This window comes from Lagopus muta, chromosome Z (genome assembly GCF_023343835.1).
Source record: "Lagopus muta isolate bLagMut1 chromosome Z, bLagMut1 primary, whole genome shotgun sequence".
Lineage (NCBI taxonomy): Eukaryota > Metazoa > Chordata > Aves > Galliformes > Phasianidae > Lagopus > Lagopus muta.
This window is the reverse complement of record NC_064472.1, coordinates 63,297,574-63,585,931: the sequence shown is the minus strand read 5'-3', so window position 1 is coordinate 63,585,931 and position 288,358 is coordinate 63,297,574. Positions and strand designations below refer to the sequence as shown.

Genomic DNA, 288,358 nt, shown 5'->3' with positions numbered 1-288,358 from the left:
TCACTTCAACATCTTTCTGAGGGACATAAAATCTCTTTTAGTATTTCTGAGTGTTCTCATTGCAGCCTCATTGGACCCTCCTTGAAAGAGTAGAAATTATGCATTCCCATAACTGAGAGCAAAATACTGAATACAAATCTGGATGAGTTATATTAAGAAACTGAAAAAATAAGTGCCTCTGGTAATGGCACAATGTAAGGTGTGAAGTATGTCTTAAAATACTGTAACTTACTATTTTCTTAACTATTTCTTTCCCATTTTAAGGTGTTCTGATGGAAATAGAACATTTCTGAATGGAAGTCATTCACAGTTAGTATTTCCTTTGGCCTATGCCTTCTAAACCCTCATCTCCGTCAGTGCCTCCTATCAGCCCCACATATTTACCTACTATTGTAGTCAAACTTCATCTGTAATAGAAAGCATCTTCCTCCATCCCAAAAATAAATTCAGTTTAGACAGTCCTACAACCAATCAAATTTATGTCCCTACTCAAAACATGGTGCTTATATGTCACCTTAAAGCACCTAATGCAATGTGACTGTCAACATATTACAAAGGTATGTCTAAAAGGTAGACATGCACCCATTGATGTTGCAGAAGTTATGCTGCCCTGTAAAAAGAAGGCATCAACCTCCACGGATTATCACACCATAAAATATGCTTTATTTCTCTCCAAAATAGCTGACTTTTTTTTTTCTCTAAATTTGGCAAAAGGCAAAAATATTTGATACAAGTCTGTTGCTGTTTTTGTTGTTTTCATAAAGAATTCCCTTTATGTCCAATAGCCACAATACTGTTTTTCAAATCAGGATAATTCTTAAAATCTAAGTAGTCTCTGAATTTTTTAATAAACACAAAGAGGAAAAACAACTATGACCTTGAAGCCATTAATAAGAATAATAGCTTTGGGGTTACGATTTTTTTTTAATCACGTAAGGAGTCATTTGCAGTAGTTATCTGGATCCAGCAGTTCTCTGCACAGTACCTTTATTTATCTAGGTCAGTGGTGCTTGTCTGACTTCCCATTTGTGAGCAATTTCCTACTGCATCCACTAGGACAAATGACCCAGCTGAGGATGTTTAAAGATATGTTATTTAGAAAGAAGATGTAATTAAAGCTCCTTGTTAAGACAAAATAGCCACTATTTCCATTAATGGCCAGGGATGTGACGTGCTTCCATTCTAGTATAGCTGAATTGAAAATTTAGACAAAAAGATGACGGAGAGTAGGAGCATTTGACATATGACAAGAGGCTAAGAAATCTGAAACTACTCAGCCTAGAGAAGAGAAGGACCAGGGAACTTTTATACACGTGTATGAATACCTGATAGATGTGTGGAATTCAGTGTTTATTTATGGCCTCCAGTAACAGGTCAAGGAACAATCAGCACAAACTGAAATACAATAAATTAATTTAAATGTAAGAAAAAGCTTTTCTTTATTTCCAAGGTGGTTAAGTGTTAGAACAGGTTGGGTTGTCCAGAAAGGTTATGGAATCTCCATCTCTGGATACATTAAAAAGTGATTGGACACAATCTTTGACAGTTTGCACAGAGAGCTGGCATCCTCACACTGTGATTCTATGAAAATTATTTCATTTCCAGTTATTGCCAAGGTCAGAGAACAAGAAGAAAAGGAATAGAAGAAACAAAAAATGGAAAGGAGGAGAAAAAGAAATTTTTGTTTTGTTTATAAAAATGAGGGAAAAGTAGCAGAGAACACAGAAGCCACTCAAACTGGAAAATCATAGAATCATAGAATCATAGAATCACTAAGGTTGGAAAAGACCTAAAAGATCATCCAGTCCAACCATTCACCTCTTCCCAATAGCTCCGACTAAACCATGTCCCTCAACACAACATCCAGTCTTTCCTTGAACACCCCCAGGCTCGGTGACTCCACCACCTCCCTGGGCAGTCCATTCCAGTGCCTGGCCACCCTTTCTGAAAAGTAGTACTTCCTCATGTCCAGCCTGAATCTCCCCTGCCGTAGCTTGAAGCCATTCCCTCTGGTCCTATCACTAATGACACGAGAGAAGAGGCCGACCTCCAGCTCACTACAACCTCCCTTCAGGAAGTTATAGAGAGCAATGAGGTCTCCCCTGAGCCTCCTCTTCTCCAGGTTGAACATTCCCAGCTCCTTCAGCCTCTCCTCATAAGCCCTGTGTTCCAGACCCCTCACCAGCTTTGTTGCCCTCCTTTGAACACGTTGCAGGGTCTCAATATCTTTCTTGCAGTGAGGGGCCCAAAACTGGACACAGTACTCGAGGTGCGGCCTCACGAGTGCTGAATATAGGGGAACAATCACCTCTCTGCTCCTGCTTGCAACACTGTTTCTGATGCAAGCCAGGATGCCATTGGCCTTCTTGGCCACCTGGGCACACTGTCGGCTCATGTTCAGCCGAGCATCAATCAATACCCCCAGGTCCATTTCCTCTACGCAGTCCTCCAGCCACACCGCCCCAAGCCTGTAGCGTCGCCTGGGGTTGTTGTAGCCGAAGTGCAGGACCCGGCATTTGGCCTTGTTGAAACTCATCCCATTGACTTCAGCCCAGCTCTCCAGCCTCTTCAGATCCCTCTGTAGGGCCTCGCTACCCCCAGGCAGATCCACACTTCCAGCCAATTTGGTGTCATCTGTGAATTTACTGAGGGTGCACTCGATGCCCTCATCGAGGTCATCAATAAAGATATTGAAGAGGACAGGCCCCAGCACCGACCCCTGGGGAGCACCACTCACGACTGGTCGCCAGCTGGATTTGACTCCATTCACCACCACTCTCTGTGCCCGGCCCTCCAGCCAGCTCCTCACCCAGCCAAGAGTGCACCCATCCAAGCCTCGGGCTGCCAGCTTCTGCAGGAGAATGCTGTGGGAGACAGTGTCAGAGGCTTTGATGAAGTCTAGGTAGACCACATCAACAGCATAACATCATAAATACATTTATGGCTACCCATGACATTAGAATGAGCTTCATTCATATATATTTCTTGTAGCATTTCAGCACTGAATCTTCCTTGGAGATGAGTCAAGACTTGTCTGGACACTTATCTGTGGGACTTACTTTTGGAACCTGCTTTAGCAGGGGGGTTGGACTCAATTATCTCTTGAGGACTCTTTGAACCCCTGCAATTCTGTGATTCTGTGAATCTTTCAATATGTGAATGCACGCAAAAGAAATGAGAGGGAATAAATGATTTCTTTTCCCTTAACTCTTTCCTGCAAAATCAGAAGCAATCCATTATGGGGCTTGGGACCAGACATGCCTTCTCTCCATTGGAATGTTTGAATGTTTGTATTTCTAGCTTCCTCAAGAAATTCAAAATTCTAGTTAAAAGATCATGGTTATATTTGTTCTTTCAATGTTGGAATGCTAAGTGCATGAGAGGTCACAACTGGATTCAAAGTCCTTTCCAAGTCTTACGTTCAATTTCTGTTAATATCTTTTCTACACTCAACATTTTCAGGTTTTACCTGTTACTATTGCGTTTTTATGAAGTAAAGTGAAGGTTTTCCCATCTGGAATTCTTCAGTCAGAAACTGTACAGCAGAAACAAAGCTAGTGGGAATTATTTGATCACACAGAACTATCACAGAATCATTATCTAATAAAATCACACAGTAGTTTGAAATGGAAAGGACATCTACCTGGATTAGTTCCAACATCCCTGCAATTGGCAGAGACAGGATCCACTGCATCATGTTGTTTGAGGTCCCGTACAACCTGACTTCCAACACCTCCAGGAAGGAGGCATCCATGGCTTCCCTGGACAACTGTGCCATCATCACCCTCTGAGTAAAGAAGCTTTTCCTTGCATCTCATCTAAATATAACCTCTTTCACTGTGAAACACTACCCCATTTCCTATCACTACTCCCCCTGTCAAAGAGCAAACTTTGCACATCAATGTCAGACAGGTCTTAGACTGCCTGAGTCTGGTGATGCCTCAGAGGTTCCTTTTCTGAACTTTCCAACACAGCAGAGGGCCTTGGCTTTCACTTATTTCTCCCCCACTCACTGAGACTGCAGTCAGTTCTGCAAACACAGAGATCATCTTCATTTACAGTTGTAAATACATAGGTAGAAAATTGAATCAAAACCCAAGTACTGTAACTTGCCAAAGGAGAAACAATTACATGACAGTTTGTTGTAACGATTACCCCTGTCAAGTGGGTCAGTTATAATATAAATTGCTTGGGGAAAATGTCAAGCATAAGTTAAACTCTAGTGATTGGCTGTAAAAAGAACAATCTTCTGGAAGAAACTAAAAAATCCAATTTCACTAAAAAGTAATTTCTCTTTTGCCTCTCCTGGAAAGCACAAGCTTTGGAAGAGAAAGGTGTCATGTCTACATGCAAATCCTAACTAAATATGAAGGATTTCTTTACAGATCTGTCTTCAAAGAGCATCAGAATAATCCAGTGCATTTTACAATTTTGAATGCAGGGAAAACACAGAGCCCTTAAAAAATTTTCACTCACACGTAATGTTGAAAATCTGATTCTCAGAATGAACCGCCTCAGAAACAAAGCTTACAGGAGTCAAGCACTGCTGTCTCCTGGAGAAAACTATTTCATTACAACTTGCCAGGCCCCGAGGTTAGAAAATGTTGTAACAGCCCATCCAACCCTCTCCATGATGCCCTGGGCCAGGAGCCCAGAGCCAGTCCCACTCCCTCGCTCCTGGTGACACCCCTGTCCTGCCAGCCCCCATAAGGTCCCATGGTTCCAGCCACCTGACATCCTAACAGAGCCTGACTAGCAAAATACATCTTCACTATTCTCTCTGAGCTTCTGCATTGTGATGATTTAAAGATCCTCCTTTTTTTTAATGTTTGTCTGTCACTTGTAAAAATAATTAATAAGCTTTTGGTTGATTTCAAGTAAATTTGGCTCATTTGTTAGATTCAGCAGTTCTGGGAGAGAGTCGTGTTCCTGACTGGAAGGGAAAAAGCAGTGCCAAAGGCAGAACTCTCCTAATATTTTCAATCCAATTTTCCTGGTAACTCAGGTATTCCCAACACTTTGTTGTTGAATTGCCACCATCAGACCTCAGCCCTGTGATAAAGTTATGTGACAGCTACTTGAAGCATACAGCAGGTTTGAAGGGCAGACGGTTGCTTGAAGAATGAATGTGCAAGAACAGACAGCATTAGAGGAGATTAAAATAAATTCTGAGAAATCTGCTTTGGATTACTATCCGAATTCCTAGATGACTGAGTGTAAAACACCATTTTGAAAATGCCAAAGAAAACCAGCAGCAGTAGATTCCTCTTTTGCAGAAAGTTACTGAGCTTCTACCCAAAAATAACAGAGAAAGTCGCAGGGTTTTATTTCCCTGGAAATTAACCTCTCACACAAGTTCAATTGCATGTATATTCATAAAGAACAAATATAAACCAGAATTTCTGGTCTTGGAGGGGAAAATGCCCTGATCACCTGTGGATCTAGCAAGCTGAGCTCCCCTGAGATAACTAGCAGCAACATGTTCTGAGATATTGCTCTGTTCTTGCAGGATGTTCCATCATAAAACCAGGTGAAAAATACAAGATTCACTGATGCTCATTCTATTCTATTCTCATCTTTATTCATGAGTAGTACACATACATGTGTAAGCTTATTCAAAACACATATGTATATATACGTGCATTTACATACATGCTTAAACAGACTGAACACAGACAGATTTATAAACACATGATCCTTAGATTTATAACTACATCATCTTTAGTCTCATAGCATTGTCATACAGAAATCTGCTTTGAAGGAGTGATCAGCCACCAGTTTGTTGGTGCAACCCAACCACCTCCTGTCAAAGTATTTCCTGCATATTAATGATTAAACTATCCTGTAGCAGAAAATCCATCCAAAGTAATTTTAAATACCAGGAAATTAGGAAGTTTATATATATATGGTCCACAGAAATATCAAAGAATGAGTGAGAGCTGAATAATTACAGCCATACCCCTTTTAAGACATACATCCTACTACTTTCTAGGCAACAGATAAAGGATTTTTGCATGAGATTTTAGGTGAACATGTGGAGTCATGCTGAACAACAGCAGAACCACTGAATGTTACATTTCACTTTGTTATCTCAGAAGCACCCTGGTAGACAAGCCCATCCCATACTCACAAATCTGCAACTAGTAATTCTGATGATTGTCTGCTAATTATTCCCCATTTTTAATATGGAGAGCATTTCTGGATTAGTTCTGCCAGATGTATACAGACACAGAGCTGTTTTAACAGTTAGTGAAACAGCAGCGACCCTGCAGTGTTTGCAATCGCCTGTCAGGAAGCACTGCCTGCTGTGTGCCTGCCACAGCTAACAGGATGAACCAGGAATGAAAGAGAGGCATCTAGTGGCAAATCTGCACTGCTCTTTGCATCTCATGATAAAAGTTCCAGTATTGCAGTTGTGATCAACCACCATTTCTTTGAAAGAACTGTTTAATATTATGAATGAAAACACATGAAAAACAAAGAGGATTTTTTTTTTCTCTCACAGTTGATAGTCAGGACTGTTAGAAAAGGAGCTGAGGTCTTTATATTTGCTCCTTAATTTTTTTCATTTTCCTTCATCAATGGAGAGAGGCCATGCTGCAGTTAATGATACTTCTACCCATGAAAGCATTTACAGAAATAGAACCACTTGTGATGTTGCAAACTTCACAGTCTAAAGATCAGCTGCTGGAGCTGTAGAAACAAAGAGCAAATAGTTCTGAGCATAAACAGAACATAATACCAAGGAACTAGCATGATGGTAAAAAGTGTCATAGTTGCTTGTGCCTCATTTTGAAGATTCTAATGATATGATAGAGATGGGAAATTCTAGATACAGAATCATAGAATGGTTCGGTTGGAAGGGGCATCAAAGACCATCCAGTCTCAACCTCCTGCCATGGACAGGACCGCCACCCACCAGATCAGCCTGCCCAGGGCTCCATCCAACCTGGTCTGGAATGCCTCCTTGAACACCTTCACTTAGAGTATGCTGGTGTAGACTGGCTGAAACATTTCAGAATTTGCCAAGTGTACCACAAAATACTGCCTCTGAGAAAACTCAAGTTGGATAAATCAAACCCAGTTTAGTTAAACTAAACTCAGTCCTGAGTGGATTCAGCCTGAATTGAGCAACTCAGGCTGAAAATACAGAGAGACCCTCATAAACAGAATTCATATAGATAGATTGTTGGAAAAGAAGTGCAGAAGTTATGCTGGACCACTAATAAACAAAGCCGAAGCTGAGACAAGATAACATCAGTGATGGAAAAGAGTTTCTAATACAAAGCCAAATTAATCTCATGAAGTGCAGGTAAATATTGAAGACGAATTTTTATTAAAATGGATCAAATGGGCAATCTTTTTGCCTGGAAGTGGAATTTTAGAGTTGCTATCAACATATGAGGAGCAAAGAGACTTGCAATCCTAGTCCAATGTCTGCCAGCAATCTGTTGTGGAATCATAGAATCACAAATTGGAAACGACCTCAAGGAACATTCAATTCCCTGTCATGGGCAGACCTGCCATTCACTAGATCAGGGTTCCATCCAATCAGGCCTTGAATACCTCCAGAGATGGGCATCCACAACCTCTTCAGGCAACCTGTTCCAGCACCTCACCACCCTCTGAGTAAAAATCTTTTTCCTAACATCTAACCTAAGTCTGTCCTCTTTTAGTTGAAAGCCATCCCCCCCTTGTCCCATCACTATCAGACAGTGTAAAAAGTCAGTCCCCATTGTGCTTCTAAGCTCCTTTCAAATATGGGAAACCACAGAAAGGTCTTCCTAGAGCCTTCTCCAAAGTGTACAAGCCCATTTGCCTCAGTCTTTCTTCATAGGATAGGATAGGAGCTATAGCCCTGACAATCTCTGTGGCATTATTTTGCATGACTCCAACAGTCCCACATTTTTCCCATACTGGGGGCCCTAGGCTTGGATGCAGTACCTCCAAATGGGATCTCACAAGGGTAGAGCAGTGGGGGACAACCACCTCTCTCTGCTGCCACACCTTTGTTGATGCAGCCCAGGATACAGCTGGCCTTCTGTGCTGCAGGTGCACACTGCTGGCTCATGGACAGCTTTTCATCAAACACAAGCACTAGAATAGGTTGTTCAGAGCAGTGTGGAGTCTTCTTCTATGGAGATAAGCAAGACCTGGACAGCTAATTGTGCAACCTCCTATAGGTTACCTGCTTAAGAAGGGGGGGTTGGATGCAATGACCTCTCAAGGTCCTTTCCAATCCCTGCAATTGTGTGATTCTATGGAATTGTTCTTTCTCTTTTTGTTCACCTACTTAGAAACTAGAAGCAGCTCAGATTAATGTCTCATTCACAATTTCTGAAGGAATGTCCTAACAGTGGCAAATTACTACAAATGTGGATGGTTTTTCATTGAAGCATTCCCAACCATGATTGCAAGTCTATGCATAAATGTGTGCAGTACATATAGACTTCTAATTTGCAGAAGCCATAGTGTTAATATGCAGCAATAATGCATGTTATGGTATTGCCAGCTGTTAAGTGATACAACTTTCTAAGCTGCGTTCACTCCTCCATGTTTTCTCCAGACTTAAGTAATTCAAGATAGCTTCTAGTCAACAGTATGACTTCTTTGCCCTCACAAATTGCTTAATATACACCAGCAAACACAATAAAGGTACTTCAATAAGGACTTGTAAGCTTATTTGAACTGAGGTAGTCTCATAAACGAAGCTTCACTTACATGAATTTCTGAAGCAAGAGCTTCAATAGTAATTGCAACATTGCTTGCAGGATTGGCTGACAAAGGAAAAGAGACAAATTAAAAAATGATAAACTATTCCATTAAAAGTACTATCATGAATTATGATCTTAACCTTTTTGAAAAATGTCACTTCAACATGAAACTGAATGTACTTTACAAGACTGCAAATCTGAATTTCAGTGTGAAATAGTGTTTTGCAGAATTTTAGTCTTTTTGCAAGAAATTCCACCTACTAAAAGAATGAGAAAGTATGAAACTAAACTGATGAAAAGAATGCTCATACAGCATAGAACAGCATATAATAAATTAGTTTTGATGGTGTGACAGAGATTTCCAATTGGAATTAATCCTAAATGCACAAAACCTGTCCTTAATCAAATACGACAAGGTTCTGTTATTAACAACTCTTAATTCACAGAATCACAGAATGGTTTGGGTTGGAAACCACCTTAAGGACCACTCAGTTCTCAGGGACAACTTACGCTAGATTAGGCTTCCCAGCGTCCAGTACAAATTGACCTTGGAACAGTTCCTGGGAGGTGGTATCCTAAAACTCTCTGGGCAAGTAGTTCCAGTATCCAAGCACTCTCACAGTAGATTTTTTCCTTTTATCTCATCTAAATCTACTGTCTTTTAGTTTAATACTTAACACTTCTACACACCCTGGTGAAGAATCTTTATCCATCTGTCTTGTAGGTCTGCTTTAATTATTGGAAGGCCATAGTAAGACCATCACAAAGCTTCCTTTTCTCATTGTAATGGAAAATTATTGGATGAAATAGCCTAAAATGCATACTCCCATTGTATCTTGTTCTGTAATAATACCCCAGGTGAATAAAATCAATTACAAAACTTATTAGAAGTTCAGTCTTCAGACACCATTCTGCTCTGTTAGCAAAAGAGAATATATCCCAAATAAGTCTTAAGCACAAAAGTAAGTTATGTAAAAATATCTCTTTATTTTTTAAATACAGAGCCGTGGTACTTATTACAATTTGAATCATATACTTCCTTGGAGAATAGCTTTCTGAAGGATGAATATGAAATACATGTTTTACCTGCTTTCAAGGTATGAAAGACAAGAAGTTGGTTTGGATTTCTATTTCTTTGAAATTTCATCTGAAATCTGGAAAGAAAACTCCAACTCCAATGTGTCATTCTTTTCCTCTTCAAACTAAGTACCAGGGGACTTTACAAACAAGCACGCTTGCAGAGTTCAGGTAGCACATTTAAACCTGAGAAGTCCACTGCCCCAAGTTCATCTCTTCCCATCTGCGCAAGGGATGATTTTGGCATATGCAGGTGAATCCAGCGCTTTTTCTCTGGCTGTCTTGCATGCAGGTGATGTGCAGAGCACTGCATATACAACTACATTTACAGGGGGAGTAGGAAGAGCCCAAGTATGAGCCACAGTGGTTTCTCAAAGGCTGGTGTGACGTTGGAATTATTTGGCCACACCTTAAAAATTATGTATGATACACATTACTCCTATCCAAAAGTCCCCAAACTATTCCTGGAAAGTAATTACTGTGTTTTTAGAAAAGACATTTCTGCTCCCAGCTTAGAATAATCTTTTGATGGCAGACAACACCTTTCTGGGATTTTTGTTTGCAATTATACTATATAATGCCTCAGAAAAACACATTTCCAGTGCTTCTAATCACTTTCCCTTTAAGGACATGGGCAATCTCTCTGGGCAGAAAGAATTTAACAACCTGAACATCATTTGCAGTAGCACATTACTGAAACAGCAGCAGCACACCAATGGACAGACGGAGGCTGTATTCTAAATACATCAACAGATTAATTCTGAGTTCAGTTTACAATTAAATGATTTTAAAAAAAAAAAGGCACTTGCTTTCTTTTCAGTGTTTCTCTTCTTTCTGTAACTGGGATAACATTGCTCAGGGAAGCAAAGGCTGTTTTTTTCCTTCCAGAGGTTGGAGAGTGGGCTGTAGCAGCAACTCAGTCTTGTACCTGCTTGCAACTGAAGCTGAATGTCCCTGCAACACATCTAGAACTTGCATAGTTTGAGGCATTCATCCCACTCACACATTTTGAACTCCATTGCAATTCCGGCATCAGAGAATTTATATGTATTTATATTATTGCAATATAAATTGTGGGAGTTTTGGTGGCACCTCCACATAAAAAAGGTTTTATGGTTGTGATTTTGAATCCCCTAGACGACAGTAATATGTCTCTATTGCTGAAGTTTATCATTAACCAAGTGTTGAGTGCTTTAGTAAGGCCAAGGCCAACAGTAATAACCAGAAGTTGATGTTAAAGAACTTTCTTGTTACTATTATTACTTCATACTATTATCAAGAAAGCTCAAAAACGCGAAGTAGCTCAGAGTTTTGATTAGAGTGAAAATGAGTATAGCACAAATTACCATCCTTCAGTACTAGACTCCCTCTATGAGCTCAGGAGGGTCCAGATGGCATTTTAGTGACACAAACCTGCAGGAGGCCTGGATAAACTGAGTCTTCACCTAAACTAAACAGGGACCACCCCATCCCACGCATCCCATATAAGGAATGGAATAAGTAGAGCTGTAGTAAATTGAAGATGTAAATTCCCCCTCTTCAAAATTAAACACTTGTCATAAAGACAACGCCTGATCTTTCATAGGGGACAAAGCAAGAGCATTCAAAATTGGCAGCAATTCTAAATTTATGTTGGATTAGTGTATTTTTTTTTTAAATTTGTATGCTAGCAATACAGAATGCAAACATATCACACATTCAAAATAAGTTGTTTTGATCCTTGCTTTCTTATTTATGCAGTAACACTAATTACAATGATGTGAGATATGATGTATGTAAGGGATTTATGATTTCACACAGGGACCCAAACAACAAGAAGTATTTAACAGTCTATTCTGATAAAGACAAAACACTGAGTGTCAGTAGCCAAACATGAAATTATTCTTTGTTCCAGCCTAGCTAATTTAAAGAGGAAAACTACATGACACCATTGACTTCCTACCAAATAAAAATAGGACAAGAACTTCTGCTTAACTGTTGTATTTGCACCTCAATAAATTATCAAAAAAATTCAAAAACAAATCCAAACTAAACTGTTGTACAGCACATGTTCTATTTATAAACGTTAAAATATCTCTAGCAGATTACAGAACAGCATTCATACAGTAGTTTTATTTACATCATCAATACAAGATATCAAAGTTTTTACATATCCCCTTAAATCTCCTCTTTCAGAAGGTTCAAGCTTCCAAACAGAAATTTTTCTGAAGACATACACTTTAGAAAAATCTTCAAATGCTGGTAACTTACCAAATGTGTAAATAGGAACACATTGTAAAACTCCGAAGTAAATGAAGATGTGTAAAAAAAAAAACAAAAAAACAAAAAAAACAATAACTTAAGAATGGCACTGATTAGCTACAGCCTCAAACTATTTAAATTTATCATTTATTGTTCTCCCTTCGTCTCAGTATACTTTTATGGCTCAGAACAGGCAGGGAATAGCCTGTGATTTAGTATTCTGATCAGGTCTGATCCTGCAAAGCTATGAGGAAGATAAAGAAAAGTGTCTTGATACTGACACTGTTATGTTTAGACTGGGCCTCCCAGCCCACCTGCACTCCGTTCAGCAGACCATACTCATTTTAGCAAAGCCCTTTGGCACATAATAATCTATCAGCTAAGTCAGTGGCTGATGCTTTGTTGGACTTAGTCACTGTCATATTCCTCTATATTTAATTCATCTTCCTCCATAGCTACTAGAGCAGCAACAGGCTGAGGCTGACTGCAAGGCAGTTCACTTCCACTGCGCTGGCTGGATGACAGGGGCAGTCCATCCCAATCGTTCTCATTTGTTCTATTTTCCTCCATCTGTACAGCCACCTCAGCAGGGTCCTCCTCACAACCAACAAATAAGTCTGGAACTCCAGGATCTTTATCAGTAAGCGTTTCAAGCTTTAACCTGTAAAATAACCATTACAAGAGTAACTCGCCATCAAACAAAACAAAACCAGCCAGCCAAAGCAACCACTGCACTTCCTGCTCTCCCACACCTCTTGCATAATATCCAGGCCCTCCCTGTTCACTGATGCCAAACAGCTTTCACATTTTCTAGCAGTAATATCCCTGTCAGTCTTAGTTAATTAAGTTATACAAGTTTGTTTGTTTTTTTAAATTTATATCCTCACCTTCATTATCATGTTTTACACCTGTGTGCACATCTTCCAAGCCCAGAACTCAACACTATGCATAAGCTACACAAGACACTACGAAAGACAGAAATTTCTCTCAGATAAAGAAAAGCAACACAGAGCCTCACACCAGAGCTATGGCAACAGCAAAATACAAAAACATGTCTGTGTTCTGTTAGTCTCTAGCACCCACTGTTGCCTGAAGTTTCTCCTTACGGTGGCAGTGGATTTGCTCCTTTCCTAAAGCAACATGAACTGCTGTCAATGAAGTGACTGACAGCAGCCCACGGAATGCCAGCCATGACAGGCAGCAACTGAACTTGAAACAGGCAACTTCAGAAAAGAAATGAAGAGAAATTCTTTTCACATATTATCTTCCCTTTAGTATTTGGACTTCAATTTCAGTGTTGTATCAGTGCTCCAGTGCTGAATTGTATCAATTCAGCAGTATCAGTGCTCCATTAAAATTGGTCTTGCTAATTATAAACAGATTTGAACTAGAAACAATTTTAGCTTCCAAAGTTAGAAACGGTCATGCTGCAAATGGAGGAAAATATCACACCACAGATACACACTAATGATATTTTTTGTATGAAATGGCTCCTCCTCGGTATATGTTAAGGGAAAGACAGCATTTTATTTCCTTAAAGAAAGTAAAAGACAAGTCTACCTCCCAAAATGTCTTTTCAATGGCAGCCTCCCAACATCTTGGATAAAAGCAATCTGAGCTGAGAACAAAGAATAGCCAGTATTATATTGAGTACATCGTAACACACTTAAAATTGAACGCATTGGAAAACAAGCAGTTTTTAAGTTTGCTTAAGTGGTCCTGTAAAAATCTGCAGTAATTTGGCTATCAAAACAGCTTAAATAACTGCCATAACATATTTGCACATTCCCTACACAATAAAATAGAAAAACAATCATCAGCTGTGAAATTGTTCTGCAGTTATTAATACGCAGCCTACAAAAAGAATTCATCCAGATGCCACGGCCTTATATAAGGCTTTTATTAGAAGCAATTATCACGGTGTAAGCGACACAGCTGTCTGAAAAGTAATTTCCAAATTATTTATCATACAAAGAAAACATTTTCTGCATGAATTGTCTTCTCGTGGATTGTCTTACATTAGACAACAAAGCACTGTGCACTCTGATCTTATTTACTTCTCCTAGGAAAGGCTCCTCAGAGCCTTTCTAAGACTTAATGTTATTTGATAGGTATCAGCAAGCAAGGAAGGTACAGCTAGAATTGTCTTCTGCATTTCCAAAAGGCTTTTCACTAAGTCCCCTAATTAAAGGGCTCTAAAAGAAGCCTTAAGACTAAAATAACTACTTTTTTTGTTGTTGTTGTTTTTGTTTTCCTTCACTATGAAAAAAGGGAGGTGAAGAGTGAGACTGGCAAGTTTCCTGACTTCACCAAGTTAAATACCTGGTAGTGCTGAAATTTTTCAATATCCTTTAATACCTAGGGTGAAAAAAAACAACAAAAAAACAAAACAAAACACTAAAACAAGAGTTACACTGATCTTACCTTCGTTTCTCATTGGATTTGCTAACTTTGCAAGGTAAGGCAGTAACTCTGTCTGAAGACACTCTGGTGATAAACAAAAGCTTGAAAAGAGAGATTTTGCAGCAGCACAGTTTTCTTGATACTGTAAGAGTTGGGGAAAAATAAAAAATAAATAACCACAATACAAACCCTGCTAAACCAGAACTGACATATATATTCAGTGTGATAAAGAGCAGCAGGACAATTTCCTGGTCTTCTGGATAACTGTGCACAGGCTTGTGAAGAATTAATACAGAAAAGACAGAAACAGTTAAGTTCAGATATACAGATTACAAAACAGCAGTACACGTCTTCACTTTTGTCTTCCACCACACATTAAAGATTTCTCCAAGTTTTTATCCTATAAACACAGCAGGGCAGGTATGCATTCAAATGCAAAAAAAAATGCCAAGAGCTGACACATCTCATAGACAAATTACATCTAAAAAAACCACACAGTACAACAGCAGTAATTTGTTACAGAAGATTTTAAAGTAGTTTAAACTGCTCAAGTTACACTTATTTTTAGAAATATCTTACATTATTTAAACACTAACCATGTAACTTAGGATTAAAACTATCCCAGAAGTATGCCAATTTGAAGAAAGAGAACACTATCAGAGGACTCCATTTTATTTTTCCATTAAAGGAATAAACAATTCAAATGGACCTCCTCATACGAATGTCATTTAGAAGTAGCTTATGTCAATGTATCATATTTCACAATGCATGCAAACCTCATATATATTGCTAAAATCACTAAGATGTAGTAGTTTCCTCAAAGCAACAAGCATTTACCTTGCTATTGATAAAGAACCACTGAGGTTTATGTAAGGGCCGGAACCCCATCCCTCCTTGGCAGTGGGCAAAGGCTCTGGATGAATTTGAATGTATCACACCTCGAGTAGATACAGATGTACTGTACTCTTCCATCACAAGCCGTGACTAAGGAAAAAAAAAAAATGGGCATTACATTAACTTGAGGACTGTGTATAGCACATCTCATTTGAACCAGAACCAACTGGTACCTGCAGTGACACACAACATATCCCACATGTATTTGGGTTAGTGCAGAATCTAGTCAGAGCCAAACAGAACACCAGCCCAAGTTCTTCAGGGAAAAAACATGCAGCCTCTAACACATTTTAACACACTTCTATTCTACTCAAAAACACTTTGTAGAATACATTAGATTGTTCTAAAGTGTTCTTAATACCATATTACGGCATGTATATATACACATATATACGCATACGCACTGTAGCATATATGAGATACAGTGATCAACTATAACAAAATGCTGTCAAGTTGCACAAAAAATGTATATGAAAACATATATAACCTTTATAATGTAAAATGACTTACATTCCAATTAGCACAAAGGACATCAGCAGTACTCAGGTACTCACTGGCTCTCACAACATCATCTATGTCAGTAAAAAATTCTACATAGTTCTGGTGAAGGTACAAATTGAACATGCTTCCAGACATATGTGATTTTTCCACAATATCCTGTGGGGACAAAAAACACGTCCAGATTTTACACAGTATGAAGGAAATGCATCCTATAAAACTATGATACATTTTGATGGTTAGGGAACTGGCACATGTAACCCAAGCAGGGAAAGGATGCCATATGTTGAGACCCTGACAGGCTTGAGAGATGAGCCCATGGAAACCTCATCAAGTTCAACAAGGCCAAGTGCAAGGTCCAATATCTGGGTTGGGGCAAAGAATACAGGCTGGGAGATGGTGGACTGGTAGTGCAGCAGCCCTGCAGAGAAGGGATTTGGAGTACCAATGAATGAAAAGCTGGACATTACCCAGATGCATGTGGCTGCAGCCCAAAAGGCCAACTTCACCCTGCACTGTATCAACAAAGGAGTGGCCAGGAGGGAGGTGATTTCCCCTTCACACTCTGCCCTCATAAGGCCTAACCTAGAGCAGTGCATTCAGCTCTGGGGCCCCTAGCTGAAGAAGAAGACCGACCTGTTAGAGCAGGTCAAAAGGAGAGCCATGAAGATGATCCTAGGAAGACCTCAGGTTGGAAGGACCTTTAGGCAACTTGGTCTAGTAAGAGGTGACCCTGCTCATGGCAGGGTCTGGATAGTCATCAAGGTCCCAAACCATTCATATAGAAAATGAAGGGTTGTTTGTTCCTAAAGAAGGATAAGAGGGGCTGGAAGCTGTTTTCAACCCTGTAATGGGTGACAACAGAAAGGTGAACTCAAAACTCCACTCAATCATGCACAGCAAAAAGATGATAGGCAATGGGCACAGTCTGCATACAAGCCTGCATACAAGCCTGAGGTTCTCTCTGACTTATTGAAGGTACTCAAAACTCAACAGGATTGGGAATCCAATCAGTCTTTGAAGCTAGTCTCTAGAAGTCCCTTCCAGAATAATTATTCTTTAACTCAAGTAGACTGAGTATACATATATTAAGATTAATGAAAAAGCCACTCTGCTTGAGAATATGCATCAATCACTCAGGTTTGTTTGCTTCTTTCTTTTTTTTTTTTCTCCAAATCAAAACTGAAGATGTACCTCAGGGTGGATAAGCAACGTGTCTCGACGGTGTTCTATTAAGTGAGAAGGCAGCTGAGGAAATTCAGATTCTGACAACGGTTCTCCTAAAAGAATTGTATAATCCATAGTCTTTTAGTACCAGAAATGGTTACATTAATGCGTATTACTAAAAAGCTAGGGTAAAGGAAAAGAAGAAAAAAAAGAAGACATTTCAGATGTTACATTCAAAAATCAGAACACAGATGAGACGGGAGCAAGAACAGAAGCATGCAAGTTCACGAACAGAAGCCTTCACACAGACCGTGGACTTGACTAACTAACTTGACTTTACCAACAAGGAGGTTGCACTGTTTCCAGTTTGTGTGTTTATGCCCACATCAATATAGTGAACAGAATGTAATTGGTTATACTATCCTTTATAAAATAAAATCCACTTGAAGATTTTCGTACTCCTTCCTCTCGTCATTTCTTAATTGGTTTGGGGGGAGAAATTCTGTCAATTATTAGGAAAAGGTGGAAAAATTGCATTATGAGTTCTGATTCTGATCACTACAGATAGTAACACAGCATAAATATCTAATTCTTCTGAATGATATTTTTCAAATATTAAAAAAAAAAAAAATAAAGGACAGTAACCATACACGCAGACTAGAGAGGAATACATTTACAGAGCTGTGTCTATAGAAAGCAGTGAAGAGAAACACGGAAAGGGAGACAGGATACTAAAAGGAGAAGTCAAAGAGCCTTTCAGCTCAGAAAGACACACAGGTCTCAAAGGAACCAAGGACTTGAAATAAGGAGAAAGAGACAGCAAAACGAATCAAACCCAAACAGGAAAGGCAGCAACTGAAGGGCTGCAGGTCTGTTTTGTAACTCCAAGAAAACATATGAGGACAGAACATAACCACACAACAAAGTACTGTGCACAAAAGAAAATTCTGGGATAGCTGTCTTTGTGTGCTTGACAGCATGCGGACCTAAAGAAACTAGAGTTACGCATTTTATTACATATGTGTAGTAATTCTCTGATGAAGCATGCATTATTTCTCTTCTGAATACAGACAGCTGCAATCTCAGCTACCAAAAATATTTATTGCTGTTTATTACTGTTACCAATGACAAAACATGTTCATTACAGATCACCTAGCCTTATTTAAGGGAAGGCTATCTATTAATATCTGACATTTTGCTCACTATTGAAGACAGAACAAGTAACTTTCCTTACTTTTGCAGTAAATTATTTTCCCTAGAGCATGAAAAAGAAAGATGGAAGCATCTTTGCCACCAATAGCTTGTATTGCCTGGTCTTCTAAAATATCGGATTTACTTTTCTTCCTCAAGTTATACACTGCTGCTGTTTCATTTTTTAGCGTGGAACTCCGTTTCTTCCTTGACCAGAAATCTTTCTCCAATGACCAATCTACCAATAAAAGCACAACACAGACAGAATAAAGTAACTGGAGTAAAATAAATAAATATAATCCATAGATACAGAAAGTTTTATAAATGCAGTCACCACGAGAAAGCTCATTTATTAAGAAGGCAACCCCATTATCTTCACTAGCAAATTTCATTCCACTTGTAAGCCATTCTAAGGTGCCATTCTAAGAGAGAAGCTGGCATTCTTGCTTACTTACTCTAGCTCTGTATGCCTCTTAAGTTAGCAATCTCTCCTTTATGAATAAAGTACAAGGCAGATGCAAATATATGTAGATAATATTCCCATTACATTTCCTACAATTATCAAACCCAGAAATTGATTTAGTAGCAAAGTCCTCCAAACTGGAGGAAATCATCCTTTAATTAGTTTTTTCTTCTCCGATGATTACCACAGATCCCTTTTACCCATTAATATCACCAAACTGAATACATCATTTATGTACCGAACACACACACCAAGTTACATACTTGTAAAACAAATCCTGCCATCCTTCTGATGGCTTTCAGGAAATGAAAATGGAGGTGAGGTCTCTCCAAAACATCACTGACTGCCTATCTATTATCTAACTGAAACACACCTGAACAACTAAACAATTTCTATTCAACATGAAGTAAGATATTTTCATTAGCATCTAAAGAAAAAAAAAAAAAAATGTGAAAAGAGAATGTATGTATGCCTTTGTTTTCTTCCAAGTTCTCTTTGTAACTCTCATGTTTTTATACTTCCGAAGTGAGTTTTCTTTAAATTAACATAGAAAATCTAAACAGTCTTAAAAACAAGCAGTTTGTCTATGTATAAACTCCTTATCATCCACCAGTAAGCAAGAGCAAACTCTCCTCAGGTATTCCCAACCTACTTTTTATGTACTTAGTGGCATCACCATCAAAATCTTTTTATTAAGAGGAATTTCGTACTTTTTTTTTTTTTTTTTTTTTTTTTTAAGTCTAAATCCTAAGCTACGTTGATGTGGAACATAAGGCTATATGTTGTTTAACGTTGCTGAAAGATGGAATGGAAAGAAACAAATCTGCTACTAGCTTAAAGACATACCACTGAAGTTAAATTCACTTCCTTATTTCTAGGTTGAATATAAATGCTGGCACCCTCTAAAAGTTCCTAGAATGAATTACATGCGCTAGAAAACAGACTGAAAAAAAAAAAAGATTACATATCTTCCATATATTTTTTCTTTACACATTCTGACTTCCAGCGCTTACAAAAGACAGAGAAAAAGTCTCTTCTTCCTACATGGGAAGATCTGAAATAATCCCAATTTTCCCAATTTAAGTTTGATTTGAACGCCATCTAGTCCTGTGCTTTGAAGGCTCCTAATATACTGAACTTCACAAAAAATTTTTCTATTCAGTCAATAACTTCAGAATAGATTATGCTACCTCACAGCTTTTCAACTTACTAACAATCACTTCAGAAATTACACACAAAAAATCAGTGGGCTACTTCAGAAACGGAACAACCTATGTATATTATTAGTAATCACTGAGTTTATATGTAAACAGCAGAATTACCAACACAGCTACCTGAAACAAACAACAACAACAAAACCTGCTCCCTTTTATCACAGCAAGATATCAAGTTTTTCACACAGCCCACATAACCCCACATAAAGGATCTTCAGCACTCAACAGTTTTTCTTCACTGCGGAAGCAGTCAAAGTGTCACTCAATTTCACCAAAATCATAGATATTTACCTTTCATGGAAAAAAACTGGAGGCTGTTTATTGCGCTTCTTATGTCACCTGAACAGCCCTTGCAAAGCAACTCCAGCGAAGTTCTATCAGGAGCATAGTTCTTCTCTCTGTTCTACAGGGAAGAGCAACATTCAAAATAATTACATGGGAAAAGGCATATTTGAGTATTACTTTTACTATAGGTACCCATCCCTGATACAGACCATGAACAGACTATATTATATTATTATATTATATTGAACTCAGCGTATGTTCAGGCCAGGTAAGATCTCCAGCTCAATAAATCACCATATTTTAAATTTCAAGACTAGAGAAAACGACACACAAATTTATTTTGTAACTGCCACTCAGGAGTAGACTAGATTGTAATCTAAAAGCTTGAGAGTACATGAGTTGGGTTAATGGTCTTCAGGTCTTAATGAATACCATAAAAAAAAGTAACTTCTATTCCTATTACTTGTTTTATACATACGGTTTCTGTAAAAGGCAGAATTCTCAGAGGCAACTTCAGACAAAGGGTCAAGGGGATCTCATCTTAAAAACAAGATGGCTTTCCCTTTTCTTCCTTGTATTTTGCTACAGCCTTTCCTGCTCCTACCTCCCCCAACTTCCTCCCTCCTGGGGGCAAAAGCCTGTTACTTGATCAAAGATCAAGCAAATAGCAAAAACAAGTAGGAATAACAAATTTCAGATATAAAAGCCAGAAATCTTTTGGTCCCAGAACTTTGCAGAAGTTCACAGCTTTGACAACTTACCATGTTAGCTTCTGCCGTAGCTATTCGATTAAGAACTTTCATCATGTTTGTTGGTGCAACGGGCTTGAAACTGTTAAATTCCATTAAAAAATGAATTAGTTTCTGAATTCTCATTTATTTTCAATAAATTTTTAATGAGACAGAAGATCTTACCTAATAACTGATATACACAACTCCTCTAGAATTTCTTTGGGGAATAGTAACCTCTGGTTGCTGTCTCCACTGAAGTTATCTGATATTATAAATATAAGAGGACATCTACTTGTACGTACAAATCTCCTAAAGTGAAAAATAAAAACGCATAAGAGGATTCAAACTCCACTATAGTGCAGAGTGGCTAAGGCTAACCATTAAAAACTTATTTATAACTAACCTGAGAATTTCATGTAGACTGCTAGGGTCTCGATAGAATTGGTTTGGCATGTCCTATTCAAAACAAATTAACTGCTGTCATTACATTCAGGTGTAAATATTCTCTCCCGCAGACTAACTTAAGGCGTGCTATACTGCTACATGGTTTTTCTTGCTAGTTAGCTTGGCTTCAACTGTGGCTGAAGCTGAAGATAACTGGGAAGTAGGTAGGGTGAGGGGGGTGGGAGAAGCATAACTTTCTTTTTTTCAGGAAAAACAATTACCTAGGAGAAGCATTTTCTTTCTAATCTTGTTTCCTAAGAAACAGCCTTGGGTGAGAACACTGCCTGCTAGACAATTCTATTCAAAACACACAGATATACACAGAGTAACAGCTAAACTGAAGAAGGCAAGACATAGTGTATCAGATATGAGAGGAGGTAGACAAGGAAGTGACTATATGAACAGAGGTTTTAGGAATCTGCATTTCCCAAGTTATATGGTAGACAACGTTGCTCAGCTGGAACTTCTCTCTCTTCTATTTTTTTTCTTGAAAGTTCACTTTACTAAAGGCTACTTCATTAATTTAGAAAATCTTTCTGTCAAAAAACAATGAGAAGTTCAAGAAGGATGTAGTAGTGTGATATATTCCTGAATTTGTGAAAATAAAGCCTTCTCCTGGATCTCTCGTTATGGCTTATGAGAAGGGTAAATTTCAAATGCCTTATGATTTTATTAATTCCCATGCACTTCTATATTCTCCTGTATCCTCAGTTAACATGTGTAATTTTTACACATGCCTTTGTATATACACAAATATTTCTATGAAGCAAAACACAGTGTGATTTTTTTCAGTATTGTTCCAGTCACTTTTTGAGTATCTATTACTTATTTCTGTATATGAATTAGTGTGCAGTTTCTGTATATGAATTTCTGCAGTTTCAGCAATTATATCATACAGTTTAAGCACAGGTAGAACTTGTTTTCAGCCAGCTGTTGAAGCCAAAAAGTAACAAAGAACTCATGGGCAATAAAGTGCCAACATTAATCCTCCAGCAGCAGCTAGTTAGCACGTCAAGATTATTATAAAAGTTTTCACTTACTTCAACAAGAATAAGCTTTTTATCATTTTCTGAGGACTCCCCAAGCATCTGAAGTTTGTTATATTTATTTGCTCTTAACAGAAAATCCTGAAAGAGAGCTGACTGGGCCTGACTTGAAAACGCATGAGAATTTGAGTCTGAAAAAGAAAACTAATTAAAAATGTGTATTCGATGTTACAGCAAGTAGAATACAAATACCCACAAGAACTAGCACCCACCCATGCTACTTTCAGATAACAGCACTGAAGACCAGCAGCAAAGCCTTTTGGCAAACACATTTCAAATAAAAGATAGTTTTCAAAGGGAAGAGTTCAATGGAAAACTCAAAGATACATTCTTATTTAACTAGTTCAGATGGCATCCAAAACATTACACTGCTTTCTGTACGAACTGCAAACTGCTTTGGAGTAAATGCTGTAAAAAGTAAATCCCTTTTCAGACTATTACTGAACTCCAAGGAGGTGGCTTATATAGACATCAGTCTGACTTTGTAGTCTGTATTTTTTTTATGCTTCTATCTCTGTTACATACAAAACAAATCACAAAATTATCCAAAAAAACAAAATAAAATACTTACTATGGCCAGATATATTTAATAAGTCTTCTTTTGTGAAGTCTAAAGATACTGGATTGGTCCATTCTTGCACTTGCACACCAAGATCTTTTGCTAATATTTGTATAGTTGCTGTCTTTCCACAGCCAGCAGGACCAGTTAACAGCAAAACACAGCCACCCTGACAGAGAAAGAAAATAACACCAAACATTTTGAATAAAGATTAAATGTAGACTGATGATGAATACCGTTATCTTTCATACAGCAAAGATTCTCTTTTACAAATAAGAAGAGGTAAATAGTTCGAGTTTTTAATTACCTATTCAGTACTCAGAAAGAACTAGAGCAGAAATCTGCAAGGCTTGCTCTCAGCTTCTGCATGGCTAACTGCATGCTATATGGGGTACCAAGATAATATAAACGGAACAGAAGAATCAGGTGAAAAGAATACTAGCCAGTAAATGATGCATTTGTATAAGAATGCCTAACAACCCAGAAATTAAAAGCATCCTATTACACTATTACATCAAGTCACTACGACTAGAAGTTTGCCTCACTATTTAAAATCATACTGCTGGAGATAAAATGCAGTTATAAAAGCACACCAAGCTGAATGTATGAATTGACTAGATGCCAGAAAATAATGCTGCTGAGCAAAAACAGAATCCATCTCTACTTCTCTTTGCGTAGGGCTTGTGGGTTGGCTTGTGGTTTGCTTGCTTTTTTTTTCAGGTTTTGTTCTTTTTGTTTTGTTTTGTTTTTTTTCAATTAAATTAGAATTCAATCCAATTTGGTTAGACAATTTTGTACCTCTACCTGCTAATTTCACCAAAATTACCTGCTTTGGCTGTCTCCGAAATATATGTATTTTTAACCATGTTTCAACTTCTTCAATTTTCTTCTTTTGGACAGCAAGGTCATTCTAAAACAAGATGAAAAATGTATGAAATGAATTTATAAGTATGCATAAAGTACGTGTATAAAGTTTTTAAAACTTTAACGATGAAATTCAAGAACAGAAAACAGGCTGAGTAAAATAACAGCTGTGTATGCATATGTTTCAGTTACATACACTATGCTTTAGAAGTAAATGAAGGACAATCATTAGAGCTTATTTCCTCAAACAACCAATTTCCCATTCCTTGCAGCATGGAAATAATGAATGATTTTTGATTCCTAAAGTAACAACATGATCTTCCAGTGTGATTACACACAAATGCTTTGCAGCTATTGCTAGAACTGATCCTTGACTCTAATACTACGTGGATCTTTCTAAATTTCTAGTCTTGTGACTCAGTTCCTCACCATAGCTGGACTACTAAAAAATTAAATATGAAATACAAGTACTGCATTAACTCATTTCTCTCTCTTTTCACTAGTTGTGGATTTTCCTTGAATTCGTAACTGTCAGATTTGACAACAGATTCAGAAGTTTAGGTGTTGATGGACAGGAAATGTCAGTAGCTTCATATCCTCCAGAAGCCTGCTAGAAGGCATACATCCTACAGATATATAGCACATTATAATCTTCATTACAGACAGTATATAATCAAATCAGAACTTCAATGCCCCCATAAAACAGAACATATTTAACTCCTGATCAAGAAGGATTACAAAGAAAAGCATTATATATAACGTTACTAGTAAATTTGCACTTCAAATCTCTCATACCTGAGTTTCAGGTTTGTATTTATCTACCCATGGCTCATCTTGAGACTGGTTCCAGTTTATTCTGGACTTGTTACAAGGCAGATCTACTGAGGACAACTTTGCTCTTTTTCTTGACAGGACTTTGTTTTTGCTGCAGCCCGGCACAGCAGACAGGTCTTTCTTCTGCTGATGATTTCTCCCAGAGTTGCCTTTGTGTGACTTTTCAGGAATCACGGTAGAAGAAATATCTGCACTTCCAAAGAAATCATCAAACGAACAGGCCAACCAATCTGTCGCCTGGTAAAATACAAGGAATTGCTATTGTTACAGCATTACCTTCCCTCTTCACACGGGTGCAATCTGAAAATCCTATCAGGCACGCACAGAGAATACCCTGTAAAGGCCTTTAGTAACAATGCTTTTTTAATCCGAGTGCAAACTTTCTAAGAGTTAACAAAGTAAATCACACTTTAGATTCCACAGCAGAGCATTTTGTAGCAAACTGGAAACCAGAACAAGCTAGAGCAGAAATAACTAACACCACCACCAGCGCACAGCATACACAAGCTGTTCTAAAACTGCCGGTTAAAAACATCACTCCCACATGAAGATTAAGTTCACATTGCCTCCACTCGGTTTTAAACTGACCACCTCGAGCCCCACCTCCGCCGGCGCCAGCTGTCGCCCCGCCGCAGTCCCGGACATCCCGGGCCGAGCCGCCGGGCAGCGCCGCGCGACGCGGTGCCAAGCCCCCTTCCGCCGCGACGCGGCCTTCCCGCCGCCTCTGCTTAGCTAACCGCAGCGTGCCTGCGCGCTAAGCCGCCTGCGCGTGACGTCATCGCCGTGCGACGGCGGTAGCGCAGGACCCCTCACGTGTATCCTAGGCGACGGCAGCATGCGGCGCCCCAACATCTTGCTGACCGGTGAGTGGCGGGCTGCGCCAACACGGGCCGGGATGGGCCGCGTCGGGCCGCATTTCCGTGTTCACCCGCAACGTGGAGCCGTTCGGGCCGCGTGGCGGTAGGGAGAGAGGAAATGGCAAGGCTACGTGTGCTTTGTGCGCCATTCGGCCCTGTGAGGTGGCAGACCACTGTCAGAGCAGGAGAGTGGGTTTGTCTTTTCTCCCGTCCCATTCAGAATCACACCTGTGCACGAAATGGGAGTCGTCTTTGTTTACTGTGGTTAGTTTTGGTCTTGTTTAGTTTAAGCGCCCCAGGCATGCTGGATGTCTCTTTTTTCTTCTCATGTACCTTTTTGCCCCTTTTCTTGTACGAACTCGCTGGTATTCGCTGGGGAAAGCTTCCCCCTTGGCTCTACTCCTGGTAGAAGGTTGCCTGAACAGCTGTCTGCCTGTCTTTGTCTTTAGGTACTCCCGGTGTTGGCAAAAGCACCCTCGGCAAAGAGCTTGCATCAAGGACAGGGCTGACCTACATCAGCGTGGGTGACCTGGCAAAAGAAGGTGGGTGGTGTTACAGGACAGTGCTAGGATTCTGTGACTGTGTCAATCCTTGCTTCCAATGCACGTGTTATAGAGCAAACCAAAATGTGACAGAGTTCCCTGAATTGAAATATGTTGGGTGGATTTGTTAAAGAGACCCTCTGCAACAATAACTTGTATTGCATTAATTAATAAATATACATTTATAAATGAAGGGCTCCATGCTACCTTTTGCTGACATCCAGCCAAAGCAAACATGACTGTGAATATTTTTAATAACTCCTGTTATCTCACAAACACGCACAAATCATTTTTGTTACAGAAGAACTGTATGAAGGTTTCGACGAGGAGTATGAATGCCCAATTTTGGATGAAGACAGAGTAAGTTCAGCTTCAAAAAATAGTATCTTTGTATTGCTTCAACCATTTGTGATTTCATGTAGATGTACCACTCTCTGTTTGTTTGTTATTATTTTTTTTGGTAGGTAATTGATGAACTAGAAGGCAAAATGTGCGAGGGTGGAGTTATTGTTGATTACCACGGCTGTGATTTTTTCCCTGAACACTGGTTTCATATAGTGTTTGTACTTCGTGCAGACAACTCAATTCTATATGACAGGCTTGAAAGCAGGTATGTGAGGAGAGTAATTAAGTAAATTGCTATTGTGTAATCTTCATCAGAATTTTTTTCTAAGCAGTAAGATACTGATTTTGTATAAAAAGTGTTATAGTTTTGTATATGTGAGGCTGGCTCTCAGTATTGTTCTTATTTTTTTAGGGGCTACAAAGGGAAAAAGCTACAAGACAATATTCAGTGTGAAATTTTTCAGACACTTTATGAGGAAGCTGTGTTGTCATACAGAAAGGAAATTGTGCACCAATTACCCAGCAACACTCCTGAAGACCTAGAGAGAAATTTGGATCAGATCGTGCAATGGGTTGAGCAATGGACAAAGGACAACAATTGACAACTGGAGAAAAAGCAACTGTTCTAGTTTTGATTGGGATAGACTTAATTTTCTTCTTTTCAGCTTCCCATGCTGCTCTGCCACCATGGATTGCAAATAACAAAATGGCTTGGTTTGGAAGGGGCTTACCTAGTACAGTGCTGTTCAGTAAACAGCTACCTGTTGGGTCCCTCCATCTCAGCCATCACCAGTGGTCTCTCTTTTGATCAGCATTCTCATCAGCACTTCAGGATTCTCAGGATAAAATATTTCCTGACTCATTTCTAACTCTGTAATCTGGTACAGGGTTCCAGACCTAGCTTCTGTTTATCAGCCAATTTAGCCAGACTCAAAAATTCTGGCTTGCTTTCTGAGATTAAGTCACGATCTATCTCTTGTTCTTTTTCCTCTAATTTAGACTGCAAAACTTCTTCCTGATCTAATTCATCTTCCAGTGCCACATGAAGTTATTAACTAGTAGCTACTCACTAAGCTACTAACATTCAGCAGCTAACAGGATCTGTATGCTTTTCATTTATTCCTGCAAGGATTTAACCATTTCATCACTAGTATATCTAATAAAACCTGTCTCTGGGCTGTCACCAGTGCTCCTCCCAACAAAGTATGCATTGTGGCTTTTCTTTCTCTGGCCACAACTTTTGATTTTTTTTGCAAGTGTTGTGATTCCTTCTGCTATAGCTTTGGGATCGTGCCAGTTGTTCTGAGCCCAAACCATTCCCAGTGGGGAAGGGCAAACACTATACCTTTTCAGATTTCCAGTAATGGGAGAAGACTAACACCAGTGTTTCTTGGGCAACCATGGCTTGCCACTGCTCGTACCTCTCCCAGTGTATAGCCTTCATGGCATATAGTTGAGAGATTGCTTCCCAAGACTTCCCACCCACAGTATCAGGTATCTTCCAGCTTACAACTTTGCTGGCATAGTTAGCAGGATTCCCTCATTTTGGAAAGTCTGAAGGCTACCTCTCAGCTACGTGCCAGCCTACCATGGGCAGGGTTGCCACTCAGCAGATCAGGCTGCTCAGGGCCCTATCCTTCCTAATCTTGAACACCTCCAGGGATGGAAGATCCACAACTCTGAGCAGCCTCTGCCAGGGCTTTACCACCTTCTGGGTGAAGAATTGGTTCCTATCATGTAACCTAAATTTTTCCTCTTTCAGTTTAAAGCCATTCCTTTTGTCCTATTACTATTAAACCATGTAAAAACCAATCCCCCTCCTGGAGCCTCCGTGCTAAACACTGCCTATTTTCTCAAAATTTTCTCATGAGAGAGATGCTCCAGCACTTCTGATCGTGTGGTCCTGTTCTGGACCCACTCCAACAGCTCCACAACAATTCTTTCTGTGCTGTGGCCCCAGGCTTGGACACAGTGCTCTAGATGGGGCCTCACAAAAGCAGAGCAGAGAGGGACAATCCCTTCCTTTTCCCGGCTGCCACTTATCTGTTGATGCAGCCCAGGATAGAGTTGACCTTCTGGGCCTCAAAGGTACGCTGCTGGCTCATGTCCATCTTTTTATCCACCAGGACCCCAAAATCCTCCTCTGCAGGGCTGCTTACAGTAAGTTCTTCTTCCAGTCTTTACCTCTGTCTGGGATCACTGTGATACAAATGCAATTCCTTGTGCTTAACCCTGTTGATTCATGTGGGCTCATTTCTGATCTTTCTGGATGGTGTCCCTCCTTTCCATCCCTTACATTGTGTCTACTGCACCAGTCAGATTAGTGAAATCATCAAACTTACTGAGGGTATGCTCAATCCTACTGTCAATGTCATTGATAAAGATGTTGGAAATACCAGTCCCAAGATGGACCCCCAAGGGACACCACTTGTCACAGGCCTTCATCTAGACATAGAGCTGTTCATACAACCCTGTGGCTCTGACTATCCAACCAATTATTTATCACCCAATAATCCACCCTTCACATTCCTGTCTCCAGTTTGAAGATAAGAAAGTGTTGCGTGATCATGACAAAAGGCCTGCACAAGTCCAGTTGCCTTTCCTTTGTCCACTGATTCTGTCAGGCTACCATAGAAGGCCACCAGACTGGTCAGGCAGGATCCGCCCTTGGTGAAGCCATGCTGGCTGTCTCAGATTACCTCCTACATGTGCTTCAGTGTAGCTTCCAGGAGGGTCTGTTCCCTGATCTACCCCAGCACCGAGGCCACTACAGAATGCTGAGGTTCACAAGAAACTGGGATCTGATCCAAACTGGGATGGTTGTCCCATACCGTGTAGTGACATGGAGAACAATAACATTGGGGAGAGTTGGCTGAGGGGTTGCTGCTGCTTGGGAATTCTCTGGATGTCAGTGGCTGGTGAGGAATTGCACTGTGTGTCACATGTTCTGTATATTGTGGGTTTTTTAAATCATTATTATTAAACTATTGCTCAGTCCCCCACAGGCGCTACCTTTTTTTTTATTCCCCAGCACTATTCCTCCATCCCACAGTGGGTGGAGTGAGTGAACAGCTTTGTAATGCTTAGCTGCCTGCTGCTTTAGTAACAGCAGCAACTGCTGCATCTCTCCCTGGAATGGTTCAATAAATCACATTTGTAATTCTTACCTGATAAATTAAAATCAACTTCTCAGTAGTTTGTTATGGTTGCAAACTTGGAAAAAAAAAAAAATCTAAACGGCCAAGCTATAAGGCTGTGGAACAGCCTCCAAAGCAGCACGGGAGAGACGGAACTGACACTGGAAGCAAAACTAAGCGGCTAATGAAACCACCCTCGATCCTGCAGCGCCTCCGGGGCGGTGCAGGCGGCGAGCCCGCCCCGGAGCTGAGGGGAGGCCGTGCCTGCCGTGCCTGCCGTGCCCCGATCCGGTCGCCGAGCCTCGGAGGAGGAAGGGTGGCGAGGGAGCGGTGAGGGCGGCCGCCGGCTTCCCGCTGGAGAAGGGGTCTGACTGCCTCGATTGCAGACAGCACCTGGAGGCTGGACAGGTAGCTGAGAGCGGGCTCACGCGGAGAACTGCAGGTTTTTCGCTGAATGTTGCTTTGCCGCTTTAAGTAAGGAGCTCTGTTTGTTTTTTCTAGGTAGAAAAAACCTGGTGTTTTGTTAGGGGAGGTGTTCACATGGCCAGAAAGTGACGTGCGCTCCACTGAAAAAGAAAAAAACAAAAAACAGGTGGAGGGTAAGATGGAGGAAGCAGAAGAGGATGACATGGCATGTGGAGACTTGGGGAACGGACTTGGGAGAAGACCTGGAGGTGTTTATGAAGAGGAAAAATTACAAAACTATTCACTCAGATCTAAGAAGGTGTCTGTGAAGGCTTACAACTCTCTCTCATCAATAAAGGGAGTGGAAGAAAATGATGCTTCCCCTCTTCCCTGTTCCAAAAGAAACAGTTTTCATGATGGATCATCCAAGAAGCCTCTTTCTAGTTTGTCTCGACTAAGTAGCTGTGGTAAGGCTAATTTGGAGTTCAGTGTTCATCAGGAGAAAAATTCCTGGCAAGACTGAGCATTGAGGGCTACTCCTGAAGGCATCACCAAAATCAGATTCAACTGTTTGCCAAAACCCTGAGAAGCTGCAAAGAATTCCATGTGCATGTGCCTCACATGCTTCTTGGAGTCCAGTGCTTCTTGGGATTGCGGGCAAAGTCTTCAGGTCTTCTGTCAGTGCAGCTGGCATTGCCACAAGTGCAAGAAGTGCTCTGCCCATTGGAGGCAGCCACATAGTCGCTGCCTCTGGGTCTTCCTCTGCAACAGAAAAATTGCCTTGCAGCCAGTCAGGCCATGGCCCTTCTTGGTCCTTGTTAATATTTGGTATTGACCTTGAAAGAGAAGTCCTGTGGTGGAGGACAATATAATTGTTCTCTAAATGAGTGCATTGCATTGAGTTGTTGGGGCTCCTCCTTTAAATGTGTGTTCCCAGAGTCTGCTTCTGAGGTTTAGGGCTAAATATTCAAACTCGTGCTTGCTGTTTAGCTGGAATTTTTAATCTAGCGTTGTTTAAGGGTAAGAAGTTAGTTTTAGAATCTACACATCTCTGTTAATCCGTGTTGGCATTGTGGTTTTACCTGAAGACAACGCTACTGTGAATAAAATCAAATACGGGCAGGAACGTTCTTCATATTTTAGCTTTTTTACCTTATATTTTTAGCTGTTATTTGTACTTTATCTCAAGTATTTCCATGTAACTGCCAATTTCTCTCCTTTACAATAAGTCTGAACTATCCTTAATATATGCTAAGCCATGTAATTATTCTTTCTTGGTTTCAACAGTGTCAGTGAGAGGATGCTGCAACTGCAGTGTAATGCTGGTTGGCTTCACTGTCCACCGCTGCTCTCTATGATGCTGTCTTGGCTGTAGGTCATTCACACAGCAAACATGACTGAGTTCCACATGAACCCAGCTGATTTAGCAGGAGGCTGCACGTTAATATATTTCTCTAATACTTAACTGAAGAAAAAATGATGCCAACAGGAACTTCTTGTTTATGCAAATGTTGAAACTTGCTGGATTGCGTTGGGTAGAATTGATGAAAAGTTGCAATTTAAAATGAATCTAAAAAGTGAAATTATTTTTGGAGTCAAGGTGTTCTTTTTTTAAAAAAAATATTTTTAAATGGAAATTTAAAACTTAAAATTGCCTTTCATGACTGTCTTTTTTCTGATTTTGCTTCTTTAACTCTGAAATTATGTTTCTGTTTAGTGTTTGTGTACTTCTTAGGTTTGCTTATTAGCTCCAGAAGTTAGAAAAAAAAAAAAACAAAAAACTTAAGGATGAAAACTATCCCTGCATGTTCCCTGTTTTCAGGTAAAGTTCTCGTATTTTTACTGTCTCCTCTAAATCTTGCAGAATCCAGTAGTGAAGTGTCAAATGAAGAACTAAAGCAACAGCTTCGAGAAGCTCTAGAGGTTAGTAGTGCTACTATGAGCACTATCCTTAAAATCTGCATTTCAATTTAATGTGTCACAGCACATTATTATTATTATATAGTTATATACTTATTTCAGCAGAAGACGTCTGTATGTTCAGAATCTTGTATGAATGTGGGTTCTTGAAACTAGAGCACTACTTGGAAGTCTCATTACATTTTATGCCTCTGACTTTCCATGGAAAAAAAATATTCCATATTACACCTTGAAAATCAGAATAGTCTTGGGACTTTTAACCTATGCTTTCATCAAAATGACAAGTAACCTTACTGATTTTCAATCAGACAAAAGCAACAAATTGGCACTGCTCACAAATGCAACTCCAGTAACATCTGCTGAAGCAACAGAACAGGAAGAACAATAGCAAAGTGTTTTGGGAGGCCAGAGATGAACAGTCAAGACCTACCTAGATGTGAAGGAAAGATAACTATTGAAAGCAGTGAATTTTCACCTATCTCTTGGAAACAGAAAAAATGCTTCCTTCTGAAAGGGAGAATGCTGCGCACTTCATGGAAGTGCTCTAGACCTGTGCTAGTATATGCAACTTCATTAGCAAGGCAGAACTACAGAATATAGTGGCTTATTTTGTTCTGTTTTCCAAATACACTGGAGGAAAACAGAATGGATAGTAACAAGTATTCTTTAATGATTGGGCACTAGCATGCACTGTTAACATTTCTTCATCACAAGCAAACTGTGAGTAGAGAAAGAATCATAGAGGATAAAGACGAGATTTTTTTGAGGTGAACAGATTTACATTGCTGTTGTAGTCAAGTTTTTAAAGAGATTATATTGGCTTTTATTCAGTGTATCCACTTTATTTTGCTTTAGGAAATTGAAATGTTGAAAGTTGAGCTTGAAGCTGCTCAAAGAAAACTTGAAGGAAAAGATGAAGCCCTAAGAATTCTGCAAAGCATGGTAGGAGTTGTTCAGAGATCATTGGCTTACTTACGGGTAAAGGAAGGGAGCAGAATCTTTCTGCCACTCTTCCTTGTCAAGCCTCCTAAACCTTGTAGTCCTTCTAAGGCTGTAATTTAAATCGTTGAATCTGCAAATTTATACAGACTCGGCTCTTACACTTTACTACTTTTTCTGCTTTTTTTTTTCAATTTGATTGCACATTATAAATATTTATTTCAAAGATAATATGTCCCTTTTCTAACTTCTGCAGGATGTACTGTGAAAACAGTTATTTAAGAAGACTTCACTCTTTTAGCAAATTCTCAGAATTTTATCTTTGAGGATCCTTGAAGGATCTAGGAAATGCTGCCTTTTTTGCAGTTCTTCAAATTACTGATTTTTCCAGTGATGGAGATTATGCTGCAAAGCTGAGATACTTTCAGCTAATTAATTCCACCTAAGCATTAAACACTGCATCAATCTTTCGTGCATGGATTGTAATATTTTAATTTGCTATTACAGTGCATGATGTTGAAATTAACTGCCTACTTGCATAATCCATTTATAGTTCTGCAGTTTCTACCCTCAGACATTTGTAATAAGTCACATCTGGATTGAAGTATAAGTATGTTGTAACTGAGTTTTCTGAGAGTTGATATTGTGGAAAACCCTTGAAGATACGATCGTTTGTATAAATAATGCTGTATTTTTTTTCAGTAAAAGAAACAAGGTGATTGAAACACAAGTTTGTAACGCAACATAGCTATTTCATTCCTTGAAATTAGAGTTGCTGGTGTCTAATTCTACACACTTCTGGTTAACCAAGAGCATGAGTTTTGCACTGATGTAAAACTGAACACTGGGCTCTACTTAAAGCATTTGATTGATCTGTGATTTTTCTGCAGGCGGTATTTAGTAAGGCCACTAGTCATACAAAAGCAATGCTTGAAAAAACTGAGGAAGAAAAGAGAACTTTAGAAAAGGTAAGAGTGCAGTTTTCTTTCATACCTGCACAAAATCACAGATGTTCATTGCTATTTATAAGGGTGGTCATACTGCTTATTTGAATCAATGCCAATCAATACCAAAGTCTATTCCTTTTTTTTTTTTTTTTTTTTTTTTCACCCTAAAGTGTTCTTATTCCTTTTTAGAAGGGTAATGTCATTCTGTCATTCTTTTCCCACTACACCGCATACTAAAACATTATACCTGAAAGATATTAGAATTCTGTAGTTTTAGTTGTTTTCTGTTCTGAATTTCACAGTTGTTTATATTGAGTTCTTCTATTTCTTAGTTAGCCTGGAACTTCCAAAACAAGGCTAAGGAATGAATATCCAATGAGAAAAAGAGGAGTAGGAGGAAGAAGGTGTTGAGCTTTATTAAACTGAGTTTTGTTTCTCTTATTACATATGTGTATATATGTATAATATTACATAGTATATATGTGCCCTTTCTACATAACAGTAAGGAAAGAGGGAAATGTGACTGCATGGGTTTCCAGTTGCAATAAGCCACTGCAAGCATTATTGCATTCAGCAGGGTCTGGAACCCGCAGATTAGTAATGCACTAAATCATTGTTATCTGCTGCCAAATTTGTTTAAAACAACATAGATTGTCAGTGCAGGACACCCCGATCTCTGTCAGTGCCAAATATAGCATCAGCAGTTCCATTTCTTCCCTTCATTGTGAGGATTGTAATGAATTGCTGCTGCCTTCTTTTGCCTCTGCAGGAAATTAATATTTTGCAGTGGGAAATCGAATTTGATCAGGATAGATTTAAAAACATAGAAGACACGTGGACAGAAAAATATGACAGGTATTTAATTTATGTTGCATTTCTTTCTTCTTCTTCTTCTTTTCCTTTTTCTCCCTTTTTCAGTGCTTTCCTAATTTCCTTCCTGACTTGAGAAGATTAATCTAAATTTCATGCTTGTCAGATTTTTATTTTTCAATGAAAACTACTGCAATTAATAAGCCTCTAATTCTTTAGTTGGGTGGCTTTGCTAGTGAGTTTTCATTTTTGTTCTTATACTTTATTGTATTAGCCAGCAGGAGCCAGAGTGTCCTTATTTACTTTAAATGTAAATGAGGTGTGGAAAGTAATAGTATTTGCTTGCATGTGGAAATACCATTTTCAGGTTAATCATTGCTTTACTTCCTTGCATTGTAGATATGAGCCTAAGTACAGGTAAAACTGAATGCTTTGGGGAGAGGCTGATGAACTGGTTCTTTGTTTAATTAAGACTTATTCAGAACGGAAAGAAGGTGTAGTGAGGCAGGCAGTAGAAGCCAAAGCACTACACTAATGATTCAGTTGCAAACATGGAAAGACACAAAGTCTCATTTATTTAAAGTATAACAGTATCTCTGGCATCTGTGCTTTAGAGTTACAATTATTTTAGTGGAGTTTCTTATTTAAAAGTTTCCAACTTTGAATCAATGAATATGCCAAAAAGACTTAGGAGCTATTCATTTATAAGAAAGATTTGCTAAGATGTTGTATCTCTTTCATCTCTTAACTGAGTTAAAATGCCAAGAAATAACTTTTTAAAATCCATTAGGAAGGTAGGAAGTGTTGGTAGCAACAAAACTACAGTTAATGGCTGGAAGCTAGAGGTGAAAGCTTCGGAAAGCCACAAGCTGTGGGCTAAAGACAGCTTTGCAAAAACATACTCCAATATCCAATACACTTGGATAAGAAGAATGTTTATTTCCCTTTCTTCATTCAAGCAAAATATTTCAAATTATTATTTGGCTTTATAAAAAAAAAAAAAAAGTTACAGGATGCTGCAATTACAGGCAGCTGAAGAGAGTGATACACCAAAAAAAGGTATTGCTTTAACACTTAGGAATTTAGATTGCCACTTTTCAATAAGGAAATATATAAAGAAAAACTATCATTCTACATGTCTCTGATGTGCTCTCAGTTTGCTACTCTCAGAATAGTATCAAGATACAGGAAGTTTACTTTCTAAAATGAAGACACGAGCCATATTGTCATATGTCCAGTTAGTTTCCTCTTTTCAAGGAAGCAAAAGGTTGCTGAGCAAATGTTTCAGAGTTTTTCAGTTACAATTTTTATAGAGTTTCTAATAGCAGTGCAGTGCTTAAACTTATCTCCTGTTAAAGTCTAAAGCTAGGGGCACTGTGTACTTCCATATGAATTATTGTCTTATTACTATTTTTTCACACTCACTTAAGCACACATGGGCACATTTAAATTGATAGCATAAGGGAGTGGTTTTACTAAAAAGGCCAGCCTGTTTGAACAGTATGTTATCTGGATTGCAAAAGAAACCTCCACATAAATGCAGAGATTCTTACTATTGCTCCCTGCACAGAGAGCTGCAGCTTGGATGACCAGGAGCAACCTTACAGAAGCTGGTGTTACGTGGTCTCATTTCTGTGCCCTGCAGGTTCAGTGCCCGTCAGACCAACCCTAGGCAGACCTGCTCCCACAGCGTACTGTGGTCACCAACCCCTGCATTATTCAGAATATCTGGTTGATCTCATCTGTTTGCCCAGAAGAGGAGTTCATTAGTCTTTAAAAGGAATCCCCCACTGAAAACTGCTAGCTATGTAAAAGGTCATTCCATCTTTATTTCAGAAGGCTAGTTATGAGCAGTTTCAGGATTTTTATTAGACCCTCACTATCAGATTCAGATCTAGTAACACACCACTTATTATTGGTACAAATATTATTATGGGAAAAAATCAGGAACTTTTGCATTAAAAAATTCACAAGTGAGGAAGCTGCTGATGTGTGCATAATATCAAATTAACACTCAACTTTTTTTCAGTTTTCTATCTTTTCAAATCTAATTTTAATTTCCAGGAATATTAGATACAATGTTTTAACAGGCTAATGTCTTTTTTCTTCCATTTGATTGCACATTTTCAATATTTATTTCAAAGATAATATGGCCCTTTTCTAACTTCTGCAGGATATACTGTGAAAACACAGCTCTTAAGGAAGCACTGAAACTGAGAACAGAAGAAGTTAAAACTCTTAAATCTGAAAATGCAAGTAAGATGCCAGCAGCTCTTCCTCTTAATGTATTGCTTTTCTGGAATAATTCATTAGCTACGAATGAAAGTTTCTGTCAGGACAAGTCTCTTTTTATTGGCAGCTGGTATTAGTGGATATTCAGCAACCCACTTTAAATAAACTGGTAGTATTTGTTGTTCTATTTGCATTGTCACTTGAAAAGTGAAGAAAACAAAAAAAACTGACAGGGCAAGTCAATGAAGAAATAGAGCTCACCTCTAGGGGACTCTGGGTGTAGAAGGGAACAAGCTTCTGCATTCTATTTATGTTCTGTGGGAAGGGAGCAGCAGGCCAAGCAAGGCACAGGATGTCTGTGCTACCATTAAAATCAGCACTAGAGGCATACTCTGTAAATCTCTGGCATCCAAAGGCATCTCTGTAAATGGATCATCACATCTAGGAAAACACACAAGGAAAAGCAACTGGGATCTGAGTTTCCAAATCTACATAGTCTCATATTATCATACCTGATACTTACGCTATAGAACTGGTTTTTTGGTCCTTTTTTTTTTTTTTCTGGCTGTAGTTGAACTCGGAAATTAAGAAATTAGAAGAACAACCTTTAAATTATTGTCCTCATTTATTTCATAGTCTTGAATCAGCAGCGCTTAGAATTTCTTGTAATGCTTGATGTGAACAAACAGAAGATTGTTCAGGAGAACATGTCCGTGAATAAAAGAGACATCACAGATATTACAGGTCTTGAAGTAAGTATGAAGTCTGATTTTTGAAATTGCTGATGACCTTGTGTCCCACCTTGTCATCTGGAAATCCATATTCCAAATCGTATATCTTTGTGATATAAAAGCAGGCTGTATAATGTGATGCATTTACTAATGTTTCTGGAAGTGCTCAGTCTGGCAAGATCACAGTATAAGACTTCATTTCTTTGCTTCAGCTTCAGAGTAAAAGTTAGAGGGGAGCAATGTCTGCAGGGCTATGTTTACATGCAGAATTACTGGAATGCAGTTGTGGCTCTTCCTATATTGTACAAGCACACTACTTCTACTGCCTTGATTTTCTTGATTATTTCCATGTAAGTAACTGCTGAGTAGAAAACTTAAAGCCTTTGTAGTGCCGAATTCAGATTAGTTAATTGGCATAATTAGTATCACAAAAGTACTGTGTTAGGATTAGATGTGAAATTAGTGCTGAAAAATAGACATCACGTGTGTCGTTGTTAGTGAAAAAAACTGATGTCCAAATCTTTGTAGCCAAATCTTCCTAACTCCTACACTCCCTCTGCAGCTTCAGGATGTTTTTGCTAGTCACTTGGCATCTCTTGGATTGCATTCCATATGCAGATATATAACTGCTGGTTTGTTTTGGATTTTAAGCTGGCAGTTCTTGGAGCCTGCACCTGCAATTCCTCTGTGGGGCAGCCTTGTCCCTGTGCTAAAATGGCAGCTGTCACTCGGAAGCAAATTCTTCATCTCAAGCAAGAGGTAATGCTGTTTGATTTAAGTATGAGCAAGGAGTGAAGGCAAGAGAACAAATTCGCACAAAAACAAGTAAAGCCTTAAACACTCTCCGATGGCTTACACAAACTGGTGTGTTTGATAACAAGAATGCATCTCAGAAATAATGTTTGCTTGTGGTGTCCTAATTGTTGCTGATGTAAAAATGTTTTGCTAGTTAAAAAAAAAAAATCTTTCTTGTTTTACTTCATTCTACTTACATTTTTTATTATGAAAAGATGCACACTCAAAATGCATACACTCTGTAAATATTACAGTATTTACAATGTGAGTATGAATTGTCACTGAAAAAGAAATTGCTCCTTTTCCCCTCTTTCCTGGCACGGTTTTCCATCCCTTTCCATCCCTCCTTTGTGCTGGCATTAGCATTGAGCTGACCTTGCAAAAAATGATGTATTTACATCACACTTAATACAACAAAATGTTTTCAAGCTCATGAAGTCTCTAATTTAGTAAATATATAATTTTATATAAAAATTTTTTTTCTTTTCGTTAGTGTTTTAGCCTGCAAATGTGGTAACCTTTCTCATAGTCCTAATGCAGAAGTCCCACTGACATACTGATTTTGAAAATAGGTGGAATAGAACAGAACAGGTTCACTTCCGTCTGAAAGGGCCTTCCAAAGATTGAGTCCAACTGTCACTATTTTGGGGCTGACCACAATTAAAATTCATCAATAAAAACATTATCTTAGACCTCACAGACAGACATAAGGCAGCAACTACCTCTATAGAACTTTCACATCTCTTCTGTATCAGGGTTATGATACCTGATAGAAGTACTGTTCTTTTGCTGGCTGGCAGCATAGCCAGTGCAGTGGATAGGTGGTGTTAGCTGGAGGCACAAAAAAGGATTTAAATACATGCTTCAAAATACATTTCTTTATGTAGCAAGAAAGCCACTGTTCTATTTCTACTTCCCTAATTGAAATCAATCCATTTGACATGCACAGGGCTGCCTTAGGAACTGCTGTGGTGACTTGGTAACACGAAAGTGCTGAACTGTGCTAATGGCTTCAATTTGTCTCAATTTAAATTTTAAACCTGCTATTGCTTCCAAATTGCTTAACATACTGTAAATTTTCTCTTAATTAAAACCAGATTGAACTTCTGATGAAGAGTAAAGATGAAGCTTATATAATGGCAGATGCCTTCAGAATCGCATTTGAGCAGCAGTTAATGCACAGGAAGGACCAGGCCCTGAGGCTTGCAGAAGTGATAAAGATTAAAAAGGAAACAAAATTTATAAACTGGAGGCGACTGAAAGAGGATGGTAACTGTATCTGTAATGGTGGACTAGAAAAAAAGTCAGCTGATGGGCATGGACAGATATTTTTATTGCATCAGATGTGTTTGTGGTCTAATGGCTGACAGATTTCTGAAGAGTTCAGAAAAAAGGAACAAATTTATGTCAAAACCATACATACCATAAGAAATGCAGCTGGTAGTTCACAAACTCCTACCAGAAGTTTCTTATGTAGAATGTACATGTATAAGAGGCTTGTTACAGTAGTCATTATATAAAGATGACCATGATGGCCATAGGACAGTGATGATACTAATCCTGCTTTTAGTGTAGCCCTTTTTTAGAATAAATAATCTGTTATCCAGATTAACAATAACATTGCAGATATTAAAGATGTTAGAAAAACAGCACAAAAAACCTAGCATTTGGAAAGGTTAGCTTGGCCATTTAAGATGCTATCAACCATTTTGTTTTTATTTTTCAATGAAGCCTGTATCAGGAAGGATAAAGGCAAAAACACGTACTGAGCTTTTACTGGAATACTACTTTTTTTCTGTGTTTTTTGTTTTGTGTTTTTTTTTTTTTTTTAAAGTACTTCAATTTTTCATTATTTGTGTTGGCATTACTATTTATTATTATTATTATTATTATTATTACCAATAATAATAATAATACCATATATAATACCAATAATAATAATAATAATTTATTTTTCTACTACTACTTAGCATGGTCATCTACAATCCCTCTGAAAAAGAGAAAGACTGTTTGTTATCCTTTTCTTGGTTGAGAAAAAAAATAATGAGAATTGTTTACGTGCTTATGTCATGGTCAAAACCATAGCAGAAGTGAGAAATAGAATGTACTTCAAAATGTGTTTCTGCTAGCCATTGATCTGCATGTGTCAGGAATGGATCTGTGGATCCTCTGGTTTCCTTGGACACCTCCAGGAAATAATATTAAAACAGGATATATCTCCAATATCTGTTTCCCGTTTATCAGTATCACTGTTTCACAGAATCATAGAATCAACAGAATAGTTTGGGTTGGAAGTGCTGCCTAGGGCCCTGTCCAGCCTAGCGCTGAGTGCCTTGTGTATTCTAAGCTCTGTGTTTTGATACAAGCGTTTCATCATTTTGATGTATTTTAAACATTTGATAAATCCTACAAACTAAACATATCAGGCTGCCAGATGCTTAAAAACACATTGCCACGAATTGTTATTTAGCTAGAGGCAAGATATATTTTTCAATAGCAAAAATAAATAATTTTTATTTTCAATTTGCTGTTATATCTGATGAAAGGTCTAGGTAGCTTTTAAGTGATGGCAAGAGTGGTGCTGCATATTAATAACCTTCCCTAAGATGTACAGTAGAAGCTGTAGCCTGCAGTACCCTTCTAGAGGAAATTGTTCAGTCAGATGCACATTCATTTTATCCAAAACCAGTTTTTCTCTGAAGTATTTCCACCATTCTCATACCTTCTGTTGTTCATAGGGTCTGTCAAGCTACAAGGGAACAAGAACAATCTGGGACAGAAATTATCAAGCCTGCTCTCCTCAGATGCTGACAGCAGGAAAGTTGAAGAACTAGACAACCCTCATGAAATCCTGAAGATGTTAATAGATTTGGTTAGTATTACTTCTTAAACTAGATTCTGGAGAACAAACTGAACTACATTGTTTTTGTTAATAATAAAACGAGGTAAAAACAAGACAAGGAATCTTGCATGGATACACGTTTGCCTGTACCTGTGAAAACACAGCTTCCTATGCCAGCATCACTATTGCTGTTAAGAGGTCTGGACTGACAGGTTACTGTCATTTTTGGTTGCTGTCAAACTCTGGGTTTGCTGACATGCCTAAGGAGCCTTGACATCATTCTGACATTGTTTTTCTGATCTTTTCATATGCTGGATGTGGATGATGGAGTCCCTTCCAATGCAAGATACTCTATCATTTACATTTACATGGAACATTTGGATTTTGTATTTTGTGTTGAGGGACATGTTTTAATGAGTACTATTGGTGATAGGTGGATGGTTGGACTGGATGATCTTGAAGGTCTTTTTCAACCTTGGCGATTCTGTGATTCTGTGATACATGGACTCCCTTGCTCTCAGCTCATGGCTTCTTTCTTCTCTTTCTGTGGCCAACTGCAGGTAAATGACAAAGAGGAGGCCCTGGCTCACCAGAGGAAGGTCAGCTACATGCTAGCTCGTGCAATGGAGCTGAAGGAGGCGGCACAGCTGACGCAAGGCCAGCCTCCCACTGGCCATGGAGGCAAAGCCGAGCAGCCCTGTGGGCCAGCAGCACTGGGACTGGCGTCGTGCTGTGACCTGGCTTCTCCAAGCAGCCTTTCCTGCAGTGGAAACGGGTTCCAGAACTCGGTTAGACAGCTTCGAAAATCACACTCCTGGCCCTGTGAGGCTGCACCTCACGAGGAGAGGGATCTGTGTGGGAAAGCACGCGAAACTGTGGTGATCTCGATCTAAGTGTCAGCCGGAATAAATTATTTTTTCAAGGAAAAAAAAAAAAAAAAAAAAAGATTTTGTGGACACGTCTGCGAGCTCCCCCGCTCACACGACCGACTGCGGAGGAGCCCCGATGTGGCAGGCGGGCGGCTCTGCGCGCGCGTCAGCGTACGGTCGTCCTGCGCACGTGCAGAGTCGGCGGGTTCCCGCCCTCGCGGGGGCTGCCACTGCGCATGTGCCGCAGGGCGCGCAGGGAATCGGGGCGCCGTCCCGGAGCCGGGCGGGGTTTGGGCTACTCGTGAGGTGAGCGCCGGGGGAGGGGCGGTTATCTTTGCTGCTGTGCCGGGACGGTAAAGAGGGAGGAGGAGGAGGTGGTGGTGGTGGTGGTAGTGGACAGTTGCCCTGCCGGGGAGCGGTCCGGGGCGGAGGACAGCTGCGGGATCCACGCACGGCGCTGTTCTGAGGCCTTCCGCCGTGAGCTGCGCTCTGTGAGGCAGCCCCGCTTCCTCCCGACCCGAGGCGGCCGTCTGAGTTGGGCCTCGCGCGGCGCTGCGGCTCTGGGTGCCTTGGGGCGGCGTGCCTCAGGGGCTCATCTCCGTAACGGCCGTGGAAGTGCTGCACACGGTCGTTCCGGAACGAAGCGAAAACGACGTGGTGAATGTACAGCTTAGGGCAGACGCGGTGCTCGTAGCGATTTGCAGACGTTGACGATCTTTTTACTTCTTTTCAGTTGGCATCGCTGTCGGATGCAGAGTTTAATGGACGTGCTTGAGCTGCTCAAGTTAAGTACGATGTGCTGGATGAACTGGAGCGTATGGGTAGCCCTGTCTGTATTCGGATACAGACTGCAGTGGCAGAAAGCTGTTTCTTGGTATGCCCTGAAGATTCCTGTGCACAGGAAAGGATTCAGTTGGCTGCCAGAACCAGATGCTGTTAGTGTCTGATGCTGTACTGCTTAGTTTGTCCAATATGAATGTCTGATCATTAATAATGCAGATCAGAGAAGATGAGAAAGTTAAGAGATCACTGGTCTCTATTGTCTGAGAAGTTCTTTCAGACCTGATCAAATAGTCATGTTCCCGTGACTTGTTTCCCAAGGCTGAGCATTACAAGCTGATACTTCCAGTAGTGGTGGCACTGTGTGCAGTTTGTCTGTTCAGGTGAGCAAGGGGGGGTTGGACTAGACCTTTAAAGGTTCCTGTCAACTCAAGCAGTTCTGTGATTTTTTTTGGAATGGGTTCTTCAGCCATTGGGCCTGTTTTTGTTGGTACTGGTGATGTTCAGGAGTGGTGCTGATAGTCATTAATTGCTGTCTAACATCTATTTGTGGTGTGATTGGTGCTTTTTTCTGGTCAGAAGAGTGATAGTGTGTGCCATTAAAGTGGAAGGAAATTCTAGTGAAGGTGAGTATGTTGTCAACATAAGTAGTCTGATCGGGTTGGTGATAAAATCACAACACTGGTGACCTTTTGTATTGTTGAAATTGTGTTTCAGCAACATCCATCTTTAGGTGAGGCAGTTTAGTGTTTTGCATCATGCAATGTAAGTTTTTGTTAGGTGTCTGAAAACTTTTGTAAATTTCATATTCATCCCCTTATTCAGCAAGTAGGTTTGCAGTGGCAGCAGCTGCTGTGCTTTTATGGTTCAATAATGTATAGCATTGCTCAGCAAGAATATTATATATTTTTTTTATTATTTTTGTCTGACAGCACTTAATTATTTCTCATTTTTCACTCTTTGTTGATTGCTGGTGAACTCCATGGGTGTCTGTACACCCAGGCTTTGGTGGTCTTTTTATGGCTTTTATTGGTTGGTTGGTGGTGGTATTGTTTCTGTCTGCAAGGGCCTACATTTTTCTAATTCCTGTAAAGGTAGTGAATTGAAATAATGTATCATTGTGATGATACAAAAGTCTCTCCAGATGACCACAATAACTGTCCTAATATTAAGCTAGTTTTTAGACTTGAGGAACTGTACATTCACTTGTGTTTCTTTGCTTCCATATCCAATCTTTGTTCCAACATGCTCCCTACAAATACAGGCCTGGATTCTTTGATGATGTTTGTTTGTGACTAGATTGATATCTGGTAATGGATATATATATCAAGCACTAGAGGTTGTTTTTCAGGGATTTTTAAACATCAGAAATCTGCTTGTTGTTAGACATACAACTGCTTAGCAAACCATGACGAATTTGACCATTTTGCAAGTTCTTACTGAAAACTACAAATTACCTGCATTTAGAGATACTGTGTTTGATTTTAAAAAATGGCAGCCTACAATATAGTTTGATGCTTGGCTGTTCTCTATCCTAGCAAATTTGTAATGTCTTCTTATTTTAATAAGACTGCATTGAGAGGTCCCTAACAAAGTATTTTTTGAATCTTAGTATATGTATCCTTTAGAAATTGTTTACGAAGTTTATATAAAGTTGCTTATAATGTGTTTTTGTTGTTTTGGTTTTTTTTTAAGTCTATGGACACACTCAGGCATGTTACATGGTCGCCTAAATCACAGCATTTGCTTTTTGTAGGTAACTTTTCCAGTAAAATTATTGCCTCTGTTTCTTAAGGTAGGGTCCAGTATAAAGTGCAGTGTTAGGAGTTAGCCAGTAACCAAGCCTCATCTGATGGGGAAAATAAAGTAAGCAAGCTTTCACCAATCCCATTTGTTCTGTTTAGGCTTGCTTTGTGCCCAGCCTCAGTACGCAAAGAAGGGTGTCAGACCAGGTGCTGATGTACTTGTGCTAAACACTTAACTGTTCAGAGTCCATCCTGGGACTACTGCTGTTCTGCTGGCGTTTGGAATACAGAGTTCACTGTGATTGATGACTACTACATAACAGTTTCATTGTTAGATTTCTTCTTAATCAGCATGGGTAAGATAGGAAAGAGCATTTGTACTGTAAACATGACTGTGAGGTTTGCTCATTAGGTGTTTAGAAATGCAAGCATTAGCTTTTCTCTTGTAAAGCTTGGGGATGGATATCTGCAAGGTTGGTATAAAAGCAAGATGAAGGAGGCAGTTTTGTGACAGCCACGGTCCTGTTTTGGCTAACAGCTGTGGGAGTGAGCAGTTAATGTTTCAGCATGGACTCTTGAAAGTCACAGCACCTAGAGTAAGAACTTTTGCTTCATTAATCTGTGAAATGAATATTAAGTTAAAACCCCTTAGCATGATAATCTCTAAGAACGACATACTAAACATGTCTGACTGTTGTACTCAACTCTCAGCCAAAACTATGTTAAATGTCCCTCTGGGGATGGGGAGCCCATAAGGTTAGGCTATAAGGGAAAGTTCCTTTAGGAGTGAGAAACTGTTGAAACTGTTCAGTGAAAGCGCGGGGGGTGCTGGCAGGCAGACATCACCTGTTTGCAACTATAAAAGCCCTTATGGGGTTGGCCAAGAATGTCAAAACTGTAAGCTTAACATGAGAATGGGAGACGTGGAGTGAACTTGCTTAAAAACAATCCAAGTGCTTACCTAGGGAAGTGAAAAAGTAGTCCGATGTGCCTTTTTGTAATAAAGTAATGAAAAATATTGAAGCCTGGTGATGTTCTATCAGCAAAATAAAGGCTGTTAACTGGTAAATATGGAATTTTGCCAACTCACGTACTTGTAAGCCCTAGTGATAGGTGTGCTCTGTTCTTTAATGAAATTAAATATCCATTAAGTGAGACATAAATAAGACCAAACTGTGAGATGAGAGCTAATGACTTGTAATAATTCAAAATATTTAGATTGTGTCTTATTTCTGTCCTTTAATATTTGAAAACCATCTTTTGTGTATTTCTCTCTAAAGAAGTAAGCACCTCAACGCTTCATTTGCTATCAGGCCTTGTAGCTTAGTCATAAGGCATAGAGTAAAATGTCTAAAAGAAATAACAGGCCTTTTTAGCTCAGTTTAGTACTTCCATCTGTGAAAGTCTCCAGAGCTGGTGTGTAAACTGAGTCACCCAGTTTAGCAGTAACTACCTTCCCCAGTCTGAAATGTCTTTGTGGAAAAAAAAGCTTTCTGAGGTCTTCCCCTTTAAAATGACTTCTACTGTGTTAGAAAGTAGCTGTTAACACTGTGCTGTAGTTGTTTTATGCTTTGGTTGTTTTCTTCTGTTTTTGAAAGGGAGACCGGTACACAATCTCCCAGTCCCCTAGCATATAAATATTTATCTTAGGATGGAAGCATACAGTCTTTGGCAGATAGTGATTTAACCACTGCTTAAAACTTAAGGCTTTCTACTTTGAAAGAATCATATGAAATTGAGCCAATAGGAATCTCAAGTTGTGTGCCTTACTGTGAAGGATTTAAGATCTCAGAGACCATATTTTAATAATCTATAATCCACTTGGAGACAGTACTGGGACAGGATTCAGATAACTAGAAAGCGTGTTTGGAAAACAGCCTCTAGCAGAAGGTTCATGCCTTTCAACCCTTGGAAGGTGGCAGCAGCAAGTAAGGGATTGATTCAAGTCCTGAAGGTGTCTCAGGTGCACAGATCAGGCTTCCCTGTTTTTCTGCCCGGTGGGGATGCTTTGCTCCTTATCTGCTTTTTCTTCTGGTGTGCTGGCATTCAGTTGTTATGTTTATACAAAGGCCTCATCTCAATGAAAACTAAGGAAAAAAAAAGTTGTTGTTGCTTCCTGCTCAGTGTAACTGGACAAATCAAAACTCACATGATGTAAGGAATGTTAAAAGGGCAAGTTGTGGAACAGTTCCTCTAAAAGTTGCAGTGCAAAGATCTCTGTGTGTAAACAACTGCAGTCACTGCTTCCACACCCAGTAGTCTCCTTCCTGTGTGCTCTTGTGCTTTCCCTGCCCATATAAAACTTCTTAGTTGCTTGTTTTCTTTTAGGTATGGGGTGGGGCTTTTACAGAAATTGCTATGTATTTTTAAAAATATGGTGACACTGCTGCTAGTTTCAGATGGTAGAATTCTTGAAACTCTTACGTTACTTTCAGAGTGAGTGCAATTTGATGAAACAAACAGCTTCAACAGCTTGTTTTTGCTCAAGGAAGCAAACAGACATTTAGCAGAACTGTATGACCAGAACTTCTTCATGGCTTCCAATTCACTCCTGTTTTAATGTTAATGCTGGGATTGGCTGCAGGCAACTATTGCTGAGCCTAAAATATAAGGTGATCTGATTCCTGAAACATTATATCAAATGAGCAGGATTTTAGTTTAATGATGATAATACGTATACAAGATTGAGAACAGAAAGATGAGAGATGGATAAGAGGGAATTACTGCTTGTTTCCCTATTGCTGTAGTAGTTTTGGGGAGATGGAAGAGGGGAGAATGTTCTGTGGCTACTTCTTTTACTCATGGGTGCTACTCCATTAGCTGAAAAGAAGTTGCACCTGAATGTTAAGGATGTGCAAGAAATCCCCACAGAGAAAAGCTCAGAGTTATGTATTTCTTAAACCTCTGTTTTCTCATAAACCTTCAGTATTTGTACTTTATATAATCTCTTTTAGTAACTTTTGACCATCAGTTTTGTTAGTGTCCATAAGCACGTGCTGTAAGGATGAGATCTGCAGTTTTTCTTTTAATAATATATAAGCTATTTAGCATGAGCTGTTTTAGCATCTCCCTGAGTAGCAGGAAAACAAGGCAGACCTTCAGAGGTCTGGTTTCCAGACACAAGAACTAAAGAGATCTGAATCCCTTCGCATTACTTTCCGGTAAGGTAGATAGCATCTTGATTATATGACAGGTAACTGCATGTTATGGGTATTCAGACATGAAAAAGATGTAGGATTAGGAAGCTTCTCAAAGTGATCAAGAAGGCATAACATCTGGAGACTGAAAGTCTTCATGAACAAATGGAACACTGTTTTGTGATACAGACCATGCATTGCAAATTGCTTTCTGGTGAGTTGCCAGGTATCTAAAATGAAACTTCTTTCTTTCTAAATGCTTTTTTGCAGGTCTCATAGAAGGTTAATGGGTTTTGTGTTCTGAGTAGGGTGGAGATGAACTAAATTACCATGCTGTTTTTTTTTTTCCTGGTCTTGAAGGCAAAATTAAGAGGATTTAAATGCAAGTCATTGAGCATGAGGTACATAGAGGCTGATGGACTGCAGTCATCTGCATAATATTTTATTTTATAGACAGAAAGTTTTCATTAAAATACTTCCTGAAAGTTATTGTCTAATAATGGAAACACTTTGTGAGTAGCAAAATATGAGTGAATCATTGCATTTTTCTTTTTAGGTTTGAGAGGCCTAAAGCCAGACTAGAACTTAAATAGAATGGATACATACTTTAAAGCTGCAGTCTGTGACTTGGACAAACTACTGGATGAATTTGAACTGAATACAGGTTAGTAACTGTGCTGCCTTCTACTGCAGTGTGTTAATATTGGTTAAGTGACTGTTAGGGGGAATTTGAAATTAATAAATGGTAAGTTAAAGCTTATGGTAGTGAATAGATTAAATTTGGAGGACATGCACAGTAGAAACACTTAAGTCTTGTAAACTTTGCTTTTGATCTCTTTTTTGCTTAAAATAGATGAATGCGACCTCTCCAGAGCTCCTCAAAATCCATATGATTCAAAACACCGTTCCCTTCCTCTGGATTTGGGTTTCTTGCAACATGTATACCCAACGCAAAAACCACAGGAGAATGCTAACAGCTGTCCCGCGTCAGAAGAAATCTCTCAAGTCAGCCACACCAGACCAAATGAAGGGATTCCGAATTGTTCATCACAAAATGAGAGGAGTGTTTCTGGGCCTGATATTTTGACCATTGTGAACAGTGCTTCCTCAGAAGAAAGTCAGAGTTCAAACCTGGGAAGTAGTATACCTATGTGTGATCTTGTTAATGACATAAGTAACTTGATCCATTCAGCGGGTACTAATGTAAATAATCAAAAATTGCAGCCAGGTGACTCTTATTCTAGTGAAGACTTTGAGTGGCTTTGGCAAATCTTGCATACCTCTCCTTGATTTGTATTTTCATTGGGTTGCAGAGGTATTTCATGTACAGAGCAGAATGATGGGGACGCAATGCTACAACTTTCAGGACCTGTTAAAACAGAAGAGAGTAATCAGTTAGCTTTAAAATCAGATGTTTTTGGTAAAGCAGAGGTTTCAGGTCTGTGTGATTATCACTTCAGTTTAAATATACAATCCTATATTGAAGTATTTGATCATCTTGAACAAACCGCTCACCCTAATACTGCGTGTGTCTCTGAAACATTACAGAATTCAAAAGTGTATGATCCCAGAGATGAGACAGCTTGTGAAAAATTGCCTTCTGAGCCACAAGACGGAAGCATGTGCTCTCCAGTGAGTGAAGAGATACATGGAGGAAGTACTGCAGAATGTGTAACCTTGGAAGATCAGTGTAAAATGGAATCCACGCCTTCAAATCTGCCACATACACATCAGTTGGACAAAAGCCATGGAACATTGCCTGAAAGTCATGCTTTACAAGGCTCTATGTGTCAAACAGGGGCTGAAGTAGAGCTAGAAGAGCGAATTACAGAAGAGAATGTGGGTAGTGAAAAAGTTGCTGGCAGTGAAGTACTAAACAGTGCTTTACCTTTATGTGAATCAGTTGAGGATGTCCAGATGTCACTGCCACATCTTCCACCACTTCCTGTATCTCCATGTGGTTCCTCAGTTGTAACAGAAGAAAAAGTTAATTCTGTACCTCAGGATGAAATAGCAGAGGTTATTAGTGACACTTTAACAACTGATCTCTCTGATTGTGAGTCCTGCAAGGAGACTGACTTACATGAACAGGAAGGATATCTAACTAAAATCAACCAAATTACTGTAGAAAAAAGTGATGGAGAGACATGTAATACTGAGAATGTAATTGATGATAGTGATTCTGATCAAGTCAAAGCTATTGCTTCTACTTTTATGGAATATGAAGCTGAGCCATATGGCATTGATATAGACTGTTACTATGATGAAAGTGTGAGCCGAACTGTAGCTAACTTTACTGTTGAGGAGAGTATTATTGAAAGTAATACTCTTGTAAGTGATGCAGAGCTTGATGAATTCTTGTATGGGCAAAGTCATCTGTCCAGTTCATTGAATTCTTTAAGCAATAGTAATAACTTAATGGCAGCTGACACAGAAGGGAATCTGGGGGATGAGAACCTGGATTTCACACAGGTTACTGAAGAACATGCTCTGACAAAACTGGAGGATATAACTAGCATCAGTAGCAATCTTGAAGTCTGTCTTGCGGCCCATAAGTTGAAACCTCCACCAGAGGAGAGTGCATTTCATATTCAAAATGTGTCTGAGTGTGATAGTGAGGCACAGGTTTCAAAGATTCCTAATGAAGGTGCAAGACCAAAGCTGTTGTGTGACAGTACGCAAGGAAATGTTCAGAGACAACTGAATCAAACACATGTGCTTGAGAGAGCAGTTACTCCAGAAGCTCCCTTCTCAAGGAACAGCATTACTTCTGATGAAAATTCTGAACCTGCTGGGGAAATTGGCACTGAAGCAAGAAAAACTTTTCAAAGCGTAGAATCACTAAAAACACCTGCAGCTCTTCTGCAGAAACAGCCGTTGTGGGTTCCTGATTCAGAGGCACCCAACTGCATGAACTGTCAAGTGAAGTTCACCTTTACAAAAAGACGACACCACTGTCGTGCATGTGGAAAAGTAAGTTGTTGGTGAGGGGTCCTTCTGTTACTGTAAGTAAATTTACTCTGATTTAGGGATAACCGGAATGCAAAGGAGAAAGATGAATTATGTCAACATTCTAAGTTTTTTTTGTTTTAATTTTTTCTTAATTTTACATCAGTGTTGGACTCCTAGAAAAGACTACAATAAGTAAAAAAACCCTTCTTTTTTGAAAATAAGAACATTTTCCTTGCATCGCTTTACTTTATCTTCCATTACTGGCTAGGATACTGTTCTTTTCTTGTAACAGGGAAGATGTGACACTGTAACAATCACTGCAGTGCACACTGAATCAGTTTATTACTTTAGATTAAGCTTAAGTATTTAGGCATCAAAAATTTAGGCAGTGATGGTAATTAGAATTCAGAAAAGTGATTATGATAGGTGTAAAAAATATCTATTACTCTGGAAGAATGTATGTTCTTTCAGGAGCTGTTACAGAAGCAGCCATGCAACGGACTTATAGTCTGTTGTGCACTGTGTTTAAATGTCTGCACAGTTTCCCAAGGGAGTTGTCAGGGAGAGCAGAGGGAAGTATGCTATTTCCGCTGAGTGAATGGTACTGGCTAACTGAGCAAGTAGTCTGTAGACTTTTCTATTCTTCCAGCCTATGGTTGTGTGCAGTGAGTAAATAATGCTGAAGTCTGTTTTTAATCAAAAATAAATTTCTTTGTGAGCTATTGCATCTTGTGTGCTGGTGCATAAATACAAATATAATGCTACTGGAACTGATTTTTTTTTCAGTGTTCCTCTGCGGCCTTATGGATGAGGCGATGGGGCAAAGACTAGACTTACTAGCTTCTTTCATCTCATTTCAAAAGACAACTGGAGTGGCTTGTTTTTTGTGCAGAGTCCCTCTTCTAGTAAAAGCATAGCCCCCATTTTCTTCTGTCACAGCAGACCTATAGAAAGTGTAGATCTGCAGTAGGGCACTGAGAAAAATGAAGTTCTTATTGTGACATGCTAGATGTTATCGAACTTAGGCAGTTATATACACTACTAAAATTTTATAACAGTTTAAAATATGGTTCTTTAGAGTATGGTTTTGAACTTCTTGAAGTTCTTGTTTATATTCACTATGAAGCTTATTGCCTGTTTTCTGGAGATGGGAATAGAAACTCCCTCCAGTACTCACTGCTGCTTATAGCTAACTGCTGTTACTGTTAATCCTGTGTGTTAACAGCAGAGTGTATTTGCGTAATAGCAAAATAATTCAGGGTGCTTCACAATGCTTGTGCATTCAGAAAATGAGTGAAGGCAGTACAGATGGTGTAATTGTCAGAGATAACGGAGTGCTAAGCAGCTGTAACTGTCATTGCTTTTCTGAATGTGTAATATTGTTTTGCTACTTGTTTTTAAAAACAAAGTCTACTTTTTTCATGGATCCACATTGTGTTGCAGTGTTTGCTACCAGCTTGAGGAGGAACAGGTAGAAATTCACAGTTGTTCTCTGTGAAGTGTCTTAGAATTGTTTAATTTTTATGTAGTCCTATAGATTTATTATTATCAGGGAAAGTGTCAGAACTTGGGAATTCTGGCTTCTGTGTTGGAGGAATGCATAAGCTATCAATAATACTGCTTCTTCTCCCATCTGCAATACACAAGGTCAAATTCTCATCTCCATTTATTTGTTTGCTTTTTAATGTGGCACACGTTCTCTTTGTAGCCCAACTAGATTTAATTTTGTTGCTCAGTAGATTCATTTTCATAGCCATTGCTCTGTTGCGCTATCTGTCCCTTAGTTTGCTTCCACCTCTTGTTTCTTGTGCATTGAGATTGAGGAAATGCCTTTATTGAGGGTTCTAGTGGCACCAAGTGTAAGAGAATGGCACTTGGCAAAGGATTGTTGTACTGCTCAGCATTTGAAGCCCTAAATTTTGACAGCAGCTGATTAGCAATTGATCCTTTCCAGTTACATGCTTAATAACTTTACTAAGCATGTGCGTTTTCAGGTGAGATAACAATTAATGCTTGCATATTAATTATTTATGAGATTAATATGGAAGCAACTGGAATGTTTATTTTATTGTCTTGCACTGATCAAATGTGAATCTTAGCATGGCTTTTCCTACTTAAAGGACACAAACAGCTAGTACAGTCTATCCTTTTTTAACATTTCAAACTGAAATGTTCCTTCTTGCTAAGATAAACACCCTCTGGACTATTGAAGATTTAATAAAATACTTTCGAAAACACAAAATAATACTGTCTTTTAAGAAAAGATACTTGGGCTTGTTAAACAAGACCAAGAATAACTTGGAATATTGTTTTACCTTAATTGTAAATTGAAGAATCCAGAAAAGAAAAGAAGAAAAGAAATAAAATATTACTGCATTTTCAGCAGCCTTCCTTGGAGGCATTCTTAATGGAAATACACAAAGTAGCATTTTTAGGTTTTGTGCAGAATTTCAGCAGATGCTGAACTTGAAATTCTTCAGTCATGAAGGTGACAGTAAACTTCCTTGTGCTTTAAAACTAACAACAACAACTTAAAAAATGGGTTCAACTCTTTGGCGTTTAGTTTGGTTTAGTTCTTCAGAGATTTTCAGCTGGTGCATTTCCTTAGGGTCACAAGTGTTAGCATGGCTTGGTAGGCTTCCCTATTATTTAGGAAGTTCTGCAGATCATAAGGATTCCCCAAACAAGTGTCAAGTTTATGTTTGGTTGAGAGTAGAATGATGATGACACATGATGCCCAGAGGGTTACCCTAGGTAATGCTATATAGCTGTGCTACAGCGTAGTGTTCCTGAGTGTTTCAGAAAAGCAATAGGATGTAGCCTTTTTCAAAAATTTGTAGCATGGATAGATTGTGTGCTGTTCTGGGAAACAGGGTAAGAACTCAAAAAGCTTCAGACCAAACTGTGGAGCTTTTGGCCTTGATAAAACCCTTTTAGTTCTGTTAATTCCCCTTCTCTCAACACAGAAACATACTGTAAGATAAATGTACTAAAGCTCCTCTTCTTCTTCAGTATTGCTGAGAATATTTTATGTATGCTTTATTATTTTAATTAGATGAAATAATATAATAGAAACCTAACTCAGGAAATATTGGGACTTTGCTTATAATATTTATTTCAATCTTTTTCTTGTTCAGGTTTTTTGCGGTGGTTGTTGCAAACGAAAGTGCAAACTACAGTACATGGAAAAGGAAGCAAGAGTCTGTACTCGCTGCTATGATGATATTAATAAAGGTAAAAAAGATTTGGATCTTTTTGAATAACTGTAGTAATCCTTAAAAAAATAATATGTACAGCTAGTATCTTAATTTTCATGCCTTCTGGGAAGCTTCCATGCTTCAATTGGGTCATCTGTGGCAGGATTCCACAAAAACAGATTTTTGCCCCATCTTCTACCCTTCCACAGTAGCCTTCTACATGTTGAATGGCAGATTGAAAATCAATAAAATAGCTTGAGCATTCAATTTACACAACTAGCTCACTAAACTATGCACTGTTATTGCAAAAAAAAAAAACCAAAAAACAAGAAACCCCAAACCCTCAGTATTGCACTGCGTGCTAAAATTATTGCTTTTCTTTAATGTTTAAACATTTAAAGCAAACAATTTTTCATTTTTTAATTTAGCACAGGCATTTGAAAGGATGATGAGTCCAACAGGTCCTGCCCCTAATTCCAGTGTCTCTGAGAATTCTTCTGCTCCACCTTTGCAGGAAGCCTGTATAAGTGGTAGTGCCAGCTGCCCCTTATTTTCTTCACCATTACCCATTTCAGCACTTAAACAATCTGATAATGAAGGTATGTTTAACACAGTATAATTTAACTAACATTTTTTCAAGATCTGCTTGGGAAGAGTTGTTTATTATATTGTGGGTATGTACTATGTGGATATAGTATTAGTATGGGAACTGCTGAGTCACTGGCCTGAACCTCTGATTGATCACCTGAGGCGAGCCATGAGTCAGCCAGAGGAGCACAGGTGAAGGCAATTCAGCTGTGCTGCGGAAGGGGTGGAGCCTGGCTGCACCTCTCCTAGACCTATTCAAGAGCTGGCTGCCAGTGGGGAAGGGTCTCGTCTGGAGATCCCTCCTTCTGGTGTTTTGTGGTGAACCCAGCATAAGGGTAAGCCTTCCATTTATTCTCTCTTGTTATCATAGTCCATTTTGCCTAACTCTCTTGTTTATTTTGTGATTGTAACATCTTGATATCCATTGATTATACAGTATTGAACAGAAATTCTGTGAATTGGGACTCAAGAAACTTGCTCTTAATTCTGAGTTCAGACTCCATGAGTTTGACAACATCTGTCTTGCATCCACATTTCATAAGTGGAGATTGTCCTTCTTCTATGTTTATACTGTAATTTCTTTGTTCAGTTCAGATAATTTCATAATTTTTTATATTGCTCCGGAGACATCTGTCATGCCTTTTTACAGTAAACAAAAGTACTTTTTTATGGAAAAAGTAAGAAGCAGTAGGGGTTCATCCTCAGTAAACATAAATGTTTAGCCACTGAACAGTGTTTGTTTCACTATTACTAAATACCTGACCTTCATCAATGAAAATAGTTTTTCAAACATTGACTAGTTGTTTTTTTTTTTTTAGTGTTTCATCTTCTAGTTGTGGTAAACATTTTATTTATATCTTATGACAAGGGGATGGTTGACGAAGAAGTTTTGATATGTAGAGTGATAGGATATAGCATGACAGCTTCCTCTGCTATGATGAACTGTTTTTTCCATGTATTTACCTGATAGGATTGTGGCTGGAGTCAAGCTGTCTACCTGTGCTTAGTTTCGGTTAACAAATTCTCTATGTAACTGATAGGAGAAAGACCTCTGAATATGCATCTCTTTTAGTTATTAGGACAGTAAAGTAATACAAAGTCAGTGTTTTTTCTCAATCTATCCTAGAGTTATGCCCCAAAGAACAGAAGAGAGTTTGGTTTGCAGATGGTATTTTGCCAACTGGTGAAGTGGCATATACAACAAAGCTTTCATCTGGAGCAAAGAGGTCGTCCCAGGACACAGTACGCCCTGATGTGCCAGAGCTGCATATGGTATGATTAAAATTGTATGTAGATGCATGAATTCTGCTGAAATAACTTTGTTCCCTGTTGATTAGGACATACATGAACTTCAAAAATGACGTAGTAGAGAACATTAAAAATCAAGATTATTCTGTAAAGTATTTGTATAACTACTGTTATGAAGGTATGATAAATATAAGTCAAATAGCTAACTTAAGGGACAAAGAGGTGAAGAACTGAATACAGAAGTTGCCTGTCCTGGACTGTGCTATATATCATACTCACAGATAATAGAAATGGTAACATTTTTCAGACAGTGAAGGCAGATAGATTCTGAATATTCATGAACTGAATGTTAAAATGACAGGTGTCGTTTGCCACAAATTGCAGAATTAGGAGTGTATGAGTAGCAGAACTTATTAATGTTACTTTTATTGCTGTCTGAGTTACTGGAAAAGGAAGACTTAAGGTCAATGATCAGTCTGAAGAAAGTACTTAAGTAGTTGTTTAAAAAAGGAAATAAATTGGGGGGAACAGAAACACAAGTGGAAAATTGTCGTGACAATAAATGTATCCCTCTTGTTTCCAAAACCTAGAAGTTCTTGCTCTACGCATCATAGTAACCCAAAGATAAAACCTGTCTTCTGTTTTGATGAAAGAGTAGATTATTTTCACTTAGAGAAGATAAATAGTGTCTAAAATTAAAAGCATCATGAACAAAGAAACAGTGAGTTGACGGTTCTCATATACAGCTTTAGGAGTTCAGACAAAACTGCTATGTTGCAGCTCCTAAGCTGTGGATGTCTTTTACTAGGTAGCATGTAGCATGTAATCCCAAGCATGCTGCCTCAGACTGCTGTGAAGGCCAAAAGTATAAAGTGATCTGCAAAGCCAGCAAGTGAATTTGTGGGAAAGAAGTTTATTAGAGGCTCTTTTAGTCACACTTCTTTTTCCTTCATCTTCTGGCACGTGTTCTCTAAGCAGGAGATCTGAGGAAGCTGAGAGCATGTGAGGAGAATTAATACAGGACAAGCATAGAATTGTTACGTTTTTATCTTGTTACAATTCAGTCTTTCCTGCTGAAATAGTGTGCAAATCTACAGGGATTTATAGTGTGATGACTCAATATATTTAATAGATCGCATCCACCTTTGTTTTGATGACAGATCATTTCATAATATGACTGCACTCTTGGTTTATCCTATGCATTTCACTGAGGGAGCAGCGTAGGTTTGACAGCAAACCAAAAATGAGTTGAATTGTACAATACTAGACTTGGCTATTGTATCCAAGTGAAGAAACAGTAATACTAATTGGGTTGCTCAAGGGATACCTACTTTATTGTTGATTTTGTTAAATCTGGCTATATGCTAAAATGATAGGTCTACAGCATTCTGAGAATTTTGTATTACCAAACAAATAAAAAAGTGATTCATCTTCACTTTAAATGGGGTGCAATGTGACCTTTAAGAACAGGGGGAAATGCAAGGTCCACAGTGGATTTGGTGAGTTACCTCTTGAATAAATAATTTAATTTCCTGTCAATTTGGTAGATTTCCTAGTCCCTTTTCTTTCTTTTAGAATGCTATCATGGAAGTTATAGAAGTTATAGTTTGTTGTGAAACTAGAGTATAGATCTTCTTTATTCTCGTAGGGTGCAAATGCAGAGGAAGATGACATACCCACTGATGTAAATTCAAAACCAAAAGAAGAAATGGATGTTATCACAAGAACAGAGGGATTATGTCCTTCTGTTCTTCCAGAGGATGCACAACAGACCATTTCCAGCCAGAGCGCGATGATTGATAGTGATAAATCTGTGACTCCAGACACTAAAGAGTGTTCTTCCACCACGGAATCTGAGAAGACTAGAACTAATATAGCAGATTGGGCTAAAAGTGATATGCCTGTTAGTCCTACAAGTTACAGAGCACTTTGTGGTGTTGAAAACTGTGTTCGGAAAGACGTCAGCCTTCTTCCAGATGGTGATAAACTGCCACCGCTTCTGCTTGCCATGGGTGAAAAAGGAAAAGGTAAACAATTGTCAGTACTGCGTCACCAGATGCAGGATTTCTAAATGTGAATTTTAATACAGAAATGCAGCTTTAACTTCTCACCTGTGCTGCATGTTAGATTGTTCGTTAATTAAACATGAGTTACTGAAATGTGAATTTATTGTGAAAATAACAATCACATAAACCTGTTATAGTAGGGATTGTTTTCACTGTAACTAACAGCAATATGTGAATTGAAGAAACAACACAGATAATATGAGTAACTACCAAATAAATAACAGCCCCAGATCATGCCTTGTTATAAATTACTGCTTTATTTTTGTATGGCCTTTGAATCTTCTGGTAAGCTACTGAACTTGTTCTAAGTTTGAAAATAATTAACAGCCTTTTAAGATAGGAAAGTAAGGACAGTCTTTCATATACTGTCATCTGATTTTTTTTAATTTTAGTAGTTGGCTGGCATGTTGAACTAAATCAGATATTAATTTCTTTAGATCCCCTAGTGGAAGAAAATCTGTCACACCAACAGGTCGCCTTGCTTCTTGAGAAAGGAGGTGCCAGTCCATTAACTTTTATCCTAAATGCAAACTTGCTTGTGAATGTCAAGTTAATATCTTGTAAGTAGTGTGTGTTTTCTTTTCCATTAAATCTATTTTTCTGATTGTAAAGATCAGCATTACTGTGGTCTCTGTCTTTTTAATTGAAGATTCTTCAGAAAAATGCTGGTACTTCTCAACAAACGGGCTACATGGTTTGGGGCAGGCAGAAATTGTAGTTCTGTTGCAGTGTTTGCCTGATGAGAAGACTTTTCCTAATGAAATATTCAAATTATTTATTGACATCTATAAGAATGCAGTAGAAGGTATGTAATCATGTCTGATATTATGCTGTGATGTTTTCTTGCTTGTCTTCAAAGTTAGAAGTTTATGTGCTTTTTTTGCATTTATAGGTATATCTGATCTGGTTGAAAAACTTGTCAGTGCTTAGCCTTTGTTTCTAAATAAACAACAGAAAGAAAATGTACATTTCTCTGGCTCAAATACTTCTGTAAATATCTAGTTTGCATTTTCTGTAATTGTTCTTAATACATATGGACTTGGAGATTCTGTGCATAAATCCCTGTGTCAATGGCTGGGACTTCATTGTGTATGCGGTATACATAACTGCAGTATACATAAATATGTAAATGTGAGGTCTGTTAATTGAAGTTCATCAACTGAGGTGTGCCAGAACATTGTGTACTTTAGGGTTTTTTATATTTGGGGGAAAAAAAAAAGTCTACTTCCATTTTCATGTCCATCCAGGTAATAAGTGTGTAGGATATTTCTGTGGGGTTAGATGTCTCTCAGATTTTCAGGAAGATATGAGATATACTTTATGATTTGCAAGTCTGTAATGAAGGGATGATGGTAGTAGTTTTCTTCACAATAGCATGTTATCTTTTTAAGATGTGCCAACACTCTTTCTCACCATCTTTCAACAGGAAAGTTAATAAGAAACATGGAAAATGTGACTTTTAGTGAAAATTTTCTCAGTAATGAAGACCATGGAGGACTCCTGTTTGTTTCACCTACTTATCAGAAACTTGATGATTTAATGCTACCAGATAACCCTTTTCTTTGTGGTATTCTAATCCATAAGCTGGAAATACCCTGGGCAAAAGTTTTTCCAATCCGTTTAATGTTGAGACTGGGAGCAGAATATGGGGGTAAGTTTTAGTACTTCAAATAGCTGTATAAATGTAAAACTTCCTTTTGAAAAATATAACTTTAGTAGTCAAAGAAAATATTCAAAATGTTTGCAGTCTTGTACATTACTCTTGCATAAGGATGAAGTTTTGTACGTGAGAACTGTTGGTCCTGTTGAGACACCTAGAAATTTACACTATTCTGCTGCGCTTACTTGGTTCTTTCTCATGTTAGCTGAAGGTGGTTAGACTTAAAAACCAAGTCTGACACTTTAAAAAAATTAAAAGTTTGACTTCTGTTGTCACTGGAGAAAGTTTTGAGGGAAAGTTCACCAGCCTAATTGTCAATTTTGAAAAAAAGAAAAAAAAAAAAAAAAAAAAAAAAAAACAATGCCAGAAATGGAGTACATGGGCAAAATATTAACGCTTCATTAAATGGATAGTTGCCTTAAGGATAACATACTAGTTAGCGCATTTGAAATCTCAGTATTGAAAAATGTGGAAGTTATTCTCTCAAAGTGAGTTGTAGGGAGAATTATGTAGTGTATATATCACAGGTTGTGCAGTGAGAAGGCCTCACGTTCAGCAGTTTCTTTGCTGCTTTTACGTGACCACTTTCTGCTCCCCCAGTTAGATCTTCACTCACTCTGCTCCAGGCTCACTGGAGGAAAGTATTTACAAATGCCTCTTGCCTTCAAAAGCAGGTAACACTCGCACAAGACCTGAAAGTAGAAGCTATCCTAAATACCTTCTAAAGTTGCTTGTGTGCCTTTTTTGAATAACACAGGCTAATTTAGAGGTATAGGAACTTTTTGTTTCCTGTTGTGTTGCCCCTTATTTGGAGACCAGGAGTTTTGAAAGGGTGCAACATGCAGATGTTACTTAAGTGGGATGAATTTCAAAAATAGCAAACTCAACTTTCCGACATTGAATGGACTTTTGGTAAATTAAGAGTACCATTTTAGAAGCATCAGGTCTATAAAAATGCATCATTAAATTGTTTGTGGGTTTGAGTGAATAGTGGAGTTCTGCTCTCCAGGCTTCTGCCTGGGAGTTGACAAGGGTGGTAGCTTCTTTGTCATACTTTTCTCTTACCAGTTTTATTGTCATTTTTGTACTAGCCATGCACTTTCTTGGACTGATCTCATTATCTTGATTATGCTGCACTGTTTGTTTTACTTTCAAATGACTTCATGTGTTGATGTGTTGGTCTCCTGATTTCTTTGCTTTCCCTAATTTCCAGCTGCATGTTTTCTACTACAGCCACGGGACTGCAAAGCAATTAGAAGCTTATTACTTCGTATGAACCACTTCATTCACTTCATTCTTGTTTATTAATGCTAAGTGGTACTTCAGTTCATTCTACAACATTAATATGAAATTGGATGTTACTTGTATAGTACTTGTGTTTAAGAAAGTATTCAACCTTGCAGCTCCTCTCACAACTGATGACACAGAGACTGAACGAAGGTTGTTTCCTTGCAGCTCACCCTTTGCAAGAAACATAGCTGGTCAATCACAGAGAAAGAAGCAGCAGGTCTCTGCCACAAGATTTCTGCTGCTTGGGGAGTGACTCTAGAGTAGTAGAGATATTGCAGTAGGATTTAACTGTGGGTGGGGAAATCATGCAGTGGACTAAGGGGTTGTCAGCGAGTAAGGATCACAGTGGCTCTAGTTCCCTTGAATGTTCAGATATTGAAATTAAGAAACTTGGTCTATAACTGAAAATAAATACTTACAACTATAGAACTTAAAAGTGTGACTTTATTTCCTCTATTCCAGTATATCCAACTCCTCTAGTAAGTTTCAGACATCGAAAGCCACTCTTCGGAGAAATAGGACATACAATTATGAATCTACTTGTTGTGAGTAATTATTTTATTCATTTCACTTCCTGTTGTAATCCAGATTGTGTAAAATATCCTCGGATTGTTTAAAGCTGAATTACTTTTGGCAAAGTTAAAGAATTAACTTTTTCTTTGGAGGTGACTTGGAAATTCCCTACTTTAATATGTATTAAGTGTGAGCTAAGGAAGTGTGGTGACTTCACCCTGATGGCAGCTATACCTCACAGCCATTCTTTTTCTCTGCAAATAAGGAGAAAATACAATGAAAGAGGGATCAAGTGTTAAGAACAGGGAAATCAATCACTGGTTATTGTCAAATTAAATTCAGCATAATAAATTATGTTAATGTTCCTATTACTAGCAAAATTTATTTACTGTCACTAACGGTGATTTCTTACTAAGGGCAACTTGCTAAGAGCAAACCTCCCCATCTACCCTATTTTACCTTCTTCTAAGGCATGCAGGTGAACAGGGAGTGTGGGCTTCAGTCCATAATGCTTCATCTCTGATGCTCTTTCATGATTACTCTCTGCCCCTGCTCTATGTATGTCCCTCCCACAGGATGCTGTCCTTCTCAAACTGATCCTGTGTGGGCTACCTACAGGCTGCAGCTCCCTGAAGCACTTCCAATTCAGCTCCCTACTATGAGGCTCATGCTTCAGGAGCTGCTCCAGCACAGTCCCCACAGGCAGGAGATTCGCTAGCCCTTCTGCACTATGGGCTACTCTCCTTCAGCTGCAGCTGTGGACCAGGGCCTGCTCCTCTGAGGGCTCTTCATGACTTTTTCCAGGCCACATATGTCTGTTCAGTCATGGGCTCCACCATGGGCTGCATTTCTGGTCATTTCTTAACCATGCTCTTCCACTGGCTTCTTCCAGTATCGCTTAGGGCTCAGATCTGGCCTACAGTGGGTCCCTTTGGGAGCTGACTGGAGCTGGATCTGATCAGACATGGTGCAGCTGCTGGGTTATGTTCTCTTAGCAACTCCCCTGCTGTCAAAGCCTTGTCTTATAAACCTAGTGCAGTCTTATGCGTCATACTCATTATAGCACAATTTCTGGTTGTAAGAAATAGTTTTAAATAATGAGAACAACTTTGGAATTTACACTGAAGCTGGTAGCAGTTGCCATTCAGTTGCAGTTTTCTCTTTCAAATACTGCTTTGGTGCAAGAATTCTAGTCTTAAAATGGTATTTCATTAAATTTGAAAAAACAAACTAGTAAACTTCTATTCCTGTCCAGTAACCTTTCTCTTCAAATACTTGCATAGAATTTGTCCTTAATGCTGTAAGCAAAAGTGTTGGAAATGTTGTGGAGAAAATTGCACATACTTACGTGATCACTGAATCCTCTCAAATCTGGAAAACCATTACAGCTTAGAGGAAACAGCAATCTTTGGCACTCTTCTGTTTTTCCTGTTGATATTTATGTCACTGCATAGAGAATTGATATGAATCGGAGCTGCACTACAGGAAAGCTAGCAATTAGCCAGCTTTTTTTTTTTCTTGATGGAGGAATCTTAAATCTCAATTCTGTGAGCCTGCTCCCTGCCTCGCTGTTGTTGGGACAGTACCAATATGAGGTCAGAAGAAGGACTTGAGGGTGGAAGGGACCACCAAATGAGGGAGATTTCCTTAATCAGCTTAAATCTCTGTATTATTCAAGAAGTGCCTAAGCTACAAGTAAATAAGATCTAGAAGAACAGCCTCAAAAGACAGACAGGCACCCAATGGGTAGTTAAATGCATCAGCGTGCACTTCTTGCTGCTGCTAAGAATGTATTGAGATGGATTTGCCTTACTCTCTGATATGTTATATCCATTCCTTTTTTAGCCCAAGGTCCACCTTCAGGCTCAAAACAAGCAGTGGGAATATATGCTCCTTGGCAAGATTACTTCTTCTGATGTAGCAAGAGTTTCTAGTTGTTGTAGAAAGGCTGCAAAAAGTTCTCATTATGTAGCTTAACAAGAGGTTAAGAATATGTTAAACTACACATGGCTCAAACTCAGTTAAAGATGATAAAATCTAGCACCGCAGAAGTGACTGAGGTGCTGGTAAGTGGTGAAGGCATGCACATCTGTGATAATACTCTTTATACCATCAAATAATGTCATTTGAATTTAAACTTGCAGTGCAGTGAGACCTGTTCATAAATAGCTCTTGCTATAGCTGAGCTGACTGGGGAAGAACACTGATTTCCTGGTTCAATTGCTGATACAAAACTTCCTGGCATTCCCTAGGAAAGGCAAATGAGACCATTTTACATCTATCATCATTCTTCCAGAACAGAACAGAATGTGGAAATTCGCAGAACTGGCTGATGGATGGTAACCTCTGTCAGAGGGAGGTATAATGAACAGTGTGAGACTCAAGCAGTACTTCAAGTACTCAAGAGATTGCAGAATCATAGAAGAAAATATCCTGAGCCGGAAAGGACTGATAAGCATTGTCAAGTCTTAACTCCTGGCTCCACATGAAGTTAAGAATTAAGGCATTGTTCATGTGATTCCTGAACAACAGCTGTCTTGGAGCTGTAACCACTGCCTTGAAAAACCCATTCCAGGGCCTAGCCCCCCTGTCAGTGAGTAACTTTTCCTAATATCTATTCTGGACTTATCACTGGTCGCCAAAGAGGAAATCAACACCTCGCTCTCCACTCTCCTCCATTGAGTGATAGACAGCTATGAAGTCTGTCCTCCATCTCCTGTTCTCTAAATTCTCTCTCTAAACAAACCAAATGGGCTTGTCCACTCTTTCTGTTGAAGTATTTCACATTACCTCAAACATTACAAGATCACAATGTGCATAAAGTAGCTGTAGTTGAAGTAAGCCACTGTTAAATAGTGCAGCCACTTCATGAATGCTACAGATTTTTTAATATATCCATTAAGGTACTTTTCCAGTGAATCACAGCAGAGGAGTGGAACAGAAGTTTTTAGGTACTTCTAAGGACTTATAAGCCTGGAGATAGATGCAAAGTACTTAGTCTTTAAGATTTATTATAAAATGTATGGAAATAAACTGTCTGCTCACATCTTTGTCTTAGCATATTATCTTTGTCTATTGCAGGACCTTAGAAACTATCAATATACTTTGCATACAATAGACAACCTGTTTGTTCACGTGGAAATGGGTAGGAGCTGTATTAAAATACCCCTAAGGAAATATAATCAAGTAAGTTAAACTATTCCAAACTGCTTTTATCTTTTTTTGATGTAATACCAATCACATCTTTAACATGACTTCTTTTATTAATGGGGAGGGGGAGAAGGCAGAGGAGGAGTAGTAGTTCCTAGAGGCAGTAGTGCTTTTATTCTCTGGTCAGTGTCCATGCAGTTCTGCAGGTGATTTCTTCACTTGATTGAGCTCTCCAGTGTGCTCTTAGAGTGGATGATGTGTGGAAATAAGTCATTTTTAGGATAACTGTTAACTGTGGAAGATGAACAATTTCAGTGAAGTGTTCTAGCATGCATTTCCAAGGAGTATCTCCTATGTATTTCCTATGGATTATGTTTTACTTAAAACATTATTTTTAAAAAAAGCCAGTATAGTTTTTATTGCAATCTGTTTAATAGAGCTTTAACGAAAAAACTGAGTAATATAAGCGTAGTAATATAATTATATACTAATCTCATGTCTCATGATCAATAAAATCCCTCCAGCTCTGATATTCTGTGTTGACCAGCAGTTTTTAGACTTTTCCCTCTCCAAGTAGTATTTTCAATCATGTTTAATTTGACTCCAGCTAGTCAGCTTGAAACTTCTTGTAATTAAGTGAATAATTCTGCTAGATTTTTCTAATGTCTTATATTTAAAGCGAGCACTACAGAATGAGATCTGTCTGTTTAATAACAAATCTTACATTGGCAGGTGATGAAGGTGATAAATTCCTCTAATGACCATGTAATTAGCATTGGAGCCAGTTTTAATACTGAAGCAGATTCTCACTTTGTGTGTGTGCAGAATAAGCAAGGTCACTATCATACGCAAGCAAACAGCACTAATGAACACCCTCGAAAAGGTAAGCTGTCTGGTGTGCTTATGGGGAACAATTTCTAGAGCAAAAGCCATAGGAGTGTGGAATGGTTTGGGATGGAAGGGATCTTGAAAGATCTTCTAGTTCCAACCAACCTCCTTGCCGTGGGCAGGGATGTCTCCCTCTAGTCAAGGTTGCTTAAAGTTCCATATGACCTTTCAGTTTAGTTTAGTTTCACTACTAACACTGTAAGCTTCAGGAATATCTTTTGTAAATAAATTTAATTTAAAGTTGTGTGGCATTATGTTTTATGTTTTAAAAAAAATTGAAACACCACTCTGTTTTCTCTTGTAGCTGCCTGTTCTCCTCTCTCAGTTCTCTTAACTGTCTCCTTTTTGCATATTGGGCTCTTTCAGTGTGCCTGGTGCCCATCTTTCAGTGTCTTATACACTGTATGCACTCATAATATGAGAAAGGTGGTTGTTTTTTTTGTTGTTGTTTTTTGTGTTTTTTTTTTTTGCTACAGTCTAGTATTTTTTGTACCAACTTGTGACTAAGTTATTTATATCATCACTTGAAGCATAGTAATACCTCTTCTGCCCTGTTTTTTGTTGTTTTTTTTTTTAATTAAAAACATTAAAATATATTTTTGATTTTAAAAAGGTAATGTAAGTCATTTGACTTGATAGTAATGTCAAACTTGAGTGATTAGTGTCACTCTTTTTTCCTACCTTTTCTAGTTACAGGTGCAAGTTTTGTGGTATTCAATGGAGCCTTAAAGACATCTTCGGAATTTCTAGCCAAATCCAGCATAGTTGAAGGTAAGAACTGTACTGAGCGTCTGTTCTGCAGGTGGTTTCAAAAATAAAAATTAGCTTTGTGCAGGATCTTTGTTCTACTGTAAGCAAAACTCTTTCAGGACTTTGTAAATTGTAGAAAACCTGTAACAAACAAATTGTGCTTTATAAAAGTGCATGCTAGTTTATCTGTTGCTTTTATTACATTATAAGTTTTAACTCTTCACATTAGTCAGTGCAAACATTTCCTTTATAGCTGCCAATATCTAGAAATATGTTCATTGCTGTATTGATGAAATACATACATTAACACATATATGCCAGAAACTTCACATTTGACTAAGATTGCTCTACTAGTCTTAGCTCTACTGACTAGAAAGGCTTTCACTACTCCTGACTCTTGTCATGGAGCATTTAATGCTGTAGTTTAGTATGGAGTCCAAGTTAGGACTTGCTGCAGGAGAGGGTTGATCCCACTAATATTTAGGCCAGGACGACTATAAAGTGTTGCTGCTCTTCCTGTAGACAAGTGGGGATTTTAATTGATTTTCTTGTAGATGGATTAATGGTCCAGATAACACCAGAGACAATGGAAAGCCTACGTCAAGCATTAAGAGACAAGAAAGACTTCAAAATAACTTGTGGAAAAGTGGATGGAGAAGGTCTAAAAGAATATGTAGATATTTGCTGGGTGGAAGATGAAGAAAAAGCAAACAAAGGGTAAATATATTAGCAAAGCATGTAACTCTCGTGTTCCTAACTTTCAAATATCTGCTTTTTATTTCAAGAAATTAATCTAAAACATCTTTATTCAGGTAATTTGCTACTAAGACCTGTATGGACAGTAAGCTGCCTGCTCTCCTCTAGATGTCACTAGCAGAACAGTTTTGTTTGTAGTATTTGCCAAAATCAATACCATTTTTCTCTGTTGGGGAAGCTGACAGGACGAGTTTGTGAAAACCTGATGTTCCTTTGGAAGTCTCTATCAGTCAAATCACTAACCATTTTAAGGATGCAGTTAATTCCTTCAAGTTTCTGGGGTTGAGGGCTTGGAAGTGCACTGTATATATATATATATTTATAATATATATTTATATTTATTATATATTTAGGATATATTTATCCTATATCCTTTATAAAGGATATATTTATAATATCCTTATTCCCTGTGATTTGAACAGTTATATGAATAACTTCAAACTTTAATTACACATCATTAACTCAAAACTTGCCTTTTGTTAAGCCAGCTCTTCCTCACATGGCGGGGTTGTCTTGGCATGCTTTTTGGGGTTTTTTTTGTGGCTTTTTTGATTGATTAGAACAAACAGAGGCTTTAATTTTAACAGAGGCAGCTTCAGTTTCACAGACCTATAAAGGTAAGGTTTTTATTAAGTGTTGTTTGTTCCCTGTCTAGGATACTGTTTTTTGTAGCTTCTATATTATTATGATGCAAATCCTGTATTATTTTGTTACAGAGCTGTTAAATAGCTTTTGAAGATAATTAGACATTATGCTTCAGAATGGGAAAACATTTATGAAACAAAATGTTATTGCAATTGTTGACAATACTATTCTCTTCCATAGAATTTTAAGCCAAGTGGATGGAAAATCGATGGAAGGAACTCAGAGTGAAAAAATAGCACACACCAGAGACTTTGAAAGAAAAGGAAAAGTTGTGAAGTGTACCGAAGTTAGTAAATTATGTTGTACTTGAACTTTTTTTACTGCTACTACTTACAGTACTTAAGTGCTAGAACAAGAGTACTGAATGTTACTATTAAAGAAACTAAACTACACATAGCCGTACCAATCTGTGAACTGTTCTGTGATTCTGTGATAAGTCCATATACTTTATATTATTTTCCTCTGAAAAACAGTAAATGGTGTAAGTCTGTTAGCACTGTTAACTCTGTGAGTATGAAATCTAGATATTCTCATAGTTACTCAAGTATTTTGATTGAACAAATGAAACTCTAGGAACATTATGCCAGCAAACAAGCATTGGTAGCTCACTGTTGTGTTAACTGAATACTGAATTACTTTTTTTTTTTTTTTTTAACTTTTTATATGACAGATTGCTGAATATCCTTATTTCTGTAATTTCAGGTGTATTATTTCCTAAAGGACCATGAACTACCTAGTCCTGTTCATCTCCAGTTTGCTAAAGACATCGCTGCTGCCTGCTGCTCTGCTCTTTGTCCACACCTTAAAACCCTGAAGAAGAATGGGATGAATAAGATAGGCCTGAGAGTTTCAGTTGACTCAGATATGGTAATCTTTCAACTTGTATTGTATATACTTCAATTCTGAAGCCTTTCCTGTAAAGACCTTTGGATCTTTCTGAATGTTCCTAGTTTTTGTCCTACCCAGATCCAGACTAAGGATGAAATTTCATATAGGGGCTGTCTTAATGACTAATAGTTCACAAAAGAATAACTGCTGTTTCTCCTTCTGCCCCATGCCTGTAGCAGCTGTTTGCAGTAAGTTACCAGTTTTTGTCTGGTTCTAACTCTTTGGCACTCATGTGCCATAGGGTGAATTAGTAAAAGGAATCATACAGCTAATTTTCTGATGCTTTTCTTGATGTAGTTTTCTGCTGCTTTAGCTCCTGACATTGGTACGACATTTGCTCCAGCATTTCTACAGGGTTGCTTAGCTCCATCTAGTATGCGATGCTCCTAAAAAGACTGCAGAATTCTGGAGCTGGAATACTCTTGTCTGAAGGAAGTGAACTGTAAAACTTCCTTATCTTCAAGAGAAGCTGTAAATACTACTTTAAATTATTTTTCAATAATATACTTTTAAATTAATAGTCACTGTGATAGAATACAGTCAGACAATTCTTGACAAAAATCTCAAGTGGTGTGAGACGCAGAGGATGTGTGGTCTGGTAAACCTAGAGATTCATTGACAATTCTAATAGTTCACAATTGACCTGGAAACCTACCCAGTTCCTAGCATATGTGTTATTTTCTGTCTGTGTGATGCTAGGTGAAATACTGATTTATTAAGATACTACACACTTGTCTGTCTTGTTAACAGAAGAAATGTTAATGTGTTTCTGTTTTAGGTTGAGTACTTGGCAGGATCTGGGGGTCAGCTTTTTCCACAGAAGTACCTGAATGAACTGGACAAAGCTCTGATTCCTGTGATCCATGGTGGGATGTCAGATCCTGCAAGCTTACCGCTGAAAATGGAATTAATGTTTTTCCTTATGGAACATTTATTTTGAGACCAATTTCTGGCAAGATACTGGTTCGCTAGCTCTGAACACCAAAGCTCAGTGCGTCAAACACTAAAGATCAAATTTTCTAAAACTGTTTTGATTTTAATGGATTTTGAAACTAAATTTAAACAAAACAGGAATCTAACTTCCATTTGTTACTTTACCACAGAAGTGTAGTTTGTAATGTTCTCTAACGTTCTGAAACTTTACACTTAATACAGCTGCAGAAGAAGGCAGTTGCTTACCTCTGTACACTACTGTAGCACTTACATTGTTTAGTGTAACTTCCAGCCATGCTATCTTGCCTCTTAACATCAGATAAGTATTAAAGAAATTGCTGCAGTCAGATCTAATCTCAACCTGAAGCATGTCCTTTCCATATGCAAAGAACTTTTTTGCTATTTGAGGTGCAAACTTGAAGTCTTAGGTTGCTGACTGCATACTTCGCCACTTGTACTTGTGCCAGTATAAATATAGGTGGACACCTCCTGACGATTGTTTTGAGAAATCATAGAATGGCTTAAAGTGAAAGGGACCTTAAATATCACTTAGTTCTAATTCCCCTGCCATAGGATGAGGCTGCCCAGGGCCTCATCAAACGTGGTCTTGAGTATCTCCAGGGATGGGACATCCACAGCTTCTCTGGGCAGCTGGGCCAGGGCTTTAGCACCCTGTAAGTAAACAACATCTTCCTAAACATCTAACCTAAATCTCCCCTCTTTTAGTTTAAAGCCCTTCCACCTTGTCCCAGCACTATTTGACTATGTAAAGTTAAGCTCCCTGTAAGTAGCAGAAGGATACCATGAGATGGCCGCAGAGCCTCCTCTGGAGTACTGCATCCAGGCTTGGGGTCCCCAACACAAAAAGATGCAGAGCTGTTGGAGCTGGGTCCAGAGAAGAGCCACAAAGATGATGAGAAGGCTGGAGCACTTCTCTTATTAAGAAGCAGTAAGGGAGCTTGTTTCTTCCAAACCTCATTAGATTCGTGTGGGCCTACTTCTCAAGCCTGTCCAGGTCCATAAGGATGGTATCCCTTCCTTCTGTTTTATCAGCTGCACTACTCAGCTTGCTAAGGATGCACTTGATGCAACTGTCAATCTTATTGATAAAGATGCCGAGGAGCACTGGTCCCAAGACAGACCTCTGAGGGGACCCTGCTCATTACCTGCCTCTACTTGGATATAGATCCATTGACCACACATCTTTCTGGCCATCATATATTCCACCCTTCAAAACCCACATCTCTCCAATTTAGAGATAAGAATGTGGTGGGGCCATGTCAAAGGCCTTGCAGAAAACTGGGTAGATGGCATCAGTTGCCCTTCCTTTGTCCACAGATGCTGTCATCACAGAAGGCCACCAGGCTGGCTGGCAGAATCTGCCCTTGATGAAGGTGTGCTGGCTCCCTCGGATCACCTGCTTGTTTTGCATGTGCCGTAACACATGTTCTAGGAGGATATGCTCCATGATCTTCCCAGGTGCAGACCCAGGCTCACTGACCTGTCATTCCCCAGGTCTTCTTGCTCTGCCCTTAAAGTGGAAGGGGTTTTGCTCACATAGCCTCAACCTGTTATGTTCAGGAATGTAACAAGCGTGGAAAGCCTGATTGACAGTAATGAATGAGTCAGCCTTCTCCATGTCTGTTGTATTTAGTTCTCCCTTCTAAGCTGTCAGAGGGGGTATGCTCTCCTTTGCATGTCTCTTCCAACCAATGTACGGTAGAATCTCTTCTTGATATTTTTCACATCTTGCCAGGTTTCGTTCCACCTGTGCCTTGGCTTTTCTCATTCCATCTCTGCAGGACAGCTGGCCTTGTTACCTTATTGGAGGAACCCTCGCAAATTCCTTTAGGGCAAATCTGAGGTTTTCTCCTCCTCCTTCCTCAAGTGACAGTGTTCCCTGGTTCTTCTCTGTCTCTCAGCAGTATATCCCCTTCCCTCATCAAATCTGTTTTAAAAGAAAAATTACAATTAAGTTTACAACAGCATTGTAAACGAAGTCCTGGCTTAAGATACCATGCTGGTTCTTCAGGACCGTATGCTTCTGAATTACTTTTTGTAGAAAAACTGATTCTTGAATTTATAGGGATTTATCTTACTAAAACAGATGCTATTTTTATAAATATTGATTTTTTTTTTCTTTTACTGGATGTTCAAAAGTCCTGACGCAATCTGACCTTTCAAGGATTAGTAAAAAGCCAGCTTATCCTTGAAGTAATCTACGTGTAGCAATAAGACAGGAATTCTGCACTATCTTTTCTGCTTCCTTCTCCTGCTTTTCTTATCTCTCAGTAGCCTCCTTTATTTTCAGGGAGGACAGATGTATTAAGTGTGAGTTTTCATGAACAGATTTAGTATTGTATGTATTTTTTTATATTGGGTCCTTAAAATCTATTTATGTACTCGGGATGCACGTGATTTGTACCAAGGTTCCATGAACCAAGGATTGGTAACTGTCACAAGTCTTTACCAAAAAGAAAGCAACGAAACCAAGTCCAAGGTCGATGTTGTTTTCAGTAAAAATGCTGGTACAGGTTTATGAGGCTACTAACACTCTGCTGTCTTCTCGATGCTCACTGGGGATATTTCATGTTTTTGTCTCAGACACAACTTGTAGCTTAACCTCATCAGCTCTGTGCTTAGGAAACACAGAAGCGTTGGAAGATTTCAGGCCTGGAGGATACTGGGGATACATCAGAGCTGATTCTTCTGCAAACTGTAGCTGCAGAGGGGAGCCGCGGGCCGCACGGTGGGCAGCTGCGTGCAAACGGGTCGTGCCTCGGTGTCACCGCGCGACTCTCCGCTGTTTCCTCTGGTCAACGAACGCAGTGAGGTGCGGGCGGCGTTCCTGCGTACGTCGCGCGGTCGGGTAACCGGAGTATCCGTTCTGCCATTTATTCTGCGCTAACGATGTCTAAGAGTTAAATAAAGCTTCGCTCTTATTTTAATAAAGCAGCCAACCGGGCCTCCCCGACCGTCTCAAGTTTGTCTTCCCCTCCGGCGGCGTCCGCGCAGGGCCGGGCTGCGGGTCGCTTTCATCGCTGCTGCCCTGCGGCCCCCGCCTCTCGGGGCGGGCCCGGGCCGCGGCCATGGCGGCCGAGCAGAGCGTGGTCAGCGCGGAGGGGCCGCCGCCCGTCGCCCCGCTCCGTGCCGGGGGCCGCGGCGCCGCGCTGAGGGCCGTCCCGCTCGGGGCCGCAGGCGCGCGGAGCCAGGCGGCGGTGGAGCACTTCCTGAGGGCCGGGCGCCTGGCGGCCAGGGACGGGGCGCAGATCCGCTGGTGGCACGCGGCGAACAGCCGGCGCCGGGCCCGGGAGGCCGCCCGCAGTAAGTGCCGGCCGGAGGGAGGCCGTGCTCTCGGCTGGGGCGGCTCCGCGTACGCGTGCAGCCGTGCGGAAAAGGATCTGGGGCGTCTGGTGGCAGCAAGGTGAATGCGAGCCGGCGGCGTGCCCTGGAGCCCAGAGGGCCATCCAGCCTGGGGTGCATCGGGCCCAGCGCTGCGAGGGCAGGGATTGTGCCACTGTGCTCTGCGTTGTGCGGCCTCACCTCCAGCACCGCGTGCGGGCTGGCGATGTGAGAAGGACGCGGAGCTGTCAGAGGGTGCCCAAGGGAGGGCTGCGAACGTGGAGAAGGGTCTGCGGGGGGGCACGTGTGAGGAGCGGCTGTGGTCCCTTACGCCACTTTGCTTGGCCAAGTGACACATTCAGAGCTCAGTTTTCCCTTGGCCACTGATTTCTAAAGATCCCGGTGACCGAAGTACACCAAAATGTGTCTTGGTTGCATCATAGGCAGCAGCTTGTACTCTGTGATCCTCATGGAGTAAACGAGCACCGTTTGGTGTAGGAAGTTTCCCTGCAATTACGGTTAAGCAGACACTGGAAGTACTGAATCTGCTCTGTTACAGCGTTCATTTTCTAAATAACAGGCACAGTTCACATGGTAGAAGGGGATGTCCTCCTCCGCGGTGGCAGGGGAGGAGATGGAGACCCAATTATGGCTCACCCCCCTGAAACAGACAGCGACATCACGCTGCAGGAGTGGCTGGAGGAGATGGTCAGCACAGATAAGGGCATTAAGCTGGATTTTAAGAGGTATTTTGAGACGAAACATTTGCATATACTATACATTCTTAGCAATTAACAATTTTATAAGTATTGCTAACTGTCTTCTGATGATCGTTTAAACTAACCTTTTTCTTACTGTGCAATTCAGAGCTTATGCATTCCTTACTGGACAGTAAACTTAGTGAATCTTAGTCAGTTTTACTGAGTACATTAAAAGAATAAAAACTTTACGTGTTTTGAACCACAAATAATTATTTCATATTCAGTGAACTCATTACTGAGTTGCAACTAAGCGAAGTTTTGCTGCTGGGAAAACTGAAATAAAAGTGCTTATCTGGAAAGCTTCTTTCAGTTTTGTGCTTGAGCCAGGAAGGAGGACTGAAAACCCCATGAGATTGCTTTGACAAGTTTGAAGTAGGGTTCGATGTGACCTGTGATTTTTAGACAATCTTTGCCATTCCTGGATTTAGCTTTCTCTGAGTATGTGTCAGATTGTACCACATGTAGAGAATGCAGCTGTACATCAAAAAGAGCTTTGTCACTGCATAGGTATGCTGTAGAAATGCAGTAATTGCTGGGTGGCTATAAAATGTAATTTGCACCAGTTGTTCTGTGTGATGTAATCACTGTTTTCATGTTAAAGTTCACAGGAACAGAAGGACAACGGGTGGCCAGCAGGGACAGGGAGGTGATTGTCCCCCTCTACTCTGCTCTTGTGAGGCCCCATCTGCAGTACAGCATCCAGGTCTGGAGCCCCCAGTACAAGAAAGACAGGGAGCTGTTGGAGAGGGACCAGAGGAGAGCCACAAAGATGATCAGGGCACTGGAGCACCTCCCCTACAAAAACAGGCTGAGGGAGCTGGGCTTGTTCAGCCTGGAGAAAAGAAGGCTGTGGGATGACCTCATTGCAGCCTTTCAGTGCCTAAAGGGAGCCTACAAACAGGAGGGGATTCAGCTCTTTGAAAGGGTAGATGAATGCAGGACAAGGGGAAATGGTTTTAAGTTGAGGGAGGGAACATTTAGGTTGGATGTCAGGGGGAAGTTCTTTACTCATAGTATAGAGTGGTGAGGTGCTGGAACAGGCTGCCCAGAGAGGTTGTGGATGCCCCGTCCCTGGAGGTGTTCAAGGCCAGGTTGGATGGGGCCCTCGGCAGCCTGGTCTGGTATCAAATGGGGAGGTTGGTGGCCCTGCCTGTGACAGGGGGGGTTGGAGATTCATGATCCTTCAGGTCCCTTCCAACCCTGGCCATTCTGTGATTCTATGATTCTGTGAAGATGGGCATGCTATATCCTCTTACTGATTCTCCATAGGTTCTCCCTATCTTTGCTCAGAGAGAAAAGAGGAGAAATCAGTTCTAATGATTCCTTCAGATGCCTCTTACTTTTTTCCACAAGGAATTTCCAGACAAGTGCTGATCTTAAAAAGCTTTTAAAATTATATTGCACAATGAAAGTCTGGTTATATAAAAGCATTTCAAAATTACAAGTCCCCAGTGCAGCTATATTTGTGTGAGTGACACAGAATCTGATCTTCTTTTGGATCCTTATTCTTTGGTTACTGTTGCTGAAGTTTTGAAGATTACTTTAACAGTGCTTAAGAAGAAATATTTTCAGTATTCCTACCCTGTGAGCGTGATTGATCACATAATCACATTTCCTGCTAGAATTAATGCATTCTGCAAAAGGGCTTCAGAGTCACACTTCAAAAAATGCCACAATCATTTCAAAAAAGCCTTGAAAGTGGAGTCAACAGCATGTTTGAATTTTCTCAGTGCTTTGCAAAAGAAGAGTCCTGTCTGGATTTCTTTGTTCTATTTTCAAGAGATGCTTCTTTGTTTTTGTGCTCTTTACATTATTGTGTACTTCATTGAAGAAATGAAGGCATTTGAGTGACTCCGACAGTCACCTGTCTGCTAGTTCTGGGAACAAATGAAGTGTTCTGGCTTCAGAGCATGTTAGAAATTGGTTAGAAACCAATGGTGTTAAATTAAGTCATTACTGGCTTTTCTCTTGGGAAAAAAAATATTAAAAAATAATAACCAAAAAAAAAAAACAAAAAACAAAAAACCTATGACCCAAATGAGCCAGTTCTTGCTGACTGAAAGTGGTGGGTGGAACCCTACCGATATGCAGTGCTCTCAATAACACTAAAGCTAAAATGTACAAAAGTGCTGCTGACAGTAAGTGTGGGCAGCTTGGGTCACAGCTGGCTGCTCTTTCAAGTGCTGTCTGCACATTCTGACACGGTTCTTCTGACCTTGTCCTGGGCCAGGGCTAGGAATGGCCTGATGCAGAATGAGTCTTATGGAGTGGTGCGGAGGACTGTGGGAGAATACAGGTCTGTCCTGTTAGGATGCACCTTTAATTACAGTGATATTAAGTTCCCGAATGTTATGTGGAACATTCATTAATTCGCTGTGAGAAAATTATGGATTTTCGTGACGTCTGATTGGTTTCCCAATTATTCTATATTTCCTTTCCTGCCACATCACAGTAGTTTTGGAAGTTTTGTTAGGATAGACAGGGTTCATAGAATCATCATAGAATGGTTTGGGTTGGAAGGGACCTCCAATCCCCCCCTGTCACAGGCAGGGCCACCAACCTCCACATTTAATACCAGACCAGGCTGCCCAGGGCCCCATCCAACCTGGCCTTGAACGCCTCCAGGGACAGGGCATCCACAACCTCTCTGGGCAGCCTGTTCCAGCACCTCACCCCTCTATACTATGAGTAAAGAACTTCCCCCTGACATCCAACCTAAATGTTGCCTCCCTCAGCTTAAAACCATTTCCCCTTGTCCTGCATTCATCTACCCTTTCAAAGAGCTGAATCCCCTCCTGTTTGTAGGCTCCCTTTAGGCACTGAAAGGCTGCAATGAGGTCATCCCACAGCCTTCTTTTCTCCAGGCTGAACAAGCCCAGCTCCCTCAGCCTGTTTTTGTAGGGGAGGTGCTCCAGTGCCCTGATCATCTTTGTGGCTCTCCTCTGGTCCCTCTCCAACAGCTCCCTGTCTTTCTTGTACTGGGGGCTCCAGACCTGGATGCTGTACTGCAGATGGGGCCTCACAAGAGCAGAGTAGAGGGGGACAATCACCTCCCTGTCCCTGCTGGCCACCCCTCTTCTGATGAAGCCCAGGATACCATTTGCTATACCATTTGCCTTCCAAGCTGCAGGAGCACACTGCTGGCTCCCCAGGCTCCCCAGGTGTTTCTCTGCAGGGCTATTTTCAAGGACTGTTCCTCTGTATAATGCCTGGATTTTTTCTGGCCTAACTGGAACACAGCAAAGTTCGTAAGAGGTTGTAGGTCGCCTTAGAATGACAGAATCATAGAATCATTAAGCTGGAAAAGACCACTGAGATCATCTAGTCCAACCATCAGCTCATCCCCACTGTGTCCACTGACGTGTTCTGAGTGCTTCCTGTCCTCGCTGTGGGTAGAGGGGTCTCACCTTGTCCATGTGCTGCTGGTACAGCCTTGACGCCGTACGGCCCTCCTTGGAGCTGCTCCAGCTTGTGAAGCCGTGTTTGGAGAGACCCGTGTGGCTCAATGCAGACATCCTCCCGGGACCCAATGGGATCAGCCCCGTTGTGGATGCAAAGGGATTCCTTGATACTGTCACCTCGTTTTTCCCAGATGTAACCTTGTCATTGGGATGGACGACTGGCTGGCACCCTGAACAGCACAATGAAGGTAAAGAGAGGGAATGCAATGCTTATGTCATGTCACCTGCTTTCCTCAAATTAATTTCACGATTGATTCTAGATAAATGCCATTTCCTGTCAGTTTGGAAATAATAGTCAATATAAGAAGTATTACTTTATTAATTACATTTTATAACATGTAGCAGTTAGTTCGGTGTTTGAGCTTAAATGGAACTCTATGGAAATCTGATTTTTCTGTCAAGCAATACTTTGTTCTTCAAGTCATTTCCCTCATCCTGAGATATTTCCTGGAACAAATTGCCTGAGCCCTGTTTCAGGCAGTCTGCTCCCTGAGTCCCACCAGGAGAAGTTTGCTAACTGGAGTTCTGGAACGTTTCCTGAAGAAAAGTAAGCTGGAAATGTTAAATCCTATCAGTATGCTCTTGTATTAGATAAATCAAGTTGTGAGTCAATTTTTTTTTTACATTTCCACTGAAGAACTGAATTTTTTGCAATAGACTTTCCAATGCATTAATGTTAGTAATTTTTTTAAAATCACAAATTTGTGAATCTAATTGCAGCTTTTAATTATTGATCCCTATCTGGAGTTTTGATCCAAAATGTGTAAAAACTGTTTTGTGATCCTTTTTGCTAGCTTCCCTTCACCCTTCTCACAGCTGCTTTGTTAGAGTGCTTTACTCCCATGCACCATGTGCATTTGTGTGCAGCAGCATAGTTCCCACCAGCAGACTACCAAGGTTTAGCATTTTGTTACAATGACTGCACTGTATACTGTATGGTATGTTTTTAAAATTATTACAGCTTTTTCTCCAGTTGTTTCAGTACAGTAAAACATTGCTGGAAATATGCACAGGAACTACTGTAGTGAGTGACCTTTTAAAATAAATTTAACATTATTTTCATTCTAAATTTCAGTTTACAGCAATGCTATTTAAGGATGTATTGTAAGACACAAGAGAAACTGATTGCAAATGCAAGTTACTGTTTGCCCAGCAAAACCTTAATTTTAAATTTGGTGCATTTTTTTGGCTGAAAAGCAGTAGTGACAGAAAAGTCCCTACATTGCCTGTGAGAAAAACGTGATTAAGTGTTGTTACTGAAGAACAGCAAAACAGCACTCTTAACTACCTCCAGCACTCATAAAAACCTCAGCAACAGGCACTGTATTTCAGATTGCTTGTTTTTAGCATTTTTTTAAGTACAAAACATTTTGTGTGCTACATTTCTACACAACTTTGTCTTCTACTGCATTAATTCAGATTATTTCCTCTTTTTTTTTCTTTCCAAAATGTTTTTGCTTTTAAAGAGCCACAGTCAAGTTAAAGCTAGCATGTATTGATGTCACAGGCAAAACCTCTTAGAGAGCAAAGATGCAATTCCATGGGCATTAAAAAATGTTGTATTCTGCAGCTATATATGAAAAAACACAGCAATTTGTGAAAATAAGATTATTTTTCTCCTTTTTTTTCCCCCCCCCATCGGACAATGATATTTCTCATAATAATTTAGTCACTTCATTTCTAAATGATCTGATTTTCACAAAACTGTCTGCTCTTCCCTTGTCTTACAGTCTGACCGTTCAGTAAATCATTGTGCCTTTGTTTTGATAGAGGTTGTATTTGCGAAGAGACCTTTGTAATCACGTGGTCTTTATTGCAGGCTACAGTTGGACAATGGTGAAAGACATGGCTGAGATATGCAGTGCACTCTCTCAGCCTGTCACATTCCCTGTGCGGGCAGCGTTAGTACGGCAGTCAGTGTCTGAGCTTTGCTGGTTGGTAGACCAGTCAGACCAGTAAGTCTGTGGGGCTTTATTTTTAGCAGTCTTTATTGTGAAGTCACATATTTCTTAGTAATGAAGCTCTCGTTTCTGTGAAATAATAACATTTTTAAAACCTCCTTTAATATTACTTATTATAGATAGCTAATCTTTTATAGGTTTTGTAATCCAGTTCCATTACAACCATTTCATAAGATTAGCAAAGTTAATTAGTCCAACCAGTTTGACATTGCAATTTGCAATTAATTGCTACCTACACTTTTTATATTCCTCAATTGATATATTCCTTGTATTCTACCTAGTTGGCCTAAAAGCATCCCAAGTCAGTTCTGAATTGGAACTCATTTATTAACACTGGTGGTCAGCAGGGCATTACCCAATTTGCTCACAGTGGGACTGGGGAGAGAATCAGAAAGGCAAAAATGAGAAAAGTCATGGGCTTTGATAAAGACCATTTTCTAAGTAAAAGAGGGACAAAACAAAACCAAGAAAAGTAAGTGGTGCAAAAACAAGTACTCACCTCCAGACCACTAATGTCCTGCCAGTCCCTGATCAACAGCAGCCTTGGCAAACATCTTCCCTGCTCCCCCAGGTTTTTAATTGCTGAGCACAATGTTGCATGATACTGAATCCCTTTGGTGCTTTGATCTTTGTGGGTCAGCTCTACTGCCTGTGTTGTGGCCCAGCTTTGTATCTGTTCCCAGCCCATCAGCCTTTGCTTTGTCAGCACTGTTCAGCAGCTGCAAAAATATGAGATGTATTGTCAGATCCGAAACATTTCAGCATACTGAGCTGCTGTGGAGAAAATTAATTCTATCCCAGCCAGAACTACAGCAGAAGTTTACTAACAATCTGAAGGACATTGCTTTGATACCTGAAAAACATTCAGTGATTTCCAGACACTTAAGTTAGAGTTGCTTTAAAAAAACGTTTTTACAAACCTATAGCAATTTCATAAAAAATATGTTTACATATAATAAAAGAAGACAAAAACTTGCCTCATACAGACTACCATTTCCTCATTTGTTCTTGGGCTGCAGTCATATTCTCAAGGTAGCCTGTCTGTATCAAGCATTCTTTGTGCTCCTTATGGTACAAATTTGTGTTGTTTGAACTTTGGAGTAATATTTTCAGTAATTGCTTTTTACATAAACTTGAAATCATTGGGGCATCAAGAAGAGTGGGGAGACCATGAGTGCAGTTTCGTGAAACAGAAATGCAAGGTGGAGGAAGATTATTGGTATAAATGTAAACGCATAAGGAAAACAGGGACATACAGTTCTCCTACTTCCTAATTTTGAATCTTGCTTAACTTTGAAATACAAAGGAGATAAAATTTGGTAAATAATTACATTCCTAACATTAAGATACCACAGTTCTGACTATTTTAGAAGCCTATAAATGCAATGTTTTTTTTGTTTTTTTTTTTTTCCGTTTTATATTCATTATTTTAATAATCACTTTTTTTTTTTTAATAGGTACAGCCTCACTGTTTGGACAGGCAAACAGGATGTATATTCTGTAGAAGATTTGCTTTTCATCCGTGAAAACTTTGATAAAAGTAGGGTTTATTATGACATCTCAGAACCACAAAATTCTGAGTTTAAAAAGGCTATAGGAATAGAATGTTAAATATGAAACCTGCAAGGTATGACCTCATTTATAATAATTGGTTTCTTTAAATTTGAAAGGGAAGTGTATTTTCCTGCTCAAGTGGAGTGTATAGAACACACCCATGGTCACTGAAATAGTTCTTGTATAATTTTCTTAAAAGGTTTTCCAAACAGAAATGCAGTGCCTCTTTAATGGGTCAGTATTGTTATTTACTCATCACATGCATGTTCTCTGTCATTCTCTCAGTGTGATCTAGCACTTGTTTCCTGCAAGTATATAAAGGAGAGAACAACCCTGATTGCTACTTGTAGACCAAGGTAATTTGCTACCAACAGCTTTTGTGTCAGCTGTCAAGAACCATTCAGTGTCTGCCAAGAAAAATCATTCATATTCATACAGGAGGACAGCGAGACTGTAGTAGGTACAGCACTGTGCAGTTCCTCAGAGGGATTATTTTGTAGCTCATCCTCATGTGCTCCATTTGTGCTGCTATCACAATGGGTAATTTTCTCACTCCTCATCAGTAGAAGATTCTGTTTATGAAATGTTAAATGTAGAATGCATTATATTACCACAAGCTGTTTTTTCTGTTTTTTGGTTGGTTTTTGGGTTTTTTTTTGTTTGTTTTTTTGGGTTTTTTTGGAAGGGCTAGGGGGAGAGACACCAGAGTATTATGAAATGCTTCCTATGCTACATTCAAATTCAGGGGAGCCTTCCCTTAAATTCAGCTGTTCTAGGATTTCTTTCAATTTATTTAAAATTTATTTTGATTTTCAGTGAATATTTGCTTTAATAGGGGTAAAACTACTAATGAAAAGATATAAGCAAGTGTGGGACACATTTTTAAAGATTTTTTTTTTTAAACTTCATGTTTATTCAAAGATTTTTTTTATTTTCTAATATAATACACTCTTGCAGCTCTTGAAATTTTAATTGAAAAGCAGTATTGATAGTTGTTGTGTTCTGATGTTTGTAGACTTATTCTTTAGTTTGACCCTAGTTGCTGTAATACTGTTGGTTCACAGATTGTGTCTCCATGATGTTTGTATCTATTAGCTTGTGTGGGTCAGTGTACAAATGTAAGGACTCCTTAATAAAAAGCTGGGGTGTTACATCAGTCTTTTCTTTGGTTCTCTTCAGGGCTCTGGTTGTTGAGTTTCAGTATGTCTTTGCAACAAAGTGAGATGAAGTTACTTTCTTCTAGCTGCTCTTACTTCTGACTTGTGTTTTCACTGCAGGGCAGTCATTACTGCATTATTACATTTTCAGCGTGGCTGAAGAAAATAATAATTCCACACTGCAGTTACTTGTAATTGTGCTAGGGCAGGAAGGTCAATGTTCCCTTCTGCCAGCTCTTGTGCAGGTGGATGCAGCAGGCTGATGGGGATCATCAGATCTTAGGCTGCTGCTGCAGCACAATAACAAATTACTATTTTTGTTCTGTTCCCACTAAAATGAGAATTATTTTGCTCTGTAATCATCTGAATTTTGAACATAGTTATTTTCAAGGCAATTACTTGTTGGTTTTCAGTGTCTTTATATTTTGCCTTCATTCCCTTCAGTCTTTCTGTGTTCTTCTGTCATAGCCACTGCCTTGGCTGCCTGTCACTCCTGATGCTGTTGAAACATAAAAGGGAGTAGCTTGTTGAGAGAGAAGGCTGCAACTGGTGGCATCTGGCAGCTTGATTGTGCTCAACTGATAGTTCATCCCTTTTGGGGAAAAACAAACACACAAACAAACCAGGAATTAATTACAGTGCATCAGCATGCACTCGGACTCAGAAATTTGGAAATAACTTGGACTGTATTCAGTCTTTTAAAAACCTCACTGCTTGCTCTAAGATTGTTGTGTGTTTTTTGAGTAGAATCCAGTCCCAGTTGAACACAAAATCATATGTTTTGGTTTTTTTTTTTTCCCTATGTGGAACAAAACCTCTACATTAATATTAGAAATACATTGTGGTGCTGGACAGAGCCACAGATCCTAGTGGTTAAACGTGAAACAGTGGTTTTGACTTCATGCAGAAGCTCACAGTAGTCTGGTACTTTCTTAAGTGCTGCAGTGTTAACACTTTGGCTTCCCAAATCCCAGTTTAAGGGAAACGGTGTGCTGTTTACAACACTCACTGATGATGCTGGTTTGCTTCCAAGGAGCAGGTGAGCAGTAGGGGTGAGGCAAATCTTGCTCTGAGGTGGGGGATTGATAAGACCTCCAAGCATTCCTCTTAGACAAAGATTTTGGGGTTCTTTAAGATTTAATGGCACATTTCACCTTCTGCACAGTAAAGACTACCCCAGGGGACTAATACAGGTACAAAATACGTTTTTGAACAATTCTAATTCCTGTAGTTTGATTGGTTGTTAGAAATTTACTTTCCCCTTTGTTGTCTTCTGACAAATACTTGTAAGGAATGTGCAAAGCCTTTGCACCAAGTAGCTCAGATGCTTCTATCAGCACCCCTACTCAGGGCCCTCAGGTTCTGTTATTCATTCTGTCAGACATAGAAAAGTGTGTTTGTGTTTTTACAGTGTAAGATGCAAAAAGCAGGGATGTTCATGGGACGTATGTGCTCCCTCTCAGTTACAAACGTTGTCCGAGGAGGCACCTACCTCAGATAACAGGTCCTATCTCTGAACAACAGGAGCAGAACAGGATGTATATTTTTAAAGGACAATTTTTCTGAAGGATTGTAAGACTTAGAAACTATTAATAGCTGGGACATTTATCAGAGATGTTAGTCATAAAAATTGGCATTTTGTACCAGTTCACTCTGCAGAGAAAACCCGAGTTTTCTTAAGATGCATTTATATTGGCAGTGATCTCTTTGAAGGCCCTGCAGCAACAGCAAAACTTGATGGAAAAAATACTTTGCTGAGAAGTACTGTGAAGTATTTTAGTATCCCTCCCTCCAACTCTGGATTTAAATTTGAAAGTGAAAAAAAACTCATCTTCTAATGAGAACAGTTTGAATCTGGTCAGGATGATTTGTGTGACTGACTAATGTTATCTTTTCTGTTAGTGACCCGTGCTCCTGTTACATGGACGGTGTTGTGAACAAGTGGTGTCATGCTTTGCTTGTGAAGGAATCTAATTACAGATATCTGATTTCAGGGGGAAAAAAAAAAAGAAAAAAACAAAGTTGACTACTTGTATCTCATGATATGCATAAAGATGAAGGTATTATTAAGTGTTGACAGAAGGAAAAAACCTACATTTTAGCAACTTTTAATTTACTTGTTTTCTCATGTAGCTGCACTGAATGCTTGGAGATGCTGCCCTCTGCTCTATAGCTGTAAGACAAAAAAGAAACAGTCCCTGCAGACAACTTCCTCCTTAATGCAAAAGTAAAAGCAAAAAGGACAGGGAAGGATATTTTCAAAGCTGCACTTTGAGCACAGCACATTAAATGCAGCCATGGACATGTCTTTTTTGCAGCGTTTTTGTAGTGACTTGCTGTTCTTGTACATAGCGAACCAAAATATGAAATACATAAGTGTAGTGGATGTTAGGTAATCACTGCTTTTGTGAGGCAATCACAGAAGACATTTCGCAGTATTGCACAGTATCTTGCAGATGAAAATGGAAAGATTGAGGAAAAAAAATCATCTTTCTGAATTTGTACCAGATCTGCAAAAGTCTGTCACAGAGATCCAGAACCAGCAATCTCGTAAGTCAGTGCATTTTCCTCAGAGCTGTAATTTACATTGACAGGAATGCTTACTCATGGAAGTATCACTTATTTTATGTAGTTTAATGCAGGGCTTTTCAAGGACTGATATTTTAATCTTCTCAGAAGCGTAAATGAATGAGCTTCCCTAATTTTTCACTGCCAGATGTGAAACAGAACAAATGATCTGCTGGGTGGGAAGCCACAGTCCTGAAAAGCCAACATGAGGCAAGGAAAAGGTTTCCCCTCGTGTTTTCTTCATCGATATGCATGAAGAACACCTGAAAGGTGTTTTGTTGTTTTTAAATCTTTGAGCCTGGGGGATGGAATTTAATATTATAAATCAGGTCTGTTGGGAACTCTTTGCCTAAGGATAACTGGGAAACAGATGGGATGTTTCAGGAATGGCAGAACTGTATCTTCAATTCAATTGCTAAAATAAGCTACTGAGAGTGTCTCTCTCAGACATTACTGTGTACAAATTCAGCTCTGTTTGATTAAACTGTTCCAGTTTTCCAGTTCAGAGACAGCCTGAGGAACACTTAGCAGTATCTTTGGCAGTGATTCAGCATCTCCTAAACGGCAAATAAATGGATACGTCTATTTCCACATTGTCTGAAGGGGAAAAAAACCAACTTTTATTTATGCATCATTACAACAACAAGAAAACACAACTGAACGGTTTTTACTTTTAAGGTCACTTTTAACACTGATGCAACAATAAACACATTAACTTTTCACATTATTTCTGCGTGAAAATTAGGCACAAAGTATTGGCAACATGGCAGAAAGATCTCTCTTCTCAAGGCATTGGGCATTCTCCTCCATCTTCTAAACACTTCTAAAAAAGTACTATTTCAGAGAGCAGTGCATAAGTTAATACATGATTAATTACAAACCCACAGAGCAGAAAAGAGACTTTTAGAGAAGATACAAGTAGAAAATCTTATCATTAACTGGTACTTTCTAAAAGGAAAAAAGTATTTCTTAAAGACATAGTTTTAACTCTCAGTACTTACATTAATCATGAAATGAATAGACTAGAATTCACTTTCCACAAACAGCATAAAAACCACTTCATAAGTACACTGTGTTGCATACACGCTGTGTCTATATGGACTGATTTTTAAATTTATGGTTAGTAATTTAAGATTGCCTAATGTTACTCCACGTAATTTCTCTGCTACAACATGCTTCCCACCTCATCTTTCTTGTTTCTGCCACGCATGTGCTGAGGCTGGTCCAGTAATGCCTCCCGAAATACAGCACTGTTCTCCAGTCTGCACCTGAATGGAACCACGTTCTCCACAAGCTTCACCACGTGTGCCAGTGGTTAGCAGTATGACATAACATCACTTTGGAACTGCCTCAGTTCTGACTGCTCAACTGTGTAACCTCGTGGAGCTAAATCTACCCCATTCTTACTCATCCATAAATGAGTAAGGAACTTTCAAGGGATGAACAGTCCTTCTCTGAAAGATGAACAAGCAATCAAATAAATACCCTATTCCTGTCGCCAGCAACGTGTTTGTGACCGGAACTGGTTATTTCTGAGACACCCACTGAGGAATACTTGATGAAGTAACAAAGCAAGTGTGACAGCTGTATCCACGTCAAACTCTGTGCGGGTCACTGTGCATCAGGGTGCTACACATCTCAGGTTAGCAGAGCTGTGAGCACTGCGACTTTCAAGGCTTATATATTTTTTGTGGAGGAGTTAATTTTGACTACAGTGGAACAGGTTTCCTTCTTCGCTCATTCCGGTTACCTGTGGGAGTTTGGACAGAGAGCAATTCTCACAGAATCTCTATAATCTAGAGGTTGAAAAGACTTGGTATTGAAAAATCATTTTAAGATTTAAATCTGTAGTTCTGGATGTGCATTTTGTTCAGTGTTGTTGAGCAGGGATGTTAAACCATGCTATTTCTGTATGTCGAAAATTTCCTTCTTCAAAAAATACATATTAGGGGCTTCTTATATATATTCTATATTTTTATATATTCATATTCATTTTTATATATTTTTATATTTTTCCATCTAAAGGAATTTACAGAGAGATTGTACATTTATTATTTACTTGAAACTGTCTTATAGTAAGAGCAAGACTAAACAACATCACTACTCATACAGCTATTCATTAGGCAACAGCGCAGAGTGAATTTTGACAGAATCCAGAAGACGACAGATAACACCCACAGTATTTTTAGGACAGGGCACCTCATTTTGGCATACAGAAACTCAGGTTATACAGACACCAATACAGATGGCTTTTTTGTTTGTTTGTTTGTTTTTGGTAAATATTGGCGAAAGAGAGCACATTAAATAGTTCTCAAGCTTTAGAAGACAAGTTATTAAATGTTAGATTTGATGCCATAAATCATCTACAGAACATACACAAATGCAAGATAGATGTTTGGAACCACAAAACACCAAACAGGAAGGAAAAGCACATCTTTGATAGAAACGATTAAAAATATATATGAATTATCTTAGAGGCAGAGCATGTTTCTGACCTGTAGCAAACTCATACTCTTGCTTCAAATTAGGCAAGATGAGGTCTTCCAGCTCCCAGGTGAATATCCCCATTGTTGGATTTTTTTAATTATTATTATTTTCTTTTAATATGTGAGAGCAGGACAGAGCTCACCCTTGCTCCCAGTCGAGGAAAGGTATGTGATACCTTCCACCACCTGCATCTTGTGTAGAGAAGAAACACGCGTATGGGGAGGACAAGGTCCCACGTGTTCTGCCTGAAGCTGCAAGTAACAGCTCCATTTTGACAGAGCCTTTACCTCCCCCACCCATCCTTGTTTTAATCAGTGAACTCCAGCAGACAGCCTGAGAAGCCCATGTTGATGGACGTGGCTACCTGGTGCTGCAAGCAGGGTTTGGTCATTTTACGTCAGAAGCGAGAGCACCACTCAGGCACTCTGCTGGCCTCATGGCTCCATGCTGGACTGCTGTCAGATGCTGAATGCCCAGCTGCAGCGCTTGGAGGTCTGTGTACTGTGCCGATTCCCAGTGGGCACATCGAGCAGATTCCCAGTCTTCATCTGGAATTTCTCAAGTGAAGCTATGCACACAGCATAGCTTCGTAACATCTGTTTTCATTTATAGTCTGTGCATTGTCTGTTTACAAGCAGTAAATTCACTGAAGCCAGAGGATGTTGCCTATTGGCACCCACCACTGCCCACCCTTCAAGCACAGGCTCGTGTCTGGAATGCCTGGATATCACAAAACTCTCATGTCCAGCATCAAAGTCAAATGTTCCAGGTTCCCAAATTTCATTTGTACAACTTGTCTGGATGGAAAAACAAGGCAGTGTTTGGGCAAAACTTGCAACCTAGAACTGAGAACTGCATCACCTAATATCCCTCATACATTCAGACTGATGTGGGTAAGGCTTCAGTGCTAAAGCTGAAATTAAGAGCATATAATAAATATTCCTCAGTCTGCAGAAAGCAACATCATTTAATTAATTCATTAGATGGGTAAGTATATCTTTTGATGTAGTACCTAAGCCATTTAATTCATTCTGAGGCTGAGAGCCCTACATCACAGATCTGCCATCTTTTACAGTTAGGTAGAGCAGTGAGTCTGTACACATTGTAAACATTTTATAACTCTTCAATCTCCTGTCAAAAATTCACTAATTGCCTAATCTGCTAAGTCTGTAATGACTGCTTCCTTAGTAGCTTTTTTGTATTTTTGGTCTCGCTAAGGGAAGCAGGTGCTGCTGGTATTGTTTTTGCCCATAAGGTTTCTAGGGTAATTTCTTATGTAAGAAATTAACATCCGGAATTGGGGGCTGCAGATTCACATTGAGCGGTGGAAGAAAAGCTGGTCTTGCCCGAGCACTGTTATCCAGCAGAAAGGCTCCTGAACCCTGTCTTTCTGGAAAAGTCTCATTTTTAATTCTCCTGGGAACAGAAGGTATTTTCTCCAGTAAATCTCTAGAACTTGAAAACAAAGAGTGAGTTGGAGACACAGTCTTCTTCTTTCCTATCACTGACTTACTGTCTTCTGCAGCAGCAGGATGTAGAGCAGTAGCTAACTGAGAATGAGCGCTGTGATGATTTGCTCCTAAGCTTCTTTTTTTGATAATACTGCGTAGGTTTGAAATTAAGCTGGTTGGTCCCAAACTAGAATTCTCATCCTCACCCCCAAGGATCTCACTGGGAAGATGCTCCTCTTCACTACAAGTCTGAGTGTTTATCACCTTGTATAATTTCTTTGATCTACTCTGAGCAGCACTTTTCAGTAAATTAGCAGTGTCTTTTATGTCAATATTTTGGAGCCTGTTAACAAACTTCTTTGGTAAGGCAAAGCCACTGGCTTTGGAAGAGAGCTTTTCTTCTGGAGTTATATCCTGGAGCTCTCCACGTAGATTGGAAATCTTATTCTGGTGAAACGAGGAAGTAGAGCGCTTTACCCACGGCTCAGACTGAAATTGCTGCAAATGTGTCAGGTTGGGTCCCATGCCTGATGAACCTGAATTTCTTGGTGAAACTGGCTGAGAATGGTCATTGTGTTCGGGATGCTCCAGATCACTGAAGCTGAAGTTTGCCCTTTTAGTTTCATTTGAGCTTGAAAGTGGGGGTGATAATGTCAGTTCTATTTTGGATGGGGCAATGTAGGAAACTGGAGAGTGGCATACCTCAAGTTCTGGAGGGGGCACGTTTAAGTACTGTTTTGTTGTCAGCCTTCCTGATGGAGACTTCTCTGTTGTGATTATGATAACCTCCTTTCCTCTTGCTCTACAGGCATTGAGAAGAATTCTCAGAGTCTCTCTGTCTTCAGAGTTTATTGCGTACACCAGCGCAGAGCAGTCAGAGTGATCTTGTAGACTTGGGTCAGCTCCACTTTTCAGCAGCAGAGAAACCACCTCAGGCCCCGCTTTTCCTAGGCATGCATGCATCAAGGCTGTCTTTCCAGATTTGTCCTGGATGTTTGGATCTGCCTTGTTTTCCAGTAGATATTTAACCATCCTTGCCTTGCTGACACTCTGAGAGTCTGAATGTCTTGTCCTACAGGCAATCATTAAGGGGGTTTCACCTCTATTGTTACTTTCATTGACGTAGACCCCACCTTCCAACAACAGCCTGGTGAGGCGTAGTCGACTCTGATAGACAGCTCTGATCAGGGAGTTCCCTTCTGTCGGCACTTCTATAGTCTGATTCATGGCACTTGTCTTTTAGGTACACCTTCCTAGCTGCAGAAAATAACACCCAGTGCTCAAAGAAGGCAAGGAGGCCAAAAAAGAAAAAAGAAGAAAAAAAAGGGGGGGTGGGGGGGACGGAGAAAGATTAGCTGTTTGAATTGCTCCTATAAATTTGTCAACACTCCTTTAAGACTACAAAGGAGGGGGGGGAGGAAATTACCACCTCCCAGACTTCCAGAAACGCTTTTTTTTTTTTAAAAAAAAAAACAATATTTGAAATATTTATAGTTGCTTAAAATGTATCTGTCACTATGTTTTCTCTTTCTCCACACTGTAATGGCTTTATACTGACTACACCTAAGTGACTCTGCAGCAGTTGTAGCGCTCCTGATTCAAAATATTGGAAGCAAGAACAAGATGAACGCTGCAGTGTTTGTTTTCACTGAGTTCCTGTGAGTACCTGAGCTGCTTCTGTTTTTTCTTATCAAATGACAGTGCTAAACATCAACAAATTAGTGAGGAAAAAAACAGGTTACTTAACAGGGTCTTAACGAAGAAGAAAAGCACAAGCACACTTTGTTTAGCTAAGAATTAACTTCTAAATAGTTGGAAGACATTATTTCTTTTTTAAAAGTAAAGTAGTAACATTTGCAGAACATTACCTTAGTTACAGTGCTTGGAGAACTTACTAGTCTGAGTGAAACTGCACAAATGAAGTGATGCCAAAGCTGCTGTGCTTGTCGTGGAGCTGGGAGTAATACACTGCCTGGGCAAAAAGCATCAGCTCTAAAAGAAAAAAAACATTCAATAGTATGAAGAAAAATTCTGGAGGTTTCATATGAAAAAAATAGGAGCTTAATGACATAAACAGTGGCTCGAGTGCACTCTCAGCAAGTTTGCTGATGGCGCCAAGCTGAGGGGTGCAGTCAACACACCCAAGGGATAGGAAGTCATCAAAAGAGAACTGGACAGGCTGAGCAGGGGGCCAAGAAGAACTTCATGAGGTTCAACAGATCCATGTGCAAGGTACTGCCTGTGGGTCATGGCAACCCCCAGTGTAAGTACAAGCTGGGGGATGGAAGGATGGAGCACAACCGTGCCAAAAAGGACCTGGGGGTACTGATGGATGGCAAGCTGGACATGGGCAGGCAATGTTCCCTCACAGCCCAGAAAGCCAACCTGGGCTTTCCTGGTATCCTGGGCTGCATCAGAAGTGGCATGGCCAGCACCATGAGGAAGGTGATCCTGTCCCTCTGCTCTGTGCTGGTGAGACCTCACCTGAAGTACTGTGTTCTCAGTACAGGAGAGACATGGACCTGTTGGAACATGTTCAGAGGAGGGCTATAAAAATGATGGAACACCTCTCCTATGAGGATGGGGCTGTTCATCCTGGAGAAGACTCCAGAGAAACCTAACAGTGACCTTCCAGTATCTAAAGGAGGGGGAGAGAAGAAAGAAAGGGACAGACTCCTTAGTGGTGTCAGTTGTGGTAGGGCAAGGGGAAATGGCTTTAAAATCAAAGAGAGCAGATTTAGGTTGGATATAAGGAAAAAGTCTGTGGGTTCTTCTTTTGTTTGCTTGTTTTTACAATGAGGGTAGTGAGGCAGTGGAACAGGTTGCCCAGAGAGATGGTAGATGCCCCCCGTCCCTGAAGACATTCCAGGTCAGCCAGTACAGGGCTCTGAGCACCTGACGGAGCTATAGGTGCCCCTGTTCATTGCAGGGGATTTGGACTAGATGGCCTTTGATTCTAAATTACTTTCTGTTTAGAGAAAAGTCTTCAGAGACAGAAGAAAAATCAGAATTTAACAACTGGCAGAGCAATATGATTTCAAAACAAGATTGGATATGAAAACAAATTTGTTTATTTACAATTTGTTTCTAGAGAAACAAAAATGTCAAATTAATTTAATTGCAAATGAAATGAACACACATTACTAATCCATAGGGAGTATTAGTAATATTCTGGTGAATAGCTGAGAAGTAGTAACTTCATTCTGTTTTTCTTCAAAACTGGTGTTTTATGTTGAATTCTGAAGTCAAAAGACAGTATCAATGTACTTTTTTTTGTTCTAAAAGTCCAAGAAACAGCAACATAAAAGTCAGCTGAAATACACGCTTACCTCAGATCTCCACCCCTGCCATAGGCAGAGGTGCCTTTGTCCAGCTGTGACACGCCACGGCTCCTCAGCTGCAGTGAGAACAGTTAGTGCAGGGGCTTCGTGCTTATTTCTCTGTCCTCATGGAGCAAATATCACACTGCTGATCACTGGTGAGAGCAGAGATGCCACTGTGATAATATAATTTTCTTTCATTGGATTTTGTTCTTTTTAAAAAACTTTTTCTTGATAAAACTATATTTTAAAACAAATTGGACTGAAACAGCTTTAAGGATTCATTCCATTACAGTGAAGTTTCATGATGCAGTACTGTCTCTCTCAGCTTTTATTGATGTACAAACCATTATTATGAAATACATATTTTTGAGGTGTAAAACAATCAAGATTATCATCAAGTCTATTATTAAAAAGAACAGTCCAATTAACTGGTGCATTCAAGGTGTCGGGACACAAGTTAAAGAGAAACATCTTCTAGATAGCACACATGCTGGAGTTCTGACACAGTCTCCCCTCATTTTTTAAATATCTGTAAGTCACCAGTGATTTTACATTTCTTTCAGACTTATCTTTTGGTACCTACCTGCATGCATTACTTACATGAAGGTACACAGCACTAACAGAAGTCTCTTCATCTGCAGGAATTCTTTGGTTAGAAGAGCATTAAATAACAGGCACAGGAGGAGTTGAGAATAAGTCATTTGGCAAGAAAATGAGACTGTTCTTCTGTTATCTGACCAAATGCTACCACTTGCTTACAGGTGCTGTCTGCATATACTTCAACTGAACTATGAATTAAGTAAGGGTAGAGTAAGGCTAGCCTAAGCCAGTAGCGTTTAAATGTTTGGAGCAGGTTTTCTACTTGGAAGACCCTATTTTGCCATAGCAAAGCTAAGGTTACTTAAAGCTCAACTTCTAAATAACTTCTACTTTCTTAATTAAACAGAGATGAGCTGCAGCCAGAAGAAGCATTGAGCCTCATTCACTCATTCACACTATGAACAGACAGCTGTAACAAAGAGCTGCAAAAAAAGATGAGGTGCTTGCATGCTGCTATGATCATAGAACCATAGCAGCAATAGAATCAATTCTGTGATTAAGGTTGGAAAAGACTGCTAGGATTATCTAGACCGAATGTCCACCCATCACCAATACTGCCCACTAAATCACATCCCTAAGTGCTGTATCTACCCTTTCCTTAAATACCTCCAAGGGACAGTGATTCGACCACTTCCCTGGGCTGCCCATTCTGGTACCTAACCCCTCTTTTGGAGAAGAAATTCTTCCTAATATCCAACCTCCTCCGGCACAACTTCAGGTCATCACCTCTCATCCTATCACTGATCCCCACCTCACCACAACCTCCTTTGCAGGCAGCTGTAGAGGGGAATAAGGTCTCCATTGAGCCTCTTCTTGAGACTGAGCAAACCCAGTTCCCTCAGCTGCTCCTCAGAAGGCTTGTGCTTCAGAAACCGAGAGCTTCTCTGCCCTTCTCTGAAGATGTTCCAGAACCTCCATGTCTTTCTTGTAGTGAAGGACCCAAAACTGAACACAGTACTTGAGATGGAGCCTCAGCGGGGCAGAGTACAGGAGAACAATCACCTCCCTGCTCCTGCTGGCTGCTCTGATACAAGCTAGAATACATTGGCCTTGGCTACATAGGCACACGGCTGGCTCTTGTTCAGCTGAGTGTCAATGAACACCCCAAGTCCTTTTCCTCTGCACAGCTTTCCTGCAACTCTGCCCTGCCTGTAGCATTGCCTGGGTTTGTGACCAAAGTGGAGAATCTAATACTTGATCTTGTTGAACTTCCTCCCATTGGCATCAGCCCACCTATTCAGCCTGTCCAGATCCCTCTGTAGGGCCTTCCTACCATCAGGCAGATTGACACTTCCCCTCAACTTGGTGTCATCTGCAAACTTACGAGGGTGCACTCAATTCCTTCAGCCAAATCATCAATAAAGACTGTAAGTCGGTTGGGCCCCAATATCAGCCCCTGGGGAACACCACTGAGGACCAGTCACCAGCTGGTTTGGACTCCATTCACCACCACTCTCTGGACCTGGCCCAAAGCAAGTTCCTTACCCAGAAAAGAGTGTACCTGTCCAAGCCACAGGCTGCCACCTTTTGCCAGAGAATACTGTGGCAGACAGCATCAAAGGCTTTGCTGAAGTCTAGGTAGACTACCCTAACAGCCTCTCCCTCATTCACCAGGTGGGCTACCAGGTCAGAGAAGAAGATGAGACTGGTCAACTAGGACCTATCTTTCATGAAGCCATGCTGGCTGGGCCTGAACCCCTGGCTGTCCAACACATGCCATGTAATCTTACTCAAGATGACCTGTTCCTTATTCTTCCTTGGCACAGATGTCAGGCTGACAGGCCTGTAGTTCCCTAGATCCTCCTTATGACCTTTCTCGCAGACAGGAATCACACTGGCAAGTCTGCAGTCCTCTGGGACATCTCAAGTAGACAAGGATCACTGATGGATGATGGAAAGCAACTTGGCAATCACTTCCACCAGTTCCCAGGGCACCCTTGCATGGATCCCATCTGGCCCCATGGACTTGTGACAGTCCAGGTGCAGTAGCAGATCTCTGACTGTTACCTCCTAAGTTGTAGGGGGTTTATTCTGCTCCCCACCTCAGACTTCCAGGTCAGAGGGGTAGAGTACCCAGGTGATACTCTGACTATTAAAGTCAGGTGTAAAACAGGCATTGAGAACCTCAACCTTTTCCTTACCCTCAGTGGTCATGTTCCCCACCACATTCAGTAAAGGATGGAGATTCTCACTGTCCTTTAACTATTGGTACATTCGTAAACACATTTTTCCATTGTCCTTTACCACAGTGGCCAGGTTGATACTGGACTTCATACTGGGCTTGAGCGTTTCTGATTTTCTTCCTGCATATAACTTAGCAACTTCCCTGTGCTCTCCCTGAGTTGCCTGTCCCTTCTCCCACAGGAGGTAAAACTCCTCAGTTCCCTGTTCAGCCACCACTTCATCTTACAGCACACTGGGACAGCCCATTCCTGCATCTTCACAGTTTCCTTCTCGAGGAGCATCCAGCCTTCCTGGATCCTTCTGCCCTCCAAGAAGGACTCTTAAGGGATAGGATGGTGGGGGGATGGTGCAAGCACCAAAAGACATGCAGGATGCAGAATACACTACTGGAAGAAAAATTATTTGTTATTTATTATTTACTGCTGACTACTTCCACCATATCTACACTGGCCATAGGCACGTATCTGCATTTACACAGATATGCATGCCCAGCTGAGAGCAGACCAAGAGCCATCTGTAAGCATCTCTTGCCCTCACAGTGGTGAAGAGGTAACCACAAAACATGCAGCACATGTTGCATGAACCTGTCCTGTTAACACCAGAAGAGTTACATATCTGTAAATGAACAGTGTAATGCAGAACACATTCTTGACAACAAGGCACCATAACCATGATTTCATCTGCAGAATCTGTCCTTACAGGAGAATGTGTCATGGGCCACATGTCATCATAAAATTGCTATTGTGGAAACAAAGTTTAGACAGACTTCTGTAAAACCAGAGTGACATTGGCTAAACACAAATAACAACAACAGAAAACCCAATAACCCAACAAAAATGCACAGTACTTACAGATCCTTGTGAAAGTCACAGTTCAAGCAGACTCCCCATAAGATTTGCTCAGTTGATAATTAAACAAATTGGGATTACACATGCTCTAATCTCAGTAGCTGTGATGCCAGGAACAACTGCATGTGTTACTGAGATGTGAGGAGAGCCACAGGAGCAAGACTGGTGCTGGGACAGCTCATCAAGGAATGAGGAACTGCATGACTTTAACTGCAGATTATAAGCTGGTCTTTCAGAACATTCACAAATTTCTAATGTTCTTGTGCAAATCGCATTCCAGAAACACTTATTTTTTCTGTAGATAAATTAATTTTATTTTTAAAGAGACAAATTGTCCTGGAGACTGGGATGAAGAAGCACAAGGCACCTGGTAGAATGAAAATGAATTTTTGAAGGCAAAGATGGTTTGTTACCAAGAAGTAGTGAGGCAGTGCTGTGGATCTGTGCTAAGTCCTGTCTTGAGGTCTGACAGGCAAGTACAAAGTGGTGATAACCTAGATCCCTATTCTGACAGAGGTCCTGCTGCCATCAAAGTGGGAAAAGCCAATGGAACTTAGAAGTTTTAGCAATTTTTTTTTGTCCTGTACCCCTTGCTTCGTGGTCTGTGAGCACACTGATCAGCCCCTGCTCACTGCAGGGGAGTTGGACCAGCCTTTAAGGGTCCCTCCCAACTCAAACAATTCCATGACTCTAATTACCAGGTGACAGCATTTTGTTACAGGTAAGAATGGAAATAACCACAAAGCTAAGGGGCAAAACGCCCACTGTTATAATGTACAGGTATTTTCACTACGTGAACATAGCAAAGGATGCTGTGAATTGGTGTTATTGCAAGATACTCCTCACTTATTCAAAGTTAAAGCGAAATCTTCTTGGTATGCCCCACCCACTCAGTTGCACACAACTTTTCACAGCAGCGTTCAGGGATCTAAAACGATTCCACTACAATTAAGGCAGCGATTCTCCCCTCAGTCAGAGACGGGCTCAGCCACTGAAGGAGCGCAAAGCCGTCAGCGCGCCCGTGACTCACCTTAACTCCTTGAACTCTCCCGGTCCGTGTAACAGCTCCGATCTCCCCCGCTGATAGTTAACAGCATGTAAGAAACGACTTCTAGTTAACAAATTACAAACAGAGCCAAAGTTTCCCCCACAGCCCCGGGGAGCTGCCGGGACCGAGCCGGGCTTCAGGCACCCGGGCGCGACTCCCCCCAGCCACAGCATTTGCCCCTCCGCCGGGCCGAGCTGAGGGCGGTCCGAGCGCTGCCTGCAGCCGTCCCACTCACCGTGCTGTGCCTCAGAGGAGCGTCGGAGAGCTCCCGAGCCCGCAGGCTGCCGTCACACCGGCCCGCTCGCTCCTCACCTGTTCCCGTCGCGGCTCCTCGGGGCTGGAGCGGCGCTCCGCCGCCCGCCGCGGTCTCAGTGAGAGCCGCGCCTCCCCGCCACGCGCTCAAGCACGAAGTGGAAGTTCCGCCTGCTTTTATAAAGGGGCCGGCGGCCAGCGGGGCGAGACGTGAGGCGGAGGGGGTTCCCCGCTGCGCAGACGTCGGCTCTCTCGGGTCGCGCTCAGCGGAGGCAGCGGGCGCCCACGTCTGACACTGCCCAGCTGCCTCACAGCCGCGCTCCGCTGCCTCGTTCGCACAGCCCTCCTGCCCCGACCCAGCCTTCCCAGCCACCTCCTCAGGATGGCTTAGGAGGCCCTCACACCTTGCTGCCCATCTCCTCGTGGCAGTGGTCTCCCTCCACGGGCTGTTGGCTTTCCGGTGTCCACCACTGCCTCCATTTCCCTGCTGTCCTCTACAAAGTGATCTCCTGGCCGCGCTGCTCTCCCTCCGTGGCGAAGGGCAGCTGTTGTGAAGAAACAACTCCCTGAAATCCCTGCTGCTTCCCACCACGTAGGGGTATTTATTGGCATTTAATGTGAAGTTGAGGTAGATGACCAGAAGCTGGTTGCCTCTGGCTGACTTCCCAAACAAGCTCAAAAACAGCCTGTCTGTGGCAGTGTCCAAACTCTACTGGAAATGTGGCTGTGGCTTTTAGTGCCTACAGGGAACCTGCACTTTGAACAACTTACAGGTCTGTCCCAAGAGTACCATCTATTAAGTAAAAATGATCACCTAGAGCCATAAGAGAAGCTGAGAAACATGTCAGATCTTTTTCAGGGGAGCCTGAAGCAGTTCTGCCTTGGGGTGTACTCAACTTTTACTCTGCAATAATCCCCAGCTATTTCAGATGGCAAAACTGCAAGGAAAAAAAAAGGGGGGGGGGGGGGGGGGTTGGATTCTGTTTATTTCTAGGAGGGCTACCATTGCTATGGTATGCCATCTCATAAACTGCCATGGAAGTCTCTGGAGGGATCCAGCCCAGGAAGGATCTGGGCAACCTGATTTAGCTGTATGTGTTCCTGTTCCTTGCACGGGAGTTGGACTAGGTGGCCTTCAAAGGTCCCTTCCAAGTCTAAGACTTCTATGATTCTGTGATTCTCAATTTCTTCATTATTAAACAAGCCTAAATCAATCCAGATACTTATTTTGATATGTTTCTCTTTGCAGGGGTACCTGTAGCCCCACTTGGAGTTGAAGGCCCCCATATCGATATAGGATTACCTTACATCATGTCTTCTCCCTGTTTCTTCCTCTCCAGAAGCAGCTATAATTAAAGTATGCCAGGAAAGAATTTTTTTTTTTTTTTTTCTTTCTTGGTACTTGATGTTGCCTAACAATGAACCAACCTGGCAGAAAATAAATCCTGGGATTTTATCTATCTATCTATCTATGTATCTATCTATCTATTTATTTTTGTGACGAGTACATGGAAGTTTCTCTGCAATACCATTTATTATCCGTTTTAATGCAGGGGCATTTTGTATGGATTCATCTACTGAGAAGTAGGCTACACTGTGTTTTCTAGAGTGCCTGGAAATGATCTTTGGCACCAGAAGAGGTTTTAATAAGTGACATTTATTCCAATGGAACCAACCTGTATGTTCTTCATCACTGACTCAGGAATACAAAAGTTTTAAAAAACTAAAAAATCCTGTCAAATACAGTGCGTCAGTGTCTTCTCACAGCTGCCATTTATTATGTTTCTGAGTTTCTCTGAGGATATAAAATCTTAAAATGTGTCCAAAGGGAGGCAACAAAGAGGTGTGACTTAGGAGGAGTATATGATATCACTCGGTTTGTCCAGCCCAGAGAAGAGAAGACTAAGGGGTAACTTCAATACCCTCCAGATTCTTCATGGGGAGCAGAGGATAGCGCTGAGCTCTGCTTTCTGGTGACAGCAACAGGGCCTGAAGGAACAGCATAGAGCTGCATCAGGGGAGGATTTGGGGGGTTAGGGAAAGATTCTGCCCCAGAGGGCTCCCCAGGGCAGTGCACACAGCTTCAAGCCTTTTGATGTTCAAGAAACATTTGGAAAGCACTCTCATCAGATCCAGTTTAACTTTTAGATTGCTTTGTGTGGAGTTACACTTGATAATGCTCATGCATCCCTTCTAGCTAAGGATATTCTATGATTCTATGATCTTATCTCCTTGAGTACTGTTTTTTAAACTAACCGTCTCATATAAATACTTTTTCTGCAATGGACTTTCAGGTTACTACAAAAAGCCTATGGAATTTCAGACCATATTACTAGTTTAGGGCACCTTTGCAGAATCACAAACTCAACAGGATTGAAAGGAACCTTTACAGATCACCTGGTCAGTCCCAGTCACTCCAGCAGGACCACCACAGAACTGTGTCTGGATGTTTTTTGGTCTAGATTCCTAAAGTCCAGGACTCCAATAATAGTCAACCTCTCTAGGCAGCCTGTGCCAGTCTCCGACAGTAAAGAAGTGTTTCCTTGAACTGTTTCTTTGCACCACTGAGAAAAGCTCCACTCTCCCTGCACTCTCTCCTGTGGGATTTGTATACACTGATATAATCACCCCTGAGCATCTCTAGGCAGAACAGTCTCAGCTGTCTCACTCAGCCTTTCCTCACAACTGAACAGTCCAGCTCTCAGCCCTTCCCTACAGGAGAGAGGCTCCAGGTCCTTTGTCATCTTAATGGCCCTTCTCTGAACTCTCTCCAGTAGCTTCACATCTCTCATGTACTTGGAAGTGGGAGGGGAAAGGAAGAACTGGACACATCATCCCCACCAATGCAGAGGAGAGGGGATTACATCCCTCAGCCTGATGCAATCCTTTGCCTAACACAGCACATGACACCTTTTGTCTTCTTTGTCTCAGGGGCAGATGGCTCACTTACAGTCAGCTTGATGTCCACTGGGACCCTCAGGTCCTTTACTACAATGTCACTTTCCAGGTGGGTGGCCTCAGCATACGTTGGTGCTTGGGTTCCACATCCAAAAGTCTTCTAAATACCTCCAGATGTGGGGACTCCATCACTTCCCCGGGCAGCCTGTTCCAATATTCAACCACTTTCAATGTGAAGAAATTCTTCCTAATATCCAACCTAAACCTTCCCTGGCATAACTTGAGCCATTTCCTTGCATGTTGTCACTCATCATCTGAGAAAAGAGACCAACACCCTTCTCACTCCAACCTCATTTCAGGTAGTTGTAGAGTGATACGGCATAATCTCAACATTCTTTACTCCAGACTAAAGTAGCACAGTTCCCCTACCTGTTCCTCACAGATCTCATTTTCTAATTCCTTCACTACTTTCATTACAGGAGAGAAGTAGAAGACTTCGCCAGCATCCAGGCAGACAATATCTATTGCCTCCCTCTCATCCACCAGCCCAGTAATTTCATACACAATTGATTGGTCAAGCATGACTTCCCTGGGTGAATTTATGCTGATTATTTCTGATCACATTATTGCGCTAGTTTGTCTGCTTGTTGCCTCAGTGTTGCTTATGAACTATTCTTCATCACAGAATCATAGAATCATTTAAGTTAGAAGGGATCTTCAAATGTTATCCAGTCCAACTGCCCTGCAATGAGCAGGAATAGGATCACCCCCACTGCCATGCTAACTTTCGGCAGTGAGAATGTGTGGATGTTACAATGCGGAGGTTACGATGCACCTGAGGCAACTGTCTTCTCTCCCCTGCAAATGCTGTTAAATGCAGGGTCTGTAGTGCTGTTTTGTGCAAGATGCTGCACTCATCTATTTAAAAAGGCAGATGCTGCTTTAAAGACTTTGTCATCTTGGCATGTAATAAAAGACAACAGGTGAATCCAGTAAACAAATAGGGTAGTTCAAGGCAAAGTAACAGTGAAACAGTTGTATTCTGGATAATACACACGGAGTGCCAGCAGCCTTGATGCTATGAAGGGCTTTCTTAGGCATTGCAGGAGATAAGTTTCCAGGAGGATTGTGAAAGAGATTTGTGCTGTTCTACCTTTTAAAGTGCTTCACAGGATCGGTCAGGCACAGGCATGACTAAGGGCTGGATGAACGTATGAATAAGCCACTCGGACAAACATCCCAAGTGCAGGTTCTTCAGCTACTCTTCAAGCTCGTCTTTAAAAAGCCAAGTCGAGAGAATGTCCACAATGTTTCTTCTTGCAGTTCTAATTATCTTTGTTTTTTTTTGTTCTCTGCACCTCACTCACATTGTTAATATTCTTTCTGTACAGTCTGAGATAGGCATGTGCATCAGACACCCGTTGTGCAAATTATGTAAGGAATGGAGGTGGGCTGCACTTGTGCGTGGTTCTTCAGTTCTGCTGTTTACACATACTCACCTGTGTGGTTTCTGCAGCTCTCATATACACTTTCTTATTGCGCCTCCTGTCTTTTATTGCATTGTTTTGTTGTGCTTATGATGGCCAACAAAATCACTTAAAAAAGAGTTTGTCACACCAGAGCTTTTTCAGAAAGATGATTAGACTTAAAACAAACAAACAAACAAAAAGCCACAATACATAAATAAATAAATAAATAAATAAATAAATAAATAAATAAATAAATAACACAGTCTCCTCTTTTTTGTCTAGTTTTAATTAGGTATAAAAAACAACTCTTGATATCAAGAAAACAGTATTTATGCTAACTGTGAAGGAGGGTGGAAAACCAAGGCAGGATATATATCAATGCAGCCTAAGGTTTGTACTCAAACACAGAAGATGTTTGCATATGCCCATGACATGTTAGTCTGTTACTACTTCCTGTTCCTCTCAGGATCTCTGTCTACCCAGACCTCTTGAATCATTATGACATATGGGCTAGTTGATATCTACCAGGAGAAAGTAGTATGGTCAGAATAGCAGCACTCATTTTAATTGACCAAAATTTGTTCAGAGTGCACTAATTCTTGACAAGCTTTTGTTCAAATGCAGGCAGGCAGACAGTAAAACTAAAGAAACACACTTATCTTAGACAGTCTGCTTAACAAGCTGTTGGAAATCCAGAGCTAGACTGCAGCCCTTGAGCCTGGGAGCTGTGTCTTGAGCAAATGGCTGCAGGGATTGGATTCCTGGCATGGAACTCAGAACTTAGCAGGGGCCTTCCTTGGGCTACCCAGAACTCGGGGGATGAGGGAAGAGAGCTGCCTCACTCTTCCAATGGGGGTGGGGGAATTGGGGTGGGGGGGGGGGGGGGGGGGAGGGAGGAGGGGACAGAAAAAGAAAAAAAAAGAGTGGAAATATTTTGATCCAAAACTACTTTTTTTGTGGATTATGTTTTCTATGGGGGACTGCATACATGTTGGTTATCATGCCTATTTGGAATGCTCACCAAAACAACCTTGCACAGACCAACTTTAGCCTACACCACCAAGAAATGATTGAAATGAAGGATCCAAACTTGCAATTATTATTATAGTAATTTGGTACCTAAACTAATACATTTTAAGATGTGTAAAGAGGCAGCAGTTTACTGTGCTGGAACCATTCGCTAGAAGGAATGCACTAACACATTGTAAATAACAGTGCTTCTTAAAAAGGCACTGCTCTGTCATTAAATGTAAGAGGTATAGCAGCCTGCTTTTTTAAAATAAGGAAAAGAGATTCTGCCTATGATCCAGAGATACTGGGGAAAAAAGAGAGGGGGGGGAGAGGAGGGGAGGGGAAGAGAGGAGAAGAGAGGAGAAGAGAGGAGAAGAGAGGAGAGGAGAGGAGAGGAGAGGAGAGGAGAGGAGAGGAGAGGAGAGGAGAGGAGAGGAGAGGAGAGGAGAGGAGAGGAGAGGAGAGGAGAGGAGAGGAGAGGAGAGGAGAGGAGAGAAGAGAAGAGAAGAGAAGAGAAGAGAAGAGAAGAGAAGAGAAGAGAAGAGAAGAGAAGAGAAGAGAAGAGAAGAGAAGAGAAGAGAAGAGAAGAGAAGAGAAGAGAAGAGAAGAGAAGAGGCAGTGTGCAGAGTACAGAGAAATGCAGTTTTATTTCAAAAATAATAAGCAAAACCAAACAGAAGAAATTAAGGCTCCATTAAGAGTCTACCTTCACGAAGTCTCAACTCTGCATGCAGTTTAGAATCCAGAATAACATTTTATTACTTAGGTAATTTGGTTTCACGTATATTTCACATCATACTTTCCTTGCTAACACTAATTGAACTGATTGCATCAGGTGAGAGCTCTGAGATGGGCCCTGTTGACTTGACCTGGTATAACCACTTTGGCTCCAGTGAGTTAATACCAGAGATGGTGTTTCTCTCAATTTCCTTCAGGCATGTTTTAATTATCTAGTTGTAACATGAAGGCTTCTTTCTGAAACAAATATGCTCTCTGAAGTGTTTGGTGTATTTTGGCTAATTACTTCAATTAAAAGATTGTTTGTGTGGGAATGCTCACGTGATACTTGCAGGAATAATTATGATGGATGGGAAGACTATTTTAGAGACCACACTGGACTGAAATGTCCTGGTAACGTAGGCACATCCACTGCTGATGGTGCGCTATGCCAGTGCTGGACTCCTAAGTGTAGGACTTCAGCAGGTATGTAGGACAAGCCTCTTTCAGTCATGCTTTTATTTCTTTGTGTACAAATCAGGTGCTGCATTTTTTCTGCATGGAGGAATTCCATGATACACCTTTGCTCCATGTGCACATCCATGTCAGACACCATTGCGTCAGAGTGCCCCTCTGCTGCCATCTGTTACATGGCAGCTAAATGTAACAGACTGTTGGCAAGAAGGTTCAACCTCCACTGCCACACCACCAATGTCTGCCTTTACTGTCATGGGCCAACATCATAAAGCAAGCGGCATTACTTTAAGAGCAGCCTTCCTATTTTTAAATGTTTTAACGTGACACTGTCAGGCATAATGTTCAAGTAAGACAGTAGCAAAATATGTTCTTAACCATACAGTAAGAACTTACTTATTTCTATATAGTGTTTTCTGGCCACAGTATTTTCTGCTAATGAAGAAGAGTCACAAAAGAGTTCACGACATCCAATACTACTTTCAGTGTTAAAAGACCTGTTTGAAATTTGTACAAGCCAGAATCAATTCCACCTGAAACTTTGATGGCACCTGACAAGACAAAAATTGACATTCACAGTTAATGATTGCAAGTCTTTTTTTGTTTTCTTTTGTGAATACATACATAAATATTCTGAACAGGCTAAGCAGCTATTTATCTATAACATGGAAGTTCTCCTTCAAATAAGGTACTAGATGAAAGAGGCATGATTACTTAAAGCAGAAATTGGTCTGCACCCTTAGTGCACTGCAGGAGTTTCTAAAGATATCTGGAATTATATAACTACAAAAAAAAATAATTGTGAATTATGCAGTAGACAGTGGTGTTGCTGCTGTATGACAAGAGAAACAGGATTCCACTGGAAAGAGAATGTTAACTGCATGAAGGACACTGAGATTCAATATTCTGAAGAAATCAATTTTAGCTGACCAAAATAGCAATATGAACAAAAGTACTAAGTGAGGAAAGAAAAAGTCCACTACAGAATGCCTATTTTCACCAAAGACAAATGAGGAAAATTTAATTTAAAATTAATTATGAAATCAATTATCTCTCTCTGTACGTCATACAGCCCACCTACAGCCATCAAAAGGATTACTTCTTAGTGTACTCCGGACACAGGTGTACATGTATCCTAGGTCTATCTGCAGGGTGTGATAACATTACATTCCTGTGTGCTTGCTATGAGGAGCTACTGGCTTCGCAGCTGCATCAGTGGAAAGGGTCACTTGAGTTTTATTTCTGATAAACATTCTTTTGAGAATGTAATCAGAAAAGGACTCCAGGCCTTTTCTTCTTCCAGTCATGTCAATTAGTCTGACAAAAGACCTCTTACAAATTTTGCTTTGATTGTATGTGAAAGGACACACAATGATCTGCAGATGGGAAACAAGAAAACAACACAGAATTCACTCCAGAGCAAGAGAAGTCTTTATAATTGAAGGCCAATGAAAAATGGGTAGGTTTCCTACAGGGAGCCACAAAGATGTATGCTTTGCCTTTCCCCAGGAGGACCAGAGGACCAGCCTGGGCACAGGGCTAACTCCCAGGCTTCTGGATCCTCTGGGGGTGTGACTTAAGCTTTCACATGCAGCTTAGGCACTTCAGGATAGGATCTGTAGCTGAGGCTTTCACTGTGACTGTCAAGAGCAGTCAGTGAAACGTTTAAATCCTGAAAAAACTTCACTCCTGAAATTCTTGTCTTAGTATCTTAGAACTCTACCCTGGGGCAGTTTGAAAATGTTTTTGCAGTAATACTTACCTTTACAGAACAAACTACCATAAGAAATTGTGCAATCTTTCTTGAAAACAGCAGTTTTCTTATCTTTCTTTTCCCCATTCCCATCCCTTTTGTTCCAGAACCTGCATCTTCAGAAGATTTTTCCGACTGCGCCCTAACTTGGTAGGTTTCATTCCTAGTCCTGCTGGGCAGGCAGAGACAATTAAAGCACAGCTGCTCCATGAGGTAAGTGTCTTCTTGTTTCATACTGAATTTTTGTTAGGCTTCCTCTTATGCACCTCATTGTCAGCAACAAAGGACAAACAAGCCTTCCTGTGGTTTTTTCCCTCCTCTCCAAATTAGCCACTGCCTGTTCACATTTTCATTTTCTACTAGCGTTGCTTTAGAATTATTTTGGTTTTAGGCAAAAGCCTTTGACAAATTAGCTGTAGTTTGATGAAGACAATATGATTGTCTGGTCCCACTTAAGAGCTCATGTCAAATGCTCTTGATGCTCTACTTAGATAACATACATAAGCTAATCACCATCGTTTTTCCCCTCCTGCTTTCCCCCACGGTCTTTATATACACTAATATTGTGTTGGCTAAATTAGGAAACTCCTATTACTTAGTGTTTACCTTTCTTCTCCACGGATTGTTCTCAGTGGCAGCGATTTGTTGTTGGAATGTTCCCAATTCTGTCCTTGAATACATTGTGACCCTAACAATACTAGCGAGCTAGTTACAACATCGGCTTTCTACAACCAAATGGAAATTGCTGTCCACTTTCAGACAATGAGAGATAATGAACAAAAGACAAGCAACAGAAACACTAATGTTTTGCATTTCATCTCTTATGTGGATCCTCTCGTTTTAGCAATCTTGTTACAAATACTATCATCCTTAAAAATTTAATTTTTAACCTGTTCAGAACACTTTGTTCTTGGGAAAGCATGAATGAGGGGGATTAAATTATATCTGCACTATACTTTTCCTGGTGGTTGGTAATTATATTGTCACTCATGGTGCTATTCATTGCACTCAGCTGCATGGAAATGAGGAAAAACATGACATTTCTCCATGCACTAGAATCTGTAGCTTTTCACAGCATCATATATCTGTGAGATACAGGAGTAAACAAAACATGGGGAAGTTGTATTTGGATTATTAGATATTTTCTTCTTCAAACAACAGTACAAAATATTTTTATATGGCCAGGTGATGGGTTCAGTGCCCAATTTAGGTGAGTAGCACACAGATGTTCTGTGCTTTCTGAGCCTACCAGTCAGACAGCCAAGTACTGCTTCTGAACACGGCCCCATACAAAGTCCAGCCAGTAACTTGTTTTTTCTTGTCTTAGTTATTTCATGATCAATCTGAGATGTCTCTAAAAGGGCACGGATTTAAAATTCTGCAGAGTAATCATCCTCTGGAAATAATGCACCTGTCATCAAACTGCCTTTTTAAACACAAGAAGACTTACATTTCTTCTGCCCATCTGTTTACTTTAAACAGCACCTAACTAGCCAATGGCTGGTATGTCAATCTTTGGTGTAGAACTTGGCAAGTGAAGGTAGCTAAATCTGGAGATGACTCTACAAAATCAAAGAGAAAACTTTCTCCTATGTTCCTTGAATCATTTGCATCCAAGAAGAAATTTTTTGAAACCAGATTGATTCTGCAAAACTTGACTGTATCTCATGCAATACATACTTAGGCAGAAATTTTCTCATGTATGTTCACATCAGTATCACAGTGTAATCTAACATAGCATAAAGCGTTTGCTTCCACTTTAAATAAATGCAAGTTGCCATACATACAGCACTTTGCAGATGAGCTGTGCAGAGCTCTTAACACTGACCTGTATTTTGATATTAACTGGTACATAATAAATCCTTTTGGGAGGTTCTTCTCTCTTGTCAGGGTCACTGTGACTTACATCACAAAATAACAAAAAATACCAGAAAAATACCAAATCCCCTTGGCAACAGTATGTTTTCTTCCCTTTCCCAAAGCACTGGCAAATTAAAATGCAGTACACTTTTGCAATTTAATGCAAGCATATAATATTGATATTTAAATCTTTATTGATTGATGTAAAAAATCAGCACATATGGAAAAAGGAGATCAGCATAGCAAAGTACTTACATTTTTAAATCTGAAAAGGAACACAGAGAAAACTGAGACAACAAACATTATTCTTTGCATCTGTTCACTGCCATAGAACTGCTATCGGAAATTCAGTGGCTGTTCAGTGCTGGTTTGTTTGTTTTTCTTTTAATACTTGAGGCTTGGTTATTGCTTTTCAAAAGCACGCAAAATGAAGGTTTAAACTTCTCATAGAAAACCAGCCAATGTTATGCCCTGTTGAACAGTCATAAATTGCATAAACTTGCAATTGTCCAATGCAACCCTTGCTGACGTTAGAATGGAGACTTAGTGCAACAGTTAAAGGCGACATTACTTGAATTTCCCTCAAAATTGTTTCATAAGATGATGCTTTAAAAATACTTTGGGGAAACAGTCAGTAAAGTTTTGGGTTATAATTTAAAAACCAACAACCTATCCTGCTCTCAGATTGATCAGCAATAAAACAGAGGTAATCACCTCTCCTTGTAGGCTCTCACTGTCAGAGTAGGAGCTGCAAATGCTGCTGACCACGCACATCTAGGATCTTTCATTGTTGAGATATACCATTAAGTAGATTTTCTCACAGTGACGTAATATGTATGCATTATGTATTTTCAGTCAGTACGATTTCCTAATTTAAAATGCCTGGTTGCATGTAGAACTAAAGAAAACCTTGTTTTTATTGTGCCAAGACAGATTTTTGATACACTTCAAATTTGTACTGGATGCCATTCTCTTCCTGAACATCTGCAGGGACACCTGGGTATCTAGAGAGGGAGAAAGTGAAAAAAACAAAGGACAAAAAGTAGAAAGTAATTGTGTAAATCATCAGCAATTTATCTAATCAATCAAAAGCCACAGTTACCTGGTAAAGACATGAAAATACCTTCCTTATCACAGGAATACTAACTATAAGCTATTTTTGAGAATCACGTTAACTACTATCAGCAACATGTTTTTACATCTTTTTAAGCTGAAAAAGTAGACTGTGATGTAAAACAGATGAAAAAGACAACAAACATTTTGACTGAATCCTCCCACATTACTTAAAATGTCTGTAAATGCAGAAGTGACACAGACTTTTTTTTGTTTTGCTTTTGATTACATAGTTTAGAGGAAACGGTATAGTAAATGCTTCTTACAAGTATATTTAGGTGATTGCTACCTACTGCAAAGTGCTTCCCTTTGTTCCGGAGTTACTAAAACAATTTTTTATTAATAGATACTCTTAAAATCTCTTCAGTTCCCTGTGACAAAGTAAGACTTTGTATGAGTAATATTGACACTGAGGGAGGAAGGAATTCAAAAGCATCTGTTAGGCTTCCATTTCAGTGGGGGAATTATCGGCTAAATTATCAACCAAATTCTGATTTCTGTTCACCAAAACCAATGCACACCTGGGAAACAACCCAGATAAAGGTTGGGATTTTGGTGTCAGAAATCAGGATATTGCAATTGGATTGTGTTAGGGCACAGAGAACATCAGAATTTGTTTGCAACTAACATTCCCCACTCACTTGGTTTATCTGGTCATATTCTTCTGCACTGCCCCACTTATTCTCTACAGCTTCACAGCTAATCCACTCCTGCACCCTAGGTTGTGGACAGAGAGCTCATCTTGCCACACTTTCTCTTTACTGCTGGTCTGTAGCTGGAAATTGAAATGGGAGCAGAAAGACAAAGTTCTTTCCTGCTGATTCTTGAGGCATCCATTTGTATTTTCACTACCTCCCAAATTCCTTTGTTAGACAGAGCATAAAGCACATCTGCAATGTGACAAAGATGGCGGAAACTTGCATCTCTAACTCAAACACAATGTGTCCTTAGCAAAGTTCTTACACATTTGAATGATTAATTCTCCATTCACAGGACCACTGTACATTCTGATACTTACTCTGTGAGAAGTTTGAAGTCTTTGTAGTCAATTTCTGGAAAAAATGTGTCGCTTTCAAATTCATGCAAAATTCTTGTCACAAACAGTCGATGATTAATGGGCTTCTCCATTGCTGCCTTTAAAAATAAAATAAACAATTAATGTTGAATTATCCTGTGTAAAACACCTGGATTATTTATGAAGTATTATTCACGTTTAATTAAATTTTTAATAATCCTGTGTTAAAACACTGCTTGAAACCTGTAAAACAGTGTCAAGTTTCATGGCTTCCTGAATGAAAAAGTTTAAAAAGACATTGTCCGGGTGAGATCCTTACTAACAAACACACACAGACTCATGAGTTAAAAATGCTCTATTGGTGCCTGACTACAATACGTGTGTTGAATTGCTTTACTGATGCTTCTCCCTTTCGCCTAGATTGGCAATGAGCAATACGTTGTTAAAGATGATTCACCATGCATCATGCTATTAGGTATTACTTTGACAAGTACAGGAACCAAGTAATTTCAAACTTAATCCAATAAAATTAATTGCTAGCTTTGTTGAGAAGCTGGTTTCTGGAAAAGCAGCTCTATTTTCAGAGAATACCTTAAAATGAAAGAGCACAACAATATCCATCTGCCCTGAACAAGTGTTCATCTAGATTCTTTACAAATATCATACTTTCTTTTTTTTTTTTTTTTTAATTAAGGGCCAGCTGTAGGAATTGAATCATACATCTGCAGAATAATGGAATAATAATTTGCTTCACAAATAAATACAAAATACTGCGTTCTGTTTACTGAGACACATTTATTTTGTAATAGAGGGATAAATTAATTTTTTAGTCAGGTTAATTGAACTGTTTTAGCGTTTCAGCTAAGGCCTCTGCACTAGCAAGGAAAAATGAATGGAGTGACTGACTGCAGCTGCTGCAAAGAAAGCTGAACTTAGCAAGAAGGGGATGGAATGGCGGCTTATGCACTAGAGAAAACATTACGCCAGTTGAAGAGCTCAGTATGCTGCTGGACTGCTTGTCCCTAGTCTACAGAAAAAGTGTAAATGCCTTCCACTGTCAGCCAGAAGTCTGGAGTCTGTATGTATATATGGTTCAGCTTTATGTAGGCTAAAGAACTAAATATCAAATAAAAAGAACTTGGAGAAGAGCAATGGTCTTCAGATAATTACAACCTATACACTCCTTTCCAGTGGATAGGAGTGGCATGATGTCCATCATCATGATGTTATTACAGCATATCACAGAGAAGAAGAGAAACATATTTGAAATACAGTTTGACTGTGTATTCTGATTGCTACACTCTATTAAGTGTAATTTTCACTTGCATTCCAATTTAAGAACATCGCTGCATCACTTCACAGGATGACATACCAGCCTAGCCTTAGCCTGTCCCTGTAACCTGTCCAGTTGCCCCAGGGCTTCACCTGGCCCAGTTACCTTCACGGGCCTTCACTGTTTTCTGAAGACCTGCCTCATCACTGTGAGCCCTTTTGCTGGTGAAGCTGTGCAATGCTGTCCAGGATATTGTTTCTGGGCCCCAATGTCCTGTCCTTCTGGGTGGAGCTGGTTCTTCCTGCTCCCTGACAGCACCTTCAGAAAACTTACATAAGTAGATTTCGTATTACACACGAAACCTTCCATGTTTGGAGTCTCTAACTGAAACTGCTCAGAGAGAACTCTATTCTGACACCTGCTCTGCAAACTACTCCTGTGTACTCATGGACACTGGCAGGCAGTGGAAGTACTTTATGACAACATTGGAATTTCTAAGAAGATTGTGGTACTTCTTTGCTAATGTTCACTAACTATTCACTCCTGTCTTGTCCAGCTTACTCTATCTACTTTTTTTTTTTGTACAGAATTAGAGGATGCATAGTGCTGATTTGATAGAATTCTGACATACTTGCTCTGAGTTTAATGATGTGATTCTATATTATAGATATTATGCATATATATTCTAAGGAATGCATCAGGGTGAATACTACTTCATTTTAATATATTGCTGTAAGTAATCTTGACTATTTAGACAGATGTGGAGGAACTAACATATAATTCTACTGATCAGGCAACACTGTGGTAAACTTACATAATACTCACAAATAATTTTTTTTACTAGCTCTTTGGTTTTTCCTTATTTTGCAAATTTCAGGATGTATGTAATGTAATGTATGTAATAGAAAAGCTAGATTTTAGGAGAACTTCTCAGAAGTAACTGTATTAGGGCAAGGGTAGATTTTTAAAGCTAAAGCATGATGCTTCTGAGCTTGTGGTTCCCTGTATTTGAAAAATCTGTGTCCTCACCACATACCCATTTATGTTTCCGTACTCTACTGCTACACTGGGTCTCGGCGACATTCTTGGTATGATTTTCATTTATTGTGCTTTCCTCCCATAATCCACTCAGTTCTCTTGTAATCATATTTGTACCTGCAGCTGGAACTGCACAGGCGCTTGCTCTCTGCGTAAGGTTATCTGCTTATGTAACAGCTATTGAACCTTTTAAGACTCTACAGCTTGATGAAATAGGGAAAAACAAAGCTGATTGTGGTTCATCTTGGAGCACAGCCTATTAAAACCATAGCATCTCATCTGTTCTTTCAGAAGCACTGCAAGATTGCTCTAACAGAGATGACGTTCCAAAAGAAAGAGGACAGGATTGCTGAGATGTTAAGAGCAGTCCTCTTGTCCCAGGAAATTCACCCCCATAGAACCACCCCATTATTACTCACATATGCCTTCATATACCTATTAAAAGATTTTAGCATAGCCTTGTCTTTTTGGACTTTTCCAGGTAACCATCAATACACTTGTCTCTGAATCATACCTCAAGAAGCAGATGACCTAGGAATTATATTCCCCATAATTTCCAGCTCTATTGGACAGCCTGCCGTACAAGATTAGTCTATGCCTGTACTCAAAGGACTACTGCCTTGAATTAGTTGTCTTTGTAGAACATGGGTTAAAATAACCCTAAAGCTCTGCAACAAATAGCTGCATATTAGAAGCAGTTTCAAAAGTACCACATAGAAAATTAATCTTTTATAGGTTTAATCACCAAACCACTGCAAATCAGACAGCATAGCAACCAATTTCTGTAGAAGGAACCAATTATATCTGGTCATTCAAAGATTTGCAGGTTTTAGAAGGACACACGCCCACTGTCTTCCAATCTTCCACTGATTACATACAATAAGTAAAATAGACAAAGTAGCTATCTGAAGCACTTATTTTTGAAGTGTCTTTCTGTCAATGAGGTAATTTCCCTTCCTTTCTGATATGCTAGGACTAAATCTGGTGAGGATGGAACACTGTGGTACCTCCTATCACCAATTTCCTACAAGGAACAAGACCAGTGTTATAAAAATCCTGTATGACCTTTATGAAAACCCTACCCATTCTGACCCTATGGAAACAGATAAACTTTACAAACTGGACTTTTCCAGTGCCAAGAGGAAAGTACGGTCCATGTTTAGAAACAGCATCTTTTAAAACCTTCCCTCTGAAACCTCAGCAAATACCTTGTAAAAGAAACTTAAAAAACAGCTTTTCAGAGCTACGAGATTACTTCTTCCCATAGAAATGCCAAATCAAAGTTTGCTCACAACAACGAACAAAAGAACAGTAGGAATATTACACCTTTCTTTCCAGTGTTAAGAATTCTCTTTCACAGTTCGAGTTTACATAGTTTGACAAGCATAATGGAAAAGCTGGATGTGTCCCTCTCATGTCTGAGAAAGCATAAAGTTGCTAAACCACAGAAACCCACCGTACATTGCTAACATTGTAATTTCATTTCATATGATTTTGTTACTATGTAAAAGAACGAAGCACTGACAAGAGGCATAGCTACATTACATAAGGATATATTTTTACAAAACACAAATTTCTACAGAAGGATAGTATCATCAGCTGTAATGCTGTAAGCTTGTCACATTTATACAAAAGATGCTAGAAGATTGCAGTCAGATGGCTCCAATCCTGCCTCAAACAGAGTAATAAGAATAGAGTAAAACTGTCTTTGCATTGCCACCTTGTTCAAATACATACAGGAAGATTCTTCTGTGAAGAAGCATTCACTAGCATTGCAATAACCAAGAGTTACATTTGTTTACATACTGGGAAGACAGTAATTTTTGGAAACAAAACTGCTCGGGACTATCTACACCTGCATAATTAAGTGAGATTATCATGAATTCGGTGGGACAGGGAAAGGAAGTACAGCCAGTACCACCATTCTGCTTCCTTCAAATTTACCTACATTGTCACAGCCAGGAGTGGTTCTCTCCACAGGCCAGGAGAACTATGCCAATCGCTCTTTCTGAAACCTTCCATTACAAAGGATACAGAATTTACTTTCCAGGCAAAGATATTTTTGAGATCCTGTCATTTACCTGTAGCTTAGTAATAACACTCTTCACTTTAAACGGTGTTACCAGCTTTCAAAAATGTTAACAGGATTAAGCCAGGCTAGTTAGTTTGAAAGAGAACAAAGAAGCCAATGGAGTCAGTACTCTGCTTCTCATACAGGTTCTTACAGGTGAGAGAAATCTTTCAGGCCTGCAGGGTGATGTCCTCCATGTCAATAGCTTCAGAAAACTCAGAGAAGTTTGCTCTTTGCAGCAAGTTCTCTGACAGCAGTGGAACTACACAGGAACAATGGCACTGGAACCTGCAGAGTACAGCACATTAGCAGAGAAAAACACAGTATCTAGACAGCTCCCTTGTAAGTGGATCTCAGTCCCTGGTCACATCTCTGGTTGAACACAGCACTTCAAAACCAAATGAAAATGCATATATGTCAGTTTCTATTTCAGCAGCTATGCAGTTTTAAAATATTTTGTTTTACATGTGGTTAAGGCAATAAAATTAGTGTGTTTATGGTTTGTAGGAAATTCAGACATGTTAAAATGTAATCTTTAAAATTTGTATTTTCCCAGAATCACCTCAAGAGATCATAGAGTCCAACTCCTTGTTAAAGCAGGTTCCCTACAACAGGTTGCACATGTAAGCCTGCAGACTGGTCCTGAATGTCTCCATAGGAGGAGACTCTATAAAATGTAGGACAATGGTGTTAGTTAATAAAGTTTTGGCAGGCTCAAAAAAAATCACAATAAAACTAGCAATTCAAGTTATTCATGTTTTTCTCTTTTGAAGAAGTGATCCTTATGCTACAATGAAGATCTGAAGCTTAACAAATATGGCATTCACAACTCGCTCAGGACATTCAAAACCCAGCAAAGCTTATATACTTAGTTAAGAAACTCTGTCTAAAGTGGTAATTGAACATCTGCAAGAGACTTGCTGTACTACATACAAGTAGCAACTTAATCCTTCAGTAGTTCTGAAGAATGAAAGGGGGTAGATTACCCAAAACAAATACTAATATATACTGATTACCCAAACCCAATACTTATATATGAGGAAGACAATGTAAGGATGGATATTAGACAAAACTTTCCCTTGGAGATTACTGAAAATTTAATTTTCCAGCTTAAGCTTCTTTGTTAAATATAATTTGTCAGCATCATTTACTGGCCAGCAATTAACTCAAAATTAGCAATTAACTCAAAAGTGAAAATAACAAAACTTCATATGAAAGAACAACTTTTTCTTCTGCTACAAAATTACAAGTTCTCCAGATGTAATACATGAATACTATTCTGCACTTCAGCAATGTGACCTTGAGTATCGCTTGCTTCTGAAGCAGAGGAAGCAAGAAGCTGAGTAGGAATGTATAAATTACAAAACACAATTTTAAATTATCAAGATGCAGTAGAAAAACCTACTTTTTGTCAAGGGGAAAGCTTGTCTGACACAAAGCGCATTCTGGTTTTACTAAAGAAGCCTTGGTTTTGAGGACCTGAGTCATACTTTTTTTCCTCTTTTTTTTTTTTCCTAAGTTCTGTTGCTATGTTTTTCTTCTACTGGTAGGTTCCTTCTTTAGGATTTATGTTTGGTTATTTACAAACCAAGATTTACACTCAGCAATTAAAAATTATCACATTATATTATATTATTACCACATTACCTTGCAGATTACCTTACAGAAGTAAGTCTATGCATGTTTTCCTTAAAAGTATCTTTTTAATATCTGGATATGTGCTGGACTTATAGTTCCTATTTGTCATGGTTTTGGCTGGGATAGAATAAATTTTCTTTGTAGAGGCCCAGAAGATGCTGTCTTTTGGATTTTTGATCAAAATAGTGGTAATAACACACCAGTGTTGTGGCTGTTGCTGAATAGTGCAAGGCAAGTCCTTTTCATCTTCTCCCTCTGCCCTACCAGTGAGAAGCTGAGAGCGCAGGAGCTGTGAGAGGACAGAACCAGGACCCCCAGCTGACGAAAGGGATTTCTATAGCACTATGTTCAGCAACAAAAGCTGGAGTAAAGAAGAAAAGGGGTGGATATTTAGAGCAACCATGTTTGTCTTCCCAAGAAAACATTACACGTAATGAGCTCTATTTGCTTGGCAGCAGCTGAACATCTGCCTGCCAATGGGAAGCAGCAAGTAAGTTCCTTCCTTTGCTTTGCTTGCACAGGCAACTTTTGCTTTACCTAGTCTCTATCTCAACCCAACAGCTCTTGCACTTTTACATTTCTAATTCTTCCCTATCATAGCTGGGGAGAGTGAGTGAGTTGCTAAGGAGGGCTGTGCTGCCTGCCAGGATTTAAACCGCAGAGTTAAATCTGAATGTTGTTCTAAATAAATTTTAAGCACTCAGTTTAAATTCAATTTAAAATGACTGCTGTAACCACTATTGAGCAGATTTATTAGTCTCTCCAGGCTGCACTGCTATTCAAGTCAGAAAGCAAGATCTGAACCTCTCCATTAACAGACAATTAGGAGACATTAATTCCACACAGAGTGCATTCATATCAGTGTCTCAGCTCAGAAAAGAAATGTGATTTTGAAATGAATCCTCTAGTTGTCCTCACTTACCATGCTTTGATTGCACTGGAGTGTGCATGAACTGAAATTCTTGAAGAAGAAACCAAGACACAAAGTCTGCTTATGTGATATGCTCCAACTGCTAATAGAGACTCAGGGGACAATGAGTTACTACTGCAAGTTGGCAACACACAAGCACTCAGGAGCCAGCAGAAGACTCTCAAAACATCAAGTGCTCATGCAAAACCATAGAGTGCCTCTCAAGCCACACGATGTCTTTGTAATTGCTATGACCCACTGGCCCTTGCTGGGTTGTCAGACTCTTCCTTCCTCAACCGCACCATCAGTGGCAACATCAGCTCCTTCTGGAAGATCCAAGATGGTATCACACTGAGATCTAAGGAAATTACATTTGTAAACCTTTGCTGTGATAGGTCTGAAAGCTTTGCTTGAGGCACTATTACACCTTGTGTCTGTACGAGGAGATTAAAAATCCAATGAAGCCAGCAGTGCCGAGTCAAATTTAAGAAGATGGCCTGTGCTGAGCAAGATCTCAGACACTGAGAAGTCACATCAAAAGCCTACAGAATTACAGAACTGTATGGGTTTGAAAGGACTTCTGAAGACCACCTCCTCCAACTCCCCTTACTAAAGTAGGTTCCATACACCAGGTTGCACAGGAAAGTATCCAGGCACGTTTTGAACATCTCAAGAGAATGAAACTCCACAGCCCCTCTAGGCACTGTTCCAGTGTTTTATCACTCTCAAAGTAAAGAAGCTTTTTCTCGTGTTTGTACGGAACTTTCCGTGTCCAGATTTTACCCATTACCCCTTGTTCCATCAGTGGGCACTGCTGAAAAGTGCATAGCTTTTCACTACCCCTAAAGGCACTCTGAAGTAGGAGACTGTATATCATTTTGAACAATTCAGGGGACTGTGGGAGCTGCTTTCAATCCTTTCTGCTTTTGCTTCCTAAAAGCAACACTACTCATATGTCCCAACTGCCTTTAAAATGCCTACTATATCTAGCTGTTCTGCTTTCTGTTACAGAGGTCAGTAAGTCTCAGAAGTGACAGTTTTCTTTTGTATACAGCTGAATGGTCGTGGGTTGTCATCTACCTAAGCCAAAGACTCGTGTGCCAAAGACAGCTGATCAACTAGGGTAGAAAACCTGAAGACTCCAAGAACAGCACTGTAATTAGCTACCTCAGCCCCCAAGACATCCACAAAAAGTTTGTGACAAGCTGGGAAAGGAACCGTGCAGAAAGTGCAGCAGAAGTATGTGTAAGCCTGCCACTCTTTCTTGTAGTGATTCTACAAGAAGACTACTATATGTTGAGGAAATATGTATGTGGAAGACCATTATATGTTGAGGAATGTGAACTGCATACTAATTAATCTACATAGGCTCAGGACTGTGCTGCATTCCACTAAGCTGAACACACAGGTTGGTCTATAGGCCTGCGCTGCATGTGTTCCTTTGTCAAAGTACAAACTCAGTCTGATGATAGAGTCTGCAAACAGCACTTCCACTGTGCCCCTGCCTTTATCTAAAAGTGCAATAAGACATTCCCCCATGAACATTCTTTCTGTTTTAACAGCAAAAATAATGAGTAGACTTGTTGTAAAAAGAAAGTCCTCCAATAGTCCTCCTCCTTGAATGATCGAATGTGGTAACCCCTTGTACAGATGGGGTCTGCAAAACATGTTGCATGTGGCTTAGAGGCTTGTTCAATTCCGCACAATTTGGGGTTCCCAGTATCAAGAAGGACTTGTAATTTCCTATGCTATCCTGCCCTTCCTTGAAGTGTCAGCTCTAATAAACAGCATTTAGAATGACATTTTACAGAGTACAAGAATCGTTCTTACTGGGATTATAATGCAGTAGCTCTTCTTGGTGAAAAACACCTCTCTACTGCATTGTTGTGCAGCAGTACTCAGATACAAATAGGTTTTATTTGGCAGGCATTACAGTGTTACTTCTGAATAAGAAGGAAGAGAAACAAGGTACAGATCGGGAATATAGAAAGACTTGCTGGTTGGAATAGGGAATATCATCTGCATAAGAGATGTGAATAGAAAAGTACAGTCCTTTTTGGAGTGGTGTGCTCTCTCCATCATGGCTTGTCCTCATAACATGCTGCCTGATTAGAAAGATCTGAACTTTGGGTTAAACCTCCCAAATTGCTAGAAGCAGAAACATCATGTCATGTTCTCAGTGGTACCTACTTAAAATCACTCCTACTGCACTTACTCACTGAAGAATGTACGGTCACTTTCTTATACTTAATGAACACAATCAGTTCCAAGCTTTTGTGGCATTCAAAGAACTAAGATGAAAATAGTGCTTTAAAAGAAAGTATCTACATTTACTGAATAAAATGATTCACTTCAATTACCCATTGGTATTTTTACTTCCCACACATATCTACATAACATAAAGGAAATACTCCTGCAACCTTTTTTACATCTTCAGTATAGGCACTAATATGCAGTTTTGGTAGAGGTGTATGGGTTCAATTAAATACTTTTAATTCAGATCACATTAAGATCATGGGTGCAGAAATATTTACAAAACTGTCAGATTTATCCCTAATGAACTTCAAATTACTTTGAAATAGCCTGAGTGAACACATGAAAAATGAGAACACCTGAGATTTCAAACTGTATTCCTTATGCTGATCAGCACAGTAATAGGCTGCAAAAGTAGTTCTGACCAAAAATGCTAATTTATAATTTAAATCTTAGTAATAGTTTCAAAAATTGTACTGTTTTCTGTAACAGCCAGATAATAAACAAACAACAACAACAAGTTAAAAAACTACAACAAAATTTCCTTTATGAACAAAAAAAAAATTATTCTTTGCAGCACTAGATGAATACATGGATAATGCACAGGTAAAAATGCTTCTGCTCATACTTTGCATCCTGTAAAATTACAGACAGAAGCCTAAATTACAGAAATGACTAAAGTGCAGGAGAATGTTTTCCTTTTTTATCAGTAGAAGTATGCTTTACAATTCCAGAGTTTTTTTTTTTTTTTTTTTTTTTAACCAGAAGAAAGAACGCTTCTCCTGACTGATGTGCAAGGAACTAAGGTTGATGGACATCATCTTTTGTGTGGTACTGTTTGATGGTAAATGCAAATTATATGAGAAAATAATGAAATCAACTAAGGATTAAATAGCAGAGCCTGGACTGTGTAGCTGAAAAGTTGACTTCAGATACTCTACTGTATGGAGGCATGGAGAGCTGGCTAAATTTTGTATAAGATGAAGATGAGAGGAAAGGTCTGGGAGAAAAGATGGCTTAGGAAACACACCACAAGAAGATGACTGGTTTTGCTGCAGACCTTATTACACAGCTAATACCTTACTTAAGAAGAGAAGGACTTGGCATTTGCAGGAGAACTGCTGGTATACACAGCTTTCTGCAACGACAGTCTGTAAAAGATTATTCTTCTACATAGTTGTCTCAGAGCTTGCTGGGGACACAGATGAACAAGTCCATGCAAGTCCTGGGAAAGGGTTGAGAAATCCTTTGTCTGGAGAACACTGATGAACAAGTCCTGGGCAAGAGTTGTGAAATCCTTTGAGAGACACAGATGGACAAGGTCAGGGGCAACGAGAGATAAGCCACAGATGGCCAGGAAGCAGTCTTTTGTGTGGGCTTATCTTGAGGAAGATGGCCGTCTCAGGAGATGCTGCACATGACTCTTACCCTGGGCCAAGTGGCACAGGAATGCCACGCTGGCAGAGGAAGGATAAAAGTGGACCTACAACCATGAGGTGTTCTGGCAACAGATTCCTCATGAAGAAGAGGTTCTGACATGAGAAGCTTCACAACCTGCCTCTCTCCCTCCTGGACTTGCTCTGCACTCTACCTGCATGCTGAAGAACAAAAGTGTCTGCCATCAGATCCCTCACTACGGAATACGTGCACACTGACAGACTCTCCTGGGTCTGTTACCTGAGTCCTGCTGTTCCCTCCCAGACTGGCTCTGTGACTTCTTCTGCTTGCTGCTCAAGGCCATACGCTGCTGCTGCTCTCCCCCTGCCTCAGACCTTCAAACATCATGCAACAGGACCGCTGCTGGATCCTGGTGATGACTATCCCTGCTTTATGTGATTCTTGCTTCTTTCCTATCTTTTCTATTGCCCTCCTTCCCTTCCCATCTCCAAACGGGGAAAAGGCTTACCCCTGCACTTCCTGAAGTGGCAATAACTTAAGCCATCTTTCTGCTAAAGCAGAAAATTTAATAACCTAAGAGTAATTTAAATGTACCTTATAAACTGAAGTGCCTCCAACAATCCAAACCATGTCTACTTTACTTTTTAATTCTGGTGAATCCAAAAGAGCTAAGGCATCATCCAGGCTTTTAGAAAGATAATGTGCTCCTTCTGGGGCTTCCCTAGAAAAAAAATGAAAAAGTTTTATTACTAAATTTGAAGGACGAATTGTCATCATAATAAATGCAATTGAGATATACAGTGTATTCTGCTGAATTTACAAGTGAAAATGTTTCACGTTAGTTCATTACACTGAAATGTATTACTACTAAGCTATGTTAGAATTCTTAACTCACTGTAGAATTGCTTAATAAATCACAGTTTAATCCTAACTGTGACTTAAGAGGCATTATAAATTATAGATTTGATTTTGTTAAATCAGGTTTTTAACAAAGCATATCTGAGGAATGTAAATGTTTATATAATTAAATACAGACTTCTACTTGAATTCTAGAATGTTAGTACTTGCAAAACAATCCACAAAGCGTTCATCCCCATAACTCTACTTTCTGTCCAAAACCCGGTAACAAATTCTAAATCAACAAATTTTGAGTATTTTTGTTTACGAGTACTTGGATGACTGTGAGTGATGCACTCAAGAAGGCATTTGTGAAAAAGGACAGACTCTTTTCTCCTTAATGTGAATCACAATAAACTTCAAAAAAAATGATTAAATTCATCAATTTAACAAGGCACCAGAGAAATACTGGAGTTTCAAGGTCTACTGACAAGTGTCAGATGGTTTTTGTGTACAAACAGAACTAGTACTTATTACACAAAGTAATGATAATTATTTTATGAAGTGATTAAGAAATAAATGAGAAAAAAAAAAAAAAAAGGTAAAGATATCATTCAGAACCAATAGCAGAGATGCTTCCTAACAAGAAACAAATGTAAAAAATGTTACGTTAAGGATTACTTCATGAGGCACTGTTACACATATTCTTAGGTTTGGATTTGTCATTTGTTTTACTATTCATCATACATACTTGAGCTCCCTGCTGAGCACTATATTAATTCTGTCTTTCAGAGGACGATTCTTCTCAGGAATGGAGAACCATGTTTTTTTACCCATTATCAGTGCATTCTGTTTACCTGAGTAAGAAAGAAATCATTTATTTAAATGGTATTTCAGCTCTGTACCAGCTTTGTTTCAGCTGTTTAGTGACATCTGCTGGACTTTCACTCCCTCTTCCAAAATCAATTTCAGCAGTTATCTAAGTACAATCTTGGGCCCTGATTCTGCAACAAGTCTTAGGCACAAAAGGAAAGGTTTGTGCCCCCAAAGCCCTGGCAGGCAGTTGACATCAAGGCAGCTTAATGCACACATGTCAACTTGCAATTGGAAGAAAAAAAAACATATCAAAAAAGGCATGTCATTGTCTATTTCACTCACAGGGGCTCTGCTAATTAAGTAACCAAATTCATCTCCATCAAAAAACAGCTGAGGTGAAAGGAGACCTGAAAGCCCACACAGCTCCAATCCCCTGCTATGGGCAGGACTGTCAGATCACCTATTAGATCAGGCTGCCCAGGGCCCCACACAACCTGGCCTTGAGCATCTCCATGGATGGGGTATCCACAGCTTCTCTGAGCAGCTGTGCCAGGGCCTCACCACCCTCTGAGTAAAGTGCAAGATCAACTGATGCCATCAAGAGTTCTCACAGTATGAACGGACATTTTTGTTCAGAATTGATTGCTGTCTGCATGTTCCATCATTCCAATTATTAGATTAGACGTAACTGCTAAATTTGAGTATTTATTTAAAGGAAAAAAAAAAAGGAACAAATGTTCAATCATGTTTTAGAATTCACTCTTGAGTTATTTCTGACCAAATCCATCATTCATAACCGAATTCTCTTTCACATGCACTGAGAACGGGGTTATTTGCACTTCCTCTGTGAGAGGAAGTAGTCAGAACAAGTTGCATTTTGCATTCCCACACCTGCTCACTTTCACAACCTTTTTGGCCCTGCCATAAAAGGCTTTATTTTACCAAGTAAAATAATATCTGTAATATCACTTTGCTGCAAAGGTCTTGTGGATCTGAATGCTATTACTATGTATTACCAGCACAGCTGCATGTTATTGCATATGTATAACACACCATATGTGTAAAGTTGCACATTGGCACCATATTTAGGATTGTCTGGCATGCTGGGATGGCTCAGCTCCCATCCAGACAAACCAAATCACAAGGGTCAGGGGGTACAATGAGCGGCCAAAGTTTACTTACAGCAAACAAGCTAGCACATAAGCTAACAGCCTGAAAGAAAAAAAAAAAAAAGAAAAAAAAAAGCCTGCTGCTGCTCAATTGGTACAAAAAAAAACTTTTGCCTTTTTGCATTTTCTGACATGAAGGAGTAAAACACACCCTGGACCTTCAAAAAGGCAGGGTGGGAAACTTCTGGTGAATTTGAAACATGTGCCATAAGACCAAAAAAAGAGGAATAGTTAATTGCAGTTCTGCTTCTATTACAAAACGTGGGCTGGAGAGGTAGGGGAAGCCAGTGGGAAGTGACATTCCTTATCTGTTCTGTGACTGATACCACAGGAACTTAGTAAGGCAGCCCAGGGCACATTACCTTCCACATGGGAGGTGCTGGTCATTCTCTGGAAGTACTTGTACTCATTCCTGGCAAATAAACAAGCAGAGGGTTACAGCAAGGCTCAGGAATAACTTAGGTTACTGTAGCAGAAAGGGAGAAGAACAGAGAGGGGAAACTGCCGGGTCTCAGCCTGGCTCTGCCTGCAGGGCCGCGGCCCGCCCACGCGTATCGCCGAGGCTCGCGGTGCTCTCGGCCTACCACGCCAGCCTCCTCAGCACTTTCCCGCCTTGCCGTCCCGCCTACAACTCCCAGCATGCACCGCGCGGCTCGCCCCCTTGCCGGACGGGTGCGTGCCGCGCTGCACGCTGGGACACGTAGTCTGCCGCCCACCCCTCCAGGAACGCGTGGCAGCGGGCCCGCCGTACCTCAGCGGGGGCCAGGGCAGGTTCCCGTCCTTTCCGATGCCCATGTTCTGACACACAGCCACGATAGAATTGAGCGAGCGCACCATGGCCGCCTCCTCCGCCCGCCTCCTCTCGCTGTACGCAGCGGCGGCGCGGGGCGGAGCTGGGGCGGGACTCCATCCGGCGGCGGAGGCGGTGCCACTGCCCGGTGTCTCGGCCTGCGCACGCCATGCCGCGAGGGCGGCGGCGGGAGCAGGGCGGTGAGGGTCAGCCGGTGCTGAGCCGCTTCTTCGGCGCGGCGGGGAGCGGCGCCGCCCGGCACACGGTGCGCTGAGGGAGGCGGCGGGGGGTCCCGGAGTGATAGCGAGGTGTGGCCGCCCGGTCGGCCCTTGTGCACGTTTGTCTCTTGGCCCGGGTCCGCCGTGCCGCTCCGGCGGACTCTGCTTGAGGCTTAGTCCCCTGCAGCGATGGGCTCGGAGGGGAAACTTCGCCGCGGGGGGTTGCGGGCTCGGTTTCGTCTGAATTTTCTCAGTAATGCACCTGAACCGCCAAAAGTTGCTCTACACAAAATGCGGGTGCAAGGAGCTGGCAGCACCTGTGTTGTGTTTGGAAAGATAAATGGTAGTGCTGTTTTACATTGTTGCGGCTGCGAGTTACTTCTTTGTGTCTGGTCGCACTCCCTGCATCCTGCCCGACATTCGTGGGGCGGCATAGATGGGAGGTTGCTCCCATCGCAAGGCCTTATCGGTGTGTGCCAGTCAGAAGCACCCAAGGCCACAGTGTCTGAAGTACTGTGTTCTGCACAGGCACCCAGAGTGATCCTGGGTTGGTTATTTTAAATTTGGACTAACACGTGGTGAGGATTTTCTTCCACAACCTGTTTCAAGACCTCACAAAGGTAGAGGTGAATAGTTGGCATCTTGCAAGAGGAGGGCTCCAAGCTGTGGGAATCAGGATTTACAAAGGGGCTGATTTCAGACATAGGCAGCGTGGGGTATGACACTATGAGGAAGATTTGTTCAATTCTGTGCTGCAGAGTTAGCTCCAAACTGCCTGTTGAAAACATTGCAGCTGTGGGTGTTTCTTTTTGAGCACAATTGCCCGCTTGTTCACAGGATGCACTGCTCCTCTTGTAGTCTTGCATTTCATGAACTATTTTATAAGCAGAAACGTAGATAAAATAGTTAAGGATTTTGAGTGTTAATTGCTTTTTGTGTTATCTCATTATGAAATCCTCAGACACTGCTATCTTTCAGAGAGGATGGGAATAAAAGTAACAGAGTTTCTTTGATTAATTTGTATTTCAGGCTTCTGATGTCAGCACAAAAAGGAGAACATCAACTGAAAACAACGAGCCATGTGAGAAGAAGACCAAGTCACTGCAAAGTACTGTGGATGACATCTATAATCCAGTGAAGACTCAGGATAAAAGTGAGTTGACTGTAATCAAACCATCGAGCATTTGTACTTAAGGAACAGTTTTTCATTGTCAAATGTTAAATAAATAAGTAAAATTACCAGAGTATGGTTTAGAAAGTGTCTGTTGGGTGTAAGATACATCTTTGAAGTGTCACCATGAACATATTAGCTGTACTGCTGAAGCATTCTTTGTGAATCAGGCTAGGTGTTGGAGCCTCTGAAATTACTCTGCGAAGTCCCTTCAACTGACTCAGCTTTAGCAGGTTATTTGGTAAAGTCCAGGCGTTCAGGCAGAAATGCTGCAACTCAGAACCATTAAGGTTGGAAAAGATCTCTAAAATCTTCTAGTTCAGTTGGCAGCCCATCACCACCATGACCATGTCCCTCAGTGACCCATTTCTTGAGAACCTACAGGGACAGTGACTCCACCTTTTCCCTGGGCAGCCTGTTCCAGTGCTTTTCCTCTCTGAGACAACGTTTTCTAATCTTTATTGGTTTAGCTATCTGTCTTTTAGACTCATGCTGCAACTTAACTGACACCTGACTGACACCATACCTGTGCTGCTTCTGGCTTTGAACCAAGATTTTAACAAATAAGTGACGCTAGTCAAAAATCAAATCTTTTCATATGAAGTTTATTACACTTATTTTCCATTTAAAAGAATGAACTTCTGTATTCTTTTTAAAGAGGGAATTATGTTCAGTTTTGTGGTTGTGATTGTTTTAAATGTTGTTATAGGGCACTGTCATCTAGCAACATTGTCTGTGTAAGAGCTATCCTGAAAAATCACTCATCCCTAATTTTGTGGCTTAGCAGTTATCAGTTCAGAAAAAGATTGTATTTCTTTCCTCATATTTGAAGAAGGTGATGAATATTGACTTCCTAGAAAATTTAACTGAACTTAGTACATACGTAATTCTGTCAGGTTGGCAGAGTGAAGGCAATAGGAGAGAATAAAGAATGTAGGAAAGAGAGAGACTGACCTAAATGCCTGAGTTCTGTACTGGCTGAGGTCATTCTAATAGACCTTTGTTTTTAGAAAATAATTCACTAATGTTTTTTGTTGTGTATTTTACTGAAGAAGAGCTTCTGACGTATGAAAAGCCCCGCATATGTTTGCAAACTCTAGACAGACTGAGAGAATTCTACAGTGATTCAGACCAGCTATGTAACAGAATCCAGGAAGACAGTTCTCGGGAGAAACAATCATTGATTTTGGGGAATTGCCCCAGTATTACTGGGAGAAGTCTGGAACTGAAGAACCCTCTTCAGTATGGGGACACTAACCAAAAGGTTGCTCAGAAGGTATGTGGTGCTTTGATCTACTGCAATGCAGATGACTTCAAAAACAAAACAAAACAAAGTCTGGGACAAGAATCCTTTTACTTACAAAATATTTTACATTCTATCATTATACAGTGTGGCACCATACAATAGAGTAGCATTTGTGTAGGGATGTTACCCTGGAACTCTTAGCACAATGAGCAGAACTTTATTTAGAGCTAAGTTCTTCAAAGATATCATTAAATTGTGCATTGTTTTAGTAGCAAGTGATTAGACAGCACAAACACTGGTAATGTGTCTTATAATCATGAATTAACTTATAATACTGTACTAACCTATTATACTTTATTAGCAGATATTCAGTGTGGTCCTTTGCACTGATTTCTTTCTGTACCATCAATTCTGATTAAGGTCATGAAACTCCCATCAGGCTTCTTTGCAAAATATTATTTAGAATTTTTGCTAAAATGTAGTTTAATTCAGTTGGATATTTCTCTAACTACTAAATATGATCATGTTTCTTTTCATGTGTGGAAAATACAGATAGTTCTCCTGAGAACTTGCTCTAATAGCCACAGTACATAACAGTAAGAGTGTAATAGTAGCTTGCTTTTGCTTTAATTATGAGGGAGTTGAGCAAACATTTTTCAGAGGAAGGAAACTTTGTGTGTCTGATATGTTGGTCGCTTGGTTTTAGGGGCCACCTTGCTGACATGAAGTATTGATGTTCTAAAAGGTTTATCATTGCTCACTGTTTAGTTGTTTCACTGGGACCTCAACTATTCCTTAACAGGACTTTACATCTGGCTCTTTCAAAGGAAAGAGGCTGTATGGAAGCTTTTGTAGTGATTTTACCTTCCCTGTCTTAAACTGTTGTTCAGGGTTGTGTGAACAGAAGAACAAAAACAAGAGTAAAACAAACAGCTTGTGACACAGAATTGCTGCTCTGATGATGGATTGAGATTATGCAGCTGTGGTCACATGGAGACTACAGAAAAGCTCTTCTCCATTCCTCTTTCTCAAACACTTGTTTGTCTGGGAGTTTTTAATTTCTGCTTTGTCTATGAGTTTAATATATACATACTGTTCAGTGTATACATACTGTAGTTAAGCAGGAAGCAATTATAGATGCCAGACCTATAAAAATATATTTTGCATACGCATGTGTGTGAAACATGCAGGGAAGATATTTTTCCTTTTATCATTATGATTTTTTCTCTTTGGTAACATTAGAGGCCGTATGTGCCTGGCACAGATTCACAGTTAGAAATTTATGTGCTACAGTAACTGCAGTAGAGGTGTCTGTTTGGTGAGCAAGGGCAGTGGAGCTCTCCTTCCACCAAGCACTGAACATAAACATAAGATGGATGTTTCTGTAGAATCGGGTTTCTCTTTATCTTTGAAAACAATATATTAATCTTCCACATAGCAGCTGTTGCAGGATTGCTGTATGCCCACTCCAGAGTTGGCTTCCAATGCACTAACACTGGCATGCTTTTTGTAGCAGTGTTGCCAGTGCATATTCATATCCTTGTGTGCTTTTAGTCAATCAGCACCTGATTCACTTGATGGTTATACATGAGATTTAGCTCTTCCTTCTCAGATTACAAGTGAGGGCAGCTTTAATCACATGCAGAGAGAGATGCAAGCAAGGTGTATGCAAAGGAAAAGTAAATAGCAATTGATTATTACTTAGAATACTTACTGGACAGCAAGGACTCATGATCTTCTGAACGAAGCATTTCTATCATCTTTCTTTGCATTATGCATAGCTAGGCATGTGGGAAGGGAAGATGGGGAAGGGTTTTCTCCTTGCTTCCTTGGAATGGTTCATCTTAGATACTTGTCCTGCTTTTTTTTTTTTTCCTCTTGGAGTTACAACCGATAGCCTTTTCCCTCCAGATTCCCTGAGCTGCTAACTTAACCAGCTCAACAAATCATCTTCCACATGTGTTCTCACTTTCCATAGTTTTTTTTAGTGGCCCGTTTTCACAGCTTTCCTAAAACAATTTTCTCTGTTGAATGAGGCAGTAATATTGCTGTGGTTGTTCAGAGCTAGGATCAAAGACAGCTGAGGACTGCGGATCACAACAGAGACTACAATGGAAAGCTGAGGATTATAATAGAGACATCTAAGTTCCTGTGATCATCTGAGTTCTAGGTGCAGTTTGTGTTTGTTTAAGCTGAGCTATGTTGTCTGCAACTCAAATCTGTCATCCCTTGACTGTGTGCAGTTCTGGGAATTTTGCAATTCACAAATGTACAGTTAAGTATTCCTTTTTTTTCCCCATTATTCTGTGGGTATGTTCTTTGTACCTTCCCATGACCCAGTGTATATGATTTGCACTATCTTTCTTCTGAGCTACCATTGCTCTTGAGCATCCAGTTGACTTTATTCCTTGTCATTTAGATAAAACAGTTGTTAGAAATTGAAGTTTACTGAGTTTATTTGCAGATACAGAAACTCACAGCACAATCTCATTCATCGTTTGGTGAAATTGTTTGCTGTTAAAATATGTGTGTGGGAGTTGTGTTAGCATTCTTTTTCCTGGCAAATTTTATTAATACTTGATATTTTTATGTAATTTGGAAGGAACTTTGCTGTAAGTGAAACTCACCTTATTGATATTGTTCACTGTACTTACAAAAGGCTGAATCCATCATTTGTCTTACAAAACAGAACAAAACAAAGTTATAGAGCTGAAGTTGCTCAGCTGGCATAGGCTGCATAATGTCAGTAGAAATGCTGAACAGGAGAGAAAGTGGGCTCGAAGTCTTAACTGTTAAGGTTTTTAGAAACCGTACAAAAAATAATCTATTTTTTTTGTATGAGAGTAAATCTGTGATATTTCCTAGACTTGCTTAGTGCAGATTGAAGAAGAAATATGGTTTTGGTGCTTCAGAAAGCAGTCTGAGATTTGTACTGAATTGGCTTGTTTTTTGATTTAACATAGACTTGGGGAACATCTTTATCTCTGCACTGCAGTTTCTCATATGTAAATTGGAGTGATAAATCTTTTTTGATGATTCTTAACTTTTGCATACCTTATTTACAGGAGGAGCCACACTGTGATCTTACTCAGTTTTCTGCATCTTTTAGAAACTATGAAACCACTTCAGACATAAATCTCAATAAGAGAACCAAAACCATTTACACTCCACTGGAACTTCAATTCATAGAAATGAAGAAACGATATAAAGATGCTATTTTGTGTGTGGAGTGTGGATACAAATATCGCTTCTTTGGAGAAGATGCAGAGGTAATTTTGTTTTTTACAGAATTATGGAAGGATACCTGCATTGTGTTAGTGTCTTAAGTCTATGGGCATTTCCAGAAGGAGGCTTCTCGTGGACATTAGTTTTATGGCTGTTTTTAATACTTGAAAACAAGATGAAAAATCTTTGCATACATAATTTAAATAAACCATTATTCATACATCTTTTGCCCTAATCATGGTATAGATCTTATAGTGCTTGCTATCCTCAGTTTTAAGAACTAAAGAGACACTGAGGTGCTACAATTGCTTGACAGACTTAAAGTTGAAACAGTTTTAGAGGTGAATTCACTCTCGTGGCACAGATCAAAATCTACTATGTCAGTTTTGAAGACAGCAAACCAAATGGTGTCAGGGAGATGAATGGATACTGCCTAGGTGCAGACAAGATCTTAGATGCAAGAAAAGTAGCTCTGTGGAAAATAACAGATACTACATGTGTTCAGTTCTGAAGCATATTCAGATGTTGCATCCACACATGCTGAGTTGCAATATGATAATCTGACATATGAAGTCAGTGATGCTGAAGCCTTTGATATGATATGTGAGGACAGAGGATGGTGGAGACAGCCTGCAACACCGGGCTTTTTCTTCTTGTTGCCATTTTGATAGTGGAGATTGGTGTTATCAAAGAAATGAACTCCTCTAGTGCATTTTGATAATGTTTGTGTTTATGGAAGTTCTGTTGTAACTGCAGCTAGCAAAGCTGACTTGAATACTATCTGACTCTTTTTCTTGTACCTTGCAGATTGCAGCTAAAGAGCTAAACATTTACTGTCATCAAGATCATAATTTCATGACAGCCAGTATACCAACTCACAGACTGTTTGTCCATGTGCGACGACTTGTAGCAAAAGGACATAAGGTCATTTCAGGCTTTTAATTACATACTATACAGAACGGGATAGTATTGAAATAACTTGCACTGACTATACAGGAATCTTGTTTGAACTGAGAAGTAGGAAATTTCATTATCTCTTGTTTCTGCAAGTAGAATGGCTAACTTGCCCGTTGTTGCATTTCCTTTTTTCTAGTGAATGCTGTGGAATTCAAATAGGTTCGAGCTTTCTCTGCTGTTTTAACAAAAAAGCAGCTCAATGTTTTCTAGAACAGTTATTTCAGTTATTTTTTTAATCCAGCCTTTGCATTTGGTGAAGAGGGATATGTATACACTCTCCTTTTTAATTCCTCGCATCCTGTTTTTCTCATTCTAGTCCTTTTTTTTTTTTTTTTTCCCGTTCTTCCCTGTTATTGACCTCTTCTCCATAACTCTATGGCTTTCTTCTTGATTCCTCTTTTTTACTGATTATCAGAAAAGGACTCGTCCAAATTAATTGGAACAGCCATTCTCTTGCAAGTGCTGAACTCTAGCTAATTTGTTTCAGAACAGGACAGGAAGCACAGGGGCAGAAGTTGAGACAGTAGTTAAAAGTAGACAGTGCATGAGGAAAAGATATGTGTTCCTGGGCTCATTAGCAGGACTGATGCTAGCCTCTGCTCTTCCTGTTCAGCTTTAATGATGCATTTTCCATTTGCGTATCTTAAAAGATCACAAAAAGTGTTTTAAAAAATTTTTTTATAATGAGAGCTAATGTTTCTTTTCTGTATGCCTGTAGGTTGGAGTAATAAAACAAATGGAAACTGCAGCACTGAAGGCTGCTGGAGACAGTAAAAGCTCTCTCTTCAGCCGGAAGCTGACTGCTCTCTATACAAAGTCTACACTTATTGGAGAAGATATCCTTTTCAACTGAATTCATATTCAGACTCTAATAGTTGGTGTATGAGATTCTACAATATCACTTTATCACCAGAGTGTAGCATAAGTAGTTAGTAGCTGACAGGAAATAAAATTAAATAATAAAATAAATAATAAAATAAAACTTTTTTTTTGTTGTTGTGGTAAAACATCATCCAGGCTTTATAAAGAATTTAATCTCCTCAGGGATTTAGGCTTATTGTAAAACAGTTAAGTTTTTGTTTCCTGTAGTTATTTCCTATGTGATCTTCCCAAGTCTGTAGTGTCTGAAGGTCTTGTTTTCAGTTAGGTGTTTGAACAAATGGAGAAGTTACAGTATTGGTAGTTCAGAAGAGTGTGAAGGAAGAATTGACTAGTGTCAAAAATTTAAATGAAAAGAAAGTACTAAAATCAATGGACTTTTTTTAAAAAAAAAAGCTAGCAAGTTAAATCCTGAGAATATAAAGAAGATGCAAAAAAAGATATGAAAACAGCTTTTTCCCAGGCACTTGTTTTCTTATTTTTTTTCCTTTATTTTTCTTGTGCTCTTCTTTATCTCTGTTGTTGAGAAATTGAAGAACAAACATTAGTGTTTACTACATAAAAGAGCTAGAAAGATTGTTAGATTAATGCCCCTGTGACATTTAAGATCAGGGAAGCAGATAACATAGTCCTAGGAGTTTGCTGGAAATGTTCTTATGTACATACAAACTCTTACAATGATTGGCAAAACAAGGAAGGCAGAATCAGCAATATGAAGCAGGCTGGGTGACTGATATGCAACACATTTTGAATGAAATGAGTCTAGTGCTCCTTCTAAGGTGTACACTTTTGTTTAACTTGGAGTATTGCTAGCTCTTCAGCTATTTCGTGTTAGTGCGTTTTGTTCTTTCTGTGAAGTATGTGTGTTTTGCAGACGTGAAGGTGACAAGTGGGTAACAGCCCATGTGTGGCATCTAGCTATAGATATAACTGCTCTTGATTGGATGGGGGGGGCTGCAGACATAGCTGTGGATAGCTCTTTCATAAACTGATGAAATCTGCATCATGTAACTGTATATATAATATAAAAATGACCACTGACCAGCCCTCATGCTGATAGTCATCTCAAATTCACTATAGTGAAGGAGTAATACTAATAAAAGTGAAATAGACAGTCTGGCAATAGAATGAAAATTGTAGTTGAGAAGGACGTAAATCTAGGAAGACCTACATATAATCCACAAAAGTCTGTACTGTGTTGTTGTTTTTTTTAATGTTTGCTACATGTGAACCCTCTGCTGAAGTTAGATGATTCTGTAGATGTTGAAGAGGTAACTGCAGATATCCCTGATAACTACCTCCTCTGTATTTGTGAAAATGGAGAAAATGCAAAACAGAAAAAGAAGGGTGACATTGTTGTAGGTGTTATGGTAAGTATCCCTGAGAAATCAGTATTCTAGGCATTTGTTTACTGTTTTTCTTAGAAGTGGGTTGTTGTCATCTTACAGTCACAACTGTTCTGTATTTCAGGCTCTGTTTTGTAATAAAGTTCAGCATAGGTGAGATATCTGTGTTTGGTAGTTTAATGCCTAAAAACTACAGAAAAGACTTGGAATTGATTGCTGGATATTCCTAATACTGTTTTTGCTGCCATGTCTCTTGAAAACATAGCTGTTTTAACTAAATACAGGAAAAGTTATTATGATTGTGTTTGCGTTTGAATGTCCCACTGCAGCTGGGAGAGAACAATAAAAGTATGGACTAAGTGGCAGCTAGTTGCTAAGCTGAACTGAATTCCATGTATTTTCCATGGGCTTCCATTTTTGTGTATTTTTGCATAGTCCTTGATAGTAGTAAAATTCGAGCAATAATAGACTTAGGATATCAATGACATATCTACATTTTTAAGGTATCATTATGGTTTGCCAAGACAAAGCTGCATAGTCTTTTGAACTCGCTGTCATGTTATAGATTTGAAGAAGATAATTGCGTTTTTGATCTGTCACTTTCTTTAACAGTGGGGATGCTATGTAATTTTTTTAATATACTCCATCAGTTTTCTTTCTGGCTTTGCTAAAATGCTACCTGAAAGTTTAACTACTGAATGTTTATATATTATTTTATTTGACAGGCAGTCCAACCAACTACAGGAGAAGTTGTTTTTGACAGTTTTCAGGATTGTGCTTCTCGCTTAGAATTAGAGAGTCGGCTTTTACGCCTGCAGCCAGTTGAACTAATACTTCCATCCAGCTTGTCAGATCAATCTGAAAAGCTCATCAACAGTATAACCTCCATGAGGTATGTTCTGTGGTGATTTTGTTGTGGTATTTGATTTTCTGTTGTTGGTTTTGTTTTTAGTTACAGCTAAGCTATTGATGAGGTTCAGGTACAGAGGCAAGCATTGATGTGTAGTTTGCAAAGACCCTCTTAAAAATGGCTGTGGTTTGCTGCTGAGTACTCATTCTTTACTTGCATTTAGAGTGCAATTCATGTGTTCTGACTGAGCCTGTGAAAGGTTAGCATGCCTAAACATTTGTTGTTTTCGTTTACATCATTTTGATCCTGCGTTCTTAATTGCGTGTTTTGTTGGATTTATTTCAGAGCTGACATACCTATCTTTGGGATCTGAAAATAGTTTCCCTATGTCAGTAGTACTTGTTTGTCATAGTATTAAGATCTCTAAATGGCATGGAACAATTTTTCTACTAAAGTAGAACCTTACAAGAAAAAGTTTGCAACTGCAACTATTTTATTTTGTCTGTGCTATTACACTATCTTTAATTTGAATCCAGACTTGAACGGTATGATGACTGATCATCCATCTGTATTTTGAATACTCTTGATGTCAAAGGTAAAGTTGTTTCACGTTTTCGTTATTAATTTTACTGTGGCATAAAGCCAGAAGAGGAAATAATTTGTAGGATGATAGATTATGTGAATAAATGATTTCTCCGAACATCTCTCCTTTTCCCTTCTTTCCCTTCCCTCCCCTCTTCCACAGAACTCTGGTTTGTATAGAACCCACTTAGAGTTTGGCATTTCTGTTTTGAATGAAGTCACCAGAAAGGATATGTTTCCTCCTACGCTTTAATAAAGTTGGAGCTAAAGAAAGCCAAAGAAAAATGAATGTATTACATAGGTGCAATTTTGTACTGGGGTGAAGACAGAAATGTCATTTCCTATATAGTAAAAATAGACAAATGCATCACTGCCACATGGGTAGTAACCTTACAAATTTTCAACACTCTACCTTGACTACCTCACTTAAATTCACCCCCTGTCATCATCATGTATCTTCCTCTAATGGCCCAGACAGCTGATTGATTTAATCAGTGTGCTCCGTAGGTGTTCCTTTTCCACCTGCTAGTGTAATCCTTTGTCCCCTTCTTCAGGGAAAAACAGAAGTTGGGTGGTGTCATGGATGTACAGTCTAATTTCATGGAACTTGCACAAATGTTTCTGTATTCAGCTGTCAGTCTTTCAAGGGCTTGAGTGTTCTAGAGGCAAGAAAGGAAAAGAACTGAATACTTGGAAATCCACTTGGAAATCCTTGTCGGGGATCAAAAGAAAATATGTCCTGTGAAAGTGTCATATCCGGCACAATTCAGTGACACGTGAGCACTTGCAAAATCATAAGAAGTTGAAAAGATCTGTGCTTGACTATAGATGTACTGAACAAGCAATGTCAGTGTCTGTTCATGCAGTGCAATGGTTTGTTAAGTCTTGAGCAGACAAAGAAACTATTCTTCCTATCAGGTCTGGAAGGAATAAATATTTTATAGTTACCAGCAGGTGTGCTTTTCTGTCACATTAATAACATTCTTTCTTTTTTGCAAATACAGGAATACATCCCAAATACTTAGAAATGTATCATGATGAAGATTAAAAGTCTTTTTTTGGTTGTTCCAAGCACTGTGTATTGAGTTGTGGAATCTGCAATAATGCAGAGTTTTGTCATGGACAAAGCAAGTTGATTTTTCAGAAACTATTTTAATTGTATGCTGAGGTAGTTCTGATGCAGATTTTAGAAAGCAGTGGTGTTTTTTCTTTTAATTGCATGCTGCTGAAAGTGTTAATAAGTAACTGGTCATTTCTATTACAAATGAAAAACATCTCCCAGTAGAGCAGATATTTGCGAGCAGATATTAGTTGGTTGTTTTTTTTTTTTTTTCCTTTATGGTAACTACTCCCAGATATTTAGAAAGTGTCTCTCTGGTCTAAATGTTTGTAATTACATGAGAGTGGTAAAAATAAAATATTCCTTCATTATGCTTTGGAAGCCTCACTTCCCAGAGATTTTACCACTAGAGGGCCCTGAAGTATTTAATAGTAATTTAAGCGGTTTCAATATTCTCCTTTCTATAAAATTGCTATTTTACAAGCAGTAGCTTTCTTTTCTCATGTATAGTGGATGATCTAAAATATTAATTTTGGTTGTGGTTTTTTTACTTTGTAATTTCACTCTTTGTCTGCATTTTTTTCCTAATAACTCACATTTGTTAGCTGGGAGAGATTAAATGGATTAAGTTTTTTAGAAGTTCTTTCTGACTAAAACCATGGGAACTGTGATCTTGTATTTCATCAGGGTTCATCTCGTCTTTGTATTTTTATAAGGCAGTGGAAAACAGGGCAATTTGTAGAAACAAGGTACAAATAGGAAAGAAAAATTTTTGTGGGAAATACACAGCTTGAAGTGATCAAGAAGAAGTAGTAGAAGAGAAAAAGCTTTTCTCTATGCAGATACCTTGTAAGAGTTGTACCAGTAGCTGAGTGACTTGGGGGGCAGTTTGCACTTCGATATTGAATATTTGGATATTGGATACAATATTATTAGATCAAGGTGATGTGAGCTAGGTCTCTGTTCTAAAATACATTTGAAGAAAGAGTAATAAAAATTTAGTAAAGATAATCTGCTGCATCTTTATGTCAGTGGACATGATCAGTTGGTTGTACTGCAAGACTTGGAAGAATTTTCTTGCTTTCCATATTTTTCCTCTCTCTCTGTTTTAAAATATATAAAAAAGTAAATATGAAGAATATATATTAGTATATGTACTTATCTCTCTGCCATCAGTCTACAAAAATAGGACATACAAAATGTGCATATTTCTTTTATCTGTAATGCTTCACTTCCCTCTTTCTAGTCTATTTTGGCTGTCACCACAGCTATGTCCAAACTCAGCTAAATCACTCACAGTTTTTTAGTAGTGCTTCTATTTTGATATTGTGAACAGGACAATAAAACACCTGAGAAGTAGAGTACTGTTCTTTGTTTTTAACAGAATAACTTACCAAAAATGTTTTAGTATCCTTATCTGGTTGACAATCACCTAGAAATACTTTGACTAAGGAGTGCTTCATTACAGTAGAAATCATTTCTGCTCATTCATCTAAAAACAGTTGTAAAAAATTTTGAGTTAGTCCAAACAAAAAAGTGGCCTCTTTCTTTACTTTTAAAGTTTTATGGAGTACAGTGATAACAATATGCAGTAATACTGTTAGGTACAGTGATAGTGTTAGGTACAGTGTTAGGTAAATGTGCTAATCGTGTAAATCACAGAATCACAGAATGGCCAGGGTTGGAAGGGACCTCAAGGATCATGAATCTCCAAACCCCTGCCACATGCAGGGCCACCAACCTCCATGTTTAATGCTAAGGCTGACCAGGGCCTCATCCAACCTGGCCTTGAACACCTCCAGGGACGGGGCATCCACAACCTCTCTGGGCAGCCTGTTCCAGCATTTCACCACTCTCTGGGTAAAGAATTTCCCCCTGATGTCCGACCTGAATCTCCCCTCCCTCAACTTAAAACCGTTTCCCCTCATCCTACACATATCAACCCTTTCAAAAAGTTGATTCCCCTCCTGTTAGTGGGCTCCCTTTAGGTACTGAAAGGCTGCAATGAGGTCACCCCGCAGCCTTCTTTTCTCCAGGCTGAACAAGCCCAGCTCCCTCAGCCTGTCTTCATAGGGGAGGTGCTCCAGTGCCCTGATCATCTTTGTGGCTCTCCTCTGGTCCCTCTCCAACAGCTCTCTGTCTTTTTTGTACTGGGGGCTCCAGACCTGGATGCAGTACTGCAGATGGGGCCTCACAAGAGCAGAGTAGAGGGGGACAATCACCTCCCTGTCCCTGCTGGCCACCCCTCTTCTGATGGAGCCCAGGATACCATTTGCCCTCTGAGCCGCAAGAGCACACTGTTGGCTCATATTTTTTCATCTATCGAGACCCCCAGGTCCTTCTCCTCAGGGCTGCTTTCAAGGACCGCTCCTTCCAGTCTGTATGGATGCCTGGCATTCCTCTGGCCCAAGTGCAGAACTCTGCACTTTGCCATGTTGAACCTCATCAGGTTCACCTGGGCCCGCCTTTCCAGCCTCTCAAGGTCCCTCTGCATGGCATCCCTTCCTTCAAGCGTGTTGACCGCACCGCTCAGCTTCGCTACCGCTCGCTAAATCATTGCATATATGAATTTCCACATTTTGTATATGGCTGAAAACAAAGTCTTGCAATGGGAAGAATTTTTTAATCAGTTAAATGTCTGAAGCATTAGGAAAATGGTTTTAGTTAAAACAATCACAGGCATAGATATCAATGTAGTGAACACAAGTAAAGTTGACTCTTACTGCCGAAGTGAGCTAACTCAGATACTTGCATGATTTTGTAAACAGTGGAGCTTTAATCCAGTTGGTACGAAGACAGTTTAGCTGAAATGCATTTTTGTAGGGGAAAAAAACTCTGTCTTAAAATCAGTAGGTTTGAAGGAAGCTAGACTCTTTGTAAAAGATTTTGTTTAACCATTTGGATTAAACTTTAGTATTTACCAACATGAGTAAGCTTTAAAGAGTAGTTTAATTTGCATTTTCTTCTGGGTAAATTTTCCCCTTGGTAATTTAAAACTTGTGGAAGCAAATGTTTTGAAATGTATGATGTGGTTCCATGTTCATTTTGTTCCAGTATGTTGCAGTTTCAGGTGGTAAGTGAAATGGTCCTATTGCCAGTGTTATGACAGACATTGTCCATAAGAACGAGTCACTAGAAAGTGCTATTCAAGGACATTGAACCTGAGGTCAGTCCTGGTGGCAAGCCTTCGTTCAAAAGCAAACCTTAAGTTAAAAGTAGCTTATGGAAAATGGTTCAGAACAAACTGTTCTGGCAGGTACTGTTCTGTTCCCGAACCCTTACTAACATCTGTTTGCAAGTGCTGGCTGGGTTCGAGGAAAATCTTTTAACACTTTTAGTTTCCTTTTTTTTCTAGAAAACTAAGAAAAGATTCTTCCTTGCCAATGCATGCATATGCACTGTGTTTTGTACTCCAAGCTCTTCCTAGTCAAGAGTCAGTATCCATTCTCCTTTATGACTGCTGCATTAACAGTTGGTCTATCCTGGTCTCCCTGAAATCCTTCCCCTTTGGTTGTTCTATTTCTCCTTGTGTATCCATTTTTCTGTTTCACTGAAAAATTTGGTACTTTTGTCCTGCTAGTCTTAAGATGTCCCAGGGCTTCTCTTCGTATTTTCTTCCCATTTGCCCTTTTTATGTGAAAGGTGTTAATGTGTTATTCTGTGACATTCTTTGACAAGTGTTGCACCTTCATCTTCAAAGCACCATTCCATCCAAGTCTGCACTGTTGTTTATCTGTTTGTTTTTTAACATGCTCTATTAGATGTCTGGCTGAGAATCTAAAATTGGGACAACATGGTACATAATCTTGTCTGTGTCCTTGGATTCCTCACTTTATCCTGCTTGCAGACCTTGTCGACTTTCTACTAGCTTGGGCCTGCAATGTGGGAGGCTGTTTTGACATAGATTTCAATCAATGCTGCTTTACTTTTGCTTAAACTGGAGTTGATTATTGGTGCTCTGTAGTATAGCTAAGACTTATTAACTCATGATTATGGCATCCAGGTTTCTGTTTTTGCTTCAGTACTGCAGTATTGCTTTTGGCCTGGATATTGCTCCTTGGAATTGCCTTCTCAAATCCATTCTTAACTGACCTCCTGACAGATGCTGTCAAATTACCCCTGGACTGAAACCCTCAAGTAATTCATCTTCCATCATTACATGCAAGGCAGGCTTTGTATTTAAAATCTTCTTAAGCTTTGTTTCAAGACTTGTCTGCTTACACCGAGTCACTAAAGTGCTAAATACCCCTCTTACTTAACAATGTTTTCTGCCTTTACCTTTGTGTCAGTTGTGGTCACAGATGGATGGCTGAGGTTGGCAGGGATGTCTGAACCCATCTGTCCCAGCCATTGCTCCAGCAGGGACAGCCAGAGCATGGTGCCCAGAAATAAGAGATGTCTTTTGTCTTTTTTTTCAACATATTCAGTGCCGTAATAGAATAGAACAAAATGCTCAGGGTTCCAGGAAATGTGAAGTACAGTCATCTTTTAAGTTAATTTGTAAAGGGCATGGGAGCAAGCTATGGCAAATTTAATACATCTATTGGTCTGTAGTGCTACTCATTATGAATTATTCTTATAGTTATGAGTTTGTCATGAGTAAACAGGTAGCAACTCAGCTGCAGTTAACTCAGTGAAAGCTTAGAAATGAATTTACAGTGCATTTAGTTTTGCAAATCTTTATCTGTGGCTAATGATCACTGAGATCAGAGAATGCATTAATAAAGTTAATACTGAAGCTTTTTTTAAAAGAAGGTAGATGTTATGTGCATCTTAATAAAGGAACAAGGAGGGAGAGGCTTGTAAAGGCAACACCAAGCCACTAAATGGTTACAACAAGAGAAAACAGTTATGCAAATGAAATTGCTAAACAGCAAAAAGTATCTGAAGAGTGGATCATCTAGAAACTAACACACAGTTTATATAGTTTGTAATATTCTCATGGATTTTTATGTGAAATGCAAGATGTGACATATATATTGAAAATGCTTTGTATAAATGGATGGTACAAGTGGTGGAATTTGCAGCAGGAAAAAAAAAGCAAGTCAAGTATGAAAACAGCAAGTGAGCTATTTTCTGTAAATAAAAAAAACAAATGCATCATTGAACAGATGTTTATGGATTAAAGAGGCTTTTTGCACTGCTAATAATCCAATTCATGTTCTGGGCAACTCAGTTGTACAGAGAGCTGTTTGAAGAAAATTGGTCATGTCATAGCTTACTTGGCTTGAACGCACAGGAGAAAAAAAAAAGTATTATCAAATCATTGTTAGATGATGCTTTTCCACTTGAACTTGTTGCAATCATTAAACAGATGCCGTTCTCACAGAATCACAGAATGGCCTGGATTGGGACCCCAAGAATCATGAATCTCCAAACCTCCTGCCACAGGCAGGGCTGCCAACCTCCCCATTTGATACCAGACCAGGCTGCCCAGGGCCCCATCCAACCTGGCCTTGAACACCTCCAGGGACGGGGCATCCACAACCTCTCTGGGCAGCCTGTTCCAGCACCTCACCACTCTATACTATGAGTAAAGAACTTCCCCCTGACATCCAACCTAAATGTTCCCTCCCTCAACTTAAAACCATTTCCCCTTGTCCTGCATTCATCTACCCTTTCAAAGAGTTGATTCCCCTCCTGTTTGTAGGCTCCCTTTAGGTACTGAAAGGCTGCAATGAGGTCATCCCACAGCCTTCTTTTCTCCAGGCTGAACAAGCCCAGCTCCCTCAGCCTGTTTTTGTAGGGGAGGTGCTCCAGTGCCCTGATCATCTTTGTGGCTCTCCTCTGGTCCCTCTCCAACAGCTCCCTGTCTTTCTTGTACTGGGGGCTCCAGACCTGGATGCTGTACTGCAGATGGGGCCTCACAAGAGCAGAGTAGAGGGGGACAATCACCTCCCTGTCCCTGCTGGCCACCCCTCTTCTGATGGAGCCCAGGATACCATTTGCCCTCTGAGCCGCAAGAGCACACTGTTGGCTCATATTTTTTCATCTATCGAGACCCCCAGGTCCCTCTCCTCAGGGCTGCTTTCAAGGACTGCTCCTTCCAGTGTGTACGGATGCCTGGGATTCCTCCGGCCCAAGTGCAGAACCTTGCACTTTGCTGTGTTGTACCACATTAGTTTCACCTGGGCCCACATATCATATCTCAGTATCATAGTTCATTATTTTATTCCATGGCATTGCTAATGTAAGGTGTAAATCTGTTCTGACAAATTGCTTCTGTGTAAAAACAACTTGTCCACTGCCTTCCTTACTGCCTTTCACAGATTAAGACACAGCACAGGCATATAGCACCCTTTGGATGCAATTACTGTTCTGTTATGTGCAGACTTGTCATTAGAAAAATGTGCTAAGGAAGCTGCAAAGCATTATGTCTGAATACAGTGCAAATGTTCTTAGAGACCTTTTCTCAATGTGGGTTATTCTAGATAAAAAAAAAGGTAACAGCTGTCCTTTGGATGCCTTGCCCAGCCCACCTGTTCAAGTAAATTCCTCCAGGCAAAAGAGAAGCTTTGTGCACTGATAAGAGTCCCCAGTTGTTCATTACTGTTTTGGAGGTGCATTGTTTTTCATGATTGCAAACTACATGAAAAATGTGTTGCATTCAGAAGCTGTATTTGTAGTATTCTTGCACTGATTGGTCATATTTGTGGATTAGCAGTTCATTCTGTATTTTGGTTTTCTTTCTTCCCCGGAAGTTGAGACAGAAATTGTTAAATGAAAAATGATTAAATTTATTTTGATGGTAGTACAGCTTCTTACAGTCAAACATTAACATTTTAATTATAAAAAAGCATTATAGTGATAGCAGGAAAACTAGAATGTTCTTGTTTCATGTTTTGGCACTTATTTGATTTATTGTCATAGGAGAGAGCAGAAACTGTGTAAGAAAGATACATGTAAGTAATTCTACTTTTTTTTCATTGTCATCTATTGTGATTGTTATATTGTTACTAATTTATCTCTATACGTATTTATATTATTGACTGTTTGATTTCTCACATCACCTATACCAGGGAAGAATGCTGAAGCTTGTAATTTCAAATTCAGATGGGAGTCTGGAGCTCTGCATCTCAGTCTTTCTGGAGGTGGCACCTCCATGCTGAGGTGCTATTGATCCTGTTACTGGGGGAAGAAGGGGTAACAGCAACTGTATAACCAAGATGTTATAATTGCAATATACTCAAAGAGTATGGCAAAGCAAACAGGATCACAAAAGAGAATGAGTAGAAGAGCTTACCCTTGGGTTGAGCTCACTAGAAGATATCAAAGAGGAGGATCTCCAGAAGAGATCCTTCCCCTCTGGTAGCCAGCTCTTAAATAGGTCCAGGAGGGGTGGAGCCTGGCTCCACCCCTTCCGGCAGCACAGGTGAATTGCCTTCACCTGTGCTCCTCTGGCTGACTCATGGCTCACCTCAGGTGATCAATCAGAGGTTCAGGCTGTGACTCAGCAGTTCCCATACACTCCACCCCTTCACGGCGTGAACCAATGATCAGGTTAACAAAAGGGTAAGCTTTCCCTAATACAGAGATCCGGTATATCGCGACGCTTATACAATTTTATCGCGACGTATGTTGGTACAGTTCAAGACAAGTGATGATTAGTGGATGTCCATACTCTTCTATGGGCCAGTGCTCGATGATGTGCCTGGAGGCATGAGGTCCTGAGGTGCAAGTCCATTCTATGTTTCATCAGTCCCATGCAGACCATCACCGGGTGTTGTACGTGATCTGACAGCAACACTGGAACGCTTGATGGCATTTTGTTCCTTCCGGTGGTCCTGAAGGCTCACAGACTCACGGGGAGTAATACAGATGTTTTACAGGTACCAGGAGGGGAAGGTCTGCTCTCCAGGGCAAGATACAGGCCGTATTTCTGTCTTGGGTCAACACTTCCGCTTGTACTGGGGCACGTCCTGGCCGCCTGTACCACACCTTTTTGCCGGATATCTGCGGCTGCATAACGATATCAGGCACCAAAGGAGGTGTCCTGATCTGCCATAGGGACATGATGGGGGTCCCTTTAGCAATAAAGATCGGAGTGTTGACCATAATATCAGTAGGCCATGTACCTATTACTGGAGGGACTACTGAGCCTCCCACCTCCAATAGTCTCCCCCAAGGTGCAAGTAGGCCACACCACTTGGGTCCTACCTGCACCTTCCAGGGCCATTTTATTTTATGGGTACCTGGCTCTAAGTTTTCAGGGGCAGGGAGCAGAAGATTATTTTCATTACCAATTTGGGGTCTTACCTGATGATCAGTGCCCGTAATTTGGATCCTAAGCGGGGTGGCCCATGTCGTCTGCAACATTCTCAGGGCACTGGGTCTGCCATCTCGAGGTCTTTCATTCAGGTCCCGCAGGGTTTCATACAGTCTTTTTGTCCACCCCTGCAAGGACTGGGAGTCTGTCTTCAGGGCAGCCTTAAGAATACCATTATAACGTTCGATGAGGCCTGCCCCTGTTGGATTATATGGCAGGTGGAATCGCCATTCGATGTTATTTTCTTCTGCCCAGCGCTGTATCGTTGCACCAGTAAAATGAGTCCCTTGGTCGCTCTCGATGACTTGAGGTGTCCCGTAGGCAGACATCAGTTTAGTGAGTGCCTTGATGGTATATGCCTGGTTTGCTTTCGGTACTGGATAGGCCTGCAGTAGCCCACTTGCAGTGTCGACACAGGTCAGGGCATATCTTGCCCCTTCGGAACGAGGAAGGGGCCCGATGTAATCGACCTGCCATCGCTGGAGAGGATTGTGTCCCCTAGCAAGATGGGCTGTTGTTTCGGGCAACGATCTCGGTCTCATCTTGGAGCAAGCGTCGCAATCCTGGCATGCCTGGACGATATCAGATAGTTGTATGGGCAGTCCCCATGCTTTAGCAGCTGCCCACATTGTCTTTTGTCCAGCATGCCGTAGCTTCTGATGTAGCCAGCGGGCGATGTTCTCAGATGGTGAATTCTCAATCCATCGAACTCGGGCCAATGTGTCGGCTTCATCGTTTCCCGGTGACTGTAGGGGCTGATGACCAGAAACATGGTAGACACGTACAGTCCTGTGTTTGACCGTATTCCATATATCTAACCACATGTCTTTGCCCCAGATCGGTCGGGCGTGGATAGTCCATTCCTGGGTGGCCCACTGTGCAATCCAGAGAGTGAGCCCCCGGTACACAGCCCAACTATCTGTGCAGATGTTCAGGATACCATCACCGGGTTCCTTGGTTATAACCATCCACACGGCTCGCAGTTCTGCCCATTGGCTGCTCTGACCATCCCCCTCATCGAACCAGATTGTCTCGGTGGAAGGATGGTATGCTATTGCTCTCCACTTGCTCGGGTTGCCCTTGCTGGACCCATCTGTGTACCAGGCATCTTCAGGGATAGGATATTTTCCCTCGTGAACGGGACTCTTCTCTGGTGGAGCGACCAGTATTTCTTTTGGTGCATCACTGTGATATGTAACTGGGCCTAGGATCTTCTGAAGTTCTTCTTTCAAGGGGGATGAAGACAGACTGCTCCTTTGGCTGAGATAGGCGACCCATCGTGCCACTGTTTGTGCTTGGGCCACCCCTGTCTTAGGAAGGTGGGTCAGATCCTTCACCCACCCCTGAATTGGCAGAGTGGTCTTGACTATAACTGCAGCTGTCTGAGTTATTGGCTCTACTGCCTGTAATGCCGAATAGGCAGCCAATAACTGTTTTTCAATCATACTGTATCTTTCTTCTGCTCCGTGCCAAACCTGAGACCAGAAACCAATGGGGGTCCGAACAGAACTCTGGCGCTGCCACAGGCCCCAACCGAAGCCGTCTTGAGTAACATGAACGTCCAACTCGGCTGGGAGGGTAGGATCGAATATACCCAATGCCTGAGCTTGTTTAACTGCCAGTTTTGCTTGTTGGAAAGCATCCTGTTCGGCTTTCCCCCAGTCCCATAGCTGCCCCTTTTTTGTGAGTCTGTATAATGGCCTTAGCAGCTGCGCTAGGTGAGGTATAAAGGAACGCCAATAACCCAATATACCTAGAAACTCTTGCAGCTGCTTTGATGTTGTAGGGACTGGAAATGCCTGAACCTTATCTATAACAGCACTGGGTAGCACTTTGGTCTTTCCTGACCAAACCACCCCCAGGAATTTTACGGACAGGCCTGGACCTTGCACCTTTCGGGGATTTATAGCCCATCCCCTTTGTTGCAAATAGGCAGTTAATGAATCAGCTGCCTGTCCTACTACCTCCAGTGAGTCGGATGTCAACAGGAGATCATCAATATAATGATATAGGTTAACATCATCAGGTTTTCTCCAGTCAGCCAGGTCACGCGCCACTAGATTATGACAATACGTTGGTGAATGCACGTACCCCTGTGGCAGGACCTGAAAGGTCCACTGCCTGCCTCCCCACGTAAACGCAAACTGATCTTGCGATTCCTCAGCAATTGGGATACTGAAGAATGCATTTGCTAGATCTAGGACACAATGATAGGTTTTTATCTCCCTACTCAATGTGTCCATTAGGGAAGCAATATTGGGTACGGCCGCATGAATAGGCGGCGTGACCTTATTTAATTCTCTGTAATCTACTGTCATCCTCCATGTGCCATCCGACTTTCGCACTGGCCATATGGGGGAGTTATACGGGCTGTGTGCAGGTCTTATAATGCCCACTTTTTCTAATTCCTGCACCGTTCTCGATATTTCATCTTGCCCACCCGGGAGTCTATACTGTCTAACATTAGTAATCCGGCGCGGTTTTGGCAGGCAAACAGGCTCATGTTTCGCATGGCCTCTTAATATTGCCTGCACCGCCCGGATACTGATACATCTTTGTCGAAGTCTGAACTCTCCCACAGTTGTTTGGAGAGCCAGACCCCATAGAATGTCTATGCCCAGGATGTATTCTTGGACTGGGGCAATAGACACCTTGTACTCCCGGGGTGGGAGACGCCCAACCCCCAATTTTAACCATGTTTGGGTGACAGGAATAGTCTGTCCCCCAAAACCACCAATCATCACTCTGTCGCCATGAAATTTTCCTGGATCTCCATAGATAATTGATGTTTCTGCTCCAGTATCCACTAATGCCATAACTCTCTGAATATTTTTTCGGGACCAATAAATTGTTAATTCTACATAGGGCCTCCGGTCCCGTCTGGAGGCCCTACGGGGACTAACACCCCTTGTCAGTGCATGAATTGTGCTAGGGCCAGTTCTTTTGCTTCTGATGGCTCAGGCATTGTGGCCCGAGACACCTGAGGTGGCTTCTTTTTCCTGTTTGGAACAATAAAATCTTCTAGGTTCCATGTTGTTGTTGGAACCCTTTCTATAGCTCTTACCCTGGATTTCTTAGGGTAGCTCTGGAATTTTTGATTGTCCTTTAGTTGTCTCCAGAGCTGGAGAAGGACGTGATTGGGCTGGCGGTCGATCTTAGCAAATTGGACCCCAGCCCGAATTAAATCATTAAACATTTGTTTTCGGGATACCCTTATGGGTCCCGATCGAGGAGCTCGAGTAGCCGGCATTCTGGTTTTATTTACCGGCAGGACCTCTGCTTCCTCCAAAAACCGAATATTGCGCCTAGTCCGCAGGCGTTCTGTTTCTCCCAAATCGGCAACTAACTGGGCAACCTGCTGGACTACGGCTTCTGATGCTACAAGGGGATTTAATATTGAAACTAAGGTACCGTACAGATGGGAGGGAGCTTGTTGTAGAATTAAATCTCTCATCCCTGCTGAAAATTTAACCATATCAGGGCCATCAAATGTATCTTCATAGATGGCCTCTCTTACACCCAGTTCACGGATATAGTTCTGAAGGTCCTCCATGGAGGACCACATACCTGTATGTAACGGTATGTCTGATTTATTTGGCCATACCATACGGCAGGCCGCCATTAACCATTCCAGTATGGAATGGTTTTCATCACGATATTGATTGCCCACGTATAACCTTTGCCTAAGAGCAGGATGGACAGTCATGGTGGCCAACTTAGATATTTCTGGGCCATTCACCACAACACTTTCTGCCCCAGAATCCCACAGTCTCAATAACCAAGCCGGCACACTTTCTCTGGGCTTCTGCCGAAATCGTTGTACTAAGTCCATTAATTCTGTTGCTGTGTATGGCCGAGCTGTCACATGTAAATGAGTGTGGGCAGGGGGCCATTGATCAGGTGGCACCCCTGCCGGTCTGTCCTGTACTTTTTTTGTTTTTTGGGTTATCACAGGACGGACCTCCAATGGATCAGTTTGAATTGGACATTCAAGGTCTGATTTGGATTTCTTGTTGTCCTGATCAACGAAGTCTGTTGATTCAGGAGCTTGGTCATCATTTATTGAAATATTACGAATTTGGCTTACAGGAAGATGTAGAATTGGCTTCTTCCCCGTTAAAACGCCAAGTTCGTGCTCTAACTTTTCAATGCGATCTTTCAAAAGTTGATTTTCGGTTTCTAAAGTATTATTTCTTGAGTCCGCATGATTTAAAGCGGTTAATAGTGGCCATGCCACCATGGAGGCAGCCAATTGTCTTTCTTTGGTGATGAGAATGTCCTTGCCAAGTCCTTGAAAATAGTCTGCCATGCGATATGGGGAGAGATTGCCCATAACACGTAAGGGACCCCATTTTTCAATGATGGCAGCTAACTCGTAATAGGGCGATCCCTCAAACCCTGGGATCTGCCCTGGAATCATTTTCTCTAGGGGAGTATTGTTCTCCCCCTTGACCCATTTATAGAAGTTCCACAGGAAAGACATGTTAATTTTAGTATATTCAGCCTGCCTGGCTCGCCAAATGTATAACCAAGATGTTATAATTGCAATATACTCAAAGAGTATGGCAAAGCAAACAGGATCACAAAAGAGAATGAGTAGAAGAGCTTACCCTTGGGTTGAGCTCACTAGAAGATATCAAAGAGGAGGATCTCCAGAAGAGATCCTTCCCCTCTGGTAGCCAGCTCTTAAATAGGTCCAGGAGGGGTGGAGCCTGGCTCCACCCCTTCCGGCAGCACAGGTGAATTGCCTTCACCTGTGCTCCTCTGGCTGACTCATGGCTCACCTCAGGTGATCAATCAGAGGTTCAGGCCGTGACTCAGCAGTTCCCATACAGCAACCAATTAACAACAGCAAATTTTCCTCAGATATCTGTAAGAAAAATAATTGTGATATGTTAGTTGCCTTGGTGGTTTACAGTTAATTACCAAGTAAATTACCAAATTTGATAATCCTTATTTGAAGGGACAGATTGCATTTACTTTTGAAAGTTTTTGAATTTGAGATTAGAGGTCCCTGCTCTGATTAAAGATACTGACGTGGCATTGTTACTGGGAGTGTGATTCATACTAGTAAGTTAATTTCCAGATTTTCAAATAATGCAAGTATTATTTGAAGAAGTGAACATTTACTGATGGAAATCTGCTTTGCTAATGAGGTAGCAGAGATGTTACACACGTCAGATATTTTTCATAGCAGAGCAGGTGATTACATCTGGCAGGAATGTGTAATATGGGAGTTGTGCAGTTGTAGTCATTTTAGAGATTGCATACTTCACTGAGATGGGAAGGGAATTCACATATTCTTGCACTCTGCTAAAGTTGTGTCACCTTTATTAAAGTACAGGTTAAGTTACTTGCAAAAGTGTTGAATGTCCCAGCAACTCTAATTGTCCAGATACTGTGGAGTACAGATACTGGACAAGAACAAAATGTTAGGGTTTTTTCTTCTTAATAATACCCAAACCTCAGGCAGAACTGCAAATTCTGTTTAAATGAAAGTGACTTTTGAGTTAAGTTGTTTTATAAGGATACAATTGCTTCAGTACTTTGCTGTTATTAAATCTGTACCATACGCTATCCTGCATGTTGACTGTTCCAAGGTAACTTCCAGGGGGCCTGTTCTGTGTTTTAAATTTGAAATTAGTTTTCATCAAGCAGGTATATAGCTGGACTTCTGCAAAGCTGAGTGCATATTTACAGTTTCATGCACTATGGAGGAGCTAACATATGATGAAGCTTCACACAGATATAAAAGATGCTAACCTTTACCAGGACATAATCAGGACATGAGTTGCTCATTTTCCCTTGTTCCAGATGTCACTGAAGATGCTGAAGTAACCAGCAGCTATACTCCATACATTTAAATGGAGAAAAATTCATAAGCTCTTAAACTATCATACTTTTTTTTGTTTGTTTTTAGCAGACTATGTAAGTATGGTATCTTTGTTAAAGTCTTAGCATTTTCAAAATAGCAGCTTCTCTTCTGTAATTTATTCTTCTTTGAAGTTCACTTGGGACATCAATCTTCAGTTGTGAAACAGTGACATCATGGACAGTTGGATACATTATTTTCTCAGATTTTACATCTCCTTCCCTTATCTCCTGCCATCATTGTTAGTGCTAAGAGTTAGAAATTCATCCATTGTAATGAAAACAATGTAGCAGTATAAGAGAGGGTAATAGTGTGGAAGAAAAAAAGACTGAAACTGCATGTTTGGCATATAAAAGTGATTCTAAAGAGAGGAAAAGATGAATTTCCTCTTAATGTGTCCATCATCCCACCCATCCTGAGTTATGGAAGGGACAAAGGCCATGAAATGGCTTGAATTCTTGAACTGCATTCTTCCTCTTTGTTTATACTGTGCCTAATTCTCAGCTGAAAAATAACTGTCTGCCTCTCCATCCCTTCCTCCCATCCTTTTACGCCTATGCTACCTGTTTTCGTGAGTCTCTGCCACCTCTTCATGTCTCTGCCGTTTTGTCTGCTGTCTCTAGACTGCTTTTTTCCCCGTCTCCAGGCGTATTTCATGTACTCCTTGACAGTGCCAACCAGTACATTGCATTGTGCTGCACCTGCCGTTATGCAAAGTCAAGGCTGACACGGATCTTAAGACTTTGTACTTTAAGCTGCCTCACTGAAGGTTTTACTGCTTTTGAGCTATGCATTTCACTTTCTACTAAACATATTTCATCAGGACTTGGGGAGAGTTCAAGAGAATATTGAGAGGAGCAAGGATATATTCAGTGTATATGCATTGTTGCATTTGCAGTGAAAGATTTCCTGGTATACTGGAGAGTGGGGAAGAAGGAAAAGACTGAAAAAAGCCTTTAATTTATGAGGAACATGTGATCAGTTTTGTAGCTGTCAAAAATCCTTACTTACAGTATTAATTGTTGTGTTAAACTGTTTTAATTCTCTGAAAAGATTGCACATGGATTTGCATCTTTAAGTGGAGAACTTAAGCCTCCTGATAAAACAGTCTACATATATTACAAATGCAGCATACTTGTTATTCCTCATATCCTTGACTAAAAAATGCTTTGTCTCTGAAACCTCATTAAAGGATTTTTATTTTGAGTACATCTGTGTAATATTATACACATATAATATACTTGTTTTACTACTTGTATGCAGATGTGCTGTAAGGGGTTTTGTAAACTCCTTGCCCATGAAAAAATGTATCTGCTTCACGATGAATTCACAGCTGTAACAAGAAAAGTATCCAGTTTACAGAGTGCTTAAAAAAATCTGAAACTAAGGAAGGCTGTAAAATGATGATTGGGCTTTGCTTTTGTCTCCTCTGAATCTGAAAGAATGTCTGTTTTCCTGGGCAAGTTTTAAAGATTTTTAATTGATTAAGGTTAATATCTCCACCAAAGCTCTTACGGTCTACTTGTGCACACAGCAGCATTTTGAGGAAAGTTGTTAGTGCTTGATTTACATTTGATTGATGAAAATTGTCAGTCAATCTAGAAAATGCTGTTCCTTTTTTGAGTATTTTATGGTCAGATTGACCTAGTAACATTCTCTGTTCAGGCAAACATTTAAATTTGAAGAGTGGGAACTGAATGTAGCATAGAGGTCTTTTCTCTAACCCACAGAAGCCAGGAATGTTTCTCCTTTCTGCTAGATTACTTTCTAGCAGAAAGTAAGTAAATAAGAAAGAAAGTAAGGTTTGCAGAGCAGAGGCTCTGTGAAAGATGTCTTTCTCATCAGACTTAAATACTCACTGACTTGTATAGAGGCAACAAGATGCAGAACACATTGCTGAAAACAAGAGGGAAAGTATTGGAAATAAAGTATATAGTGGTAGATGCTTAGTTGTCTAATCTGGTGAAAAATAAAATGTTGCCCAGGGCTCAGACACAGCCAGTATCAGACTACAGTCTCACTCTGACATGAGAATTTGAATACAAATGCCTTTGGGTTTCCTGAGTAAATAAATGCTTTCATAACTGACATAATCAAATGCAGTTAGGATGAGTTTGTGTTAACTTATTTTTTGAAGTGCATGTTTTCAAATAGTTCGTAGCTTTTTGCTCAAAAGTATAATGTAATTTTTGTGAACCTTTGCTCACAAAAGTGACAGCTACTAACTCTATCAAATGAAAAAAAAAAAACCTGTAATGCTAAAGTTACAGTTGTTGGTTAAGATACCTGGGCTTATGCTGTCTTATATAATGTAGGATCTCAATTACATAGATAAAATGCCTCATTTATGATCCAGTCATTCAGATAATGTAGGAATCTGAACCTACGTTCTGTTTGAGTCTGACATTTCATATGATTCATCAGTTGGATACTGAATTTGAAGAGGAAGCTTTGGTGATAATATGGAAGATACGAGAAAAGAGCTCGGTAACTTAGCATGAGTGTAAGACCTTTGAAATACAATAGATCATTTTGGAGACAGAAGTGCTATAAAAAGCATAAGTAAGGACAGCAATGAGTCAAACACCCTCAGCTGTGACATGAAAGGATAATTAACTCTCTTTCTTGACTGCATTCATCCATTCAATACCTGACTCAGCAAAGGCAGCAGGGACACTTGTGATGTGGGCCACTGAGAAGCAGATGAGTGTGACTAATCATTATGTTTCTAATTCTCATAGTGTTATAATTTGCAGAATAGTTCTAGCCTGTTCATATTGTAGATTCAGGGACAATGTATGTCAGAGTTATTTCAAGGGGTGTCGTGTTCCAGGGTAAGAGAAGGATCCCATTGCTACTTGTTCAAGGTGCATATGTCATTGTTCTCCATGCAAATAAAGGACTACTTGTTACCAATCAGTTGCATTTGACTCTTGCTGTTACATTAGCTGCTTCTCAAATGGTTTAAAAGAAAATATGAACTTCAATGAAAATAATACATTATACGTTATCTAGATTTCTGATGCTACAAAGGTGAATAGAAATTTGCATGGCAGTTTATTCAACCTGTGATGTATAATTAGCATATTAGCAAATGTGTTTAATCAAAAAGCAATGTGTTACATATAAAGGCTTTGATGTGGTCCCACACAACATTCTTGCCTCTAAATTGGAGAGACATTGGGGATGGACTGTCCAGTTGATAAGGATTTGTCTGAATTGGGTGCATTCAAAGAGGGGTAATCAAGATCTCAGCATCCAAGTGGAGACAGGTGATGAGTGGTGTCCTGCAGGGGCTTGTCTTGGCACTAGTACTCTGCAGTTTTGCAGATGACACCAAACTGACCGGAACAGTTGATATTTTAGAAGGAAGGGATGCCATCCAGAGGGATCTGGACAAGTTTAAGAGTGAACGTCATGCGTTTTACAGGCAAAGTTTAACAGGCTAAGTGCAAAGTCCTGTACCTGTGTTAGGAAATTCCTTAGTATGAATATAGACTTAGGGATGATGATGGAGAGCAGCCCTGTGGAGAAGTACTTGGGGATAGTGGTGGATGAAAAATTGGATGTAAACCAGCATAAGGTACCTGCAGCCCAGAAAGCCAACTGTACTTTGGGCTGCATCTAAAGAAGCATGGCCAGCAGGGTGACGGAGGTGATTTTCTCCTCCTTGTTATTGTCACTCTTTGTAATTGTATACCTCTCTAAATTTTCGGGTTTTTTTTAGTATTTATCTCAAAGCATGATAATAGATGTTTATTAGGACGGGTATATTTTCAGATGCCGGTATTTCATAATTTTCTGCAAGTAGAATGTAGACTACCACCTTTTATATTATGCTTGGTGAAGGGAATTCCTGTGTTTTAGGACTGTTCTTTATGGACAGATTTCAATATGCTATGGCAAAAACTTTCAGTATTTTAAAATACAGGATCTGAATAATGTGTCTCTTGATTTTTCTCCGTTGTGTGCTAAAATGCCTTTTCTGACAAGAATGAACAGTTTCATTTTATAGTTTTTTTTCTCTATTCCTCTGGCATTGTCAACATTTAATATGTAGATAATAGCATGAATTTTATTCTTCAGTTTCCCTAAATCAAGTCTTGAATTATTTACTCTCACTTATTAGATTTTTTCATTAGTAACTAATAGAATACAGTATTTTTTTTTTTAATTCTGTCATTTTTGGAAAACAAACTAACAAATGCAAAAAATTCTGTCACTTCTATTTTCAGTTCAGTTCTACAGAGATGGTATGCAGTCATATGGTAATGAAAATTACATTTTGGACTGAACACTTGTCGGAGAGAACATTCACTTAAAGTGAGGCCTCCAAAGTGTTAACTTGAGATAAATTCAGTCTTGGTTTCAAATTCTTGTCTCTTTTTTCATTTTTCCTTCTAAACTCTACCATTAAACTTATGCTGCCTTCATCTGTTTTCCTTTAAATATATTTTATATTTCTAAAATAGTTTAACTTGCATTGTTGCTGTTGGCTCCTTTATCATAAATCCTAGCTTGGAAGGTATGTGGTATACAGCATCTGTATGTTACAAACTAGAGTAAATCATGGGGAAGGATGATTTCTTTACTTTTTTATTTGTGTTAACTTTTCATGGAATGTGAAGTCAAGGTAGATACCCATTCATGGTTAAAATGTGCCACTCCTAATTACAGAAATATGGCAGTGAGATGAAAATTTGTGTATGGAGGGCATAATTATTAACGCTCTTCATATTTACTATATTAGAAATGTCAGTGTGTTTAAGCATCTTTGTATATCTCACAGGAAAGCCTGAAATAATTTGTTGAAAAATTAACAAGTTCATTTCATCACATTTAATGGATTCTTAAATCTCTATCAGCTTATCAAAGGAAACATTAATTGAAAGTGTAATTGACTAGCCAGCTGTTACATGAGCTGTTCCATGTTTTCTGTCCAGCAGCCTCTATTAAAAATGTTACAAAACATGTAAAGCTCTTTTTCTGAGATGAGAAGCTGAGCAGATGAGAAATTTCCTGTGCCAAATTCTCCTAACACTGGGAGGTTTAAATGATATCTTCTTAGTTGAATGCTGGGTGACCAGTACCTATGGACACACACTGCTTTTGTATGGAAGCAGGCTGTTGTTAATTGGCGTAGGAATAACTTTTAAAACAGGAAGTGCACAGATAGAGCACCAGAATACTTTGTTCTGCATGATTAAAGGAGGAGTAGCTGGAAAGCTGCCTGACGGAAAGGGACCTTGTAGTAATGATGGACAGTTGGCTGAATATGAGCCAGCAGTGTGCGCAGGTGGCCAAGAAGACCAGTGGCATCCTGGTTTGTATCAGGAATGGTGTGGTGAGCAGGACTAAGAAAGTAATCCCACCCCTGTGCTCAGCATTGGTGAGGCGTCACCTTGAGTATGTGTTCAGTTTTGGGCACCTCAGTACAGAAAGGACACTGAGGTGCTGGAGCAGGTCCAAAGAAGGGCAACTAGGCTGGTGGAGGGCTTGGAAAATATGCCCTATGAGGAGCAACTGAAGGAACTGGGGCTGTTTACACTGGAGAAGAGGAGACTGAGGGGAGACCTTATTGCTCTCTTCAAATACTTCAAAGGAGGTTGCAGTGAGAGCAGGGTTGGTCTCTTCTCACTGGTGACAGGTGACAGGACGAGGGGAAATGGCCTCAAGTTGTGCCAGGGGAGGTTTAGGTTGGATATTAGGAAAAACTTCTTTAAAAAAGGGTTGTTAAGCACTGGAATAGGCTCTTCAGGAAGGTGGTTGAAGTCACTATCCCTGGATGTGTTTAAAATCAGTTTGGATATTGTGCTCTGGGCCATGATTTAGTGGAGGGTTGTTAGAGTTAGGGCAGTATGGTTAGGTTGTGGTTGGACTTGATGATCTTTAAGGTCTTTTCCAACCTGAGCAATTCTGATTCTATGTGGATGGGTTTTCCTTATTATATACTAGAAATCCTGTGTCAGCAGCATGTTTCTGAAGTTTTGGTCCTGTGTTTGGAATGTGTCCGGCATGTGCTGAAGAAGAGATCTTATCAAATTGAGCAGAGGGCTGAAGCACCTCTCCCATGAAGAAAGGTTGAGCGAACTGGGCTTGTTTAGCTTGGAAAAGAGACTTTCAGTACTTGACAGGAGCATATAAACAGGAGGGGCAACAGCTGTTTATGAGGGTGGATAGTGATAGGACAAGAGGGAATGGTTTTAAACTAAGATAGGGGAGGTTTAGGTTAGATATGAGGAGGAATTTTTTTGACACAGAGAGTGGCGAAGCACTGGAACAAGTTGCCCAAGGAGGTTGTGGATGCCCCATCCCTGCAAGGCATTCAAGGCCAGGCTGGATGTGGCTCTGGGCAGCCTGATCTGGTGGTTGGCGACCCTGCACAGAGCAGGGAGTTTGATCGTTGTGGTCTTTTCCAACCCAGACCATTCTGTGATTCTATGATTGTTATATGTTAACATCCAAAAACATACAGGTCTTTACTGCATGGGTTGAATGTGTTTTGTCCTTTAAGTTTACAGTGTTCATTCCAAGTACACAAGGGGCCTTAATGGAATCATTCGTTACTCTAGTTTTCTTTTCGTGAGCTGGTTGCTAAAAATGCTGTAGAAGCACCACAGCTGGATCTTTCCTTGAAAGGAAGATATGGCTTAGAAGGTATAGACCATCTACAGTGGCAAACTTTGTAGTAACATACATTTTCATTATTGAAGCTTCTTCAAAACACTGTGGGTTTCATTTGCAGGTGGAGATGCTGAATATTTTATTTATGATCTGTAATTACATCTGCAGTTACAAATGTTGAGAGCTGCATGATCTTTTTATAGCATAATATTTTTATTTCTGTACAGTTAGGTGGAACTTGAATATGTTAGATAATCCAAACATTGATCTTCCAAATAGAGAGGGGAAAAAAAAAATAAGAAAAACATGGTAGATTGAATAGTTACATAATCTGTCATATCCTTTCAGTTGGAGTCAGTTAAAATGATGCTGTCAAAGGCATGAGAGGAAAATGAAACGTGAATAGCTAGCTATGCATGCCAGAAATCAAAATATAAGAGACTTTGTGCCACACTCTCAGTAGAAAAATATGGTTAAATAATCAGCTTAAATTGAATGCCCTGTCCTGTTCTGTGTGACGTTATCCCAGAGCAAGTGGGAATGCATATCTCTTCCTCACCTAGTTACTGGATAATCGAAGTTCTCTAAGTCAGGATACTACAAAGAGAATTTCTGCATGGAAAATGAGTCTCTTTTCCAAAGAGTATCCACAGCTCAGAACCTTAATTGAGTCTCTCGGATATGTGAGAAGGAATTTATACAAGTAGATGCTGTATAAGATCACAGTGTAGTCACAGTCCAACTCTAGAACCATAATTATTCCAGCCTCTGCTCATTTCTGAGCTCATCTCTTTCCTACAGCACAGAGCAATCAGCTTAGTAAATGGTGTCAAGTAAGAAAGGCTGCTTGGCTAGCCCATACGTCCTTGTTCTAATTTGTGGAGGTAAGCTGTGTCTGGCTTATATTGCATTTAATAGCTTTCACAGTTTGGTTGAATCATTTATTTCTTTGAATCCTGGGAAAAAGTGGCTTGGATAGGATTTCTGGAGGTAATTTTATTTAACCTTGTGCTCAAGGCGGGGTTGTCTTCAGTGTTAGATCAGGTCACACGTAGTTTAGTCCAGCTTGGAAAATCCTCAGGAATGGCAGAATCCCCAGAGTGTCTTTACCAGCTTTTACCTTGCTTAACTGGTTTTGTGGGGAAGATTTTTTTTCTCAAGTCCAAGCAGTATTTTGAATACATTGCAACTTGTGGCCGTCTGGTTTTGTCCTTTCACTGTGTGCCTCTGACACATTTCTGTTCCAGGATTTTTTATATGCCTTTTAGGTAGAAGTTGCCACCTTATCTTTCTCCCTATCAAGTAGGCCCAGTTTATTTAATCTGTCTTCATTTGATTAGCTCACTAATCACGTTAGAGCTGCCCCTCTGTATTTCATCAGTTTATTCATGTGTGCCGTATACTGGAGGTCCAAACTGGTAGGTCTTACAAATTAAAAAAAAAAAAAAAAAAAGTGAAATACCCATTTCTCTTTATTTCATCATACTTGGCCCAGTGTAGCCCAGTATGAGTTGGTCTTCACTGCCAAAAGAGTGATCTGACTTTATTGTACTAAAATTACCTTATCTTGGTATGTTTGCTTGCTTTCTCTTTGCGCATAATACGTACCAAAGTCCCTTAGAGTCTTAACCTGCATAGCAAAAAAAAAAAAAACACCCAAGAAGAACAAGAACAAAAGAAATAGGTGAATAAGCACCAGAAAATACCAGCAGTTATGAAGCATTGTGCTTAATGTTATTCATTTACTTCTGCTAGCTCAATTACAGTTGGCACAGCATAGTCTAGCCATGTTCTTATTGTTGGTTTCTGTAGACCTATTTAATGACTCTGATACGCACTCTTGTGCTGTGTATACACTGTTTTATTTGTGTGCTTTTTTGTCTTGCAGCTTGGCTGAATATATTTCCCACCTTTTTTAAGGATAGATAATACCTAAAGGAATAGCTACTCAGAAGTTTCAAATCTGGATATAAATCAGATATTTATTTTGCAAATAGTTAATAATGAAAAAATAACTGAGAATATCAAATCTTGTGCAAAAAATATCTGGATAAAATGATGTACATCTTGAAAACAGATAGTTTGGTTTATTTTTCTCCTTTTTGTTATAGCTTCTTAGAATAATGGTGGTTTAGACCATGAGTCATGAGACCATGAGTCCATGTCTGTGCCAGATATAATGACTTGTCAGCTTAATTTGGAAGCAGTAATGTATACTTTCTTTTCAAATGAAAATTCAAGTGAGATGTTATGGACTGCATTTTTTTTCCACTTTTTCTGTTTAATTTCTTTTTTTTAGTTTGCTTGTAATCCTACAGTGTCATGCAAGGAGTCAAGAGGATTCAGCGCTCCTCTTTTTTTTCTTAAAAGAAATACACATCTTTGGAAGTGTATTACTGGGTGACATTTGAGAACAAGTTAAGTCTCTCCTGGCAGCACATGGCTGAAGAATGCATGCAAGAAATTTTAGGCACTTGTTTCTGGTCTGAACTGTGATCTGCACTTCTAGTAAACTGAAAAAAGAAAATTTCCAGTTTCTACTTGTTTCTTCGGTGTATCAGGATTTCTCCAGCTGTGAACACAAAGTGATGGAGCAGAGTGCCAAATTAGTTACATGTAGCTAATTTTGACTGCTGATCAGTTTCCAGATAGGGGTCAGCATATTACTTTATGTAATGCAAACAAGGCATAGATGGATTCTTCCTGGAGGCAGTTCAGCTCTTCCATTCCCACATGACATCTGCATGGAAAGTACAGCCATCTGCTCCCTGGCCTTCGCCCTGCTTCAGGCTGTCCCTGGGGGACCTCCACGTTTCTATCAGCGCAATACACCAGTACAGCCAAACAAAACAGATAGACTGTCTTCTTGTAATAGTTCTCTTTTGCTTTGCTATTAGCATGTATGTATTTCTTTATTATAGGACATTACGAACTTTGCTTATACAAAGTTGAAATCCAAGCAGCAAGTATACTGTTTCTGCAGAGCATAGGAAGATGTGTAAGAGACTGAACAGAACCTAGCTCTTAACCTAACTGGTATCAATACACTAATGAGGGGAAAATCTGAGTATGGCCTTTCTGCTTGCAGAAGCAATTTACTTTTTTGGCACGGTTTTTGTTACATGTTTAGTGCTCCTAGTATATTTCTACCACAATTCTCATGCTGATCGAAGAACAAGATTTATGTTTTTGACAGTTCTTGGCAGGTAGAGTTGTAGTAGAAGTGTGGGAGGTTAGTTCGAAATGATTTATAACAGATACATGGATGGACTCTGTCAACGTCTCCATTAATTCTTATGTAATCTTTGGAAAAGGTGTTTCATAAGCAGATGATGACTTCCATTCAAATTCCCATTTATGTTCTCTATCATTGCGATAGGATATGCTTTTATTCATATCCGGAGCATAGGCACTGTTTGTGCTTCAGCAGTTCTCCTTAGCACCATTGCAGATGTTCTGCAGCTGATATGTTCTACAGTATTCAGCCCAGAGTTCTCTTTAATCCTGTGATTAGATTGGATTCAAGAATCTTTCCAGAAATACTTTGTCTTGTAGCCAACTGCGTTTAATTCATGATTATTTAAATAACGTTACCTTTCTTGGACAAACTGCTAAATATTTTACTTATGTGTGTGTAGGTTCCAAATAATTTTAAATGTTCACGGGTCAGTGATATTTCAAATATGTTAAACTAAGAATGCCTGAGAGATTTTTGCTCAGACATGGCGTAAGAGACGAGAGATTAGTAAGATGTATGAGAAACTTTGCTAAACGTTGAACTGACTTTGTTCAAAGTGAATTTGGTTGTTCCTAGGGAAGACTGATCTTTGAATAAGACATGTTCTACCAAGCTTTCCTCCACCGGCCTGTTCCCAGAACGAGGTTATAGTGGTGAGTTTTAGTGGTAGTAGGTAGCGCTTTGACAAAGCACAATGGTTATGACTTCACCACAAGATCTGATAGGTGAGAAACCTTTCTAGAAGGCTTAGAAGGGAAACTGAAATGCTTTGTGCTCAAAAATTTCTGCTGTTCAGAATGGAAGAGTTTAGTATTCCTGTCAAGCAACACAAGCATGACCTGGTAACACGACCTTAAGAAGCAGAGTAGTACATCTATTTTACAGTGGTGTATAACACTGTGAAGGAGGTGTAGGATTGTGAGGGGGATATTAGAAATGCTACTCTTTGGACAAGGTGATAGTCCCTAATTCATTGTAATCATTTGTATATGAGTTTCAAAATTCATTTTATTCTGAGGTGATTAAATTATCTTTTCTTTCTATCTTCCTGGCCAGTATTTCTTGGTGTCTTTCAGTTGTAGTCACTGTCTTCCTATTGTTTAATTTATTGCTGAAGTTATGAAGCACTTCAAATCTTTTTAACTATCTAAGGAAAAGATGTGATACAGAATATGTAATGCAGTACTCAGTTTTTCTGTTTGCCATCCTATTTTCTTTTGGTGTGAACAGTTCCTGACAAGTCCCTTTTATTTGAAAACATATAAACAAAAAACAACTACAAAACACACACACACCAAAAAAAACGCTTGACAATTTTTGGGAAGTCCTGAGAGTCATTTATTACTGTGTTACACAATAATTGAAAATAGTATTAATTAGTATTAAAATGCTATAGATTTTCTGGTCAATTATAAAATTATCTTAAGCCTTTTTTTACATGAGCTTCTGTAACAGTGTTTTGCAGAAGACTATCATCTTTGTAAGAGCAAATATTTCAGCATTAATTACAGTTGGCTTCCGGGAGAAATATATAAAGAGATTAAAATATTGGTATAAGTTCCTGGATTACATTTCTGGTTTTTCTTACAAGTGTTTGTGTGGGTGGGACTCTTCACCCCTGGGGTTGCTTCTCTGAATTAAATCTTTTTTCCCTAAACATCACTTTTGCCATGCTTCTCCAAGAACACCAGTTCTCTACATGTTTCTAGCACATATCACATCCATGAGAACTTTGGCACTCAGCTTCTTGTGGTGGTTTCAGTTAAAAACAATTATAGTTGTTCTGTTCTTGGTGTTGCTGTATTGCTTTTAACATGCCATCATCCTGCACAACTCCAAATTGTGCTACTCAAGGGAGTTCAGGCTGTAACTGCGGTTGATCCATCCCAGAGTCTTCTCTTCCCCAAGAGTTTCTAGGAGAGCAGTATAGCATACATCTGAAATCTGTTTAACTGTTCTGTGACAGAAAGGTATCACAATGAAATCATCTTTTTGAAAAAGAAATGTGCCGGTTCCATTGGAAAGTTCCAACCCTTGAATTTATGTAACTGATTACAGAAAATTCAGGGCAAAAATAGTAGTCTCAGATCTGTTAATCAAGGCTGGGAAATGGTGTTCAGAAAAGTGAGTCAAGACTCAGGGGTCAGCCCAAGCTATCCAAAGCAATGGATTGGATGCACGTCTTCACTCTGTCCTTGCTTGCACTTTGATTCAGAGAGACATTTTTCATAGTGGGTTGTGTCTGAATGAACATTTGTTAGTGTTAGAAACGTGTTCCTATATTTTGGTTTTGTTTTGTTTTTGCAGTTGATGTTGCTTTAGGAATTTTTTGTTTATTGGAAGTTCACACAAAAGAGAGGATTTCTTTAACAGGTTGGTTTAGTCTTGGAAAAAGGAACCATGTCAGTGGTGATTCTGGGAACAAACTATCACAATGGAAATCACAGATGGAGGGTAACAGTGCAGCAAACAATGCATAAGACACTGCAGATGACTTAAAATTCATTGGATAGGAACCGCTCAGTGCTGTCATTGTACAAGTAAACTACATATGCTCTGGATGGTTAATGAACAGAACTCCTGCATTAGAAGTTAGAGCTTCTGCACGCTCATTCCACGTTCTACTTGTGCATATGTTTTTTCACAGTTCTGTGTGTTTGAGAGAACTCACATATTATAGGTAATTGCGCCAGCATGTCAGAGCACTTTGAGTTGAAGTCTGGTTTTCTAACTTTCTTTGCAGTCACATCAGCCTCATATAATTTGCAACTGGAGTTGTCCTTTGTGTGATTTTTTTTTTTTTTTTGGATAACTGAAGTACTGAATGCTACCATAATGTTGTGCCATTAAGCTTCATGGATCTTTCTAAAATATGTTTTGGTGGTGAGATCCTAGTACTTTTCTTGGTATTCTATTCTCCAACCAGTTTTGTGCACACTCTGTAAAAATGTTTTCATATAAATCAAGCTTCTGTAAATCGGCTATCAGAATATTTCGTGGAACAGTGTTAACTAACAGGTTAGGTTGGAAGGGACCAACCCTTAAATTCAGTTCCAACCCACGCTATGGGAAGGGCTGCCATCCGAAGATCAGATTAGAACAGGGCCTCATCCAACCTGGCCCTGAACACCTCCAGGGATGGGGCATTCGCAGCTGCTCTGGGCAGCCTGTGCAGGGCCTCACCACCCTCTGAGTAAAGAATTTCTCCCTAACATTTAACTTAAATCTCCCCATTTTTAGTTTAAAGCTATTCCTCCTTGTTCTATCACCATCTACCCCTGTAAAAAGTTAGTGTCCCAGAGTCTCTCCTCACTCTGCTGAATCTGTTACTCTGCTGTTGAAGAAAATTAAGTTAATCTGAGCGAATTTTCTTTTTCTTGATAAATCCTTGCTGGCTTTTTTTTTTAATCTTGCATTGCATGTGCTTAGGAATATTCTCCTAATAGTTCTTGGATCTTTTATTCCAGATTTCCATGAACAAAGTACAGTGCATCTCATACCACTCTTCAGATAGGCAAATGGAAGGAGACTGGAAGAGGCAGCTTGTCTGTGTCCATCTGTTGACACAGTAGTTTCTGGAGCCCTATCTGTGTTTGTATTTTATTCTGTAGTACCTAATTTTATTTTCATTGAAGGCATAGAGAATCATACAATGCCTAACCCAAATAGCCTTTGCTTTTCTGATAGCCTATCTGTTATCAGACAGCACCTATCTCCAACTTCCTAAAGCTAAAAGAAAATTTTCTTCCCCCTTTTTTTTTTTTTTTTTTTTAGTTGATTGCAAACTGCAATTTGAAATACAAACTGCATTTAACTGCAGTTATGTTGGAGTTTCTGCTCAGCCATAATTTTGCTAAGGTGACTGAAAGGAAGTCAAGATGCACATATTGGCAGCTGTTGATATTTTGATAGACAGTAAAAGACAAGCAAGGAATTTCCCCCAAGTTTTCTCTTTATGTCTATATTTACAAATGTGTGCATAAAAGTGTGTCAGATTTGCTTACTGAGATAGTGATGGCTTTGGGACAGGATGTTTGTACAGGATATGGGGTGAAATGTATGTATGTATAGTGGAATGTAGTATATGGATGCACACACATGATAATTGTTGTTTGGTTATTACTGGCATCAGTGTTTTATATCATTCTGAGACGGGCAGATGCTCAGAGTAGGTCTTTGTGTGGCCATTATCCTTGCAGCAGTACTGTCTGGTGGCTGAAGGTTGCTGAGAGTAAATATGGGAAAGTGCTTTACTGTGGCAGGAGAAAAAAGCTGTGCTTCTAAAAATGTATGCAGATGGTGCCAAAAGAACAGCTGCCTGGAAATGTCATTGAGATGTTGCCAGAAAAGCTACTGGAGCTCCATGCCAAGACTGACCAAAAAAGGAAGGATGATTGTTCTCCTGTTCTTATAGAAAAGTTCAAAGCTACAGCCCCTGAGCAAGAAACAAATTGCCTAACAAAGGCAATGCTATAATGAAACATAAAGCAAATATCAATTCTGCTCAGCATGCTAATAAGAAGTCATACTGAATACTGGGTATCTGAAGGGATTAAGATACTCAGGTTACCTTGCTCTTCTGTGTGGAGTAGGCATATTTTCCATAGAGTGGCACACTGGTGATGCTAGCAGAATGGATTATGAGAAGCACAAAGGGCAGTTTGAATAAAAGTGTGTGAGAGAATTTACGTAGCAGACTATTTCTAAGTCTGTGGTTAGCATTAGTAATAAAAATATCTGTCCTCCAAAATTCAGTATCTTTTGTAAACTTGAATTCTGATGTATGGATATACATGGATATACAACTTCCCAGTATTTAAAGGTTCCCTAAGTGGAATGGGTATGGCAAGGTAGTAGTTACAGGGTAAAAGTCTCGTGGGTTTCTTACTTTTCCCTAGGAAGGCCTTCCTTCTTTATAAAAACTTAGTCTTTGCATACTTTATGCAAAGTTTAATGCGTATGCATGTTTAATTTTGAATTGTACACAGTAATGAAGTGCCTCCTATTTTACTGAGAATGCTGTGGTGAGCTTTTGCCTTTTATATGGAAATGTGTGTGTGTGTATTTGTTAGAATCCCATTCATTACAAATTTACCTGTCAGCATGTTAATTTCATGCACTTAACAGTGGCTGATGATCACCTCTTCAGACAACTTCCATAACCTATGTGGTCAGTAAAGACAGTTCTGCATAAGATCCCGGTGCAGTTTTGAGAGCAGGGAGTTTGATAAGGGGCACTAGAGATTCCTTCACAACTTCACTTGATGATTTGAAATTCTGAAACAGGTTCATTTCAGAAATGTTTATTCAAGGAGTGTGGAAGGTCGCTGAGAAGTTCAGTGTTGTAGAACTACAAGGATTGTTTCTTCTGAGAAATACTGCAAAGGCTATCAATAAAATGTCGTATGAATTTTTAAAAGCAATTTGTTGCAGATGTTCTGACAACAATGATGTTTACAGAAGTTGATAGAAAATTGACTTCTGATTGAAATAGGCATTGGTAGCTGGAGAGATAAAGCAAGAACATATCATTCTGGCTGCAATCACAAAAACGTCCTGTGGGTGATCATGTGGCTAAGTGAAGGACAGACACAAAAACTTTCTGTGGCAAATTTTGTTTTCATAAAAATTGAGGTTTTTCCATATGTTTAATAGAAATGGATAATCTTACAGTTTTTTTTTTTTTTTTTTTACTTTAGCCAAAGTATCATATACTTTAAGATAGATGGGGTGTCTGCTATTTGTTTCACAATGCTTGTATCTGGAATAGAAATACTAAAATACATGAAGGTCTTTACAAATAACTGAATGGTCTAATTCTAATTTGGACAGTTTCCTTTAAGTATAGCTGATGAACAAAATTATTACAGTCAAGCTAACAAGTAAAAGTCAGTCAAGCTAATTTTTGCTGGAGTTTATAGAATTGGATAAGTTTGGTTATGCAATGAAAGAAAATTACAAATGCATTACAGATAATGACCATTTTTAACTCTTTAAAAACAGGCAGGTGGTGTGAATCATCCAATGAACTACTCTCCAAAACATCTCAATTTGACTTCAGTTCTGAAAAATTATCTCTGCAGGCCTTGTGTTGTTTTTCCAAAGGCAGTGTTACAAGAGCATACTAAGTACTAATGAAAAATAAAATCTTGTTTTACAAGAATTTCTTTAAGTCTCTGCTCACCCACAGTCAAAGGAAAAGATCTCCTCTCTCACAGGATTGATTCAGAGATATGTACTCTGCTAAGCTCTGGATAGGATCTAACACATTTTAAGAAGCATAATACTTAGGTGGTGTTCTTGTCAAGTGTTGTATTGAGTACACTTACTCATTTAGTAAAATGGATGTATTGAAGCAGATTGTTAGTGAAGGCTGGAGCAAGTGAACAATACAAGGAAGAAAATGGCTAGTTACTACCAGAGGTTGAGAAACAGACTAATTGTCTTTCATAGAAATCCAATTGCTTTAAAAATGTTTACACATTTTGAGTAGGGATGGAGCAAAGAGAGTTCTGGTGGGTCTAAAGATTGAAAACTAATTGGATGTCAGCTAAACTAACGCACTTAAAATAAGCAAGGGATCATCTAGGATGTGCTGAGAAAAATCTAAGACTGTTTGACACATGCTATAGGAAAATAACTCTAATTTTTAAGAACTGAGCCTCAGTGATGTATTAATCCTTTCACATGGGAGTATGTAATGCAGAAAACCGTCCTTTTTCTTGTAAGTTGAAAAGCTCTGTGAGAAGAGTATTGATTTGTTTCCTTCATGTAACACCTACACTTCCCTCTGATTGGCATAATTCCAGTGTGCTAAGAGTACTAGGTTAATTCATGTCATATTATAATATGAAACCGGAGCTTGGATACTCTGATTCCAAGTAGGTTTGTTTTATATGCATCTTTTACTGGCACTTTCTACTAGTTACTAGTTCAGTGCATTGGTGGATGCGCTGTGTATGTATGATTATGCTCAGAAATTGCAAGGGTTTCTTTGGCTTTATGGTTTATTTTCAGCTGTTATTTATCAGCTATATACATTTAGCTGATATTGTGGCATTCAATTTTAACTTCAGTTAGCAGTTCATAAAAGCACCCAGCGTAAAAAAGCTGTGTGTGTAAACACAAAACATGCAATTTTCATTGACTCAGATTTTGGCATCTCAGATCTCTTGATCCAGGTACTGAACAACTGTTATCTTATACATGTTGTAATAATTAAAGGTTTTTCCACCATCTTACATTAGTAGGCTGAGGGAAGCAGTGGTCACAGGAAATAATAAAAAAAAAGGAATAATTTCTCATGGGTGTCAAAACTGGCTGGAATCCTCTGCAGGTGTAGTTCTCTGTTGTTTGCTGTCAGCAAGGAAGATTCATTGAGCAGAACTCATTTAAATGACTCAGTGTTGGAATGCTAAATTTGCTGATGCTGTTAAACTGGGAGGAACATGTTGGAAGGTCTAGACTATTATTTTTAACATCCTTGACAACCTATATGAGTAGTATAAAAGATGGTAATTTTTGCAGGGCAAGCTGGAGAATGTATGCAACAATTACGGCCTTGGAAGTATGATGCAGTGGTCATAACGCAAAGGGGCAGTTTTGCAAAAATGTGTTAAACAGATTTCAAGCTGGCTGGAAGTCAGAATTTAAGCTAAACTGCTTTTTGTTTTTCCTTTCTCTCTGTTCTGGAGTAAGGAGCATGCTAAGAATTACATATCCATCTTTTGAAAACTTCAAATATACTGATCAAATGCAGCAGAGCGAGAAAGAACCATGGGAATGCTGAGCTTGTGACCTCTGCAAAAAGGTTGAATGAAATCTCTAATTTGAGCACAAGATAAGAATCTTCAGATAGTTAGAAAATAAATGAGAGCAGTGCTTTTTCTGCTGCATATAAGAAAAAGCGCGAAAGCTTAATGTTATAATGTTACATGTCAGAGAAGAATGCCTTCACAAATAAAGCATAATTAAATGATGTGATATATAACATGCGTGACTTAATTGCTTAATCATCATAAGATTTCAAGAACAGATAAAGCCAATACTTGTTATAATTTATGAAAATATATTTGCCTTGCAGGGAAACTTGATGACCTCTTTAAGTCTATTTTGGGCAAGTTTTACGTTGCTGGTTTTTTATCTTTTTTTTGGTGTTGTTCATTCCTTTATACATTTCTTCTTTTGCAGTGGAAAAAAGAAAAGCTTAAAGCATTAAGATCTCTTTTAACAGTTCCCAATCCATCTGTGCAGCTGATCTCTCCAGTCTTTATCCATTCTCAATTGGAAGAAGAAATAAAGTCCACCTTTTTGTAACCTACCAAGGCTTTCTTTTTGAAGAGAGTATAAATACTGGAAGTCATTCAGTTATTTTTTTCTTTGCAGGTTACGAGATGACAGAATTAGGATAGAAAGGATAGAAAACTACCATTTTGAATACAGTCATGCTTTCCAATTGGTTACTGATTTTTATGCAAAAGAGGTGCCTGATATCACAGGTATGTCAGAACATCTTTGATGCATTCCTGTTAGCTTGTACATGAGGGCACATTGAGGACTCATAGACTTGGCTACTTCCGATGTATTGAAATAGTCCCTAACTTGATCCTATGCATGAAGGATAAATCTTGATTGCTCTAGACTTTGCCACTGCTTTCAGAGGCCTAGAAATTTGCAAGGCAAATCTTACTAGTAAAGAAAACATTCCATATCCTTTTTCACCACATTCACTGCCCATTTGGCAGCAGGCCTATGTCTTCCCTTGTCTTATTTCCATTCTTCATGTACTTTGTCACTTTCAATTCCAGGTGTCCTCTGACTTTCCTAAGCCCAGCAAGCTTGAGCAGTGTCTGTGTGCTCCTCCTGATAGCATCCTATTCATCCCATGCAAGCCTCTTGCTGCTTTTGCTTCATTTTTTTGCACACTGGGACAACCTTGGAGTTTGAAGAATCCTTAGAAATGAACACTGCTTACGTAGAAATCAATGTTGGCATCCTTTTCTTAATGTCATGAGCACATATGTTAGGAGACGTACAAATTCCACATATGTAGCAAATTGATGGAAATGATGGAAATGATACAATATCTGAAATGTTTCTTCAGTTCTTCAATGTATTTGTTGACATTCTTAAGGTTTCTTTCTCAAACCTTTATTATCTTCAAAAGTACCCTTTCGTAATGAGATTGATGGAGTAAATTTTCCTATTGTCACATCTGGAACATACACTGTACTAGAGTACCCTCTAGATGCAGAAGAGCTATCTAATAGAAATATCTGTTTTACCACGATGAAACCTCATTGTGTAGACTTGTTGAGACACGTAAATCACCAGGCATTTTTATTCTTTTTAATTGGTGTAGATGTTGCCTACAGTAATGGAGATTTCAGAATTCAGTTCTTAGTTTGTATATTTAGAAATTTATTATGCCAACTGTTAATTGTTTTTCTGAGGAAAAACCTGTGGAATCCAGTGTTTAATATTTCATAATTTGTTTGCGATATTATCAAGGTGTACATTCTTTTGGAACCATGATTTATGTTGATTTATAGATAGCATAGTACATTGTATGTATAATTAAGATTTCTGTTCAATTAAGTTGAAAAATTGATTATGCTTTTTCTAAAACGCATAGGCAGTAAACAGTGATTTAACTGTTTTTTGTTGGTTTTTTTTAGGTCCTCAAAAACTATCTGTAATACTAAGCTTGGATAAACCTATTATTTGTGCTCTGGCAGCAGTAATTGCATACCTCAAAGAATTTAATTTGGAAAAGATGCTTTACAATCCAAGGTAAGTTGCATTTCCATCAAAGCAATTACCAGAGATATCTTGTAACTTTTATCAGACAACTTGCCTTAAATGAAATGAACTCACTCAGAATGATTTAAATAAACTTTAAAAAAAAATCAAGTTTCTAATCAGAACTGGAAGAATCAAATGAATTTTTTCTTCCCAAATGGAGTTTTGTGAAAATATTCTTGAAGTATATTCTTACAGTCATTACTGTCAGTAATGTAAATGAACAGGTACTACAGGCAAGTGTTATTAAAAATGAACAAGGAGCAAAAACTTGTAGATACTAGGAAGGAAACTGTAAATTTTGTAAGTAAATACTAGCAATTATATTTCAGTCTCAGCTTTACTCTGTGAACAAGTATTGTGCTTTTTTGGCAGGTTTTTAAAACCTCTTTTTTATGCTGTAATTCAGCTTTGCAAGATTTGTTTTATTTTTCCATAGAGGTGTGTAAATCATACTCTCTTTTTGTAGCCTTAGAAGCAGATATAAATGCTGATGTTGCAAGTTTAGACAGCACTCAGCACGTCTGTTTAAATTATTGAATCTAGCTAACAATTAAAAAGAAAACAGACATTTAGCATATTCCAGCTCTGTGACAAATCACGGAATCACAGAATTGCAGGGATTAGAAGGGACCACAAAAGATCATCGAGTTCAAGCCCAGTGATAAAGCAGATACCCTACAATAGGTGACACAGGTAGGCTTCCAGACAGATCTTGAATATCTCCGTAGAAGGAGACTCCACAACCTGTCTGGGCAGCCTGTTCCAGTGCTCTGCCATCCTTACTGTAAAGAAATTCTTTTGCATGTTAACACAGTACTTTCTATGTTCAAGTTTTAGGCTGTTACTCCTTGACCTATCTCTACACATCACCCAGAAATGCCTGGCCTCATCCATTTGCCTCTCTTTAGACATTTATAAACATTTATCAGACCCCCTTTCAATCTTGTCCTCCCAAGACTGAACAGACCCTTATTACTCAACCTTTCCTCATACAGAAGATGGCCTGGAGCATCTTTGTGGCCCTCTACTGAAATCCTCCTCAGAGATCCTTGTCTTTAAACTATTTCATGTCAGTTACAGATCATGCACATATTGCACGATGTTCAAAGAATTTCAAGCCCCATTTTTAAGGGTTCCCTGCATTATATATATATATATAATAAATCAGCAGCTTTTAGAAAATGATTGCTTGTATCATCTTTAAATATTTTTCACATATCTTCTAAAATATTTGGAAATTTTTTGTAGTTTGGTATTCTGTATTTTGGATTTTCTTCCTGAAGTTGCCCTTCCCCTTGATAAGCACCATTAAGATATTAACAAAGTATGCTGGACTTATAGGCCTAATGAGAAAGCAATTCCTGTGGTATCTGCTAAGGCTTCTTGCTTCATCCACCAAGGAGTGTTCTAATCTGTGGCATTCTAGTACTGTGGTGTTCCCACTTATCCTTTTGCTGGTTGTTTGGAAAAATGCTTGGATGGTGAGGCAGGAACTGGAGAAATCTTGCAAGAAAAATCTGAAATAGAAAGTGAATTCCCAGACAATGCCTCTCCTGGTCATGCTTCTGAGTAACTATTGTCACAATGCCTTATGTTCAATCACAAAATGTATGTTTTCCAGTGGAGAGGGATACAGGTTCACATTTCACACAGAAATAAACTCAGTAGCAAATGAGGAGTGTCATTATGTGAGGGTTTATCTACCAGACAGTCGTTGATAATAGTTTCATCTCAAAATCAAATATAATTATAGACTGAGAAGGAAAAACACTAAATCTTACAGTTGACATTTGCTTGCTGTGTGTTGCTCTGACAAATTTTATCTGAATTTTTGAACGTCTGAATGGAAAGTCAATTAACTGTTTGGTATCTTGGTGATACACTATGAAGAAATAAAATACATTCCCTATGATACCATTTGTCCTGAGCTCAGGAACTTGGATTCTACTGCATTTATTTCTGAAGCTTTTATCTATCTTGCCAATACTGACTTCTAATTGCCATTTTTTGTATGTCACAACGTATTTGTGTATATTGAATGCGAATATACTGAGCAAGAACTCAAATTCATATACTTCACTTTAGTAATGCTACTTAAATACTGGAAAGAGATAACCTTGAAAACAAAGGATTCATGGATTTTCTGTGATTCTGAAGGAAGCAGAAAAGAAATACTTCCATTGCACTATCAAGCAACTTAGAATTCCTAGGAGAATTCAGGTCAGTGAGCATGTACTGATGAGTCAGTGAGCATGAAGTCAGAGCTGTGAGACAGTTTTCGGTTTATTGATGTGGTACAGATTTGGATGAGAAAGACCTATTTGATAGGAAAAATGACAAAAAATTCCTTATACTTTTGTATTTACTTCTGAGAAACACCGTTGTCCCAAGAGAATTCCAGCTGAAATTTATAACGAGTAACAATTATTGAGGGAATTATTGAGGGGAAATTCATTTTGTTTTGGTTTCAGATAAAAATATAAAATATAGCTTTAAGTTCCTCAACAAAGCAAATATTAAGAGAAAAAATGTTTCTGCCACAGAAAGACCCTAGGATATGGCTAGGCTGTGCTGGATCTCCAGCAGCAAGTAAAAATAGATTTACCAATGAACGAAAGAAGCTTTTTTATCGTGTATTCTGATACTTTACATACTGAGACACCTTCATTGGTTTTGACAAGAAGCTGGTACATATCTCAGAGAGATTTTCAAAGAGTTGAATACCCAGTTTTGTTTGAAAAAATAATCATTTGCATAGCAGTTGCTGGGAAATGTGTCAGTGTATTTTTATATTACACACATGCTTGCTAGCACATTGGAAAAGAAAGAGAGACGGTAGTCCTTACGGTTTGACCAGTGATAGATAAACTTAAGAAATTCAGGAAAGGAAGAGCCAGCTGTCTTTCTGAAGTAGAGGAGTAGCTGTGGGTTTGGAGAATGATGAACAGTGAAGATAGAAGGTAGAAGTGAAAAAGAGGAGATGGAACAGTTACAGTGGCTATGAGGGAAATAAGGAAAGAGAGGAGGATTTCAACAAGACCATAAATGATTTATTTGAATTTATAATAGGAATGGGAAGGAGTTTGTGAGATGAAATTGAGAGAAGGCAAAATTAGTTCTCTCAGCATAAAATGGTGGTCTTCCTTGAGTTTTCAGGGGACGTATCATTGAAATTGAGGACGCTGTGTATATATATCTGCCATATCTTTTGTATGTTGATGTTTTGGAAAACTGTGTGTTTATAAGATATTGCATAGATTTATTTTTTCCCATGTGCTATGCATGAGACTTTGAGAAAGAGAGTACTGAAATTTAGGATTAGGATTTTAGGAGGTTTCTAGGTCTAAGAAGAGGTGCTTAGGAAAGGATGTGCCTTATCCCTGGACAACACAGAAGAAGATTGGCAGAGGGGACTTCTTCCACTAGGAAGCTGAGGCTGTATTCAAGGAAAGCGCTCTGAGGCAGCAGTCATCTGGAAAGAGCAAGGCTGCACACCCACCCCATGGGGGTGAGTTCAGTGGAGAAAAAGGATAAACTAGTTCAGGATAAAAGTGATAGAGGTTATTTTTTCCCCTCTTCTTCCTAGGCTGTCTTGTATGTATACTTGTACTATGTTTTGTATTTCCAATCGTGATTTTTGTTTTTTTTTGTTACTGTTTCTAGTTAGGGATTTCTGGACTCTTGTCACATCAGGGATTTGTGTCAAACTTTCTAGCCCTGTAGCAACATTCACCAACAAATTTAAAAGTCTGGTTAATTAAACAGTGAATGTAACCTGGGCTCGTCGTCCTTCACTACTAGACTGTGGTAAATGTCTTTCTTATCTAAAGTTTCTGAGAAATGAAGAGGCTGTTTTTTACTCGAATCTGAACAGAAATTCCTGCAACTCTTGTTTAAATGCACAGGTTCATTCACTCTTAGAAGTCTTGAAGATATAGACTCTAGAGGTCTGTAAAAGGTAATTGAGCAAAGAAAATCTGCTGCTTAGTAGACTTTCAAAGCAGTGCCTTGCAGCTTCACTGGGAAGCTTTTAGAGATTTGCAAAATTATAGTATTTGAAAACCACTGATCTGAATAACATGCATTCACTTGAGCTGTGTTACTTACTGTGAAATCATATGTAATGTCTCCTGCGGAGAAAATAATTAGAAAAGCTTTAGAAGTGCATATTCCTATAAGCTTCTTGGAATGTATAAAGACCAAAATGATCACATTTCACGGGTAGCATGCAAGAATAAAAGTCTGAGGATGTAGTTTACTGTCCTAAAATAATCATACTAACCCTCTAATAGTCATCATCAAGTGCAATTCTACTCCAAAAAGCTGTTTTATGAATATCAATCTCTTCCTAGTAAACATTCCCTAAAAGTTTCATAAATTCTAGTAGAAACATGCTTTTTGTTTCCTCTTCATTTCCTTCTTCCCAGGCTGCATGATCCTACCTTTGCCTGCTCACCAGTAGTAGAATAACTAGCTATTTCCATCATGAGTGTTTTGAACTGTTTAAGTATTCGAGACAGTTCAAGAGTCACTCCTTTATAACTCACTTGCAGAAGAAACCACTGTGTTGTGCTCCAGATGAACTGATTTTGAAGGGCCATTTTTGCTGGTGCAGAAGATGGCAAATAGCAGCACACAAGAACTTCTCACAAGGGCTGTGCTGACACTCTCAATGTAAAACCAGCACTGACTTAATATTTGTTTACTACCTCCATCTCATGTAACTTGGTCCCTTAATTCCCTACGAAGACTCTTTGTTCACACTTTTATCAAGTTCTGATCCTAAGCTGAAAGAAGATGTGGGGGTGGAAGCAAAACACATTCTTCCTGTGACATCTGGAATTGTTGCTTCAGCATATTCTGCAGTTGATCTTGGCTATTATACTCCATACTCATATACTCCAAGCTCTCAATTAGCAGGATTAATAGTAGGGTTGGAGTAACTCAGATAAGCTGAATAAAATAAAATAAAATATACAAAACTTACGTCATGAGAACATCTTCAGCATGTCTTCTTCTGAAGGACTAGTAAATCAAAGCTGCCATTGGGCAGAGTTAGTTGTTTTCAAATGCCATCACAGAACACTTGCAGTGAACAGGACATGCTCTGTGTTCAGTGCTTTGAAGCGCACTGAGCTTCAGCTAGTTGAAGTGTAGAAACATTGCAGCCAGTAATGCCAGTCTTGAAAATCACGACGAGAAGCATATTTTGTGCTTCTAGGGAAAGAGAAAGGCATAGTTCTTGAACCTTGAATCCAGTGGGTATAAAAGGTCACAGGCTAGACTGGTGGCAAATCAAAATGCAGCAAATGGGAAAATTCCAGGTCAGAAGTTCTATGCAGATGTAGAAGAGGTGCTTAGGTGTTTTTGGAAGAGTGAGTAGGATTTAGTATTGATTATAAGGATTGGAAGTCAAGAGTCATTCCTATTTAATTTTGCCAGCACCAGCTGGGACTGAACATCATAAAAGAAAGTATTGTTTTGTTGCTTATAATTTTGTGTATTTTAGAGGACATTTCTTCTTTTGCCTCCAAGCTCTGTTTTATTAAGGCTGGTTGTGGGTGCAGTCCTGAGTTAGCTCTGTTTTCAAACTTTCCCTGAACTTCTTGAGGGCACTCAGTTAAATCAACTTTAAAAATAAACATTCTGCAGGAAATACTTTCAATTTGACCCATTATTTAGGAAGAAATTTAATAGCAGAACTGAACGCCTGCATGCAACTTGAATATACAGTGTTACTTTCTGAATACTTCATGCTTCTGAAAATTTTAGGGTTGTTTTGTTTTTTTTTTTTAAATATAAAGCAATAATGCAGCTGTGTACTCCTAACCAAACAGTTAGAGTATGAGCACTCCCTCACAGAGCTGAAATGGCATGCACTAAAAAAAATTTACAATAATCCAGGAAAGCAGTTTTAAATTATACCCAGCAAGACATTCCTTTTAGGGTAAGACAATAAAGAGCGTCCCAGATTTTGTGTAAAGAGCAGTCAGTAGTGTGATTAACCTAGACAATCATGACTTGATTTGTCAGAAGCATTTAGTGAGGATCTTCACTTCACTGTCCTGACTACCACATTCATATATCTGAGACAGAGAAATTTTCACTTTCCTTGTATGATTACATATCTAATACATTTATTAACGTTGGCTCTGTTGAGTATTTTGCTCTAACTATGCATAAATATCACGTTTGGGTTGGACCTCTTCCTGTTGTGATAGGGAGTTTCAAGAAGTTTTGTGATTTTGGTCGTGTCGTGTTAAAAACAAAATGAAACAGTTTAAATATGCACTATTTTCCTTCTCTTAAATAATGCTGCAAACAGGCAGCTTAAATTGGTAGTAGTCATTAAAAAAAAAAAAAGAAGTATGTTTTGGTATATGTTGGTTTGATGATGAATGATCAAGTCTGTTCTGCTCTCAGAGTATTAATTCTTAATATTACCCTTGTGCTTAGTCCTGTAATGATCAGAACACTAAGAAAAGTGTTTACCTCCTCAATTTCATCATAGATTGAAGAAGGCGCAGTTCTTTTACTACTGACTGCATCAGGATTGGGTGACAAGAAAGCTGAATTGTATTCTGAGCTTTCTTGGAATCATTATAAGAAGCAGGGCAAATGAGTCTTCAAATCTTGTTTTCCCAAGCAGTAAAATAAAATATGTTATTGGTGCTCAACTGATATTTATTTGAATAGATTGTGATTTCTTACATATTTTTTCTTTGTTTCACATAACTGATGAATTCTCTGAGAAACATGACAGTATTTAGCCATTATATATGTTCCAGTATTTCAAATATAGCATCTGAATTTCCTCTCCTCAGCAATTTCAAACAGTTGTCAAATGAAACTGAATACATGACAATTAATGGGACAACAATGAAAAATCTTGAAATTTTACAGAATCAGGTAAGGAAAAATACAGTGTTTTTTTGTTTTAATTGCTGAGATTTTCAGAGCTGTCTGACATACTGTTCCTAATGAATTTGCTTTAGTTAGTTTGAAAATTTCACCCAGATGTTTAAATTATTTTGAATGGAATCAGACTGAAGGAGGATTATATTTTAAGAGGTATAAATGAAAGATAATCTCTAATGGGTTTTAATATGAGTTAGGAACCTTACTGTATTTTGAAAAACAGAGTTTTACTAAAGTTTTAGACTGCTTTAACAAGAGCAGTCAGGTGATGCAGATGCAATAGCATTTTTTGTCAGTGCTACTGGTTCATGTACAGACATAATTTAACAGGTTGAATTTATTAGATTCGTTTTTACAAACATTTTCTTGCTAAAGAAGAAGCATATTCAAGTAACTCATGACTGCTGGAGAAGTTTTATCCAAGGTGTTATTTATGAGAAACATCAATAAACATGCTTTAGTTGCAATATGTGATAGTCTAAATAGACAGCTTACATAGAGGAGTGAATTGATTGTTAAGTTAAAAATAATTATGTTTATTTTTATTGTTTTAGACTGATTTGAAAACAAAAGGAAGCCTGCTTTGGGTCTTGGATCATACTAAAACTTCCTTTGGTCGTCGGAGACTGAAGAAATGGGTAATTCAGCCGCTCATGAAATCCAGGTTAGATATCTCTTTTTCTTAAGCTAAATCTATATTTTAAATCCTTACTGCATTTTACTAGTTATTTTTACTTGCACCTGTGATATATTGCATATGAAGTGTTTCTTTCTATTAGTTTGGAAATATGGTGACTGCTAACTCATATATTTTAAGCTATGGCTTATTTTGTAATGATTAGAAATGTTTTATTTTGTAACACGTACCATGCTCACTTTTACTTTACCATGAAATGCACTTTGCCTCTTCTTATTTCCCCTTGCATGCTTTATTGGACTGTAAAACTTAACCTTTAATACAGAGCAGAAATAATAACAGTATCAAGTCTTTCCATGTGATATTTGTTGCCTACAATTTGAGTTTCTATAGTTCGTCCTTGGAATGTGAATTCCTTGAGAGTTGTCAGCATTGAATTTACTCAGTTACTGTGTTACTATCTTCAACTATAGCGTACAGAAAATAGTTTACAGAATTGTAGGATTTGGAAGTGACCTCTGGAGATCATCTAGTCCAACCCCTGCTAAAGCAGGTTTCATACAGTAGGTTACATAGGAAAGGTGGGTTCTGAATACCTCCAGGGACTCTACAACTTCTCTGAGCAGCTTGTTCCAGTGCTCTGCCATCCTCAAAGTAAAGAAGCTCTCATGTTCAAATGGAACTTCCTCTGTTCTAGTTTGTGTTCGTTGCCTCTTATTTAGTTGTAGTGCACCACCAAAAAAGGCTGGCCCCATCCGCTGAACTCCTGTCCATCAGACGTTTATAAACATTGATGATCCCCTCTTGGTCTTCTCTTCTCCAGGCTTTCTGCATAAGAGAACTAACTAAAATAACTTTTCCCTCTATTTTACTTCTGTACTTTTGATTTGCTAATATCAGACTAAAAGAACAAGTATGCCAATGTTTTAGCACCATGCTGCTATTGATAGATAGTACACGTTTTTATGGAAGCTTTTTTTTTTTTTGGCCAATTTTTAATATGCTAAATCACTATGTGATTCTGAGGTATGGCTGCTAAATTTTCTTCCTAGCTTTTGTAAGAACTTTTTGTCAACAGTGTTTAAGAAAAAAGCATGTAACTATTTTTCCCCCACCTTTGTTGCTGATGTGAAGTATCATAGACCTGTTTTCTTTATAGAAGCCGTATTGGTAGGACAGTAATGACATGGAAATTTTTGACAAGGCTTTAATACATTGATTTCAGTATGACTTTTGTTTGCTTGTTTTTTTCTTCTGATAATAGCTTGTATAGAATTTACTCACTTAAAAATGGCTTTACCCTTCTTAAATTCTACTTTGGGGAAATTAATTATCTGCCTGGTGTTCATCTTAAAAGCATACGGATAGAATTTCTGGGCCTCTTTACAGAAATAAATTGAAATAAATTACTTTAAATCTTTTGCAGCCCATAGGCCCCCTACAGCCTTTTGGGAATTGTTTGTAAAGTTGTCAGTGGGGGGAGCCAGAGCACAGGCTCAGGGCTCATGGAAGAAGAGGATGAGATAGAACCTGTAAAGAACCTGTAAGGGAATGGCTCTAACCATTTTGCTCCCAGATCATTGCATGTGATGCCACAGGTGAAACAATCTTCATCAGCAGTCCAGGGACACTTGTCTGGCCACAAGGGATAAAAAAAATTCTTGAAAGGGGACTTCAGGATTTCTTTTTTCACCAGGAAATTTTAATTTGTATTCTCCTTTGTGCCAGTGCAGAACCAATGGTAGAAGTTAGCTATTTTGATTTCTTCTTTCTTCTCTGCTCTTTATTACTCCTAGAGTGCTAAGACTTTTCTTTTTTAAGTCTTTTTTCTCAGTATAGCAGAAAGTTCTATGGCTAGAGATATCAATAGTCTTTGTTTGAATTGAAAAAAGCTATATTGTTTCTGAGTATTTTTTCCATCCTGACTAGAAGTTGTAATTTTCACATGTAATTTCACGTAGTAGTGCATCAGACATGCAGTAGTATGGTTTCCAGTAATGAACACAAATGCACTTAAAGAATATTCTGTAATACTAATTCACCTGTGCCTCCTGGAGTGACATTTTCAGTAAGATTTTTGTACTGCAGCCTTTCCAGTCAGTAGGTAGGTGCGTTTCCCCTGGCATATCAAAAAGTGAGAGAGTGTAATTACAGCTCTGTGCCTTAAAAGTTGGAAACCACTTGGGATGATGGATAAGCACACTATGTCAAGTTTAATAAAAGTAGAATGTGTATGGACAGATTACTTGGGCAATCCTGAAGGCAACCATTAGATCATCAGTAGTGTAACATATTCAGAGAATACCGAGAAAAGGTTTTAAGCATTAGTCATGTGCAATTTTGGGGAACAAAACAAACAGGCAAAATTAAATAAGGTGTAAGGTCCTCACTTGCCTGGTTGTACTAAGATGGCAATGATGAGAACATATCAGTCACTGAAGACTTTTTATTTTTTTGGGAGGAATTGGAAAAGTCAATGTTTTTTGTACAAGTTGTGTTTGTGCAAATTACAGAAATATTATCCTGACTTGCCTGTGTTGCTTTTGAAGTTTCATCAAGTATCTTTCTCACCTAACTTTTGTGAGGGAAGTGAAAAGAAAATAGTTGAGTTAGAACATTTTTGACTGAAAAAAATATGCTGTTTCCTTGTAGGGCCATGAAGTTTGAGCACGAGAAGAAAGAGATGCTGTCACACTCAACAGTCAAAAAGTTAGGGCACTGGTATCAGGATACAGCATTTTAACACAGTGTCATTTTTTTTGTCCTTGTATGTGTGCAGCATTTATTATTACTTTATAATACAAAACTATAATTAATCTAAGAAACTTAGAAGCTGATGTGAGGCAGTTGTTACTTTTTCAGTACCTATCAGGGAAAGGAAAAATATAATTTGTTGTATGTAATGAATATGTTGTTCTGTGATTGTGAAGGGAAGTGCAAGGCAGAAAGAGTCCTCATTTCTGCAAGATGAGTCTTTCCATGGTGAAGGGAAACAGAATGAGAAGGAAGATCTGCCTGCTGTAAGTGAAGATCATGTTGAAGACTGTCTAAAGAACCTGAAAGTGCACAAATCCGTGGGACCTAATGAAATCCATCCACGGTTCTGAGGGAACTGGTGGATGAAGATGCCAAGCCACTATTCATCATATGTGAGAGGTCAATGGCAATCTAGTGAAGTTTCCACTGACTGGAAAAGGGGAAACATAACACCCATTTTCAAGAAGGGAAAAAAAGAAGATCCAGGGAACTGCAGGCCAGTCAGTCTCATCTCTGTGCCTGACAAGATAATGGGGCAGATCCTCCTGAAGGACATACTAAGGCAAATGGAAAATAAAGATGAGGTAATTGGTGGTAACCAGGATGGCTTCACCAAGGGCAAATTGTGCCTGACAAACTGGGTGGCTTTTATGATGGAGTTACAGTGTCAGTAGATAAAGAGAAACTGATGTCATCTACATGGACTTGTGCAAAGTATTTGATACTGTCCCACATAACATCTCAGTTGCCAAATTGGAGAAAAATGGTTTTGATGGATGGACCACTTATTGGATTAGGAATTGGCTGGATGATTGTAGTCAGAGAGTTGTGGTCAACAGCTCAGTGTCCAAGTGGAGGCCTGTGATGAGTGGCTTTCCTCAGGGATTGCTGCTGGGACTGGTGTTACTTAACATCTTTGTAGGTGACAAGAACAGAGGGATCAAGTGCACCCTCAGCAAGTTTGCAGACAAGACCAAATTGAGCGGTGCAGTTGACATGCTAGAGGGAAGGGATGCCATCCAGAGGGACCTGGACAGGCTTGAGAAGTGGGTCCATGCCAACCTCATGAAGTTCAAGAATGCAAAGGGTCGAGGCAATCCCAAGCACAAATACAGATTGAACAGAGAATGGCTTGAGAGTAGCCCTGAGGAGAAGAATTTAGGAGTGCTGGCTGATGAAAGACTCAACATGAGCGGTCAGTGTGCGCTTGCAGCCCAGAAGGCCAACTTTATCCTGGGTTGCACCGAGAGAAGCATGACCAGCAGGTCAAGAGAGGTGATTCTGCCCCTCTATTCTGCTCTTGTGAGCAGTCCCTATTTGGACTGCTGCTTCCAGTTCTGGAGGCATGGACAAGGAGGACAGGGGCCTGTAGGAGTGGGTCCAGAGGAGGGCCATGAAGATGATCAGAGGGCTGGAGCCACTCCCCTATGAGGACTCTCTGAGAAAGCTTCTCAGCCTGGAGAAAAGAAGGCTCCAAGGTATTCTGATAGTGGTCTTCCAGTACTTAAAAGAGGCCTACAGGAAAGCTGGGAAGGCATTTTTTATCAGGGCCTATGTGATGGGATGAGAGGAAATTGTTTTAAACTGCAAGAGAGGAGACTGAAACTAGGTATCAGGAGGAAATTCTTTACTGTGAGGGCGATGAGACACTGGAACAAGTTGCCCAGTGATGCTGTGGATGCCTCCTCCTTGGAAGCATTCAAGGCCGGGCTGGATGGGGCTATGAACAACCTGGTCTAGAGGGAGATGTCCCTGCCTATAGCAGGGGGGTTGGAACTACATGATCTTAAAGGGCCCTTCCAACCCAAACCATTCTGTGATTCTTAGATCTCCCATTCATACTTCCTGATTATTGCAGCTGACTTCAAGCTCTAGCTATGCTGCTTGTAGGGTCAGGAGTCTGAACAGAACATACAACTGTTGAACTAATACTGCACCCATATTCTCACGGGGTAGTAATCTGCCCAGCTGTTGGTTTTTCCACAATATGCAGGAAGTTCTGTTACTGTGAGGTCAAATAAACATCTTTTTTCACTTTGTCGGGATTGGCTGGAATTTAACAAAGAGTTCAAATCTGAGAAAGGTGGATGGATAGAAAAATTAATTGGAATCTCATTATTTCCAAATTAAATCAGGCTAGTAAAGCTATGATGATGTGCTTAAAGTAGAACATGAGATAAATGATGGATATATCACATAGAGCAGTTTATAGCCACTGTAAGGGAATGTGTATGCAGAGAACTCTGTGGCCTGTATGTATGGAGCAGAATACATTGCATAAGAGGTTTTTTTTTTCCTGGTCTATTTCTGGAAAGACAGAATATCTTTAATCTTTACCTTGATTCTATGAAAAAATATCTTAAATACCAGTGGGTGGATATCATGTAGTTTTATTTCTAGTGCTGTAGCCAGGGGTAAGGTAGATACTTTGCCAACTGAGCAAAAGGTAATCTGGGAAACGTTCGTGTATCCCTTTGTTGCAAAACCGTTTAGTTTATGAGTTAGAAAAGTGTACACAAAATTTGAAAAGCTTACATGGTGGGGAGGCAACTTGAAGTGGTAAAATGTTCATTGTGTGTGTGACATGAACATGTTAGATTGCACAACTCTCTGGCTCTTACTAGGACAGTATATTTTATTTTGAAGGTGTTCATGTTTTGAAGTAGCTTGGACAGACTGAGTGATCTGTGGTGAGCTTCTTTAATATTCTGTTGCATGTCTTAGCATTTTGCTGTGTTACGTGTGAAGAGCAGAAGTTAACTTAACAAGGTTAGGGATATGGTTACAGACAGCAGAGCTCCTTAAGCGTACACAGTTCAGAAGTAATGCAATTGCAAGCACACAAGGCATACTCCATGCTCTGGTGTCAGTAGGTCTTGTCTGTGTCAGCTTGTGCAGAAATAGGAGAAAAAAAAATGCTTGCCTACGCACACAACTTCAGATGCGTGTTTTGGTGATGTGTGTTGCTTCAAGTGTGTACTGCATGCTACAGAATCATAGAATCATAGAATCATAGAATCACTAAGGTTGGAAAAGACCTAAAAGATCACCCAGTCCAACCGTTCACCTTATCCCAATAGCTCCTACTAAACCATGTCCCTCAACGCAACATCCAGTCTTTCCTTGAACACCCCCAGGCTCGGTGATTCCACCACCTCCCTGGGCAGTCCATTCCAGTGCCTGACCACCCTTTCTGAAAAGTAATACTTCCTCATGTCCAGCCTGAATTTCCCCTGGCGTAGCTTGAAACCATTCCCCCTGGTCCTATCCCTAATGACACGAGAGAAGAGGCCGACCCCCAGCTCACTACAACCTCCCTTCAGGAAGTTATAGAGAGCAATGAGGTCTCCCCTGAGCCTCCTCTTCTCCAGGCTGAACATTCCCAGCTCCTTCAGCCTCTCCTCATATGGCCTGTGTTCCAGACCCCTCACCAGCTTCGTTGCCCTCCTTTGAACACGTTCCAGGGCCTCAATATCTTTCTTGCAGTGAGGGGCCCAAAACTGGACACAGTACTCGAGGTGCGGCCTCACGAGTGCTGAGAATGTGCAAAGTGTACTAGGGCAAACAGAGAGCAGTAAGTAAAAAGTCTCTACAGGAATCTTCCATGTCCGTGTCTTCCATGCCCATCCTACCAGTAGCCCTGTTCCTGCACTCTGTGGATAAAGGCTGGGGACAGAGACATCACTCCCGATTCCTCCAGGTCATGAATGCAAGTGCAAAAGTGTGAAATTAAGGAGTTAAAAGATACTCTTGACCACATCAGGTGGGTGGCAATGAAGCCTCTTTCTGCTTGCCGCCAGGGGTACCAACAAATCACATGCTTAAGGCCTTTATGGTGAGCACACATTTTAGCCCTGCATATACACACCAACCTCCCAGTGTGTTCCACTGGTTTCATGTGCTTGTCTCCAGCACACACTATTAGACAAAAATTATTAAAGGACTTTAATGTCCTTTAGTTTTGTGTATATTTTCTAGCTCAGCTGTGTATGTAATTGATTTATACTCATTTGATCTTTCTCTAGTTAAAGCTGATGCTTAAACCTCAAGGAAGGAGGTAAATGCATTTATTTAGACAGCTGCCAAAAACACTTCAAACTTTGTTTTTCAAAACTGGATAAACCATATTTTTAATTATCCCTCACAAACAAGATTTCTTTTTTTCCTTTTTTTTTTCTAGTAGCCTTTGTAATGCCCTGTTTCTTTCTGTTCTGGATGAAATGATGCTTTTAAAAAGGCTTTTGCAAAGTCTTACAACATAGTACTGATAATTTCTGTTAGTCTGAGTAATATGCTTGCAAGAACATATAATGACCAAAGCCTTAGCAATCTCTGAACTGCAGATGGTTCCTAATGTTTTTCCAGAGTGTAGGAAGTATTCCTATTGCATATTGCCTGTTGTTTGGAGGAGATGTCCAACAAAACTGAGATGAAGAGAGTCCTTTTCAGGGATATTGGCAGTGGCATGTCTTTTCTAATATAAAACCAGATCACTCTGATTCCTCTTGCTTTGAACATGTAGTGCTATTGTATTTATATATCTCTACACCACTTAAAATCCTAAGGAAAAGTCTTTTATGTTTGACTTTGACATTGTTCCCATATCTAAGACATCTGGATAGTAAAGCAAACTACGTGAAAGTCTTTAAATAAACTTATCTTTATTCAGAGCTTGTTTGGTTACAGTTTTATACCATCAGCATCCAGACCTAGCTCAGAACCTTCTTTTGCAGCAGACATTTAGGAATGAAATCTGTCCCTCCTACAGCACAATTTCATGGGCTAAATTTTCCTCCTGAGCATAAAGACTTTATAGCATCTGTGCCAATCTGAAATGTACAAATGCAGGTTAGAACATATGCCTGAAATCTCAAAATTGATATAGTAAAGAAAAAGATTGCAACATCATCACATGTATTCATTCATTTTTGCTTGCTGTGTTTTGGTACCATTGAGTGTTGTTTCTTACTCTTTATAAATGCAGTAATCAGGCATGCATTCATGTAAGCTAAAGTAGCAAACGATTCTCTTTTTTCCTCACAAATAGCTGAAATATACTGTGTGTGACCATAAACAAAAGTGTTTGATTGCCATTTGCATAATTTTTTTTACATTCTTTTAACAGATGTGAAGACAAAGTTTATCGTATTTGTGTATTGCTGTTAAGTACTTGAGGTCCATATTGTCTGCTCCTGGCTGCGTGTTTATTTAAGGGAATGTTGGACCTCTGTGCAGGGGAAGGAGACGTGAGTTTTACAGTAAATTTTTCTGTTTCTCCTGCATATGAAAAACCAAGTGAACAGATTCAGAAGGATGTTAATTTTTTTAGCTTTCACTTGAATTTCATTGTGGCAATCATTATTATACTTGTTTTTTACTCTTTAATGGGTTATAATGCATAAATTACAGTGGTCATAGCAGTTGAACAGTTGAGGATTTAGCCAATGAAGTCACTCAGGTTCCAAAGAGAATCACTGAGTAAAAAGTCACACAGACCGTTCTAAAGGATCACACAGCTTACTGATTTCCTAGTGGTAATTCTGCCATGGTTTTGTGTTTTGATACTTGTAATTGCTTGCTGTGAGAGGAGAAAGTGGCTTAAAGCAGAAAACACTGTGCTGTTTAGCAGCTTTGGAAAGCAGTAAACTCATCTGATGTGTTCAAATGCCAACAGTGCTCTGTAGGATGATCAAGAATCAGGCAGTGTGACAGAATATAAAGCAATAGAAGTCTGTGTAGCTTTCATGTTGTCATGTGTTTGAAAGTAGCTGGTGTCAGAGATGTGGAGCATAAAACTGGACAGCTGGGAAATGTTACCTCCCCTGGGCATGCTCCCAGCAATGTGCAGTACAGGCACTTTTGCCAGCACAAGAGATATCTGTGTGCCTCTTGAATTTTCCTAGAGTTTAGGTAATACATTTTCTTTGTTCAAAGTAATTAGGGAGGAGGCTGCTACACATTGATCTAGACACAGATCATGGAAAGCAGCTTTTGTTTGATGTTTTGTTTGATGTTGCACATCCTTTATTATATTTCTGAAATATTCACTGTACTTCACATATTGGTTTGGTCTTCAAACAAATTTCGTAAAAGTAATTTCAATTCTATACTTTCACCATACTTGAGCTTCCTATGATGAAAGAACCCACATTTTCTGCATTTATTGTATGTTAAAAGATGTATAACAGATTCTTATTTGTAATTCTTTGCCTTGTGTAAATATAAAACTTTATGTGACTAAAGTTTTCTTGGGTTCTTATGTAGTGGTTGCATAAGTAGTATCAGTATGCTTTAAAGGTAATGAGTAAGTATCACATCTAAAAATATTGGGTTTGCTTCATTGTATGAAAGATATCTTAACATCTTTTAGGTCTGTTAGAATTGCTGATTCAGACTGATAAGATGTTGAGGCACTAATTCATTGCACTGCATTTGTGTCTGCAGCCTTCTGTTATGGCAAAATGATTTTTAGTGCAGGATTCAAATATTTTCCTATTTGCACATTTTCTTTTTTACTTACATATTTAGCAGCAGAATAAAGGAAGACTATATACTATGACTTAATTTCAAGTCATTCTTCTAACGTACTAGAATGAAAAATATCTATGTACATTGCAAAGTGATTTTAGTATTGTATTAATGATGTGTCTTAGTTTCAAACCACAACACAATGCTATTCTTAGATGAAGAATATGGCAGAAGAGTTTTGCTTTGATTCAGCTGACTTCTGTTGCGTTATTTTGCAGATGACTGCTTGGAAAACTGGATAGATTTCAGATTTTTGACATGATTTATACAGATGGGAAAGAATATGCTAATAGTGGACCTAAATAGAGAATGGAATAGTAGCCAATATATAAAATGTGAGACAGTTTCCTAGCATCAGTTGCTGAGTTTTTGTATAAATGTTACTTTCAGATTTTCTCCTGGCAGATTATTTTTCGAAACCATATAGATTAGAAACCCCCAACTGTACACTGAATAATTGTGCAGTGCAGAGTAATCTTTTCAGGTAGTTTAATGACTGATCAGCCTAATATATTAGTCTCCACAAAGTGTTTACTAGTGTAAGTAAAAATATTTAAACTTTAAAAGCATTCTTTGAAATTCATCATCTGGCTGTTCTTTCTCTTTCCTGTCCTTCCTTCCCCATATATGTGCAGTTTTACATAACTCTTCACAGTCCTTCTGGCTTTCAAAATAGGAATCCCAGTACGGTTTTTTTCAGGTGGAAAAGTGGGTCATCTGATACTGGATGCCATTCTCCTGACCCTTTCTGACTTGCAGGATTAAGGCAGAAAAACTGTATGGATGCTTAGTTTTAGCTTGCTGAAGCTACAGTACCATAGCCATATGTGAGGATGATTAAAGTGCGGATTAAGCTTTGAAGGGAGGAGTTTTTTGAATATCTACATCTACTTTACATATTGTTGCATGTTTTCAGGTGGCCAAATAGATACAATCATGCTGTTTGAATTGAGTGGTAGTGTTCTGGAATATGTGTGCTGCTTACATGGGCTTTTTATAATAAAAATACAGATGATTGTCTTCCTTAGGATGCATGTGTTTGTGATTTAGCAGCCTAGTTCACTCTCACACTGAAGAGCATTCCAAGATCTTGAGTACAGCAAGTTTTAATAACTGTGAAAATTTAATCATGGCTGATGATGCTGGCCTTTCAGAATTTCAACATGACTTTTAGCTAGCTTCAAAGTTACACACACAGAGTGCTTTATTATTTTGTCACTGACATTAACACACCCCAATTTCCTCTCCATTATCCAGCTGTCGTTCAGAAAGCTGTGTGAGGCACAGAACTTATATCTGCTGTCTAAAATACATTGTGTGACAGCCAACAGCTTGCTAGTTGATTGTTTAGTTGTGTAACCCTGCTGGTACCATGCTGGTTGTCATGAGGTACGTGGCTGTGGCTCTTAGAGATAAAATTTAAAATTCAGGTGTGTTGTATGCTGAAAGCAGCCATTATGTCTTCAAGCAATTGCGCTGTTGGTAGCTGCTTTCTGCTCCTGCTGTCTAAAGGCTGCCTGGCTGCCCAGAGCAACAGCAGAAGTGTTTAGCTATGTGATAAGTGATGTTTCCAGAGGAGAGGGACAGGGTCAGGAAGCAGGTGGCATTTTCACAGCTTGCAGAGTGGAGCCCATGAAGTCTGATGTTGCTGCTTTGGGCTCGGAGAAAAACAGTCTGTCAGGGCAGAGATAGACTTTGGGGAGTGTGGTGTGATCTGAGGGTAGGCCATCCAGTTTGGAGGCAAAGCAGCTCATTTCTGAGCTGTTCTGGGGCCAGGGTGGAGGAGTCCATCCCTGATCCCTGCAGTGGCTGTGAAATAAGGCCTTGCATTGTCTGAATCTGCACAGACAAGGGTGCTATTAGACTTACATGTATCTTGAGTGCACAGACAGTTGTGATGTTTTCCCTTTCACATGTGGTGTAATAAAATTTCAAGGCCTTTAGATTTAGCTGCCTTTGGGGTCACAGGCCTCTGGCTATTGGTCTGTTGTAATGTCTGCAATCTGCGGAGCTGCCTGATTTTGTTGAATTTCTCACAGGGAGTGTTTGTTAGCAGCTGTAGGGCCAAGTGATGTGGCAGTTCTGGTATAAAAGCCATGGATACTGGGCACTGAAAGCAAGACAGGCATTCTCTCTCAGATACCTAAATTTGGATTACGGGCTTACTGTTCTCTTTCCTATGCTCACTGACCTCTGAGCATCTCACTGTCTGTGAGAAGAGGCATGGGCTGGGCTGCATTTGCCTTGCACACGCTCGGCTAGTTCATGAAGTGACAGCATCAAATGACTGCCTTCTTCTGAGCCTACAAGGATGGATGGTCATGCACAGCAGCAGGAGCAGTATGGTAAATGTGGTGATTTATGGACTCTTGCCTCAGGAGGAGAATGTTGGATAAAGTCTAGTTAGATGAAAATGCATGTTTTTGTTTTTTTTAATAAACACTTAACTGCCTCACTAAGATTTTTCAAGTTTCCTGGAATATCATGTTTCAGGTTCAGAGGTATTTGTTGGAAACTTTAAATATGCCTACTTTCCAGCTTGCTAGTACCTGTATGGTGTGCCTGCGGGCACATTGGTGAGGGACTTTGAGAAGAGATCTGATCTGGAAGAGATGTGTTTTTGCCATGAAATTTCAGCAAATTTTACCACAGCTTTCACTTAGTTAACTTTGTTCTGTTGTGTGCGCAATTGCCACAGAGATAAAGCCTGAACATGAAAAACCTTTGACATGTCTCTTTTGCAGCTGTGTAAAGATAGCTACCTCTTGCTTTGGCCTTCCTTTGGGCTATGTGCACAGAAGCTGCTCTTGTTCATAAGTTCCCAAAGACTCTGCATGTTTTGAATACGCTCATGTATCTTTGATCTCAGTCTTTTTGTAGAAGTGTTGGGTTAATTTGAGTTGCACAAAAGCAAAAACAAAAACAAACAAACAAAAAAAAGAGTTTATATCTTTGTAAGAAAGGTGCAAAAAACTGTATAATTATTTGTTCAAATAAGGAAATGTTTGCTGAAACTGTGGACGCCCCATCCCTGGAGGCACTCAAGGCCAGGTTGGATGGGGGCCTGGGTATCCTAATCTGGGGGTGGGAACCTGCCTGCAGCTTGGAGCTGCCCCGAAAATTGGAGCTGAGTGGGCTTTAAGATCCCTTCCAACTCAAGTCATTCTGTGATTCTATGAATTTATCATTATTTGTCTTCAGACTGGAATATTGTGATGCATGTTACAGTTTTTGAACAAGACATAATGTAATGTGGTTCTGATTTTTTCACTGCTCTGTGAAAAAGCAGGGAGGTAAAATGGTAACAAATATTTATCCTGTGTTGCAATAAAGTATGTGAGATGTAGTTAAAAAGAAAATTCTTCCTTCCCTTTCCCAGATCCAAGACTGGTACTTGACTGCAAATTTACAGTAGAATACTTAGGACTGAGTGTTGCTCATTTTACATACCATTAGATCGAATATGTAGACAGTGGCACAGTATATACTGAGCTGTTTTGAGCATTGAGAGGGCAAATGATTTAACATGTCCAGGTGTTGTTTGCATCTTGAATGAAAGCTTACAATTTTACGCATTTATAAATTTTGCTTATCTTTATGAGAACGTGTCTATAGTCAAAATGTTAAAAAAGAAAAAAGGGGTGGAAAACACGGAAGAAAAATTGACTAGCCATATACCTTTCCTTCATAGAGTTTTATTCATTTAGCTTGTGATTAATCTCTTACAGTGAAATAAATGCCCGGCTTGATGCTGTGTCTGAAATTCTCCTGTCAGAATCCAACGTGTTTGGCCAGATTCAGAATCTTCTTTGTAAGCTGCCAGATTTAGAGAGAGGTCTCTGCAGTGTTTTTCACAAAAAGGTATATCCATGATTATCCTAATCTATTATTTTCTAATTCTGTGTCAATCTCAGTGTATTTTTCATAGGTTTTGCATGTGTGTTTAAAAATATTTTCTTACCAGCAAGACCGAAGCTGACATAATAAAGCGATACAAGTTTATAAAAAAAATATTTTGCCTTCTGGTAGACTCTTATGTTATCTTGCATATTATCAATGATTGTTGTTCAAAGAAGAAATGTTTTAGTAAAATTAGAGTACAAATACAGTGTATTGCTAACGCTAGCAGAAAAAACATTGAAGGTGTTCCTGTTGTAGTCACTGGATTCAGTGAGATGAGAGGATGCAGTAGGGCCTCGTGCCATCAGTTATTTCCTTTTAAAACAATGCATTACATTCTGTGTACTTATCTAAAATCACACTTGCAAGTGAAACCACTTGGCTGTAGTTAGCTGTTTTAACATGAATGTTAATTTGTTTATAAATTCTCTGATTTGGATCTCACTTGCACATTTTTATAAGAATTACTTTTAATGAGACACTGGCAATTCTTAGCTGAAGCAGATTAATGCACTAATAGCACCTGTGCAGTACTTCATGTTCTTTTATTTCACTGTTATATTTAGAGATTTTGACAGCTTGTTTTAGCTAAATTAATAGGTGGATAGATGGAGAGCAAAGTTGTAATTTCTTAGGATGGTACAGCACAAAGACTTCATCTCTCTGAAAATCTGAAACTCAAGTTCTTTTTTAGGCTTTAAAGATGTAAGAGTTTGAGGCATGCGCAAACACTTTCATATTTCAATGAATGGATAACAGAGATCTGCCATCATAAAGTATACGAAAAGAGGGAGTGTGCACCAAACTTCATCATCCTCTGCACAGTAGACACTCCTGTCTTCTTCTTCCTTTTGTCTATGTGTGTGTTAGTCTGTATCTGTTTGTTCAGGTGCTGTTCCTTCCTGTTGTAGATCTGCTTACTCTTTCAGCTTTAAAGTTGGCATTTTAAGTGGGACCAGAGGTCATGGATTTTCATGTTCTTTTTGGAATGAGGTGATGTAATCTGTCTTATCAACAACACTGGTAGGGTGTTTTGTGAATCAGATGTTGGAAAGAGTTGCACTAGTGGAGGAGGGCCCTGGTAGAACCCTCAGGAAAAATAAATGGGGCTGGGGAATGAATTTTCTTGCTCTGAGCATGCAAATTGCAAATAGTAAAAATCTAGTTTGTTATCCACAGCAGAATGTAGTAGAGAGTGCCCTGAGCACTGAGTAAAGCCCTCAAAATCTGTAGGACTTTGAGTAGATGATAGAGTCCCTGCAGAACAGAGTCTGTTTTGAATAAAGAAACAAAAGACATCTTTGAAAAGCAGATTCTGAAGTCTAGATAGATAGCAAACCTGACTGAAAAAAGGTCCCTTTGTAGTAGATGCATATTCAAGAACACAAAGTAACTGGTTTTCATAAATGATTGTTCAGATTATCTAGTGAAGACTGCCATTTCAGTTTACACTTAGGAGTGTTTCCAACTCTGCTAACCCCAGATGTCCGTCTCATGTTCTGACATGAGGTTCCCCTTCTGTATTTTCATTCCTACTGAGGAGCACAAAAAGATTGGAGCACGCTGACAAATGAACTAATCAACAATTAACTGCTCACTCTAATCAGTGATATGCCATAATGTAGTCTTGATAGCTCACTGTTAACTACTGAAAAATTGGAAAATCTGACAAGTATTTAACCTTTCAGACTCTTTGGGCTTCATTGATGTTAGCATTTGAGAAGGTATGTTTCACAAAGGCAGGCTTCTGAAGCGTGCAGGGGTGGCTGTGTTATGTCAGTTGTACTGAATACCTTTCATTCATATCAGTCACTGCAGAACTTCTGCTGTGATGAACTTTGTGCCTGTAACTTCTGGTGGAGACAGAAAAAAAAAAAAGAAAAAATGGTACTCTGTTACAGAATCAACTTTGCAAGGCCAAATGTCTTCACTGGAACTCTTCTGGTAAATAAGTATGTCATCACTGTATATTTTCCTGACTTAAATTTTTTAATAAGTGAATTTATGATTATCTTTTAGCATCACAGAGGTTTGTAATTGCTAATCTGACCCTCCAAAAGCTCCCTTTGTCCCAAACCAAAAATACTGCTTATCTAACCCCAGGTCTGCAGTCAGAACAACATTCTTGTACAAATGGGGAGGAGAGGGAAAAAAGTTAGGCATTGCTTCAAAGGTGGTATTGCCAACTCCAAGTTTGCCCCAGTCTGGAAAGGAATTATGGGAAGGATAATTACAGGAATGAGACGAGCAATGTTACTGTTGCTATGGAGAGAGGAATTAATACACACACTACTTGTTCTCAGTTTCTGCAGCTCAAGCACCTGACATCTTCCCAGACAGAAATACTGTTAACCACAAAATAGCCTTACCCTTCCCTACAGCAAGAGCGGGATGGCTGGAGATGAAGAGATTTAAAGACCTCTTGGTAGCATTCAGAAGTTAACTTCAGAAGGCAAATGAGAAACAGGAGTGTTGTCTAACTCTGAGAAACAAGACTTTTGTCTAAGTTGTGCCTGGAGCTGATCACAGAATCACAAAATGGCCAGGGTTGGAAGGAACCTCAAGGATCATGGATCTCCAACCCCCCTGCCACACGCAGGGCCACCAACCTCCCCATTTAATACTAGACCAGGCATGATGCACAATGAAATCTTGTTGGAAAACACATCTCAAAATTCCTTTTCTCTGTAACAAGTTCAGCCTACTCTACTGCTTTCGGAGGATGCTGGGAGTTATAAATGGCTGGATCCTACCTTCTTTTTCTCTCAGTTAAAGTGATGGCAGCTTGGCCTTGGAGTGTGCAGAATGGCAAGACAGTTGTCTGAGTTCTATGCTTAAATGGGTTTAAGAACCTGTACAAAACAAATATGCCCCTCAGTACATTTAGAAATGTGTTCTACAAAACCATTCCAATCTTGCTTTCTGGTATCATGTGGTGGTCTGTGCTTCAGAAGAAAATATTTGTACAGATTTAATCTGTAAGTGTTTATTTTATCTGTACCCTTGGCTCTATAAGCTTTTTTTTTTTTTAAACTAAAGCTCAGTCACCAAAGTATACAGTAATCATCATAACAGACAACAAATTTATAGCACACATTAAAGTGAAAAAGTTTCACAAAGTCCTCTTGGGCAAGAACCCAATTAAACCTTGTCAGGGCATAATAAAATGTCATTTTGGTATATTCTGCTCCTAACTTTAGAGTCTTCCTGTTTGTGAATTCCTCATAAATTGTCACAGTTAGAAAAACAAAACCTGTTTTGTTCTGAATCAGTGTCTGAAGCCACGCCTGGTATTTCATTAAAGGCTCTGATATTTCATTAAAGGCTCTGTGATTTTCAGTATCCTGATGATTCAGAGAAAAGCACTGTATTTTTTATTTTTCCTCTTATTATATCAACACCTGTTACATATGTCCTTGAAATTAGTTATTGTTTGTGTAAAATGTTTGAAATACATTCTCTCCATAGCATGTTATTGACTTCAGCACATCTGTTATGCTCACTGTACTAAAATCTTGAAGGTAGTTGTTTTAGCTTGAAATGAGTGATGAATGAGTGTTGCATTTCAATTCCCATTTTTTGAATTTGAAGTGCTTTTAACTTGGAGTGGTCAATGTTTGTCAACTGTAGTCTCAATGGCTCCTTTTTAGATCTGTTGGAAACAATTTCCATATTGCAAACAAAGCTCAGTGGCTGTCAGTGTTGTTCTCGGAAGGGTGTTAGACCTGTCATACTGCTGTACATCTTCCATGTGTTCTCCCTGGTAGCAGCCACACCATTTTCATTACAGTTTGAGGAACTGCCACTTGAAAGCATTTGACATCACTGTCAGCTCTGAGGTTATTTTTCTAGTGCCAAAGAAGCTGTAACCATCGTTGGGCACATTTTAAAATTAGTCTTCAAAAATAGCATTGAATAGGCTTGTGAGAATCTTTGGTGGTTGCAGGATTATTAATCCTGCTTTATGTAAACTATTTTTGCAGTCCATTTCAAAAGCTTCTAATTTATAACACGGATATATATTGCTTTTGCAAAGTTAGTTAGAATTTAAATAAAACTAGTCATACTTTAATGGAGCCCAGCTTTTCATAATCATTATATGCATCTGTTCCAAGTTATCTGTTTGCTTTGTTTTGCACTGGAGCCATAAAATTTTAGATGCAAAGTCCTGCAGTGTTACTGAGATCAAGTGGGGAAAGAATAATACTCTGAATAAGCACAAAAGGACTGTTTTCACCTTTTTCTTGGGAACATTATGTTCAGCTAAGTTCCGTGTAGTAAAATCTGCCATTCTCCAGTGGTATTGAAGATTGTAATGGAATCAAACAGGTTTTAACTAATTAGACAACTATGTGTGTAGCTTAGCAGAGTTGCTGCAAGAAACTTCAGAATGTTTGTTATATACTCTTTGACAAATCTGATAACTGAGGGTTGTTTGTGGTGCCTTTTGTATGTGATCAAGGTTTTTTCTGCTGTAGTGGTGGTTTTTTTTGTTTTGTTCATCTGTTTTTTATTTTTATTTTTAATTATTCCTTCACTTACCTCTCAACCCTTCTTATAGCACCTCAGACACGTTGTATTGTTCTCTTAAAAACTTTTGCCTTTGCCATCTCCTTTCAGATGATGTGCTAGTTAAGTCTCAGATTGAATCCTTCCCCCCTTTGTTTTAAAGAATAATTTTGTAAAAGCAAAACAAAACACAAAAACACCTGCTTAGCTCGTGAATTTCATACTGCCCATATTTTTTCATTCTTTTTTTTCTGGATGTTGTTCTGCTTTGAATCACTTACTGCTGTCTGTCAGGAGTCTACAATACAGTTTTGTGTGGCAAGGCTTCAGCTTTTGCATCCTTGAGGAGTACACTTCGTAGTCAAGGGAAGTCTTGCAGAATGTTATCCTTTATGTGCATCAAGGCTGTTGACGATGATGCAGTCAGTCATACTGTAAATTACTTTGACTTTGAGCCCAGGCCTGGATTTATCACTTCTTTAGTCTTTCAGACCTTTCTTTTGTGCTGTGACTTCAAATGCCATTGACAGATTTACTGTGTTATTATTTTGTTTTATTTTGTTGTCATAGCTTTTATAAACAGGTTCCAGATTATCAGAAATATGTTGATAAATTGCAGCAAGCACGGGGGTAAAATGAAATTTTCATGAGAATGAATAATGGGTTGTTTATGAAGAAGGATTAAAAGATTATAGTTTGGTTAAATTGATTATTAAAAGACAACAGAAGGCTCTGAGATATTTGTAGGGTGTTAATAGCAAAGATAGGGGAGTTAGTGTAATACAAAAGAGTATAAGTAGAGATATTTGGATTAATTTAATGGAAGGGAAATTTAGGCTACCAGATAAAACTTTGGTATGATGAGATTTAGTGCTTTGTGGATTAGTTTTTGAAAGGAAGGGGGTAGCACATATTTTCATGGAGTATTAAGAGCTCAAGTCTAGACAAAAAGAAAACTCTTGTACAACTGAGCAGTTGTGGAGAAACCACCTAGTAAGGTCTATTCCACCCTACCTTTCATGTATATGAAACAAAGATAAATTTGAGTTGTCTGAAAACATGCAGAATGTAACATCATGGTTAAATTACATATTCCTATTGTCAGGTACCTGTCAACCAAAATGCAAAAGATTACAAGCATAATTCTTTATTGGCAACTTTGTTTTTCAAACTTTCTGAAGTATAAATGTCCCAGATCCCAGCGAACCAGGATAAGATGTTATGCATCTCACAGGAGTGTGGTTCGATTTCGCATGCGCATGTGTTGCAGCACAAATGCAAGCTTACTTTTCTTCAAGAAGTCATTGGTTTTTGCGAGATGCTTTGTTTAAAGGAACTGTATGCAGTTTTCCTGCTCTGTGGGTATTGAGAAGCAGTCTCCGAAAGCACTGCATGTTGCTGGCTACTCTCTGAGAGATTCCCTTTCAATAATACCCTGGTCAGTTGCCTGAAGGAGACAGAAGAATCTTTTTCATACCTTTGTACGTAGGAGAGGGTGGAAGAAGAGTGAGTGCTTGTTTTCTCCTTCTTTCCTTACCTAGAAAAGTACAATTGAGGGCCATTACATGGGGTTGCTAGGAATTCTGTGATGGATCCATCTTGTCACATAGCCCTGGCAGAAACCAACTAGGCACTGAAGCTGGCAGTAGCTACTAACATTCTCAACAGTGACTTCTGGTTTCTTTTTCTCTGTGTTCTTGTGCCAAATCTCACCTTTTCTGCACTTGACCTTGCCTTTCCAAACTCTCTTGCCAAAACTATAGCCAAGGGATTCAGATGGCAGCATATAGATGCAGAAGGCTGCATGGATATGTTGTGATACTCATGAAAATACTCAGCCGGATTGTTTTCTGCCACACACTATCAGCCTGTTTTTCTGCTTGTTGTGTACTGCATGTATGTTACACGTCTTCACCCAGTAATAACAACAGTGCTCTGGACTGATCCTAAAGATAGCGGTTAAAACAATTAGCATTTTTTATTTATCAATTAGCACATTTTATTAAGGCTATGAATGTGGTAAGATTCTGCAGTTGTACTGCAGTGCATATGCCTTAACTGTACTTTGTCTGGTTTTTAAAATCCTGAAAAAAGCAGGGTTTAATGACAGTGTACACTATAATGATTTAGATATTGCTTCATTTTCAGTGTTCAACCCAAGAGTTCTTCTTGATTGTCAGCACTCTGTCTCGTCTGGACTTGGAAATTCAAGCTCTTGTTCCAGTCATACATTCTCATGTGAAATCTCCTCTGTTACAAAATGCACTGCTGGAAATCCCAGAACTTCTCTCCCCAGTAAAACATTATTTAAAGATTCTTAATGAAGAAGCAGCTAAGTAAGTAGAGAAAACAGGTGAATTTCCATGCTTCATAGGATTTCTGGCTAAGTACATTCAGTTGTGTGAAGTATGCATCTCGTTTTATATTTTAGTGTATATATTTCTGCACGTTACTTTCAGTTAATGCAGAGCTTCTTGCAGTTTGTTTCTTAAGATAAACTAGGTGAGCCAAGTATTTTGACCTGTGGGTATGTGCTTCAGGCTGAAAAAAAAAATTTGAAACCTTTTCAGCTGTTTGGGTGAACAAATGTTGAGCAAACAGTGTTTTGCACATATTAATTCGTTTAACAAATATTTGCTTTTTAAAATTTAGATAGATAAGCTATTTTTTTAAAGAGAGACTTGACATTTAATGGAGCAGCTGCTCTGCTGCCAGGAACATGGTTTTTTTTACAATTTTTTTCAAAATTCACCAAATCTTTGAGGCCATCCTCCCATTCTGTTGTTATTGTTGTTGCTTTTTTGTCTCTTTATATACTCATTAATGATGAGAATATGGAGTTCAGTAATTCTGAAGACTCCACATAGCCCATGGGATTTACGTCTGCTTATAGCATTTCTGGGGTTACTGCCCTGTTCTCGCACTGTGCAGAATGACTAAATGAGCTCAGTCTTAAGATGTGCTCAGCTGCAATTACTTTCCTGTAGTCTGTATTTTTCCTTTTGGCTTAATTTTGTCCTTCTTTGCCACCCCTCTCCCCACAAAAAGGTAGACAAAGAAATTGTAATGAATTTGCATTATATGGGAGAGTGGCTGCAAATAATTTATTGTGTATACTGCTTCTTTGGAAGTACTGCTGTCTACACTGTTAACCCTAAATCCTGGTTTTAACCACCAGAGGAAGAGGACAGGAGGCTTAAATGCAAAATAATGAAGCAAGAACATGGATTCAGTTAAGGAAGTGATGCCTGTCTGGTACAAACTTGGGGGAGAGCATCTTGTGGCCAGTAAGACCCAGTGCTTTTTGGAACAGTGTAATTATCTAAAAAGAGTTCTCTCCTGGTGCTAGTCACAAAGGCAGCCAACCTTTCTGAACACTTGCCTTTGCTGGGTCTTTGTCTCCTTTCTCTGTAGTTTTTGTTTACACAACATGTTTGTGGGAAAGACATTCTGAATGCATAGTGAATACAATCTGGCTTTATGCTCAGGTCACCCTGAACTTCTCTCTTTTAGCAAATTTCATTCTACTTTGAGCATTTTCCTCACTGTATATGTGTTATACTATGAGATTTCATTGGTATACCTGTGGATTCTTTATGAAATATGCAAGATATAGCCTAATGTTTCATTATATTGAATCAGCATATTTTTTATTGTTTTTTTTCCACCAGCAGAATAAGAATATATATCCACTTTATGTATAAAATCTTTATCATCTTTCTCCTGCTGAGATTTGAAAAACGCAAGCTTAAAACCTATGACTTCCTTCGTTTGCTTCTTAACTGGAGACAAAGTGTATAAATTTGGAAGTTGAGAAGGGATGAAACATTTGCTGTCTGTTGGACAGGTGGAATTATAAGATTTCTCCTGATGCAAGGTGTCCAATTATAGTTTTGGCAGTTTATGTCAAAACAGAATTTATTTTAATTCTGCCAAATTTATTTTAAGTTAAAAAAAAATATATATATATTTTTTGTCGCTGTTATGATGATTTTAGAGTAGCATACAAAAAAGTAAGATACAATAGTAAAAGTAGAACTACAGAATGTATAGATTTTATTTGCATTCATTTATTCAAGATGAAGACTCAAGATGAATAATTTTCATTTTGGTCACATCAAACTTGTGTGACCATATTATTATTGCTCAAAAACCTCTCATAATAATTATGATGACTATTGACATACATATGTGCACAGACACTTAGACACACACGTGCATCATTTGTTAATTTTAGTATATGGTGTAGTGTTTTTCAAAACTCTGTTCCAAGAGCTTTTGGGGATGGATTTGTGATTTTTGTCTTGTTTTAAACTTTCAACTTCTGCATTTTTGGTATGCATTACGTAGCAGTGACAGTCTTTGCTATCAGCTGCTGGCTATAGAGATCGTTTTTTCCTTACATTCCCATGGAAACAAGTCTAATTAGCGCAAAATTGTTCCTAAAAATTAGTATTGTATTTTAAAATGGTGTCTTTACTGTCACTTGTAAAATAGCTATGTCCATGTAATGCAAAATTTGAACACAGCTTTTGAGTTACCTGCCTGGTCACTGGGTCAAACTGTGAATTCATTTTCAGAGAAAAGGATATCCAATTGGTCAGGACACTGGAATTCTTCATCTCTTCCATATATTATTACCTCATTTCCTAATTACTCTCCAAATATAAAATTTCAGGGAAATTATGTAACTAACAGTTACTGTTCTGTACTTGCTCTAAAATACAAATATGTAATACAGTTAACTTTGTACTGATTGCACTACTTTCTATTGTTTTCCTGCTATTATGATATTTATTTGCTTATTTTTGATGACAAGCTTATTTGTAATAATTTGTTCAATTTCACAGTTTTAAACATTTGAATAGCACTTTCTTTTCAGGTTTCAGTTCTGAACTAAGATAATGCAGTCAAAACAATTCTGTCACTTTCTGATACTGAGCCTGTTAAAGAACACTGTTTTGCATATATTAAAAATATTCAGGTAAATCTTTTAACGTGAAAAGAAGAAAGCTCATCTGAAAAACTTCTGATTACATTCCACATATATCACTCTGAAAGTACTGCCTCCTACTTATTTCCATGGAAACTGCAGCAGCTACAAGGAACACAAGAACATTATTTGATAGAGCACATTTTCAGCTGCAAAATGCTACTTTTCAACAGTCACCACCATTAGCTATGCATTTTCACCAGCAATGAACGTGAGCCTGCATGCTGCACTCACAACAATCTGCATCCACAGAAGTAAACAGCTGTTACTGTCGCCACTGCTGAAACACCATTCATCATCTCACTGTACTCACATCCAGTGTTTGTCTCCATAAATGTTCAGCAAGCATCTATGAATGTCAATTGGTGCAACATTTTCTGCCTGGAGGAATTCAATGACACTCCTTTGCTCCAGATGCACTTCCATGTCAGACACCATTTTGTCAGACTGCCCCTCTGCTGCCATGTGTCACACAGCAGTGACACGTAATGGGATACTGAAGGTTCAGTTCATGCTGCCGTACCACCAACATCCGCCTCTGTTGTTGTGGGCCAACATCATAAAATAGGAGGCCCTGCTTTCAGAGCAGCCCTTGTACTTTGATGAAGGCTTTGTGGGAAGGATTTTTCTTTGCAGTCTTCATGGAAATATGCCCAAATTTGGCAAATTCTGAATCCATGAACAAATTGTTAACAAGTTGTACAGAAATTATCCAGAACTCCACATTTAGTATTGATAAAGATTTTGCCTGTACTCAAGATGCTGCAGAGTGAAACAGCAACTGCATTCCAGAAACACAAACTGAGAAATAAAGGAACAACTTGTGCTTTCTTTTTTTTTGCACTGCTGGATCAAGGGAGAATGAGGAGAAAGCTTCAGAATTCACATTCAGAGGAGACAGAAAAAAAAAAAAAGCCAAACCAAATCAATAAAACAAGAGAAGAATGTGCATAATGTGTTAGATTTGGAAGGAGTTCTGAAAACATTTTCTGGAGCTGTCTTTGTGTAGCATTTGATAGTTTGTATGCACAGTGCCTCTCTGTTTATGTAGTGTGTATGACAGTTTCTGATAAACGTGCTGCACTATGACCAAATGGAATTTAAAAAGAAATAAAGATACTGTTAAAACAGATGAGAATAATTAATAAAAATGAAGACGTAGCTGGTAAATAGGGAATGCATTTTTGGATTTACTGTTATTTTTTCTTATACTTCTTATGGATAGGACTGGAGATAAAACCCAGCTATTCAAAGACCTTACAGATTTCCCTGTCATCAGAAATAAAAAGGAAGAGATCCTGGAGGTGTTGGCTAAAATCCAATTACATCTTCTGGAAATTCGTGAACAAATTAAGAATCCTTCTGCAGAGTATGTTACAGTTTCTGGTCAAGAGGTAATACAATGTCTGTGATCTGTGACTGTATCTTTGTTCACTACTGAAAAATAGTGGAAGGCTGGGCCTTAGCTGGAACTCTCTTCAGTTTGTATGATATTTGATGAGGTCATCTTAACGTATGCTTTTGTATGTCTTTGAAAAACAGTTTTCTGACGGGGACACTTTTTTTGTATTTGTTAACTTAATTTACTTTAGCTATTTAAAGAACAAAAAATACATTAGTGAAGTTGGATTTAGGTCTGTAATGCTTTGCTTTGTCCTATATGTAAAAACAGTTGCATACTTTGAGGTTAATTATGTGGCTATTAAGTGCAGAAATATTCTCAGAGAACCTAGAGACATGGCATTAGGTTAATTTGGGGAATGGTAGAACAATTTTGTAAGTACTGATTAAGACTCTAATTTGAAAGACAGAAGAGAAGAACAACAACATTAATATTAGTGATAGATGTTACTTCACTATTTTTCACTCTTAGAAACAGTGGTTGTGGACAGAGCATTTGTGTGCTAGATGCTGTGCCAGCGTGGACAGGTCGTGCTTCAGTGAGCTGAGAAGTTCAGCACAAAATAAAGGGAAAACAGTTCTGGAGAGATTTGTAAGGGTATTGAAAGGAGCAGCGAGGCAGAGCTGTACAGCACTATCATCTGGGAACTAACAGGAAGTTTGGGGAAAAATCCACAGAAAACTGGGAAAAGAAAGAAACGCTGAGATGTGGTGAGGAAATAGCATGAGAGTTGGGGTTAAAAGAGATTAGCCAATTAGAGTGGGGAGAAGAGCATGCTGAAGAGCTCAGGTGAATATTCCTCTTATGGTGACACTGAGGAGAGCAGATAGCAAGTTGGGTAGGCCATCAGCGTGGATGCTGAAGTCAAAGAAAAAAAGCAAAGAAAAAACAGAATTTCGGGAAGAAGCGAAGAGCCAGGATTAGAAATGTTTCTCATGTATGGGTTGGTTTGCAAGATGGACAATGACAGTTGTATGGAAGAAGGGAGAAAAGAAGGCCTGGTTAAAGACAGAGGACAGTCTGAGGTGTAACCAGATAGTAACTGAATCAGACAATTTCAAAAGCCACAAGTCAGCTTGTACATTCTTAATAGAGGAGGTCTTTGTAGGAGTGGATAGCTCGTAAGCCATTGTGAACTGAGAACTCTGTCTTGAAAGGAGCAGAAAATTATGGGTAGCTGTTACCTAATTATGTCTGGGATGAGTGTTTTGGTGACATCAAAAGAGGCAGCAGAAAAAGCATTGCAGAAGATCATCACTGAGGTGAGGAATGGCACTAAAGGTGAGGCTTTAATGGAAAGAGAATCGAGTTAGAGAAGCAGGGAATAGGAAGAGTCTCTTTCAAGCTAGGTCTTTCTTCCCCAGATCAGTCTGGTGTATTCTTAACATTTTTGTAACATGCTACAGCTGTAGTGGTGTTCAAAACTTCTTAGTGATTGGCCTGGGCAGAAGTAGGTTTATGGTTCGTTTGCTCTGGAGGAGAGTGAAACTGCAAGGAAACAACTTGGGGAAAAATGAATTCTAACTATTTGCTGTTTAATGTGAGCTCCTATACCTGTTTTTGTGAGCATGTCATTAGATATTCAGTCAGCACATAGTTTATTAACTCTTGCTAAGTGTCTATTAGTATTCTGATGAATCTCCAGATGATGCACGCCTTTTCCAACACACAAGGAGTCACACCTTTATCTATCTTATTTTTTGTTTCCATGCCTCTACTGTCAATTGTTAGAGATGCTAAACAGAACAGAAAGCTCTCTAGATGGTGACAGCGTGGTTATTTGTTTCAGGCAGGGTTGAAAGAGAAATTTTGCAAATGTTTGCTTCCTACAGTGGCATAAACAGTGCATTGATCTCAATGTATTTAATACTTCCGTTATTTCTGTAAGATAGAGCTAAGATTTAAATGGTGAAAAAAACAGTGCTAATGCTTTTTTGTTTTGAAGGAGGTCACATTTTCTTTCGTGGTTTCTCACTGGCCACACAAACAAACCAGGCAATTAAACCCTGTTTTCACTTAGACTGTCTTGGGTTCAGTTAGGCATCCAATATAAACATAAATGTAGATTATTTTCTGTCTTCCTTTTGTGAACACGTCATATTTAATTATTTTGAAATGAACTTCCAAAAAAATCTAATATCAGAACAACAGCAGCAATGCTAGCACTAGCAGCAGTTGGCTTATTTTCAGATCTTTATAGATCTCCTATTTGTTTGCATGTTATCTCACGTTATTATGGATTTTAAAAATTTCTACAGTATCAAATATTTTAATATTCTTAAATGAGTTAAGAACTATTATCATATGTTCTCTGTGGAAATTTGTGATCATTTTAGGATTATTCTTTGTGTTTGGAGGTCGTTGCTGGCTATTCTGGTGAGAGAGGGAAGGTTTTATCTAAATCACTCCAGCTGTAATGGAAGAACTTTCTGAGATGAGAGTCTGATGGTTTACTGTAAAGGTGATCAGATTCTGGGTTAATTCAATCTCTGATAGAAATTCATTTTGCAAGTAAATTCTTCTATTTGAGAAAGCCTCAATTCTTTAACATCTAGGACTTCAGCACAGTGCTGTAAAGATAATCAATATGAATCATATAAAATACTGCAATAACACATGATATAATTTTTGTTTTTCTGAGCCTCTTAGCATTACTGCTGCTTTACCCTATTCCCTCTGTTTCTGACCTCAAGTGTATCTAAATTTGAAGTAATGTACTGCAGATAAAGCGCTGGCATTTGAGATTTTGAGTTCTTGTTTGTGAAATGTCACAGATGAGCATGCTCAGTGTAAATCACTGATCCTTCAGAAGGCCAGTCTCTCTGATGTGGAGTATCCTCAGCACACGTGGATTATAATGTAGGTGCTGTGTAAATAAATTGTGTGCTGATTGGGTACACAGCTAGGTCAGATCACATAACAGGACTCACTTAATAGCTTTGATCTGGTTTTGTCTTGGTGGGTGGGAGGTGAAAAGAACACGTTAGTGATTGGAGGAGGGCAGAGAAGCTGCAGCAAGGGGTCACTGCACTGGAACAGCTCAGGATGGGAGCTGCTGATAGAAAATATTAATGTCATAACCCTCACATCTGGGGAAAAGGAACATTAGCTCCTGGTCTACGCAGCCTTCAGGTCAAACATGGTTTTCCTTTGACGTAGGCAGATTTCTTGTTAAAAGAAGAAAATATGGTTCTGTTGTCTTCTTAACAACCTGTGATGTCTAATACTGCATTTCTGTTTATTTTAGTTTTTGGTAGAAGTAAAAAATTCCCGTATATCATCTGTGCCATCTAACTGGGTTATGGTTAGTAGGTATGTAAAATATATTTCAAGTTTGTTCTATTCTGAAAAATAAGAATAAACGTGGTACTTTGGTGTTAATTTTAACCTGAAACACATTCTTGTTGCTCCATGTACTTTTTATTTTTAAACTGAAACCCAACTAAACCAAATGAGTATATTTATTTACTGCTATAATAAGTTTTGAAGTTTTTCTTAAAAATTCTTGAAATGTTTTAATGTGATATATCCCTATTTATATATATATATATATATATATACATATATATATTTATTTTTTAACATCATGTATATATACTGGTGTCTGAACTGTTGTTTTTGTTGAATTGTTCCTGTAGTTAGTAGATATAAGCCTCTCAAAATGATAACTGTTCTTATTCTATTTAGAAAGGTAAAGGTTAGCATGCATAGATCTGTGTGTATGTCTCAATAAACTTATATTTAATGTGAAAAGACATTTTACTCATATACACAAACATTGCTTGGCTTGCTATTTAGTATTACCTAATCACATTCTTAGACATTTTTGGATAATTTTTCCAGTAGAGAGATGGAATGAACTATATAACTGGCTTTTTTTCCTTTTCAGTCACTTGTTTTATTATTTAACCAGGTCAAATACCTTAGTGTATAATGTGTGAGCCCAGATTTCTATCACCTGAAACTGGCATAATCAGAGTGAACTGTGAAGTGTTTTTATTGACTTATACAAGAGATCAATATTGAATTGAATCAACTTTGAACTAAACAGATTAGCCAGAAGTAAGATAAGGAGGAGCAAATTCCAGTTAATCTGGATTTTGAAAAACAAAACAAAGAAAAAAAATCCCAAACCTCAGAATTAAAAAATGTCTGAGAATGCCAGACAGAGTTCTTGATTAGAATATATGGATAAATAGCAAGTGCCTCAAACAGAAACTTGTATGCGTACAGAACTCTGCGTTCAACACATTGATGTCAGGCTTGTCATAGTCTTCCTTTTTAAGCTGATCTTTTTCTTGGGAGTTCTTTGTATATTTAATCGGTAACAGGAAAGTCATCAATTTGTGCAGTGTATGGCTGAACAGAATTCTGTGAAACGTACCCGATGCTGACATGTACTACTTTGTGAAAAAGCTTTTAAAAGCTTTTTGAATGGGCGGTGGTGCAGAAACCAATTACTTTATTCACAGTACAGACAGACCACTGGCATCAAAAGAGTTTACTACTGCATTAAAATACCTTCTTTTTTTTAATATGACATACGTTTTCAAGGCTCACAGAGAACAAGAAAATTTATCTAATTTTGAATGTAAACGTTACAGCTGATTGCTTAGTAACCTTGACTTCTTGTTTGGCTTTTTCTCTCTTCTAGCACAAAAGCTGTCAGCCGTTTCCACTCTCCTTTTATTATAAAACATTACAGACATCTCAATCAGCTTCGGGAGCAACTAGTCCTTGACTGTGGTGCTGAGTGGCTGCGTTTTCTAGAGTGAGTTTACAACATATCCCTTATCATTGTATTGTATTTTATATTATTTTTACTACAAGAACAGAAAAAGAAAGATCTTTTTATTGAAAAGAAAAAAAAATTGATTGTTATTTTACCCTGAGCAAATTTTAAATATCATCAAAATATTGTTCTTAAAGTATTTTAAGGCAAGAACATAAAACTGATTGAGAACTGACAGCAGTAGTGATATCTCCACATTTTGAAATTCTGATGAAAATACATTATTAAGTATGTGTGGCTCTCAAAGTTTGAAAGTTATTATCACAACACTAAGAATCTTAAAGTGCAACTCACTGTACATGAGTGGAATGGAATCTAATAGTTTTATTAGTGATGCACAATGCAAATGAGGAGAAATAAGAATTTATTATATAAGCTAAACAAATTCTCTTTCAATATGAATTGATAAATTGTATGGCTTCACAGTTAAGTGTACCCATACTAAAAGAAAAAGTACTTTGCAGTATTTCTCACAGTTTTTGGACAGGAAATGTTCAGAGTTAAGAGATTAAGACGATCTCTTGGGTCAGTGTGAGCCACCACAGCTGTATACTAACTCTGCAACTGATTGTGAATCTGTTTCTTAGAAGGTAATTGGGGTATTTCTATGCTTCACAACTGGAGTGCAAGATCTGTTTATCTCACATCAGAGTTGCAGAGACACTTATTTGACTGTTCAGCTGAAAGATTTTCAAATTGGAAGTTTAAAAATGATTTCTCAATTTCTGAATACCATTAATTTTTCAAGTGTCAGGCTATAAATTATTTTTTCACTTCCACAAGTTACAGACCACTGAAATTATTCCTAATCTTGTGCACTGATTACTGCGTGACTTTCAGTAGTGGTTTTGTGCCCACTACTGAAAGTTAGCAAGTTCCCTCTGAAGCTGTCTCAACATGAGAGACTTTTTATCTACTGTGATCTACCATCATGCTAAATTTCTGAAAGTAAACATAGCTGTGTTGAAATCTCCTTTTCTTCTACTTACGTGTATGTTATATGTCATATGTGAGTGGCCTTTTGTAGTCATCTTCTTTAAAAAAGATTGCATTTTTGTATATCACTGATTCTACTGTGTTCTGATTTAAATACAGAATAGAAAGAGTGACTCCACTGTTTGTCTTGTAAAGATGAGCGATCAAACTTAATGATGCAGATACTTAAGTATCAGAATATTTCTGTGGTGGATATGTGTTCCATATCTGTCTGATGTGGTGGACTTGGCTGCTCCAGTTTTGGGTCACATGTGATAGGATAGAATGGTTTCTCCTAAGGGTCCCACCTCGTGTTGCACAATAGGACTGGCCTGAATATGCATCTAAGAATGTCCTTCTCCAGGTGCTCTTACCTCTCTGTATGTGTAGAGACTCCTTGCTGACAGCATTGGGACCTCTGCACTCAGACAGTGAGCAGAGTTGGAGTTACAGTGATTCTGCAAAAGAAAGAACAGATTTTGAAGCATTTAGCTCCATGAACAGGCTTCTCAGCAGGAGCATCATTTTCTGAGGATGGAGGAGCTCAAAGCAGGTGGCTGGAACTAGTGAGAAGGAAAGGAATTTGTTCAGGATATCTCTGGCAGGTGCTAACATAGTTGTAATGTGCAGATGCACCCCCAGCAGCCTGTGTTAATTATTTTTCTTACCTTGTGACGGTTTCCAATTAACTGTCAGCAGATTCCCGCTGCCAGTCTTGACACAGCACAAGACTAGGAGCAACTCTTGGATTTGTGATCTTAATGCATCTCCAGAACCACAGGTTGACCACCCCTATGAAAGACATTAGCAATATTTTGGAATATTACTATTTAACTAGTGATTAAACACTCTGGAAATTATCTATGATGATTAGATGCTGAATGATGTACTAAATTTCCTGTTTTGGTGAGTATTAAAATGAGTTGTTGTGCTGTGAGCTCTTCAAAACAGTTGTGAGGCCTGAAAGTCACCTTTTGTGACTCTTGTGTTACCACCAGTTCTGTAAGGGCTATAGGAGCAAAGCCATCATTATCCGTTCCTTTCATTGGTACCTGGGTCATGCTGAATGTGATGCCATGAGTGTGAGCAAGTCTCAGCCTCTTGGTAGGAACCCAGCAATTATGTTTATTTGTTAGAAATGAGAAACACATTCCAATTTGCTCTTCTCTAGCTGTTTTGGGTACCTCAGTCCAGAAAGGACACCGAGGTGCTGGATCAGGTTCAAAGAAGGGGAGCAAGGCTGCTGAAAGGCTTGGAGAATATGCCCTACGAGGAGCAACTGAAGGAACTGGGGCTGTTTACACTGGGGAAGAGGAGACTGAGGGGAGACCTTATTGCTCTCTTCCAATACATGAAAGGCGCTTGCAGTGAGAGCGGGGTTGGTCTCTTCTCACTGGTGACGAGGGGAAATGGCATCGAGTTGTGCTACAGGGGGTTTAGGTTGGATATTAGGAAAACGTCTTTACAGAAAGGGTTGTTAAGCACTGGAATAGGCTCCCCAGGAGGTGGTTAAGTCACCGTCCCTGGATGTGTTTAAAAACCATCTGGATGTGGTGTTCAGGGACATGATTTAGTGGAGGGCTGTTGGAGTTAGGGTGATATGGTTAGGTTGTGGTTGGACTTGATGATCTTGAAGGTCTTTTTCAACCTGAGCAATTCTACGGTTCTATAATTCTGTGATTTTAAATACTGTAATTTAGTCTGTTAAATAATTATTGCCACTAAATTAGCCATGTAAATTTGAATTGACATATGTTAATCTCTCTATGTTAGGTCTGTTGCTTCTTATGTTTTCTTTGCTGTTTTCAGAGCTGGTAGTAGCATGCAACAGTCTACTCTCTCACCCTCAGATTTTGTTTCCTTTCTAGCTTTATATTCCATATTGTTTCCTTGAGCTTGGCAGATGAGAAAAGAAATTCATAAGTAGTAAGAGAATGAAGTCAATTGAAAACTATTTTCTCCTGGTAATTTCATCATTGCACTGAGGGAAACAGTACCATAAATGGAAAACTAACTCCCAAATTTTCTGTTGTAAATAACAATTTCTGTTGAAATTGCAGGCAGTTCCTGTGATCAGGCACTTTTATAATATATATTTTTTACTTATGATTGAAGTGAATTGATACAGATACCACTGTGATAAACAGGCATTTTTACAGACTTCATTTAGGCAGCAGGGATCAACTGCAGACCCTATACATGCTATGTAGTGAATTTCATTTTGTCTGCAGTGTTGCACTTTAAAATAATTCACTGTTACAATAGGATCATGAAGTTCATCTTGATTAAGATTGTGTCATCAAATTGTAACTTAATACACTGCTGGGAGCTTTGAATTCAAGTAATTTAAAGACCACGGGAGCCCTTTGAAAAACTTGGGTGGGGTATATTTTGAAAATACATCTGTATTTGTATGGAATTAATTTTTTCTTCTTATTTCCTCCTGCTATTTTTCCCTGTTTTGGTATAGCCATTTTAGTGAGCACTATCACCCCGTATCTAAAGCGATTGGTCACCTAGCAACTATCGACTGTCTGTTCTCATTGGCACAGGTGGCTAAACAGGGAGACTACTGCAGGTAATCAATTTTTAATTTTTATTTAGGATTTTATATGGAATTTGAATTTTTAAAGTAAATTTGAGTTGAGTATATGTAGCACAGTATGTATAATTAAAACTGTTTACAATCGTTTCATCTTAATTTGATTTTGCACATGCTTCTAGCTGTGTTCCAAATCCTTAAACATTGCTGTTCATATTTGTTGACTTCTGTTTGTCTGTCTCTTGTTCTACATGAGTCTGGAAGACAATATCTTAAAGATACATTATATACATTGAACTTCACCTGGAAATTTTTATTTTTATCTTTCTAGTATTAAAGACTCTATGGTGTATGAAGCTTGTTTCATGGATGTATTTCAAGTGAAGATAGGTCCCACCTGCTACAGCAGTGGTAGTGTCTCACCAAGGATCCTAGGGTGTTTAGCTAAGATGAGCTGCTCACATCCCTCTGACAAAGACCTGCTCATGCACACCAGGCAGTGCAGCCTGGGTCTCTACTGGTACCAAGGCTGTCCTTCTTGCTCTGTGTGCTGAGGAGATATGAGCCCTTTGCTTCCCTAGAGACTGGTTCAAAGCTTTTTCATGAGCACGTCCACCTTGTACCTTATGTGTTCCTTTATCATCAGAAGCCCTATCTTGCCTTCACATAAAGACAGTCACTCTCTAGGGTGCCCATTTCCATACTAAGAGGTCTCCATCCCCACAGACACGCACTTGTTAGTGCTGTCCTACAGGCTGCTAGTTACTATTTCTTAGGTTTATTTCAGACAGCTCTCTAAAGAGTTGATTTCTAGTCCCTCGTCTCCAGTAAATGTTTTCATTGTGAGGCTGTGCACAAATGACCGGTTACTTATGGACATCAGCCATCTGAATTAGTGAAGCTTTAGACTTGTGGAAATACAACAAATTGTGTATTGAATGTATGAGGATGAAGGGAAATCGATTTACATATGCTTCTGCTTTTATGCAGCATTACAGATAATATTGATCTCCTGTGGACTCTTGGGATCTTGTGTGCTTCTATCAAAATCAAATTCTATCAAATTGCGCCCTTATTTTGTATACTCAGATGTGAAAACAAGCAGAAATCTTATTAATTCACTGTACAGAGTTTAAATAATTCACTGGATGTTAAAGAGAGGCTTACAGCTTGTAAACTGGCAGGGAGGAGTCTTCTCAGTTCAACTTCAGCCACAGGGAAGATGTCAATAATTTTGAAGGGGATTTTCATGTTAACTAATTCAAACATTTCAGAGGAGGCTTTTTTGTCTGAGTAAGGATAGTTTTATAATCATCCTACCAGATGTTCCACAGCTGTTGGAAAGAGGTAAGCACCTCTTACAGTTTCCCAAGGGCATTGTGGGAAACCTGTGATGGGAGGCTCTTCCTTTACATGGAAGATAAACTAAGTCAGGGCTCTCAGGCAGCAAAGTTACGTGTGTGAAGACGGTAGTGTAGGTAGCCTAGACATCATCACGTAATGTTTGTGCTGTCTACTCTGCAGATGGTGATTTTTTTTTTCCATGACTTAACCATGTGTAGTGCATTCCAAAGCAATTCAGGTTTTTCCCACTGCATGACATATGCTTGTCTCATTGTGGAGACATAGGAGAAACCTTTAGAATGAGGCTCTGCTTCTTCAAACCCCACTGTTCGGAACCAGAACAGGCAGCAAGGACCACAGCATGCTGAAACTAGATCCTGTCTCACAGTCATGTGGAAGGAGATCTAAATAGTTAAAGAAAAAAAAAAGTTATGATTTCCAAAGATGAGGGCAGAATTTTAAAATACCATATGGATCATTTAGCATTAGTTCTGTGGTTTTATTTGAGTATTCTCTTCTCAGCAATTGCCACTTTCCTAAGTTATTGCTCTTTTCACAGAGTGCTTATGAAGGAAAATGTTGGAGAGGCATTAAGTTGTATTTACCTCTCCACTGAATGTTGATCTTCACTTATGATGAAAAAAGAGAACTAGGTTGCAAAAAAAACCCAAAAAAATAAATCATAGTAATATTTTAGCAACTATGCTGATTTGCATTTTTTGTGTGAAGATCACACAGCTTTTTGAGGTGGAAATTTTCAGACTGGTATGTAATGCAGAATTATGGATGCTGTATTAGTAATGTCCTTGGATATAGTCTAATTTGTAGCTAAGTGGAGCCATTTGAAACAATACTTTTCCTTAAACGATTTTGAGAGAAGATACAGCTACCATCAGCCTGGTTTGTGGATTTATTTCTAAAAAGAGACTCTCGTTTCAGAGTTTCAGCTTAGTATGTTCTTTTTGTAGACAGTAATTGTGGCAACTCTTAAACCTGTTTGGAAGTTGCTGTCAAATGTGAGTGCAGCTTGTGTTTATAGAACTACAACTCTGTCCTACTGTTGTCTTTGATTTTTATGGTCCGTGTGTGGTCAGTCACAAAAACATAGTTGAACAAATTTCTTTGCTAATTCTGTTCCAGCCAAGGCTTGCTCCCATAGCAGGCTGCATGAGTTGATGTCCAGGATTATCCTGAGAACATCAAATGTATCCATAAATGGTGAAAATTCGCAGGAGGTGCTGCAGCACTGAGAGGTCAGATGTCTACTGTCCTCAGTTAGGGTGCTTTGCTATTGCTTGTTCAGTTTTTAGTTCATAATGGTTCTTCAGAATCTGTTTTCTAGGTAATGAAAAAATATGTAAATACTTTAAAATATCGCAACCTAATCAGCTGATACTTTTCAAACCAAATGAAGCCAATCTTTAGAAATATTTGCTAGCATGAATTCTTTTTCTATGTATCATTTGTGTATTTTCAGGAAAATCTGCATTGTAGATTACCGTCCCCCATCAGGGTTTAGTTACAGAAGTTCTAAGTAATCAATTACAGTGCATGCTGAAGGTAACATGTCTTCTTTTTTTCAGACCAGTTGTGAAAGATAATCAGCAAGAAATAATTATAAAAAATGGCAGGCACCCTGTGATTGATGTATTACTGGGAGAACAGGATCAATATGTTCCAAACACCACTAACCTATCAGTAAGTACTGAGATACCCTTTGAGCTTAAATCACTCAGGGGAAGGAATCTGTGATTTGTTTCCTGGCCAGGAAGTTAAAATAAATAATTTAATCTTAGACCTGGCTGCATGCTTTCATGTCAGAGAGATGCTGCCACACGCAGCCACATCAGCTGTGTCCTTTTGCAGTTACCGTGCAGTCAGAGTCTGTCTTAGCAACCCTGTTTGGGCTTAATGGAACAAAAATAATAAAAGAGAGGAAAAAAGATGATCTGAAAATTAGGAAAATGAAAGTTTTGAATGCTTACTTTTGAAATGTAAGTAAATAATTACAGGATTATTACCAGTGCCATTAAAGGGAAGGTGCATTTTTGTAGGAATTTTATCTCAAATTTGTTTGTTCTTAACTGTTGTTTTTCCAAAGGAATGTAATGTATAAAATTATTGACCATTTAAATTCACGTGTCACATTTACAGGGTCAGTTTTCCAAATTATTTTTAACATAGCTCAGATTTTTTTTTAAGGTGCTATGCATTTTCTTTCTCTCTGCAAATACAGAATTCATACAGTATTTCTTAATTTGATCATGCAAATTTGGAGTTCTGACTATTAAATCTGTAGTATTGTATACACTCTGTATATTGCATAGTAATTTTAAGAAGCCATTAATAATAACATATATAAAGATCCCCAGTGTGTAGCTGCAGATTGTGTGTTACTCATTAGTCCTACTGACTGACTGTATGCAACAGAGAATTAAGTAACATGATGCTGAGAAATGAGAAGATCACTGCTTTTTTGATATTGCTGTCAGTAGATCAAAGAGGGCTCCTTCATGCAATATTACTTACACCATATAATGTAGATTAGCTACATTTGGTATAAAAAGTTACCTTTGTTTGAAAACATAACCTTGTTTTATTTCATATAAAAATATGTTTCTGATGAGCATGTTTTATGAGGGATGCTCTGAAAGTAATGCCAAATTTGTGACATTGGGCCATGAAGTCAGAGGCAGATATTGGTGGTGCAGCAGTAGAGGTTGAACTTTCCTGCACATATCCTGTTATGTGTTGTTGCTGTGTGACAGATAGCAGCAGAGAGGCACTGTGACAGAGCAGTATCTGACGTGGAGGTGTGGATGAAGCAAGGGTGTGGAATTAAATTCCTCGTTGCAGAAAAGATGGCACCCGCTGACAATCATTGGTTCTTGCTGAACTTTTACAGAGACAAGCCAGTGGATGTGATCACAATGGGTGATGTGTTTCATCAGTTGCAGCAGTAATGTGAAAGAAAAGCCATCTTCAGACCATGTAGAAGTTACGAGCTTGGCATGCAGACTCTTGTTCAGTGCTGGCAGAAAAATAATAGCAAAGGGTAGCAACTGTGTTGAAAAACTGTGTTTTGTGGCTGAGAATGTGCTCTATCAAATAACGTTACTGTGCTCTTCGTACCTGTTGTAGTTTCCATGGAAATAAATAGAAAGCATTACTTTTGGAGCAACCTACATGGTTCTTTTTCTTCTTTTCTGAAAAACTTTTTTTCCTTTATTTTTTTTAAATATTTGTCTATATCTTTTTTTACATAGTACATTTCTTTTCCTAATGAATATAAAAATATGATTGTGACTTACCTCTGAATACATATCTGCCTTTTCGTACATTAAAAGTAGAAAAGGTAGCAGATGTCAGAGTAGAGTCATTGCCGTGGTGTAAGCATTGCTCAAACTTACATTCATTTCTCCGGAAATATTTGGAAGTACGGAACAGTGATACAGATACTGCACAATACTTCATAGAACATTCCCAGAATTGTTTGTGAGCTCTGAAATAGTGACAGATGGCACTTAGAAATTAATCAACATTTCATTCAGTAATCATAGTTTACTTTTTCTCTTTATTCTCCTTCTTATGTTGGCTTTCCAAATACTGCGTATTACAAAGCCAAGAATCATGGTAGAATCATCTTCCCTCTTACTGTTGAATTCTCTCTTTTTTATGAGAGGTGGGTGGGAATCAGTTCATTAAAATGTCTCTAGTTTTAATGGATTTGTCTGAATCAGTAGGAAAACGTGCCTCCTATCATGGGTTCAGCTGAAGTGCTGTCAGAAACCTAACTTTAGGAAAGCTTTCTTTGCTCTGCCTTGAAATAAACATCCATTATCTCTACCATAAATTACAGTAAGATACTGGCTTAGGGTTGCATGCCATTGTAAGGGTGGATGTGTTCCCTGAGCTGATGCTCCAGCATATGTATTTTTTCTGAAAGCTGGCCTTGCAGGCAGACCACCAATCTCAGAACATGATTGGAGGGACCCTGGTGGAACACCAAACATGAGCAAGAAACTTGTGGATTTTAGCAGTTTAACTCATTCTGTTTTTCAGTATCTGTAAGTTTTTGTGTTGAGCCAAGTCATGCCCCCGATGAAGTTTTAGCAACACTATTGGAACTATATCTTCCAGACTAAAATGTTATGAATTATGTTTCCATATAGTCATATGCATTTTATTACATCCATCCTTTATTAATAATGGTATTTTTTGTGTTTTAACTTCATTGCAAGTTATTTTTGAACACATTTTTGTTGTTGTTGTTTGTTTTTAAGAAAAGGTAAACAACTTTTACATATAATAACTGATTGCATATCTTGTCTGCATGCTCTATTTTATGATATAACAGTGTTGGTCTTCTGATAGTGTTATTTGCTTCCCTTTTGACAAGAATGGAGATCCAAAAGAAAAGCAAATCTGTAAGGATCACAAGGCTTTTTTCTGCGGAGAACACTGTAATTTTCTTATTGTCACAGTGCCTGATGACTTCCAGGTTTCATAAGTAGTGTGGCAAATATTTGTTATGCACAGCTTGTCCTTTCTTCCTTGCACTTCCCATGGGGCAAGGGAATATGCTGACTTTTTATTGAACTGTAAATTGTTGGATTTCATTGTGTGTCCCAGTAGAAATGAAAAGTCTGATTGTCTGAATTCCTTACATAATTTGATTTCCTAGCCTTGATTCAGGTCATGAGAAGGTTTAATAGGTTCATTGATGAGTTTTCATTTCTATAGCATTTTCCTGCACAGAGTACAAATGCTTTTTTCTGTAGCCATATGCTTTTTTCTAGAGCGGGTTTCAGTACTATAGGAAGTGTTACAGCTGAGATGAGCTGTTGTGTCTAATAACATTTTCCTTAGGATTTCAGTGATCAGATACACCGATCATTCAGAGATTGGACACAGTATGATTACAACATCTGTGTTGCAGCCAAGCATTGCTAGATTCATCAGCACCTGGATTTCTTGTAGTGGCCTGTCTGTTTTGATGTGGGTTGTTGAAAGGTTTAACATGTAGGTCAGATCTTTTTCTCACAGATTTTTTCCAATTTTGGCAGTAAGAACTCTAAACTGGAAAGGAATCCAGATCACAAACAAATTCGGATGACACTGGCTGTTCTGAAAGCTTTTCTCCATTTCTCTGAAGAAAACTGCATAGAAAGTTCTTGGAGAACTTTCTTAGCTCTTAGATGAAGAAAATTTTTCCTCAGTCTGTCCACACTGCTCAGAAGTAATGAATGTTGATTGCTATACTTCCCTCTCACCAGCTTGGGGAGATCATAGTAAGATTTATCTATGTGAGACTTTATAATCTCTTGAGATGTGAATGTGATGAACTCTAATGAAGGAAGCTGCTCAGATAAAGAATGCTTAATCCCAAGGAAATGTCCTGTATTTCTCTGAAAAAATGCATACACACCAGTCTTCCTTATTTGCAACTCATGTGAAGTCAATATATTTAACCACTGTTCTGTGTTTCCAGAGAGATGGTGAAAGGGTCATGATAATAACTGGACCCAACATGGGAGGAAAGAGCTCCTATATAAAGCAAGTTGCATTGATTACAGTCATGGCACAGATTGGTTCCTATGTTCCTGCAGAGGAGTCAACAATTGGCATTGTGGATGGTATTTTTACAAGGTAATCTTTTGAAATTTCATGAAACTGTTAATACAGTGAATGTGTGGGGATGCATCAAAGTGAATTTCATTTTTCATTTAGAATGTTCGAATGTGTACTTAAGGTTTTTCCTTCATTTTAAAATACATATACTGATTGTTAGATTTGATTTTTTTTTATTTTTTAATCAGCTGTTTGACTACAGTAACTGTTTTGGAATGTTTGAGTCTTTAAAGAACAAGAACTTTAATTCTTATGTCTTACTAAGATTCAGACGTTTAACTTCATCTGTCTGAATGGAAATCTCAGCCAAGTATTCCACTGCATGATTCCTAATTGATATTCACCCTAATATGAATGCTGCCAGTTCTGAAAATCATGTTGCAGTTCTGCTGTGCAGTCTAGTCATACATACTTTCAATATTTGGGACTGAGAATTTGGGCCTGCATATATTCTCTTGCCTGTACTATCAGTCTTATGTATGCATTACTTGATGTATATCTTTCATACTATGAATTAATGGGAGTTCATTTCACTTGTCAGGTATCAGTCTCATTTTTAAAATAAAGCTGAATAAATTGTAAGGATTACTAGTGCAGTCTAAACTAACTTTTTTTATAGTCAGGACCTACTGTAGATCATCCAGTCTCTGTTTCCATCCTCTTTTCTATCTATTTTGATCAGCTGAAGTTCTGTGTTTGTGATGCCATTTTAACTGGATAATTATTTATGGCTCTAAGTTCCATAAAGATTAGTATTATTTGTGGTAGAATTATCTTTCCTGAAATGCTATGGTACAGTGCACTTCAGAATAACTTTTAACAGAGAATTTGAAATAGTGCTCATATGGGATTGCTTCATCATATAAAGATGTTGTGTTCTTGTGCATCACACTCGTTTTAAAGAATGAACAAAACTGTGCTCTGATGCACTTCAGGGGTAGGCAGCTGAACGAAATAAAAAAGAACTTGCATTGTTGTTCCAAAATTAATTGAGCTGAATATTTAAAATAGTTAACTTTTTTTTCCCCTCAACTTAAATTGAAAGCAATTGACTGGTTGATTGAACAAGCACTTCTGAGTGAATGTGGAGATACATAAGATGTAATTTATTTTACAGCAAAAACATTCCAGTGTTGCTAATGATTGGAAAGTTATTTTTGTCTCCTCTGTTTTCAGATGAACATAGAGTACCCTTTGGTGTTCATACTAACTCAATTTCCAACCATAAGAGCATAAATCTGTTTCTTTAAAGTTCAGTATTCTCTTTCCACTGATGTATGACTGTCACTACAGCATGATGTTTTCGGCATAAAAATTGAGAAAGATTGATTTGGTCACTGGAAGTGCCGTTTTGTTATGTGCTCACTAGCAAGTGAACAAATTGTTTCTTGTCCTCTGTAGCGTGAGATCCTTGAATATACAAGTTTCACCCATTCCCATTGCATCTCTCATATTCCATGTAGCTTTTTTCTATGTACTGGGTATTTTTGCATCTGTTCTGGTAAGCTTTTCTACCATGCTACCTTATGCTTTTTAATTTTGAGCCAAAAAGGAGTAGAGCACGTCACCTTTCAGATCACTTAATTTGGAGCCAGTCAGATCTTAATCCTCTGATTGAGTTTTATTTTTTTATTAGTATTATTTATTTTTCCCTGTCTAAATTAGCTTTGGATTCTCAGCTGGATATGCCATTCTTCAATCAATGTGAGATGTGTCAAAATTGAAATATGAACACTAGATGAGTATAGTAATTATTTAAATTCTTGTCATTGCACTGGTAATTGAATTAACTAATTGGCTTAAAATTAATCAACAATGAATTGAAAATATATTACTTACAGAAATAGTAATGCATTTGTTACATGGTTAGCATAAGAATAACAGGAAGCAAAAAGGCTGGTTTGTATATAACAAGTGCAAGGTCCTGCATGTGGGTCGGGGCAGTCCCAAGCACAAATACAAGGAGAAGGATTTGGGAGTGTTGGTTGATGAAATACTCAACATGTGCAGGCAGTGTGCACTTGCAGCCCAGAAGGCCAATAGTATCCTGGGTTGCATCAAGAGGAGCATGACTAGCAGGTCGAGGGAAGTGATTCTGCCCTCTACTCTGGCCTTGGTGATACCCTGCTTGGAGTGCTGCATCCAGTTCTGGAGGCAGGGAGCTGCTGGAGCAGGTCCAGAGGAGGGCCCTGAAGAAGATCAGAGGGCTGGAACATTTCCCCTACGAGGACAGTCTGAGAGAACTGGGCCTGTTCTGCCTGGAGAAGAGAATGCTCTGAGGGGATCTGATAGCGGCCTTCCAGTATCTGAAGGGGGCTCACAGGAAAGCTGGGGCGGGACTTTTTATGCATGCAATGACAGGACAAGGGAAAATGGTTTTACACTGGAAGAAGGGAGATTGAGACTAGATGTCAGGAAGAAATTCTTTATTGTGAGGGTGGTTGCCCAGCGATGCTGTGGATGCCCTCTCCCTGGAAGCATTCAAGGCCGGGCTGGATGGGGCGCAGCCTGGTCTAGTTGGAGCTACATGATCTTAAAGTTTTCTTCCAAACTAAACCATTTGGTGATTGCTTCAGAAACTCAGGATATTCGCTGATCTTTTGTAAAAGATAACCAGTGGAATTTTGCATATTTAAACCTTTCTCCTCTTTTTTATGCTGAGACCAGTATTATCCATCTGCTATGAATTAACAGGATGTTAGATTAGATGGCCTTAGTTTTCCTTCCAGGACAAATGTTTAGGAGATTTCTTTTATCAAGATTTTTCTTCTGCCTGTGGAGCATATGGGCCTTCCTAGCTCTATATATCCAAGTAATGATCATCTGAAGTTCATGCACGTATGATTTCTCAGTGCTTTTTCTGTCCCATCATGAAGTTCAGTAGCCAGAAAGCGGTCTGTGTTGCCCTAGTCTTTGCTTAACTTCTTCGTTTTCACCATATGCATGAGCTTCAACTTCTACCAGTTTCTACAAGGTGTACAGAGTCTCAAGGTGCACAGAGACTATCAAGGAAGCAGACATTTATTTTTTTGCTTTGAGTTCTGGCAATGTCTTAAAATATGCAAGTTTGTCAGACAGGCTAACGTGGTGTTTCATCCAGAGTATTTTTTAGCCCTAGGAAATTACTACTTTGTATACTGTAACGCTTGGTTGGAGGAAAGAAATAATAAATTCAGATACCACATTAAATCTCCTACATAGTTTCTTTAATGCTCTGACTGGCAGACCTTAAATTTGTAAGGCCTCAGCTTTTGCCTGGAGCTCTCAACCGGTAGGGGATGAGCTTGAAGAGATTTCTCTTCATGCTCATTCTGCAGTTCAACCTCAGTTGAGCTTTTTTATTTTGTTTTCTTCATATGTTATTGTTTTAATAGGATGGAGTTATGCAGACATCCTTTCTTCACTGCCACCTCAGTCCACAGATATCTCACTGGAAAATGGGATTTTGTTGTTGATAACTTTGGTGTATTTTTAATCTTTTGAAAACACTGCACAGAAAGGTGCCAGTTTCCAAGTTATTTTCATTGCTGCCATGGTGTGTTGTTTTCTAGATGCTACTATTAGCATAGCATTCCTGCTGTGAGGCTGACTATATGAGAAGTTCCATGCATCAGGAGTACCAGCAGTTCTGCTTCTTGCTATATTTTTTTGAATATTGAGACTTTATACTTCAGTATCTTTTCTGTTTGTGCACTGCATCTTCCAAGAGTGAACTTATATAGGTTTAAGAGATTACCATTCATTTAGGATTTATATTTTGTGTTTTAAGTAAGGTTTCCATGGAGATTGAAAGGTTGCTACTATGGTTATTCCTTTGGATATATTTAGTATTTATGTATGATAGCATCTCTAAATTGACTTTAAATACTGCATTCTATTAAGCATTTTAAAGCTGAAGAAAAAAAAAGTAGTTTAAAGGAAATGTCTTGCTTAAAGATGCAGTGAAAATAGAAATGATTAATCTTCATTACTAGATATACAGGCAAAATACAGAGAATAGCTGATAATTTCATTCTAAAGAGGAGGAAAGGGAGAAATCTGTTTTGTGCATAATGCCTCTAAACTCAGATGATCTGCTATTATCAATCTGTTAATTGAAAACTTTGAGGGGTGAGAGTAATTCCTTTCAGTCTCTCGCTTTTAGTACTTAAGTAAGTCTCTGATTGTTCCTGTGGATTATCCCCAGATTCGACCATTTTTTATTTGTAAAAACAGTCTTGTTACTTCCACTGCAGTGCTTTGGTCCTCATCCTAGTGAAAGAATGTGGAGGAACTGCAAAATACGGAGTAAAGTCTGTGTTATATTTAATTCTCTGATTTCTCTGTGTTTATTTAGAGCTGTATTTGGATTAAGTTATATATTTTATATTAAAAGTGTATGAATAAATCTCTCACTTCAACTTCTATATACCCTTATTCATTTCTTCATGAATAAGATATGTGAAAAGATATGTGAAAACTATATACGCTAAGTTACTATTTCTCAGATCTTCTGCTGTGCACTTTACTTCAGGGGCAGATAAGTAATGAGGAGGATATTGTCTTTAGAGGATGTTCTGTAGGTGTGTTTTTTTTCTTTCAGTGAAGGATAATGTTTTCAAGCAGCCTTCTCTCATAGTATTTCACTTAATCAATTTCATCATAGTTAGGAATTTTAGAAGAGTTTTGTAAAGGTCACTGTCCAAAGTACACTGACTTTTAATGGGATTTGAGTGATGAATTCTTTGGTATGTTTAAAAATTCATATTCAGAGTTCTTTGTGCAGTAAATAGGTTCAGTTTTTCTTTTAAATTAACCTTCCATTTGTGTTAGTTTGTTCTACTAATATAGTTACTCAGACACTGAAACTATTTAATATTTTTCTGTGTGTTTTGTAGAATGACAAAGCAGGTGTGGACACGCACACGTTGAGGAACTAATGAAAGAAATTATGTTGATCTAATAGCATTGAGAAGAGATAGTGTTTAGCTGCTGAGGATACCTGACCTGTAAAAAGGTCCCACTTGATCCATTATTGAAATAATTTCTTACTGCTAGAAACCTGTAATCCACTTCCTGTAGGTCACCAGTATCTCTTTATAAGAGCCTGTTTTCAAAATTGAGGGAGACAAAGAATGTTGTAACAATTTGAATGTAGAAGATGAAATAAGCAAATTAGTTAACAGTTCAAATTACTGAAGACTTGTATTCAAAATCTCAAGAATTAATTTATTGAAATTATGAGCTGCCAGTAGAAGGAATACTTCTAAGGAGACAGCTGCCAACACTAGAAAATGGTATGGAGCAAAGGAAGAATTTCCTTCCTAGCATATTTACTACCAGGCTTTCTGTTGTTGCATTAGGATGAAAACCGTTTCATTTGTTCCAGTGGTCACACATTAGTATGCACAGTCACATTAGAGGGACATGCATGTTCCACTGAGATTTTTACATCACCAGCCAAGCTGGGCATAGCATTTAAAGGTCAGCTAGCCCTTTAGTTGTCTGAACTAGTGTTCTGCACAGTGCCTTAATTGCAATTCAAAACTGCCTCTTTCAAGTTAGGCAGTACATGCTTAAATGTTACAGGAATACAAAGAAGCATCAGTGAGATGTAGATTATACTCCCATGCACTTTCTCTCTTTCACAAAGAACTTTCTGTTTACTGCCTCTAATCCTCATGATGGCAAAGAAATTGGGTTTGAATTGTCAAAGAAAGTATATTAATAAAACTGAGGAGTGGAGGAGGTTGGCAATACACATTATTAAGTGATAGCTGTAGATTGCTTAGATAAGCAGCAGTTTAATTTCTTTTGTTTCATGTAAGACATGCAGGTTGCCAGTACTGCAAGGCAATTGTTGGCATGAGGCTGCTTTGAAGGCCGACGCATTTCATCGCAGTCTCTCAAAGCGGATAGCTCAGTGCATTGTGCTGCTCTTGCCACTGGAGACAGTATTTCCCTTGCTGCCTGTAAAGGCTTGCTGCTGATGATACTGTCTTCAGTGGATTCAAAAATCTGCAAATCTGACCTGTCGACCATTCTATGTAAATTTGTGAGAACTGTACACTCATATGGGTGTGAACTTGACTTCAGTTCTGAAAAAGCAGTATTTGAATCCCTCCATAAGTGCTATGACCAACACTTCTCATCTTCAACATCCAGGGATCTAAAGGACCCATGCCAGTAATGTGCAATGCGATCCACTCTGCCAATACCTGAAGAGGAAGGAGCATTTGTATATACTGAATTAACTTTTTCTTTTTTTTTTTCTTTTTTTCCTAAGGCACAAGAGCCATTGCCGATGCTTTCACTAGTATTGTCTTTATGTTGTAAGAATTGGCACCTGAATGAGAATTTATTGACCAGGAAATAGGGAAAGCTTGTGACTGCAGCTTTAGGCCTGTTCACATGACCTGCCTGTGTAACCCCTGCAAGACTACAAGTATCTGTACACAGGTCTGTGTGAGAAGTCTGTCCTATTGCTGTATTCTGCTTGTTTCCACTTCTTGTGATGGAAGGCTCTCATATCTTGTTGGTGGCATAGTCATCAGTTGCAGAACACAAACTTGAGATGCAAATAACTCAAGAGATAATATGTTTTCTCTGTCAAGTCTTCTTACTGTGTACAGAAAAGCATGACTGTTGCTCTGCTGAGATGAAAAAACAAACCAAGGTCAGCTGCTAACTGACATACTGCTCTCCTGTAAAACAGAACTTTGACTAGTGTGGCAAATTCTTAAATTTCTATATAGTCAAGAGATCTTTAGGAACAACTGGAGTTGTTTTGAGGTCTCACAGACTTAACTTTTCTTTGGTATGGTCCAGAAGATGAGACATGATAATCTGGAAAAAAAGCTGTTAAAGCTAAGAGAAGAGTTTTGTGATGAAACATTTATTCAAAGTCAACTAAAAAACAAACAACCCAAGACAAAATCCAGGCCTTTTAAATACACTTTTCTTTAAAGAATCTTCATCGGATATATTACAGTTTTTTTCTTTCCTGTATGTTTAATGCAAAATGTCTGTCTGACCACTAAGTGATGGAGTTGACTTTCAAAAGGAGGTCAGGTTCCTTACAAAGGAAATTTGTGTGCTATCTCCTGAAATACTGTAACAGCTATTTAATTCTGACAGCTTGTCAGTCTCATATTACTATTTCATCAAGTGTGTGGAGTTGGAAAAAACTCGTGGGCAAACTCACTATTTTCTCTCTAAACAAACAATTTTTTTAACCAGACGAAATGTACATATTTATGGCATCATTACAAATTTTGGTACAGGTAAAAGTAATGATGGAAAGCAAATACCTTATTAGCACTGCAAACACTTGGGCAATCAATTTTGGATGTTTGTATCTATTTTTAATTTCCTTCAGTGGAAATTAAAGTTTGAAAGCCAATTAAAGTTGCATGATTTACTTTAACAGCCTAAATGTTGCAAGGCTTGTTCAAAGTATAATTTGTAAGAAATCTTGAGAAAACTGGAAAGCACAACATAGTGTGGTATATGAACAAGGAAACAGAAGATGTTTCTATCAGAGCAGGAATTGAATGGAAGATGTTTTCCAGTTGCTTTTCACCATACATTGAAGCTTGTCAATACTAATGGAAATGAGTGTTCCATTGGTATACCTGCCAACACTTCACAGCTTTTTGTACGTGGGCAAATAATATTGCTCTTTATGTCATTCCAGTTTCACCAGTTGATCAGTGAAAGGCAGCACAAGAGAAGACAGGGGAAAAAAAAATGAATGATGCTTATTCTATATGGGAGATAAAAATTCCTTTTTTTTTTTTTCTTTCAGAGCTTCACAGCAGAAGTTGTGCTATTTGCACAGTGATAGGCAAGTAATAGTTGAAAAACAGAGCAGTTTGTTACAACCAGAATTCAGTTTGTTCTCTTCTTTGCCATTTACTCATTGTTTCATGGGTGAGCATTACGTGCAAGAGAGTGCCCAGGAACTTGCCTGCTTAAAAATGGTTAGAAACATTCTACATATTAGAAGTCTCTTCCTACTTACTAATTTCACTAAGCAGAAATAATTGAATCCTTCATCCAGATCAGCACTGTGCACTTAACCTTGATTGTTGAAGGGGAAGCACGCTGATGACATTTTAAAATAGTTATCAGCAGGCAGGAAAGACTTGGAGAGCTTTTAAGCTTTAAATGGTGTTCCCCATCTTGATTTTAGTTGTTTGTTCTGAGTAGAATATGATGTTACTGCTTTTCATCCTTAGGAAGCTAAATTGATTGCTTTTTGCTAATAAGCGGAAATAAGGTATGCTTCAGAATTATACATGAATTCATGTAAAGAAAGGCATCTTTTTCTCTTATGTTTCAGCATTATCACCATGACAGGATTGCTGTACCTTTCTGTGAATTCTCCTTTTGCAGGTCACAGCCTCAGAAATGAATCAGATCACTAGGATGGAGTGGCACAGATGACGTGTGTTCACATATTCAATAATAAGTTGTCCTTTATGGCAGTCTCTGTAGTATTTTGCCAGAACAGCCTATAACCTTTTATTTTTATATTGTGTTATGAACTTTGTTGTTCTTAACTCAGAAGACCTGTTACCAATCTCCAAAATTCCTTGGCTGCTTTTATTGCTTTATTAAGCTTTATTGATTTCTTCAAGGCTTACAGGGTAGGATTATGAAGATTAGTCTTACTGTCAGTCCTAGAAATATCAGATCCAAAAACCTGGCATAAGGATTCAGCTAGTCAGTGTCTTCATATATTTATCATAAAATACAAGCTATGAAATTCCATTTTTGAGGTGACAGTAGTGGCTGGCAGGGCAGAATGCAGGTATCCTTTGTAACACAGAAATTGCCTGAGAATGCTGAATGGAACCTATGGAGGAGCTAATCATATAGCAGAGCTACTTGTCTGTAAGCTGCCTGATTTTGGCCGAAAGTTTTACTCGGGCTTTATTATACTTTTTTAGATTTTTCACTTGAAAATAAATGTTTAGATTTTCCTTTGAAGAAATTATATTCTCAGTGTGCATGTGTAGTTAGCCTCTGAAAGATAAGGGCCAGAAAATGTCAGAACAAAGGTGTCTTTTCACACCACTGTATTTAAATGCAGTGATATATTTTTTTTCTGTGTACACACAAATTATGTATCTGCAGAACAGTAGTGAACCATTCATAATAAACAATTCCAAGTGACTGAGAAGTTCACACCAGAGTTTTCTGTGTGGATATGCTCAAGAAGTGTTTTAGTGCCTGTATTACTCTGGAAAGCAACAGTGAGAGTCAGACCAACAGAACTTCTTAGTTGTCAAGACCCAAAAGTAATTTCCAGAAGTATTACTTATTTGGAACACAGTAATTTGTTTCATTTTGTTCTTGCTTAATTGTAATGTGTTTATTGCCAGAATAACAAAAATGGCGTAAGCTTTTCATTTATGGCTGCATTCATATAATTACACTTCTGGGGTAAATTATTCTCAGATTTCAGGGAAAAAAAGGGGTTGTATCACATTCTTTGCGCTCATTTTCTATCATGTGGAGAAAGAGAATGAGTAAAGTTGTAGTTAGTGTTGTTCAAATAAAAATGTTTTTGTTTGTTTTTCCAGTAAAGTTTTATCTTTTGAACTGCAGCTACGTCTAGCAGTGTAATGTAACTCTACAGGGAGAAATTAAGTAATGCTCCATATATTTACAGCTAGTTTAGTTTCATGTCTATGTTCATTTCATTGTAACGTATCTGCAGTGCTTGGTCTGTGTCTCATATACAAGTAATAATGGTTTATTTAACAAAACATACGTGGCATTTGGTAAAATCTGTAAGAGCAAACAACTGTTTCATTTACAGGGGTTTAAGTCAACTTAGAAAATTCATTTAAGCCAATAAAAGGCAGTTACTTACATATACAGGGAGATTTATATTTAAAAAAAGATATATATATATAATATATAATAATATATATATAAAATATAAATTATATATAAATATATAAATATATATTTAAAAGGTATATATAAAGAGGTATATATATATATTTAAAAGGTATATATTAAAAAGGTGCATTTTATATATATATATCTTTTAAATATATATATATATATATACATATATATATGTACCTTTTATATGCCTTTTTATATATATAACCTTTTATATATATATATAAAAGGTATGCTGCATATTGAACTGTCCTTAAAAAGAAACTGCTAGGGTTATAATGGCATATGGTGGGGGAAAAAAAAAGAAAAAAAAAGCCTATGAAATTGACCAGCTGTTTTACAGTCAGGTTGAAGCTTCCTTCTTGAAATAGGCACCAACCTTTCTAAAACTCAACAAGGCTAGAATTTAACCTAGTCACGATTTGAACTGGATTTTCTGTAGTATCCAAAGGTCTAAAGGGGAAAAGTTCACTTCTGCTGAATGCTTCAGCTATTGTCCCTGGTCTGTTGCTATAGCTCCTGCTGTTTAATCCTCCCTTGGCCTCAATCCTTCAGCTACATGTGCACATTAACTTAATTACCTTGAGTTCCCTCAGTGGAATCCAAGAGTAGCAAGTGTAAACCTACACGTGTTTTAAAGTTGTGTCTTCTGTCTTCATCATTTTTTTTCAGTTTCTTTGAGCTGACATTGATGTCTTGCAAATATACACTTATCTCATTGTATTTTTAATCTGTTCTTGCTCTTGACCGTCAATAAAATGTGGATGTTGTTAACTACATGTTATCTAAATGTTTCCTGCAGAGAAATCAAGGTCACGTTTTTGGAGTTTCTGTTCCTTAATGGGACCTTCACAAAGCTCCTTTTCCTTTGAGTATTGGTCTTTCACTGCACTCTGCCTGCACTGCCAGATTTAGCAGTCTGAATGCGGAACCTAGCAAGAGCTTTTCCCGAGAACAGATGAATTTATGTTGCATTGTAAAGCATCAGAAGCGAGAGGATTACATTCTGGTCATTCAGGGATTATATTGATAAGGCTGGCATTGCCTCCTCTGAACTCAGTTCAGTCAGTTGATGTGAAACTTATAAACTGTTGAATGTTCATTGCAATTCGTGGATGTTTATTTCCCATGGCTTACCACATGCAGCTCACATCCTGAAAGCTGATCTATTAGATTCATCTTGTCTATGTGCAGCAGGCCATTGCTGACCAGATGTAAAAGATAACAAGTTATCATTATGTAATGACTTGTATGGGCTTCTTCAGTTACTTAATGGCGTGAGGAAAAGCTTTTTCTCTCAGAGAGTGGTCAGGCACTGGAATGGCCTTCCTAGGGAGGTGGTGGAGTCGCCATCACTGGCAGCGTTCAAGAGGGGCCTCGATGAGGAGCTGCGTGATGTGGTTTGGTGCTTGTGGTGGCAGTGGTGATGAGGAGACGGTTGGACTGGATGATCTTGTAGGTCGTTTCCAACCTTGTGATTCTGTGATTCTATGACATGGGAAAAAAAATGATAAGAACAAGATTGTGAAACTTAGTATAAATATCAATTTGGACTGGTGGTTGTAGGTTTTACTGGTTTCATTAATTTGCCAGTGATTGCGAATATCGTACCTCAGTAGCAATTTACAAAATAAATATTATTCAGACACTAAGTTTGTAATGCATGCTTTTCAACAACTGTTCTTTTAAAATTAGGTAATGTACCATGGATATTTATTTAATTTGCTAATAAACAGCTGTAGGAACAGTTGACCATGTATGCACATGCATGTTGACTGTACATAAGCTTGTATTATGACAAATTTCTATCACTATTGTTCATGTAATTTCACACACGTTTACTTTTTGGAAGCTGACTGTGGACTGTACAAAAATAACCACCATCCTGAAAACAGTGCATCTTGTCATACTTAGTTTCTGTTGTTTGTTTTTTTTTTTAATTATGTAATTGAAATTTCTGTTATGTTTTCTGTTACTGTCAGTTTTTGTTTTAATAAGCAATAGTTTGATGGAAATGAAGTAAATGATTTACCAGTACTCTATGGGGGAGTGTGAAGCGTTAGTTTCTTACCAGTAAACTCTTACAATCTTCTGTGGATTTCTAGATAAATTATCACTGTAGAATAGAAATAAGCCAGGAGTTAGAATGTGTGATGTGGGTTACTCATATAGTAGCACTGTGTGTAGTGCGCTGAGTGTTTCAGAAATACCCACAGTTTCAATTTGCTGTCATGGGCAAAACAAAATGATTGTCCTGGTTGATGGTGTTGGGTATTTGGTGTTGGTAGGAGAGGACTTGCACTAGTCAACCTGACTGTCCTCAGTTAAAGACATCTGTTTTCATTTTCTTGGCAGACCAATTTTTAACATGAGAAATCTGAAATGTTGCTTACAGTAAAGAGGGCAGGACTGTGTTTTATTTTGTTTATAATATTTTCTTGAGGAATATGAAAAAGGTGTGGAAATGGCCCCATAGCTTAATGTATTAATATTAAATCTTGCCATTAATTTGTCACTTAAAACAGTGGTTAATTAAATTTACAGCTTAGTGCCTAACAGAAAGTAAAAAACCTAACACAGTGGGAGAAGTTGTACGCAGATGGTGAAATGAAATTATGGTTGTGTTCTTCTATTCATATCAGGATCAATATCAAGGCTTTCTGTTCCCATCAGCATCTTCTTGAGCTAATTACTCACATTTTTCCAACTTCTTTGTGCAGAGACCAAGTAAGAAACTGCAGCTGAAAAGAGTGTTTTCTGCAAAGAATATGAAGCAGTTCTTAGGAAGTTGTTTTTTGTTTCTTTTTTAAGGAGTAACTGTATTGCTGATCAAAAACATATTGCTGAGAAAAGTCCTTTGCAAGCAGAGGGATGAAGTCTAAGGCAAGACCCCAGCTGTTCCTTTCTTTCTTCAAAATACTTATTTTAGTTTAAATAGCACCTGTTCAAATACAGTGAGCTCTGAAGTGACATTTTGAAGGGTTCTGTTTGAGAAGACAGTGAGTGACATTATAAAGTCGCATTATGAGTATATTTTATTTGTGTTTTTCAGTCAGAGAAGGAATGTCTTTGTCATTGCTGTGAACATGTTGTTCTACACCTTCTATTTGAGATAATCTAGGAGAAAAGAGTAATTCTGTTGTGTGCTAGTTGCTCTTGATGAATAAATAATTTGACTGTAAGTATATTCCGAGTAGAAGTCTGATTTCAAATTCTGATCTCTGGAAAATTAAACCATGCCTAGAAACCTGCATGCATTTTCTTGATCACCTGCAGAGGTGATCTGTGGAGACACTATACTAACTAGATTTGCTATTCTGCAATAGGAACAGTTTTCATTTCTCCAGCATTTTAGTTGGATGAACTTCTAGGCAAGAGCAGCTTTCTAGAGTTAAGGTGAAAAAGCCTTGAGATTCTTTTTTTTTTTAATAAGAAATATTTAACAAACTGGGAATGAAAAATGGCATTGGGATGTGGAAGTAGGCCTTCTGTTAACTTCTGGAAGTTAAACTTCTGAGTTTTCTTGGTTGCTTTTTTGCTTGGTTGCTTTTTATTACCACCAGCTGACCTCAGACTGCTGCTTTTCATTTTCACAAATAATGCAAGGGATTCAGACTAATACAAAAGAACATTAAAATATTAGGGTCCATACTGTGTCTTTTGTTGTAGAACTAAATCAACACACAGCATATTGGACAACTTATTTTAAACAAAAACATGGCAAAAAACCTTAAGTAGAAGCTTCTGAGTTTCAGATGGATTTCTCTGCTTGAGATGTTCACTTTTTTACTGCCGTCTGTTGCACTGGGGCCACTTCAGGTTTAATGTACACATTGTGACTTTTAACTCAGGGCTGCCAGTGCAAAGCAGATGCTGTTTTCTGGGGGACCTCTATTACTTATTCCAAAATAGTGTTGTCACACACCACTGTAAGCCATCTCTGGTCTGCAAGTCTGCATGCTTCTCCAGGACCTCTGGTTTTTGAGAGCAGTGATTGCAGGGCACTGAGTGAAGGATCTCCAAGAAGAGCTCAGTTGACTCAATTTCATTTCCACCCTCCATACAGATTTTTCACAAATGGCTGTCAGAGAACATAGATCTGGCTGACTGATCGAAAGTTTAAAAGCACCAAACTTGAAGGTAACTTTCAGAGCCACACAGTGGCTTTAAATGCAGTGAGTTCATGACTGCTGAGAGTGATTTTAAATGGATAGTGGGTTCATAAAAATTCTTTGGATACAAAGAAAAACAGTTCTGCTATTTTAATTCTAAGGATTTCTGAATGATGGCATCTTACATTTTATCATTAGCAAATTCTCAGTATTGAGAGTCCCTTAGGACAAAATGTCATAGCGTACCTTCCCACAACAGTGCACACTTGATCTGTAAAGGTCACGGTTGTGTGCATGTGTTGACTCAGGAAAGCAGGTTAAAATGCTGCTACTGCCAAGAAAGGAAATCAGTATCTTTTCCTCCAAGGGGTCACATACAGGTTAAGCATGTAGAGCGAACTGATTTATATAAAGCCAGCTAGCACTGCCTATCACATAACTTATCCTTCAAAAAATTAATTCATGTAAATATTGTGTCTCTATTGTTTTTTACTGAGATTCTAGACAAGAATCCTCAGCACTTGAAGCCAAATGCTGAAACGGAATAATACTTCCCAGTATTTTTTCTTTACGTAATAAATATGTTGAATATTATGAGAAGAACAGTTTTTAATTTTATAAAATTTGGTTGGCTATCAAAGAGACATCATAACCAGTGGTTTCCAGCCAAACTGCATTTGCAGAGAAGTGACAGATCTCTTGCCAGCACTAGGGAGGCACTTCTCACGTTGGATGTCTGCATGTTCTTTGTGGGCAGAATGCAGTAGTTTTCCTGAAAGTAGATGTTAGAAATTCTATAGCAGAGATTGAAGTTTTCATATTAACTATGTCACCACTTCCAGCAGCTGGTGTTTTAACAGGTAGAGTTAATGTGGTGTTGTTTTTGCTCTGATAGTTTTCTTTTGTGACTTATTGTATGCTTTTTTCCCTCTCTTTTTTTTAATTAGTATTTCTAATTAGGAAAGAGAGAAGAAAAGAAAATTTGGATAATACATTACATGTCTTTATCACTGTAGTAAGGACCACTTATTATTCTTGGTACATTTCATTGTATTGTTTTCTAACGTGGTGATAAATCTAATCAAATGGTTATTTTGATGTGAAAATAAAATTTAGAAAAGTACCTGATCACAATGTAGGAATCTTGCTGGAGGAGCAAAAACCAAAACAAAACAAAATGAACAACAAAAACAAATAATGAAGTGCTGGCAACTTGAAGACTTAGAATAGTATCTGTAACTTTTTTTTTTTTTTTTTTAACTTTTCTAACCCAACAATTTCAGAAAGATAGCATCCTAATTATAAAATACAGGGTATCTGATAACAAGTCATCTGAATTCCATTCAACATCATTAATTTAAAAATAAAACAAAACAACAAAAAACCAAAGAGGCATAATGTTTTGATGCATGAAAACACAGAGGAGACAAAACACATTAAACTATAAATCCAGAGAACATCTAGTTCAAATCCCTGCCAAAGCAGGCTCCCTGGACCAGGCTGCACAGGTCAGTGTCCACATGGGTCTTGAATATCGCCAGAGAAGGAACTCCACAACCTCTCCAGGCAGCCTGTCCCAGTGCTCACCGTGAAGTTCTTACGCACTTGGTGTGGAACTTCCTGTGCTCCAGTTTGTGGCCATTTCTCCCTGTCCTATCACCTCGCACACTGAAAAGAGTCCGGCCTCGCCATTCTGCCTCCCACACCTTAGATATTCACAGACATTGATCAGGTCCCCTCTGAGTCTTCTTTTCTCAAGGCTGAACAGACGCAGGTCGCTCAGCCTTCCCTCATAAGAGAGTTGCTCCAGGCCCTTTATCATCTTCGTGGCCCTCTGTGGACTTCTCTCCAGGAGATCCCTGCCTTTTTTGTACCAGATGAAGATAAAAGTCACTTCTGTTTATATCTTAAGCATTTAACAAGGAAGTTCTGAAAATTATTTTCTCAAATACAAATTAGATTCAAAATGACTAAATGATTCCGAGGGCTCTGTGATGCAATCACAGAAAGAAATGTAACAGGACTCTCATGGTAGTCTTCACTGGTGCAGAACAGGCTGACTGGCTAATGAGGTGCCGTCTCTGGAATGAAAAGACAAATAAAAATGCTGAAATAATAATACTGGTAATACCAGGGTTGGAAACTAAGGTTAAAGTTACCTGTTGTAACTCCGTGGATTTTGTAGACATAAAGAGTATTTATCTTTCTGGCAAACTTATTTGTAGTTCATAGCATTAAAAACACATCTAATTTATATTCTGCTCTGTAAGCTGCAGAGCTGTAGTGCAATAAATGGGGATTGTTTAATTTTGCAATAGTAAGTGATGTCTTAACCAAAACAGAAAATGTGCTGGGGAGGTTATAGGACAGTGAGAAATTCAGGGATATTTAAGTTAATTAAACTTTAAATTGATTTAACTGAATTATGTGCAAAATCTCCTTTTTTATTGGAATATGTGGGAGTATACCCACTGTGTGTGTATGCAAATGCATGTACATTAAAAAGTAGCTAAGAACTTGATGTGCACATCACATCATAATGCCCATCTCCAACCTAAATTAGTTCATTTATAGTTGAAGATTTGCTTATTGTTAAGTTACATATGCCACTATGCAAAATTTTCAGGATAGGAACTGGAGGATATATAGCAAGCAGAATGGTACAGTGTTCAACCTGTTAGTCTGTGGTCTTAGTAGTCGATAATTACTCTTAGAATTATAAGATACTCCTAAAATGATGAGAATCTTGCTAGTGCTTCTGGAGGCAACAAAAGCAATTACATTGGAGAGATGCTGCAAAATACTGAAAGCAAAAAGCTATACTGGGATTCTCTTTCAGGACTTGATTGGCTTTAAATACCATTGTGGCCAACTGTTATATTTGAAAATGTAATATGTTAAGCCTGTGAGTCAGTTTTCCTTAAATCAGTGTGGCTTATATGTAACTATATTGTTGGCTGATGAGAGCGAGCAAACCCATTTTTACAGCTCTGCACAGTGGATTGCTAATGATAAGCTATCTCAGAAGTGACATTGTGATGTGATTAATGTAATTGAAAAGCATATATGGGGGAAGGAAATGTTCTTTCTTGCAGGTAGACAGTGTAGTCACTGAGTAAGTAAGGAAACCTGCACAAGAAAAGAAAAATACAGTAAATTATTACCAGGTTTCTGAGGTTAAAACTGTGATTTCACCATTTGAAACAGAATACAGGGACTGGAGGTTACATGAACCTGCAACAGCATTAAAAGTTTTGTGAGGCACGACAGAAAGTGTGTGTGCATGCATGCCCATTTGTGCAGCACACAGAGGAGGTAAGTCGAAGGACAGTTACATAAATGGATGAGGAGAAAATCATTCTCCTAAAGTTTGTAATTGGAAGAAATCATTATTTTTATAGTGCTTGAAGGACCTAAATGCTTCATCTGCTGGATGCACAAATACCTGGGAAAATGAGTTTCCACTGTATTTCTTCATGGGAGTGTTACTATTTGATAACTGTGGGTGTAGCATTTATAAATACACAAACTGCAAAGTCAAACCAAAGGGGAAATGAAAATCCTTTTCACAGCTACCTTTGCTGGAGTCCCAGTGAGCTGACAGGCCTGGATTGTCAGGGTCCATTCTAAAGGGAAGAGCAGGCCACTTTGTGCAGCTTCACCATGTGGAAGGATTCTATGCTAAGAAACACCCACCTGTCTGTGTTCTCTTTTTCCCCCAGTTTCTGTAGTTGGCATGAGATGCTGCATTTGCTGTCTGTGTGACAGTACACTACTGTCTTGCCTTGAGACTACATTATTGATGACACACAAAAGTTCCCTGTTGTCCTTACAGTCTGACCTCCTCCAGAAGACCACAGGGTCTGTGTAAACTGATGTCTTGAGAAATGCATGCAAGCTTTTATTTAATGGTACATCAACTCTTTTTTTCCAGACCATTCAGTCCTTCAGCGTGCCCTCTCATCTACATCATGTGCTCTTGGAAAGTGAATGTTTTGCCTATTTTTTTGCTCAGGAGTTTTATAGCAAACTGACTTCATGATCATGATCTTTTTTTTTGTTGAATCTGGTCCTCACTTGAACTCAATAAATTGATCTGTTTCATATCCCAATGCAGAATGGGTGCTGCAGATAACATTTACAAAGGCCGAAGTACCTTTATGGAAGAACTGACAGACACTGCTGAGATAATAAGAAAAGCAACTTCAAGATCACTGGTAATTTTGGACGAACTGGGAAGAGGAACTAGCACGCATGATGGAATTGCTATTGCTTATGCTACACTTGAACATTTTATTACAGATGTAAGTAGTCAATCTGACATGCTTGTGAACACTTTTTCAGCCTGTATTTTTGTGGGTTGACTTTGACATGGTCTGTGTTCCACTGTTGTAGAAATATGCTATGTCTAAACTCAGTGCAAGGGCTTATGTGTGAAGAATACCAGTGCTAAGTTGTGTTTGAAAACAAATTAAACCTTATGTGTTTATTGTATCTCTTTACTGTAGGTGGAGTCACTAACGTTGTTTGTCACTCACTATCCTTCAGTTTGTGAGCTAGAAAAAGTGTATCCAGAAAAAGTTGGTAATTACCATATGGCTTTCTTGGTGAATGAGGAAGAAAGTGCTGAACAGAAAGGTACCGTATAAATTTATCTGATATTCTGGCACTTCAGGCAGAGGCAGAAGTTGTAGTAGCTGCTATGTACTGCACACACTGAAGTATCAGTCTGCACTCTCAATTTTAGGGGCTTGAAAACTAAACAATCATTTCTCTTTCACAGTTAATACAAGGATGACTGAGCTGGGTCAGATCAAAGATTCACCCAGCCTAGCGTCCAGCTTCTCACGGTAGCCAAATAACTGAGGATTAGGGAGTAGGGATTAGGGATCAAACATATGGCAGCTCTCTCTAAAAGATCCCACTGTCAGCAAACATTTGCTGGTTGAGGGGTTTTCTGTTCTGTTGGTTTGTTTGTTTTTGAATCTTTGGATTTATTTTTAATGAGGTCCAGCCTCCCTTTGTATCCATGTATACTTTTAGCATCTTCATCCTGCTGTGTCAAAGAGCTCCAAAACTGAACACTGCATTATGAGAAGAACCGCCTCCTCTTGTTTATTTTGAGACAGTTTTGAAACGTGTAGTTTCAGTTGATGGTCCCAGTTCTTGAATTCAAAGAGAATAATCTCATAATCTCTGTTTCCTGTTTCAGTCCCATGCCTAATTTTGTATGTTGCTTATCTTAATCCCATTCACCTTTGTTTTTATCAGGCAGGAGAGTCACAGTGGTTCTTCTTGTCACTGTTGGTGTGGATTAGATAGTATTTTCAGTGCAGTCTGTCACTTTACTGCCTGCCCTTTTTCTCTGTTTGGTAATGGATAAGGTAAGCAGCTCTGCGTGATGATCCTTTCCTCAGTCTCTCCTCACAGTGAGAACTGACTCAGCATTACTTGTCTGCTAGCCAATTATTTGCAAAGGCAAATAATAAATAAAGGCCTTCCTTGTGGATCGTGGCTGCTTGGTTTTTAGAAGAGGACACTTTGATGCAGGACACTTCTCAGAAGCATTCTGAAAATCAACATAGGGTTTATCCACTGTGTTTATTTACTCACACAGCTTCCAAACTTAAACCAGATTTGTGATGTAGAACTTTCTTCTACACAAAGTTCTTCGGCTGTTTTCCTGATATTGTTGGCTTTACTCAGACATTTGAAAATTCTGTTCTTATTCTGGTTTTCCCATTTTGCAAAGTAATGGCATGTTCTCTATATCACTTCTAGCTTTTTGTTTAGTTTTTTTGTTTTGTTTTGTTTAATTTTAATTTAATTAAACACAGAAAGTCTTTAGCTTCAGATGGAGTTTTTAAAGGGAGGGAATCTTGAAATCTGGAGGGAAATTTTATCTTTTATATTCTGTTTAATTTTAAAGGCAGGGATTCCTGAAATAGGTGCTAACCAGAGCTCAGATTGTTTAAAGCACTGTTGTCCTTAACGCTGTCTGGCAGTGCCCATGTTTGTGGTTAAAAGCATCAGCATACAGCATATCTTTTCACAGATAGTTCATTAACTGACTGTTCATCTCTGGTATTCTCAGGCAATTAAGGTGATGCTCAGTACTTACTGTTCCTTATCTACTGTGATTCTGAAACCCTGCACTTTATTTTGTAATGTGTTGCTTCAGCCTTCTTTCTTCCAATGTTTATTGGCCTGAACCTTCAGGCCATATGTAATCTTCCCTGTCAAAGCTCCAGGAAGCAGAACATGGGAGCAGCAGCATGTCTACATTTCTTACTTTGCCTGTATTTTTGGCTCCTATGTCTGTGGTCTTAATGCTTTAATTGTTCTACTTAAGATGAGATTTATGGCACATTTTTTGCCAGTCTTTGGCTTGGAGCACTCAGATCAAATCAGCTTGAGTCATTAGCATTTATGGAAATCTTCAGTTCCCAAAAGCTTACATTTTCAAAACAGAAGAATGAAGGACAGTGACTGACATCATATTTTTTCTGCTCTTAACACAACGCCTAGATTGTGCAGAAATTTTAAAAGGATGCCCGAAGAGAAAAGGGAAGGGAATAACCAGATTTATTGTGTTGGCTCTTATATTTTCATCTTATTGCCATGGAATAAAAGAATTCACTGGCTGTATGTTTGGGCTTCCATAAGAACTTTCTGGAGCTCCTAAGCTACTGGCAGGCAGCTAACATTTTGCTGTGCTGTACTGATAGGATACTGATTCTTGACTGCAGGATTATGGACGCTTCCTTTATTGTATTTCATAGATATGAGTTGTAATATCCCAGTTGCAGCATAACTAATGAACCTGACATAAAAATACTCTTTATGTTTTATACACACACACTCATGCACATGCTTCTGTCTAATAAGACACCTGATAAAACTATAGTAAAACGTTTTTTTCCCACTGACTGTGTACAGGTAAAATGTGAACTCAAGGAAACGTTTTTATTTTTCATATGTTCAATGAAATTAATATCACAGGGAGCATCAATGATAATAAAACCAATTCTTTGCTATTTCAGGCACTGGATATACTGCATATTATAAATAAAACAGAGGGACCTGATTTTTGTTTTATTTTTTAGGATCTGAAGAGGAAGAGAATCCTGAATTTATCACTTTTCTTTATCAAATAACTAAAGGAGTCACTGCAAGAAGCTATGGGCTAAATGTTGCCAAACTGGCAGATATTCCTGAAGAAATCTTGAAGAAGGCAGCTCACAAATCAAAGGAGTTAGAGAGACTGGTGAATATGAAAAGGTGAGAACAATCAGGTGTCCTCCAGGTGCAAATGGAAGTGCATTTCACTCTGAATGTACGTTAAAAAGAGCCATGAGAGCGATTTTACATATATAATATTCCTTCAGGAAAGAGAAAGTGAAACAAAACTTTCAAAAATACTTGATAAATTATGCTATCAATTTCTATTAAATCTTTGGATTTTGTAGTAAGCTACTATGTCAGAGGTTAATTGCTACCCACTTAATCACGATTCAAAAAGAAACATCAAGAGCACATTGAACTAAAGCTGGGAATATATTTTTTTTTTCTTAAAGCAAATACTAGCAAGCTTATTTTTTAAAATGTATTATTGTCACTTTTTTCAGGAAGAAATTCTGAGAGATATATTTGAAGTACATCTACTAATATCAGTTTATCTTGTAATAGTGATGGTGAAGATATAAATAGATTTAATTCATAACACATATTCACTTTTAAACTTCAAATTTTATTTGCATGCTACAACAGTGGTTGCTCCAAAAGTAATACCTTCTAATTTTTGATGTTGGCTCATGAGGTCAGAGGTGGATATTGGTGGGATGACAGTAGAGGTTGAACCTTCCCACCAATACCCTGCTAAATGTTGTTGCTGTGTGACAGATGGCTGCAGGAGCTGTCTGACAGAATGGTGTCTGACAGGGAAAAACTTATGAAGCAGAGGTGTATCATTGAATTTTTCCATGTAGAAAAAATATGGCACTCATAGAGGTTCACTATCTCTTGGTAAATTTTATAGAGACCAACCGGTGCAGACTCTTGCTTATTGTTGGCAAAAATGGTGGTGACTATGTTGAAAAAAGAGTGTTTTGGATCTGAGAATTTCTTCTACCAAGTAACGTTCTTTTGCTTTTTGTATCTGTTGTAGTTTCCATGGAAATAAATAGGAAGCATTACTTTCGGAGCAATCTGCATATAATGTCGAGATAAATGCTGGTATTTTTGTGTTTTTGCTATTTTAACTTAAAACTAAATATTTATGATACACTGAGTGCCCCTGAAACACACCACATTTTACTGAAAGTTGAGATTTTAGTATTTCTTTGAGAACCAGGTTTCATTTAGGAATGTGTGTGCCTCATCTACTCAACTATTCAGGAAAATTCATGTGTATTAAATTGCATCACCTTTTTAAGTCCTGTAATATTATGTACTTATTTCAGGTGTAAACATATGCATAGTATTCATATGCTTTTCCACCTTTTGTTGTTATTCACTAGTTATTTGTAGGTGCAGACAGTTCTTTTGATGCTAAATAATATGTAGTGCTTAGCACTGTTTTTTATCCATTCCTAAGAAAGCAAAATAAAATAAAATAAAAAGCTCTGTGGAAGATTCATGACAGTTTGTGGGGAAAATAACGTGGTAGCTTTTGCTCATTGGGAATAGTGGTCCATTATTTACAACAGTAAAATGCCAAATTACTAGCAACTCCATAACTCTGCTAGAAGATATATAGGATTCTAGATCTAGAAAAAGTATTTTCCAGAAAGGTGAGAATGTGAGCTGGAAGGCCGGAGTTATTGTGTAATATAATTTAGAAGAGAAGTAATAGAATGTGACAGTGTAATTTCCATTCTGTCAAAATCACAGGGCAGAAATAGAGTTCTAGCATGCCTCCACTGCCAAAAATGTAGATAACTGCATACAGAACCTATGAGCAGTGAAAATAGTATGTCATGATGTAATTAGAAGACTGATCTGCAGTGCACAGTAGGGGTAGGACCAGGGCTGAGTGGGTAAGCATAATTACAGGACTTAATTGTGTGACATTTTTCAGCTTTTCAGTGTGTACACTGCCATCTGTATTTTGGTTTTTGGCGTGCAGTTTGCTGGTGTTCTTACAGAGGAAAAGAATAAATATGTCACCCGTGCCTGCAGTGGGTCCTTCACCCTGGCTGGTGGCTGAGGCCTGAGCCCTGCCTGAGCCTCCTGCCCCACCGGAGTGCACAGCTTTTTGGATGCGATCCAGCTGGAAAAGCCATTTCTTCACTCCCTGCCATACCAGTTCAGCTGTCTGATGTGTGAGGAGAGCAGGCGGTGCTACCTGGTGTGGGAGGGAGGAGGTGCTTCCTTCAGGCAGCGGGGTGAGGCTGCGGCCCTGCGGCCCACAGCATCAGCTCCACCTCAAGGTGGGTTCGTCTCTTGAGAGAGAGACAGGGCTGTGCACAGGGTGAGGCACTCCTCCACACAGCCATTACTGAAGCACTGGGTTCGACCTCTTCTGGGTCATTCCTGCAGTGCAGATTTTTGCCTATTCTTCACTTTCTGTTATCGCCACAATGTGGAGATTTCAGGGAGGATCCAGAGAATACAAGATGCTCATAGGGCTGGAGCACCTCTCCTACAAAGATGCTGAGGGAGCTGGGCATGTTCACTCTGGGGAAGAGAGAGCTGCAGAGAGACCTCACTGCAGCCTGCAGCGTTTGAAGGGAGATTATAATCAGGAGGGAAATCAACCGTCTTCATAGTCTGATGGCAATAGGACAAGGGGGAGCAGCTTTAAATTAGAAGAGGGGAAATTTGGGGTAGATATTGGGAAATTTTATCACAGAGAGTGATGAGGCCCCTGGCAGAGTGCCCAGAGAGGCTGCAGATGCCCCATCCCTGGAGATGTTCAAGGCCAGGTCGGATGGGGCCCTGGGCAGCCTGGTCTACTGCTTGGCCTAGTGGTTGGCAGCCCTGCCAGGGCATTGGAATTAGATGATCCTTGAGGTTCCTTCCAACCCAAACCATTCTATGATTCGATGTTTTCTTCTGTACCTCCTCTCCAAAGATACATTAACACGTTTAAAAATGGGCATGAGCTTTGCTATGGTGTATCAGGGATAGGACATAAAAATTGTCATGTGAATCCAACTCAGACCTGTTCATAGCAGTGTACAAGTGCTGTCACAACAGCCACAGGCCAGCTGCCTTGTCTTATTTTCTCAAATCATTTTCATATTATCTAAGAAAATCCACTGGGTAATTCCATCCAGTCTTGACATCTTTGTCATCAGGAATGTCTGTTAACCTATTTTAAATGACTTGTTTACTTGTCTCAGTGCTTATCAGTCCTTCTGATATTGAAAAAAAATTTGAAAAGAAAATAGGAAAGATGACTACTCAGTGATTTTGGACATGTGTTACCCCTTTTATTGATTCCTTCATTGCACAGCTCCTAGAAATGTGCAGTATAAAATGTGCAAGCCAAAGGTGCTCTGTGGTTTGCACAGGTGTTTATTTCCTTTAATGATTTACTTTTTCTGGGTGTTGTATTCCATCTTTATTTTTTATCTGGTATAATAAGTTATTTGTAAAATTACATTGTTGAATACTCTATAGATGGAATACATGTTAGAAAATGTTCATTGATTGCTTATAGATAATACAACATTTTGAGCAATGACTGCTATTTTTGACTGTGTATAAAATTTTGCAGATGACTGTAAGGCTTTCAAGGAGGTGATGTTCTTAATTTAAAAGTGTGTCCATATTTTTAACGACTTTTTTTTCCCCTCAGAAAAAAGCTGAAGTCTTTTGCCGAAGCATGGAAAATAAATGATTCTCAGGAACTAGAGAAATGGAGAAATATGTGTGAGCCTGGAGATGAAAGGACACATTTTAATCCTCAGATCATGCTTAAAGATGGAAAATACTGCAGATAGAAAATATAAGTGTGGAGAGTAATAGATTCTATCAGTGTGTATATAGATGTAGGTGCATGGAGTTGGCTTCTCTGCTTTTCCAGAGATAAGAGATGCTGTGCTGTGATATGGTGCCCTATATCCACATCCACTACCTGATCGTAATTTTCTCACTCCATATTCCTTCCCTGAAGTGTTTTCCTTAATTGCAAAATTGTATTGGATTAAGTTTAGAATATGTATAGAAAACATGGAAAATTATGTTGGTAAATTATTAGATTCATGTTTTATAAATAAAATAATGGATTTTAACTTTATTGTACTTCAATTTCTACTGAAATAATTCTCTGCATTGTGAAAACGTAACTGAATCCTGACTATGCTGTACTGATGTGCAAGTGGGAACAACAAATAATATGAACTGATTTTTTTCTCATTCTAATGCATTTACAATTGTTTATGTAAAGCACCCCTTAAGTTTGATGTACACAATGAATTTAAGAATGTGTGTGTTATACAGCTGGATGGGAGAGTCTGCCTTCTCCTGATGACATTAATGATGATGCTTTGTGTAACCTTCAAAGACACAAAACATGCACCGACTGCATTTCTGCTTCCCTCTCCTTCATTCTCATCCCTGCCCACTTCCTTTTTACTCCAGATATGGTAACAAGAGCTGAAATGGGTGATTCAAGCTATGCAACTCAAACCCCCAGCATAAAGCTGGAAAAAATGGAAATATTTAAAATTTTTTTGTTTGCAATTTTCAAGTTTCAAGGAAATTTCACATAGGAATTTGGTGTCCAAATTACTGGTTTTTCTTCATAAATCCAACTAAGTGGATCATCTTGTTGTAAAAATGAATAATGGCATTCACGTACTTAATTGTTAGCAAAGAGATTTTGCTAATATCATGCAATGTTATATTAAAAAAAAGCATTTTATAAAACGAGAAGAATTTCAGTAAAATATCTAGGTTTTGCTATAAAGAAAATAATAAAATGGGGTTTGTCATCTTTAAGAGAGATGAAACTTTCTGATGATTTCAATAAATATAATGAAAGTTTCTTGTGTCGAAATGAGGCATGTCAGATGAATATGAAATTATGTCATTTGCAGACAAGTAGTCTTTCCTATGTAAAGAATTGTGTACAGAAGAATGGAGTTTTTATTACCTGTCATAAGGAACTGCTAACATAGGACTTTTTTCCATGTTCTCCCTCGAATTACAGAGAATCTTTTAAACAAACAGTTTATCTGCTGCTCAACAGCAGCAATCAATAATGGCATCTCCTTCTAGATCTGTAGTGTATTTGACTAAACAGGAAGAGCTGTAAAAGAAAGCTGCTGGTTGTGATGCAGTTATACATGCGTGTTTAAGTATGCCACACATTGCAGAGCACAATTAAAGTAATTCCCTGTTACTGATTAGCACAGACACCCTGCGCTGGAGCTAACGACCCCTGACCGTCACCTTCAAAGACTTTAATCAACCATTGCTGACTTCCTGCACGCACTAGATGTGCTTTTACTAAGACTCTCTTTGCTTTCAAGGGAGCATTCAGGCTGTGCTCTGACAAGAAAAAATACCTGGTTGCATTCTGAGAAAAATAAGGAAACACAGTGGGTGAGGAGCTGAGGTGCTGCTGACCTGCTCGTACCAGCAAGTACAAAGCAATGACAGCATCTTGTTTCTTAATGTCTGTGATCATTTTGAAAATAACTTTTGATGGTTCATTTCATTTGGCCCTGTTCATTTCAATGGAGGAGCCATAGGTCATCCTAACCCAACAAGAAGTCCTCTGGATATGCAAAGGAATTGCTGTCTGATTTAGTGCTGATAAGTAGTAATTACAGAGAGAGGTAAAAGTTTGACTGACCCTCTGAGAACGCACTACCAGGAGATGCATGCAGTTGTTAGATGTGTTTGCAGGTGCTCAGATGCACCACAGAGAAGGCTGTGGATTTGTTTGTGCCTCGCTCTGCCACAGTGAAGCAGCTGAGCTCATTTGCAGCATGAGCACTGTGCAAGGGCAGCCATTCTGAGGTGTGATGGTTCAGAGCTCATTCGAGTTTGTTTGCAAAGCCCAACAGTTGGGTACCAGACATACCAGATATGCTATGGACAGGCAACCTGCGCCTTTGGTGGCATCAGTCTGAGGACAGAGAAACAGACCTGCTGGAAAACAGAAATGCATTAATTTTGAAAGAGACTTTATTTATTTTGCTGTGGTAAGCAGGGCTTCCACAGCTGTCACAGCAGGAGTCTTCCTGAGAGACAGATAACCTGATCTTGTGTTTTCTTCTTTCTTTTTCTCATTCCTCTCTTTTTTTATTTTTGATTATTGCTAAATACCAGTACACTAAACTTTATTTTAGAGATAGTTTGAAGCATAAGCTTTGGTAGTGGTGTAATCCTGAAGATGTGCTCTGTGCTCTTTTCAAACTGCAGCAATCTAATTTCAGCAACGTGCTGAGTCAGGGACTTTGTTCTGATGCACTGCGGCCTGTCAGGTGAAGTGACAAAGAAGGGTGACCTGTCCTTAGATGGTCCTTGGCTGCAGCAGGAATACCTCAAATCACAGAACCATATGAGTTGGAAGGGTCCCATAAAGGCCAGCTCCCCTGCAACTCCCCTGCAGCAGACATCCTCAGCTCCATCAGGTGCTCAGAGGCTGCCCCAGCCTGACACTGAGTGTCTCCAGGGACAGAAGGCATCTACCACCTCTCTGTGCAACCCGTGCCAGTGCCTCACCACTCTTATTATAAAAAAATTATTCCTTATACCCTGTCTAAATGTCCCCTCTTTTAGTTTGAAGCCATTTCCCCTTATCACATCGCATTAGACTCCATTAAAGAGCCTGTCCTCTTCTTTCGTGTAGCCCTCCTTTAGATACTGAAAGGCCACTATCAGGTCACCTCGCAGCCTTCTCTTCTCTGGGCTGAACATCCCCAGCTCTCTCAGCCTGTTGTCTGTTTCAGAGGATGTTAAGGCTTTGATAAACTGTGCTGTACTGAAGTGGGGGGGACTCTGACCCAGAGTTGGGGTAAGCCCCCAGGCAGCCTCCTGAGGTCTGGGTCCAGGGGGCCATCGCTACCTTCCCCAAATCCTGACACTGATACTGCAGTCTGAAAAGTAAGCCCGAACTGCCTCTTCCTTCTGTTCAGTTTTTGGAGCAAGTGGAGTGGATGAGTCTCATTATCTTCATTCTTCTTTAATACAGAGGCCATAGCAAGCTGTGCTCTATCATCTCAGCATTCATTCTCAAAGCTGGCTCCAATCTCACTGCAAAATTCCTGTCTGGCAATCAACTTCAGATCCGATATTTGTTAGATCTGAATTTGATTCTGGTGAATAAATTTGCAGTCTGCTGATCTGAATTATGCTTTTTAAAAGCACGAGAAGGGATTTACAGCTGAACAAGACTGAATTCATAACTGGAGATCAAGCCAATATGTAGACATGGTATTTAGTACTGAAATAGCCTGTTCAGATCTCGGACTTGCACCTGTCCCACTCTGCTGGCTGTTCTGTCATGCAGTTCTTTGGAGCGAGTCTTGCATTTGCACAGCTCTGTGCAGTCCTGCACTAAAAACACTGCTGCCAATGCTATGGAACTCTGCTTAGCATAGCAGTGCTGAGTGTACCACTCACTGCACATGGCTTAGCATGTGGAAGTCTTCCCTGTGCTTCCAACAATGGATCACTTTCTTCTTTTTCAGCTACACATGCATAAGCTTGCCTTCCTTAACTGCATTATAGATTTTGCTGTATTGCTGTGTGTCTAGCCATAGAGAACAGAAGAAAGCAATGGATGTTTTCTTCATCTCTTACACCTAAAAAAAAATCTTTAAAAATCAATTTCTCAAATGATTGTCTTGTTTTGCAAGATGTGAATCCTTTCAGGCCCACGCTGTTAACTGTGAAATGGTGTAATTCTCTGAGACAAAATTGGTTTAAGTCTCAAGTGAGCTGCAGAAGAAAGGATGGCAATGTTCTATATACACTTCAAGGGAAATAAAGGGTGAACAAGATAAAGCCAGATAGAGATATCTAAGAATAATTAGCTGTTCTAAGAATAATGACATTAGGAAACAGGATGGTTTCTTCCCACGTGGTGTTAAGGAGCAAGTGGTACCCACATGATTGATATTTTGGCTGCAGGCTTGCTAGCCATCAGACACAGCGTGCCAGACCAGGCATCATGCACACCAGGCATGAGGCTGAGTGCTGCAGTGAGCCTAGGAGCTGCTTGCTGGTTGCCCAGCACACAGCCTGCCTGCAGCATCTCCTCTTGAGAACGGTGACCAAGAGCAGCCATCACAGGGTGCTGCAGGAGGTTTCTGGCTGTGGCATTCAGGTGACTGCGACCGCAGCTGGTAAAGGATGAACCAAGTCTAAGAAGGAGGCACTTTGTCCGTGCGTACATTCAGGACGGCACACGGATGGCAGCTGTCACCTCGCTGCCACTGCGCTGGGTGGGGAGGTGAGCTCAGTGGCTCCAGCCGACACCACGCTGTGGGTCACCTCCATGTCCAGCGTTACCCATCACCTGGAAAGGAGGAGTTCATGTGCCCCATCTTCTATCCTGTTCAGGGTCAGCAGAGGACTTATTCAGCTACGAAATATCAATCTGAGAGGTTGTCCAGTCTTTTAAATGAGTACTTGTGCAATCATTTCCATTAGAAGGCTTTTTTTTCAACAGCTATGTTCTCTTGAACTCACGGGAAATCTGAAATAACTTTTTGGCTGCCCTTCTTCAACCCATTTGCTTGTAAGTAAAAGTGATTTTTTTCACAAATGATAAGATGATTTTATTTGAAATTTTAGCAGCTGCACATAGTGATAATCATGAAAAATAGCGTTTTGGGTTTTTATGAAGGCTTGTAACCTCTTTGTTTCTTCTTTTTAAGTAGTCAGTTTTTATGACCTTAGAAAGTGTTACAAGAAGAAGGGCAATTCCTGGGAGCAGGGGATCAGAAAAGGCAGTACATAGCAAACCTTAAATGCACAGTCTTCAATAAGGAGGCAGAAATCAATGTTGCTTTTTACTCATAATAATCCAAATATCTAGGGTGACTTAAAATTCAGTGTCCTGGATACTGGGAAGATTACGAGATATAATTATCTCTCTCTTATGTAACACAAAATGAAAGTTTCAGGCAAGTACCGAGCTCTCCCTCCTGCCTACATATTGAAATATTTCTCTTTGCATATTCCTCTCCACATAAGCCATCAGAAACCGAGTATCGTCTTACAAAACTGACCGGGCTAAGAGCACATATTTATAGTTCTCCTCATTCAGAAGGGCAAAAAGATATCGCAGTGCCATGATGCTCATCGCTGAAGTGTACTATCGGGCCTTTTATGCTCGGCCTAGCATGGAGGCTTCCTCTGCTGTGGACTCCGTGTCCCTGGACAGGCCCATCTCCCTGCCACTTCCCAATGCCCTGCTCTCCGCTGGCATGTGGAGCCTGAGCAGGAGGGGAAGGAAAGCATGGCCTGCAGGGTGCAGTGGGGCCGAAGCACAGGCGTGCGGTGCTGAGGGCTGGGCTGTTTGGTCAGCAGAGGTGCCCTGCTGGGGCAGGAGTGCGGAGGGGAAAGGGCTGCTCTGCGATCAGGCCAGGCTGATCCGCCATAGGGCACATTTGCAGGGCGAATACTGGTGTCATGCTGGGATGTCTGGACGTCCTTCCTCAGAACTCTGCTCAGAACTCTGTGTAGATGTGCTGGTATAGGCAGCTTGTCAGCCCCCCCGCCTGCCTGAGGCATCCCACTGCCAACAGCTGGGAAAACAACGGTGGGACAGAGTACAGAGAGGGAAGGGGGGATCCTCAGGAAGGCCTTGAAACAGCACTTTTGTCTAAGTCAGCTCATCCAAAAAGTAATCACCAGGGAGGGGGAAGGCTCCTGCTCTGGATTTTTGTTTCAAAATTGATCTCAAAGTAAATACATTTTAACGGCGCTAAGTACAGAGCAGGAAGGCATGCTGAGCCCCAGAACAGCCCAGGCGTTGCATACAGCAGGATGTCCCTGGGCACGCAGCATGGTGTGCGGGGCACTGCTCACACTGCGGGCTGCCTGGCACCTGCCGTGTTTGTGTTCTCCTCTGTTATGTTTTGTACGTGCTTGGTGTTCATCTCGTTTCATGGTGGCTCACCATGCAAGCTGTTCCGCACAAAGTGAAATGCTCTGTTTAGGCTGATGCTGTCTTTATGCATTAAGTATCCGTATTACATGATCTAATCTTCTGTGCAACTTTCTATTCTGAATTGCTTGCACACAGGAAAAGAAAACTTTGCTAAAACTCTTTAATTAAATTTGCAAATTAATGCTGTGTAAGCCTTTGATGCTTTCCTTTTGAGAAGCAATTATGTCTTGTAAATAAGGTCAAGCCCATGATCAGCAGTGCCTTCATGCTGTGATGTTTGACACACCAGTGTGGAGGAAGGTGCAGCAGTCCTCAGAGTCTCCAGCTGTACGGAACAAATACCCACTGGATCCTGTGAGGTGTGCAGCATGCCCACAGCATGCAAACAGCTAGAGTAAGAAGAGACTGTGTCCATTCCCCCAGGACTTCACACAGGAATGACTTTGTTCCCTTACGGATCTCTCCACAGTGCTTGGCACCATGATGTCCTCTCCACCATTGCTGCCTCCGTTCATTAAGACATGGCATTGTGTTCCCCTTCTAATAGTGCTAACAGGAGCCATGGTCTGCCCTCCTTTCTACTTCTCATCTGGTATTCACCACAACCCTTTCATGTATCACTGCTAATAATGATTGTTTTGGAAAGGGTGAACAGCAAACAGCACCTTGCAACAGATTCTTTCTCCCTACAGTAACCAACTGCAGAAATTTCAGGGAAGGCTACAGGATTTTGGATTTTATCTTCCCAACACCACAATGTGAAACTGTGCCAAAACACTTTTGCCACCCTTCAGATGCGGTGTTCCGTGATCTCTTTTCTCTTCCCTGGGTTTCTGCAGATCTGTCCACTGCCCGGCAGATAGACACAGGCTGGTGGGATCAGCTGTGCAGTCAACAGGCTGTTCTGCCCCAGGGATCTCTCTTCTGCAGTCATGGAAATGCTGGACCAGGCCTGTGTGTTCTTACCAGAGCAAGTTCACTGCTGTTGAGAATTTCATAGCAGACCCTTGATTCTAAAAGCTTAATCTTTAGGGAGCCCTGAAAATGTTCCCAAGGACTTCAGTGAGAATCAGTTGAGGCTATAAATCAGAAATTGTTCAATGTTTTCCCCTGTGTTTCACGAAGTCTCAGCTAGTATTATTTAGTTGTTGTTTCCTTCTTCTTTTTTTTTTAAATACATTTAATAATTTCTTCCTTCCGTATGCCTGAAATGTAGGTAAGAGAAGGGTAGGTTGAGGGGAGGCACTGTGACCCTTTCCTCCACATTTGCGCAATTATCTTTTAATACTTTGCTTATCGCCTGGAATTAGGATAATGGAAATTACATTTCTACATCCAGCCTCACTGGCAGCAAACTCCTGCGCACTGCCAGGTCTGTCATCCAGATTTGCAGGTCCCAGCCTCCCTTGGTGTTTCCATTCAAGACCACATCCTGTGGCACGCTGATAGCAGCTTGCCCTGAGCTGTGCATCAGTTTCCCTCAGATCGCTGATGTATCTGCATGGTCACTGTATTTCCTGCTTGATTACCCTTTATGCCTCACAAATAGCAGCATTACCAAGGAAAGCAGACTTATTTATTGTGTTTAATCTTTACTGTGTTTCAAACCTCAGTAGCCTCCTGTAAGGCCCTGGCGGTGAAGCTGTCTCTTAGCATGCTGATGTCGCTGCCAGCATTACACAGGGAATTGGCTGGACAACAGGAAGCTCAGTGCTGTAGTGAAAAAGGAGCAAAAAAATTCCTATTGACAGAACACATCAATACTGTGCATTAGCAATCAGAAAATGCTACTCCTGTGATGCTTTCTGTTTAGTGTTTATGCAGATGGGCACCTCACTGGGTTGGAGAGAAGGTGGCAGTGGCAGAGATACATAATGCAGATTTGTGAGGTTGCTAAACTTCTGTCTTTCCCTTAGTGAATTTACAGTGGCTTTACCTGTAATTTGTTGAGTTGAAGATACCTTTTCACAAGTTCTGAGGCCATGTATCCTAGTAAAAGATCCATGTATTACATTCAGATTGGGTTTGCAAATGAGGAGTGACTGCTTGCTACAGAGTACCACACAAGTACTGACTCAATCAATTTATCTCCCTTTTACCCCACACCTTCCTCTTTCAGGCCTTGAGTAATTTTTAAACTCATTGGCCAGTTTCAGTCCATAACTCACATTCAAGCTCCTCAGCAACTCACTAAGGAGCCTTAGTGGTTGTGTGTATGTGGAAACACAGCTGAGTCCAAAGGACATGCTGGAGAGGAGGTCTCCTGCAGTCAGGAGGAGGTCTTCTCCTTTTGTGAGGTCACAGCCACCATCCCCACAGGCATGTGAAGGAGCTGCTCCTCCTGCATGGCCAAACTGCACACGCACATACCTCCACCCGGCAAGAGGGAGCTGTGGGAAGAGTTTTTGGGAGCCAGGTCACAGGCTAGAGGAAGGCAGGCTCTGCTCTTTTAACTGCTGATGGAACGACAAGTTAAGGATCCTTCCTAAGATGGAGGTTCAATTGTGTTGTCTAAGACAATTCAGGGTATTTTTTCATGTATGTATATGGATGAGTGCATATCTATTCATATACATTCATATATGCACATATGTATGTTTATACATATATATGCCTTCATGTTCTTGCACGATAAAAGCAGTTATTGTGAAAACATATTGTTCTTAGTTACATTCTCTCTATATTGAGCCCTTTAAAAATTCCCACTGAATTTCCTAGCGCTGCCAAAATTACAGTGTGTGTGGTTCCAGTCCAACATTTTTTCATGAAAGATGTCGTGCCACAGCATCAGCAGAGGTAAAGAGCATGAGTCAGCTACCTGAGTGCATGCAGCTAATGCCATTTGAAATGCCTTGGGACAGCTGAAACATCCTCACGAGGCTGGCAGAAATGACAAAGCCTACAAAGATGACCCACGCTCCTCCTGTGTGGGCCTTGCCCTGCAGCATCTCAGGTTGGCAGTACTGGAGTTGCACCTTTGGGCAAGTGAATCAAGCCCAAAGATACAGCAGCCAGTCCTCTGCCTGGCACCGGGTGGCCCGAACATTTCCTTGTTTGTGTCTGCAGGTTCTTTCACTGAGCAACTGGCCACTGCTTGCGTGGGTTCAGCATTGCCCTGTCTAGCCTGCTTCCATTCACCTGCCAATTCTAACACACCCCAGGCTACGTGACCAGACCATTTGTACTTTGGATCACAATCCTTCATGTGCAAAGAAGCACTCAAAAAAACATTTGTAAGGCTAATTCTTCTTTCTAACAGCTACATGGTGTTACCATAGTCCAAGCATGTTTCAAAAAGTAGACGTGTGTGTGAAAAAGCATTGAACTAGATACTGCTACACTGGTGGAATTATTCATGCAGTACAATTCATACTCAGTCCTTGCAAATTTTGTGTTAGCATTGTAAAATGTAACAACAGCCAGAGGTGGCAAGGGTTTAGTCATCCACAGTTCTAAAGTACGTTCCAGGAAGAATGTGAAAAAGAGGCTAGGCTGAAGTGTCCTTGTGTTCCAGGCAAACCTCAACATGCACGAACTTTTTGTTGCATTATATTTGTCCCTGCTCCTAAGAATCTAAGTAGCTCCAGTACATGGCAGAAAAGTGTGACACTTGAGAACTGCTTCCTGCTTCGGGCTGTGTCATGGACAATATTCACTTGCTGGCTTCAGAGGCCTAAGATTGCTTACACAGATTGAACCTGACTAAGAATAATTCCCATTTGGATGATGCTTGTCTGTTTTGATTGTTACCAAGGCTGCTCTTCTTCATCCATTCCACCAGGAATCTGTAATGCACAACAAACAAAATGAAGTTGAAGGATTTTTATTATTATTATTCTGAATGATAAGCGGTCTGTTTCTGTGTACAGTGTGAAAGCTTTCAAGAGGGCACTTAACATGACCCTTGGAGAAAACATAAAACTAATGTATTTGACTCTCAGCTAAGGATTGTTTATGTATTGCAGCAGCTAACTGTTGCCAGAAGCCTTCACCTCACACGTAAGCAGTGGGTAACAATCCATCAGTCATCTACTTTAAGAGCAGATACTGTTTGAATAGCAGTGGCAGCAATTTTTAATTAGCGCAAACTTGCCACAGTAAGTCTCTTCTTGGTACGCAGAAGAAGTATTTTAAACATTCATGTAAGCAACACTATTATCTCCTGTTTAGAACTAGCGTTTGCTATCAGCATGCTAGATTCTCTTCCTGAGCGAGCTTTTCCCTGCTTCTTCGTCTTGGCTTCATCTACAGAAACAGACACAGCACGGGCCTAATCCAGCATGGTGGTGTGATGAATGTTTAATGTGTAGCTTTCTGTGAAACTAGGACTAAATTTAAATGCCAAAGCATGACCAAAGAGTCCCAGAATGGCTGAGGCTGGCCGGGACCTCAGGGTCCAGCTGTCCCAGCCCCTGCTCCAGCAGGGCTACCCAGAGCAGTGAGACTGGGACCACATCCAGGCAGCTTCTGGAGATCTCCGAGAAGGAGACCTCACTGCCTCTGGGGGCTTGTGCCACCACTTCATCATCCACACAGCTCTTAAGTGCTGCCTGATGGTCAGAGAAAACCTTCCATGTTCCAGTTTGTGACCAGTGGCTCTTGTCCTGGCACTGGGTGCCACTGTCAAGAGCCTGCCTCTTTGCACCACCCCTTCAGTGATGAGATCCCCCTCAGCCTTCTCCACACTGAGCAGCCACAGATTCTCTCAGCCTTTCCTTACAGGGGAGGTCCTTCATCACTGTTTTGGTTCTTCACTGTATTCTCTCCAGTATGTCCATGCCTCTCTCATACTGGGAGGCCAGAACTGGACCAACGTTCCAAGTCTCAGAAGTGCCAAGCGCAGAGGAAGGATCACCTCCCTCATCCTGCTGGCAATACTTGGCCTAATACAGCCAAGAATGGGGTTAGCCTTATTAGCAGTAAGGGCATGTTGCTGGCTCCTGTTCAACTCTGCATCTGCCAGTGCTCCTCCTTTCCTGCAGAGCAGCTAACAGCTGAGTGCTGGCAGCGTGTCCTGGTGCTTGGGACTGATCTTTATTAGGTGCACAACTTTGTTCCTTTCCTTACAGAACAGCATGAGGTCTTTATAGCCTTATTTCTACTGTGTGTTGGGGTCTTGTCTTCTTGTGTTAAGGCCAGGACATCTTCAAACACATTAATCTTGTGTGTACTCTTTCCAGTAGAACTTTATTCCCCCACCTGAGATTACAGCAATGTAGTGCCCATTCTAGAAGTCAAGAGGATCAATACCCTTCTCCACAAGTGTAAACCAGGTGTTCTAGGGAGGTGAGATGTCATTGGTAGATGTCCCCCTTCCTGCTGAAGCATTTCCTCTGGTAGCACCTAGTGTGCTGCCTACTTAAACACAGCACATTTCCTTTCCTGATGAGCCATGCTACAGCTTATTTACTGGCAATAAAAGTCAGAATTAAACTACCATCCACATCCAGGAGCCCCTGAAGGCATAATGAACACTTTGCTCCTGCAGCATCTGGGCAGCTGGTGCCTAAGGCACCCAAGGCAAAGCTCTGTCTGCTGTAGTAAGTGGATCAGAGCAGCTCAGAATCAGGCAGTGGCAATGAAGCGAGGAGTCCAGGTACTGCTCAGAGGGTCCTGCATGTCTGCTGTGCAGCAGCTCTGCACTGATAGAGAGAAGTTAATGTTGAACTTGTTATCTAATTGGTTTACATGAGGAAAAATGCCCTGTAGATAAGATAAAGGCATACTTCATTAGATTTCTCACTGGCATAATTGGTGGTATGATCTCTGTCCTCTGTGCTCTTGAGAGCCTTGCTAATATTTATGCTGTTCTATACATGAATGAAGAAAAGCCTGTCTCTGCTGTCATGCCTCAAAAGAATATGTCATTTCTGCATCCATGAAATGAAGTCACTTCTTGGGATTTGTTGAGCTGCCAGGACATAAAGCAGCGCTTTTCCAGGCAACAGCTAGTAATAACAGCTAGCTTCTCCCCAGCACTCAACCATGAATTGTGGCTGATGCTGTGTAAATCAGGAAATAGATGGCTCCTAGCACTAAGAGGAAATAACTGCAGGCTGCGAAAGTCTGAGCCCGCGCTGAGAAACACTGTTCTTGGACAAGCTGTTTCAGGAAGTCCCATGTGATAAGGCTTCCAAGGAAAGAACAGCATTCACAAGGGGATGATCAGCTTTCCTTTTCTGTGGCTTTTCAAGGCTGAGGACAAACACTAAGAAGCACAGCCAGAAAGATTTTCCCATGGTGACCCAAAGAGGACAGCCCCATCCTTTCCACTGCTGATACAAAGCCCCGTTATCTAGACTTGGAAAATTTCTTTTTATCCTGCCTCTGCCTCTACTGTCATACATTCAGTGGAACAGCTCTAGCCTTTGTTGATACACACAGGTTTAACTTTCTGGTGCAGTGCTTGAGATGTTTTTCTGTTTACTAGCACAAAGCAATTGCTGCCTGCTATTTCCTTCAAGGATGTGTGCACTGCTTCCCTTCTAGCTGAGTGTTCGATGCCAGCTGAGCACCAGATTGTGCTGACGTGTGCCTCGGCTAGGACAAAAGACAGAAGTCAAGTCTGTCCATGGAAGCTAACTTACCCCGCCTGCTGCCAGGTGCATCTTCTACAGCAGAGAGGATGAAAAGCAACAGCAGTTACCAGCAGCTCTGGAAGATCTCTGCTCTCAGGTGTTTCTTTTATATTGTGAGCAAATGCTTTAGCAAAAGAAAAGGTGATTCAAAGTTGTCTTCTGGATTGCAATATTTGGTTCATATGAGATTATGATAATTTTCCTTGAAGTAATCCTCACATTTGAGATATGTGGATCTGTTAATTAATTTGACACAATACCAATATTTCTAATGTTGCTGACTGCCTTTTGCATTTTATTAAGACCTAAAATTCATTACAAAAGGTGAAATGTCTACACTATACTGGCGATGAATTATTGCATTATGAAATAAATGCACCTTGCTTTATATGCAAAACCACAGTAGTGATTAAGAATACAAAGAAAACCAGTGATAAAGAAAACATTGAGAGAATACAGAAGTGGGCTGGAGGCTGTCTTCCTATGGGTCAAGCTAGGTGAGGCTGCCTCAGTTTAAACAATCCACAATGCTCATGGAGGAAAATATCTGTAATGATTAAAAGATGAAAATAAACATTCACAACGCAATGTAACCTCTGCTAGAAAAATATGTGCTGATATTTGTTTTTCATTTTACATGGTCCTTCCTTTAGCACAGCTTTAGTTCTCAGAATGTCAGACACCAAGACCCCAGCTATCAGATCAGCTTGTTTAGCCTGCTCAGGAGATCCACAGATGGGTTATTTCAACAAAAGTCCCTCTGAAGTGACTCATTACAGACGTCATTATAGAGAAAAATTGCCTGGTGTCAGAGCAGAATCCTATCACCTCAGCTAGCAAAGTGCAAGCGGGGCACCAAAGACGACATTACTGGAGCATGGTGGGGCACTCACAGAAGACACAGGGATGCTAACTTTCTTCCAGCATATGGAAGATGAGATGCAGCATCTTCTAGCTCGGCTGAAGTTAAGATCTGAAACCAGCTGATGCAATGCCATCTCAAGGGTTTGAAGACAAGTTTTTAATGTGTTCTGCAAAGAAGCATGTTGATTTCTTTCAGAAACAATGAAAAGATCCATCTAATCTTGCTAATAAAACCACAGGATATCTCACTATACAGTCACAGACTGCAAATTAAATATATTTTTCACAAAACAAATTGTATTGTGTCAAGTTGCTAGACTGAACAATAGTTATTGTCGGGAAATAGGTTCAGATAAGTTGTACAAACTGCACTTCCTCCCTTAGATTCTTTGCAAATTGAAGTTGCAGACTGTGGCCTGGGGACGCACGTGGTACTGTGCTATCAAGGCAGTGTGAGAGCCTGTTGAGATCACTTCTGTGAGTGTGAAAGATGCAGAGCTGTCTTGCAGCAAGCTCGGCCCATGAATACTCCCTGCTCCCTTCTGCCCTGATCTGTACCTGCCAGGAACTAGTCACTGTGCTCACTGGTGCTACCACAGTGCTTCAGACAGGCTGTCTGCAGTGAGGCACTACAGAGTGGGTTACAAATGTCACCTTTAGTCTGTCTCATAGCAGCCTTTTCTTATGTCCTGAATTAAGCATGATAGCACTAAGGTTTTCACTGAATCACAGAATCACAGAATAGTAGGGGTTGGAAGGGACCTCCAGAGATCATCGAGTCCAACCCCCCTGCCAAAGCAGTTCCCTACACCAGGTAACTGGTAAAAGTAGTAGTAAGTAAAAAATACTTTTCCATGAAGTTAGGCTAGAATAACAGAAAGAAGAGGAAAGAGCATTGCACAGATTGCATAAAACTCAGCTGGCCATCCTGATCTGATACATGAACACATCAGTCAGAGGCACAGATTGCAGACGCTCTCTGTCCACACAGCTGCCGAGTTTTGAAACCTGCAGGCACGTCTGGAGAAAGGGAAGAGGCAGAGGAGCTGCTGCAGTCTGCAGGCAGCTGCCATCACCCAGGCCCTCAGAAACTCCATACGGAGCAAGTGCTCAATTAGCAAATGCAGTGTTTTCTTCTGCAGAAATTTACTGAAGCTTCTGTAGAACTGTTTGGTCATCACACATTGTCCTTTTTTTGTCACTTGGTCATCACACATAATCTTTTAGTTCCATGAAGACTTATCTTCTAATCGGTAAAAAAATAAACACAAGTTCCATAAGCAATAGTTATATTCTACAACACATACACACAGGTTATACATGCTGTTCAAAGTCTTCTTTAAATTGTGGACAAAAGAAGGTCAAACATGAAGAACCCTGTGGCTATGATTTGAATATTTCCTGCTCTCTGCCCTAGCTGAGAAATAATCACTGAAGTGATGTCATAGAAACTTTTGCAAACTTTCTTCAGGAAAAGTCTTATTGCTAATCCTAAAGTATGCCTTCAGAGCTCAGTCTGAAAGAAAACCCCACGTTTGAGGCTAAAGGCAGTGCATCTAATCATATTTAAATACCATTAAGATAAGGAACAGATACAGTAAGGTCACATTTGGAACTGCAGGACAAGTCTCTCTGCCTTGTACATTTTTCAGGCAACGAGCACCGAGTCTTCCAATATTTTTAAAATTTAAATTTGGCAGTAAGGTTTTGCTGGCAACTTATGCAGACAATCATTTTTATTTAATTAAATGCAATTGTGTCTCCACCAAAAATCTACTTTGGAAAAAGCATAGTTTCACATTTGGCTTAAAATGCTCTAAGCCACATTACTGTCATCTTTCCATCCCAGTCCCTGTCCATCTCTTCTTGTGTATCAGTGCTAGCAAATGAGTGACCAGAAGGCAAGCACTATTTCTAGTTGTGGCCCTGGTTTAATTGTTGGCCAGACAGGCAAACTAGGCCAGCTTACCACACAGCCATGAGACTGATATTGTCTAAACAAAGCAAGTAGTAAAAGTGTGTGCCCAGAGAAGGAGAGAGGAAATGAGCTAACATGAGGACAAAATAATTCTATTCAAAGTCATTGCACTATTAAATGAAATTGTGGTGAATTAAATATTACATTGCTAGATGACTTGCAAACCTGTGTGGCCTCAGGCTCCAGCTCCACAAGCAAGCTTGTCAGAAGAATGTCTGTGCTACCAACAGAACTGGTCCTGCTCTCCTCTGTACGATTATCTCCCTCGCAGTGGACAAATATTTGTGCGGCTGCAGAGTTTGGGGACATGAATTGTATGTCACTAAAATCAAACCGTGTGGAAGTTTTCCACATAATATTACAGCAACAGTTTATCCTGAAATCTGTTTTAGGTGGCAGTTTGCAGAAAAAGATCCGGAGGTAGGCATCAACCATAAACTGAGTATGAGTCAACACAACCATGCTTCTATGAAGTAGGCGGATGTTTGATGAAGCTCTGTTGGCTCAAGTGCATCCTGCAAGAACAGTGATATCAAACTCTGCTCTTTTCAGAGCTGCAGACGGCTCGGTATGAATGCCTTGTCCAGCCACTGGCACCATGTGCACAGAACATGGACTTTCTGCAGTGGGATCAGGAAAGAGCAGCAACAGCAGTAAGATGTCTGCAAATAGGGAGGGTTGGCCAGGAGGGAGGAAGGCTGAGGAAAGATGTGGTGACAGCCTCCTGAGCAGTGAAAGGCAGCTGCAAAAAAGAACTTACCGGGTCTCAGTTTCCTGTCAGGTTAATACTGCAATGCTTCATGCCCCACGAAAGAAGATTCGTATTATACTTTAGGTGAATGTTGCACAAGGTAAGGCTAGCTACTGGCTTGAGCAGGCTGTGTGCAGTATCTGGGAAGAGTTCCAAAGTCTTGAAGACTTCTGGAGCTGGCGAGGGATACACCACTGGGGGAGGATGGTGGCTACACTGGATCTGTAGGAAAGGGAGGGGGTAAGCTTTCTGAGTCCTTCCAAGACTTATGAGCTTATGGTATCCCAGATAGCGTGTGTCTGTGGGTTTTTATACACATGTGAATGAATTATATAGTTCTATGTCATAGACTACCTTCCCTATTTGCAATTATTATAACAAGATGTGTGATTTCAATAGTTTGAGAAGTGGGAAAGCCCTTTCTCAAAAGGTAGAATAAAAGTGAACTTTTCAGCCATCGTAAGAGAACAAAAATAAATAAATTAATTAAAAATCAGAAGATGGCCATGATTTTGTGTCTCATCTCATTATGTAAGTAGAGAGATAACCTCGACAGAGCCATAGGCAATGACATAGCACCACTGCCTTCCACCACCAGCTGGACTGGCCTAGCTTTCCTATGCAATGTTATAAACATGCTGTATTGGAAGAGGATTTTGTTTACCAGGCCTTTGGAACCTTTAAGCTCTTCTTCTGCCAACGTGGGGAAAAAAAAAAAAAAAAAGGCTCTCAAGATGGAAGAAAAATATTGTCAAGACTGTGCACATTCGTGGACATGTGCTGAAATGCTATCATTTACCAACTGGGTAAGGCAGGATGCAGCTGTAACTCTTCTGTCCATATGCAACGTTTTGCTGCATTATGACACTACATCCCCGTCGACTTCATTTAAAAAAGGCATTTTTATTTCAGTATATGATTGTCTTTTCAACAGAATCTGTTTTTAGCCAGAACACTCAATGTAATTGACTACAATGGAAAATGTGCTTGGGAAAAAAAACCCTCTTGTTTGTAATGCAAATACATTCATATTTCTGCTGTTTTCCTAGGCAGATAAGCACTACAGGAAATCTGTGCATAGCTATATTTTTGTTTGACTAATGAAGAAAATTAGCTCAGAAAAGGGTGCTGTAAAGTGAGCAGAATAAACAGGCACTTTGAGACTTTGTTATCTCTCCTAAATATTTTATTTATGAAGTGTTTTGCTGTATCTGCAAAGAATGACAGCACTAAATACTACTAAAAAGCCCAAATGAAGTCACCATGCTGGTAGTTTGTAATTTTGTCTTGTCTTTTCACACCTAATTCCTGTATCTAAACAGGGTTTGTCTCGTCTGTTTCTCAGTTATTCGAGTACTACTAATTTTAACAGCTATTCTAATGCACATATGCTAATAGATTTATATAATTCATAGAGCACATCTCAGTGAAGCTGATGGTGTACTGTGCACAGCTCAATTCAAGTTAAAGCAGTAATTCAGGAAAGCATGCAACATAAAAATGGTGCAAAGAGAAATCAAACAGTATTTTTAACATAAATTATATACCTTTAACCTATATTTCTTATCCATTTTTTGTAATAACTCCATTTTAGTCATGTCTGATGACTCCAGTTTTAGGCAATTAATCTCTGTTGAGTGTTATGGGAGAATTCTAATGAAAAAAGAGTGGCTTAGAACAATAAAACTGCCGTCTTTATATAAAACCATCTGTATATATGTGTGACATACCAAATGTGAGTCAATCACTTACTACAGTTATAAAACATATTCTCACAGCCATAGATGAAGAGGCAATTGCAACACGACGAAATTAGTCCAACCGTGACGGTTGCCTGAAGCTCTCGCAAAGCACATAGGTAGGATTAATCACATAGGATTCATTTCATTTCTACCTGCCGAGCAAGGACCAAAGATCAGTAGGAAAACAGCTAGCACATTTAACTTTTAAAAATTCTATATCTTCTGATAGTTTAAATACTGTTACTCTTACCATTAGTTAGGCTGGAGTAGGGGCAATGAGATCTTAAATTGGGCAGCCTAATCCCATTAAATCTTGGAGGATTCCCAAGGTGGGTATTTCGCCCTCCGTGAGCAGCATTCCAGAGGAAGATGGCTGCAAACAGGAAGCACTGAGCATGACTGAATAGAAGTATGGAGCACACTGAACTTTTTTCTTATTTTCTCTTTGCTCCTCCTAAAGCTGTATTGTTACTGAACTTAAAAAAAAATGGTCAGGCTACATCCATTCATTTACACAGGTACTGATCAGATAACAAATAATGATTCAGATATAAATGAGCAATCATTTACTCTTAGAGCAGGATTTGTCCCAGGTGCTGTCTTTTTCATTTTTTATGAGTATGAATCATAGAATCATAGAACCATAGAATCACAGAATCACAAGGTTGGAAACGACCTACAAGATCATCCAGTCCAACCGTCTCCTCATCACCACTGCCACCACAAGCACCAAACCACATCACGCAGCTCCTCATCCAGACGCCCCTTGAACACTGCCAGGGACAGCAATTCCACCACCTCCCTGGGCAGCCATTCCAGTGCCTGACCACTCTCTGAGAGACAAAGTTCTTCCTTATGTCCAACCTAAACCTCCTCTGGTACAACTTGCAGCCATTATCCCGTGTCCTGCTCGTTGCCTGGGAGAAGAGGCCAAATTGCTCTTCACCACAGCCTCCCTTCAGGAAGTTGTAGAGTGCAGTGAGGTCTCCCCTGAGCCTCCTCTTCTCCACACTGAACAATCCCAGCTCCCTCAGCCGCTCCTCATAAGATTTGTGCTCCAGACCCCTCACCATTTCATTGCCCTTCTCTGGACACGTTCCAGGACCTCAACATCTTTCCTGTAGTGAGGAGCCCAAAACTGAACACAGTACTCGAGGTGCGGCCTCACCAGTGCTGGGCAGAGGGGGGAATGAACCAGCTACATGAACATGAACCAGCAACTCAAGCACATAAAGCTCTGTATTTCTATTATTAATTCTATGATCCATTCAGTTACTTCACTTAGGAGCATTAAAATCTTTTCTGAAAAAATAGATCAGAATAATTTTAGTATGGGACTTTTGGAGGAACTAAGAGGATTAACTTGGAGCTATTCTCCCTTCTGCACAGACCCCACAGTCTTTGCAGAAAAACTAGCTTCCTACTTCTGAGTACACACTGTACAGTCTGAGAAACACTCACCAAAAACTTTATCAACACAATTTCAATATATCCTCAGCCTGCCAGGAAAGCATCCTCTAATCTAGACCTTGCACTTTTCTTTCTCTCAGTTGCACTGCTTGCCAGCTGGTGTTATGGATGAGTAACACAGAAACATAAAGGTATACCCTCCAGAAGAAACATTTTCAGTTTTATGGGACAAGCAAGCTTAATCATACATATAATTACATCAGTAATTGATAATGATAGTGTCCTGGAATGCTCCTTATATACAACAGTCCTGACATTAAAGAGAGACATACGTAAATGAACAATTGATAAAGCAAATTACTGTATCTGTTTGAAAAGTGAGTATACAGCACAGATATAATATAAACTTTTCTCTCAAAAACCTAGGCTGTTGTTTCTTTGGGGTACAACTTTCTCAAAAGCCAGAATAGTACAGATGGCACAGAGAAGTACAAGAGACGTATTTTCCTTCCACAATCCAGAAGAATAAGACAAGCTGCCGTCTGAAGCTCTTCCAGGGATTTTTCACTGATAGACCTCAAAGTGCTTTACGGAGAACATTCAATGAATTCACTCCTCTCATGCTGAAACTAAGGCACAAGGAAGTCTTTTAAGGCCAGCGAGCTTCACGTGGGAGAACAAGGGTGTCCTGAGCAGTTTGTGCTAAAACTGGATGTGATTTTTTAATGGTGTATTTCATGAAAAATTCTGTTGGAGAGGTAGTTAACAGTTGGAGGAAAGAATAGCATTTGACAACTGTTTGACCTCAGACACTCTGGAAGAACTTTCAAATATGTAATAGCATTTGACTTCTGAAAAACAAAACAAACAAAACCAAAAATACCTGAATTTTCCAGGCTGCTGAAGTGGTTGAATAATACGTTTTGCTTAAACTATTTACTCCTCGGAGTTTTGGAGTATAACCTTTTAGAAATTTTTGCACCGAACGTAACTGACAATGGCTGTTTTCTTCTGAAATGTTAAAATAAAAAAGATTTTATTCCTCTTACACTGTATGTTTCAAAACTTCACTTTGCCTGTATTGCAGGCTCATGAAACTGAAGGATAAGTCAGTGCCAGATTTCGGTTCTCCTTGTGAAGAAGACTCTAAGGCATTGTCTGGTAGGCCTTTCTGTGGATGACAAAAACAATTACAATATAGCTCTATCCCATCTATTTATCTACACATTGGTCAGAAATTTAGACATGGTTCTCCAAAGCGATTATACACCACAGCGAAAAACAGAAACAGTATAAATCAATTAGAGAAGGATTATTTTCTTGTTGTACATTCCTTTGGCAAAACAAAATCAACAATAGCTTCCCCCCCTTCCCATCAGCAAAAAAAAAAAAAAAAAAAAAAAAAAAAGAAAAAACAACAAAAAACACACAAAAAAAACCCCACAGAAACAAACTGCAGTCCAAGAAGAAATAATTTTCCTTCATATTCTCCAATACTACAAATTTGACTTGATTCAAGAAAACAGAATGTCAAACTGGAATAAATATACCTTCCATCTCTCCTTGCTACTGTATTGGATCAATTTTAAAATTAGAGGAAACAAAACGTTCTGTTAGTAGTCAGAATAAGAATACAATTAATCCCAAAAGGCACAAAATGTTAATAGTAATACAAGTTTTATTCCTTTTTTAAATGATAGAAAAATTTGTCATTTTCTTTTTTTACTATACATTCAAAATGAAACTACTAATGAAGTAAGCCCTGGTTCATTCCTGCATCAAAAATGACCAGGTGTGGTTTTGCATAGATTCAGGCCTTTATTCACTTTAGTATGCAATAGCAGGGGCTTTGTGGCAGGTACAATAAATGTTTTGTTTCTAGTTTACTTAAATAAATATGTATTTGTTAACATGAAATTCAATTAATATACTTCTTTGAAAAGAAATCTACTGTAAAAGATGAAGCTGCACTACTTTGATGTGCTGTTGAATATAACTGATACTGTTTTCATTTTTCAGATTTTAATTACACATCTCCAAACTATTTTTCTCTATTTTTTTTCTGCCAGAAAAGTATATCCCACAGCTCCCAAGCACATACAAAAGTTATGAGGTAAATCAGAACACCACATATCTAAACCAAGAGGACTCTGAGTTAGCATCAGTGTGTCCAAAACTACAGACACTGTCGTCCACTTTGCACCTGGTCAGAAACCCCTCAAACAAACGACAGCTGATATCTAAGCTTAATTTATTAACTGTTGTTAAGCAAGACTGTTGTTTGGTATCTCTTTGCTTGCAAGTAGATGATGTGTGGGGTGGTAACTTTGGCTCAAATCACTGTTGTCAGGGTTGCTCTGCCTACAGCTTTTTAAGATTTTTTCTGCTGTTACGCACATTTTCTGCATGCATTTGTAACAGTCTCAGCTGCATCTCAATGGCTTCATTAAAATGATTTTCAATATATTGCATCTGTATCAAACATACACTCAATCTTCTCATAAAAATGCATCGTCTCAGAAATTTCACATGGTCTCCAGGTGATGTGGGTGACCTGCAATGTTTTCTCCTTAGAGATCAGCAGATTACATTTCCCGTAAAACTGATTTTTCTATCAGGCATGCCTACCTACAAAGTCAGATGCTGTACTTTTGAAAGCTGCTCATCTACTGTTAACTGTTTTTTTCAAGGTGGCTATGGGGAACGTTACCTCCAGTTTACCAAACCCATTTCTATTGAATTATGCACCCCTGTGGTAGATTACTTGCAGGCTTTCTGCCAGATGGATGGAATTCTCTGTATCAGTACCGTGCCTTGTAAATATCACAAATTCTTCCCAGAGTTACTTATTCCAGATGGCACCCGCTGTGCTCTCTGCATCTTTCTTCCAGTTAGTGGGCCTTTCTTTCCCCAAAACACAAGAACTCTGTAGTATTTTACACAATTTTCCTATTTTTATGCCAAAACAGAGAAGAGAGGATAAAGCAAAAAATGATTTGCATTCATACTCAGCTAACACTGAATAAGGAAAGATGGAAATTTATTCCTAATACGTCTTTTTAATTTTAAAGTAGTGTTCCCAATTACCAGCGGCTTTTTGAAACTTGGAGTAATCACAGCCTGGTGTCAGTTGAACCCTTTACTTGCAGGATTTCTGCTGTCAGACTCAGTCCTAACTCACATTTGGAGAACATTATGAAATCTCCATTATGACATGCCAATGTCTTTGGAACATCTAAAAAACGTATTTAAGCCATCTCCCAAGAATGTTGAGACAATTTCATATTTTGGCCGTCTGTGAGCAACAGGACAATGCTCTTCTTATAGATACTGATCACAAGGTCTGTGAAATTCTCATTACACAGCCCACGGAACAGAGAAAAGGGGAGTGACCACTACTAACTTTAGAAATCAGGGCTCAGCTCTTCCAAAAGTAAGTGCTTCGCGATGTAAATTTTAACAATGTGAAGAAAGATTTGTAATAGTATTTTTGCTACACTTTGTATCGTAAATCTCAATTCTGTCTGTTGTTTTTGTACTACGTAAGGCACTTCAGCAATTTTTAATTGCTGAATTGTGGAAAACACCCAAGTATGGGTTAAAACTGACAGAGTGGATATTTAGGAAAGATGTTAAGTGGAAATTCTTTATTCAGAGGGTGGTGAGGCCCTGGCACAGCTGCGCAGAAGTGCTGTGGATGTCCCTTGCAGGTGCCCAGGGCTGGGTTGGATGGGGCCCTGGGCAACCTCATCTGGTGGGGGGCAACCAGCCCACAGCGGGGGGGGGGATGGAAATGAATGGGGTTTGAAGGTGGAAATGAAGGCGCTTTAAGGTCCCTCCAACGCAGACCATTCCAACTTGGTTGGGTCCCTTCCAACTTGGGATATTCTCTGATTCTGTGATTCCATCATAAAATGGCAAGACGTACTATAGCCTATAGCAGAGATCAATTTCTAGCTGCAAAATCTGACTTTCCTAGTTTCTCATGTAACTTGGACAAGGTACAACTTCTGGATGGATACAAGCAATGGCTTCTTCTCCAAAAGAGTGGTGAGGCACTGAAACAGTCTGCCTAGGCAAAGACTGCCCAGTGCAGTCATCCTCCCTGGAGGTGTTCAGGAAATGTGGAGATGTGGTAATTTCAAACATGGTTGAATGGGCAACACTGGTGGTATGTAGATAGTTGGACTAGGTGATTGTAGAGGTCTTTTCCAACCTTAATCATTTTATGATTCACTTTATGATTCATTCTATGATTTTGTGTTTGTGTATCCCTAAACCTCTGGTCAACAAGCTGAATTCTGGCTCTTCAATTTAAATTCCAACTTGTGAATCATAGAATCATAGAATGGCTTGGGTTGGAAGGGACCTCAAGGATCATTGACTTCCAAACCCTCTGTCACAGGCAGGATTGCTAATCACTACATAAAATACTAGATCAGATTGCCCAAGGCCCTATCCAACCTGGCCTTACACACCTTCAGGAATGGGGCCTCCACAACGTCTTTGGGCAGCCTGTTCCAGCATCTCACCACCCTCTCAGTAGAAAACCTCCCTGACATCCAATCTAAATCTTTCTTCCTTTAGTTTAAAATCATTCCCCCTTGTCCTATCACTATCTAACTGTGTAAAAGGTTGTTTTCCCTCATGTTTATAAACTCCTTTTAAATATTAGAAGGTTGCAATGAGGTCTCCCCACAGTCTTCTCTTTTCCAATTTGAACAAGCCCAGTTCCTTCAGACTGTCTTCACAGGAGAGAAGGCTGGAAGGCTGTACACCAGATGGGACCTCACAAGGACAGAGTAGAGGGGGACAATCACCTCCCTGTCCCTACTGGTCACCCCTCTTCTGATGGAACTCATTGGCCTTTCAGGCTGCAAGCTCACACTGCAGGCTCATGTTAAATTTTTCATCAGCCAGGACTCCTAAGTCCTTCTCAGCAGAGATACTCTCAAGAAGTTCATCTCCCAGTCTGTATACATATATGGGACTACTTCGACCCAAGTGCAAAACCTTGCTTTGTTGAACTTCATTAGGTTAACAAGGGCCCACCTTCTGAGTTTAGCCAGGTCCCTCTGGATGGCATCCCTTCCTTCCACTGCATCAACTGCTCAGCTTGGCATCATCAGGAAACTTGCTAAGGGTGCACTCAATCCCATCATCTATGTCACTGATAATAATGTTAAAAAGTATTGGACTCAAGACAGGCCCTTGGAGGACACTGCTTGTTACTGGACATAGTGCCGTTGATCACAACCCTCTGGCTGGGACCTTCCAACCAATTAATTATCCACCCAATAGTCTAACCTTCAAATCCATATATCTCCGGTTTAGAGGTAAGGATGTGGTGGGAGCCACATTAAAGGCCTTGCAGAAGTCCGGGTAGATGACATTAGTTGCTTTTCCTTTGTCTAGTATGCTAGCACTCCACCACAGAATGCCACCAGATTGGTCAAGCACAACTTTCCTTTGGTGAAGCCATGAATCTTTGCTGTTTTTGAAACAAAAAAACTTGAAACAAGCCTTCTGAAACTTGAAAGAAGCCTTTTGAAACAAAGGCTTGAAGAGCAAAATGGTGTCTTTCCTTCCTATAGCATCTTAACAGTGACTCGGACTACTAGCATTTCCACGTTGTCAATGCTACTTTCGTTGTCAGCATTAACTTTGATCTCCTCCTGTCACTTCATCACTTTATTTTCTGTATTGGACTTACGCTACCTGATTCTTCTCTTCCATGCTACTGCCCATCAGTCCCCTCAGTCCACTCCGCAGTGTACCTGTCTGTTTTCCTCTCACTGCCTAGCACAACCCCATGGTCTCTGCTGTTGAATTCTATTTCTTCAGTGACCACCTGTTTTTCCAATGTAACCACTAGCCACAGCTAGCTCTGTCACTCCTAACAACACTGTCTTCTCTGTGACTCTATCTCCACCAGCACTTCCCACTAGTTTCTTCCCCTGCTTTTCCCTGTTGTGCTCCTAATACTGTCTTCTCCAATTCCCTAGCCATTTTCATCCTTGCTTAATGCTGGCTTCTGGCTTCCTCTGCACTTCATCTGCAGTGCACTCATTATAATCAGCCTGCCAAACAGGCAGAATTCCTCCACTTCCCACTTTCTTCTGCCTCCTGCCTAAGTATGGCTATATTATTTTTCAATTTAATTGAGTCCCTTGATTCCAGCTTTTCTTTTTTTTCTTTTTCTTTTTTTCTTTTTTTTTTCTGTAACTGTAAGACAGCTTCTGCAATTTTCTTTCTTTGGTAGTCCTATCACTTTTTTTCCATGCTGTTTCTGACCACGGTGCTCCCCAGTGACTTCTCCAGACACACGATATTACTTATTTCAAAAGGTCCTTTAAAATTCCCTTTCACTATCACTCTCCCAGAATCTCACCAACAAATAAGTTTGTTGTGCCTATCAGAATAGGCAGTACATAAAGCTTTTCCATAGCACTGAGCACAAAGAAGCTCAGGATTAGACTACTACGTTTATATCCTCAACAGCATAACAGCAAAGTGATTTGCAGATACCTGCCTTCTGCTGTGATCTGCCACTGAAAGGAGGAGTCACTTTGTTACCCTTCAATACAGCAGCAGATATCCTTTTCCCAGAGCTTTGAATCCAGGTGAATCTCTGTGCGCAGAGATACAAAGCTGCTAGGTAGCCCTTACTTGTGTTGTAACTGTATGTTTCTGCTGCACACAGAACATCGATGCTTTTTTTTCTAAAAATGATTGCAAATGTTCTTTCTTGGAAGGATGAACAAGAGGCATCAGAGGCACTACTCATGCTTTGCATAGAGCTACGGTGTAATTACTATTATGCTTAAAGTGCTGACTGGTGACTGGTGAAAAATAGTGTTTTGTAGCTGAAAATGTGTTCTCTTAAACCGTGTTATTATACTCTCTAATTTGTAGACAAATGTGTTAAGCACCTTTTAAATGGGCAAATCCTGTTCTGTGCCTTAAAGAGTAAACCACGATGTCAGTAAAACATGAGTATAATTATGAAGATACTGGGTCAGTTCTGCCTTTCAAAGTGTACTGAGAGATACACATGTGCATTCTTAGTGAAATGTAATTTCTTCCCCTTAAGATAGTGTAGTCATTGTTCAACAGCCTTACAAAACTATTTTGTATTTGATATGTTACCTTGACACATGAAAGTAAATAATGACTTACTATCACAACCTAGTGACAAATGAAGAGAAAGCATTGTAAATGTACAAAAACATACAGCAAAACCAGACAAAACCAGACACAAAAATGACAGCAGAACAACACTTTTCCACTGCTTCAAGCAATTTTTATTACCATTATATTACCATTATTTTTTACCAGAGTTTTTCAGAACTGAAGCTGTTTACATGCATTATGAAACAGACTTTCCTGACACCTGTCAATCAGAAGTGTGACAACTCGCTGACTTGCCCTCACAAGCAACACAGTGGTCCCACAACAACATCAGCACTCGCACCATCATATGCATTGGTATGTATTTTGCTATTTATGTTAGTGTTAAACAACTTGCAATGAATTACCTCCCAAGGAAAATTTCAAGACAATACAGGCTAGAATAATTTAACCAGTCTCAGCTGGTTTAACTTTCCAGCCAGCCACCAGTTTTAGGGAAAGTTCCTTAGGGCGCATAATACTGCCATATTCAGGGATATGGTTTTACAAATTATCCTCCGGAATGAAAATACACAGAAGAAGAGTTATTTAAGGAAGAAGCAATGAAAATAAGGTGAAACAGCGTGCTTGTGTGTATGTCCTTCAGAACCTCATGATACCAATTACATCAACACATTCCCTTACATCCATGTCTACATAAACAGCTTGATCGTATTCTACATACATACAATTCAGCATTGCTTTCTGTGAAAAATACTTCTTCATTGCTGGCAATGAAGTTAGAAGAAAAATATTTACTCGCATGCCTTTAGATGTATTGAATATTATACGGTAAGCATTTAAAATGGTAAAACCCGGGTTGTGTTTTATAAGAACAACCAAGTGATGAAGAACTTATCCCTGATATAACTATGCCATAATCTGCAAAATAAAGTAGAGAAGTTCACAGCAAACTGATGGTTGCACAATCAACGTTTACTTCAGTGAACAGGAACATTAGATGCCTCGTAATTCCTGTGGATTGCTATGCAATGACACACCGGCATTCTCAGTGTAAGAAAAATGCCTGCTTGTCTAGAAGAAAATGCAGTGAAGTTAAATCCTCTTTCTTCATTTTGTAGTTGAAATAACTGTCATCATTTTTTAATGTATGTTGAAGCTGGTATGGTAGAACAGACATAACTATTTCTGATTTACGCAAACAGCACATTAATATATAAATGAGTCAAATTGAGGCAAAACTTTTAATCTTATTTTGGCAAATACAGGTTTGTAATATAGCTTTTGGTCACGACATGGATGTGTTTCTTTTGGAAAAAAACCTATTTATTCACGCAGTCTGAAGTATTTGAAAACTGCACCCTACATCTTTCCCTTAATTTTTCTGCCTTGACATTTGCTTCTACCAAGAAATGCAGCATCTCATGATGTTTCACACACTGAGTTGACAGCACAGGGCTGAGTGATGCTGAACCAAAGATGCAGAAGTAAGATCCAAGTAAGAACCCGGTCATCAACATGCCTGACTATGGATCATGTCATACATGCAAGTCATCCACACGATGTTTCTTCAGTTCCTGTCCAAAAGCTGGACTCCCCTGGGCACCAGATATTGAGCTCACCATCTGAACCCTAATCTGAAGATAGCCAGTTTCAGCAGAACTTCTGTATGCTTGCTTCTCCTTACATAAAGCTGTGTGTCCGAGAGTGTGCTCCGCATGGGGCTGTGTGTTTATCAGCCACACACAGAATCATCACTGCTGCGAGAAATCACGCGCATTTCACAACCCGCATGTAAGGCACATCGTTTACTGCAACTTCCAGGTGTTGTTCAGATGGACAGCAAGAGGTCCGGTGTTCTTTTGTAAGTTCTCTCCAAAGCAAAAAAGGCACAAATATGTTTTAACTGAAAAAGATTCAAAGGTGAAGGAGCCAGAAAAGCTTAAATAACACCGGGGTCCTTAAGCGAGCAGCAATTTCCACGCTGCCTATGTTTTACGTAAAAGAACTGCTGGTAGCAGCGCCTTTACCACACCTTATCCCTTCCGAGGGGGTCTGCCCGCCCCCGTCCTTCCGCCCAGCTGTGGCTGTGCCGAGCTCCGCACAGCTCCCAGCAGAGCGCAGCCCCCCGAGCTGCGGCAGCACTTACCGGGCGGGGTCAACGTCCCCTCTTGGCAGCGGGGGACTGCCGAAAACCGGGTTAAAAGTGGCGGGTTTTTGCTCTTTTATTCGCCGCGCAGCTCGCGGAACCGAGTTACCGACCCCGCGCACTGCGACCCGGCGCTTTCGAAGGTTTTTCTCAGAGAGAAGTAGGAAGGCTGGGCGCGACAGCGAGCGAAGCGCCGTCCCGTCCCTTCCCTTCCCGTCCCGCTCCGTCCCGAGCGCTCGCTGCCGCCCCCCGCTGCCCGCCGCCCCCGCGCCGATCCCTGCGGGCGGGAGGGGGGCGGCCCCGCGAGGCGCGGAGGGAGGGACCATGCGCTGCGGCGGCGACTTTGCTCTTTAAATCGCTGGGCTGTAAAGCGGCTTTGCGGCTGATCTCCGCCACGTGACGCCGCTCGAGGGGCAGCAGCTGCTGCCGCCGCCGCCGCCCGCCCGCTCGCTCCGGCCGGGCCCCAACTTCGGGGAGGCGGCGCGCACGAAGGCGGGCGGAGCACGGGGCGGGGGCCGGGGCTGCCCGGCGCAGCCGGTGCCGGCGCGCTGGGCGCCCGCGAAGGGTGTCCGATGTCGGGCGGTCTGTGAGCGGCGAGGCGCTGCCGGGCACCATGCAGAAGAGCGTGCGGTATAACGAGGGGCACGCCCTGTACCTGGCGCTGCTGGCCCGCAAGGAGGGCACCAAGCGCGGCTACCTGAGCAAGAGGACGGCCGAGGCCAACCGCTGGCACGAGAAGTGGTTCGCCCTTTACCAGAACGTCCTCTTCTACTTCGAGAGCGAGCAGAGCGCCCGGCCCGCCGGCATCTACATGCTGGAGGGCTGCAGCTGCGAGCGGACGCCAGCACCCAAGGGCGCGGCCGCCGGCAGCGCGAAGGACGCGGCGCTGGACAAGCAGGTACCGGCGGCGGGATGGGGGCGGGCGGGGCGTTGCGTAACCGCGAGGGAAGGGCGCGCGGAGCGGCTCGCCTCCTCCCGCCTCACCTGCCGCCTTACTTCCGACGCGTTCTCTTCGTCGAAATCCGCGGGAGCCGCACCTGCGCGCCCCGCAGAGCCCAACAGGTGTCGGACGGGCTGTCGAGCTGCGGGACCGCAGCGGGCGCTTCCCGCCGGCCGTCCTCAGCCGTGTCCCGCCCGCCCTGCGGCCGTGTCGGCCGCGCGCAGCCCGCGCTGTCCTGAGCGCTGTCCTCTCGGAACGAGAGCTGTGCGCTTCGGCGGCTTGCGGTGACACGCAGCGCGCTTTCTGCGCTGAGGTGCTTTAGCCGCGCTGCGTCCGCCGTTCACACGATGCTGCCAGGTGCGCTTCCATAAGCACTGATCGCCAAGTCCCGAGGGTCCCCCGGGTCAGTTTGAACTGCCCGCTGCCCTGTCTGCTTTACCTACGCTCGGTTATTGGTAGCGTTGTGAAACTGTGGCTTGACTGGGGACTGTGTGAAAACAACGCCTTCCCGCCTCTGTTCGTGTGGAGCCCCAAGTTGTGCTTTGGCGGCGATGGGTGTCGGAGCTGTCTGTAGTTAGCAGTTTAGCAGTGCAGAGACAGACTAATTTCTGGACAGAATGCTGCATTTTGCTTTCTGTCAAACATCAGTTATGTTTGTATTTCTGAAAACGCTGCCTAAAATACGTGATAGACTAATGGATCACTGCTACAAGACAGAAGAGCACCGTCTAGTTTTTTTCTTGAGATCTTAGTCTGAATTTGCAAGGCAGACCGTCAGAAAAAACCCTTCTCCCATTCATCTTTCACATGAGTTTCATAGAGTAAAGCTCTTGAGTGTTGCAGCTCTTCCAGACATTAACTCTTTAAAACACACCCTTGTCTGTGTGTTGGTGTAGACACCAGTGTTTGCTAAGGTGTGCTCCCAGTGTGGGCAAAAGTAATCAAGAACAAAAAGAATGAAGAAGTATTTGAAATGTTTTTGCTTCTTTTTACTTAAAACCCGTGCTTATCTTCTTCCAGGTATACAGTAATAAGATGTGAGCCTTCTGTTTGGTAACAGAGGAAGACAAATTTATTTTAATCAGATGCTAATGAAAACTCTGTGTTACACATTTTAACTGCTGGCAGTGTAAGAATAGTGCCTCTATTTAATTTTGCTTTAATTTAACCTCACAAATGTAATAATGGAATGAAAAAAAAAAAGCCCTAAAAGTTGGACCTCATCTTTTCACAAATCAGATCAATCTTTACTAAGGGACAGAAGAAAAAAAAGCTCTCAGAGTTTTAATTGCTGGGATAGTTTAGACACCAGAGTGATTTGTGCAGAGGAATTACACAGAGAAAGAACAATTAATTACACAAGAGTTTCATCAACATTCTTTGAATTAACATTTGGAGCTACAATGCATTTTCTTTGTTATGTAGCCAAAGATTGTGGAAAATGCATGCAGAAAGATGTATTTTCCTTAGTTTTCCCATTCTTTTTAGTTTGATATGCTTTTGTCTTTAATATCATTTAGCAGTTCATGTGTCAGACCAAAATTGCTGAGAGGTGTTTGGAGTTGGATGGAGAGAGTGCTGGCATTGTGCTTTGGTATCCAGGAGCCTGTATTTTAGGCAGCAGATGCATTTAGGCTTGGATATCTGGCTCCCAGCAGACACAGCAGCTTAATTATTTCACATTGAGCGATGCTGGTGCTGTTAGTTCTCCCAACTGTCCATCATGAAGGAACATAAAGTATTAAGGAACAGTCATGCTGTTTTGCAAAAGATGCCAATAAGATTTTTTAGGTAACTGAAAATAATCAGAGCTTTAAAAATTTCAAGGACTATGAGCTTTTTTTCTCTTTTGCTTAAAGATATTAGTATACTTTTTGCTTCAGAGTCCTTCAGGATGCTCGTTTTGAAAGTACAGTACATTTCTCAATATTAAAAAGTTGCACAGTGCATGAATCAGTTGATATTCTGTGAGTATGGCACTGAACCAAGTGTGCTGTAGATACTCGTGATTTTCAGGGAAAGCTTCAATTTAAAAATAGTGTTTTGATCTCCCTCAAGTTTTAGGAGCGATTTTGCAAATGCTAAGCGGTTGTTGCTATCCACTCTGATTTCACTTCAAAATTATTTCAGGGAAGAACACATTGAAACTGAGAGCAGTGTGGAACGAGTGTTGTTTCAAAACAGCGAATTATGACACAGAAATACTACATTTGAAAACCTTAAATTCTGATGTGAGTTAAAATGCTTTTCCCCCGCAGGAACCACAGAGAGCAAACAAGTGCAGGTCCCAACAGCTGCTCCTCTGTGACAGTGACAGAGATGATGAGAGTGAGTTTCAGCTTTTCTGTCAGAGATTCTAGACAGAGATTGGGTTTATATCAGTGTGTGGCTTGCCTCTTTCAGAAGTTAAAATCCTTAAAGTAAGCTTTTTCCAGTATTTCATAAGAGAACAGTGCTTGCTATCTAGCAGTTCACTTCTTTTTTTAAAGATTGGGAATGTGTGTACTGGAACATAAATATTTTTGTCTTCTCTAGGAGGGTAACTGTTTATTAGTTTTGTAGCTCTAGTCTGAATACATCAAAATATCCCGATCTGGTAATTAATAACTGTCCTAGTGTGCTTAAGTTTGTGAATTTCTATGATTTGAGCAGAGACTATTGTTTGTATCTTGCTTAATCTTCCTCCCACTTAGCAAAATTAAATGCAGCATTAAGTCCATGTCCCCACAGATTAACAGAATCCAATTATTTGAATTTTTGCTGCTTGCTGTAGCTGCGTATTTATTTTATAAAGGACGTTGTGATTTTTTTTCAGTTTTTGAAACCTCACTGTTTTCTATATGTTCCTGGAGTTAATGAAGGCATATGCCATTAGCAGCTTTTACTGCTCCTCTCTGCTAATACAGCATACATAAAATCTGGCAACAATGCTTAAAGGTGATTTTATCTGAAGATACAATAACTTAAAAGCTCATCTCCTAACTTTTAATAGGCCAGGAAAATTCCTCCGTCACTCAGCGCCCTGTGTCCGTTACCTTACTCCTCAGGCATCTGTAAGGTCTTGTCTTCTTGACAAGACAGGTTACCAGGTTCAGCTGTAGTACTGTCTGTAAATTGTACTGCCTGTGTGCAGGCATATAGCTTTTTTGGAAGTTCCAGTGGACAGGTCCAGCATAGATGCCCAAGTTTTAGACATTTCTTACAGAATTTCAAAGAGAATAGATGAATTTGCTTTCTCACTGTCTGGTAGTTCAGGTGGAAGAGGTTCTGTAATAGATAACACAGAGTATTAACAGAGGTGTTGCTTTGAATAAAAACATTCTTGCATTGTAAAGGGTGTTTTTGTTTTGTTTTGTTTTCTTTGGGTTGGCTGTGGGTTGTGTTATTTATTTAGTTTTTGTTTTGTTCTGGTGGACTACCTTCAAAAAAGTGGCCAGTGGGAAAGATTTAAGGTGTGAAAACGCTAATCCCAATAGTGTTAATAAGACTTTCTTATAAAAGACTCTCTGAAAGGCTCTTGCACGAAGGCAGTTTTGTTCTAACTGGCTCTTAATTACTTTTCCAGATAAATTCTATTCCTTTCCTTGTCATTTCTGGACCATCGTAAGACAGTATGGTTTTGTGAACATAAGTGCAAAAATCACCTTCACATACGGTTAAACAGTAACCAAGAAATGAGCTGCTGACATGGCCTCCTGCTTAACGCTTAACACTGTGTTGGACTGGTTGCCTCTGGCTCTTCATGGAGAGTTACGAATTGGATTTGCAGCGTACTTTCTGGCCTAGGGCAACAGACAGTAAATAAATAGAACAGTTTAGTTATTCTGATCTCTAAATTGATTGAACTTTGCTACATGATACATGTTTAGGATTTTTGCTAGCTTGGTAATGAGTATATTTTGAGAATAAAAAGAACAGAAAATAAACGCCATGGCCATACTTACTGTGGCATATTGCCAAAGTGTAGGCATTTTTAAGTATTTAATTCTAACCCTTGGAATGATGTGTTTCTGCAGTATTTAAAAAAAAAAAAAAAAAAGGTAGCTTATAACTGTGCAAATATGGGGAATGTCCCTATGTGGGGAATAGCTCTGAGAAATGAGTTATAGGTAGGATGAGGTTATTTTTGAGATGCCTTCCTATTTAAAAGTTAGCTAAATCCACACAGATGTAATTTGTAGAATACAGGTGTCCTTCAGTAGTTTAATATTAAGTTTTGGCTACCTTACTCTATGTTAGGTGACTTTGATCCAGAAGGTGACAATGATCCGTTGTTTTCTGTCTATAAATGTTGGTCACACTCAGAAAGACAGTGTTAAGAACATTGGAAGTGTGGCAGAAATACCAAAATCAGTGGGTTCAAAGTAGTGTTGAAGGGAAATCACAACATGACGTCCTTGATGACTCTCTGAGGTACTGTAACATTCTGATGTTATGATGGAAAAGCATGCTCCTTAGTTGAAGTATTGCAAAAGTATGATCCCAAATGGCAAACATCGTTTGGCAAAGTCTTGTTACAGGGAATGCTGGGATTTCCCTGTAGCCAACAGGTGAGATACCAGCAAGTGAAAGACTGGAAGCACATAAAATTAGAACTTCATCCCGGATCATCATGGCCATAAAATGTTGCGTAGGTTCTTACAGTGCCAGAATTTGTTCTACCTTTGCAGGCTTCACCGTCGCACAAAGGCTGTACAAAATGCCTGAAGCTGATGCAGGTACAGCAGTATAACTTATTTTTAAAATGTGAATTGTTTCATGTCAATTTAACGTGAATTTCATTCTTCTTGATGGTGAATGCTGATACTTTTTTTTCCCTCATTTTGTCTTTGTGTTTCTGTTAGTAGAATTGTACACATTTCACTTGATTCCTCAAGAATTTTTAGGAATGTGTGGGAAACAAACAAAAAATTCTGAGTGTAAAAATAGCAAATCTGTCCCTAATCTAGTGGTTAATTATGCTCCATCCATGTTCAATTGACTTCATTTAGCTTTTAATTAAAAAATATATTGTTTTCTCTTTCATCATCATCCACACACATCTGTAAAAATGTAGCTTGTTTCCCAGCCACATGCTGGCCATACCAGTTTCTAACTGCTTACTTGAAAAGAGGTCAAGGCAGATCTTTGCTTATTTCTGTGGTAATCTGACAACGTTATTACAGTATTTTCATGTATTATGTATAACAGTGTCATCATTAGCAGAGCTTTTTTTGATCACCTTGCTGAGGATTTTCCATTCTAAGAATGTGTGTATGGTAAAATCAGCTGGAATTTCTTGCTTTGGCCACATGTATTACAATCACCAGTCTTGTTCTTGTCGCTTGCAATATGTCTGCATTACGAACTAGTTTGTACAGAGAAGGAAGGGACAGGTCTTGTTCTAGTGCATCATTTTGTGATTCCTGGCACGTGTACCCACAGTGCATCCCTACCAGCAGTGATGTCCTACCCAGCTGGTAGTGCATACTAGTTGTGTGGAGAGCTGATTGCAGCACCTTTTGCCCTCATTAAAAGTGGCACTCTGGATTGTGTCCCACTTTTTCACCTTATCTTGACTTCACTTGGAGGATGGCTGCTCTGGGTGTCAGTGCAGAGCTGGTGCAGTATTCTCCACAACTCAATATATAAATGTGAAGCAGATTTGCATCAAAAAGAACTGCTATGCTACATTAGTAAATGGTTAATGTAGACCTAATGTGGCTGGTGAAGATAATGAGGTCTGAAAACATCCATCCACAGGTTTTGGCTGCTCTTAGCAACAGATTGTGCTGCTAGCTTTGGTGTACTTCTCTAAACCCACTGCTTTGAAGCAAATTTGATGCCGTGTCTCCAATGCTAACTTGTTTTTCAGTGTGAATGTTCTAAGCTTTCTCATTTTGTGCTTACAAGGTGGTGTGATGTTCAAATTTAGGTACTGTTTGATAGATGTGATAGAGTGCTGTAAGGTTAGATTTTGTTTGAACTGAAAACAGTACCATTGTTGCTTTCTTTTTGTCTGCGATAACAATTTAGGAAGACAGTGTTATTGCTCTGTTCAGAAAGTTAAAACAAAATGAGATTCCACATAGTACCTCTTTTCAGCTTTTCTGTCTGGCAGCCATTACCAATGCTGATTGAAGGATGGGATTTTATTTAGCACACTGGCTCTGCACTAGGTGCCTGGGAACATATGCTTACAATTTAGCTTCCAAACGCTTTTTGACTTGCCAATCCCGTAAGGATTTCTGTTTGAAGTACAAAATCAGTATACGTAAAAGCAGAGGCTTCCCTGAGTCAATCTAGCCATTTCAGTGTCTTCATTCTTTTCCGCAAGTTCAGAACTGAGCATTTTATTAGGAAATGATTATAAACTACTGACTGAATGCAGGGGTATCATTGTAAGTGATTTTACTTCCACTGTTCTGCAGTGCAGACAGCTTTATTCAGTTCCACTACTTCTTTTGTAAATATGCATCGTGTCTTCAATTTTAATGCCTTATTTATTGAAAAAAATTGGAATTAATTTCTGTCTCTCTCTAGTGGTTCTCCCTTCTCACAACGCTGCAGGACAGTAACTTTTGTACGTTCTTTGCCTGTGGATCTTTGGCTGCAGCGTGATGGCTGATTAATGGAAATTATCTGCCTTTTAATCATTCTGTAGTGTGACAGTGTGGGTGAAGTTCCTAAATCACTGCAAGATTTCCATTGCACAGCTGCATCCTCTGCAATCTCTTGAAGTCTGCAGATCATTATGGTGCTATTGTTAAATACTCTGCATTTATTTAGCATTCTTTAAAGAAATTATAAACACTCTGCAAATGTCCATCTATTTAAATTGACATGGAGTAGGATGCTGCTCGGGTAGCTTTAGGCAGCCCATGTGAGCTGATAGAGGGAGGACTAGAGAATGATTCACTCCAGCATAAAAGAGACATCAGCATTGGTTAAACCGAATGGACTCCACTAGCACTGTCTGAGTTGCAGCTTACTGTAATATCAACTTAGTTGCCTGGCATGCAGGCACCTGTGTTCCAGGCATGTTACATGATGTGTTCTGCTGCTGGCATGGAAAACAGGCTTTTTATTTTTTTTTCTTTTCCCTATCCAACCATGAGATCTTAGTGCTTGTGGGTGTAGACAAAGTTCTGAAATCTCCAGTGTTGGTGCTAAGACATACAACAATGCTGCTGTTTTTTGGTCAATATTTTTATTATGTTCTGGATTCTCACATGTTGGAAGTTCAGAAGTATTGAGTGGGACAGTATTTCTTCTTCTGCTTTTCTTTCTCTCCTTTACAGAAATTGTTTCTCCTGTTTCAGCACATGTTAAAGCTTCTATATACTTCTCTGGAATTGTGGAAATCATGGTTAGTGATTTTGACAGAATCTCTGTAATTTCTCTAGAATTTGGTAATTCATTTTAACTTCACACATTCATGGATGTTCAAGTATGACTAGAAAATTGCCATCTTTTTTAATTCTAATTGAATCCTCTTCCATTTGGCACAAAGAGCAATTTCAGAGAAATATTAAAAATGCTGCTTCCTGATAAATTCTTTGTGGGGAAGTTCAAAGTTGTGGACCATCTGCAAAACTCCGTTAGCAGGAAGAAAGACTGACAGAAAAGAGAAGGAATCCATCACTGACTGCAGTGCAGTACTGTCACTAGTCACACAGATGTTTGTGTGTGCAGATAAAGGGAAAGTCAGTATTTGAGATGATAACACTCCTACTGCGTTTGATGCATAAATCCTCTTGCCTATTTCTAGGGCTTGACCAGGAACATCAGGCAAACGAGGGCTGTTGAACAATATTCCTGGGTTGGTTCTCTGTCTCATCTGTGTAATTTGTCAGGGGTATTTGTCAGGAATTTTGTAACTTTTGGTTTGTAGCTTCCTTGACACAAGAAGTACATGTTGATTAAGGGCAATACAAGCTGAGCTTGGGAATAGTGGAGGGGAGATGTCATAGAAAATACAGATGAATTTGTCATTCCAGGCTTTCTTCTTCTTTTTCTCTTTTCTTCAAGCTGCAAGCCAGCACGGCATGCTTACAGTAATAAGTGGGCAGTGGAATCTGTTGCGTTTTGAGTGCAAACAGGGCCACAGGTTGTTAACAGATCTTGTTTTTTTTTTTCCCCCTTCTGAACTACCACTAGAATCCAAGAATATCAATACAAGTATAAAACCTACTGGAGAGGGAGTTATGTGCCTTGTCTCTTTCTAGTGATTATCCCAGACTGGGATAGTTGTCAGCTGCTGCTCTCACATTGTCAGCCCAGTTCAACTCTGTTCCTGTAGCTGTTTTCTGTTAGTGTATGTTTAGGTGAAGTATTGTCCTTTTCTGTGAAGCCCTATGAGTTGTATTCTCACAGTGTACGAACAGGCATTAGAGATGTAAGATCGGCACCCAGTATTCCAAAGGGAATGGAGCTGAGGCTTCTTGGGCAGCCTAGTAGTCACCCTTTCTTCTCTGTAATAATGTGATATATTCCGTCAGATACGTTTCTTTCCTTGGACTACTTTCTCATTAAGAGAAAAATTGAGATTATGTCCCAAAGAAGGTAATTTTCTGTCAGTCTTTCCTATTTTACCCCTCCTTCTCTAAAGAGTAGTAGTACGTGAGATGTGAGACTGTATAACAGAATCACATAATTGCAGGGGGAAGTGACCTCACGAGGTCATCAAGACCAAACCTCATCCTAAAGCGGGTACCCTGCAACAGGTCAACAGATTGATGCCCAGAGGGGTCTTGAATATCTCCGTAGGAGACTCCACAACCTCTTTGGACAACTTGTTCTAGTGCTCTGTCATCCTCACCTTAAAGTTCTTCCACACATTTGTGTGGAACTTTTTATGTTCAAGTTTTAGGCCACTGCCTCTTGTCTTACCATTATGCACTACCGAGAAGAGCTTGACCTCGTAAGGAAGAGAAAGGGCGAAAACCCTGGTGGGAACTGGATCTTTTGCCTAGAATCCCTGTGAAATTTTGTTAAGATCATATACCTGAGGCATTTTACAAGGGGTTATTAATAATTCCTCATTTTGGTTACCTGATGTCAAACAGGAGCTTGGCAATCAAAGGTAGAACTGTACTCTGTGAAATTTATAATTAAAACTAATAGAAGTGCCTTCTAAGCATAAAAAGCTGATCATTTCTCAGATCTGCATCAAACCTGAGTTGCTGTTTCTGAAATGAGTGATTCTTGTATTGACCATTTTAGCACTGCTGCCTTCTTACCTCATGCTGCTGTGAAAATAAATGTTTATTTTAAGAAAGCATCTGAATGATGTAATGAGGAAGGTCATAGGATAGCATGTAAACAGTTTCTGAACTATTTCTACTTAGTCTGCAATAAAGTACGGAAGACATTCAAGAATTAAGAGAAAGCAAAGCATGAAATTGTATAGTAAAAGATTATAACCAATACCCTTGCAGATCTCGTACTAAAGCTACTAAATCTGGTAATAATGCACATCTGCTTCAAATGTGGCACTTCTCCTAACCTCTGTTTACTTGGCTTTGTCATCTAATGCCAAAGACTAATGAGCCTCAGTACCATCTTCCCTAAGAAACAAATCTAAAGCATGAAAGTCATGTATAAACGGATGTAGAAGATGAAGTGTTTTGATTGGGTAGATGGAGACAATTTGTTTTACTGCGGGTTTGTTATTGTGATGGGTGTGAGCTTGCAGGTCGTAGTCTAATTCTATTCAGATTTGTGTTGCTTGCTGCAGATGGAAGTTTCGTAAGTGCATTACTTGATGGCCTGAGGGAAAGCCGACTTAGCTCATGTCCAGTATTGTACAGTCCAAAATGTTCAGCGACCTGAGAGAGTGCTGTCATCAGCAGTATGAAAATTGCTGCAGACCTACAGAAAAGTAAATTCTTCGCAACCTATACTAATATTGAAATGCTTTAAAGAGAACGATTCTCCCTTACCGCTGTACTGCATTCTTGTAGCTTAGCAGCAGTACGTTGGCTGCGTGCCATCCAAGTGAACCAAGTAAAGGCAACCACTCAGACTGACAATTTTAAGTAACACCAAGTGGTTCCATGTGAAATAAATAAGTGCATTTACCTTCCATAGAAGGGCAGAAAATGCAAGTGTGTTTCCTGTTCTGATTTTAAATAGATTTTCTGAAAGTTCATGGACATTCTGCAAATACTGCTGCAATTTTTTTTACTCAAGTTAATTTTTATTTTTTTTGAGGACATCTAAATGCATTCATGTTGTATGTGTGCTGATAGGCTGGGTAGTAAGGAGTTCTTTGGAGTCAGTGTGGTTCTGTGTACATTTGCATCCTGAGCCCCTTGCTGTCCGTGGCCTCCTGCTAAATCAGCTTCTTGACTGCCCTACTTCCTCTGTAGTACAACGGGCCTAATAGTGCTTCCCATATGTTAGCATATGGGTAACACCATCTGCATGGGGATATTTGTTTATCCTTGCAGTATTTTAGGGTATTCATCTGTGGTTTAATGGGAGAACACAAAAGTTAGTTGTGAGGGTATGTGTGTGTGTGTGTGTAGTACTTAATTGCGAAACATACAGCTGTGCTAGCTGTGCTCTAATTAGTGACCTTACTTCCCTCTGCTGGGTATACACCTTAGCAATTTATACTGCAGATGAAATGCTCTCGTTGATCTTGTTGACCTGAATTGTGCCACCTCTTGTTGATGCACTTAACTGAAATTGTGTAGTTTCTCTCTTTCTTTTTCTGGAACTGTAATAGCTAATGATTAAGGACATCAGTTATATGTAATTATAGCATAGTATCTGTTAATGGTACTTACACTAGCAGGATGTCTCTTCTCTGCTAAAAGTATGATTTTTGTAATGATTGAAACTCCTTACTAGGCTCATAATATATTGTACACACATCTTTTTAATGCCTTTGTTTTTGTCTTTCCCTTTGGCAGACACTTTGCCTTGTTTAAACTTCAGGCTGCTTGTTTGTCAGATTTCTGCCCCATGAATACTAAGGCAGTGCCTCTAAGTTGCTTTGTGGGTTCAGCATGGAGCAATGCTGTGAGTTTGTGTAGTCTCTATATTCCTCTCATTCACATTTAGTGAGAAAATGCTTCAATGTGCTACCAGGAAGGAACGCATGAACAAAAGTAAGGTACTGTGCATTTTGTTACTCATGGTTTCCAAATGCATCATGTCTTTTTTGCCCACCAGTTCCTCTAGCTTCCAGGGCAAGAACATTTTATTACTCAGTTTGCTGAGTAATTCTGACTTTCTACTGTTGTTTCCAGGGGCAGTGGGGAAGTGTAAACAATGAAATCCTTTTGTTCTGACAATGGTGTGCTTTATGTTACTGAAATAAAACAAAGGATTTCATTTGATTTACTCATCTTGCATGAAACAAGCTTGGAAGAAAATACTGTAGTACAACCTGCAGTACAAGACCTGCATAACCATTGGTGAGAGTACATTGGAAGGTGTAGTAAGAAGGCTTTACTGAGTTTCACTCAGTAAAGCTGTAGTATTTGTAGTCTTTCTGGGAGCTTGTTTTCATATAATCATAGAATGGCTTTGTTTGGATGGGACCTCAAAGATGATGATCCAGTTCCAACGCCTGGCCATGGGCAGGGCTGCTGACCGCTCCTATCTAGTGCTTGTGGGATGTTTCCCTATGATTGGGCTCCCTGGTGACCACAGTCTGCATTATGATTCGGCCTCTTATTTTCTTATTTCATATCTTGGCTTCTTGGTCATGCTATTATCACATTTCCTTACGTAGACCTGAGCCAGAAAATTAAAAGTAAGTCCCTCTGAAAGTAATGCCTCCTATTTAATTCTATGGAATCTACAACCAATACAAAGAACACAATGACCCCATTTGGTAGAGCGAATTCTCACCTACAAAATGGTATTTTTCAACACAGTCACCACCATCAGCAGTGCAGTTTCAGCAATGATGAAGAACCTGCATGCTTCTCTTGTAACAATCTACGCCTGTGCAAGTGACCTGTTGCTACTGCTGAAATGCACCACCCACTGCCTCACTGTGCTCACAGCTGCCAGTGGTCTCTGTAAATGTTCAGCAATGAATGTAACTGTAAACGAGTCAGTGAATGTCAGTGGGTGCCATTTTTTCTGCATGGAGGACTTCAGTGGTAAACCATTGCTCAACATGTACTTCCGTGCCAGATACCATTCTGTCAGGATGTTCCTCTGCTGCCATCTGTCACACAGCAGCAGCATGTAACAGAAGACTGGTGGGAAGATTCACCTCTACTTGCATACCACCAGCATCTGCCACAGTCACTGTGAGCCAAAATCATAAAATAGGAGGCACTACATTCAGAGCAACCCTCGTCTGTGTCACTGTATTGCTCTCCATTACTGCCTGTTTTCTTCCTGAATTTCCCTTTGTCCTTTACTTACCTGTACTGTTTGTAATGGTGGCTTTTTTGTTTATTCTTTTTTTTAATGTAAAATAGGGGAATACCTACTACACCATAGATAAAACTAGAACATCCCCAGGCAGTTAAACATTATGATGGTTTATTCTTACTGTATTTACTTTTATAAAAATGAATGAGTGATAATTATTTCATCAAAAGCATAGAATCAAATGTTTCTCCTTTACGTTGTGTACATCCGCAGTAATTTCACTGGAGTGGGTTATTTAAACTAAGTGAATTCTCTAAACATTTCAAGTGGGACTAGATACCTCATCTGCTCTAATAACATGTATCTTTTAATAAGGCTTGATCAGCTGCCATTTCCTTTTTTTTTTTTTCTTTTTTTTTTTTTTTTCCCCCCCCTCTGATGATCTTTCTTTATTTGAAGTTATTTTTAAGTAACCCCAGTCAGGAAGGATATGATTGGGGTGGAGTTCAATGGGAAATATAGACAATTAATGGAAAACATTTGGGAAAGAGTCTGGGGAGCTTCCAAAGAAGAAAATCAAATGCAATTGACTCACTTGTTTACAGATATTTATCAGAATCAGGTTGCCCTCTTACCCTCTTGGAAAAAAAGAAAAAAAGAATTATTTAAAAAAAAAAAAAAAAAAACCAACCCAAAACACTAATGTAGCTACGGCAGATTATTTTATTTATTTTTATTACTAATAGTATCCAATCTGCATTTGTTGTACATATTCAACCCGCGCCTTTTAATACAAGTTATTCAGGTCTTGAGAATGTCAGCTTATGCAAATTTTTAGTTACTATTTGGGATGCTGAAGTATGTCAGATCTGCTTCAACACCTCTGGGTTTTTGTGAACTGAGAATAATACGCCTGAGAATAATACAAAGCTGCTAAGGCATTAATATGGAAAATAATAGTCTAGAGGTTCTGCCATTCCCTCTTATTTTTGGGGGTTAGAATGTAGCAATAAAGACTATGAAACATCATAATTTCATGAGTGTTTTTCTACTTTTTGAAGTAAGGAATTAGAAGTGAGTAGTTGAGAACACATCCTGTCACTAGGGGTGGGCATACATGATTACTGTGTTTGTGTTGAACAAAAACTGTTTCATAGCACCAATTTTTATGTTTATAGCTGTGAATAAAAACAGTCAAACAAAAATTTTATTTGCCTTTCTCCCAGCAAATAAACTGTCACTAATTCTTCCATCTCCTGACCTGTCCCTTCTCCATTATCAGTTAACTGCATTAGGCATCTTGGATCTGTCATTGGCTTGAAGTGCTATTTGACAGGAACTGCAGAATTCTATTACGTAGGTGTTGTTATCTGTTACTTAAGCTGTCTCCTCTAGTATTTGATAAGATGCACAGTATTGTAAACTGTTCTGAGATAAATAAATTCTTTTGTCGGTCAAAGCCTTACTAACCAAATTTTGCTCTGAAGTCAGAATTGTGATGGATAACATGTGAGCTCATCCCATTCCTGGGTGGGAAGAACTTATGTGTATCATCAAAAATACCCGAATACCCTTCCTTTCAAGTGATGATGTAGTGGGCTTGGTGCATTTAAACCCATAACAGCTGTTTGGGTGTACAGAAAAGCTAAATTAGAAGCCGCTTGTATGTGTGGAAGTCAAAGTTGTATAACAGTAGGCATCTCTGAGCTTGTTGCCTGGTTTACCACACACAGACACGGGAAGACACGGCAAGATACAGCTGACATTCCAGATAGGACTTCCATTTTATCCAGGTATCTGTTGGCATAATAAACACAGAGTAGATGGCAAAAGTCCTTGTGATCACTGAAACAAAATTCACAGCACAGAAGTATGCATAGATGCTTTTTTTTTTTTTTCATGTTACAGAGATTGCTCTGAGAACGTCCTTAAGCATACCATTCAAGGTACTTATAAAATTTTAAGCTGAACTGATTGTTCTGATGTACCATGTAAGCAACATCAGCTTCATTTTTGGAAACATTTGCCATAATCACTTTAAGTTATTTATGCAGCAGGAGCATACAATAGATGAATTCAGGTGTTTTAAAAATCTTACTCTGTATATTATTAAATTGAATACACTTTGTATTATTGAATATTCTTATATTGAGAGCATTGAAGTATCCTCCAAAAGTTTAGAAATTTCCTAATTTAGGTTTCTAGTACATAAGATTTTTGAAACTTCTCTCATCACCTAAAATAGCTTATTTTGCAATCCTACTATGTACTTTGTGAAAATCGCTATGTAAAATGTATCCTACATAACTGCTACTGCCAGGGAGTTTGAGATGTAGTCATAATGATTCCTGCTTATTGTACTTACACTGACCAACTTTGAATGTGTGATGAGTGACTTCTTTAATAATATGTAATCTTTCAGTCACTAACAGAGGTCATGTTTTAAATCCAACACTTGCAGATCTCCTCATGGTTAGCTACATTACTAGCAAGTCAGCTAGGTTTTCCAGAATCAGATGGCAGTCAGCAAGTAAGATGTAATACTCTAAGTACATACTATTCAATGTATTAAAAAAAGAATCTTGAAAATTTGCATTAAAATTGGTTTCCTAGTCACGCACCCACACCCAGATCTGAAAAGTGATGTCTAATGCCTTGCCTGAGATGTTCTGATGGCTGCAGAACATCAGTTAACTAATAATTATGATACTTCTATCTAGATAAATATTTCACAATACAGAATAAACCTTTCATGTTCTCCTAGTTTTCTGTATTCTAGCCAATATCTTTGTTCTGACAGAGGGAAATCCTATTACCTTTCATTAGTTTAGTGTGAACCCTCACTATTTTCCTGAGAGTGTGTTGTTATCTGGGCCCATAAGATAATTACACAGAACTCAACCTCTCTGAGCAACCTGTGCCAGTGCTTCATCACCCACACAGCACAGAAGCGTTTCCTGGTGTTCAGATGGAACCTTCTTTGTTCCACTTTGTCTTCATTACCCCTTGTCCTCATACTGGGCACTACTCAGATTCTGACTCTGTCTTCTCTGCACTCTTTTGGCATTTATAAGATACTGGTGAGGTCACCCAAGCTGCCTCCAGGCTGAGCCAGCCACAGGCTCTCTCAGGCTTTCCCCCTGAAGAGGTGCTCTAAGCCCTTTGTTGTATTCATGGTCTCATGCTGTACTCTCTTCAGTATGTCCGTATTGCTCTTGTGTTTGGGTGCCCAAAGCTGGACATAGCATTTCAGGTGTGGCCCCAGAAGTGCTGAGTGCATGGGAAGATCACCCTCCTTGTCCAACTGGCAGTGTTTTCTTAGTGTAGCCCAGGCTACCATTAGCTTTTTTGGCATGAGCACATTGCTGGTCCCTGATCAATTTGATTTCCGCAAGGACTCACAGGTCCTTTTCTGACAATCTGCTTTCTTGATGTGTAGAATCTGCCTGCTTGGGCTTGTTTTTCCCTAGGTACAGGACTTTGAATTTCTTGTTGAATTACATGACCACCGTTTTGACTCTTAGAGCTCTGCACAAATACAGATGAATGTACAGAATCCTCTCATCCAAGAAAATTGTCAGAAATGGAGTTTAACAGGAATACAATAAAAACTGTGGTAGTGGAGCAGAAGACATGGGCAGACAAGTGTGCTGGCCAGATTGGCCCTCTTTTTTTTTTTTTTTTCCCTTTCCCCCCCTATTTTTCCACAATTTTTCCTCCTTCAAGCTCCTTGAAGCCTCAGTTGTACTGCCCTTTGTTCCCCCTGTGATCATCCATTAATGAGACTTCCACAGTCTCAAAATGATCTTTCCTGCATCCCACAGGTGTTGCACCCATGTAGATGGTTACTTTCCATAGCTTGAAGAGATTTCAGGGTGTGCCTTTTTCTACTGAGTACTTTTCTCCCTTTTTTTTCCTCCTCCATTTTTTGGGGGGCTTATGATACATCTGCATTTCAGTCGCACTTACGACTGTTTAGTAAACCACATTGATCTTGAAGTAATTCTAGTAGCTATCCAGTGATGATAATCATAATAGATTTTCTGTGGCAAACTGCCTCCATTCATTCAGTGCAGGTATATACTTGCTTCAATATTGGATGCTCATTCTCTGAAAATTCTTTTTTTTTTTTTTTTTCCTTTCATTTTAAGTAGATAACCATATTTGGCAAAAGTCCACTGTGAAAAATCTCGTGAATCACAAAGTCTCACTGCTGAATGAAGGAGCTACTAGCTTGTAGTTCATGCTTCCAAATGAAAGAAAGATTAAATTGTTAAATTTAAATAAAATTTATCTTAGAAGTGAATGGCTCTCATTATAAAAGAGTTTTCTATGTTTAAGTCAAGGCGTGGGGAAAGAGCTGTTAAACTGACATTTCAATTTTATACAAAATAACCTGATTGACATAACTAACTGAAGTTTTTTTGTATCTTTGTATTTCTAAGTAACAGTCGCATGTATGAAGACAAATATTGAAGTGATTGATGGTGATCCTGTGTTAAAAATGGATCATTAGCTTGAGTGCTTAGTAATAATCATTTCTAATGTAGGATTGGTGTGACATAATTTTAGTAAAACGAACCCAAACTCTGAGGTCATAAATTATGTGTATATAAATACACAGCTAGAAGAGAGCCTTGTTTGAGGACATTTTTGAGAAACCCATCAAATTTGGACTAAATTGTTTAAATTACCCTCTGTAAGAATTGTATGCTATGCTAACCTGTAAAGAGCTCCCTTTCACACTATCTTACGGGTCAAGTCTGTCAGTGAAGGTTTTGTAGTGTTGCTGTACTGTACTTTGGCCATAACAACCCTACATGCTTGGGACAGGGTGCCTGGAAGACTGCGTAGAGGAAATGGACCTGGGGTATTGATTGATGCTCGGCTGAACAGGAGCCAGCTGTGTGCCCAGATAGCCAAGAAGGCCAATGGCATCCTGGCCTGCATCAGAAACAGTATTGCCAGCAGGAATAGGGAACGCCCAGGTCCCTTTCCTCTTCACACTCATCCAGCCACTCATCCCCAAGCCTATAACGCTGTATGGGGTTGTTGTGCCCAAAGTGCAGGACCCGGTGTTTGGCCTTGTTGAACCTCATCCCGTTCACCTCAGCCCAGCAGTTCAGCCTGTTTAAATCCCTCTGAAGGGCCTCCCTACCCTCAGGCAGATCGACACCACCTCCCAACTTGGTGTCCTCTGCAAAGTTGCTGAGGGCACATTCAATCCCCTCATGTAGGTCATCAATAAAGACATTAAACAAGGATGGCCGCAGTACCGACCCCTGGGGGACACCACTTGAAACAGGTCGCCAGCTGGACTTAGCTCCATTAATCACTACCCTCTGGGCACGGCCCTCTAGCCAGTTCCTTACCCAAAGAAGTGTACACCTGTCCAGGCTACGGGCAGCCAGTTTCCCCAGAAGAAGCCTGTGAGGGACTGTGTCAAAGGCTTTGCTGATCTCTAGGTAGACTACATCAACAGCCCTTCCTTCGTCTACCAGGCTGGTCACCCAGTCATAGAAGGAGATGAGCATGATCTGCCTTTCATGAACCGGTGCTGGCTGGGCCTGATCCCCTGGACACCATGTACGTGCCATGTAATTTCACTCAAGATGATTTGCTCCATAACCTTCCCTGGTACAAGGTCAGGGTGACAGGCCTGTAGTTCCCCAGATCCTCCTTACAGCCCTTCTTGTAGATGGGAGTCACATCAGCAAGCCTCCAATCCTCTGGGACCTCGCCAGATAACCAGGAGTGCTGATAGATGGCTGAGAGCGGCTCGGCAATCACCCCCACCAGCTCCCTCAGCGCCCCAGGATGAAGCCTGTCTGGTCTCATGGACTCGTGACAGTCCAGATGGAGGAGAAGCTCTCTGACTGTCTCCACCTGAATCGCTGGGGGCACATTCTGAGTAGCATCCCAGACTTCCAGATCAGGGCGTAAAGTGCCCTGAGGATAACTCACCTGCATATTAAAGGCAGATGTAAAGAAGGCATTGAGGACCTCACCCTTCTCCTTATCCTCAGTGGTCACATTTCCCACTGCATCAAGTAAAGGATGGAAATTCTCCCTGGTTCTTCTCTTACTGTTGATATATTTATGAAAGGATTTCTTATTCTCTTTTACTGCAGTGGCCAATCTGAGTTCAAGTTGGGTTTTTGCCTTCCTAACTTCCTCCCTGCATACCTTAGCTACTCCCTTGTAATCTCCCCAAGTAGCCTGTCCCTTCTTCCAGAGGACATAGACTCTCTTTTTCTTCTGGAGTCTCAACAGTAGTTCCCTGCTTATCCACACCGGTCTTCTTCCCTTATGGCTCGCGTTATGGCTCTCAGGGACAGCCTGTTCTTCTGCCTTTAAGATTTCTATCTTGAGGATCGTCCAGGCTTCCTGGACCCTTTTACCCTTAAGGAGTGAAGTTTTCTTCTACACAAGCCCCAGATTATACACTGAC

General features: G+C 39.6%; 9 protein-coding genes and 1 long non-coding RNA gene across 14 annotated transcripts in view; 6 read left to right on the top strand and 4 right to left on the bottom strand.

Annotated features, from left to right (window-relative positions):
- Positions 1 to 9,723: 9,723 nt before the first annotated feature.
- RAD17 (RAD17 checkpoint clamp loader component) lies at positions 9,724 to 25,375 on the bottom strand. The gene is made up of 16 exons (XM_048930477.1): positions 25,229 to 25,375; positions 24,587 to 24,862; positions 23,754 to 23,837; positions 22,940 to 23,096; positions 22,363 to 22,499; positions 21,282 to 21,334; positions 21,062 to 21,187; positions 20,909 to 20,978; positions 20,154 to 20,265; positions 18,229 to 18,423; positions 17,022 to 17,107; positions 15,840 to 15,986; positions 15,273 to 15,419; positions 14,457 to 14,577; positions 13,593 to 13,650; positions 9,724 to 12,693 (listed from the first exon to the last, which is right to left on the bottom strand). Exons 1-16 carry the CDS (start codon positions 25,268 to 25,270, stop codon positions 12,441 to 12,443), a joined length of 2,064 nt encoding a protein of 687 aa, XP_048786434.1. The 5' UTR covers positions 25,271 to 25,375; the 3' UTR covers positions 9,724 to 12,440.
- An 11-nt stretch (positions 25,376 to 25,386) lies between these two features.
- Positions 25,387 to 28,181, top strand: AK6 (adenylate kinase 6). Of its 2 annotated transcripts, none has more exons than XM_048930483.1 (5): positions 25,387 to 25,488; positions 25,932 to 26,024; positions 26,326 to 26,384; positions 26,489 to 26,634; positions 26,782 to 28,181. In XM_048930483.1, exons 1-5 carry the CDS (start codon positions 25,461 to 25,463, stop codon positions 26,969 to 26,971), a joined length of 516 nt encoding a protein of 171 aa, XP_048786440.1. In that variant the 5' UTR covers positions 25,387 to 25,460; the 3' UTR covers positions 26,972 to 28,181. The 2 variants fall into 2 exon arrangements, with proteins under 2 accessions (XP_048786440.1, XP_048786441.1); XM_048930484.1 differs by lacking the exon at positions 25,387 to 25,488 and adding an exon at positions 25,516 to 25,746.
- A 1,571-nt stretch (positions 28,182 to 29,752) lies between these two features.
- Positions 29,753 to 42,026, top strand: CCDC125 (coiled-coil domain containing 125). Its single transcript, XM_048930478.1, has 12 exons — positions 29,753 to 29,914; positions 30,008 to 30,378; positions 31,776 to 31,834; positions 32,687 to 32,773; positions 33,661 to 33,738; positions 34,487 to 34,572; positions 36,701 to 36,783; positions 37,396 to 37,511; positions 38,142 to 38,249; positions 39,383 to 39,554; positions 41,024 to 41,157; positions 41,688 to 42,026. Exons 2-12 carry the CDS (start codon positions 30,111 to 30,113, stop codon positions 42,018 to 42,020), a joined length of 1,524 nt encoding a protein of 507 aa, XP_048786435.1. The 5' UTR covers positions 29,753 to 29,914; positions 30,008 to 30,110; the 3' UTR covers positions 42,021 to 42,026.
- A 178-nt stretch (positions 42,027 to 42,204) lies between these two features.
- ZFYVE16 (zinc finger FYVE-type containing 16) lies at positions 42,205 to 72,142 on the top strand. Its single transcript, XM_048930476.1, has 20 exons — positions 42,205 to 42,302; positions 42,730 to 42,781; positions 48,215 to 48,322; positions 48,512 to 48,792; positions 49,207 to 50,631; positions 53,748 to 53,844; positions 54,236 to 54,406; positions 55,522 to 55,667; positions 57,292 to 57,670; positions 58,147 to 58,269; positions 58,359 to 58,514; positions 59,136 to 59,360; positions 61,122 to 61,204; positions 64,254 to 64,358; positions 65,055 to 65,205; positions 65,901 to 65,981; positions 66,515 to 66,677; positions 67,542 to 67,647; positions 68,064 to 68,228; positions 69,028 to 72,142. The coding sequence occupies exons 3-20, from the start codon at positions 48,253 to 48,255 to the stop codon at positions 69,187 to 69,189; spliced, it is 4,089 nt and encodes a 1,362-aa protein (XP_048786433.1). The 5' UTR covers positions 42,205 to 42,302; positions 42,730 to 42,781; positions 48,215 to 48,252; the 3' UTR covers positions 69,190 to 72,142.
- Positions 72,143 to 72,271: 129 nt separating this feature from the next.
- FAM151B (family with sequence similarity 151 member B) lies at positions 72,272 to 81,414 on the top strand. Of its 2 annotated transcripts, none has more exons than XM_048930480.1 (5): positions 72,272 to 72,506; positions 73,105 to 73,270; positions 76,717 to 76,934; positions 78,566 to 78,701; positions 80,165 to 81,414. In XM_048930480.1, exons 1-5 carry the CDS (start codon positions 72,272 to 72,274, stop codon positions 80,316 to 80,318), a joined length of 909 nt encoding a protein of 302 aa, XP_048786437.1. In that variant the 3' UTR covers positions 80,319 to 81,414. The 2 variants fall into 2 exon arrangements, with proteins under 2 accessions (XP_048786437.1, XP_048786439.1); XM_048930482.1 differs by lacking the exon at positions 80,165 to 81,414 and adding an exon at positions 77,149 to 77,293.
- A 923-nt stretch (positions 81,415 to 82,337) lies between these two features.
- On the bottom strand, positions 82,338 to 96,318 carry ANKRD34B (ankyrin repeat domain 34B). Its single transcript, XM_048930479.1, has 5 exons — positions 96,240 to 96,318; positions 95,910 to 95,959; positions 91,254 to 91,420; positions 89,793 to 89,916; positions 82,338 to 89,181 (listed from the first exon to the last, which is right to left on the bottom strand). Exon 5 carries the CDS (start codon positions 89,149 to 89,151, stop codon positions 87,733 to 87,735), a length of 1,419 nt encoding a protein of 472 aa, XP_048786436.1. The 5' UTR covers positions 89,152 to 89,181; positions 89,793 to 89,916; positions 91,254 to 91,420; positions 95,910 to 95,959; positions 96,240 to 96,318; the 3' UTR covers positions 82,338 to 87,732.
- Positions 96,319 to 106,537: 10,219 nt separating this feature from the next.
- On the bottom strand, positions 106,538 to 122,807 carry DHFR (dihydrofolate reductase). Its single transcript, XM_048930963.1, has 6 exons — positions 122,644 to 122,807; positions 122,255 to 122,304; positions 120,659 to 120,764; positions 119,665 to 119,791; positions 108,493 to 108,608; positions 106,538 to 107,365 (listed from the first exon to the last, which is right to left on the bottom strand). Exons 1-6 carry the CDS (start codon positions 122,727 to 122,729, stop codon positions 107,278 to 107,280), a joined length of 573 nt encoding a protein of 190 aa, XP_048786920.1. The 5' UTR covers positions 122,730 to 122,807; the 3' UTR covers positions 106,538 to 107,277.
- MSH3 (mutS homolog 3) lies at positions 122,780 to 240,921 on the top strand. Its single transcript, XM_048930962.1, has 24 exons — positions 122,780 to 122,947; positions 123,930 to 124,053; positions 125,124 to 125,347; positions 128,383 to 128,586; positions 129,350 to 129,466; positions 130,218 to 130,337; positions 131,605 to 131,748; positions 132,450 to 132,616; positions 166,602 to 166,714; positions 167,894 to 168,008; positions 174,845 to 174,929; positions 175,493 to 175,602; positions 188,589 to 188,721; positions 195,418 to 195,605; positions 199,488 to 199,656; positions 202,912 to 202,976; positions 204,319 to 204,435; positions 207,902 to 208,009; positions 210,901 to 211,015; positions 214,809 to 214,966; positions 233,078 to 233,264; positions 233,469 to 233,598; positions 236,067 to 236,241; positions 239,765 to 240,921. Exons 1-24 carry the CDS (start codon positions 122,852 to 122,854, stop codon positions 239,907 to 239,909), a joined length of 3,309 nt encoding a protein of 1,102 aa, XP_048786919.1. The 5' UTR covers positions 122,780 to 122,851; the 3' UTR covers positions 239,910 to 240,921.
- Positions 240,922 to 267,020: 26,099 nt separating this feature from the next.
- Positions 267,021 to 268,883, bottom strand: LOC125686790 (uncharacterized). The gene is made up of 2 exons (XR_007373901.1): positions 268,644 to 268,883; positions 267,021 to 268,365 (listed from the first exon to the last, which is right to left on the bottom strand). It is a non-coding gene; the product is annotated as an uncharacterized LOC125686790 (long non-coding RNA).
- A 279-nt stretch (positions 268,884 to 269,162) lies between these two features.
- The window catches only part of RASGRF2 (Ras protein specific guanine nucleotide releasing factor 2), a 119,238-nt gene continuing 100,042 nt past the window's right edge, over positions 269,163 to 288,358 (top strand). For all 3 annotated transcript variants that reach the window (XM_048931027.1, XM_048931026.1, XM_048931025.1), the window contains exon 1: positions 269,163 to 269,541. In XM_048931027.1, coding sequence (XP_048786984.1) covers positions 269,257 to 269,541 — 285 coding nt within the window. In that variant the 5' untranslated portion in view covers positions 269,163 to 269,256. The remainder of the gene's footprint in view (positions 269,542 to 288,358) is intronic.

What these genes read in the sequence shown, in the direction of transcription:
- RAD17 (XM_048930477.1), bottom strand. Translation starts at nt 25,270, where the DNA reads ATGTCCGGGACTGCGGCGGGGCGACAGCTGGCGCCGGCGGAG. An exon ending in AATACAAACCTGAAACTCAG is followed by an intron (nt 23,838 to 24,586) that starts GTATGAGAGATT and finishes ATCTTGTTTTAG; the next exon opens with AATGACCTTGCTGTCCAAAA. An exon ending in TTCGGAGACAGCCAAAGCAG is followed by an intron (nt 23,097 to 23,753) that starts GTAATTTTGGTG and finishes TTTCTCTGTCAG; the next exon opens with GGTGGCTGTGTTTTGCTGTT.
- AK6 (XM_048930483.1), top strand. Translation starts at nt 25,461, where the DNA reads ATGCGGCGCCCCAACATCTTGCTGACCG. An exon ending in CCCCAACATCTTGCTGACCG is followed by an intron (nt 25,489 to 25,931) that starts GTGAGTGGCGGG and finishes CTTTGTCTTTAG; the next exon opens with GTACTCCCGGTGTTGGCAAA. An exon ending in TATGACAGGCTTGAAAGCAG is followed by an intron (nt 26,635 to 26,781) that starts GTATGTGAGGAG and finishes TTATTTTTTTAG; the next exon opens with GGGCTACAAAGGGAAAAAGC.
- CCDC125 (XM_048930478.1), top strand. Translation starts at nt 30,111, where the DNA reads ATGGAGGAAGCAGAAGAGGATGACATGGCATGTGGAGACTTGGGGAAC. An exon ending in AGCTTCGAGAAGCTCTAGAG is followed by an intron (nt 31,835 to 32,686) that starts GTTAGTAGTGCT and finishes ATTTTGCTTTAG; the next exon opens with GAAATTGAAATGTTGAAAGT. An exon ending in GAGGCGACTGAAAGAGGATG is followed by an intron (nt 39,555 to 41,023) that starts GTAACTGTATCT and finishes TGTTGTTCATAG; the next exon opens with GGTCTGTCAAGCTACAAGGG.
- ZFYVE16 (XM_048930476.1), top strand. Translation starts at nt 48,253, where the DNA reads ATGGATACATACTTTAAAGCTGCAGTCTGTGACTTGGACAAACTACTG. An exon ending in CAATTATGAATCTACTTGTT is followed by an intron (nt 61,205 to 64,253) that starts GTGAGTAATTAT and finishes TGTCTATTGCAG; the next exon opens with GACCTTAGAAACTATCAATA. An exon ending in AAGTTGTGAAGTGTACCGAA is followed by an intron (nt 67,648 to 68,063) that starts GTTAGTAAATTA and finishes CTGTAATTTCAG; the next exon opens with GTGTATTATTTCCTAAAGGA.
- FAM151B (XM_048930480.1), top strand. Translation starts at nt 72,272, where the DNA reads ATGGCGGCCGAGCAGAGCGTGGTCAGCGCGGAGGGGCCGCCGCCCGTC. An exon ending in ATTAAGCTGGATTTTAAGAG is followed by an intron (nt 73,271 to 76,716) that starts GTATTTTGAGAC and finishes CTGCTGGTACAG; the next exon opens with CCTTGACGCCGTACGGCCCT. An exon ending in TTGGTAGACCAGTCAGACCA is followed by an intron (nt 78,702 to 80,164) that starts GTAAGTCTGTGG and finishes TTTTTTTAATAG; the next exon opens with GTACAGCCTCACTGTTTGGA.
- ANKRD34B (XM_048930479.1), bottom strand. Translation starts at nt 89,151, where the DNA reads ATGAATCAGACTATAGAAGTGCCGACAGAAGGGAACTCCCTGATCAGA.
- DHFR (XM_048930963.1), bottom strand. Translation starts at nt 122,729, where the DNA reads ATGGTGCGCTCGCTCAATTCTATCGTGGCTGTGTGTCAGAACATGGGC. An exon ending in CAGCACCTCCCATGTGGAAG is followed by an intron (nt 120,765 to 122,254) that starts GTAATGTGCCCT and finishes TTTCTTACTCAG; the next exon opens with GTAAACAGAATGCACTGATA. An exon ending in GACTTCAAACTTCTCACAGA is followed by an intron (nt 107,366 to 108,492) that starts GTAAGTATCAGA and finishes CTCCCTCTCTAG; the next exon opens with ATACCCAGGTGTCCCTGCAG.
- MSH3 (XM_048930962.1), top strand. Translation starts at nt 122,852, where the DNA reads ATGCCGCGAGGGCGGCGGCGGGAGCAGGGCGGTGAGGGTCAGCCGGTG. An exon ending in ACATTGTTGTAGGTGTTATG is followed by an intron (nt 131,749 to 132,449) that starts GTAAGTATCCCT and finishes TTTATTTGACAG; the next exon opens with GCAGTCCAACCAACTACAGG. An exon ending in CTTAATGAAGAAGCAGCTAA is followed by an intron (nt 195,606 to 199,487) that starts GTAAGTAGAGAA and finishes TCTTATGGATAG; the next exon opens with GACTGGAGATAAAACCCAGC.